Source organism: Staurois parvus, unplaced genomic scaffold, assembly GCF_062004578.1.
Source record: "Staurois parvus isolate SC_StPar_1 unplaced genomic scaffold, SC_StPar_1.0 ptg000154l, whole genome shotgun sequence".
Taxonomy (NCBI): domain Eukaryota; kingdom Metazoa; phylum Chordata; class Amphibia; order Anura; family Ranidae; genus Staurois; species Staurois parvus.
Genome location: NW_028317950.1, coordinates 7730001 through 7971133, shown reverse-complemented (window position 1 = coordinate 7971133; position 241133 = coordinate 7730001). Strand labels below are relative to the sequence as shown.

At 42.6% G+C, this 241133-nt stretch overlaps 3 protein-coding genes across 7 annotated transcripts in view; all 3 read left to right on the top strand.

Moving 5' to 3' along the window:
- Nucleotides 1-10461: 10461 nt before the first annotated feature.
- Nucleotides 10462-158220, top strand: SLC38A5 (solute carrier family 38 member 5). 5 transcript variants are annotated; one of them, XM_089675010.1, is made up of 17 exons: nt 10489-10606; nt 76071-76138; nt 97318-97496; nt 108782-108863; nt 125769-125884; nt 130509-130582; nt 132537-132629; nt 133584-133665; nt 133774-133856; nt 139503-139561; nt 142106-142246; nt 144894-144973; nt 150346-150446; nt 153593-153717; nt 153794-153938; nt 154244-154347; nt 157147-158220. In XM_089675010.1, the coding sequence occupies exons 3-17, from the start codon at nt 97402-97404 to the stop codon at nt 157249-157251; spliced, it is 1485 nt and encodes a 494-aa protein (XP_089531136.1). In that variant the 5' UTR covers nt 10489-10606; nt 76071-76138; nt 97318-97401; the 3' UTR covers nt 157252-158220. The 5 variants fall into 5 exon arrangements, with proteins under 5 accessions (XP_089531137.1, XP_089531136.1, XP_089531134.1 ...); XM_089675009.1 differs by lacking the exon at nt 10489-10606 and adding an exon at nt 45569-45712; XM_089675011.1 differs by lacking the exon at nt 76071-76138 and having other exon boundaries at nt 10462-10606.
- An 18161-nt stretch (nt 158221-176381) lies between these two features.
- WAS (WASP actin nucleation promoting factor) lies at nt 176382-218720 on the top strand. Its single transcript, XM_089675007.1, has 12 exons — nt 176382-176538; nt 182724-182858; nt 195802-195888; nt 197432-197528; nt 199377-199418; nt 199494-199544; nt 212848-213031; nt 214855-214897; nt 215256-215409; nt 216048-216433; nt 217885-217999; nt 218471-218720. Exons 1-12 carry the CDS (start codon nt 176425-176427, stop codon nt 218524-218526), a joined length of 1464 nt encoding a protein of 487 aa, XP_089531133.1. The 5' UTR covers nt 176382-176424; the 3' UTR covers nt 218527-218720.
- A 10121-nt stretch (nt 218721-228841) lies between these two features.
- Nucleotides 228842-241133, top strand: part of SUV39H1 (SUV39H1 histone lysine methyltransferase) — a 37799-nt gene continuing 25507 nt past the window's right edge. The window contains exon 1 of the mRNA XM_089675006.1: nt 228842-229007. Coding sequence (XP_089531132.1) covers nt 228980-229007 — 28 coding nt within the window. The 5' untranslated portion in view covers nt 228842-228979. The remainder of the gene's footprint in view (nt 229008-241133) is intronic.

The following is a 241133-nucleotide window of genomic DNA, read 5'->3' as shown; positions in this document are numbered from 1 at the left end:
TTTTGGAATTAATTTACAAATATATGTAAAAAAAAATGTAAAATTACTTTTTTATATGTTAAAAAAAATCTGAAGAATATATTTAACACAAATATATTTTAAAAAATATACCATATTTTTCGCTCCATAAGACACACCTGACCAGAAGACGCGCCTAGGTTATAGAGGTGAAAGACAAGAAAAAAATATTCTGAACCAATGGACTGCAGACACAGTACAGGAGATGACCAGAGACTGCAGACATAGTACAGGAGATGACCAGAGACTGCAGACATAGTACAGGAGATGACCAGAGACTGTGGACATAGTACAGGAGGTGACCAGAGACTGTGGACGTAGTACAGGAGGTGACCAGAGACTGCGGACATAGTACAGGAGATGACCAGAGACTGTGGACAGAGTACAGGAGATGACCAGAGACTGCAGACATAGTACAGGAGATGACCAGAGACTGCGGACATAGTACAGGAGATGACCAGAGACTGCGGACACAGTACAGGAGATGACCAGAGACTGCGGACACAGTACAGGGGATGACCAGGGACTGCGGACATACTACAGGAGATGACCAGAGACTGCGGACACAGTACAGGGGATGACCAGAGACTGCGGACACAGTACAGGAGATGACCAGAGACTGCGGACACAGTACAGGAGATGACCAGAGACTGTGGACGTAGTACAGGAGGTGACCAGAGACTGCGGACATAGTACAGGAGATGACCAGAGACTGCGGACACAGTACAGGGGATGACCAGAGACTGCGGACATAGTACAGGGGATGACCAGAGACTGCGGACACAGTACAGGGGATGACCAGAGACTGCGGACATAGTACAGGAGATGACCAGAGACTGCGGACAGAATACAGGAGATGACCAGAGACTGCGGACACAGTACAGGAGATGACCAGAGACTGCGGACACAGTACAGGAGATGACCAGAGACTGCGGACACAGTACAGGAGATGACCAGAGACTGCGGACACAGTACAGGAGATGATCAGAGACTGCGGACACAGTACAGGAGATGACCAGAGACTGTGGACACAGTACAGGAGATGACCAGAGACTGCGGACACAGTACAAGGGATGACCAGAGACTGCGGACCTTTGGGGAGGGAGGGGGAGCGGGCACCTGAATTTGACAGATGTCCTCCCTTTAGTGTGGGCACCCGGCTGACAGTCGGGTGCCCACTGCGCATGCGCAAGACGCACATCGCTTTGTGAATGGCCCGGCGTCTTCTTGGACCTGTCATGTGTCCCAGAAGACGCCAAGCCATTCACAAAGCACAGCGCTTCTCGCGCATGCGCAGCGGGCACCTGGCTGTCACAGCCGGGTGCGCACACTAAAGATGCTGGTGCAGGAAGACTGTACAGCGCTGGACCGAGGAACAAGTAAGGTCCTGCTGCAGAGAAGAGCAGAGCGGCCAGCCCGGTATTCTGACATGGTGGTGGCGGCGGAAATACCGGACCGGCTGCTGCATATTCGCTCCATAAGACACACTGACATTTTCCCCCCTTTTTTGGCGGGAAAATAGTGCGTCTTATAAAGCGAAAAAAAAAATATTTTTAAAATATATTCTTCAGATTTTTTTGTAGCATATAAAAAATTATTTTTATTTTTAAATATATATATATATATATATATAATGTATTTTGTAATAAAAACACATTTCAACATGCAGTATATATATATACATATATATTTAAAAAAGTCAGCCCCCCCCTTTACTTTTTCTCCCCCCTCTACCATGCAAGTGCACCCAGGCCATCATATAGGACGCACTTACTTTATCCAGTATACCGCATACTATATATTGAATAAAAATATATTTCATCAATCTTCATTTATTAATCCTTACATACCATCATATTAAAAATGTATAAACCTAAAAAAGTTAGCCCCCCCCCTCTACCAATTCGCCCCACTCTACCATGCAAGTGCACCCAGGCCATCATATAGGACGCACTTACTTTATGCAGTATACCGCATACTATATATTGAATAAAAATATATTTCAGCAATCTTTATTATTTATTGATTAATTCTTACTTATCATCATATTAAAAATGTATAAACCTAAAAAGTTAACTAGATCATAGTTGCAATGCATTCCTTTGAAACAATTAGCATTTTTTAATTACCGGTATATCTTTTATTAAATTTTTCATGACAAAACTCAACGATTTAAAATATTAATCCAAAATACAAACATTTCACCTAAATTTTCAACCCCATCTCCCCCACCCAACCACACCTCAACCTACTCCAGTCCATATAACTCTTCCCGTCTCTTTCCATCATTCCAGCCCATATCCCTTCTCTTTGATCATCTCTTCCTGTGCTTCCTCTTCTTTCTATTCTTTCTTTCTCTCCAACCTTTCTTTTCCCCTTTCCTATTGCTATGGCCCTCCAGACGTTCCATTCAATTCTCCTGCCTCCAACCACCTGGGACTCCCACCACTTCCATATATTTTTTTAGATGTCTTGAAACAATTTGCATTTGATCATTTCTTGCAGTCTTTATGCTACTATGATTCTACAACTTCATTAAAAAATGAACAGGACTTGTCTAACTTGTTCAACTTATTTTTTTAACCAAAATTGTTATGAATTAGGTTGTTTAACCACTCGCCTACAGAGCACTTATACCCCCTTCCTGTCCAGGCCAATTTCCAGCTTTCAGCGCTGTCACACTTTGAATGACAATTGCGCGGTCATGCAACACTGTACCCATATGAAATTTTTATCATTTGTTTGTGACAGAGCTTTATTTTGGTGGTATTTAATCACCTCTGGGTTTTTCATTTTTTCTTAAACAAACCAAAAACCGCTGAAGATTTTGAAAAAAAAAATGTGCGCTAATGAGGCTGCAGTGATGGGCACTGATAGGTGGCACTGATGGGCACTGATGAGGAGGCTCTGGTAGGTGGCACTGATGGGCATTGACAGGCATCACTGATGGGAACTGATAGGCAGCACTGATATATGGCACTGTTAGGCGGCACTGACTGGCACTGTTAGGCGGCACTGACTGGCACTGTTAGGCGGCACTGACTGGCACTGTTAGGCGGCACTGACTGACACTGATAGGAGGCACTGACGGGCACTGATAGTTGGCACTGATGCACACTGATATGTGGCACTAACTGACACTGATAGGTGGCACTGACTGGCACTGATAGGTGGCACTGATTGGCAGCACTGATTGGCATTGATAGGTGGCACTGATGGGTGACACTGAAAGGCAGCTCAGATGGGCACTGATATGTGGCATTGATGTGCACTGGTAGGCACTGATATGTGGCATTGATGTGGCACTGGCACGTGGCACTGTTCAGCACTGGCAGCTGGCCCTGATGGACACTGACAGGTGGCACTTCTGGGGCCACACTGATCATCAGGGCACACTGATCATCAGTGCCCTGATGATCAGTGTACATGTCCCCTCCGAGGAATGCCGATTACCGGCTCTCCTCTCCTCTCGAGCTGTCAGCGTGACAGCTCGTGAGGAGAGAAATGCTGATAACTGGCATTTCCCTATTTACATGCAATCAGCTGTGATTGGACACAGCTGATCACATGACCGAGCCGACATCTTCGGCTCTCTCCGTAGATCGGTGATCGCCGCACTGTGCGCTCCAAGAGCCGTGCACGCGCGGTGAGAACGGGAGGACGTCATATGACGTCCTCCCAGAACGAGAGAACCACCTTGCGCCCGTCATTGGACTATATGGCGGGCGGGAGGTGGTTAACCCCTTGATGCCGACGTAACGCAAATATGCGGCCTCACAAAACTGGGCTTTTTCTGTGGGGCCAGATATTTTCGTACCTGTCTGTGTGCTGGCAGCATGCCACACTGCACTGTGTCACTGAGAGCCCCGGGTCCCGTTCTAACGATCGGGACCCGGGACTCCCGATTCCAGGTCACATGATCACTGTGATAGCCTCCGATTGGCTATCACAGTGATCAGTCACTGTACAGCTTGGGCCCCTTGTTTTTTTCCTCTCTCTCTATGAATGGAGGAAAGAGATACATTGTATCTCTCTAACTCCTGGCATAGAGAGGAAAAAATGTTTGTTAAAAGAAAAAAAAAGATAAACAAATAAAAAAAGAAAAGAAAAAATACCTAGATCAAGGTTTGTTCAGTGCCAGGGTAAGTGTTTGGGTCAAGGTCAGGATCAAAGTTCAAGCTCAAAGGTCAGGATTTTTTTTAAATAAAAAAAATTGGTATTAGTGTCAGTTAGTGTCAGTGTCAGTGTGTTTTAGGTAAACAAGAAACAAAATGCGCACTGTTATTTCTGGGCTGTACTACAGGTACAAACAACAAATAACATACACATATATGGTATCGCTGCGATCGTCAAGAGCTGGAAAATGTATTTTGGGTTGTTCTGTGTTGGTAGGTTATAGTAGTAACAAGAAACACACAACTAAATTTAAAAAATAATTTATTTTTTTTTTTACTATTTTGGCCCAGTTTTCCTTTGATTATAACAAAACATCAGAAGATATCCATTACCATTTACCACCAAATGAAAGCCCAATTTGTCCTGAAAAAAACAAGTTATAATTCACCTGGATGTACAAAGTAGTTGCGACGCTATGTACAGTTTTACTAACACATGTCAACGTTGCAAAATTGTGCTTAGCCATTTAGATTTGTTTTGCCCTTAGGCGTGAAGGGGTTATTTATAAAGCCGACCAGAATATTAAAATCATTTAACTATCAAAACCTCATATTACCATCCGCTCTCTAAACACCCCTGTAGAAAATGAAATATGAAAGGACAGAGTCACGTGACGAGAGGCTGAAGTCCTACACAGAAGCAGTGTGTGAATCCTGCTGAATTTGCCTGCATTGAATTTGATCAAACTCATTCCGTATTACAGAGGACAGATTTCCTGTTTGGGATTCATCAGCGTACCATTATTTTATTCCCACTCGAAAGGTTGAAAGCTAAAGATTAATATTTACTTTGCAAAAATGGCCTCATAAGTAAATTTACTTATCATACTGATAAAATAAAACCGTGCCCTATGGAGATGAACTTTCCAGGGCATGAGATGGATTAAATAAGAAACTGTTTTAATAATGGATAAACAAAGAAAGGATTTATATGGCCTGTAGTTTATTTCTTCTAACTCTTCGCCCTCATGCACACTGGACAATTTGATAACGCTGGTAAAGTTAGCTGTGTAAAGTCACTTTTTTAGCGTTTTTGCATTAGCGTTTAGTGGCGTTTTGCCACGATTAGCAAAACGGCAGAAAAATTTTTTGGGGTCAAAAAAAGTCCAAAAACGCTGGTTTGTGGCGTTTTACCACGTTTGCTGCATTTTTCAGCATTAGAGCGTTTTTATAGATAAAAAACTCCTCTAGAAACCACTAGTCCTGGGTTTTTTCCCAGCCAGAAAACATTGATTACAGTCTATATGTGCATGGCCACATAGGATAACATGCTGGGGGTTTACTGGCTGTAGAAAAAACGTCAAAAGTCAAAAACTGCCGCTGTAACGTCCAGTGTGCATGAGGACTAATGCAGGCCATACATGGGAAAACGTTGTTCGCTCGGTAATCCGATGGTGCCATCAATGATTTTGAAAATCGGCCGACCAAGTCATAAAGTTCACCCCATATAACAGGCAAAACGTCTGTTCCTTCCAGGTCACAGCTCATGCGCATATTTTTTTCGGAAAAACGATCGTGCGATTTGACCATTATTGAGTTGAAAATTGGTAATTTTTTATGAATTTTTAAAATGCCGATCATCAAAAAGGGGGTGAACCATGAAAATTGGCCGGTGCCATTGACCCACTAACAGGGCGAAAATCAGCCAATTATTCTTAGGTCTGATCTTCGTATGAAAAATCAGTCGAATTTTGGCCCATGTATGGCTGGCATTAGATCAGCCAAAGAGAACAGCATCGCTCCAGATCTTAAACAACCCTTGTCCTTCACTGAAGTGCTGGGTGCCAACCAAGGAGCCCATTCTCACTCCGAATCAGGGACGGACTGACCATTTGGAAACTCGGGCACTGCCCAAGGGCCCGGGGTCAGTAGGGGGCCCCATGAGATGCCCCTGGTACCTTTTTCATAGGCTTTTTTGAGTTTGGGCAAGGACACAGGGGCCCCATGATCCCCTATTGCCCGGGGGCCCCATGAGTTGTCAGTCCGCCCCTGCTCCGAATACTATGACTACGATAAATCAAAGACTGCACACTGATGGCAATCACTGCTAGATAAAATGCTATGTTTATCTCTTCAATTGGATTGAAACGCGTCAGCGGCAATGGTTCCTGGGCTTATGTCTCTCTGGAACCACAACAGACAGTGGCTGGAAAGGTGTAGATGTATGAAGCCCCACACAAATACCAGCTTTTTAACCACTTCCCGACCGCCCTATAGCAGAACTACCGCTATAGGGCAGCAGGGCTGTGCAAAATCATGCATATATACGTGATTTTGTATTCCCGTGTAGGGGCGTGCGCACTGCCCTACCCACGCCGCCATTGGCGGCTACAGCTGTCGATCACCGGCCAGAGATTCCCCGCCGGCACCCAGTAATCACCGAGGAACAGTGACAGGGGAGCGTTCTCTATGTAAACAATCCAGATCTCTTCCCTGTATTAGCATAGCAGAGCAATACAAAGCAGCATGCTTACACAGTAAAACACACACAGCACACATATTAAAACACCACACAGTTAACCCTTTGATCACCCCAGATGTTAACCTCTTCCTGCCCAGTGTCTTTAGTACAGTGTCAGTGCTTTTTATTAGCACAGATCACTGTATTAGTGTCATTGGGATGTCAGTGACAGTTAGTTCCACCCCCCCCCCCCCCCCAGATTGTCTGCTACGGTCCCGTAGTCCTTCTATAAGTCACTGATCGCCGCCACTGCTAGTACGAAAAAAAATAAGAGTCCAGTATCTATACTGCCATTTGTAAACGCTAGAACTTTCACAAAAACCAATTACTTTACACGTATTGGGATTTTTTTTTAGCAAAGACATGTCTAAATTTTGGCCTAAATTTAAGACGAAATTAGATTTTTTTTTTTTTTTTACTGAATGTGCTTTAGAGCAAAAAGTCAAAAATATTGTGTTTTTTTCAAAATTGTCAGTCTTCTTTTGTTTATAGTGAAAAAATAAAAATGCACAGGTGATCAAATACCACCGAAAGAAAGCTCAATTTGTGGGGAAAAAAAGGACGTCGATTTCATTTGGGTGCAGCGTTGCATGACCGCGTAATTGTCAGTTAAAGTAACGCAATGCCTTATTAAAAAACAATGGCCTGGTCAGGAAAGGGGGGTAAATCCTCTGGAGGGCAAGTGGTTAAGCCCATTGGATTGAAACGCGTCAGTCAAGATGGTCCCTGGGCTTATGTCTCTCTGGAACCGCAACAGAACGTGGCCAGAAGGATGTCGATGTACGAAGCCCCACACAAATATTTATTTATTATTTATTTCAGGTACTTGTATAGCGCCATCAATTTACGCAGCGCTTTTACATATATATATATTGTACACTCACATCAGTCCCTAACCCTCAAGGGGCGTACAATCTAAGGTCCCTAACTTACATTCATGCATACACATACTAATTTACCTATCAGCATGTCTTTGGAGTGTGGGAGGAAACTGGAGTACCTGGAGGAAACCCACGCAGGTACAGGGAGAACATGCAAACTCCAGGCAGGTGGTACCAGCTTTCCATTTTTCTACAGAAATTACAAGGGGCTCAAGCCATGGACTGCTTTGGCTCTGCTAGCTTAGAACATACATTATGGGGTTGATTTACTAAAACTGGAGAGTGTAAAATCCGGTGCAGCTGTGCGTGGTTCACTGATGTGATCTATGACATTGACAACCATATACGTAACTTACTTTCTGTGTGTTTTGGATGCAGAAAAAAAGCAACTGAAACGCAGGTTTAGGCTTAGGTCCAGTTCACACAAGAAAAACACACTCTGGATGCATTCCGGATATGTTTATTCTTACAGTGCACACCACGTGCAGTTTCCAGTGCGATTTTGATGCAGTTTGCTACATTCCAGAACAGTTCTGTGCAGAAAAATGCAGCACGTTCTACTTCTAAACTGACTGGAACTGACTGCACTGGTGTGAACCAGGGCCATTGGAATACAAGGAAAACACCCTGTGCATGCATTTTTGATGCAGAAAAAAAAGCACTGGACTGCATCTAATGTGAACTAACTCTAATAAAACACTTAGGGCCAGTTCACACTGCATGCGTTTCAGTTGCTATTTTTCTGCATCCAAAAAGTAGAACATGCTGCATTTTTTCTGCACAGAACCATACTGGAACATAAACTGCATCAAAACTGCACCAGAACTGTGTGGTGTGAACTGTAAGCAAAAATGTATCCGGAATTAATCCAGAGTGCGTTTTTGTGGTGTGAACTGGCCCTAAACTTCAACATGCATTTCAGTTGCTTTTTTTCTGCATCCAAAATGCACAGTGCATTCCGGTTCCCCAAAAAAAAATGTAGAACAGGCTGCATTTTTTTCTGCATAGAGCTGTACTGGAACGAGGTAAAACGCATCAACAACGCACATGTCCCTTTTTAAATTGAAGAAAAAGAGAGGGGAAAAAATGCACTGGAATGCATAAAAAATGCACTGGCATGCGTCAAAAGCACATCAAAACCGCACCGGAACGCACATATCCCTTTTTAATTTGAAGAAAAAGAGAGGGGAAAAAACTAACTGGAGTGCATAAAAAAAACGCACTGGAATGCGTAAAAAATGCATCAAAAACTCACTGGAATGCACGTATCCCTATTTAAATTGAGGAAAAAGAGAGGGAAAAAATGAACTGAAATACATAAAAACACACAGGAATGCGTCAAAAACGCATCAAAAATACACCAGAACGAGCCAAAAAGCCTAAAAAACGAGCATGCAAAAATACATGCAGAACGTATCTAAAGGGCTGGTTCATACTATAGAAACGCAGTCCAGATGTATTCTGGATGCATTTTTGACACGTTCCGGTGCGTTTTTGATGTGTTTTTGATGGGTTCTAGCGTGTGTTTGATGTGTTTTTGACGGGTTCTAGCGTGTGCTTGATGTGTTTTTGATGGGTTCTAGCGCATGTTTGATGTGTTTTCGATGGGTTCTAGAGCGTGTTTGATGTGTTTTTGATGGGTTCTAGTGCATGTTTGATGGGTTCTAGTGTGTGTTTGATGTGTTTTTGATGGGTTCTAGTGTGTGTTTGAGGGTTCTAGTGTGTGTTTGATGTGTTTTTGATGGGTTCTAGCATGTGTTTGATGTGTTTTTGACGGGTTCTAGTGCGTGTTTGATGTGTTTTTGATGGGTTCTACTGTGTGTTTGATGTGTTTTTGACGGTTTCTAGCGCGTTTGATGTGTTTTTGATGGGTTCTAGCATGTGTTTGATGTGTTTTTGATGGGTTCTAGCGTGTGTTTTATGTGTTTTTGATGGTTTCTAGCGTGTGTTTGATGTGTTTTTGATGGTTTCTAGCGTGTGTTTGATGTGTTTTTGTCGGGTTCTAGTGCGTGTTTGATGTGTTTTTGACGGGTTCTAGTGCGTGTTTGATGTGTTTTTGATGATTTCTAGTGTGTGTTTGATGTGTTTTTGATGGGTTCTAGTGTGTGTTTGATGTGTTTTAGATGGTTTCTAGCGTGTGTTTGATGTGTTTTTAATGGGTTCTAGTGCGTGTTTGATGTGTTTTTGATGGGTTCTACTGTGTGTTTGATGTGTTTTTGACGGGTTCTAGCGCGTGTTTGATGTGTTTTTGACGGTTTCTAGCGTGTGTTTGATGTGTTTTTGATGGTTTCTAGTGTGTGTTTGATGTGTTTTTGACGGTTTCTAGTGCGTGTTTGATGTCTTTTTGACGGTTTCTAGTGTGTGTTTGATGTGTTTTTGACGGTTTCTAGTGCGTGTTTGATGTGTTTTTGACGGTTTCTAGTACGTGTTTGATGTGTTTTTGACGGGTTCTAGTGCGTGTTTGATGTGTTTTTGACGGGTTCTAATGTGTGTTTGATGTGTTTTTGACGGATTCTAGTGTGTGTTTGATGTGTTTTTGATGGGTTCTAGTGTGTTTGATGTGTTTTTGACGGGTTCTAGTGCGTGTTTGATGTGTTTTTGACGGGTTCTATTGCGTTTTTTATGCATTCCAGTTAATTTTTCCCCTTTTTCTTCAAGTTACATAATGACAACCATATCACCTACTTTTTGTGCATTTTGGATGCAGAAAAAAAGCGACTGAAAGGCATGTTTAGGGAAGGACGTTTGGCGGTTGTGCCGTTACCTGGCATTGAACCTGTGCATCGTCTGGGATGGAATATATACATGGAGTTGGGATGGCTTTGGTTAGACCTTTTCATTCGCCCACTCCCACCAGCAGCCCCCATGCGGTCAGGAAATCCCTCCCTCCGCTTTGTAAAGCCATCAAGGGCTGTCTGCAGGCACACGTGCTAAAAGTTTTCACCAGCAGTGTATCAATCCTGTCCAACAGCTACAGCTACTAAATCCCCTTCCCTGCTGTCCTGGATTACTGCTCCTGGAGGTGAGATCTGTTCTCAGGATCGGATTCATCTGTAGGATCCAAGGGACAGGTAAGTCCTTTGCATTTTCCAAACTCTCATTCTGTTTCTGACATTTTTGGACAGCTGTGCAGAGCTGGCATGCAATGCAGATGTTGCAGAGCTACAGGGCAGAGGAGGAGTACATGGGCATCCTTGGTCTTGTAGTTCTGTTTTCAGGGGGTATATGATCACCATGTATAAATACATTGGTGGGCCGTTGAAGCTGACCATAATTGAATTGAAATTTGGCCGCTTCAGCAGGTAGCAGACGAATTTCGAATCATCAATGGCAGTTCTCATTCGTGAGAAGCCTAATGATCGACTTCTCCTGAACAGGCTTGTTGGAAATTTTTTTTCCATCAGCGCTGCTGGCAATGGGCTGCAGTGCTGATCAGTGTATTCTGACAGTTGAGGAGTCCTGCTGTCAGAATACAATAACAGATCCGGAACGGATTCCTCCACCCTCTTTGCATGTGTGGATGGAGGAATCCGTTCCGTTTTTTTAATCAGCCTGCTGGCCGATCAAAAAAAAAATGATCCGAGTATGTCCAGCCTTAGTAAACTTGGTGTAGAGTGATTCCCTTTCAGATCAATACATAGGACAAGGGGGCACTCTTTATATCTGGAGGAAAAAAAAATGTCACCTCCACATATGGAAAGGCTTCTTCACAGTAAGAGCTGTAAAAATGTACAATAGGCTCCCTCCAAAACTAGTTCTAGCCAGATCAATTGGATTAATTCCCAAATGCACAAAATATAACTGGATATTAACATTTAGCCCTGGTTCACACTGAATGTGACTTTGAAATTGCACTACTTCACTTGAAGTAGTGCGATTTCAAAGTCACAGATCAGTGCGATTTGTACCTCCGATTTCACTGCGGCCTGCACATTCATTTATCAGAAGTCAATGCAAGTAGCGATTAAATCAGGAAAAATTATGTTTGAAATTGCACTCCTTCAAATCGCACTGATTTAGACAGTGCCATAGAAAAACATTAGATGCGACTTCAGGTGTGATTTGTAAAGTTAATGCAAGTAGCGATGATATCATGAAAAATTAGTGCAGGAACTATATTTGAAATTGCGCTCCTTCAAATCGCACTGATTAAGACAGTGCCATAGAAATACATTAGATGCAATTTCAGGTGCGATTTGTAAAGTCAATGCAAGTAGTGTTGAAATCAGGAAAAATTAGTGCAGGAACTATATTTGAAATCACGCTCCTTCAAATCGCACTGATTAAGACAGTGCCTTAGAAACACATTAGATGCGACTTCAGGTGCAATTTGTAAAGTCAATGCAAGTAGCGATGAAATCAGGAAAAATTAGTGCAGGAACTATGTTTGAAATTGCGCTCCTTCAAATCGCATTGATTTAGACAGTGCCATAGAAATACATTAAATGCGATTTCAGGTGCGAATTGGAAAGTCAATGCAAGTAGTAATGAAATCAAGAAAAATTAGTGCAGGAACTGTGTTTGAAATCGCGCTCCTTCAAATCGCACTGATTAAGACAGTGCCATAGAAACACATTAGATGCGACTTCAGATGTGATTTGTAAAGTCAATGCAAGTAGCGATGAAATCAGGAAAAATTAGTGCAGGAACTATGTTTGAAATCACGCTACTTCAAATCGCACCGATTAAGACAGTGCCATAGAAATACATTAGACGCGACTTCAGGTGCGTTTTGTAAAGTCAATGCAAGTAGCGATGAAATCAGGAAAAATTTGTGCTGGAACTGTGTTTGAAATCGCGCTCCTTCAAATCGCCCTGATTAAGACAGTGCCATAGAAATACATTAGACGCGACTTCAGGTGCGATTTGTAAAGTCAATGCAAGTAGCGATGAAATCAGGAAAAATTTGTGCTGGAACTGTGTTTGAAATCGCGCTCCTTCAAATCGCACTGATTAAGACAGTGCCATAGAAATACATTAGATGCAATTTCAGGTGCGATTTGTAAAGTCAATGCAAGTAGCGATGAATCAGGAAAAATTAGTGCAGGAACTGTGTTTGAAATTGCGCTCCTTCAAATCGCACTGATTAAGACAGTGCCATAGAAATACATTAGATGCGACTTCAGGTGCGATTTGTAAATCGCATGTCACACCGAAGTTGCAAGGGTGTAAACCAGGGCTTATAGGCAGGGACGTCCCTAGAGTTGGTGTCACCCAGTGCGGTACCACTTGGTGTCACCCCTCCGACGATCCCCGCAGGATGGATCAGATCTGCGGATTGGGGAGCATAATGGATCAGACTCAATCCGCAGATCCGATCCATCCTGCAGGGATCGCCAGCTTGCTTTAAAACTTACCTTTTAGTGGAGAGATCAGTTAACCCCGTATAGGTTGCAAGCCGACGATCCCCGCAGGAGGGATCGGATTTGCAGATTGGGGAGCATAATGGATTGCACTCCGATCCATTATGCTCAATCCGCAGATCCGATTCCTCCTGCGGGGATCGTCGGTTTGCTTTAAAACTTACCTTTTTGTGCAACAGGTGTCACCCGGAGCGGCACGCACCCCCCCCCAACCTGCCTAGGGACGTCACTGCTTATAGGTATTGTTGATCCAGGGAATATCCAATTGTCTTCTGGGGGATCAGGAAGGAATTTATTTTGGATCATGCTTTATTTTGCCTTCCTCTGGATCAACTGTACGTCTAGGATTCTGGATGTGGAGGCTTTCTATATATTTATTCTATTTATTTATTTTTTCTGTTGGTTGAGCTAGATGGACTTTTGTCAACTTAACTATGTAACTATTCCAATTGTAAATGAAGTTGATCATTTTTGGTGAATTAGCCCCAGTTCACACTGCTGCGACCCCATTGCCATGCAATTTCCAGAGTGCGACTTATGCCAGGTTCACACCTAAGCCTTTTCCACAGTGTTTTTCAGAAACACACTACAGTCCATTTGACATGATTTCCTATGGGACAGGTTGACATCTCCGTGTTTGTTTTTTGGAAAGGGTCAGGGACTTTTTTTAAACGCAAAAAGTTGTGTTTTTGGGTCTATAGACTTCAATGGAAATGCTGCAGAATGTAGTGAATTTTTGCTGTGTTGGTACCACGTTTTAAATCTGCCTAGCAACAAGAAAAAAAACCAAAACATCAAAAACGTGGCAAAAACACATCAAAAAGGCATGTGCAAAAACACACAACGCACTGCAGAAACGGATGAAACGCAAACTGCATAGGTGTGAACCTAGACTTACTGGCGACTTTCATGAGCCATTAAAGTCTATGGGACACTCATTTGCATCAAAGTAGTGTAGGAACCTTTTTAGAGTAGCATTGGAACGGCCGCCATTGAAATGAATGTGTTTTTACTTGTCACGTGACTCTATGGGAGTTGATTTACTAAAACTGGAGAGTGCAAAATCTGGTACAAAAACCAATTAACTTCCAGGTTTTATTGTCAAAGCTTCATTGAATAGCTGAAGTTAGAAGCTGATTGGTTTCTATGCAGAGTTGCACCGGATTTTGAGCTCTCCAGTTTTAGTAAATGAACCCTTATGCGTCACAATGAATACTTTCCTTTCCTTTCTTTAAAGAGACCCGCTCCAAAACAGTAGAGAGAAAACGGAGGCACAACAACGTGTGCATGTGCCTTGAGCTGCATCAAAAAATTTCCAGCGTGCAGATCACAATCTCCCAAAACTGACCTCAGCAAACAAGAGTCCTCGCTTTGGTCTGACTACGGAGATGTAGGCGCCTTGGCTTGTTATGTAACCAGAGGTATACCTTAGAATACCTACATTTATACTTTGCTGTCCACAGATATTTCACAGGCAGAGTCGTAGATCCCACCAGTCCTCCTGTACGGGGCCCAGGCCAGCAGGGGGCCCAGGCAGATGGGTGAATTGGATGGGGGCAGAGATGGTGATCGGCACGGCTGGGGGGGGGGGGCAGTTACTGGAACAGATCACCTGTGTAAGGCTAGGTTCACACCTATGCAGGTTGCGTCTGAGCCATTTCTGCATTGCGTTTTGCGTTTTTGCTGGGTTTGTTTTTTTTCCTTGTTGCTAGGCAGATTTAAAACACAAAAATGCAGGAAAAACGCAAGACATGCTTTTCTGAAGCATTTTCCATTGATGTCTACTGAACCAAAAACACACCTTTTTGCATTCAAAAAAGTCCCTGACCCTTTCCAAAACATGCACCGAGTGAAAACGCACAAGTGTGAACATGTTCCATAGGAAATCATGTTAAATGGACCGTACTGCATTTCTGCAAAACCCAAAAACGCTGCGGAAAACGCTTACGTGTGAACCTAGGGTAACTCTCTCTGCAGCAGCTGAAAGCCGGCTTCTTCTCTTCCTCCCACTGACATTCAGCTGAAGCTGAGAAAGTCAGACAGGGGATCGGTCCCAGTAATTGCCCCTTCTGCTGCACCCATCACCCTCACTCTGCACCATACATTTTCCCCTACTGCCCAGGCCCCCCTGTGTGCCCCCCACAGTGCTGCCACCTTCCCACCAACAACTGCAAGCACACAATAGGATCCCTCAAGATGGAGAGTGAGTAAAGGGTCTGGTAGATATTTCACATTTACCACCTGCCTGGAGTTTGCATGTTCTCCCTGTGCCTGTGTAGGTTTCCTCCAGGTACTCCAGTTTTCTCCCACACTCCAAAGACATGCTGGTAGGTTGATTGGATCCTGTCTGAATAGTCCCTAGTATGTGTATGTATCAATGTGGGGACCTTAGATTGAGGGTTAGGGACTGATGTGAACGGACAATATATACGTAACTCTGTGTAAATTGACGGCGCTATATAGGTACCTGTAATAAATAAATAGACCCAAAAACACACAAACTGAAAGGTCTGTAGGATGGTGGTCCTCAAAGGTAAGTAGAGGAAAAAAGAACCCCTGAGGTATCCACTGGAAAAAAAAGGAGAGGCAGCTTACCAATCATTAAAGTGTTACTAAACCCACAAGAGTAAAATCAGTCTGTATATGCAGTAAAGCATGCTTGTTATACTCAATGTGGAACCTAAGGGGTTAATCCTCTGCATTGTGTAAAAAGGCTGTTTGATCCTGTCTTTTCTGATACAGACTGAACCAGTGGTCACATGCACATGCTCAGTTTGGTGTGTATTGCTAGAGTTGTTTTTTTTTTTTCTTGGGAGGGTGCATGTGATCAGCAGAGAGCCAATCAGCACTGTTCAGACAGAGGTCAGGGGTTCTGCATCCTCCTAGAGCAGAAAGAAAACTCCTCCTACAAGCATTAACCAGTGCTCTGCTGAGGTCACAAAACTGCTATATACTGCTGAAGAGAAAAGATATTTAGCAGTTTATATTTACTAAAATAATTGCATTTCTATGTTGTGTGTACTGTGGGAGACCAGATATAGTGAATGCAGGGTCCTGGGTTTAGTAACACTTTCAGGGCCAGTTCACACTATATGCGCGTATCGCAGTGGTTATCACTTCCACCTAGCAGTGCTAGGGTCATTGATTCAAATCCCCACCCTGCATGGAGTTTGCATGTTCTCCTTCCATGCTCCAAAAACATGTTGGTAGGTAAATTGGCCCTAGTATGTGAATAAGAGACCTTATATCAGGGGTGTCAAACTGGTGGCCCTCCAGCTGTTGCGAAACTACAAGTCCCATCATGCCTCTGCCTTTGGGAATCATGCTTGCAACTGTCAATCTTGCAATGCCTCATGGGACTTGTAGTTTGGCAACATCAAGTGGGCACCCGTGCCTTAGATTGTAAGCTTCTTTAGGGCAGGGACTAATGTAAATATGTAAAGCACTGCATAAATTGACAGGGTAATATAAAATATCTGTTGGAGCTACCTTGGGTGCTATTTCCAGTTCAGCCCCAAAGCATAGACAACACAAAATCCGAACCATTATGCTCCCCAATCCGCAGATCCGATCCATCCTGCGGGGATCGTCGGCTTGCTTTAAACCTTATCTTTTCATGGAGCTAGTGGAGAGATCAGTTAACCCCGTATAGGTTGCAAGCCGATGATCCCCGCAGGATGGATCGGATCTGCGGATTGGGGAGCATAATGGATCAGACTCCAATCCATTATGCTCAATCCGCAGATCCGATCCATCCTGTGGGGATCGTCGGAGGGGTGACACCAAGTGTTACCGCATTGGGTGACACCAACCCTAGGGACGCCCCTGATCCCAACACCACTGTGTAAATAGAACTTAAAGTGTTACTAAACCCACAACAGTAAAATCAGTCTGTATATGCAGTAAAGCATGCTTGATATACTCACTATGGAACCTAAGGGGTTAATCCTCTGAATTGTGTAAAAAGGATGTTTGATCCTGTCTTCTGTGATCCTCCCCTTCTTCCAGTGTCTCCTAAATATCTTCTGATAGAACAGAGGTTCAGGAGCAAGCTGCACATGCTCAGTTTGGTGTGTATTGCTAGAGTGCTTTTTTTTTTTTTCTTGGGAGAGTGCATGAGATCAGCAGAGGGCCAATCAGCACTGTCCAGACAGAGGTCAGGGGTCCTGCATCCTCCTACAGGGAAATGAAAACTTGCAAGCTATAACCAGTGCTCTTCTGGACACTGATAGAAGTCACAAGACTGCTCTAACTGCTGATGAGAAAAGGTATTTAGCAGTTTATATTTACTAAAATAATTGCATTTCCATGTTGTGTGTACTGTAGGAGACCAGATATAGTCAATGCAGGGTCCTGGGTTTAGTAACACTTTAAAGAGGAATTTCAGTCCCCACAATGCTGGCCCACCCCCTCTTTTCGTCCAAGAAGACCTTCCTCAGGATCCACCTCTGGAAAACGAAGTGCATCCTGAGGAAGCTCTTCTTGGACGAAACGCGTCGATCCATTTCTCCCTCGTTTTATGTTCATTGAATCATATGTACCTTCTGATTGCACTGTAGCTAGTATTGAATGTTTTTATATGATGATATTAGCATTTGTAATCTATAAATAAAAATACACTTCTTACTTTCACATTTTTATTTATTTTTTTGTGTATGAGGGCACCTTAAATCCCAATTTCCCACAGTCTCCTCTTTGAACACCTAATGAACACCTGTGCACACACCATCATGGCTGTACTGGGGGGGGGGGGGGGTGGAGCCACTAAAGAGGGGACTGAAGTTCAAAAGTGGAACTAAACCCTCCTATCCTTTATAGCCAATGAAGCTGCCATCTTCGCCTCTTTTTGATCTGCATCTGCCATGGTGCTGGACACATGATCAGTTATGACACCAGACATTTGATGGCTTGACAGTTTGGAGCACAAGCAACTGTGGCACTTATCATTCATGGCATGCCTTTATTGTACCTGTTCTGGGAAATAGATGGGTTTAGTTCCGCTTCAATACCAATGATTAAAGTAAAAAGGGCGGATCTATGTCATTGTGCAGGGAGGCATGCTTCATCAGGATTTAGATCCACTAATGATGGGCTTTGAGGGGTTAATCTGAGTGAGTGAAGCAAACCTGTCTAATACGGCATTGCATGTGACTATCACCCTGCGATAGTTAAAGTTTCTCTAAAAAATCAACGTTTTTCTCTTTTGTTATGTTTATATTTGTTTTTCCTTTATTATTAGGTGAAACATCCTTATTGTTTATACAAAAGACAACTTACATTGCATTGAAGCTCAAAAAATGCTTTGAGAATCATTTAACATTTTCCAGGGCCAATCCAGTAAGGGAAAGTCGAGGGTTAAAATTTAAGCTGCCCTTTGACCATCCCCCTCAACCTAACTCAGAGGCTGGAGCAGGGGCGAACTAACAACTCATGGGGCCCCCGGGCAATAGGGGATCATGGGGCCCCTGTGTCCTCGCCCACACTCAAACCACAGACAGAAAAGCCTATGAAAGGTACCAGGGGCATCTCATGGGGCCCCCTACTGACCCTGAGCCCTCGGGCACTGCCCGAGTTCCCAAATGGTCAGTCCGCCCCTGGGCTGGAGGGGTTGTACACATGCCATGGACACAGCAATAAGTATGCCCTCTGTTGTGTTTAGTGGGTAGTACCACCAATGAATGCAGCCCATTCAAGTGAATGGGGAAAACTGCAGCCACGTGCATTACATGTGATTGCAGTGCAGTTGTGCTGGCCTTTAATGGGTAAAACAGCTGGTGAAGAGGGACATAGCATCTCCTAGATGCCTGTCAATTTTTCTCTGAAAAGTGATCCACAGCGGATCATTTTTTAGAGGGGTCACAAGGGTTTTCGCTAGTGTAAGCAAGCCCTAAAGCCCAGCTCCAGCTGGGACATCCTGTTTCTTTTTGAGTAAAGACTACAGATGTGCATGACAGAAAAATGTGTTTAGTTTGGGATTCGTTCCTTAATTTAATCATCTCGTTTCGTCATATTCATTATATTACAATGATTCATTTTTGGACTTTGTTTCGTATATTCGCTATTTTCAAATCAATTGGAAATTTGACATTCAAAATTTAAAGTCGAATTTTGAAATTCGAATTTCAGAAGATGGCTGTATTTGTTCTATTTTATAATATTTCTTTCTGTTTTATTCTAATCTATTCATTTTTTTTAAATTCTATTCTGTTCTATTTTTTTATTTTATTTTCTATTGTAGTCTATTCCTTTATTTGCTGTTTTATTGTTTTATACTATTCTACCCAATTTTATTCTTTTTTGTTGTATTGTACTCTATTTTTTTCTGTTCTGTTTTATTCTTTTCTATTCTACAGCCTAAGATGGAATCATCATCTTATTTCCCTTTTATACCGTACTGTATTTATTGCAATATGTTTCCATATCGAATTCAAATTCATTTTCAAATTCAAATCTGGATAATTCATTTCATTATATTTTATTTCAGATTCATTGAAATTCGTTACTATTGTGATTCCAAATTTGGATATGTAACTAAATGAATTGCAAATGTCTAGTAAAGACTTTGCTTTTGTCCACAGCAACTAGTCACCTTAGAAACATAGAAGAGTGACTGCAGAAAAAGACCAAGTGGTCCATTGAGTCTGTCGCAAATCTGCACTGAATAAGAGGGGCGGTAAAGCAAAGTCACCATGCAGCACTACTAAAGAGGATGCTGAGCCTGGAGATTTTATGAAGAAGTATAGTTGCCCCCATGTGCTTGTATAAATACAAACTACATAGGAAACAAGCCTCTAAAGAAAAAAGATATCAAACTATCATGTTCCATCAAGAAAAGAGCTATTATATTACTTGGTGTCCAAGCTATGCTCCATTCCGGTGTTGCAGCCCCTGCCAGTGTCTTCAGCATTTGACGCTTCTAGGAGTGCCACCCCCCTACTCTGGTTCCTTCATCCAATCCCTATGTACTACTGAGTCTTGTTGAGTCTGTTGTAAAAAGCAACCATGGTGCATGGGATGGAATTAGCACTGTTCTTCCAGAGAATAGGTGCAGGAATTCAACCACAACCGTTCAAAACCAAACCCACCACTCCCCCCCTTACACACACACCATCCAAAACGCATCAAATAGTGGGCGTTGTCAAATTTTACTAACAGTGGGAGGGTCTTAAAGGGGCATTAAATACCAGGAGTGCATTACATACCAAAAGCAGAGTTTGGGGGGGTTGCAGAATTCAGGGGTTCATAATGTACATAGTGCAGAGTTCAGGGGTGCTCTACGTGCAGAGTTCAGGGGTTCATTACGTACATAGTGCAGAGTTCAGAGGTGTGCTACACACAGACTTCAGAGTTCAGAGGTGTGCTACACACAGAGTGCAGAGTTCAGAGGTGTGCTACACACAGAGTGCAGAGTTTAGGGGTGTGCTGCACACAGGGTGCAGAGTTCAGGGGTGTGCTGCACACAGGGTGCAGAGTTCAGGGGTGTGCTGCACACAGGGTGCAGAGTTCAGGGGTGTGCTACATGCAGAGTTCAGGGGTGTGCTACACACAGAGTGCAGAGTTCAGGGGTTCATTACGTACATAGTGCAGAGTTCAGGGGTGTGCTGCACGCAGGGTGCAGAGTTCAGGGGTGTGCTGCACGCAGGGTGCAGAGTTCAGGGGTGTGCTGCACGCAGGGTGCAGAGTTCAGGGGTGTGCTGCACGCAGGGTGCAGAGTTCAGGGGTGTGCTGCACGCAGGGTGCAGAGTTCAGGGGTGTGCTGCACGCAGAGTGCAGGGGTGTGCTACACACAGAGTGCAGAGTTCAGGGGTTCATTACGTACATAGTGCAGAGTTCAGGGGTGTGCTGCACGCAGGGTGCAGAGTTCAGGGGTGTGCTGCACGCAGGGTGCAGAGTTCAGGGGTGTGCTGCACGCAGGGTGCAGAGTTCAGGGGTGTGCTACATGCAGAGTTCAGGGGTGTGCTACACACAGAGTGCAGAGTTCAGGGGTGTGCTACATGCAGTGTTCAGGGGTGTGCTACACACAGAGTGCAGAGTTCAGGGGTGTGCTACATGCAGAGTTCAGGGGTGTGCTGCGCACAGAGTGCAGAGTTCAGGGTTGTGCTGCGCACTGAGTGCAGAGTTCAGGGTTGTGCTGCGCACTGAGTGCAGAGTTCAGGGTTGTGCTGCGCACTGAGTGCAGAGTTCAGGGTTGTGCTGCGCACTGAGTGCAGAGTTCAGGGGTGTGCTGCGCACTGAGTGCAGAGTTCAGGGGTGTGCTGCACGCAGGGTGCAGAGTTCAGGGGTGTGCTGCACGCAGGGTGCAGAGTTCAGGGGTGTGCTGCACGCAGAGTGCAGGGGTGTGCTACACACAGAGTGCAGAGTTCAGGGGTTCATTACGTACATAGTGCAGAGTTCAGGGGTGTGCTGCACGCAGGGTGCAGAGTTCAGGGGTGTGCTGCACGCAGGGTGCAGAGTTCAGGGGTGTGCTGCACGCAGGGTGCAGAGTTCAGGGGTGTGCTGCACGCAGGGTGCAGAGTTCAGGGGTGTGCTACACGCAGAGTTCAGGGGTGTGCTACACACAGAGTGCAGAGTTCAGGGGTGTGCTACATGCAGAGTTCAGGGGTGTGCTACACACAGAGTGCAGAGTTCAGGGGTGTGCTACATGCAGAGTTCAGGGGTGTGCTGCGCACAGAGTGCAGAGTTCAGGGTTGTGCTACGCACTGAGTGCAGTGTTCAGGGTTGTGCTGCGCACTGAGTGCAGAGTTCAGGGTTGTGCTGCGCACTGAGTGCAGAGTTCAGGGTTGTGCTGCGCACTGAGTGCAGAGTTCAGGGGTGTGCTGCGCACTGAGTGCAGAGTTCAGGGGTGTGCTACGCACAGAGTGCAGAGTTCAGGGGTGTGCTACGCACAGAGTGCAGAGTTCAGGGGTGTGCTACGCACAGAGTGCAGAGTTCAGGGGTGTGCTTCACACAGAGTGCAGAGTTCAGGGGTGTGCTTCACACAGAGTGCAGAGTTCAGGGGTGTGCTACACACAGAGGCACCTGCACCTCCCTTGTCTCCATCCTGCACTCAGTGGGGGCCGTTGGGGACAAACTGTCACTTGTAAACACAGAAGCTGGACTTATTTGTTTACAAGTGATAGTGTTGAGCAGGGAGCAGAGGACCTGAGCCAGAGGTGGTGGAAAGGAGTTACACCAAGTTCCAGCTATAAAAAAGCCCTGGATGGAACTATGATGAGCAGTGGGAGAAACAGGAATCTGACACTCCTGGAAGTGTCAAATTCTGAAGACACTGGTGGAGGGAGCAACCATACAACAAAGGGGAGGTAGAAGACACTGGCCACTGGAGAGGTGAGTGTAATGGCTATTCTCTTGCAAAAATGTGATGGTCCGACTTCTACACAATATAAATTCAGTATACATATATATATATACAGTGGGGGTCGAAAGTTTGGGCACCCCAACTAAAAATGTGTATTAATGTGCATAAAGAAGCCAAGGAAAGATGGAAAAATCTCCAAAAGGCATCAAATTACAGATTAGACATTCTTATAATATGTCAACAAAAGTTAGATTTTATTTCCATCATTTACACTTTCAAAATAACAGAAAACAAAAAAATGGCGTCTGCAAACGTTTGGGCACCCTGCAGAATTTATAGCATGCACTGCCCCCTTTTCAAAGCTGAGACCTGCCAGTGTCATGGATTGTTCTCAATCATCATCTGGGAAGACCAGGTGATGTCAATCTCAAAGGTTTTAAATGCCCAGACTCATCTGACCTTACCCCAACAATCAGCACCATGGGTTCTTCTAAGCAGTTGTCTAGAAAACTGAAACTGAAAATAGTTGACGCTCACAAAGCTGGAGAAGGCTATAAGAAGATAGTAAAGCGTTTTCAGATGTCAATATCCTCTGTTCGGAATGTAATTAAGAAATGGCAGTCATCAGGAACAGTGGAAATTAAAGCAACATCTGGAAGACCAAGAAAAATATCAGACAGAACAGCTCGCAGGATTGTGAGAAAAACAATTCAAAACCCACGTTTGATTGCACGATCCCTCCAGAAAGATCTGGCAGACACTGGAGTTGTGGTACACTATTCCACTATAAAGAGATACTTGTACAAATATGGTGTTCATGGAAGAGTCATCAGAAGAAAACCTCTTCTACGTCCTCACCACAAAAATCATTGTTTGAACTTTGCAAATGAACATATAGACAAGCCTGATGCATTTTGGAAACAAGTTCTGTGGACCGATGAGGTTAAAATTGAACTTTTTGGCCGGAATGAGCAAAGGTACGTTTGGAGAAGAAGGGGCACAGAATTTAATGAAAAGAACCTCTGTCCAACTGTTAAGCATGGGGTTGGATCAATCATGCTTTGGGGTTGTGTTGCAGCCAGTGGCACAGGGAACATATCACGAGTAGAAGGAAAAATGGATTCAATAAAATTTCAGCAAATTTTGGATGGTAACTTGATGCCATCTGTGAAAAAGCTGAAGTTAAAGAGAGGATGGCTTCTACAAATGGATAATGATCCTAAACACACCTCAAAATCCACAGGGGATTACATCAAGAGGCGTAAACTGAAGGTTTTGCCATGGCCTTCACAATCTCCTGACCTCAACATAATTGAAAATCTATGGATAGACCTTAAAAGAGCAGTGCGTGACAGACAGCCCAGAAATCTCAAAGAACTGGAAGACTTTTGTAAGGAAGAATGGGCAAAGATACCTCAAACAAGAATTGAAAGACTCTTGGCTGGCTACAAAAAGCGTTTACAAGCCGTGATACTTGCCAAAGGGGGCAGTACAAGATATTAACTCTGCAGGGTGCCCAAACTTTTGCAGACGCCATTTTTTTGTTTTCTGTTATTTTGAAAGTGTAAATGATGGAAATAAAATCTAACTTTTGTTGACATATTATAAGAATGTCTAATCTGTAATTTGATGCCTTTTGGAGATTTTTCCATCTTTCCTTGGCTTCTTTATGCGCATTAATACAAATTTTTAGCTGGGGTGCCCAAACTTTCGATCCCCACTGTATACTTACCTTATATTTTATCGTATTATATATATATATATACTTACCGTATATATTTTACTGTATAATATATATATATAGATATACTTACCATATATTTTACCGTATTTTATATATATATATACTTACCGGATATTTTACCATATAATATATATCTATACTAACCGTATATTTTACTGTATTTTATATATATATTTACAGTGTATTTTACCATATTATATTTATATATATATATATGTGTGTGTGTGTGTGTGTGTGTGTAATACACACTCTAATATCATATCACCATAAAAGACTTTCATTTCCTTTCATCTATGCATATCTGAATGAAATCCTGACAGTCCCTCCAGCTTTTTATGAGCTGATATGGCCGGCTTGTTGAAGGTTACCTGGGAACTGAAAGCCTTTTATGAATGTTTGAAGAGCTGCCGATGAGATGGGCTCTCAGAATAAAGCACACACAGAGGCGGCACAGTGCGGCCCAGCCAGAAATAACTGTCGGTATTGTCCTATCATTTGCACAGGCTCCTACACAGGGAGCACAGTCTACCCTGACCTCCCCAGCTCTCCTCTATTAATATCCCAGTATTTCTGGAAATAACAGGGCCCAGGGGAATTCACATTAATGAGAAATATGTATTTTTACCCAGTGTGGCTTCACCCTGTCCTGCTGAAGGACCGTCTCGGAGTCTCTTAACGCTTTTTTCTGTATAGGATCTTGTCTGAGATCATTTTAAAGCAATAGTCCAGTGTTAATGAATACTTTCCTTGTGAGTAGATAATTGCAGCCTGAATGAAGCAATGTCAGGAATCCAAAATGTGAAAAAGAGGAACAAAATCAGGCTATAAAGCATTTATGTGCTGTCAGAGTTTTCAAATGTATAGGAACATGAAATGCAAATTTACCCAATAACCTTTTTTATATATTGGTAGAGTGACCCACCATTGGGCCATTATGGTTGTCCATAACCCCATTGAGAACTATTTTACCCCCCCATTCTACAAAAATGATAGTCAGGGTCTGCTTTGAGTCGAACAACCTGGCACCTCTCTCTGAAGTGTGCTCTCCATATATTCCTATACAGGGCCGTGGATAAAGGAGTACCACCAGTCCTCCTGTACGGGGCCCAGGCAGCTGGGTGAATTGGATGTGGGCAGGGAGGGTAATCGGCATGGTGGGGGGGTAATTGCAAAAATGATCCCCTGTGTGGCTCTCTCTGCACCAACTGAAAGATGGCTTCTTCTCCTCTCCTTCCCACCGGCCTTCAGCTGCTGCAGAGCCATACAGGGGATTGGTTCCAGTAATTGCCCCCGGCCGCACCCATCACCCTTCCTATGCACCATACGTTTCCCCTGCTGCCCAAGCCCCCTTGTATGCCTCCACCCCCACAGTGCTGTCAGCTTCCCTCCTCTCCTTCCCTCTGGCAGCTGCAAGCACACAGTAGGATCCTTCAGGATGGAGAATGGGAGAAGGATCTGGTAAATATGTCACATTTACCAGCCCCTTGCTTTCCTGAATGAATACAATGAGTGATTGGGATCCGTACTGTGTTCGTTCATAACTGAAGCATAGTAAATCGTTTTTTTTGGGAAGGGGCTGTCAGGTTGGCTGTGTGGGGCCCTGTAATTTATAACGGCTGCTCTTTCTTATAGAAAATCCACTAGAGGGCCAGTGACACCAGCATTTTGGTGTCACTCTCTGTAGCAGCGGTTCTGTTATGTAAGAGTGTTCCAGAAGCCTATGTCCTGGCGCTGTCTTCTCTCTCCTAGTGTTGGGAGCAGGGGCGGACTGACAACTCATGGGGCCCCAGGCAATAGGGGATCATGGGGCCCCTGTGTCCTTGCCCAAACTCAAAAAAGCCTATGAAAAAGGTACCAGGGGCATCTTATGGGGCCCCCTACTGACCCCAGGCCCTTGGGCAGTGCCCGAGTTTCCAAATGGTCAGTCTGCCCCTGGTTGGGAGGTGCCAGAGTTGGGAGCACCAGCCTTGTGAGTGTTGCCCTCTCAATGTAGACACCAACTGGACGCAGCAATGGACTGTAAATTCTACCTTCCTGGAGCCCTTTCTTAAACTTGAATACCAATTTTCAGGAACAGAGGTGGTCAGAGACTTCATGAGCTGTGAATGAGACTAAGTAGGTGAGCTGAATATGCAGTGCATAGAGATGAAACCTGCAGAGGAAAACAAAGATAAAATTAAAAAAAATCAATAAACACCATCAATAATAAAAAAGCACAAAAGCAAAGTAAGCTGCTTTCATAGACATTAATTGATGAATGATTGCATTTAGCAGTTCATTAGTAGGTGGTAATTTTGCAGAGTAATGAGTGGGAATAAGGGCATACTTGATCTACTGCATTTGTGACAAATTATTTGGACTTGCATTTTATGAAATCAGAAATCCAGGAACATACAAAAACACCATTCAACCAATTATTCATTTTAAAAATGTATTTTTCATTGCCCTAGCAGAGGGATCTCCAAACTAACAATCCACATTCGGCCCACTGCAAGATTGTACCTGCCTTGCAGCTGGTGTTCACAGACTAAGGATCCAAATCATTTGGTCACCTCAGATGGAGACCCTGGTGTAAAGGGGGACTCTGATAGGGACACTGATGTAGCAGGGGGCTCTGATGGGGACCCTTATGTAAGGGGAACTGTGATGGGGACCCTGGTGTAAGGGGGGACTCTGATAGGGACACTGATGTAGCAGGGGGCTCTGATGGGGACCCTTATGTAAGGGGAACTCTGATGAAGACCCTGTTGTAAGGGGGGCTGTAATGGAGACCATGGTGTATGGGTAACTCTGATAGGGACCCTGATGTTAGGGGAACTCTGATGGGGACCCTGATGTAAGGGGGCCTGTGATGGGGACCCTGATGTAGGGGGGCTCTGGTGGGGACCCTGATGGAAGGGAAACTCTGATGGGGACCCTGGTGTAAGGGGGGTTGTGATGGGGACCCTGATGTAAGGGGAACTCTGATGGGGACCCTGTTGTAAGGGGGGCTGTGATGGAGACCCTGGTGTAAGGGGAACTCTGATGGGGACCCTCATGTAAGGGGAACACTGATGGGGACACTGATGTAAGGGGGGCTGTGATGGGGACCCTGATGTAAGGGAAACTCTGATGGGGACCCTGATGTAAGGGGGACTCTGAAAGGGACACTGATGTAAGGGGAACTCTGATGGGGACCCTGATGTAAGGGGGGCTGTGGTGGGGACCCTGATGTAAGAGGGGGCTCTGAAAGGGACACTGATGTAAGGGGAACTCTGATGGGGACCCTGATGTAAGGGGGGCTGTGGTGGGGACCCTGATGTAAGAGGGGGCTCTGAAAGGGACACTGATGTAAGGGGAACTCTGATGGGGATCATGATGTAAGGGGGGCTGTGGTTGGAACCCTGATGTAAGGAGAACTCTTGTGGGGACCCTGATCTAAAGGGGAACTCTTGTTGGGACCCTGATGTAAGGGAGGCTGTGATGGAGACCCTGGTGTAAGGGGGACCCTGATGCCAATGAAACTTTGCCTTGTTTTACTTAAGTTCTTTCTCTTTGTTCTGAATGATATCATACTGATTTGCTGGCCCATGAATATTTGTAAAATATACAATGTGGCTCTTATACTGAAAAGTTTGAACCTCCTGCCTAGAATAAATCCCTGCTTCTTATATTGGCCTCCTATAATTTTCTGCACAAAAACCCTCAGAATGACAGGAGAAGTGAGCGGTGACCTCATCAGAGCACTTCATCTCCCTCTGTATCCAGTCACTGTTTAATGGAGGAGTATGGGATTTGAAAAAAAATAAACATACATACTCACCTCCATGCTGCAGCATCATTGTAAAGCTTGTGCAGAGCAGAGAGCAGTCACTGTCACTGGATGCCGGGCTGGGGAGAGGGCAGGAGCAGCGGCGCACTGAGAGGCTGAGCCAGTTGCCAATCAGGCATCTGAGTGGATCTTGACAATATTGTTGGGATCCTTCAAGGTCCTGGAGCCGTTCTTACACTTCAGCTGATAGCATATATATATATATATATATATATATATATACTGTATATTTATATATATATTATACATATATTTTCAATGTTTTTGCTATTTATTGTGTTTATTTCTTATTACTTTTTATCTGTCATAATACTTAAAGGTGGAGACTTAAAGTCTCAAAAGCTTGTGTGTTTTGTTTTTCTTTTTAGTCACTAAAAGGTGATCTTTTCTGCCTGTTTTTGCTTTCTCTACCTCTATTTTTATTCCTGGCTTCCACTTTTGCTTCAGCAGTTACCTGAATCTAAAACATCAACATTTTAAATGTGCCGGCCCTTTACCTTTGAAAACAGAATTAACCATTTTCACACTGCTGTACACCCATAGTTCTAGCTAACGTTGCAAACAGGGATTTTGGGTTCACATATAATGCGATACACGTTCAAGCTGGCCATCTGCGTCAAAGCGATCCCTCTTTGGCCAATCTCTGTTCTACTCTGCTAAGTAAGCGTAGGGACTGGGAGGGATCACTTTGATACATTTGGCCAGCTTGAACATGTATTGCATTAAATGTGAACCAAATTTCTTTTTGCTAGTAGTACTGTATGCTGGACTGATCATTTGGAAACTTGGGTGCTGCCCGAGGGCCCGGGGTCAGTAGGGGGCCCCATGAGATGCCCCTGGTACCTTTTTCATAGGCTTTTTTGAGTTTGGGCAAGGACACAGGGGCCCCATGATCCCCTATTGCCCGGGGGCCCCATGAGTTGTCAGTCCGCCCCTCACTGTATGTAAGGTTGTAGAGCAGTAAAATGTTAATTCGGATTTTTTTTAGGTCTCATGCACACTGGATGTTGCAATCTCTCCTAGACGCCTTTCCTCCTGGCAGGGGGTTTTGGCAGGAAAAACTTTACACCTGTAACTGTGTTTAAAGCACTTAGGCATGTCAAGTGCTTGGCTGTTCATTCATTTCACTGTCCAGATTAAGAATTTTTTCTGACCATTGAAATGGGTTAATTCTCCAGCATTGACACGTGTAGACGCGTTTACAAGCATCAGGCATTTTTTCTACCACATTGGAAGCGCTGGTGGTGTTTATTTTTCTGCCTCTAAATACCCTTGCCTCTTCTAAATGTGCATGGACACATAGGTTAACATGCAGGGGTGTTTAGAGGCAGAAAAAAAAATGCCTGATGCACCAAGGAGCAGCATTAAAAATGTCCAGTGTTAACATATGGTCAGATTTTCTTTAGCACTTGATGTGTTTTATATACATTGCCCAAAAAAATTAAAGGAACACTTTTTAATCTGAGTATAGCATCAAGTTAATTAAACTCCTGGGATATTGATCTGGTCAGTTAAGTAGCGGAGGGGGTTGTTCATCATTTTCAGCTGCTTTGGTGTTAATGAAATTAACAACAGGTGCACAAGATGGGCAACAATGAGATGACCCCCAAAACAGGAATGGTTTTACAGGTGGAGACCACTGACATTTTTCTCCCTACTCTGCCTTTTTTTACTAGTTTTGCTTTTTGGCTAGGGTCAGTGTCATAACTGGTAGCATGAGGCTATACCTGGACCCTACAGAGGTTGCACAAGGAGTCCAACTCCTCCAGGATGGCACATCAATACATGCCATTGCCAGAAGGTTTGCTGTGTCTCCCAGCACAGTCTCAAGAGCCTGGAGGAGAGTCCAGAAGACAGGAAGTTACTCTAGGAGAGCTGGACAGGGCCATAGATAGTCCTTAACCCATCAGCAGGATCGGTATTTGCTCCTTTGTTCAAGAAGGAACAGGATGAGCACTGCCAGAGCCCTACAAAATGACCTCCAGCAGTCCACTGGTGTGAATATCTGACCAAACAATCAGAAACCGACTTTATGAGGGTGGCCTGAAGGCCCGATGTCCTCTAGTGGGCCCAGTGCTCACTGCCCGGCACCATAGAGCTTGATTGGCATTTGCCATTGAACACCAGAATTGGCAGGTCCACCACTGGCACCCTGTGCTTTTCACAGATGAGAGCAGATTCACCCTGAGCACATGTGACAGATGTGAAAGGTTCTTGAGAAGCCATGGAGAACATTATGCTGCCTGTAATATCGTTCAGCATGACCGTTTTGGTGGTGGGTCAGTGATGGTCTGGGGGGGTATATACATGGAGGGATGCACAGACCTCTACAGGCTAGACAATGGCACCCTGACTGCTTTTAGGTATCAGGATGAAATCCTTGGACCCATTGTCAGACCCTACGATGGTGCAGTGGGTCCTGGGTCCCTCCTGATGCATGACAATGCCCGGTCTCATGTGGCGAGAGTATACAGGCAGATCCTGGAGGATGAAGGAATTGATACCACTGAATGGCCCCCACACTCGCCTGACCTAAATCCAATAGAACACCTCTGGGATATCAATGATTTGGTCAATCTGACGCCTCCAAGTTGCACCTCAGACTGTCTAGGAGCTCAGTGATGCCCTGGTCCAGATCTGGGTAGAAATACACCAGGACACCATCCGTCGTCTCATTAGGAGCATGCCCCGACGTTGTCAGACATACATACAAGCACGTGGGGACCATACAAACTACTGTGGACCATTTTGAGCAATTTCAGCAAAATGGACTAGCCATCATTTTTTCACTTTGATTTTCGGGATGTCTTTGAATTCAAACCTCTGCTGGTTGATAATTTTCCTTTCCATCAAACGATGGGGCATCATTACATTCCTAACACATTGCCCAGTCCATATCAGTATAGATATCCAGCATGAGATTTTCCCCATTTAGATCTGATGTGTTTGTAAAGTGTTCCTTTCATTTTTTTGAGCAGTGTATACTTAGCTATTTGGATTTGAGCACAGACCTTACTTCTACATTTCTGACCCTTTACCATTAGCACAGTGTTCTTAAAACAATGTAAAAAACAAAGCATTTTTGCCTGCTTACATCAATTCAATAGCTTTCAATGTTAAAAAAAATTGCTGGAAAATGTATGCAAAAATCGCAAGTGATGGCGGCAGATTTAAGAAAGAAGAAATCCCATCTCAGATAGCTGTGAAGAACACAAATTTTAATTTTTTCACTCTTTGCTGGTATACACATATCATAATCACAAACGTAAGTAGCATGGGATGACCCAACAACGCACATGCTGCTTCCCGCATACAGACCTATAAGAAAGCGACACGCCTTCACTCGCAGCAGCCATAAATGATTACTCTGCTATCGTACAGACATTTCACTGATAACAGTGACAAGGACATTTATGTTTGCAAGCCCAAACCACAAGCGCAGTGAATGTTTCCACCAAATTCAACAGAACAAAATGTTTACTAGGAAGACGGAAACTGCAAAGACATACTTTGAAAAGTGAGACGTTTCATACAGTAACGTCAGATGCAGAAAGACAGGAACGTAATTTCATTTGGATCTGGACTTCACTGCAGCCAAAATTCCAGAGAGCACCTCACAGGGTCACTGGGAGTGTGCTTCCTGAAGCCTGTGTAGCATCCTCCCTCTTTTGTGCTTTTTTTTTTTTTTTTATAAACAATCAGGTGCTACAAAGCAAAACAGATTTAAAAGTGATTGGTGGCTGCAAAAAATGTTCTGCTTTGGTTTTTTTTTATCAGGAACTCTGTATGTAAGAGACAGAAAACAGCCTATGGGTGGATTTGGGGATTTTTTTTTTCTTCCGTCTTGACGAGGGGTTCCCAGATCAAAAGGTTACTGACAATAGGAAATAAGGTGGACAGAAACTTTACAGCAGGGGTGTCAAACTGGCGGACCTCCAGCTGTTGCAAACTACAAGTCCCATCATGCCTCTGCCTTTGGGAGTCATGCTTGTAACTGTCAATCTTGCAATGCCTCATGGGACTTGTAGTTTGTCAACAATTGAAGGGCCGCCAGTTTGACACCCGTGCTTTACAGCATTGCCTGGATGAAAACCAGTTGGCGGTTTCTTCTGTATGCATCTCTAGTCTTTATTTTCAAAGGTAACACACGTGTATCTAAATCTCCCTTGCCTCTGAAGCCCAATCAGCGTTTGGATGGCACTTCAGAGGCTATTGACAGGCGGTGAGGAAGACATGCGACGCCTCATCACCGCCTGTTTTAACCCTGTTTTTGCCAGTAATCGCGCCTCAATCACATGTGTTAGAAATTCTGAAGGACCCTCTGCACACTGGTATATACCCTTTCAACCACATGTGTTACACATGTTCGCGGTGCTTTCCCTTTTTCTTGAATTTGTAGTATTACATTTATTTATTTATTTCAGGTACTTATAAAGTGCCATCAATTTATGCAGCGCTTTACATACTGTATATATTGTACCTTCACATCAGTCCCTAATCCTCAATCTAAGGTTGGGTGAAATTTGCTGTGGGTGCAAAGCATCACGGTTGAAGCATGTAAACACCCCCATCAGCTGCCTATTACAGCTTAAAGTGTTACTAAACCAAAAACAGTGAAATCAATCTGTATATGCAGTGAAGCATGCTTGTTATACTCACTGTTAATCCTCTGCACTATGTAAAAATGAGATTTTGTCCTGTCTTCTCTGATCCTCCCCTTCTTCTAAAGTCCCCAATCCATCTGCTGATAGTACACAGCTCTAGGAGTCACTCTGCATATGCTCAGTTTAGTGTATATTGATTGTTTTTTTTTTTCTTTGGGAGGGTACATGTGATCAGTACAGGGCCAGTCAGCACTGTCCAGACAGAGGGTCAGGGGTTCTGCATCCTCCTAGAACAGAATGAAAACTCCTCCTACAAGCTTTAACCAGTGCTCAGCTGAACACTGATAGAATTCACAAGATTGCTGTAACTGCTGATGAGAAAAGGTATTTTGCGGTTTATATTTACTAAAATAATTGCAACTCCATGTTCTGTGTACTGTGGGAGACCAGATATAGTGAATGCAGGGTCCTGGGTTTAGTAACACTTTAAGAGGGGGGGCGGTTGGCAGTCGACAAAAACACAGCTCAACTGCGCATGTTCCCCCCCAATATGTCATATTTACCAGCCCCTTTCTTTCCTGAATGAACACAATGAGTGATCAGTATTGATCACTTGCAATGTTCATTCATAACCGAAGCATAGTAAACTGTGATTTTTTTTTTTTGGGGGGGGCTTCTGCCTAAGGCTTGGTTCACATATATGTATTTTACATTTGATGCTTTCTCCAGTGATTTTTGCAATTTGTTTTGCCTTTTTCTACCCATGTTTTTGATGCGTTTTGTTTAGCTCTTTTTTTTTTTTTACAGTGGAATTTTTTTTGTTGTCGAGCAGAATAAAAATGTAAACCACAAATTGCGGCAAAAACGCACTACCATGCATTTCAGCAGCTTCTCCATTGAACTTTACTGTAGCAAAAACGCTGCTTTGTGCTTTTAAAAAAGTCCCTGACCCTTTACAAAAACGTAGCAGCTCAAAAAAGATTAGATATGAACATGTCCCATAGGAAACCATGACTGTAGTGCGTTTCTGCAAAAAGCACTAAAAAACGCATTGGTGTGAACACAGCCTAAATGTCAAAGAATGAGGAGAGTGGAAATCTGAATTTGTACATGTATGTTTCAGCTAGGACAGCCTTTCTAAACCAGGGTGTCTTGAGGTTTCTTCATGGTGGGGTTGGCAAAATGTCTAAAAATTGCCCAAAACGTGTATACTAGCGGGTGGAACAAGCCTGCCTTTTAGTTACACAAAGCCACAATTTTATTGTGCACCATTACAACCTTCTAGCCGCCGGCCTCCTGACAACCAATGACATCATCAGTTGATAAGGAGGATATCAATTGCCTGCAAAGAATCCTTGTTTGACCCTCCCTTGCCCCTTTCTGTCAGTGCTGGGGTCACATTAGCTCAGTGATGGAGAAAAACACTGGAATACTAGACAGTACCAGTGTGCAAAAGTGTATTTGCCTTGGAAGAATAAATCCCCTCTAATGTTGGGTGTCCTCCCATATGGAAGAAAAATATATTTGAAATATATTTTTAAAATATTCTTCCCAAATATATTTGAAATGCTACAATTTTGGCCATATTCAATATTTCAAAATATATTTCAATAAATAAATAAATAAATATATATATATATATATATATATACATACACTGCATGTTGAAATTTGTTTTTATATATTACAAACTATATTAAAAATATTTTTACAAATATATATATTTTTAATATATTCTTCAGATTTTTTTAGCATATAAAAAAGTAATTTTAACATAAGTTTCTGCATATATTTGTAAATTCCAAAAATTGTATTTTTAAAGACCTACAGTATAGCATTTCAACATGCAGTTTACATTATGTGTGTGTGTGTGTGTATATATATGTATATTTATTTATTCATTGAAATATATTTTGAAATATATTGAATATGGTCAAAATCGTAGCATTTCAAATATATGTCAATATATTTGGGAAGAATATTTTTAAAATATATTTCAGATATATTTTTCTTCCATATGGGCTACATGTGTGGATGTTGCTACGTTATATAAAACTATTAGAATAATTTTTTCACATTTTGGAATGGGGTGCCTCAAGACTGTTCAAAATTTTAAAAGGTGCCTCGGGACTGTCCAAAATTTCAAAGAGCGACTTGACTGAAAAAAGGTTGAGAAGCACTGAGCTAGGAGGTATTTTGGATATTTTGTAATAGTGATTGACATGGTTGACTGACCAGTATCACTAAGAATTTTGTTTTGTTGAAATCATGAAATTGTCATTTTATGTGGACAACAGTAAAACTGTTAAAGACTATGAATGCAATCCACAAGAAACATTGGCAGTGTATTCATCTGCTATGAATTGCACAAAGCCTCTCCTATGGAAGATTACAAGGACACCGTAAGTCACCCAGGAGATCTGGGCCTGGATAAAGGGAAAAGGTCGTAGACATAAGAGCTCTTTATATGCAAAACTTGAAATTCCAGCATGCAAAATAGAAGATTAAATGCGCTTTCCTGAGTTTGAACTGTATTGTGTCTGAGCCATTCTGATTGTGCCATTCTAGAAGGGGGATTAGGGAGATCCGGACATGGGTGGGGGAGTAGGAGTAAAGGGAGGGAGTGTTGGGGTGTCCAGGATATGTCGTGAAACTGATCCGTGGTAAAAATGCATATGCGGTTTTACTGCATTTGTGGTGTTTTTTAATATGATAGTTGACTCAAAAACCGCACCACGGGTACATTTTTGATGCGGTTTTTGCTGCATTTTCCATTGATTTCAAAGGGGAGGTGCTTTTTTGGTGCATTTTTTTTTACTGCACCAAAAATGCAGCAAGTAGGATTTTTAAAAACGCATCTGATTAGTAACAGATCAGTGTGCACAGTTCCATAGGAATAGATGGTCACGTGTTTTTATTTTGCTATTTTTATCGCAAAAGCAGAAGAAAACCAAATCAGTGTGAAAGCAGCCTAAGTGGGTAAATTTTAATCAGCTGTTAAAAAAATTCAAGTAGAACTAAAGGCAAAACTTTTTTTCATGTTAGATAGAGTAAGGGAGGGTTATAACCCCTGTCAGATTTTTTTTTCCATCTGGGTCCCATTAGGGAGATTTCTCTTCACTTCCTGTCTCATAGGTACAACAATTAGTGAGAAGAAACTCCTTCAAAGTGAGAGAATCCCTGGTTGTCACCAGACTAGTTTCCCCAATGGAAGATTTGTCCTGTTTTGGGGACACCCCATATTGTGGGATTTTCTTTCACATTCACTCTCAGTGATAAAAATAAACTGGCCAAATAGAGAGGGTGAATCTCCATAACAGGAGCACAGACTGCAATAAAAGCTGACATGGGTCTAATCCCTCTCCACTCTAGAAAAATCTTAAAGTGTTACTAAACCCAGGACCCTGCATACACTATATCTAGTCTTCCATAGTACATAGCAGGGGCGGACTGACCATTTGGAAATTCGGGCACTGTCCGAGGGCCCGGAGTCAGTAGGGGGCCCCATGAGATGCCCCTGGTACCTTTTTCATAGGCTTTTTTGTTTGGGCAAGGACACAGGGGCCCCATGATCCCCTATTGCCCAGGGGCCCCATGAGTTGTCAGTCCGCCCCTGGTACATAGAACATGGAAATGCAATTATTTTAGTAAATATAAACTGCTAAACCTTTTCTCATCAGCAGTTAGAACAGTCTTGTGACTTCTATCAGTGTGCAGCAGAGCACTGGTAAAAGCTTGTAGGAGGAGTTTTCATTCTCCCCTGATTTTTCTATGAGGCTGCAGGACCCCTGACCCTCTGGACAGCACTGAATGGCCCTGTGCTAATCACACTCTCCCAAGAAAAAAAAAACTCTCTATCAATAAACACCAAACTGAGCATGTGCAGCTTGCCCCCTAGGCTCAGTTCTATCAGGAGATGGATTGGAGACAGTAGAAGAAGGGGAGGATCAGACCCCTGACTCTCTGTCTGGACAGTGCTCATCCCATCCAACCCCCACAAAAAAAGAAAACTCTCTAGCCATACACACTAAACTGAGCACGTGCAGAGCTCTGTTCTATTTGCAGATGTATTGGGGACAGTAAAATAAGGGGAGGATCAGAGAAGACAGGATCAAACATCCTTTTTACACAATGTGGAGGATTAACCCCCTAGGTTCCACAGTGAGAATAACAAGCATACTGCTCATACTGATTTTACTGTTGTGGGTTTAGTAACACTTTAAAAAAGGGTTCTATTCCAAGAACCTGGAATAGTTTATGAATTTCTGCAAGATGCTGGAACTGGGAAGGGGGATAGCCAAGAACTTCCAACCAAGTAAATGGGGGATTACAGCCCCTCAGGAGCTTAGACTTTCTGGTTCTCCAGGATCTGGGCTGCTGGGAAATGTAGTTCTTCACGATCTAGAGTCAGGTGGTTAAACCTGGAATAGTAAGAACCTGGAATAGTTTATGAATTACTGCAAGATGCTGGGAGTGGGAAGGGGGGTAGCCAAGAACTGCCAACCAAGTAAATGGGGATTACAGCCCCTCAGGAGCTTGGACTTTCTGGTTCTCCAGGATCTGGGGTGCTGGGAAATGTAGTTCTTCACGTTCTAGAGTCAGGTGGTTAAACATGCTGGGAACTGGAGTCCTTCAGGATCTAGAGTCAGGTGTCTGAGCATACGGAGAAATGTTGTTCTTCAGTATTTGTGGTCATTTTACTGAGCATGCTGGTATCTGCAGTTCTTGAGGAGCTACAGTCAAGTTGCTGAATGTTCTGAGAACTGCAGTCCCTCCGAAACTAGACTCAGGTTGTTGAGCATGTTGGGGACTGTGGTTCTTCAGCAACTGGCATCAAGTTGCTGAGCATGTTGGCAATTGCAGTTCCTCAGAAAATGGGGTTGGGTAGCTAAGTAACCTGCAAATTGTCACTACAAATTGATGTATGATAGGAATTGAAGTTCTTGAGGTTTCCGAGGGTGACTCACTGAACATCCTGAGGTTTGTAGGTCCTCTGGATCTAGGTTCAGGTTGCTGGACGTTCTGCAACTTCTAGTTCTTCAGGAACAATGATGATGGGACATGTGGTATTAAACAGTTGAAGGTTCACTGGCTCTTCACTGGGAAGGCTGTGAATTGTAGTTCCTCAACCACTAGACAGCCACTCATTGCTAGGACCTATATATGAGCACAGGAAGGTCTCCACGTTTTCCTGAAACTACTATGGCTGTGTTATGTGAAACCTCAACTGTGATGTCAGTTAAAAGGAATTCTTGGCACACGTCAGCGGAATTGGTCTGAACGACTGATATTACAGTTGGCTTGTTCTATGGGGAGTTCCCAAGCCATTTTCACCACCAACATTCTTCTGTATCGGGGCTATAAAAAGCCACCTTGCCTAAATTTTCAGAAAATGCTTTGTGTAAAAGAGATTTGATTGTGGATCTGCACTTTGCCCATGTGGGAAAAGAAACAGATCCCCTTTACTGTAAGCTGGCCATAAACGGTTAGATCTTCTTCACTTGGAAATTCTGAAAATTGTTTGTCAGAACAGTCTTTCTTGCTATCGATGAGTCAACTAATTTTGCCCTTAAAATTTTATCCTGACCTGATACTTGATCGGAATCCCTAAAATATTAAACAGGTTTCATAACAATATGTTTTATTTCCCGAATTAAAACCCCTTTCACAATTAGAATTTTGTTCATTCAAGATAAATGTTTCATCTTGTTCCTCAGAATTTTATCATTTATCAAAAACAAATGTAACCAATAGAAAATCGAATAAACATTCTGAAAATGAAAATTTTCGATTGAAATCTTACTGGTGTATGGACAGTTTTAGTAAATGAGCCAAAGCCACGTTCTCTGTTGCATACTTTCAAATTTCCTTTTTTTTTTAATCCCTTGCATTTGATTGGGTATTTGAAGTGAACACAACTTTATTAACCAAGCTCAGTGTGCATTCACTTTGCCAAATGAACAGTTTGAACACCTTTTGTAAACCAGTCCTTTTGTGTTAGATTGCTAGCCTTATGGTGGCCATACACACTTAGGTAAATGATCGATTTATTTTCCGATCGGTCGCTCCCAATAGGAATAATTGACCTATAGTTGACAACCCAAATGATCAAAATGACACACAAAGGGAAGTGGATTTGGAAGTTTAATTACTATATGTACTTTTTTCCAAAATAAAACCACATTTGTAATTGTAATTTTTTTGAATTTTAACATTTTCCCATATTCTTCCTTTGCATTTTCTCATTGCTGCAGTCAAAAAGGAACATCAATTTGCCCCCACTGACAATTAGAAAATCGAGCGAAAGTTCTGAAAACAAAAATGTTCAAACAAAATTCTACCTACCAACTTTACGCAGGCCATACATGGTTCAAATTTCGAATGATTTTTCATCAGAAAATCGGAAACGGCGTTCACTTGGTAATCCGATGGTGCCATTGTTGATTCCAAAAATCGTCCGACCAAGTCATAAAGTTCACCCCATATAACAGGCAAAACTTCTGTTCCTTCCAGGTCATGACTCATGCGCATATTCTTTTCGGAAAAATTATCGTACGATTTGACCATCGTTGAGTCTAAAATCGGTCGACCAACATGCCAAATCACTGAAAAGGGGAGGAACCACGAAAATTGGCCGGTGCCATTGACCCACTAACAGAGCGAAAATCGGGCGATTATTCTTAGGTCCGATTTTCGGAAGAAAAATCAGTCGATTTTCGACTCATGTATGGCTGGCCTTAGGATCAGTACAATCCAGTATTTGCCTTGCTCCTCTACCGCCCACAAGCCTAGTTTGTACTGACATCTGTACATAGTGGAAGCCATATTTCAATATTCCAAATTACTTCAAATAAACCCTTAGAAAAACATGAGGTCTGCCAATGCTGACCTCCTGGCGAACATGCCAGCATGCCAACATACGTGATCAGCATTCTGTACTTGTCTGCAATACAGGGTCTTCCATTGCTGATCTCCTTCTTAAATTGCTAGTTACCTGGCTGTTATGGTGACCCTCTGTCTTCAATACTGCCCCGGTGCAAGTATGCCAATCAGGAAAGTTGGAGAAAAGTCAGAAGTCCTTATCTGAATAATTGTTGTAAGCCAGTGCCTCAAAGTAACGAAGCCAAAGGATCAGCATGACAGCCAAGCATTTTCGTCGGGAGAGGTCAGCAACGATAGTAAAGAACTACTAGCATCTGGTATTTAATTTAATAAAATATTGTAAAGCGCTGAGCAAACTGTTGGTGCTATATAAATCCTGCATAATAATAATAACTAGAAAATCTACAATTTCTGGGGAAATTGTGTGAAGTGTTCTTGCCTCCACCAGTAGTCTACAAATGGAGTGGGCGGAGTAACTGGGTGGAGTGGCTTGTCACTCTGCTGCCTGCTCACACACCTGGGTTCCTATGGCAACTCACTCTACAGCAAGGGCAGAGAAGAGCGGTTAAAAACAAACTGCTCCAACTTGCTCACTTCACTGGTGGTTGCCATCTTCAAATGGTCGTAGTTTAAAAATGATAAATCCTACCCCGAAGAGCTTTATATTGTGAGAATCACAAAAACCAGACCTACATTTTGATGCATTGTATGTCTCTGAAATATTAAAAATAAAGGCACAGTCGCAGTTTAGAAATTGCCCTTTAAATTTGAGGTGGCTAGAGTGGAGTTTCAATGAATGTCAATGGGCGGCGTGAGTTGCAAACAAATGGTCATATTGTGAAAACTATCAGGACTATGGCTTAGCCGTGGACATTTTTAGTGGCAGCAGGGATAGCTGAACATTTTGATATATGATTTGTTTAGGTGGGCTTGAAAATGAGGGAGTGGTGGCAGTTTAGAAATCATGTCCTGATTTTTCATCTCACACTCTAGCTTTTGTCAGCTCCCACTCTAGCTTTGAACATTCCGCCATTCATTTCTATGGGACCAATTTCACCACAAAAACGCCGATATTTCGTGAACCATTCGGCGAAACGTTCCACAAAGTAATAGCACACCAATTGGGAACAATCCGCATGTTTCGATATATTACTGTCTATGTAGTGTAAAAACTGTGGGAGGAATTAGGGTGGTAAATTTGGCAATAATAATAAGAATATTTATGTGAGATAACAGTAAGTGGCCTTGCCATGCAAGAACACTTAATAAAATGTAAGTATGCCAATCAGGAAAGTTGGAGTAAAGTCAGAAGTCGTTATCTGCATAATTGTTGTAGGCCAGTGTCTCAAAGTAACGAAGCCAAAGGATCAGCATGGGAGCCAGGTATTTCCATTGGGAGAGGTCAGCAATGGCAGTAAAGAACTACCAACATCTGGTATTTATTTTAATAAAATGTAAGAATTCTACCTTGGGAAGCAGATAAAGCCCCATTTATTGTAATAAAAAGGGGCTAAAAATAGCGCTGGGACTAATGGTGGCCATACACACTTCAATAAATGATCACTTTATTTTCCGATCAATCTGTCCGGATAGGAATAAAACATCAATAGTTGATAACCTGGGAGGGTTGTGCTGAGATGGGGTATTTTGGAAGGGGAATTTTTCTATTTATACTTTAACTCTTGAGAGTAGGTGCATAAATTGGGGCTGGCTGGTAGGGGCCCCTGTGCACTACATTGCCCAGGGGTCCATGACGCTATTAAGACGCCCCTGATTTCACTATAATATACAATCATATTAATAACCACATTCAATAGATACAATTGTCAGGCAGCACAGTGGCTAAATGGTTAGCACTTCCTCCTGGCAGTACTCGGGTCGTTGGTTCGAATCCCAACCACGGCACCACCTCTCTGGAGTTTGCATGTTCTCCCTATGCCTGCGTGGGTTTCCTCCAGGTACTCCGGTTTCCTCCCACACTCCAAAGACATGCTGGTAGGTGAATTGGCTCCTGTCTAAATTGTCCCTAGTATGTGTATGTATGAATGTAAGTTAGAGACCTTAGACTGTACGCACCTTGAGGGTCAGGGACTGAAGTGAATGTACAATATATATGTAGAGTGCTGCGTAAATTGATGGTGCGATATAAGTACCTGAAATAAATAATGAAATAATTGTCACTATTGTTTCATTGAAATGACCAAACACACGTATAGAATAAAAACCATCAATACCACTTCTATGTGGGACCCGTCCGTATATTGGAATGGACAGGAACCCCAGGAGCTCCTCAGGTTCATAATCAACTTTAGAAATTCCGAAATAAACATCCACCATCAAGGGATCATCTAGACAACAATCCTAGCAGTCTGTATAGCAGGTCATCTGTTCTCCCGTCCTGGGTGAAAGCCTGGATTTCTCTCCGATGGTGAACACAAGATGGCCTTGTTATCACATTTCTGGACTCTGCAGCGCTGATCTGAAAAGTCAATAAAGTATCAGTAACTTTTCAAACTGATACATGGCAAAACTGACAGGCGATGTAAATAAAAAGATAATGAACAACAAACAAAAATGTAACAACGTTATTAATGTAAATCAAAAGATAAACAAAAAACATTTTCAAAGATTAGGCTGATGGCACACTAGAGGATTTTTCTCTAGTGGTAGAGGTAACACACGGTTCCTGCTCCTTTTTGGGTGACGTGCTTCATGCAATTTTCAAAGGTACCTTTTGTGGCAATTTTTGTGCAATTCTGTCACATGACAATTGCGGCAAAATCGCACCGTGTTTGGGGTGGTATTAAAGTGGTACTAAGCCCAGGACCCTGCATTCACTATATCCGATCTCACACTGTATACAGAACATGGAAGTGCAATTATTATAGTAAATAGAAACTGCTAAATACCTTTTCTCATCAGCAGTATATAGCAGCCTTGTGACTTCTATAAGTGTCCAGGAGAGCACTGGTTAAAGCTTGTAGGAGGAGTTTTCATTCTGCTCTAGGAGGATGCAGAACTCCTGACCTCTGTCTGCACAGTGCTAATTGGCCCTGTGTCAATCACATGCAATTTCCCAAGAAGAAAAGAAACCTCTCTAGTAGTAGCACCAAACCATGTGCAGAGGGTCTCCACACCATATGTCTTATCATGAGATAAGAGGGGGACACTGGAAGAAGGGGAGGATCACAGAAGTCGGGATTAAACAGCCTTTTTACACAGTGCAGAGGATTAACCCCTTAGGTTCCACAGTGAGTATAACAAAAATGCTTTACTGCATATACAGACTGATTTTACTCTTGTGGGTTTAGTAACACTTTAAGAATGAAGAGCACCCAAATGTGCATTGCGCATTTAACTACGTTTTGGAGGCAGGCAGAATCGCAGTGTAAATGGAGACATAAAATGTTACTAAGCCCACGATGTCTTGTATTCACTGTATCTGGTCTCCCCGGACCCTGCATTCACTATATCCGATCTCCTCGGACCCTGCATTCACTATATCAGGGCTTCCCGGACCCTGCATCCACTATATCTGGTCTCCCCGGACCCTGCATTCACTATATCTGGTCTCCCCGGACCCTGCATTCACTATATCTGTTCTCCTAGGACCCTGCATTCACTATATCTGGTCTCCCCGCACCCTGCATTCACTATATCTGGTCTCCCCGGACCCTGCATTCACTATATCTGGTCTCCCCGGACCCTGCATTCACTATATCTGGTCTCCCCGGACCCTGCATCCACTATATCTGGTCTCCCAGGACCCTGCATTCACTATATCTGGTCTCCCCGGACCCTGCATCCACTATATCTGTTCTCCTAGGACCCTGCATTCACTATATCTGGTCTCCCCGCACCCTGCATTCACTATATCTGGTCTCCCCGGACCCTGCATTCACTATATCTGGTCTCCCAGGACCCTCCATTCACTATATCTGGTCTCCCCGGACCCTGCATTCACTATATCTGGTCTCCCCGGACCCTGCATTCACTATATCTGGTCTCCCAGGACCCTCCATTCACTATATCTGGTCTCCCCGGACCCTGCATTCACTATATCTGGTCTCCCCGGACCCTGCATTCACTATATCTGGTCTCCCCGGACCCTGCATTCACTATATCTGGTCTCCCAGGACCCTGCATTCACTATATCTGGTCTCCCAGGACCCTCCATTCACTATATCTGGTCTCCCACAGTACACACAACATGGAAATGCAATTATTATAGTAAATATAAACTGCTAAACACCTTTTCTTAGCAGCAGTTAGAGCAGTTTTATTATTTATTTCAGGTACTTATACAGCGCCGTCAATTTGAACAGCGATTTACATATAAATTGTACATTCACATCAGTCTCTAACCTTCAAGGGGTGTACAATCTAAGGTCCCTAACTTACATTCATACATACACATACTAGGGACAATTTACATAGGAGCCAATTAACCTACCTGCATGTCTTTGGAGTGTGGGAGGAAACTGGAGTACCCGGAGGAAACCCATGCAGGTACAGGGAGAACATGTAAACTCCAGGCAGGTGGTGCTGTGGTTGGGATTTGAACCAATGACCCTAGTACTGCCGGGTAGAGGTGCTGCCCATTTAGCCACTGTGTTGCTACCAGTGTATCTTTGAAGTGTGGGAGGAAGCTGGAGTGTGTGGGAGGAAACCTATGCAGGCACAGGGAGAGCATGCAGGCTCCAGGCAGGTGGTGCTGTGGTTGGGATTTGAACCAACAACCTGAGTACTGCCAGGTGGAAGGGCTTCCCATTTAGCCACTGTGTCTTTTGACTGTGGGAGGAAACTGGAGTACCTGGAGGAAACCCACACAGGCACAGGGAGACCATGCAAACTCCAAACAGGTGGCTCCATGGTTGGAATTTAAACCAACAACCCCAGTACTGCCAAGCGAAAGTGCTAACCATTTAGCCACTGTGCTGCCCAGTGTAGCGTTTTTGTGCATTTTTTTACGTGCTTTGTCACGCAATTTTATGCGCGTTTGCGAACATTTGTGCACGATTTGTTCAGCCGTTTTCTGTGCTTTTTTGAGTTCTGGCAATTCTGTATTAGCCAATCGAGAAAACTTTCATCTGTGACATCAATTGTTGCTATGTTATGCCGCACCAGAAAAACACTGTCGGTCGCATGACAAACCATGCTAAAAGTGCATGAAAACGAGCAGCTTGCAAGTTTCCATGTATTTCTACGGGGATAAAAACACGCTCATAAATGCATTCATTCTTAGATTGTAAGATCCAAGGACCAGGGCCCTCCTAACCAGGGGCGGACTGACCATTTGGAAACTCGGGCACTGCCCGTGGGCCCGGGGGCAGTAGGGGGCCCCATGAGATGCCCCTGGTACCTTTTTCATAGGCTTTTTTGAGTTTGGGCAAGGACACAGGGGCCCCATGATCCCCTATTGCCCGGGGGCCCCATGAGTTGTCAGTCCGCCCCTGCACCTAACTCTCTTGTATTGAACTGTATTGTTGCTGTATTGTCTCCAGTTATATTGTAAAGCGCTGAGCAAACTGTTGGTGCTATATAAATCCTGTATATTAATAATAATATAATAATAATATAATAATAAAATAATAACAATAATTATATAATAATGATAATAATGATGATAATAATAATAATGTAATAATAATAAGAATAAAATATTAATATAATAATAATGTAATAATAATAATAATAATAATAAAATAATGATATAATAATAATATAATAATATAATAATAATAATATAATAATATATTATTAATAATAATAATAATAATAATAATAATACATATATAATAATAATATATTATTAATAATAATAATAATAATAATAATATTATAATAATAATATAATAATATATTAATAATAATAATAATATAATAATAATAATTTGCCTAAATGGAGCTTTAAACTTTTTTCCAGCTTCAGGCGTTCTGCTTCAGGTGACAGATTTGTAATATTGGTTTTTTTTTTTCGCCCTGAGCGTTTAGGAGCCTCTCGCTACAAATCGCTCAGGTGTGAACGGGGCCTCAACCGCCGAGCGATCGAACTCAAGAAGCAGCCTGATTGCCTTGACGATGTATTAGGAGGGCGTAATAACCGAGAGAAGGAAAAGTGACTGGACGCAGCGATTTGCCTGGCGCGGCGGCCGCGCCTTTCACTGCTCGGCATTTGTATTTGTAGGTACATTTGTGAACAGATGCAGTCAGAATGGAGGGATGTGTATGTAGTGGGTGTACAGACGTTTTCCAATTTACTGTCTCCACCCACACAGGATCAAATTGAACATACAGAGAGGGCGGGCCTACTCGTGTTAGCCTGGCTATGATTGGCCAATAGCCCCTTCCCGTGTGTTGAGTTGAGTAGAGGGTGACAGCACTGAGCTCTCTGTCCCCTTCTATTCCTGCTGGCAAAACTTCAAGGATCTACCCCCCCAAAAGAGAGGAGCACCCCTTCCCTGAGAGGTGTAGGGTGAGTGCTGGGTTGAGGTGGGGAGGGGCTGAGGCGGGTCCCCTTGGCAGGGTGACTACACGCTTGATGAAACTACATGCTTCTCTTGCATCAGAAAGACACTTAAGCCTCTCCTTCCCACAGCTTCAAGTTCAGGGGCCCCTCCCCATCACCTATAGGAGGGGGAGGGGGGATCTGATTGGAAGTGGGGTCCTTGGATCTATAGGGGGAGGGATGTTCAATATAAAGAGTCGACTCTTATTGTTCTGAGCGATCACAGCGACATGTGGCTGCAGAGGCGTGCCAAGGTGGAGGAGGGGGTCCTCAACTACCGAGATCCCTGCAGAATTCTCAGTAAACCCGGCTGAACTACAAATCCCAGCAGGCCAGGGGACGCAGCAAGCGTTAGCCTCAATCCGCAACAGCTGGAGTACTGTAGCAGCCACGCGCAATCTGATTTTATTAATCGATCGATGTGCAATTCGATCAACACGATTGAATCTGCGATCAGTCGAATAGCCCGGCTTCCCTTTCCGATCAAATTTAGATCAGACTGAATCAATCAGGCCCAGGCGGAAAAATGATCGATCGTATCGCATGGCTCGGCTTCGCTTGTGCGTTTTAATGTATTTCCATTGATCAGATTTTGAGATTGCATGGGAAAGACAGAGATGTCATCGATAGAATTGTTGTCATGGCGATCAGTTGGGTTGTTGATCGTAGATCGATTTGTTTTTTTTTGTTTTTTCTATCCAGAGATTGGTTGGAAAAGAAATCGATCATTTATTGAAGAGTGTATGGCAATCATTAGGCTAACAATCTAACACAACAGGAATGTTCCATCGATTTTCTAATGGTTATAATTATGGTCATGGTGATCAATTGGTTTGTTGACTGTAGATCGATTTTTTTTTTCCGATGCAGAGATTGGTTGGAAAAGAAATCGATCATTTATTGAAGAGTGTATGGCAATCATTAGGCTAACAATCTAACACAACGGGAATGTTCCATCAATTTGCTAATAGTTATAATTATGGTCATGGCGATCAATTGGGTTGTTGACCGTAAATCGATTTTTTCCTATCCAGAGAGATTGGATGAAAAAGAAATCGATCATTTATTACAGCATGTACTGTATGGCCAGTATTAGGCTAGCAGTCCAAAACAAAAGGAAACGTTTGTTTGATTTTCTAATGGTTAGTGGGGCCAGATCAAATTTTTTCCTTACTGCAGTCAAAAATAAACGACGAAGGGACAAGATTTCTCTGTCGAGAGAAATTGATTGGAAATTAAATCGATCGTTTATTGAAGAGTGTATGGCCAGTATTAGGCTAGCACGGGAATGTTCCATCAATTTTCTAATGGTTATAATTATGGTCAAGGCAATCAACTGGGTTGTTGACCGTAGATCGATATTTTTTTCTTTCTATCCGGAGAGATTGGTCGGAAAAGAAATCAATCATTTATTGAAGCATGTACTGTATGGCCACCATTAGGCTAGAAATCTAACACAACAGAAACGATTGTTCGATTTTCTAATGGTTATAATTATGGTCATGGCGATCAATTAGGTTGTTGACCTTAGATCGATTTTTCCTATCTGGAGAGAAAGGTCGGAAAAGAAATCGATCATTTATTACAGCATGTACTGTATGGTCACCATTAGACTAACAATCTAACACAACGGGAATGTTCCATCGATTTTCTAATGGTTATAATTATTGTCATGGCGATCAATTGGGTTGTTGACCGTAGATCGATTTTTTTTTTTCCTTTCCGGAGAGATTGGTCAGAAAAGAAATCGATCATTTATTGAAGCATGTACTGTATGGCCAGTATTAGGCTAACAATCTGACACAAAGGGAACGTTTGTTCGATTTTCTAATGGTTAGTGGGGTCAGATCGATGTTTATTTTTGACTGCAGTAAGGAAAAAATTTGAAGGGACAAGATGGAAATTATTTCCTATTGAAAGAGATTGATTGGAAATGAAATTGATCATTTATTGCAGAGTGTTTGGCCACCATTAGACTAGCAATCTAATACAACGGGAATGTTCCATCGATTTTCTAATGGTTCTAATTATGGACATGGTGATCAATTGGGTTGTTGACCGTAGATTGAATTTTTTTCTATCTTGAGAGACTGGTCAGGAAAGAAATCGATCATTTATTGAAGCATGTACTGTATGGCCAGTATTAGGCTAACAATCTTACACAACGGGAATGTTCCATCGATTTTCTAATGGTTAGTGGGGTCAGATCAATGTTTATTTTTGACTGCAGTAAGGAGAAAATTTGAAGGGACAAGATGGAAATTATTTCCTATTGAAAGAGATTGATTGGAAATGAAATCGATCATTTATTGCAGAGTGTTTGGCCACCATTAGGCAGTTCAACACAAAGGGAACGTTCGTTCGATTTTCTAATGGTTAGTGGGGCCAGATCGACATTAGGCTAGCAATCTAATGCAAAGGGAACGTTGGTTTGATCTGCTAATGGTTAATGAGACCAGATCAATGTTCGCTCTTGACTGAAGTAACCAGAAAATTCAAAGGATCAAGATGGAATTATTTGTTTTTTTATCAAAAGAGATTGATTGGAAAAGAAATCGATCATTTATTGAAGCATGTATGGCCACCATTAGGCTAGCAATCTAACACAAAGGGAACATTTATTCTATAATCAAATGGTTAGTGGGGCCAGATCGACTTTTCTTTTTGATTGAAGTAATGAGAAAATTTGAAGGAACAAGAAGGAATTTTTTCCGGGAGAGATCAGATCGGGAGAGATGGATTGGAGAAGAAATGGATCATTTATTGAAGCATGTATGGTCACCAATCTACAACAACGGGAACGTTTGTTCAATTGTCTGACGTTTACTGGGGTCAAATCGGTGTTCATTTTTGACAGAAGTAACGAGAAAATTGGAAGGAATGTTTTTCCGATCAGAAGAGATTGATTGGAGAAGAAATAGATAATTTATTGAAGCGTGTATGTTCACCGATCTACAACAACGGGAACGTTCGTTCAATTGTCCAAGGTTTAGTAGGTCAAATCAGTGTTCATTTTTGACTGAAGTAACATGAAAATTCAAAGGAAACGATTTCCTTCTTGTCCCTTCCAATTTTCTCGTTACTTCTGTCAAAAACGAACACCTATTTGACCTACTAAACCTTAGACAATTGAACGAACATTCCCGTTGTTGTAGATCGGCGAACATACACGCTTCAATAAATTATCTATTTCTTCTCCAATCAATCTCTTCTGATCGGAAAAAAATTCCCGCTTGTTCCTTCCAATTTTCTCGTTACTTCTGTCAAAAATGAACACCGATTTGACCCCAGTAAACCTCAGACAATTGAATGATCGAACGTTCCTGTTATAGATTGGTGACCATACACGCTTCAATAAATTATCCACTTCTTCTCTAATCAATCTCTCCCGATAGGAACAGGAGGGAAATTTTTTCCTATTGGGAGATTTATTGGAGAAGAAATAGATAATTTATTGAAACAAGTATGGTCACCAGTCTACAACAACGGGAACGTTCGTTCAATTGTCTAAGGCTTAGTGGAGTGAAATCAATGTTCATTTTTGACCGAAGTAATGAGAAAATTCAAAGGAAACTATTTCCCTCTTGTTCCTTCCAATTTAATTCTTCTGTCAAAAACGAACACCGATTTGACCCCACTAAACGTTAGACAATTGAACGAACGTTCCCGTTGTTGTAGATTGGTGACCATACACGCTTCAATAAATGATCCAATTCTTCTCCAATCAATCTCTTCTGATCGGAAAAAATGTCACCGCTTGTTCCTTCCAATTTTCTTGTTACTTCTGTCAAAAATGAACACCGATTTGACCCCAGTAAACCTCAGACAATTGAACGATCGAACGTTCCTGTTGTTGTAGATTGGTAGCCTAATGGTGACCATACACACTTCAATAAATGATCCAATTCTTCTCCAATCAATCTCCCAATAGGAAAAAATTTCCCTCTTGTTCCTATCGGGAGAGATTGATTAGAGAAGAAGTGGATCATTTATTGAAGCGTGTATGGTCACTATTAGGCTACCAATCTACAACAACAGGAACATTCGATCGTTCAATTGTCTGAGATTTAGTGGGGTCAAATCGTTGTTCGTTTTTGACAGAAGTAAAGAGAAAATTGGAAGGAACAAGAGGGAAATTTTTCTGGAATGAATAAACTTCCAATTGTAAAAGTGATTTTAGTTCCGGAAATAATCTATAATGTAATGAAACTTCCAAATCCTCTTCCCTGTGTATGTCATATCGATCATTTTGGCTGTCAACCATAGATTGATTGATCCAATCGGGATAGATCGATTGGAAAATAAATGTATCGTTTATTGAAGCGTGTGTAGCCACCATTAAGCCAGCAATCTAGCACAAAGGGAACATTCATTCAGTTTTCGAATGGTTAGTGGGGTGCATTTTTGGCCAAAGTAATGAGAAAATTTTAAAGATTTTCCTATCAAAAGATATTGATTGGAAAAGAAATCGTTCTTTTATTGAAGCATACATGGCCACTATTAGGCTAGCAATCGAACGCAAAGGAAACGTTGGTTCAATTTGCTAATGGTTACTGAGACCAGATCAATGTTCACTTTTGACTGCAGTAACAGGAACATTGAAAGGAACAAGATGGAAAGTGTTTCCTATCGGCAGAGATTGATTGGGAAAAAAATCGATCCTTTATTGAAGTGTGTATGGCCACCATTAGGCTAGCAATGTAACACAAAGGGAACTTTTGTTTGATTTTTCTTTAATGGGGCCAGATCAACATTCGTTTTTTGACTGCAGTATTGAGAACATTCGAAGAAACAAGATGGATTTTTCTTCCTATCGAGAGCGATTGATCGGAAAAGAAATCGATCATTTATTGACGCGTGTATGGCTACCATTAGGCTAGCAATCTAACACAATGGGAATACTCATTCGATTCCCAATGGATAATGAGGTCAAATTGGCTGTTTTTTTAGTGTAATGAGAAAATCAGAAGAAACAAGCTGGAACACATTTCCTATTGGAAGAGAATGATTGTGAAGGATATTGATCGTTTATGGAAGCATGTATGGCCACCATTAGGATAACATTCTGACACAGAGGGAACGATCATTCGATTTTCTAATGGTTTCCCCTCTAGCCTTGGCCAGCTCGTTGAGTTGCTCCTTTCCCCTTGGGCTAGAGACCCCCAGATTTGGCAAGTGTGTAGAGGAGACATTGCGCTACACGCGATCAAAATTCAGGGTCTCTACCTCGATTTTTAAGGGAGCCTCATGGCACGCTGGCCAAGGCTAGAGGGGAAGCTGACCTGTAAGGCTGGAGGGGAAGCTGGCCTGTAAGGCCGGAGGGGAAGCTGGCCTGGATGGCCGGAGGGGAAGCTGGCCTGGAAGGCCGGAGGGGAAGCTGGCCTGGAAGGCCGAAGGGGAAGCTGGCCTGGAAGGCCGAAGGGGAAGCTGGCCTGGAAGGCTGGAGGGGAAGCTGGCCTGGAAGGCTGGAGGGGAAGCTGGCCTGGAAGGCTGGAGGGGAAGCTGACATGGAGGGGAACCTGGCCAGGGCCCCAGCCGCCTGTGAAACTCCCTCCCAAGTATCTGTGGCCAGCTTCCTCTTCAGGGGCTTAAGTCTCATTGGCTTAAATCCCTTGTGGTGTACTGAGGAGGTGGGCTTAAGTCTCGGGGTTTAATTTAGTTGAATGGTCGGCACTTAATCGGCCATACTTTGGACCGTCGGTAGCCAGGTACCTCTCGTGCATCCTTCCCAAATTTGGTGTCTCTAGCCTGCAGGGTTCCCGGCAGGTCCCGTGGCCAAGTTACCGGTAGACGGCAAATCTTCAACCCGGACTTAGTCCCGGTAGCGGTTCTGGATTTTCCCGATCACTTTGGGCAACCGTATCTCCGGAACCATGGATGCTAGAGACCCCAACTTCGAATTTTCTTGTTGCTACTGTAAAAAACGGATGATAGTTTGACCCCATTAACCAATAGAAGATCGAACGAATATTCCCGTTCTGTTAGATTGGTATCCTAATGGTGGCTATCCACACTTCAACAAACGATCCTTTCCTTGTCGTTCTCTACAGACAGGAACAGTTTTCAATTTCTTCCCTTTGAATTTTCTTGTTACTGCTGTCAAGAATAAACGTTGATTTGCCCCACTAACCATATCCACTCTCCTATGTGTGCTGTATCAGTTGATTGGTTTCTTGACTATAGATCGATTATTTCTATTGGGAGAGATCGATCGGAAAAGAAATCGATTATATATTGAACCATGTGTGGCCAGGGCTGTGGGTAAGGGGGTATCACCTGTCTTCCTGTACGGGGCCCAGGCAGTTTATTAAATCAGATGTGGGCAGGGAGGGTGATTGGCATGGCAGGGGGGCAGTTACTGGAACCGATCCCCTGTATGGCTCTCCCTGCAGCAGCTGAAAGCTGGATTGTTATCCTCTCACTCCCACCACATTCATCACCCTTCTGTGGACCATGCCTTTCCCCCTGCTGCCCGGGGCCGTGGATAAGGGGGCACCATCAGTCCTCCTGTACGGGGCCCAGGCCAGCAGGGGGGCCCAGGCAGCTGGGTGATCAGATGTGGGCAGGGAGGGTGAGCGGCACGGCGGGGGGAAGAGGGCAATTACTGGAACCGATCCCCTGTATGGCTCTCTCTGCAGCAGCTGAAAGCTGGCTTCTTCTCCTCTCCCCCTCCGCTGGCTTTCAGCTGCTGTAGAGAGAGACATATAGGGGATCAGTTCCAGTAATTTACCAGCTCCTTCCTTTCCTGAATGAACACAATGAGTGATCGGTACCAATAACTCACTGTGTTCATTCATAACTGAAGCATAATACACTGTTTTTAGTGGGGATGGGGGGGCTCTGTCAGGTTGGCTGTAAGGGGCCCCATGGTTTCTAACAGCAGCCCTGCCAGGCCCCCCTGTGTGCCTCCACCCCCGCAGTGCTTCCAGCTTCCCTCCTCTCTTACCCACGGGCAGCTGTAAACACACAATAGGATCCTTCAGGATGGGGAGTGGGGGAGGGGTCCGGTAAATATGACACATTTACCAGCGACTTCCTTTCTTGATTGAACACGAGTGATCGGTACCAATTAGTCACTGTGTTCATTCATAACTGAAACATAGTAAACTGTTTTTTTGTGGGGATGGAGGGCCCCTGTTACGTTGGCTGTATGGGGCCCCATGGCTTGGGGGGCCCTGTCAGGTTGGCTGTAAGGGGCCCCATGGTTTCTAATAGCAGCTCTGCCAGGCCCCCCTGTGTGCCCCCACCCCCACAGTGCTTCTGGATTCCCTCCTCTCTTCCCCACCAGCAGCTGCAAACACACAATAGGATCCTTCAGAATGGGGAGTGGGGGAGGCGTCCAATAAATATGACACATTTCTCAGCTACTTCTGTTCTTGATTGAACACAAGTGATTGGCACCGATCAGTCACTGTGTTCATTCATAATTGATGCATGGTAAACTGTGTTTATTTGGGGGGGCCCTTTCAGGTTGGCTGTATGTGTCCTGTGATTTCTAACGACAGCACTGCCTGTGGCCACCATTCGGCTAGCAATCTAACACAAGGGGGCCGATTTACTAGAAGTCGTTGACTTGGAAGGTGAATGCTCACTGAGCTTAGTAAATCAAGCCGTGCTCGCTTCAAATACCCAATCATGTGCAAGGTAAACGAAATGAAGATTTTTCTGTGCCATGATTGGTTGCAGCGGCGCACGCGGCATTCCGCCATTTACTAAGTGAAGACGCAAAGTGAGCGGTCTGTATTGCAGGCTTCCTATACAATACCGTCGCATTGATCGGTTCCTTTGTTGTTTTCTGGACACAATTCGACTATCGGGATGGAATTAGGAGCTTGCAGAGAGTTCCACAGCCTCTCCTTATTGAGTAGATGTAATGGTGGCCATACATGCTTCAATTTGATTAAGCCCCGGTTCACACTGATATGGTGCGGAATTCCCAGCAATGACACTGTACTGCTAGGGTGACAGTATGTAAAAAAAACATAAATAATAACAAAAAAAAATTTAAATTGTAATTTTTGGTTATAAACTAATTTGGGTTTTTTTTCACTAAAAAGATAACGGAATACATTTTGGCCGAGATTTATGATGAAATATTATTTATTTGCAACATTTTATAAGAAAAACACTTTTTTTCAAAAATTTTTGGACTTTTCATTAATATAGCAAAAAAAAATAAAAATCCCAGTGGTTAATAAATACCACCAAAATAAAGCTTTATCTGTCTAAAAAAAATGCTAAAAAATTCATATGGGTACAGTGTTGCATGACCGCGCAATTGTCATTCAAAGTATGATAGCACTGAAAATTGGCCTGGACAGGAAGGGGGTAAAAGTGTCCGGACTGGAAGTGGTTAATAAACAACACCCTGAAATCGGTTCGCAAAGCGCGGTGCAATGTGCAGAATCGGATCGTATGGGTGTGAACAAAAAGGATCCTGCACCTTTTTAGTGAGGATCCGGTGCGATTTGAGCTACACAAAATGTATGTGAAAAAAGTGTGAGAACTGCGCTAAATGCGTTAAAACTAGATCAAATTTGAATAAATACACAAATAAATGGATAAATACAAAAATGCTGCGACTACAAAAATATCAAACAAAACACATAAATGAGCACTCAAAAAAGTGAGCCAGTAGCACAGAGATATATAAGTGAAACATTGTGAACATAAAAGTGAAAACTGAGTGTGTTGTCCAAAGAAAGTCTGAAAGTTGCTTCTTATCCACCAAGCGATTCTTCCAAATCTTCAAACTAAATCGCCACGTGAGAAAAGAAAATGATGTTCCCCCTGTCAGGTGTACACTCACCAGTAAATGTTGCCCCCCACTCAGAGGCATCCCTAGGGTTGGTGTCACTCGGTTCAGTAACACTTGGTGACACCACCTCCGACGATCCCCGCAGAATGGATCAGATCTGTGGATTGAGCAGAATGGATCGGAGTCCGATCCATTATGCTCCCCAATCCGCAGATCCGATCCATCATGCGGGGATTGTCAGCATGCAACCTATACGGGGTGACACCGGACCCGATCCATGAAAAGGTAAGTTGTAAAGAAAGCCGGCGATCCCCGCAGGATGGATCGGATCTGCGGATTGGGGACCATAATGGATCGGACTCCAATCCATTATGCTCAATCCTCAGATCTGAACCATCCTGTGGGGACTGTCAGCTTGCTTTACAACTTACCTTTTCATGGAGCGGGTCTGGTGTCACCCCATGCTGTCGGTGTCACCCTGTAGGGCCACACCCTCCACACCTGCCTCGGGACGCCACTGCCCCCACTCTCATGGTTTGCTAAAGAGGCTCAATCAATATCTCCCGGTGGGCTGACGGATCAATCAGTACCAGTATCAATCATCTCCTCCGATAATAATCACCTATCCCCAGAAGATCGACAATCATTCGTATAATAATGGGAATCCAAAAAAGGTGGCACTTAGGGTGACAGAGGAGCAGGGGCGGACTGATCATTTGGAAACTCAGGCACTGCCCGAGGGCCCGAGGTCAGTAGGGGGCCCCATGAGATGCCCCTGGTACCTTTTTCATAGGCTTTTTTGAGTTTGGGCAAGGACACAGGGGCCCCATGATCCCCTATTGCCCGGGGGCCCCATGAGTTGTCAGTCCTCCCCTGCAGAGGAGCCTCCCCTCCTCTAACTACCAAATGACCCCCAGTGCCAGCATCCACAGACATCAAACAGGTGGGGGATGAAGCAGTAGCAAAATGTACGGCTCCAATCGCACCGCACTGAAATCACACCACACAGAAATCGCACCGCACTGAAATAGCACCGCACAGAAATCGCACCGCACTGAAATCGCACCGCACTGAAATCGCACCGCACTGAAATCGCACCGCACTGAAATCCTACCGCACAGAAATCGCACCGCACAGAAATCGCACCGCACTGAAATCGCACCGCACTAAAATCGCACCGAACAAAAATCGCACTCCACAGAAATCGCACCGCACTGAAATCGCACTGCACAGAAATCGGACCACACTGAAATTGCACCGCACAGAAATCGCAGCTGATTGGCACAGGAATGCGGTTTGGTTCCTATACAAATGCGATATGCCGAACCGCAGAAGTGTGAACCTGCACTCAATTAAACCATCAAATCTGCAAACAACTGAATAGCCATACCTTCCCCAATGATCAATTAAACTCTGTTTAGATTTGGATTCTATCAAGATAGGCTGATCGGCCAGGGCAAGAAATTATCGATCGTTTTCATCCATCAGCCACACTGAGATGCTTTGTTCTGGATTGTGATTGTGTCTCAGATGATGAGATTGTGTGGTGGAAACAGAAGAGCGATCAATAACTTTGTACATTGTGATCATAGCTTAGCAATCTATTGCAATCCACTTCCCTGTGTGCGGCACATCGATCGAATGGGCTGTTGATTATTAGAATCGGAAGAGATTGATAGGAAAAGAAATTGATCGCTTATCGAAGCCACCATATGGAACACCATGCACATTCCAATCTGACCGTACAATCTCTGTACAATCAACAGTAAACTCACCAAAATGTAATATGAGTTTACTGTTGATTGTACAGGCGTTCCATTAAAAGGTTCTGAATGCCCGGGGGGAAGCATCGGTGATCATGTGACCACAGTTACAGTGGTCACATGATTGGGATCCAATCCTACCGGCTACCGATCATTAGTGTCTCCGACAGCTCACTTTCTGTATCGGGAGCGTGGAGTGAGCGTGCTCTCAACACAGAAACAATAGCCGCACAGTGATCAATATGTGGGGTGATTGACACCTCACTGCACTTGTATGATATTACACTCTGGGAGTTGTAGTCCTGCAGTGACCACACAGCCTGTATGATGGGATATGCTGGGAGATGTAGTCCTGCAGTGACCGCACAGTCCGTGTATGATGGGATATCCTGGGAGATGTAGTCCTGCAGTGACCGCACGGCCCCTGTATGATGGGACATACTGGGAGATATAGCCCTGCAGTGACCACACAATCTGTATGATGTGACATGCTGGGAGATGTAGTCCTACAGTGACCACACAATCTGTATGATGTGACATGCTGGGAGATGTAGTCCTGCAGTGACCGCACGGCCCCTGTATGATGGGACATACTGGGAGATGTAGTCCTGCAGTGACCACACAACCTGTATGATGTGACATGCTGGGAGATGTAGTCCTGCAGTGACCACACAGTCCGTGTATGATGTGACACGCTGGGAGATATAGTCCTGCAGTGATATGGTCCTGCAGTGACCGCACAGTCCGTGTATGATGGGACATGCTGGAAGATGTAGTCCTGCAGTGACCGCACAGTCCATGTATGATGTGACACGCTGGGAGATGTAGTCCTACAGTGATATAGTCCTGCAGTGACCGCACAGTCCGTGTATGATGGGACATGCTGGGAGATGTAGTCCTGCAGTGACCGCACAGCCCCTGTATGATGGGATATCTTGGGAGATGTAGTCCTGCAGTGACCACACAGCCCCTGTGTGATGAGAGACCCTGGGAGATGTAGTCCTGCAGTGACCACACAGCCCCTGTGTGATGAGAGACCCTGGGAGATGTAGTCCTGCAGTGACCGCACAGTCCCTGTATGATGTGACAAGCTGGGAGATCTAGTCCTGCAGTGACCACACAGCCTGTATGATGGGATATGCTGGTAGATGTAGTCCTGCAGTGACCACACAGTCCGTGTATGATGTGACACGCTGGGAGATGTAGTCCTGCAGTGATATAGTCCTGCAGTGACCGCACAGTCTGTGTATGATGGGACATGCTGGGAGATGTAGTCCTGCAGTGAGCACGGCCCTTGTATGATGGGACATGCTAGGAGATGTAGTCCTGCAGTGCCCGCACAGCCCGTGTATGATGGGATATCCTGGGAGATGTAGTCCTGCAGTGACCGCACGGCCCCTGTATGATGGGACATGCTGGGAGATGTAGTCCTGCAGTGACCACACAGTCCGTGTATGATGTGACATGTTGGGAGATGTAGTCCTGCAGTGACCGCATAGTCCGTGTATGATGGGACATGCTGGGAGATGTAGTCCTGCAGCGACCACACAGCCCGTGTATGATGTGACACGCTGGGAGATGTAGTCCTGCAGTGATATAGTCCTGCAGTGACCGCACAGTCCGTGTATGATGGGACATGCTGGGAGATGTAGTCCTGCAGTGAGCACGGCCCCTGTATGATGGGACATGCTGGGAGATGTAGTCCTGCAGTGCCCGCACAGCCCGTGTATGATGTGACATGCTGGGAGATTTAGTCCTGTAGTGATATAGTCCTGCAGTGACCACACAGTCCGTGTATGATGGAACATGCTGGGAGATGTAGTCCTGCAGTGACCGCACGGCCCCTGTATGATGGGACATGCTGGGAGATGTAGTCCTGCAGTGACCACACAGTCCGTGTATGATGTGACATGCTGGGAGATGTAGTCCTGCAGTGATATAGTCCTGCAGTGACCGCATAGTCCGTGTATGATGGGACATGCTGGGAGATGTAGTCCTGCAGCGACCACACTGCCCCTGTATGATGGGATATCTTGGGAGATGTAGTCCTGCAGTGACTGCACAGCCCCTGTGTGATGGGACACGCTGGGTGATGTAGTCCTGCAGTGACCGCACAGCCTATTTTATGGGAGATGTAGCTGTGCGGTGTGCATTGCAGAGGAGTCATTCTATGCGACTACTATGGGGCACGAGGGGCTCAGAGTTCTGCAAGTAGAGGTAATATTAAATCAATGTATATGAAATGTGAGTATCTCTATACAATGACTCCAAACAGAACTAGTGTTCTGTATTACTAGATGGAGATTAGAGGTTGGGGGCCCCTAACGATTTTGCAGTGGGGGGCCCATTACACTCCTGGTGCATTTATGACATATTTGCCTTTTCTGGAACATTTGTAACTTACTATTGATTTCTACGTTTTCCAGCAATATAGAAACAATGATATGCTCAGAGTAACTGATGTTCTCACCAACATCACTGATACTGTATATTGCATAATCTGGTAAATACTGAGAACACGGTGGCCCTTTTGGTTGTCTTTACGCCTATACAACATGTGTGCTCACTATCCATGCTCCGCACATCTCGCAGTATTCAGCAGCTCCCGGCAGCAGGACCCGTGTGACTTGTGTGTGGTCACATTGGATGACATCCTGACAGTTGGCTTTTTTGGGAATCCTGGGGGACCTCATTCTAGTTGTCTGGCTGTCATGCAAGTCTTCTGGCTTTAGTAATTTCTGAGTCGCTGACCAGTAAGCAGTGTGTAGATCAGGAAAATCAGAATGAAAGCGATATTAACCACTCGCCCTCCTGAGGATTTACCCCCCTTCCTGACCAGGCTGGTACGGCGCTGCGTTACTTTAACTGACAATTGCACGGTCATGCAACACTGCACCGAAATGAAATGTACGTCCTTTTTTCCCACAAATAGAGCTTTCTTTCGGTGGTATTTGATCGCCTGTGCAGTTTTTATTTTTTGCACTATAAACAAAAAAATATCGACAATTTTGAGAAAAAAAACAATATTTTTGACTTTTTGCTATTAAACATATCCAATTAAAAAAATTTAAAAAATCAAACGTCGTCATAAATTTAGGCCAAAATGTACTCTGCGACATGTCTGTGCTCAAAAAAAATCCCAATCCGTGTAAATTTATTGGTTTACGTGAAAGTTATAGCATTTACAAATGGCGGTATATATACTGGAATTTTATTTTTACTAGTAATAGCGGTGATCAGCGACTTATAGTGGGACTGCAGCAGACATTCTGACACTGGGGGGAACAGACTTGGTGTCACTGACATCCCCAATGACACCAATACAGTGATCAGTGCTAATAAAAAGCACTGACACTGTACTAATGGCACTGGGCAGGAAGGGGTTAACATGTGGGGTGAACAAAGGGTTAACTGTTTGCTGTTTCACTGTGTGCCGTGTGTGTGCTTTACACTAGAAGCACGCTGCTTTGTATGGCTCTGCTATGCAGAGCCATACAAAGCAGTGTGCAGTAGCTGACAGGGGAGCAATCTGTATTGTTTATACACAGGTCTCTCTCGTGCGTGCCCCCTACCCGGAACTGCAAAATCATGTGTGTATACAGATATATATATGTACATTATTTTGCACACCCGTGCCGCACTGTAGCAATATTTCTGCTATAGGGCGGTGCAGAAGCGCTTAAACTCAAAAGCAAACATTTATTAGAACATTATTGCAGTTTACCAATTCTTAGCTGCATTAATCTCTTTTTTTAGGCTTTCTTTCTTCTATTTTCATCTCCTGATCTGGCCAGTAAGTCTGTTGGCTTTTAACAGAACAAGCTGTCCTGCAGGTGTAGCAGTTCGAGGGTTGAGACAAACCATTTAACACTGACAGGGGTGCTTACAATAATCAGCTTTTCCAAAGGGAACAAAGTTGTTTGCTGTAACTGCTTATAAAGTGTTAGCTGGAGTTTGGCTTCAATTTCTTAGTGTTCTGAATCTGCTAGTACATCTAACAGTGCTGCTCTCCAAAGATGCTCCCTGTGCTCCTTCATCCAAACTGGCACTCTAATACAAGAGATGTGTTACTGGCCAGATCAACAGGAGAAAGCCGAGTAAAAAAAAAAAAGAAAAGAAAACTAAGGCTACGTTCACACTAGCGTTGTGTGCAGGCGGCGGAGAGGCGTTTGGGAAGCGTTTTTACCGCTTTCCAAACGCCTTGGACAATTCTGCACATTGCAGCACATGGTGCTGTTCTAACGGGAGCGTTAGCGTCGCGTTGCGGCAAAACCGACGCCTCTGGTCGAGTCAGGAGGCATTGAAGCCTCCTATTCTAGTCTATGGTGCCGCTCCGCAAACGCCTGGCGGTTGCGATGCATTTGCGGGGCGTTTGCAGAGCGGTAACACCATTTAAACTTCATTATAGGCGTTTGTGGGGCGTTTTTAACGCTCGGCAAACGCCTAGCAACCGCCGCTAAACCGCGCATGCGGCATTTGCGGAACGTTTGCTGAGCGTTAAAAAAATGCTCCGCAAACGCTGGACCAACACTTGCCAAATGCTATAGGGGCATTTGGCAAGCGTTGGTAAAACAGTGAAGTGTGAACGAGCCCTAATGCAGCCTCCACATCTAATGGTTGGTAAGCTGCAATATGTTACATTTTTGGTTTCAGGTTTAATACCTTTTTAAGTCACAAATTTTTATCTGAAGTACTCAAAGCATTGATGCCAAAAGCTTACTTACCCCTGGTTCACACCAATGCGGCGCGGAAAACACTACAAACCCCATTTCCCCACCGCATTGCAATCGCATCACGTTCACATGATCTGGTGCGGGTGTCAATGATAAATCAATGACATCACAAAAACGCGATGCGATTGCCAGAAGTCACATCACATGGTTAAGAACACTCATGCCATGCAATTCAGTTGCGGATTTAATCAGTTCCCAGTTCCATGGACATCATTCCAGCACACTCCCCCAGAGGCGTGCACCAGGCTGATCACGTGATACAGTAAAAAGCCAATCATGGCGGCCTTTTACCCCGTGATCACCTGTGTCCAATGACACAGCAGATCACCGGGTAAATACAGTTGCCGGTTATCAGCTGCACTTTCCTCACGCTGTCACAGCGTGAGGAAAGTACTGCCGAGAACCGGCAATTGTCAGCAACGGGATCAGCACTGATTGCAAGGATGATCAGTGCCCAGCAGTGCCGCCCACCTGTGCCCAGCAGTGATACCCACCTGTGCCACCCAGCAGTGCCAGCTCATCAGTGCCCATCAGTGCTGCCTATCCGTGCCAACTCAGTGCCCATCAGTGCTGCCTATCTGTGCCAACTCAGTGCCCATCAGTGCCGCCTAGCAGTACCGCCTATCATTGCCCATCAGTGCTGCCTATCCGTGCCAGCTCAGTGCCCATCAGTGCCGCCTATCAGTGCCGCCTATCATTGCCCATCAGTGCAGCCTCATCAACACACATCAGTGATGGAAACAAATTACCTGTTTGCAAAATTTTATAATAGAAACAAAGAAAAACTTTTTTTTTTCAAATTTTTACTCTTTTTTTGTTTGTAACGCAAAAAATCAAACCCCCAGCGGTGAGTAAATACCACCAAAAGAAAGCTCTATTTGTGTGAAAAAAATGATAAAAATTTCATATACAGTAGGTACAGTGTTGTCATTCAAAGTACGACAGCGCTGAAAGGTGAAAATTGGCCTGGGCAGGAGCGGACTGACTATTTGAGCACTCAGGCACTGCCCGAGGGCCCGGGGTCAGTAGGGGGCCCCATGAGATTCCCCTGGTACCTTTTTTATAGGCTTTTTTGAGTGTAGGCAAGGACACAGGGGCCCCATGATCCCCTATTGCCCGGGGGCCCCATGAGTTGTCAGTCCGCCCCTAGGAAGGGGGTAATAGTGCCCGGTAGGCAAGTGGTTAAAAAAGGGTCCTGTACCTTTCTGGTGCGGATGCCATTGGAGCCATACAAAGTGTCTGGCTCATATCGCACGGCACAGACATGGTGTGACCCCGGGCTTAAGGGTATTGAATAGGGGATGTGCATTCAGATTGCAAAGTGTATGGCCAGCTAGAGAGTCGGCTTAGTAAGCAGGCAACTAGTGTTTTCTGATGAAAAGGTGAGCAGCGGCAGATTACGTTTCTTTTATTCCAGGATTTCTGAACTCCTTTGTGCTGTGAGTACACAAATATGCAACCTCTCAATGGCTGGGCCTTAACGCCGAGAGGCTGCATATTTGCGTATCAAAATGTAAACAAACTGTGCCTGGAGTACATGCTGTGTGCTACTTACTATCGAATCATGTGATCGCTGTGACAGCCAATCACGGCGTTCACATGATGATAAATCCTGTCCCGCCTCCAGGCTTTAGAATCCCCTTACAGGAGCAGGAGGCACCAGCGTAAATGGGTTCAAGTGGTTGTAAACCCCTACATATACCCAATGAAGTGATTGGCCTCAGGTGATACACAGAGATGAAATAAATCCTCCTACATACCTGTTTATCTGCAGTATTCTCTTCTCTACAGCAAGTCCAGAATTTATACAGCTTGTCTGAGAATTCAGAAAAAAGTGGGCAGAGAGCTGAAACCACACTCTGCAGAGCTCAGTGAGGAGAACTCTGACAGCTGATTGGAGGGAAGGGACACCCCCCCCCTCCACACAGCTCACAGGAACAGAGCTGAGGCTGTCAATTTGCTGGAGGTCCCTCCTCTGTCACCATTTTTTCTTGGTGGCAGGAAAACTGGTCAGAATTTATTCATGTTGATAGCAGGGGAAGGAGGCAGCAGAAAGAAATGACACTTAGTGCTCTGGATTGAGACAAATACACACTATAGAGGGATATGCTTTGTTCATATGTCTGAGGTTTACAACACTTTAAAGTGTAAGTTCGCCATTTCAGAAAAAAATGAAAAGGTGAATTAACACGATACACCCTCCCCTCTTCTCGCTCTTCTTCCTGCAGCACTTCTGGGACCGATCAGAGCGATTCAGATTGGTCAGCAACTGCACAGAGCATTGTTCGTTCACAGAATCCCTGCAGAAAGAAGATAGGGAATAGTGGGGATTTCAAATCCACGGACTGCTGAACCGCGCCATTAGGCTAGTCCAGTGGTGGGCAACCTTTTTTTTCAACTGAGCCAAATCTCGCCAAAACCATGATTGAAATTTATTTTGAGAGCCACATTTTTAAAACTGAAAATACATCTCCCATATAGTAATTCATCCCCCATAGTAATTCATCCCCCATATAGTAATTCATCCCCCATAGTGTAATTCATCCCCCATAGTGTAATTCATCCCCCATAGTGTAATTCATCCCCCATAGTAATTCATCCCCCATATAGTAATTCATCCCCCATATAGTAATTCATCCTCCATATAGTAATTCATCCCCCATAGTAATTCATCCCCCATATAGTAATTCATCCCCCATAGCAATTCATCCCCCGTATAGTATTTCATCCCTCGTATAGTATTTCATCCCCCGTATAGTATTTCATCCCCCGTATAGTATTTCATCCCCCATATAGTATTTCATCCCCCATATAGTATTTCATCCCTCATATAGTATTTCATCCCCCATATAGTAATTCATCCCTCATATAGTATTTCATCCCTCATATAGTATTTCATCCCCCCATATAGTATTTCATCCCTCATATAGTATTTCATCCCCCCATATAGTATTTCATCCCTCATATAGTATTTCATCCCTCATATAGTAATTCATCCCTCATATAGTATTTCATCCCCCCATATAGTAATTCATCCCTCATATAGTATTTCATCCCCCCATATAGTATTTCATCCCCCCATATAGTATTTCATCCCTCATATAGTAATTCATCCCTCATATAGTATTTCATCCCCCCATATAGTATTTCATCCCCCCATATAGTATTTCATCCCCCCATATAGTAATTCATCCCTCATATAGTATTTCATCCCTCATATAGTATTTCATCCCTCATATAGTATTTCATCCCCCATATAGTATTTCATCCCCCCATATAGTATTTCATCCCCTCATATAGTATTTCATCCCCCCATATAGTATTTCATCCCTCATACAGTAATTCATCCCTCATATAGTAATTCATCCCCCATATAGTATTTCATCCCTCATATAGTATTTCATCCCCCCATATAGTATTTCATCCCTCATATAGTAATTCATCCCCCCATATAGTATTTCATCCCCCCATATAGTATTTCATCCCTCATATAGTAATTCATCCCTGATATAGTAATTCATCCCTCATATAGTATTTCATCCCCCTATATAGTATTTCATCCCCCCATATAGTATTTCATCCCTCATAAAGTAATTCATCCCTCATATAATATTTCATCCCCCACAGTACTATTCCCCCCCCCCCCTTCTAGTAAGCCAAGTCCCCCGTGTCAATTCACTTACCTTTTGCGTTCCTCTCGCTGTCTTCCCGCGCCGTTCGGGTCTTCAGGGCGGACTGTGAGAGGAGCCTAGCTCCCCTCCCCTCACGTTCGGCACGCTGCCCCGCCTACACACATCCTGACAGCCACATCCGCAAGCCGGATTAAAAGGTCCGCGCGGACTTTTGGGGCTGCCAACCGAGAGGAGGCAGGGGAGCGGCCGACCGAGAGGAGGGAGGGGAGCAGGCGCCCGGCACACAGAAGAGCCGCATTAGACTGGGTAAAGAGCCGCATGTGGCTCGCGAGCCGCGGCTTGCCGACCACTGGGCTAGTCTATATTGCTGAAATTTCATAGCAGCAACTCAAAATGGTCCTCAGTAGTTTGTAGACACCCTGAAGATCAAAGTGAAAAATGATGGCTAGTCCATTTTCCTGAACTTGCTCAAAATGGTCCTCAGTAGTTTGTATGGCCCCCACATGCTTGTATGTATGCCTGACAACGTTGGGGTGTAAGCCGTGTACCGGGGTGGGCTCCCCAGGATACAGTGAAGTCACGAACGAGTAAAGCAACCCCAACACCAGCTTTTGCCACAACAGAATTTTACTTAGATGTGGCAAATAAACACAACCACAAATGCTGGGAACATACAATAAATGTACATACACCCAGCCCAAAGGCTGAGACCCTTGTGCTGCACAGCACGGCGCCTTCTGATGGATGAAGGTAGAAAGTGTAGTAATTTACCTACTGGCGGGCACAACTAAGCTGCCACACCTTACCTGTTATTACCCTAAAAGAGCAGGAATCAGTGTATGGGTGTACAGTATGGGCTAGCCTGCGGTGCAGCACAACAGCTTACAATCTTACACAAATCTACAGTATTCCCCCTCCCATAACTGGTCCTGTAGCCTGAGTATTCCTTCTGAGCAAAACACCAGTCTGGCTTGAGTTTGTAGGATTTTATCAGCTCTCCAATGTGAAATGTCACTTTAAGTTGTGGAGTCCTTCCAATAATCAGTAACAACACTTGCGGCCTGACACAAACAGAGACCCTAACTAACTATCGGCCTGGACACAGTCTCTGGGCGCCAACACTCAAATGAGGTGCGTGCACGATTTTACCAACCCGGGTCTGCTCCGCATCCGCATCCGCTGGCGACTCTGAACAGAACAAATGTTGCTTAGTTCCTCTGCTTTCATCAGCCTTCCTGACAGCAATCTCTGGTTAGTGAGGGACGCTTTCACACCTGGATGTCATCGGATTCCCAGCTCACACAGCCCCTTCATTCAGCATCGTCCAAAACATGGCTGCAGTCTCCTCTTCCTGTTCACTAAACTCCAACTCCGTGTGAAAACCTCACCTCTTCATGAATATACAAAGATCTATGCAGTCTGAGCCTGTGTTAGAAAAACAGTGACATCTTGAGGCTAAACCGCAGAAAGTCAGTCAAAACATTAATTTACTCCACACAATAATTTACTGCACACAAACAGTATTCAAACAATGAGAGCTGTTTCCCCATTTCAGGGGCATGCTCCTAATGAGACGACAGATGGTGTCCTGGGGTATTTCCTCCCAGATCTGGACCAGGGCATCACTGAGCTCCTGGACAGCCTGAGGTGTAACCTGGTGGCATCGGATGGACCAAAACATGATATCCCAGAGGTGTTCTATTGGATTTAGGTCAGGTGAGCATGGGGGCCATTCGATGGTATCAATTCCTTCATCCTCCAGGAACGGCCTGCATACTCTCGCCACATGAGGCCGGGCATTGTCATGCATCAGGAGGGACCCAGGACCCACTGCACCAGCGTAGGGTCTGACAATGGGTCCAAGGATTTCATCCCAATACCTAATAGCAGTCAAGGTGCCATTGTCTAGCCCAGCAATGGGCAAACTACGGCCCGGCGGACCTATTAATCCGGCCCGCGGAGCGTGGCAAACTGGCTGTCAGAATGTGTGTAGGCGGGGCAGCGTGATGAACGTGAGGGGAGCTAGGCTCCTCTCACAGTCCGCCCTGAAGACCGGAACGGCGCGGGAACACGGCGACAGGAACGCGCGGAGCAAAGGTAAGTGAATTGACACAGGGGGGACTTGGCTTACTACTTGGGGGGGAATAGTACTGTGGGGGATGAAATACTATATGAGGGATGAATTAATATGGGGGATGAATTAATATGGGGAATGAATTACTATAGGGGGGATGAATTACTATAGGGGGGATGAATTACTATGGGGGATGAATTACTATGGGGGATGAATTACTATATGGGGGATGAATTACTATGGGGGATGAATTACTATATGGGGGATGAATTACTATATGGGGGATGAATTACTATATGGGGGATGAATTACTATGGGGGATGAATTACTATATGGGGGATGAATTACTATTTGGGGATGAATTACTATATGGGGGATGAATTACTATAGGGGGGATGAATTACTATATGGGGGATGAATTACTATGGGGGATGAATTACTATATGGTGGATGAATTACTATATGGGGGATGAATTACTATGGGGGATGAATTACTATATGGGGGATGAATTACTATGGGGGATGAATTACTATATGGGGGATGAATTACTATGGGGGATGAATTACTATATGGGGGATTAATTACTATGCTTACTATGGAGGAATATTACTATACTTACTATGGATGACACATACACATCATTCATCTACTCTTGGTCCGGCCCCCGGGTCCAATATATGAACCCATTGCGGCCCTCAAGTCAAAAAGTTTGCCCAACCCTGGTCTAGCCTGTAGAGGTCTGTGTGACCCTCCATGGATATGCCTCCCCAGACCATCACTGACCCAACACCAAAATGTTCATGCTGAACAATGTTACAGGCAACAAAATGTTCTCCACGGCTTCTCCAGACCCTTTCACGTCTGTCTCATGTGCTCAGGGTGAACCTGCTCTCATCTGTGAAAAGCACAGGGCGCCAGTGGTGGACCTGCCAATTCTGGTGTTCAATGGCAAATGCCAATTGAGTTCTTTGGTGCCAGTGGATTTTGAATTCAGTCATCCATTGCTTTGTTTTCTATCAGTGTGATCATATGTACATTGAAGGGTTGCATGCCTATATTTGCCTTCTGATTGATAATCTGACAGTCCTAAATTGAAGAGCTATTAAAGTGGTTATAAACCCTTACATATATCCAGTGAAGTGACTGGCCTCAGGTGATACACAGAGATGAGACTAATCCTCCTACATAAGTTGTACCTGTTTATCGGCAGTCTTCTCTTTTGTTCAAAGCACTGAATTTTTAAAGCTTGTCTGAGAGTTCAGAAAAATGGGGGAGAGCTGAGATTACACTCCTCAAAGCTCAGTGCGGAGAGCTCTTCGAGCTGATTGGAGGGAAGAGACACACTCCCCTCCACACAGCTCACAGGAACAGAGCTGAGGCTGTCAATCTGTTGGAGGCCCCTCCCCTGTCACCTTTTTTCTCTTGGTGTCAGAAAAACTTGTCAGAAGTGATTCATGTTGATAACAGAGGAACAAAGCAGCAGACAGATATGACACTTAGTGCTCTTACTTGCGACAAGTACACACTATAGAGGGATAAGCTATGTTCACATTTCATGGTTGAGGTTTACAAGCACTTTAAGGCTATTACAGTCACTACGCTTACTGCATGGCTCTGCAAGGGTGCTAACAAATCCTCATATAGATAAGGCAAGAATCCTCTATAAGAGAATTATACCATTGAGAAGCATCTCCAGCGCTCCAGGAATCAATTGCCAAAGGAAGGCCAGAGGACCAGAGCAAATGGTAGCCTATGGATAACATGTCGGGGATGCAGCCCTCCTCAGATGGGGAAATCCACAACTGGAAAAGAGCAAACAGGTGGCGCAAACACCTAGTACATTATCCGCGGTGTATTCAAAATACATAAAAGACAAAAACATACTCACAAATGTAGCATGTGTATGACAATGGAGATGGCCACAACAATGGGCATGGTGTCAGTGCGGTCGGGTTCTGATGCGTTTCGGCGACAAATCTCTTTCCTCAGAGCTTGTTGAAGCTTGTCATTTTGAATAAACCGTGGATAATGCACTAGGTGTTGCATCACTTGTTTGCTCTTTTCCATTGAGAAAGATGGTTTTTATTTTGTATAAGAACTACAATCATCTGCAATTACTTGTCATTCTGCTTATCAATGTTCTGGACTCAGGAGCTGTATGGTGAGATGTAGTATTGGGGAACTCTGATCATACCCACCTTTGCAAACATGTAAGGGGGAGGGGGTACCCCTTTAATGTGTAGTCCCTAGCAGACAAGGCAAATATTCTTCTGGTCTCCTGCCTTCCCCATTGCTATGTGTGTCTGGGAAGGGGCCTGTCTAAGGTCTGAGATGAAGCAGTCATGTAGAAGCAGTAATGTTGGAGCGATCCTCTCTGACGGGAGGATACTGGAAGGCCTAGAGCAGTGGTACTCAACCTTCCTAATGCCGCGACCCTTTAATACAGTTCCTCATGTTGTGGTGACCCCCAACCATAAAATTATTTATCCAGTAATTATAATTCATGAAGTGTCGTTTTACCTCCAATACTGCTGCTTTCAACACAGTAGCTGCTTTTAACAGAGTAGCTGCTTTCAACACAGCAGCTGCTTTCTACACAGTAGCTGCTCTTTACACATCAGAAATATGTGTTTTCCGATGGTCTTAGCGACCCCTGTGAAAGGGTTGTTCGACCCCCAAAGGGGTCGCGACCCACAGGTTAAGAACCACTGGCCTAGAGGCTGAGGGTACAGCACCATAACCAAAACTGTTTTTATTGCAACCAGGTGAGCACCATAGCACACCCTCTTAGTTTGTAACCAATGGGACTTTCATAAAACATTACTGACCAAATACTAGTCGTTATGTCATGTGGTTTGGAAGTGTTTGGGAGTATAATGTTCACTTCACATTGGAATGTTCAGAGATGCTCTATGGAACGTTTAGTAAAGTTCCTAAAAACCACTGTAGTGCCTCATTACAGAGCACAGGCGAATGTATGTTATAACAAGTGACATTGCTATGGAGAAAGTTGTGTGCCTATTGGAGGTGAGGACCACAACCAACACCTGGGGAGAGTTTAGCAGCTGGCTCAGGTTGGGAGCTGGTGGTAGGGTTGCCAGCTCATCTCTTTAAAACCGATATTAATTACACAGGTTCTGTAGCTGAATAAGCTGGTAATTAAAGTCATTTAGTGCCTTATCTGCATTACGTTAGCCTCAGAACCCGTGTAATTAAAGGGATGAGGTGGCAACCCTAGCTTGTGGTGTTCCGGAGATGGAGGGATCATCAGTGGCCAAGCAAGGTCACCAGGCACACTCACAGCATACTTGGGTTACCACTCCATGGCCCTCAAATGGGACCTGCTTAGGGACTTTGACTGGAACTACTGCCGAAATCAAGGCCTTGAAAATGTAGAAGTATTGACCTTACACCTAGGAATTTCTAGAACCTGTTCAAGCATATGAAGCCAGTGGGGTGGGGTTTGAGCCATGGTGCTTCATCCTTGCAAAGCGACACCTGAGCTGGGAACTGGCCTAACAACCTATCCCCTGGGTGGCCTGTCATTCAAATTGATTACAGTTACGGATCCATTGCATGGTGATTCATACCGGTGAACTCTGATTACATTGACCTTGACCTGCCACCTTTTAGGGCATTTGTAAGGGTATGTTTACACCATGTTCGTTGAACTGCATTGATCTGCGTTTATATGCAATTCATAAACAACACACAAAAAGCATGTTAATGTGAGTCAACCCAACATATCTATCATATTAATAGGAAAAAAAAGATGTTAGAATTTTGACCTGTGACTTGGCCTGTACAAAAAAAAATGCATATAAAATGCTGCAAAAAATACCAAATATATATAGAAATGCTTCTCTATCTATCTATCTATCTATCTATCTATCTATCGCATCTGTAGAAGTGTGGCTGGATATTTTTAATGGTTTATAATACTTTTATGGGTTTGTGTACTTTTACATTTATTATAAGTAATAAAGATTTTTTTTAATTTTTTAAAAATAAATGTGTTATAAATGGGCCGAATTGCGAACGAATGTTCTTTAGAAAATCGGAAATTTCTTGCATTTTGTAATCTGATGGTGCCACCATTGATTTCGAAATTTAACCAACCAAGCCTTCAATTTCACCTCGTGTTGCTACAGAAAAGAATTTTCGTGGCAAAGAATTTTCTTTTCTTTCCAGGTCACAGCTTATGCTTGTTTCTTTTTTTGTTTATATTTCTCGCATGATTCTCCCATCATTGATTGGAAATTTGTTTGTTTTTAAAAAAATTTCCAACATGATAAATCACTCAGATTCGATGATCACATGAAAATCGGCTGTTTCTGTGACCCACTAATGATGCGAAATTCAAACGAAAATTCTTAGAAAAGAAGGCCGGCTTAAGATTTCATGAGTCTTTCCCAGATGCAGTTTCTTCTTTTATACTTTACTGTTCCACTGGGGAGATTTCCCTTCACTTCCTGCCCTGTAGACACAACAGTAAATGAGATTAAATTTTGCAGGCCATAGACGGGGAGAAAACCGGCCGGTTTTTTTTTAGAAAAATGAAAAATCGGACTTTCAGTCGGCCGTCGTTACCACCATTGGTACAAAAAAGTCGGCTGATTTTCGTGCCGTCTACGGCCGGCAAATATAATAGCGGTGTCCCTGCAGAGAGCTCCGCTATTATATTTGACAGAAGAAATAGAATATGAAAAAGAGAAAGAAGAAATAGAATATGAAGAAGAAGAAGAAGAAAGAAAAAACAGAATATGAATAAGAAGAAGAAAAAAAGAAAAAATAGAATATGAATAAGAAGAAAAAGTTGCAACATTGTATCTATTTGTATTCATTTTGGATACAGATGTTTCTATTCGCATACAAATAGATACAATGTTGCTATACTTTTAAATGTCAAATATAATATCCGACTGAAATTCTTTTTTTCTTCTTCTTATTCATATTCTATTTCTTCTTTTCTTCTTTTCCTTCTTCTTGCCAGTCACTGCTCATGTGCATTTTTTAAAATCGGTAAAAAGATCGATTTGTCCATCATTGCCGCGAAAATCGACTGAACGACAAAATTGGCCGATTTTTTTTCCAACATGACCGACAAAAAAAAAGTGTCAAAATCACAAAAAATGGCCGACCAATTACCCCACTAACGATCCGAAAAAACGGCCGGTTTTCTCCCCGTCTATGGCCTGCATTTGTCCAAAGTGATGGGGGAATCTTCCCCCACTAAAGTCTGGTTCATACCATGCACACATCTGAATCGCACAGGAACGTATTGTGCGTTCCTATACGATTCAAACCACATGGAAAACGCGCTACATTTGCAATCTGCAGTAGGGATCAATAAAAAGTTAACAACACCCCAAAAGTAGGTCACAAAGGCAGTGCGTTTGCTCGCACCTGCCCACGCCGGATCATATGGTACTTTTGTACCATGCGATCTGGTTGCAGCACGTTTAAAAAGTAGTGCATGCAATACTTTAGGTGCAGTGTGATTTTAGCCCATTCAAAATGAATGCTGAAACCGCACCTGCAGAAAATTGCATGTGAAGGAACACACGTGGCATGGTGTGAACTGGTCCTAAGAGAGTTGTCACCAAAACAGATGACCCCACTGGAAAATTGTCCCTTGGCTTCTGTTTTAATGACAATCCGTAAAATGTTGGATTCCCTCACTTTGTCCCAGTGACAATGGTCACCAGAGGGTGATCTTTTCAGCAGGCAGTAAAAACTTGACAGGGGTTTTAGCCCATCTCTACTCTATCCAAAATGTAAAAAAATAGTTTTGACTTTGGATACAACTTAACTCTCTAACATACATCATAAAATCTGTGGAGTGACCAGTTATCACTGTTTCCAATGAAGAAATAATGTTCCTGGCATAGCCAACTCTCTGCCTGAAAGCACGTGGACAGGGAATGGAAAATAAAATAGCTGAATAAATAACAGAACAAACATAGAGACCAGACACTATCCCTTCATCTGCAATAATAAGGGATTCAGAAAAACACGGGACAATTTTTTTTTAACTATTGCTGACCGTACAGAAAGAGACAAGTCTGCCAACTGCCATATCATAAAACCAACTGGCCTCATATATAACACCCCGGTCACACTGGGTGCGATTTGGCATGCGATTTGCAAATCACATGCCAAGTCGCACCCTATTGTCCGCAATTACAGCGGTCAAATCAGTACGGTTCTGACTTGGTCGGAGCCGCACCGATTTCTAAAGTAGTACATTCACTACTTTTCCTGCGATTTGTATATCAAATTTCGTCATAAATTTAGGCCAAAATGTATTTTGTGACATGTCTTTGCTTAAAAAAATCCCAATACGTGTAAATTAACTTATTTATGTGAAAGTTATACCGTTTACAAATGGTGGTATAGATGCTGGGATTTTTTTTTTTTTACTAGTAATGATGGCGATCAGCGACTTATAGCGAGACTGCGGCGGGCATTCTGACACTGGGGGGAACTGACTTGGTGTCACCCTCATCCCTAGTGGCACCAATACAATGATCAGTGCTAATAAAAAGCACTGACACTGTAGTAATGGCACTGGGCAGGAAGGGGTTAACATCTGGGGTGATCATAGGGTTAACTGTGTGCTGCATTGATACTGGAATTTTTTTTTTTTTCACTAGCAATGGTGGCAATCAGCAACTTATAGCGGGACTGTGGTGGGCATTCTGACACTTGAGGGAACTGACTTGGTGTCAGCCACATCCCCATTGACACCAATACAGTGATCAGTGCTAATAAAAAGCACTGACACTGTAGTCATGGCACTGGGCAGGAAGGGGTTAACATCTGGGGTGATCATAGGGTTAACTGTGTGCTGCATTGATACTGGAATTTTTTTTTTTTCACTAGCAATGGTGGCAATCAGCAACTTATAGCGGGACTGTGGTGGGCATTCTGACACTTGAGGGAACTGACTTGGTGTCAGCCACATCCCCATTGACACCAATACAGTGATCAGTGCTAATAAAAAGCACTGACACTGTACTAATGGCACTGGGCAGGAAGGGGTTAACATGTAGGGCGATCAAAGGGTTAACTGTGTGCTGTGTGTGTTTTACTATGAGGCTGTGTCTGTGCTTTCCGCTGTAAGCACACTGCTTTTTATGGCTCTGCCATGCAGATGCAGAGCCATACAAAGAAGTGTGCTGGAGATGACGGGAGAAAACTGTATTATGTACATACAGTTCTCTCCCCCATGGGAATACTCGGCGATCATCGGGTGACGTCAAGTAATCACCTGCCGGGACCTGGTGATTGGCAGCCAAGGAATGGCTGTGCGGGTAGGGCCTTCACGTGGCTGGCACATGCCCCCTACTTGGAAATGCAAAATCACATATGTACTGAATATACTGTATATATGTGTGATTTTGCTCACCCCTGTCACCCTGTAGAATTATTTCTGCTATAGGGCGTGGGAAAGTGGTTAAAGTTATAATCAAAACAGTTTCTTTATCTGCAAATTTTCTTTTGTGTTATGGCCTGAGTTGATGGGCTTTGGTTCACATAGAGTCTATGGCAATGCAAATCCCACTTGAAGCAGGTCAGCTCCAATTCAGGAATAGAGATGAGCTCATGCATCCTCCAAACTCATCGATAGCCAAATTCTGAGCGCTTGCTCTTTTTTTCACTCCAAGATATTCCTGCCCACCTCTTTATTGACATGGGTTGTGGCACAAGAATGAACTAGCCTACAGCTTATTGGCGTAAGAAATGAAAGTTTGGAAGTTCAGCTACAGATAAGTTCAGAGGACACCAAAGCTCATCTCTAGTCAAGAGGATTGCAAGACAAAAGTCCCTGTCATTGAAATATGAATGATCTCAGTAGTGCCTCATACTGATGTCACCAACACAAACCCATCAACACTTCAAAAGTCTAGTAAATCAGAAGCAAATGTTACTCTTTAACACCCATACTGATGTTCTACTTTGTTCAGAAAACTCTCGAGGTTAGCTGACATTTTAGACTATAGGAGATTATTGTGTCATACAAAAAATAGTCCATCAAAAAATTCAGATAAAGGAAAAGTCCTTAGAGGCTGTGATGAAACGAAGGAAATCCAAGGACAGTTGTTGAGTCACCAACCACTCATACGAAAAGGCTTACCAGAAAGGCATGACCCCCTGTTAAGAGTGGTCAATCGGGCTTTGTTGTAAACAACCCAGAAAGCTGGACAACCGGATCCTCCTCCAGATCACCAAGAGGACAGGTAAAGATCCTCCAAGCAATGAACCCTAATTAGGGTAACTACACCACTCCGGATAAGGTTTAGTTACCCTAATTAGGGTCCATTCCTTGGAGGATCTTTACTTGTTCTCTTGGTGATCTGGAGGAGGATCCGGTTGTCCAGCTTTCTGGGTTGTTTACAACAAAGTGCGATTGACCACTCTTAACAGGGGGTCATGCCTTTCTGGTAAGCCTTTCCTATGAGTGGTTGGTGACAACAACTGTTCCTGGATTTGCTTTGTTTCATCATAGCCTCTGGGGACTTTTTCTTTATCAGAATTTTTTGATGAACTATTTTTTGTATGACGCATTTTTCACTTTTTTTTTCACTAATCATTTGTCACTTTATTAAGCGCTGCACTTTATGTATATATTGTTTACTGCCTGGTATCAGGGTTTTTAGTGTTCAGCTGCTATATGTTTACACTTTATCATTTATTAGAATTTTCTTAAGCGCAGGTTTATATATATATATTGTATAGGAGATTATTAGTAATGCCACTATTGCTGAACTGTACTTCTAAAAAACTAAACGCATGACTGTCATTGAATAGAAAGGCTTCAATACTTTCTGAGTCATTGGCTTAGAAGAAGTATGCAGATAAATACCCGGGACTTTATTCTGAACAAGCTGCATCCTTGTTCCAGTAATTGGAGTAAGAGACAACCAGGCCACCAGCGTTTTCATAAGGTGGTCAGAAATGACAACCTTTGTCCCATCTTCATACTAACAGTTGGCAGTAGAGTGGTTTTGAGATTAGACAAGAAGTTGACTCTTCCTAGGAAAATGTCTCCCCAGAATAATAACTATTTATCTGTGAAATAAGAACCTGGAGAAGAGTCAGTCACAATCGGCTAAAAAGTTCAAATCAGGACTGGGAATAGTTATAAGAGGCGAATCATGTGGCGATAATGCTGCCCTCCATGACAGTTCGAACGTTGCGCACCATGAAATCTAATAAGTGCATGAAGTACTGGGTCAGTGAATGGTGTCCATGTGACATTCAGCCTGCTACATGTGTGTGACATTCAGATCTAGCGTGAGAATTCTGGAGGTGAAGTGCTAATGACTGACTCAATGACTTGGTGTTTTGTGTCTTGCAGGATGGACAAGATCTTGAGCCACTGTAGGGAATATTAACAGCTATTTTCCATCTGGCCAAACACCTCAGGTGATCTATTTAACTCATGTGAACAATTTGATCTGGGCAATGTATTCAAAGAGGACAAATGGTATACCTTGCTTAGTGCTCCACCCATCCCCACCCCCTCTTTAAACTGTGGGTACGGCCAAATGCCATTTTTCTAATAGGGGCTAAAGCAGCATCTAAGTCCCCGTTCACACTTGAACCTGACTATGTTCAACATATAGAATCTCATTTTTTCTTACTGTCCTTGTTCCCACTTGTACACTAAGTTGTCCTCTACTCACATGGTGCCGGGACCAGCCCGGAATACCAAACTGTCATTCGCTGTGTCCTTTGGACACAGCAGGAGATAGATCACCCTCCTAGAGGAGCATGACTGGGAGGACGTCATATGATGTTCTCCTGGATCTTGGAAGCTCCCACTTGGCTTGCAATTGACAATAGGCCGGTTGAGAAGCGGTTAACTATACTCCTCAGGATAACTCTCTTCTGAACTAGCAATAGGTGAACAAACCACTCAGGGACTCATAGGAGCAGCACTGGATCAATCCCAAGTCAGCAACACTGGAGCAGGGGCTTAAAGGGTTAAAGTAACAACAGTCAATAGGATCTCTCTCTCTCAGGCCTATACAAACAATGTCCCCATGTACTTGGATGCCTCTGTCCAATACCAACCAGATACTTCTGTGAGCCTACAGGCCAGATCCTCAGTGAACCACTTTTAGCTTAACCACTTCCTGTCCAGCCCATGTACATAAACAGCCGGATGGGAGCATTGCAGGAGCGGGTGGCCGTTTATAAATGTCCTCCCGCTACCCTGACTGTGCGCGCTCCCTGTGTGAGGTCCCGCTTCATGTGATCACTGATTGGCCAATCAATGATCACATGAATAGTAGTAAGCAAGATGTTACTTCTAACGTCATTGCTTACTACTTGTGAAATCTGTAAATGATCACAGAGATCTCATGGTACAGGGCTATTCATCACAGTCTTGTACCATGTGACAAGCTGTGGCAAATCACAGCTTGCACAGTATTTCTCAATGGCTGCAAGAATGCAGCCAGAGAAAGAGAAATTATTGCTTTTAAAGCCTTTATGGGTGTAAAAGCAAACAGTGTAAAAAATAAAAAAAATCTTCATTAGCCCCCACAAGTAGTACAGCGTCACTATGGTGACAGTATGTAAAAAAAAAATTAAATCATAATATTAAAAAAAAATAAAAATGTAAAAAACATTTTTTTTAATTATAATTTTTGGTTAACTAATTTGGGTTATTTTTTTTCTTTTACTAAAAAGATAGCTGAATACATTTTGGGCAATATTTATAAAGAAAGATTATTTATTTACAAAATTTTATAAGAAAAACACTTTTTTTTCAAAATGTTTGGAGTTTTCATTTATATAGCAAAAAAATTAAAATCCCAGTTGTGAATAAATACCACCAGAATAAAGTTTTATCTGTCTCAAATTATCAATTCAAAGTGCGATAGCGCTGAAAATTGGCCTGGACAAGAAGGGGGTGAAAGTGAAAGTGTCCAGAGTTTAAGTGGTTAAGTCCAACTCCTCTCAGAAAGTAGCCCCCCCCCCAGCTCTTCCTGAGCTGGGACCTCGATGAGCTCCTGCAGACTACAGCTAATCTGCCCAGAATGGCAGCAGCCCCCCAGACTGGGTCTTCTCCTCCAGAACAAGAATTTTGCTGTTCCAGGCCTCAGACTATTTATGCAACTCTTCAGCCACCTACTGGGCATTCCCTCCCTTAGGGATTGGCTAACACAACATTCTATTTACATATTCAGGTCCAGGGTCTGCCTCTTCCAGCCCACTACATTCAAGAATCCACTAGAAGGCAGAGGAAAGTAGGTGAGCCTATAGCCAGCAAGACCTAGAGCAGCATATTGTAGGAGGGTGCTACACGGACAAACCAGAGAATTTTGAGCTAACACTTTACAGTAGGAGACAATACTTTGTTGATCATTGTCAAGGATGCTGAATTATCTCCTGTTCTGTGCCCTATTTGTAGCATCCATGACTTGGATACCTTTAATAACTGTATTTTCCTAAACATTTGATATATGCGAACCCTAGAGGAATTTATGGATTATGTCCATAATAATCCATGGATCATTGGATTATGTCTCTTTTGTGTTGCTGCATTGACTGATTGTAATGCTGTACTGTACATTTCCTGTTCATTTCATTGTAATGACCTATATTTTTTGTACTTGTCAAAAAACTTTAAATAAAGAATGCATAAAAAAGGTCTAGGGGAGGAAGAATTCGATAACATTTTAGGGGAACAACTGTGATCACCATACGTTGTGCTGTATGTCAGCCTGCACTGCATTAGGCGAGGCCATTCATTTCGAGCTGGAAACACAAAAACAGACGAAAAAACGGACATGCAGTATTTTTTATCAGACACAGCTGCAACGTATGTGTGTTGGAGCTAGGATGGGGTGCTACTCAAAATAAATAATACACAACCTAAAAATGTAAGTAACGTGCATTTGTGGTTAATTGAGCATTCTGCATCCCAGAAACGTGTGTTCAGCGACAAATAAAAGATCGCTTTTTTTCACAATTTATTCAGGGCTAAAACACTACGCTGTGGAATTATAATACATTGTGATAACATGCGCATTATTGCCATGCAAGTTAATGCACCTTATGCGCATTAGCACCATTCATTTTCTCTGGCACCTTGTTAGAATTAGTACCGTTAGCCGTGGACCACCTATCTCGAGATTGGTCTTAAGCGCTTGGGTTGGAACTGGCCTAATGCGTGATGGCAAGAATGGCACCGATATTCATTCCTGGGAATCATGTGATCTGGCTGATAGTAACCAATAGGATGATGACCAGCGTGGATATAAATGTGTACTTTGAAAAGAGCCTTTTTATTTTCAGTTGCAGCCAATGTATTAACCCAATGTGCCTGTGACACACTACCATGCATTTTGGTGTATTACATCTGAAAAAAATACTGCATGTGTGATTGTTTTTTTTTTTGTCCTAATGCATTGACAGCCCATTAATTTGAATAGGCTTCCTTCGTGCAATGCGTATTATTCTTATACAGGATTTATATAGTGTCAACAGTTTGCACAGCGCTTTACAAAATGAAGGTATACATTACAGTTACAATACAATTTGGTAGAAGAGGAAACAGAGGGCCCGGCTCGTTACAGCTTACAATCTAAGAGGAAGAGTTGAGTGATACAAAAGGTAATAGCTGTGGGGGGATGAGCTGATGGATGAAATAAATGTCGGTTTACTAGGTAGAAGCAGGATAGGCTTCTTTAAAGAGAAAGGTTTTCAGGGATCGTCTGAAGGTGGATAAATTAGGAGACAGCCGGACAGACTGGGGTAGGGAGTTCCATAGGATGGGAGAAGCTCGGGAGAAGTCCTGGGGGCAAGCATGGGAGGGAGGTGATATGGGAACTAGAGAGCAGAAGGTCTTGGAAGGATCGAAGAGAGCAGTTTGGTTGATATTTTGAGACCAGGTTGGTGATGTAGCTGGGGGCAGAGTTGTGGATGGCTTTGTAAGTTGTTGTTAGTATTTTTAATTCTATTTGTTGGGAGAGTGGAAGCCAGTGGAGGGATTGGCAGGGAGGGGTAGCAGATACTGATATTAATGCATTTTCACATAGGGCCTGATTTAGAATGTGTTAGCACACTTCATATTCGGGGGGGCTTATACACAGAGTTGGTTTCCTCAGTGACAGTCACACATTTTTAAAATGCATGACACAACATCATTCTGAGGTCACACATGCACGCGCACATGCAGTCATAGCATTCCATGTGTGGTTCGCTTGAGCCACCAAAGTTCATTTTTAAAAATGATACAATATACCAGTCTAGAGTAAAAATGTTAACAGATGGTGGCTGGCAAAATATTACTTCCCAAGATACATTTAATAAAAGAAAGTTATTTTAATGATACATGTTTTTATTTTATTATTATTTATTTTTATTATTTTATTTTTATTAATTTTTTAATATTGTTTTATATAATTTTTGTATAGAGGGGGGCCCTTCTGTCACGGGAGCACAGCACAGTTACCCCTTTTGCCCCCTTATAAATCCGACACTGCGTTCTTGCATGTGCAAACACAAAGCACAGGAATTGACAGGCCTGAATGGGTCTTTTTCATGCTACCATCAGCTGGGGGCTAAGGTGTGCCCTTACTGGGAATGTTCACCTTCACAGTGAAGAGCAAATTGGAGTCCTGTGGGGACCTGCTTTTTCTCAGTTTATTTTGCTAGTATTCGTTATGAATAATAATAATTTACATTTGGCTGATAATCTGTACGTGATTACCATGTGAATAATTATGCAAACAGAAGTTTATTTCTCGCGTCTGTACATGGGTGTGATCCGTAGTACTCGCTCAGGTACTTTCACATATAAGCCATTAATCTTCACCGATCAAAGCCACAGGCATGACTCACACACATGGCCTCTGAGTTTGTTTCACATGGATGATGCGTGCTGGTAGAGTAGGTTATTGTAGCTTGCAGCAGCAGTACCTCCTTCGCATTTGGAGAGTTATGAATGGGCACAATCACTTGACAATTGCATGGGGAGAGTGTCTATATCAATAACTTTGATAACTAGATTTCAATAGGCAACATCATGGAGGCGATGGATGAGTAAACAGGTTATACGTCTGGACTGCAGATGAAAGGATCAGAACTGTTGGTGGACAGACAATGTCGATTAGAACTGTGGATCAGTAGACCATATCTTTGGATAGGTTGATCAGAATACTGGGTCAGTAGATCATATCTTTGGATGGGTTGATCAGAATGCTGGGTCAGTAGATCATATCGTTTGATAGGTTGATCAGAATGCTGGGTCAGTAGATCATATCTTTGGATGGGTTAATCAGAATGCTGGGTCAGTATATCATGTCTTTGGATGGGTTGATCTGAATGCTGGGTCAGTAGATCATATCTTTGGATGGGTTGATCAGAATGCTGGGTCAGTAGATCATTTCTTTGGATGGGTTAATCAGAATGCTGGGTCAGTAAATCATGTCTTTGGATGGGTTGATCTGAATGCTGGGTCAGTAGATCATATCTTTGGATAGGTTGATCAGAATGCTGGGTCAGTAGATCATATCTTTTGGATGGGTTGATCAGAATGATGGGTCAGTAAATCATGTCTTTGGATAGGTTGATCAGAATGCTGGGTCAGTAGATCATATCTTTGGATGGGTTGATCAGAATGCTGGGTCAGTAGATCATGTCTTTGGATGGGTTGATCAGAATGCTGGATCAGTAGATCATATCTTTGGATGGGTTGATCAGAATGCTGGGTCAGTAGCTCATATCTTTGGATGGGTTGATCAGAATGCTGGGTCAGTAGATCATATCTTTGGATGGGTCGATCAGAATGCTGGGTCAGTAGATCATATCTTTGGATGGGTTGATCAGAATGCTGGGTCAGTAGATCATGTCTTTGGATGGGTCGATCAGAATGCTGGGTCAGTAGATCATATCTTTGGATGGGTTAATCAGAATGCTGGGTCAGTAGCTCATATCTTTGGATGGGTTGATCAGAATGCTGGGTCAGTAGATCATGTCTTTGGATGGGTTAGTCAGAATGCTGGGTCAGTAGATCATATCTTTGGATGGGTTGATCAGAATGCTGGGTCAGTAGATCATGTCTTTGGATGGGTTGATCAGAATGCTGGGTCAGTAGATCATATCTTTGGATGGGTTGATCAGAATGCTGGGTCAGTAGATCATGTCTTTGAATGGGTTGGTCAGAACTGTGGGTCAAATATAGCATATGTTTGGATAAGTGGATCAGTCTTTACATAAGTGAAGCTAAACTGGGTTTGACACATCATGTCGCTGGATTAAACTGTAATCAGTCAAGCCATCACAAGGGAATCAGAACTGTAAGTATACAGAACACCTTCTTGGCTGAATGGATCAGAATTGTGCGTCAATAGATCAAGACTTTGTATACGCTTACTAGAACTGTGGGCTGATGGATCAAGTCTTTGGATTTGTGGCTCATAACTGTGGATTGATAGATTGTGTCTCAGAATATCAGTTCATAAATGTGTTGAATGGTGATCAAAACAAGATAATATATACCCCATCACTTTTATAGACTTTAAAGTAATCAGCTTTGTGCAAGTAATATAAGGTTTCAAGCGTATAAACACATCCAGTGCAAACATGGATAAAAACATAAATGTTTTATTGATTTATTTCCATAGAAACACAAAATACACGTAGCTGTCATGGAGCATAAAGATAGCATCACAAATGAGTCGCAATACAAAAGTTCTCAACTTCGTATACATTTCTATTATTTATACCACAGTCAATGATATATATACAGCAGTGTTTCTCAACCTTTTTCCAGTAAAGCCCCCCTTTAAAATTATGGACAGTCCTGAGGCACCCTTTAAAATTATGTACAGTCTTGAGGCACCCCATTCTAAAATTTGAAAAACTATTCTGATAGTTTTATATAACGCAGGACACCCAACATTAGAAGTGATTTATTATTTAGTATTCCAATGTTTCTGTTCTCCCCCAGTTTTTCTCCATCACTGAGCTAATGTGACCCCAGCACTGATGGAGAGTGGCAGGGGAGGGTCAAACTAGGATGGTGTGCAGGCAGCTGACATCCTCCTTATCAACTGATGTTGTTATTGGTTGTCAGGTTGCCAGCAGCTAGAAGGTCGTAACGGTGCACAATGAAAATCTGTGGCTTTGTGTAACTATAAGGCAGGCTTGTTCCACTCAGTGGCTTGTATACAAGTTTTGTCCAATTTTTAGAAAGTTTGACAAGGCACCCCTGAAGAAACCGCAAGGCACCCCAGGGTGCCTGGGCACCCTGGTTGAGAAAGGCTGATATACAGTATATTAAAGGGTATCCATAAATCTATGCCTTATCTGGGTCTATTCCGCTTCTCCAGGACAAGGATAGCCCACATAGTACAATGTTGGGCTGGGAACATGGTCCCAACTATTGTTGGGACAGGTACCCCTTCCCATGTGGAGTATGGTGTTCCTAGATGGAATGAGATGCACGATGGCTCAAGTATATGTCCATACTAAATGATTTTTTTGGGCATTCCCATTTGGGCATTCTCATACATGCCTGTATGAGATGAATAGTGAACAGATATATTATGTGGGTTATTCTCATCCTAAAGAGGGGGCTACACCCGGCAAACCTGTAGACATATGGGATATCCCTTAAAAGACTGTATATCATTGACTGTGGTGTTAATAATGGACATGTATATGAAGTTGAGAGCTTTTGTATTGTGACTCGTTTGTGATACTATCTTTATGCTCTACAAGAGCAAGGTGTGTGTTGTGTTTTTACGGAAGTAAATCAATAAAAGATTTTTTTTTTTTTATCCATGTTTGTATTGCATTTGTTGATAAGCTTTACAACCTCATATTACTTACACAAAATGGATTACCTTAAACTGAACAGAGCTGTGTATCAGTAGATAATGTTTTTAGATGAATCTGAACTGTGTGTTGATGGATCAGGTCTTGATAAGTGAATAAGAAGTCTTTAAATTATGTATCTGGTAAATGGATCAGATCTCTGAAACAATAGATCAAGACTTTGAATAATTCTGATTAGAATTGTGATAAAGTGGTTCAGAACTCCAAGTTAGAAGAGCTTGTCTTTTTATGAATGGAACAGATTTGTGAAGAACAAGGTATATTTAAACAAAGTCTCTGGACCAAAATGTTACCTGTACCTGGAGGAGTAAAAGTCACTTGAAGAAACTCTGTGGTTGGGCCTTGACCCTTTCTGTGCTTTGATTGTTGGTCTGTGCTCAGAATTGTGGATCAGTAGATCATGTCTTCAGTTAAATTGATCATGAACTGTGGATTAGTAGATAATGTCTTTAATTCAGATGATCATGAACTGTGGATCAGTAGATAATGTCTTTAATTCAGTTGATCATGAACTGTGCATCAGTAGATAATGTCTTTAATTCAGTTGATCATGAACTGTGGATTAATAGATAATATCTTTAATTCAGTTGATCAGAACTGTGGATTAGTAGATAATGTCTTTAATTCAGATGATCATGAACTGTGGATTAGTAAATAATGTCTTTAATTCAGTTGATCAGAACTGTGGATTAGTAGATAATGTCTTTATCTCAGTTGATTAGAACTGTGGATTAGTAGATAATGTCTTTAATTCAGATGATCATGAACTGTGGATTAGTAAATAATGTCTTTAATTCAGATGATCATGAACTGTGGATCAGTAGATAATGTCTTTAATTCAGTTGATCAGAACTGTAGATTAGTAGATAATGTCTTTAATTCAGATGATCATGAACTGTGGATCAGTAGATAATGTCTTTAATTCAGTTGATCAGAACTGTGGATTAGTAGATAATGTGAATGTACTATATATGTAAAGTGCTGCGTAAATTGATGGTGCTATATAAGTACCTGAAATAAATAAATAATAAATAATGTCTTTACCTCAGTTGATCAGAACTGTGGATTAGTAGATCAGACAGAACTGTCTGTCTTTAAATAAGTGGATCTAAACTGTGTATCTCATGTCTTTGGATAAATCATTCAGATGTGTGCGTTGATAGATCAAGTCCTTGCATAAGTGGATTAGGCTGGTGGGTCAGTTGATCACGTATGTCTTTAATTCAGTTGATCAGAACTGTGGATTAGTAGATAATGTCTTTAATTCAGATGATCATGAACTGTGGATTAGTAAATAATGTCTTTAATTCAGTTGATCAGAACTGTGGATTAGTAAATAATGTCTTTATCTCAGTTGATTAGAACTGTGGATTAGTAGATAATGTCTTTAATTCAGATGATCATGAACTGTGGATTAGTAGATAATGTCTTTAATTCAGATGATCATGAACTGTGGATTAGTAAATAATGTCTTTAATTCAGATGATCATGAACTGTGGATCAGTAGATAATGTCTTTAATTCAGTTGATCAGAACTGTGGATTAGTAGATAATGTCTTTAATTCAGTTGATCAGAACTGTGGATTAGTAGATAATGTGAATGTACAATATATATGTAAAGTGCTGCGTAAATTGATGGTGCTATATAAGTACCTGAAATAAATAAATAATAAATAATGTCTTTACCTCAGTTGATCAGAACTGTGGATTAGTAGATCAGACAGAACTGTCTGTCTTTAAATAAGTGGATCTAAACTGTGTATCTCATGTCTTTGGATAAATCATTCAGATGTGTGCGTTGATAGATCAAGTCCTTGCATAAGTGGATTAGGCTGGTGGGTCAGTTGATCACGTATGTCTTTAATTCAGTTGATCAGAACTGTGGATTAGTAAATAATGTCTTTAATTCAGTTGATCAGAACTGTGGATTAGTAGATAATGTCTTTATCACAGTTGATTAGAACTGTGGATTAGTAGATAATGTCTTTAATTCAGATGATCATGAACTGTGGATTAGTAGATAATGTCTTTAATTCAGATGATCATGAACTGTGGATTAGTAAATAATGTCTTTAATTCAGATGATCATGAACTCTGGCCCAGAAGATTATGTCTTTGGATAAGTGGATCAGAACCATGGATCAGTAGATCATGGCTTTGGATAAGGGAACCTGAGCGGATATCAAGGCATTTTTTGAACAAAGTCTCTTAACCAAAATGTCACCTGTACATTTAGGAATACAGGTATCTTGAAAGAATTCCCTAGTGGCACTTTCACCTTTTCTGTTCTTTGGTTGGAGGACACTTGATGGGCCAAGAAACATCCCAAATGCTCCCCTGTAATTCTCATTGCAAAGGGCTTCTACAAAAAGAGAAAGTTAACAAAAAAGTTTAGCTGATCTGACAAATCAAATTCTTGTTGTATGTGGTCAGTATTAAAACTGTGCACAGCTGTGATATCAGTTATGTAGTTACATAGTTAGTCTGGCTGAAAAAAGACAAAAGTCCACCCAGTTCAACCATTAAAAAAAATAGTTATAAACCTATACCCACAATTGATCTAGAGGAAGGAAAAAAACCCAGCAAAGCATGATCCAATTTGTTCCGGCAGGGAAAAATTCCTTCCTGATCCCCCGAGAGGATCTCCTGGATCAACTTTACCTATAAATGTTAGTATCCAGTTATATTCTGTGTATTTAAGAAAGAATCCAGGCCGTTTTTAAAGCAATCCACTGAGCTGGCCAGAACCAACTCTTGAGGGAGTCTATTCCACATTTTCAGAGCTCTTACTGTGAAGAAACCTTTCCATGTTTGGAGATTAAATTTCTTTTCCTCCAGACGTAAAGAGTGCCCCCTTGTCGTCTGTGATGATCTCAGGGTGAATAGCTCTACACTGAGTTCACTATATGAACCACTGATGTATTTATACATGTTGATCATATCCCCCCTTAAAGAGGCTCTGTGACTTTGCCCCCTTCAGAAGAACACCCTGCCCACTAATATGGCCTTTTGCTTTTATTACTCCATGCAGATTTACAAAGACAAATGCAAATACATCTCAAACACTCATGTCTACATACCCATGGTGGTATCATTTCTTTGCCAAAGTTTGTGATGTTGAGTTAGGCAGAATTATTTTGGAAAAAAATTGTGTGAATCCATCCAAAAATCATATTTGGCATAGTTTGTTACATTGCTGTAGAAATACTTTGTCAAAATTGATCATTCCTGAGAACGCAGTAAAAGTTGATCTCTATAACCAATTCCAGTCCTGGCCAATTCTCACATTCCTCTCCTACATGTAAAAAACATCATTTTTTTTTGCTAGAAAACTTCTTAAAACCCCCAAACATTTTATATGTTTTAAGCAGAGGCCCTAGAGAATAAAATGGTGGGCGTTAAATATTTTAATGTCACATAAAATTTGCGCAGCAGTTTTTCAAAAACTATGATACCTTAAAATCTTCATAGGCAACGCTTTAAAAGCCTTTACAGGTTACCAGTTTAGAGTCACACAGGATGTCTGGTGCTGAAATGAATGCTCTTGCTCTGACGATCGCGGCAATACCTCACATGTGTGGTGCGATTGCCGTTTACATATGCGTGCAGAACCCATGCATGCGTTCATCTTTGCGCACGAACACAGTGGGACAGGGGGCACTTTAAAACCATTTTTTAAATGTTATTATTTATTTGATTTGATTATAAATGATTAATGATAATGATTAATTCACCCTGAAGCCATCACAGAGGACAAGGGGGCACTCTTTACGTCTGGAGGAAAAGAGATTTAATCTCCAAATGCGGAAAGGTTTCTTCACAGTAAGAGCTGTGAAAATGTGGAATAGACTCCCTCAAGAGTTGGTTCTGGCCAGCTCAGTGGATTGCTTTAAAAAAGGCCTGGATTATTTCCTACATACACAGAATATAACTGGATACTAACATTTATAGGTAAAGTTGATCCAAGGAATATCCGATTGTCTCTCGGGGGATCAGGAAGGAATTTTTTTCCCTGCAGGAGCAAATTGGATCATGTTTTGCTGGGTTTTTTTGCCTTCCTCTGGATCAACTGTGGGTATAGGATTATAACTTCTTTTTTTTTAATGGTTGAACTAGATGGATTTTTGTCTTTTTTCAGCCAAACTAACTATGTAACGAGGACTTCGTCACTTCCGATTTCTGACATCACACAGTGGGAGGAATGACATCCATTACTTGCACTGTGTCTCAGGAACAGGATGCTACCAAGCCCACCCTTACTGGGCTCCCCGATCGCATGGGAGAACCCGGCAACAGTGGCGGGAGGGGGGGACCCCCTTCCACTGCCTGTTAAAGTAATCCAGTGGCTCTTTAGCCTCTTGGATTACTTTTGCAAGATGTAGAATCATCGGCACTAAAACATGATATCTTGGTCATCACTGCAGCTGGAGTGGTGACTGAGATATCACTCTTCCCATCCAGGACATTCGGGTACGCCCTATGGAAGTGGATAAAGGGCACAAATTAAAGCAATTATAAAGGTCCCTTTTTTTTGTTTCTTAAATAACAAACATGTCTATACTTACCTGCTGTGTGTAGTGGTTTGGCACAGAGCAGCCTGGATCCTCCTCTTCTCTGTCTGTCGGGCGCCCCCACAACAAGCAGCTTACTATGGGGGCACCCACTGCTCTGTGTGTCCACGTGACCCAGAAGACTACGGGACCATTCACAAAGCGCAGCGCTACTCGCACATGCGCAGTGAGCACCTGGCTGTGAAGCCACAAGCTGTCACAGCCGGGGGCCCACACTGAAGATGCCGGTGTTGGGAACACAGGGCGGCCGGTGAAACTGGGGGGGGGGACCGCAGGATCAAGGGACAGGTAAGTGTCCATTTTTTAAAAGTTAGCTGCTACAGTTTTTGTAGCTGCTGACTTTTTTTTTTTTTACTGGAGCTCCGCTTGAAGGTTTTCTACTTGAAAGTAGAATTGTAATCAAAACTTTTTTTTACATTTTGGATAGAGCAAGGCAGGGTTATAACCCCTGTCAGATTTTTTTGGCCATTTGTGTCCCATTGTGGAGATTTCCTTTCACTTTCTGTCCCATAGCCAAACAGGAAGTGAGAAGAAATCCCTGCAAATTAAGGGAACTCCTTGGGGACCCCCAGGTCACCAGAACTAGTGTCCCCATTGGAATATTTCCCCTCTATTACTTTTCTGGGGACAGCACAAATGTGAGATTTTCTTTTACTTTTATTTTCAATGATAATGGTAAACAAGACAAATAGAGAAGGTGAATCTCATTATCATGGGCTCAGACAGCAATAAAAACTGACATGTCCAGGATCCCCCTTGATCCCCCATGAGCTCCTTACCTGAGCCTGATCCCAATCCAGTGCTGCGCACAAGAGCAGTGGCTCCCTCCGCTCTCTCCCCCTTCTCAGGGCAGATTGATAGCAGTGGGAGCCATTGGCTCCTTCTATTGTCAATCAAATCCTATGATGAGGGAATGGGGATGAGGCAAAGCCCTGCTGTCTGTGTCTACGGACACAAACAGCAGGGCTCCAGAGTGAGCCCACACAAGTACCCTCCTTGGCAAGGGACTTGCAAGGGAACTTTGCAGTGGGTGAGGAACCAGGAGCAGCTCAGGGGACCCCAGATGAGGAGGATCTGGGCTGCTTTGTGCAAAACCACTGCACAGAGCAGCTAATTATATGTTTGGGGTTTTTTCGCTTTTGTTTAATCTAAATTAAAGGTTTTAAAGGTGAATTTAAAATCAATTTAATTTTGGAGGAAAAGAATATAATTTCATGCCACTTTAATACATCATTATATATATTTTCTAAATGCAAGTAATAAAAGTACCTAAATTTGACATTATATCCTTCTACAGCAGAACTGAAGTGTGAGAGGAAGAAGCAGCACAAGGAGCCAATCAGTTCATGTGCTGACAAGAAGCATGCTGATAGGAGCAGAAAGCAGAGTGACAGAGAAAGAGCTAATCACTGTGCTGCTTCTCCTTTCACTGTCCAATCACAGGCTGGGGTGGGTCCATGATGACCTGGGCTCAGGCGCAGGCCACCAGAGTGACATATTTGTTTTTAGATTGTTATTTTTGGCAGTTCTGCTTCAAAGTATTGGCTTTGACTGTTATGTGTAGGATCCAACGAAACACAGGATTTCTTCACTTTTTTTTTATGATGGTTTTTCAGCATATTGCAGCTGTCTAGGAAGCCTGAGAGACAAATTTAAACAGTTTATCGATATTCTGGTTGGAGAAAATAAAATATAAACCTCTAATGTTGTACTGTACAAACCTATTTATATCCATGTAACTGCCCAGAGAGGTGACAAGAAGCATGCTGATAGGAGCAGAAAGCAGAGTGACAAAGACAGAGCTATTCACTGTGCTGCTTCTCCTTTCACTGTCCAGTCACAGGCTGGGGTGGGTCCATGATGACCTGGTTGTTTTTAGATTGTTATTTTTGGCAGTTCTGCTTCAAAGTATTGGATGTGACCATTATGTATAGGATCCAATGAAACACCGGATTTCTTCATTTTTTTTTTGATTATAAATGATTAATGATATTTTTTTTTTTCATGATGGTTTTTCAGCCTATTGCAGCTCTCCAGGAAGCCTGAGAAACAGAACTTACATTGAATGAGAAGTGTCCCTTGTGCTGGTGGCTGCCCCCCCCCCCCCCCATACCCTTGCAGGATTAATCTTCAGGAGCTGCGAGGGTTAATACAGGCTGCCAGACCTGTCATATGCACTCATCAAGCAACAAACAATATCTTTATTCTCCAAAAATAATCCATACACATCAACTACGTAATCTATTTTTATGAAATAATTTTTTATTGTGTTTTTCTCCTTTCTTATAACCTCCTCCATGAGCTCCAAAACCTCTCCTTTCCCCCCCACTTCTATTTGTTTCAAATGAGTAGTGCATGTTAATTGCAGTCATGTGGACTGCTCTATCCATGCTACACATCCCATAGTCCATAGTCTCAGGAGAGGGTGGCTATGTTCCAATATACAGAGGGAGCATAGAGAATAAATGTAGCCACCTTCTAGCAGCAAGTAAAAAATGAATTTGGAGAGTTGGAAGAGGATGAGAGCAATAGAAGGGACTTTTTTGAGTTATGAATACATACTTGAATTGATTTTTGTTTTTTAAAAAAAAAACTCTATAAAGGCTAAGTCAAATATACCATTAACCTCCCTGGCGGTATTCCCGAGTGTAGCTCGGGGTAACATTTCAGTACCAAAAGCGGTAACCCCGAGCTACACTCGGGAATACCATGCGGCACTGCTCCGGCATGTGTTCTTCACTTACCTTACCCTGCGCTCCCACGATGTGTCCCCTGCAGCGTCCCCGGCCATCTCCTCCGGCCGATGCCGGCATCCGGCTTCTGTGTCCTGTCCCTGTGACGTCGGGACGTACGGGCGCCGCCGCCGGCGGCGGGAAATTTAAAAATTTTAAAAAATGTCATTTTTTTTTTTTTACATTTTACATAGTAAAACATTGCTGTCTCAACCAATTTCACATACATTTTGTCCCGAGTGCTTTGTCCTGTGCCCTGCCTGCATTTTGTCTGTTCTTTCTGCCTGGAAACTGAGAAATGTCCATGGTGTCCAAAAAGTGTCCCTTTAGGTCAAAAGCGGTTTAGATCAGCTAGAGAACAGCGATAGTAAATCAGAACCACTTGCAGAATTGAGTGATAATGATTCGTGGGAAAAATTCGTCATCAGACACTGAAAACGATTTTGCGACTGAGCTCAGCAATGTGCGAACTTGGCGCTCTATTTCACATTTCAGTGTTTTTGGTTTGATTATATTATTGAATTAAATTTTTTATTATTTTTATATTATTTTTATGATTATTTATTAAATTATAATTTATGATTTTGTGTTTCAAATTTTATCATACCCGGGATGTTTACTAGACTCTTGTTCGGACAGATTTCAGTGAGTTTTTCCTAAAAATTACAGCCTACAATAAAAAAAATACATATCTCCATGCAAAAAAATGGTACCGCTTTCAGCACCAAAAATCTGAAATAATCATACCGCCAGGGAGGTTAATGTACCTGTGTTGCAGAAAATAAAATATTTTCTCTATATTCTAGGACAGGCATTACCTCCGCCTCCAGTGTTTTCTACAGAAAACTCCTCCATTACTTCCTGCTACAAGTCCTTTAGGTCATGAAAACTGTTAGAAGGAAGTAGTTCAGCAGCTGATTGCTTCTGCCTGCCTCATTTTCAGTGAGCACCATTTTCCCTGAATACACAGCCAGTGTCTTCCTCTGTTTGTCAATAATTTTCTACCTTACCTTCTTCTTGCATAGATTGTTCATTTGGCAGAGTGTGCAGGAGCTGAGTAATCACATAAAAGCCAATGTGGAGCAGACCTGTAGTATTAAAAACAGGAGAAGAGTGTCCCTGGAAGTCTGTGAAGCTCACCATACACTATACAATTTGACTGTACAATCTCATTCAGATTAACTGTCTTCTATAGAAAACTCCTCCATTACTTTCTGCTACCTGTCCCTTAGGTCATGAAGACCGTTAGAAGGAAGTAGTTCAGCAGCTGATTGCTCCTGCCCACCTCTGCAGTTTAATGCACTCATTTTCAGTGAGCACAGTTTTCCCTGAATACACAGCCAGTATCTTCTTCTGTTTATTGACAGTTTTCTACTTACCTTCTTCTTGCATAGATCATTCATTTGGCAGAGTGTGCAGGAGCTGAGCAATCACATAAAAGCCTATGTGGAGCAGAGCTGTAGTATTAAAAACAGAAGAAGAGTGTCCCTGGAGGTTTGTGAAGCTCACCATACACTATACAATTTGACTGTACAATCTCATTTAGATCAACTGCAGTGCAAGGGCCTGCCAAATTGGATAAACCTTTTACTTTATACACCTAAAATTAATTACTTACGCTTTAGGTGTTATTAACGGTTAACAGCATGCCAAACGCAGAAGAAAATACACATCTTGCCACGTAAAAAAAAAATGTGTCAAAACATGCAGAATAAAACGGGTAAACCTTAAGATTCCAAAATAACCCGTAAGCTACTTTGCTGCGTGTAGGGCAACCCATTAAAATTAATGGGCTGCCCTGGTCGTGTTGCAGGAAAGGTATGCTTCCACCACGCTAGGCGTGAATGGGGCCTCAAACGTGAATTTGGTATGTTTACATAAGAACAATGACAGCTGAGTATCTCTCCCCCATGTACTGATATAGTGCTGGCCATACAATCTGTATCTATTTGTACAATCTCTGTACAATTTTCATCTAGATTTACCAAAACTATGGAATAGGAGGACCCACTGAACAATCTATTCAATTTGTTTCAAATCAGGCAGGTCCATGGACTACATAGCTGATGGCAGATCTGAAGGAGATTATACAATTGGATTGTAGAATGTATGGTCACCTTAAAGGAAGAAGTAGGAAAGTGGTTGGAAAAAAAAGAGGTGGTATGGTAATGAGGGAGCTGTGGTCCACAGAGGTAAACATGCCCTATTCTATCATGCAGAAAGACAGTTTCCTGAAGTTTCCTGGATTGTCACAGGATGATACAGGGAGTAATGGGCTCAGAAAGTCTTTTTTTTTATTTTGAACAGCGAGGTGCAGATTCAAAGCTGCCATGGACTAGGTAAGTGAGAGATAAGCACATGGGATGGCTTGAGCCAAAAAGACTTTATAAAAGGCTTCTATTTATTATGAAAAGTGAAATTCTGCTTGAAAATTTTAACTTTACCTTAAGTATTAGTGGTTTTATGCATTTCGATATAATTTTAATTAAAAAGTAAAAAAATGTAAGTTTCAACCCATCTGCATCTAAAAGTACACCAAGATGGATGAAAAGAAGTTTATTCTTCATCTGTAAAAAGTCTTCTTTGTTAAAAAGGCTTCTACAATAAATAGTTTTGAAACACAAGGGACTTTCCCTTTAAAGTGGTTGTAAACCCATACATATACCCACTGAAGTGACAGGTGATATGCAGAAATGAAACAAATGGTCCTACATAAGTTGTACTTTTGTCATTTCTTCTCTACAGCTTTTAAAAACACATATATCGAAGACTTATTTACAGCTTCAACAGGCAGGGAGCATGGATCCCATGTCATACACTGCACAGCACAGAGAGGAGAGCTGAGTGTAATCTGAGACCTAAGTGGAGGGACTGGACACAACCCCTCTATAGAGTCTCTTGGGGAAACATGCACAGCTGAAGCTGTCAGTCACTTTCTGTGCGCAGGAGGGTGGCTGGGGCTGTCTCCTGAGATTCTGTGGTGTCAGGGTAACCTGTTAGAAGTGACTAATGCAGATAGCAGAGGGAAGAGATTGATTGGATTGAGACTAGTACACAATATAGAGGGATATGCTTTGTTCATTTTTCATTTCAGATGTTTACAATCACTTTAAGGCTAAATTTATAGTTCTCTTTTTTTAAACCAAAGACTAAAACTATGAGCTTGAACTGGGGCTCAGATATCTAGAGAAACACGTTAAATATACACTATGTTGCCAAAAGTATTGGGACGCCTGCCTTTACACGCACATGAACTTTAATGGCATCCCAGTCTTAGTCTGTAGGGTTCAGTATTGAGTTGGCCCACCCTTTGCAGCTATAACAGCTTCAACTCTTCTGGGAAGGCTGTCCACAAGGTTTAGTAGTGTGTCTATGGGGATGTTTGACCATTCTTCCAGAAGCGCGTTTGTAAGATCAGGTACTGATGTGAGATGAGAAGGCCTGGCTGGCAGTCTCCGTTGTAATTCATCCCAAAGATGTTCTATCGGGTTGAGGTCAGGACTCTGTGCAGGCCAGTCAAATTCCTTCACCCCAAACTCACTCATCCATGTCTTTATGGACCTTGCTTTGTGCACTGGCGCACAGTCATGTTGGAACAGGAAGGGGTCATCCCCAAACTGTTCCCACAAAGTTGGGAGCATGAAATTGTCCAAAATATCTTGGTATGCTGATGCCTTAAGAGTTCCCTTCACTGGAACTAAGGAGCCAAGCCCAACCCCTGAAAAAAAACCCCACACCATAATCCCCCCTCTACCAAACGTTACACTTGGCACCAGGGGCGGACTGACCATTTGGAAGCTCGGGCACTGCCCGAGGGCCCGGGGTCAGTAAGGGGCACCATGAGATGCCCCTGGTACCTTTTTCATAGGCTTTTTTGAGTTTGAGCAAGGACACAGGGGCCCCATGATCCCCTATTGCCCGGGGGCCCCATGAGTTGTCAGTCCGCCCCTGCTTGGCACAATGCAGTCAGGAGAGTACTGTTCTCCTGGCAACCGCAAAACCCAGACACATCCAGCCAGGGCTGGTGCTAGACTATTCTGTGCCCTAGGAGAGACCAGCTAATTGTGCCCCCCCAAAATAAATAAATAAATAAAAACATTTTTAAAAACAGTAGAAAATGTTAAATCATCAAAACATGAAACTACTAAACTTCTTTTAATTTGCAAAAATAAGTACCATAAGATGCCACCAGCACCAATATTAAAGATAAAATATATATTAACCAAATATAAATTAACTGTATTAACCAATCAGACAGAAAACAGGAAAAAAAAAAGAGACAGAGTTTCAAAGCTCCACAGTGATCAGCAGCCACCAGCCGGCTTGTAAGGGACTGAGTCTAAGAGGAACACTGGGAAAAAAAGGAGGCTTAGCTGCTACACTGGCCCCAGACACCTGGCATATTGCACTGTCCTTTATTCCTCCACCTCTGCCGCCCCTCCCCTCAGCTGAAGTATAATTTATGACGTGGTGGTGTCCCACTCGATCAATCAGCATCCACTCCCCTCACCCCGACCATTGTTCACCCCCCTCCTCTTCCTGTCACCTCCCTGACCTGCCATTCTCTTCAGCTCAGCTCACCTCTGATGGCTCCTGTCTTGGTGCAGAGTCCAGGCAGCTTCCCAGCACTACACCGCTTCCCTCTCATACACATCGGGCCCTCTACTCATAGGGTTAACCCTGCAACCAGAGCAAACCTCCACCTATCTCCGATCAGAGACTGCTGACCACCCGGGGTCCTGGGATAATGCCATCACTCCCATCCTAGGGGGAAATGTAACTTCACTGCTACATAGAATATTGTTGTGTGTGTATATACTGTGTGTATGTATATATATATATATATATATATATATAAAATACTAAATGGTCGTGTGTGTGTGGACAGGCTGTGAGACAGTTGTGCAGAGCAAAGAGATCATCATTCCCTCATCATTCCCTGTGTATGAGGAGAGGAGTACTCTGCAGAGAAATGATGAATTCCTGCAATAGGTCCATAGGCCATGTGCTGCGCCCAGGCAGCCCTAGGTGGCAGTGCACCCTAGGCAGCTGCCTAGTTTGCCTAGTGGAAACTCCGGCCCTGCATCTATTGGATTTGTCAATCAATATAACGTCTCCCCTGCTCTAGAGTCCAGTGGCGGCGTGCTTTACACCACCGCATCGGAGACTTTGCATTGCACTTGGTGATGTAAGGCATGGATGCAGCTGTTTGGCCATGGAATCCCATTCCATGAAGCTCTCTACACACTGTTGTTGTGTTAATCTGAAGGCCAAATGAAATTTGGAGGTCTTTAGCTATTGACTCTGCAGACAGTTGGTGATTTCTGCGCACTGTGCGCTTCAGAATGCACTGACCCCGCTCTGTCATTTTACGTGGCCTATCACTTGGTGGCTGAGTTGCTGTCATTCCCAGTTGCCTCCAATTCATTATAATACCACTAACAGTTGACCGTGGAATATTTAGTTGCAAGGTAATGTCACAGATGGACTTATTGCACAGGTGGCAACCTATCACGGGACCACACTTGAATTCACTGAGCTGAGAGCGACCCATTCTTTCACAAATGTTTGTAGAAGCAGTCTGCATGCCTAGGTGCTTGATTGTATACACCTGTGGCCATGGAGGTGATTGGAACACCTGAATCAAATGATCTGGACGGGTGTCCCAATACTTATTATTATTATTATACAGGATTTATATAGCGCCAACAATTTGCTCAGCGCTTTACAATATAACAGGAGATGATACAGCAACAATACAGTTCAATACAAGAGGGATAGTAGGGCCCTGCTCCTTGGAGCTTACAATCTAAGAGGGAGGGGCTAGTGGTACAAAAGGTAGTAACTGTGGGGGATAGACCGGTAGGAGGAGTAGAAGATTCCATTATTAGCTGAGGGCAGGATAGGCTTCCCTGAAGAGATACGTTTTTAGAGATCGCCTAAAAATGAGCAGAGTAGACAATAGTCTGATAAATTGGGGTAGAGAGTTCCAGAGGATGGGGGAAGCTCTGGAGAAGTCCTGGAGACGAGCATGGGAGGAGGAGACAAGGGAGCTAGAGAGCAGGAGGTTGTATGAGGAGCGGAGAGGACGGTTTGGGTGATATTTGGAGACAAGATTGGTGATGTAATTTGGGGCAGAGTTATAAATGGCTTTATATGTTATTGTTAATGTTTTTAATTTTATCCATTGGTCAATGGGAAGCCAGTGGAGGGATTGGCAGAGATACATTTGGCAATATAGTGTAATTCACCTGTACAAATTGAGCGTCACCAATCCAGAAAGTATCATGCACTGATTAAATGCTCACCATTAGCCATTGTAGACCGAGTGATACAATGAGATGTTCCATTGCCATAAAAAATAAGATATACAGTAGGCCTCTTCTATCTATAGACCAGTGTGGTGTCATCCTGATCCTCACTAATTTTGATGTCTCTTCTCCAGCACCAAGTCAGTATTCTACTCACCGCGGTCTCTGCACTCCTGCTTCTGATATCCGCTCACACATAGACGTGCCGTGTACCCACTATGGAGATGGACAACTTAGGAGATGGAGAAGAAGCTCATATGTTGAATGGAAGCGTGTCGGAAAGTCTGAACACAAGAGCAACACTAGAAGAAGGGTGAGCAGAGGAGGGGATTCTGGGAAGGAGGCCATGATTCCTAATTAAAGTAAAACCAAAGGCAATTTTTTTTGTTAATTTTTGGTAGAGTAAAGGAGGGGGGGGTGGTATAAACCCTGTCAGGGTTTTTTTTTTGGGGGGGGGTTCATCTGGTGGAGGGAGATTTTCCTTCCTTTCACCTTTCATCACTTACTGTTCCATAGCCGAATCAGGAATACCGAGGTTATCCCTCCAAGTTGAAGGTAGTCATCAGGGTCAAAAGCACTAGTGTCCCCTTTGGAAGATCTTCCTGTTCTGGTGACAACTCACAATTTGGGACTTTTCAAGCTGTTAGATTGTACAATAAGATTGTAACTCATGTGGCCAGCTTTAGACTCATTACTTCATAAGATCGGGGTCTCAAGGAATGGACAATTCTCAATCAGTTTTTAGTTTGTCTATAATAAATTATGTTATTTTATTAGTAAAGTAAAACTTTCAATAACCTATTGCCATTAAAAGAATTGATCCGTGAAGGTGGCATGGGGTTTTGTGTTGTGCGAATTATTGTTCTGCTATATTTCATTATACGACTAATTGCACATCTGAAGTTTCTGAATGAGTTCAGTATTATCTGATTTCAGTGTAGGTTACAAACATATTATCATTTGTACAATAAATATATTAAATGCGTTGTATTATTTGTATTTATTAAGAAACAAAATATATTTATACAGATCTGTAATAAGTATCATAATTTGTGTAAATCTCTAGCTTAAAGTGTTACTAAACCCCGGACCCTGCATTCACTATATCTGGTCTCCCTAGTACACAATTATTTTAGTAAATATAAACTGCTAAATATCTTTTCTCATCAGCAGTTAGAGCAGTCTTGTGACTTCTATCAGTGTTCCGCAAAGCACATGTTAAAGTTCGTAGGAGGAGTTTTCTTTCTGCTCTACGAGGATACATAACCCCTGACCCTCAGTCTGGACAGTGCTGATTGGCCCTGTGCTGATCACATGCACTCTCCCTAGAAAAAAAAAACACACTAAACTAAGCATGTACAGAGTGACTCTACACGATATATCTTATCAGGAGATAAGAGGGAGACATTGGGAGTAGGGGAGGATCAGAGAAGTCAGGATCAAACAGCCTTTTTACACAATGCGCAGGATTAACCCCTTAGGTTCCACAGCAAGTATAACTCTCTAGCAATACTCTGGACAGTGCTGATTGGCCCTGTGTTGATAATATGCACCCTCTCAAAGAAAAAAAAAAAGAAACCTCTCTAGCAATACACACTAAACTGAGCATGTGCAGAGTGTCTACACAATATATCTTATCAGAAGTTTTTATTCTGCTCTGACTGTCCTATGAGGATGCATAACCCCTGACCCTCTGTCTGGACAGTGATGATTGGCCCTGTGCTGATCACATGCCCTCTCCCTAGAAAAAAAAAATTCTCTAGCAACACACACTAAACTGAGCATGTGCAGACTGTCTCTACACGATATATCGTATCAGGAGTTTTCATTCTGCTCAGACTGCCCTATGAGGCTGCATAACCCCTGACCCTCTGTCTGGACAGTGCTGATTGGCCCTGTGTTGATAACATGCACTCTCTCAAAGAAAAAAAAAACTCTAGCAATACACACTAAACCGAGCATGTGCAGAGTGTCTCTACACAATATATCTTATCAGGAGTTTTCATTCTGCTCTGACTGTCCTAAAAGGCTGCATAACCCCTGACCCTCTATCTGGACAGTGCTCATTGGCCCTGTGTTGATAACATGCACTCTCTCAAAGAAAAAAAAAACTCTAGCAATACACACTAAACCGAGCATGTGCAGAGTAACTCCTAGAGTTCTGTACTATCAGCAGATGGAATGGGGACAGTAGAAGAAGGGGAGTATTAGAGAAGCCAGGATCAAACAGCCTTTTTAAACAATGCAGAGGATTAACCCCTTAGGTTCCACAGTGACTATAACAAGCATACTTTACTGCATATACAGACTGGTTTTACTGTTGTGGGTTTAGTAACACTTTAAGTGCATATTGTCCAGTCACAAACCAGGTAAGGCCCTTGATCCGAATGTATCATTTAAATGTAGAAAAGTCGAGGTCCTGGCTATACAGTCTGGCAGGTGTGCATTACCAGAATGGCACAACAGAACCTTAGATCCTTTGGCAGATAAAACAGCTTGCATATACATATTGCGACTGTTCATTTATCAGTTCACCTGGCCTTCATCTAATCAATAGTTTTTTTAAATCTGTATTTATTTATACATAGCTACTGATATGAGGCCATCTTTTCTGCTGGACTAACCACATTTTTGTCAGCAGCAAATGATTGATGATGTTTACAGTACTCAGATATAACATTGTACCTTTCTTTGTATTTACCCAGACAGAATGCTGTTGTATCTTTCTCCTCTGTATACACAGCAGGTGTTGTTATCAAACAGGAAATCCAAAGAGGAAACAATTATAATTTACATATTAAAAAAAATCAAGAGGCAGAAGTGGGTACACTGAGAATTCTCTGACAATCCCACACAATAAACGTCTTTATAAGGTGTTTGTTTCCATCAGGGGATTTTCGTTCTTCCTATTTCGAGGGGTCTAATGATAGTTGTGATGAATCACGCCTTGTATGCTAATAACTCTCTCCACAACATTGTGACCAGGGGCGGACTGACAACTCATGGGGCCCCAGGGCAATAGGGGATCATGGGGCCCCTGTGTCCTTGCCCAAACTCAAAAAAGCCTATGAAAAAGGTACCAGGGGTGTCTCATGGGGCCCCCTACTGACCTCAGGCCCTTGGGCAGTGCCCGAGTTTCCAAATGGTCAGTCCGCCCCTGATTGCGACTGATCTAATGTTGTGTCACGTCAATGAGTTTTTAAAAGTTTATACAATTAGACATGTGCAATGTGTTTCGTTATGAACCAAAATTTAGACAACATTTTCATTATTCAGAGATTCGGATGTATCCGACTCTTTAAACACTTCCTGTCTGGCCGTTGTATATAAACGGCCAGACGGTGGCAGTGCAGGGGTGGGTGGCCATTTATAAATGGCCTTCCTGGCCCCTGCTTGTGCGTGCTGCCTGGGAGCGAGCAGTAACGCGATCCGGTGCCCGCTGTGTCCTCCGGAGACAGTGGAACACCGATTGTTCAACGGGACCTCTGTGCGAGGTCCCAATCATGTGATCACTGATTGGCCAATCAGTGATCACATGAAGAGTAGTAAGCAAGATGTAACTTCTGACATCATTGCTTACTACGTGTGAAATCTGTGAATGATCACAGAGGTCACATGGCACAAGGCTATTCACAACAGCCTTGTACCATGTGACAAGCTGTGACCAATCACAGCTCTCACAGTATTTCTCAATGGCTGCAAGAATGCAGCCAGAGAGAAGGAGAAATTATTGCTTTTCCAGCCTTTATGGGTATAAAAGCAATCAGTGTAAAGAAAAAAAAAATCTACCATGGTGACACTGTACTGCTAGGGTGACAGTATGTAAAAAAAAAAAAAACATAAATAATATAAAAAATTGTAATTTTTGATTATAAACTAATTTGGGTTATTTTTTTTTACTAAATAAATTGTGGCCAAGATTTATGAAGAAATTTTATTTATTTGCAAAATTTTATAAGAAAAACACTTTTTTTCAAACTTTTTGGACTTTTTCATTTATATAGCAAAAAAAAAAAAAATCCCAGTGGTGAATAAATACGACCAAAATAAAGTTTTATCTGTCTCACAAAAATGCTAAAAAATTCATACGGGTACAGTGTTGCATGATCGCGCAATTGTCATTCAAAGTGTGACAGCACTGAAAGCTGAAAATTGGCCTGGGCAGGAAGGGGGTGAAAGTGTCCGGATTTGAAGTGGTTAAATCCCAATAGTGAAAAACTTCAACAAATTCAAAATAAATGATAAAAACAACTAATTCATTCAAAATAACAAGAAAAGAAAAAGGGGAGGAAAAAAAAGGAGGAAGAAAAAGGTGGGGGAAGAAACTCCCCATATTAAGAGGAGATAACGGGATTTGTAGGGTGCCATACAATAATAGAGCAACAACAAAAGCTAAAATTTACAATGTTTATTAATGAATCAATATTAAAATATCGATTGAAAGAAATACACTTCAATATCCAAACATTGGATGTTGAATGGGGCGTGACGGTCTGTGACGTCAGCACGCACGCCGGGACCACGTGGTGAGATCACGTGACCGCTATTGCTGGGAATCCACAGGAAACCAGTTTGTGGTGAGACTATCACCAACCGTACTAACGGCGGCCATTTTATTGGAAGGTTTTGCTTATAAAGTGCATTACTTTTTTACTCAATGTGAGTGCATTTTAAAAAGGGGGGTTTTCAAGGCAATAAATATGTTTACAGTATTACACTATGTGGCTGTTTTATTTTGCCAACATATGGATTGATATCATCTAATCGGGCTGATGAGGAGATCAGAGCATGAGTGGTTGATATTCCATTGATTGAAGGTTGTTTGGGTTGCTGGCTGATTGTCCAATTGTCTTTTTACAACTATTCAGCATTAAGGTGATTGATTTTCTACTGAGTTTCCACTGCTGGTTATTCACCAGCTTCTGGTGAGTGTTGAATTCAATAGGGTGATAATCACTGCAAGATCACATTGATGGTGGTTCAACACTACTTTAACCCCTTCACGCCTAAGGGTAAAACAAATCTAAATGCCTAAGCACAATTTTGCAACGTTGACATGTGTTAGTAAAACCGTACATATGATCACAACTACTTTGTACATGCAGGTGAATTTCAGGACAAATTGGGCTTTCATTTGGTGGTAAATGGTAATGGATATCTCCTGATTATTTTTTTTTTATTATCAAAGGAAAACTGGCCAAAAATAGTAAAAAAATATATATATTTTTTATTTAGCTGTGTGTTTCTTGTGACTGCCATAACCTAACACCAAAGAACAACCCAAAATAAATTCTCCAGCTCTTGACGATCGCAGGGATACCATACACCCTGTTCCAAATTATTATGCAAATTTATATTTTTCTCATTTCCCTAAATAATTGATGTAAATAACAGTCAGCATAATTCTCATGTTATCAACTATTAAGAGTACAATTCACATTTTATTGAACAAACCTCCTAATGATAACAGGATTTTTGTTCCAAATTATTACGCACAGTGAGTTTCAAAACACTTTATAGGTTGTAAAGAACTGAAAATTGTCATTTGTTGTGTTTGCAGCATAATTACTGAAATCAAAAGCTATTTCAATCAAACTTTTAACAACATTTTAACTTTTTAAACATTTTAACAGGTCACGTTACATTGTAACATAGGACCCCTTATTTGATAGCAGCTTCACAAGTCTTGCATCCATTGAACTTGTGAGTTTTTGGACAGTTTCTGCTTGAATTTGTTTGCAAGATGTCAGAATAGCCTCCCAGAGCTGCTGTTTAGATGTAAACTGCCTCCCACCCTCATAGATCTTTTGCTTGAGGATGCTCCAAAGGTTCTCAATAGGATTGAGGTAAGGGGAGGATGGAGGCCACACCATGACTTTCTCTCCTTTTATCCCCATAACAGCCATTGATGCAGAGGTATTCTTTGCAGCATGAGATGGTGCATTGTCATGCATGAAGATGATTTTATTACGGAAAGCATAGTTCTTCCTTCTGTACCAGGGAAGAAAGTAGTCAGTCATAAACTCCACATACTTTGCAGAGGTCATCTTTACAGGGGCCGACCTGCTCTGTTCCCATGATTCCGGCCCAAAACATGACTCCACCACCGCCTTGCTGACGTCGCAGCCTTCTTGGAACACGGTGGCCGTCCACCAACCATCCACTACTCTATCCATTTGGACCATCCAGGGTTGCACGGCACTCATCAGTGAACGGGACTGTTTGAAAATTAGTCTTCATGTATTTTTCTGCCCAATGCAGCCATTTCTGCTTGTGAGCATTGGTTAGTGGGGGCCGAATAGAAGGTTTATGCACAGTTGCAAGACTCTGGAGGACTCTACACCTTGATGTCCGTGGGACTCCAGAGGCACCAGCAGCTTTAAATATCTGTTTGCTGCTATGTAATGGTATTTTAGCAGCTGCTCTCTTGATCCGATGCATGGATCTGGCAGAAATCTTCCTCAATGTGCCTTTATCTGCACGAACCTGTCTGTACTCTGAATCAGCCACAAATCTCTTAATAGTGCGATGATCACGCTTAAGTTTTCGTGAAATATCTAATGTTTTCATACCTCGTTCAAGGCATTGAACTATTTCACTCTTTTCGGCAGCAGAGAGATCCTTTTTCTTCCCCATATTGCTTGAAAATGGTGCTCTGCTTAATAATGTGGAACACCCTCCTTTAGTAGTTTTTCCTTAAATTGGGCTCACCGGCCAATCTAATTATCACAGGTGAGAAAAAGGAGAGAAGCGCCTCTAAGTGCAATAAGTCTTTTTATTCAAGTCTAAATGTAGAAACACTCACATGAGTGAAGTAATCATAAGCTTAAAAACCGTGGTTAACAATAGTTAACGGTGGGGTGGTAACCCGGGTGAAGAGCCGTCATCTCTCTGCGATGTGGGGAGGTCAGCTCTCGGCTGGAACAGCGTGGTGGCTGGAGGGAAACAGCGGTGAGGCCGGCCAGTGCATGCTCCGAAACGCATCGCAGTGCACCCTGGGATCTGACGTCATCACGGCCACACCGCCGCTACGTTCCAGCGTGCGTTCCATCCGGCTCTGAGGGAGGACGTGCATGCCGGCCGGCCTCACTGCTGTAAAGCAATTTCAAAAGTTGGTGGAGGGCCACTTACTAAGGAATTCATACATATCTCATGAGTTGCAAACGATATACAAGATAGTAATGATTAAAGTGTGGTATAATTTGATTGGACATTCAATCCTCTGTATAGCCCAGACAAAATGGCGCTTCTCATGGCTGCTGGAAGGACACGCAAGCTGGATAGGCCAATAAAATAGAAAAACTATAAATCTAATCAGTGTACACTGAAAACTAACAAAATATCTGAAAACAAAAGAAAAAGACCCAAAAGACTGAATAAAAGGAAAAATACCTTCAAGAGATGAAATTCGCAACACTAAACATATACGCATAAAAATATTTTAAAAAATATTACTAATTCATTCATTTCATTTGGATGACATGATGCGATAGTTTGGGCCTTTTGTTAATGTCTGAAGCATCCGAAATACAGTAACGACATAACAAATGGTCCAAATTGATTTGGATCCTTTCATTTTATTCGGATGAGAGTGACACAATAGTCTTTGAGTCTAAATCAGCCGATTCTCTTTGCATTAATATTTTTCATTATTATAACACTACATATAAAATGGAAACATATTGCAATAAATACAATAAGGTATAAAAGTGAAATAAGATGATTCCTTCTTATTGTGTTTGGGTTGGATGGAGGTGGAACCATCAGAATCTCCGAATAATGACAACAAATGAATCCGAAATTAACTTTGTTCCATTCGTTACTTTCGGATACATGTGACTTCAGTCAATATTGTCCAATCATCTCATTAAATTTCTCTTTGTGGGTTGGACTAGCAGGGATAACTCAGACTGTATAGGTAATCTCTCAGAGTGTTTAGGTAATCTCCCAAAATAACGAAATGACACGACAAAACGAATATAGCCAATCTTCCGAAATAACTTCCGAAAATACAAATCGATTCGGAGCAACAAATATACATGGAAGGAATCCGAGTATACAAAACGAATTCCAAAAACGAATCATTCTAACATAATGAATATGATGAAACATAGTTAGTCTGGCTGAAAAAAGACAAAAGTCCATCCAGTTCAACCATTAAAAAAAAAAAGTTATATCCTATACCCACAGTTGATCCAAAGGAAGTAAAAAAAAAACAGCAAAGAATGATCCAATTTGCTCCTGCTGGGAAAACAATTCCTTCCTGATCCCCCGAGCGGCAATCGGATATTCCCTGGATCAACTTTACCTATAAATGTTAGTATCCAGTTATATTCTGTGTATGTAGGAAATAATCCAGGACTTTTTTGAAGCAATCCACTGAGCTGGCCAGAACCAACTCTTGAGGGAGTCTATTCCACATTTTCAAAACAAAATGATTTACTTATCAAATGAATCAGAAATGAGACACATTTTTTCATTGTGTGGGTCTCTAGTAACAATAGGGATCTTCTAGGAAAGTCTACAATAACAATATACTATAGACCACAGGTGTCAAACTGGCGGCCCTCCAGCTCTTGCCAAACTACAAGTCCCATGAGGCATTGCAAGATTGACAGTTACAATCATGACTCCCAAAGGCAGAGGCATGATGGGACTTGTAGTTTGGCAACAGCTTGGAGGGCCGCCAGTTTGACACTATATAAATCCTGTATAATAATATAATAATCTAGCAAAAAATGGCCTGGTCATGAAGGGAGTAAAATCTTCCTGATCTGAAGTGGTTAATTGCTATTTGTGTACTGTCTCTTTTTTTACTTCTCGTTCTGTTTTTTGCTTCCTGCAAAATAATGAGGCTAAGAGGGGTAATTTAAATTTCAAATTCAAAGTAGCACTGTTACTAAAGCTCCTCTGTAAATTAATAAAAAAAAATATATATTTATTTATTTATAGTATGGTTTTGTTATGTATTCTTTTTTTATGGAGGAGCTTTAGGCTCGGTTCACACTGCCACCACTTGAGATCCGACTTGTAAGACCACAAGTCGCATGACATGCGAAATCCCATGTTAGTCAATGAGAGCCATCTTAATTAGTGTTACTGAAGTCGATCCAACTTTAGAAAAGGTTCCTGTACTACTTCAAGGAGACTTCTATCCGACTTGTGTCCATATACTTTAATAGAAGTCGCCTCCAACTCCGATCCTCATCTATATTGATGTGGTTTGGATCCAACATTACAGGAAGATTACCCAGGCATTCCCTTAACGTTGCTTCACAGTAGTACTCAAGTTGCCTGGCAAAGTCGCACTGCAAGTCGCATGACTTTCAGGTAGCAGTAGTGTGAACCAAGACTTAGTGAAAGTGCTACTCTGAATTTTGTTTTCTTGTTTTTGTTTTTTTTTAAATCAAATAATTATTACTGATTTTTTGTATTATGCACATACAGATACATAATACAAACTAATAACCAAAAAATAAAACAAAAGTCCAGAAATACAACACGTTCCGGTATGTGTCATCCACCACTAAAAAGAAAGAACCAATACAAAGTTGTGTATTTTGGCAGCAGTGACACTTTATTTATTGGTTGTTATTTTTACACAGTAGGTTAATTTTCATTAGAGCTCATGTACACAGGACAAAAAACACTTCTGAACGATGAAAACTGACTGCTTGAAAACGTAGGTTAAAAAACGTCTCTTTAGCTGCGTTTGCATACCGCGTTTAGAAGCGTTTATGCATGTTTGCCTTTAGATGTGTTTTTTAAAGATAACATCAGGAGACCATCCAAAATGCTCAGAATGCACTGAAAAACAGTAAAAAAATTAAATATTTCAGACATTTTGAGAGAAATAGAGTAAGCTCCAAGGAACAGGGCCCTCCTATCCCTCTTGTATTGAACTGTATTGTTGTATTGTCTCCCGTTATATTGTAAAGCGCTGAGCAAACTGTTGGCTCTATATAAATCCTGTATAATAATAATAAATAATAATAATCTCCTAGATTGTAAGCTCCAAAGATCAGGGCCCTCCTATCCCTCTTGTATTGAACTGTATTGTTGCTGTATTGTCTCCCATTATATTGTAAAGCGCTGAGCAAACTGTTGGCGCTATATAAATCCTGTATAATAATAATAATATTCTCCTAGATTGTAAGCTCCAAAGATCAGGCCCTCCTATCCATCTTGTATTGAACTGTATTGTTGCTGTATTGTCTTCCGTTATATTGTAAAGCGCTGAGCAAACTGTTGGCGCTATATAAATCCTGTATAATAATAATAAATCGAGAGAGCAGAAGCAGAGAGAGCAGTATGTGTTGAGATTACCTGTCTTTTCTGGTTGTATTCACTATGGATCCCATCATGAGTATAATGCAGCACGTTCTACCATTTTTTCCTTCACGCAAAACCTGGAACTGACTGCACTGGTGTACCGGGTCCATTTGAATACATGGAAAAAGCTTTGCATGCATTCTGATGATAAAAAAAGGCTCTGGACAGCATCTGGATATGGAACAGTTAAAAATTGCTTCTAAACACAAACGTTTATAAATGCGGTTAGTCACGTTTACAAGCATTTGAAACGCTGATAAAATCTACTCCTGAACGCAGGTTTGGTGCGTTCAAAAAAATGACTGTAAACTCAACTGCCTGTAAATGACTATGTGTACATGGACACATAGGAAAACATTAGGGAGAGTTCAGGGGCTGCTGAAAAAAACGCAGAAAAGCTCCTAAACGTGAGTTTATCAGCTGCAGTGTACATGAGCCCTTAGAGCAGGGTTGGTTTTGGAGATAATGAGGAGTAATGTTTGACAGGAGAATAGGCACAGGATAAGTGAAAAAAAGCTTCTCTAACTCTTAGGAGCCATTTAAAGTGACTGCAACTTAACCCCTTCACGCCGGATCGTCCCGGCGTGAAGAGGAGTTCCTGCGTCGGGAGGTGGGCAGGGCTTAGTGTCATGTGGCCGCCGTGATGTCACGTCACGGCCAGTCACATGATCGGGAAAGGTCCCGATGGAAAGAGCAGACCAGGACCTTTTCGTGAGTACCAGCCACGTGTGCTGGGAGCGCACAGGGCGTGCACTCTCAGCACATATGTTTTTTGTTACATGAACGCAAATGTGCAGCCGCTCGGCGTGAAGGGGTTAAATAAAAACTATACAAAATGGCAAAATTTTACCAAAATCTGATGATTTTTGCCAACATTTCTGAAAAATGAAGACTTTCAGTTACAGAACAAATCTCTGTTTAATACTCAGAAGGAACTACAGCCTGCATATGTAATAAGTAAATGTATTGGTCATAGACTATAGTCTGGATATAAACGCATGGCCTGTCTTCATATATTTATAAGCTGGGCTTTGTAAACTCTGACAATGGAAAAATTAGGCTCTGGCATGTCAGGGGGAAGAAGATAGATCACTGGTTATGTCCTCTCATATCTAGGTTCATTTTCTCGGTAAACAAGGTTGTCTGTGAGTTGATATTTGCAGTGGAATATTGGCTGATGTGTACAGTGACTAGTCTGCACGTGGACTGAGATGGGGATGACATGTGTGTATAGCGTGTTCAGTAAAATGTCTGTGTGTATTTCAGTTATGAAGCCGACGAGCCAGCCAGCCAAGAACAGGAAGGATTCCTGCACCATGTCTCCAGTCAGAAAAGCCATTTTACTGACGTAAGTGGCACATTATCCCGTATTGCTTACCTTGTGATATCTACTGTATAATAATGTTGCCATGAGCCTATATAAGCAAAATTCAGGCGGATGAATGTGGGTATTTCTTCCGTTGCCCTTTATTTTTCTTCCGGATGCTATGACTTTCCTTTGTCCATGTGTGCAGCTTGGACATGTCTTTGCTCTTTACTCACGTTAAAGAAAAATATAATTGAAATACATTTTAAAAATATTCCTCCCAAATGTATTGCCATATATTTGAAATGCTACAATTTTGGCCATATTCAATATATTTCAATATATATATATATATACAGTGGGGATCGAAAGTTTGGGCACCCCAGCTAAAAATTTGTATTAATGTGCATAAAGAAGCCAAGGAAAGATGGAAAAATCTCCAAAACGCATCAAATTACAGATTAGACATTCTTATAATATGGCAACAAAAGTTAGATTTTATTTCCATTATTTACACTTTCAAAATAACAGAAAACAAAAAAATGGCGTCTGCAAAAGTTTGGGCACCCTGCAGAATTTATAGCATGCACTGCCCCCTTTGCCAAGCTGAGACCTGCCAGTGTCATGGATTGTTCTCAATCATCTTCTGGGAAGACCAGGTGATATCAATCTCAAAGGTTTTAAATGCTCAGACTCATCTGACCTTGCCCCAACAATCAGCACCATGGGTTCTTCAAGCAGTTGTCTAGAAAACTGAAACTGAAAATAGTTAACGCTCACAAAGCTGGAGAAGGCTATAAGAAGATAGCAAAGCGTTTTCAGATGTCAATATCCTCTGTTCGGAATGTAATTAAGAAATTGCAGTCATCAGGAACAGTGGAAGTTAAAGCAAGATCTGGAAGACCAAGAAAAATATCAGACAGAACAGTTCGCAGGATTGTGAGAAAAACAATTCAAAACCCACGTTTGACTGCACGATCCCTCCAGAAAGATCTGGCAGACACTGGAGTTGTGGTACACTATTCCACTATAAAGAGATACTTGTACAAATATGGTCTTCATGGAAGAGTCATCAGAAGAAAACCTCTTCTACGTCTTCACCACAAAAATCATCGTTTGAACTTTACAAATGAACATATAGACAAGTCTGATGCATTTTGGAAACAAGTTCTGTGGACCGATGAGGTTAAAATTGAACTTTTTGGCCGGAATGAGCAAAGGTACGTTTGGAGAAGAAGGGGCACAGAATTTAATGAAAAGAACCTCTGTCCAACTGTTAAGCATGGGGTTGGATCAATCATGCTTTGGGGTTGTGTTGCAGCCAGTGGCACAGGGAGCATCTCACGAGTAGAAGGAAAAATGGATTCAATAAAATTTCAGCAAATTTTGGATGGTAACTTGATGGCATCTGTGAAAAAGCTGAAGTTAAAGAGAGGATGGCTTCTACAAATGGATAATGATCCTAAACACACCTCGAAATCCATGGGGGATTACATCAAGAGGTGTAAACTGAAGGTTTTGCCATGGCCTTCACAATCTCCTGACGTCAACATAATTGAAAATCTATGGATAAACCTTAAAAGAGCAGTGCGTGACAGACAGCCCAGAAATCTCAAAGAACTGGAAGACTTTTGTAAGGAAGAATGGGCAAAGATACCTCAAACAAGAATTGAAAGACTCTTGGATGGCTACAAAAAGCGTTTACAAGCTGTGATACTTGCCAAAGGGGGCAGTACAAGATATTAACTCTGCAGGGTGCCCAAACTTTTGCAGACGCCATTTTTTTGTTTTCTGTTATTTTGAAAGTGTAAACGATGGAAATAAAATCTAACTTTTGTTGACATATTATAAGAATGTCTAATCTGTAATTTGATGCCTTTTGGAGATTTTTCCATCTTTCCTTGGCTTCTTTATGCACATTAATACAAATTTTTAGCTGGGGTGCCCAAACTTTTGATCCCCACTGTATATATATATTTATATATATATATATATTTATATATATACACTGCATGTTGGAATGCGTTTTTATTTCAAAATATATATGAAAAGTATTTTTAAAAATACATTTCTAATTTACTGTGTGTCTTTAAAAATACAAATCTAAATTTTTGGAATGCATTTACAAATATATGTAAAAGTATATGTTAAAATGACTTTTTTCGATGTTAAAAAAAATCTGAAGAATATATTTTAAAAAAAATATATTTTTTTAAATATATTTTTTTAAATATATTCTTCAGATTTTTTTTAACATATAAAGTCATTAAATCATATGTTTTTACATATATTTGTAAATGCATTCCAAAAATGTAGATTTGTATTTTTAAAGACATACAGTATATTTGAAAATGCATTTTTAAAAATATTTTTTATATATTTTGTAATAAAAACGCATTTCAAAATGCAGTGTGTGTATGTATGTATATATATATATATATATATATATATATATATATATATATATATATATATATATATATAATATATGTGTGTGTGTATATATATATATATATATATATATAATCTATATGTGTGTATATATATTATATATATATATAATCTATGTGTGTGTGTATGTATATATATGTGTGTGTGTGTATATATATATATATATGTGTGTGTGTATATATATATATATATACATATATATATATATATACATATACATACAGTTGTGTTCAAAATAATAGCAGTGTGTTGAAAAAAGTGAATAAAGCTCAAAATCCTTCTAATAGCTTTTATTTCCATACACACAAATGCATTGGGAACACTACACATTCTATTCCAAATCAAAACATGAAGAAAAATATATCAAATTTGTGTTGTTCCTCTAAAAAATTTGAAGAAAAGTGAATATTAGACTGTTCAAAAAAATAGCAGTGTTTGTATTCTTCTTTACAAACTCAAACATTCACTATATAAACTGAAAAATGTTTGAAGATTTTGCTTTCCTTTGAATCACTTAATTAATATTTAGTTGTATAAGCACTGTTTCTGAGAACTGCTGTACATCTGTGTTGCATGGAGTCAACCAACTTCTGGCACCTGTGAACAGGTATTCCAGCCCAGGATGATTGGACTACATTCCACAGTTCTTCTCTATTTCTTGGTTTTGCCTCAGAAACTGCATTTTTTATGTCACCCCACAAGTTTTCTATTTGATTAAGATCCGGGGATTGGGCTGGCCACTCCATAACGTCAATCTTGTTGGTCTGGAACCAAGATGTTGCACATTTACTGGTGTGTTTGGGGTCGTTGTCTTGTTGGAACACCCATTTCAAGGGCATTTCCTCTTCAGCATAAGGCAGCATGACCTCTTCAAGTATTCTGATGTATTCAAACTGATCCATGATCCCTGGTATGCGATAAATAGGCCCAACACCGTAGTATGAGAAACATCCCCATATCATGATGCTTGCGCAACCATGCTTCACTGTCTTCACAGTGTACTGTGGCTTGAATTCAGTGTTTGGGGGTCGTCTGACAAACTGTCTCCGGCCACTAGACCCAAAAAGAACAATCTTACTTTCATCAGTCCACAAAATGTTGCGCCATTTCTATTTAGGCCAGTCAATGTGCTCTTTGGCAAATTGTAACCTCTTCAGCATGTCTTTTTTTCAACAGTGGGACTTTGCGGGGGCTTCTTGCAGATAGCTTGGCTTCACATAGGCGTCTTCTAATTGTAACAGTACTCACAGGTAACTTTACACCTTCTTTGATCTTCCTGGAGCTGATTGTTGGCTGAGTCCTTGCCATTTTGGCTATTCTTCTATCCATTTGAATGGTAGTTTTTTGCTTTCTTCCACGTCTTTCAGGTTTTGGTTGCCATTTTAAAGCATTTGCGATCATTTTAGCTGAGCAGCCTATCATTTTCTGCACTTCTTTATATGTTTTCCCCTCTCCAATCAACTTTTTAATCAAGGTACGCTGTTCTGAACAATGTTTGGAACGACCCATTTTCCTCAGAATTTCAGAGAGAAATGCACTGTAAAGAGCATGTACAACATTTGCTGCCTTCCTTCCTTAAATAAGGGCAATAATTGCCACCTGTTTTTCAAAGAATGAATGACCTCACTAATAGAACTCCACACTGCTATTATTGTGAACATGCCCCTTTCAATTAGTGATTCAATTACACAGAATCAGCAGCATGCAATTCATGACTGTTGGGTCTGTTGGATTTCTATTACTCTACTACACCTGCTAGTAAATTATTTGCCATGTAGAAATATCATTTCTACCAAAAACAGTGATTGATCAGGTTAGTGATGTCTGACTGCTATTATTTTGAACACAACTGTATATAAATATTGAATATGGCCAAAATTGTAGCATTTCAAATATATGGCAATATATTTGGGAAGAATATTTTTAAAATATATTTCAAATATATTTTTCTTCCATATTGGTATTCCAAGTGCTTCAAAGATAACAACATTTGTCTTAACTCGCCCTTTCCATCTAGCTATCAAAATCAAATGCCTCGTAAAGATCCCAGATCAGAAAACCATGCCATTCCATTGGATGCATCTCTCACCAAGCTGACCAATGGCTTCTTACGTCTTGGTCCATTGTGTAAAATGAGGATCTCAGGACAGGCGATATATGCTATGAAGGAAAAACTGCATTTGCTCTGTAGAGATGGCCTAGTTCCCAGGAAAGGTAAAACACTGGCTGGGGACAGTATGATTGTCCCATGTGAGGTCTGAAATAGAACACGTGAAAGGTGATGATAGTGTTGGGTTTAGGAAAAATCCCCTCTCAAAAACCCTAGTGGTTGATGTCAACGGGATTTGGGCTTTTGTTGATGGCTTCAATTTAGAAACAGCTTGAGCTGCTTTTGGGGCTTCTTCAATTTTTATTGACAGGTAGTTGACCTGCTTCTGACCTGGATTTGACATGCTTCATTATTCAATGCTTGAATAAGAATGTAAACCCACCTTTAGCAGACTAAAGTTAGGCAGGCTGTTAGGAACATTTGTATCCCAGAGAAAGTGTCTATAATGTATCTCAGGAGGCCAGCACAAAAATAGGAGTTGAAGGGTGAACTATTTATACTGCAAGTTTCTCATCAGGTTTTTGCATCTGAGGAAAATCTGAGAAAAATAGAACCCTGTCCAGGATTTATATTTACAGTAGAGTTGAAACATTCTTCTTTTCTGTGTTTTAAAGCCTTTCCAATTTCTCTTTAGAAATGCATTTAACATCTGAGTGTCACGCCTTGTTAGCCAATAATGAAAGTGTGGAGTTCAAGTACCAGTTAGTGGATAACTCATAACTAATGAATTTATCAATTGCGGTCCTTAGTACCCAATCTGAAATAATTACATTGACTGCGTGACATGGGTTGTAATTGGCCACTGCAGCCGTACAAAGCGGTAAAGAAGTCAAATAGGATAAATGAATAATGAACCCAATAAAGAGTTATTGGTAAGAATTCCCACATGGAAGAAAAATATATTTGAAATATATTTTAAAAATATTCTTCCCAAATATATTGCCATATATTTGAAATGCTACAATTTTGGCCATATTCACGATTTTTCAAAATATATTTCAATTAAAAAAATAATAAAAATAAAATAATAAAATTTTTTTTAAAAAAAATGTATATATATATATTTTTCTCTGAACCGCCTCTTCTTCTACTGTCTCCAATCCATTTGCTGACAGAACAGAGCCTTGGGGGCAAGCTACACATGCTCAGTTTGGTGTGTATTGTTAGAGAGTTTTCCTGTAGAGTAAGGGAGTGTTAGCACTTCTGACAATATTTGTATTCCTGTGTATTCATCTCTGTTTCAGTGACAGATTTATTTATTTATTATTTATTTCAGGTACTTATATAGCGCCGTCAATTTACACAGCGCTTTACATATAAATTGAACATTCACATCAGTCCCTAACCCTCAAGGGGTGTATAATCTAAGGTCCCTAACTCACATTCATACATACACAAACTAGGGCCAATTTAGACAGGATCCAGTTAACCTACCAGCATGTGTTTGGAGTGTGGGAGGAAACCGGAGTACCCGGAGGAAACCCACGCAGGCACAGGGAGAACTTGCAAACTCCAGGCAGGTGGTGCCGTGGCTGGGATTCAAACCAACGACCCTAGTACTGCCAGGCGGAAGTGCTAACCATTTAGCCACTGTGCTGCCCATGACAGATGTCATAAAACCAGAGAAACTCTCCCCAATGGGATCACAGACAGAAATCTACAGAAATGCATCACCTTTCCTGTCATACCTGTGATGTAATTTTAATGCTTTTAAAAAAATATACCAAGGAGTGCAGCAATATTCCGGATTTATGTATCTTATAGAATCCTAACAGAAGTTCTAACTAATCGCTATGCTATCCAAACCTACACGAACTGGGCTGGATTTAAGATTTAAAACTGTCCCAAGAAGGAAAGAGGGAGCATGTAAAAATGTGAAAATCTGTATGACTTTACCATATGAATTGTAATAATAACATATATCTGGGGTGTCAAACTGGAGGCCCTCCAGCTGTTGCGAAACTACAAGTCCCATCATGCCTCTGCTTTTGAGAGTCATGCTTCGAACTGTCAATCTTGCAATGCCTCATGGGACTTGTAGTTTGGGAACAGCTGGAGGGCTGACAGTTTGACACCCTTGACACAGTTGATGTGTTTTCTAAAAATACACCATACCTCCCCTTTTATTACCAGTAAGAGGCATCTCCCCTGTAAAATACAGAGCCAATTTTTCTTTCTGGATTGCCCAGCGCTGAGCTGCGAGCTATTTTAGATATGGCCTATTTATCAATGTCAGTCATCACACTGCATTATCAACAAAGCTGTCACTGTAGACCCCTTTTCCCTACTTTTTAGAATGACCCTCCTGTCAACACAACTTAGGCCCTATGTACACGGGACACTTCTGAAACTGGAAACTGACTGCTGGAAAACGTAGGTTTGCATACCGCGCTTGCATACCGCTTTTATGCACGTTTGTGTTTAGAAGCGTTTTTTAAAGATAAGCACAGGAGAACCTCCCAAATGCCCATAATGCACTGAAAAGTGGTAAATTATTAACTATTTCAGACTGTTTCAGAGAAATACAGAGAGTAGAAGCAGAGATAGCAGTATGTGTTGAGATTAGCTTAGGTGTGAGTTGCTCATTAACATTTCTTTTGTTTCCAAGGGTGGGAAAGGTGTCTGGAGGACTGAGTCATTAAGGCCACCTGGCAGGGGGTCTTCATGAGGAATTTGAGGTGTGAATGGTCATGAACATATCTTTTGTGTCCAAGGGTCCAAGGGTGTCCAAGGGTGTGATAGGTGTCTGGTGGAGTGAGTCATTAAGGCCACCTGGCAGGGGGTCTTCATGAGTGAGTCATTAAGGCCACCTGGCAGGGGGTCTTCATGAGGAATTTGAGGTGTGAATGGTCATGAACATATCTTTTGTGTCCAAGGGTCCAAGGGTGTCCAAGGGTGTGATAGGTGTCTGGTGGAGTGAGTCATTAAGGCCACCTGGCAGGGGGTCTTCATGAGGAATTTGAGGTGTGAATGAATGGTCATTAACATATCTTTTGTTTCCAAGGGTGGGAGAGGTCTGAGGTGTGAATTGGTCATTACAATGTGTGACAAGCTTGGTAGGAACATCCTGTGTTCAGTGTTTTGTCCATTTGAGTACCTTGAAAACGCTTCGCATGCATTTTTCATGATGAAAAAAGGCTCTGGACAGCATTGGGAACTGGAATAGTTAAAAAAAATTTGCAAACGCTTATAAATGCGATGTGCCGCGTTTAGCTGCGTTTTGCGTTTGAAACGCTGGTAAAATCAACTGCTGAACGCAAGTTTTCTGCGTTCAGAAAAATGACTGTAAACTCAAATGCCTGAAAATGACTGTAAACGAAGATGTGTACATGGACACATAGGAAAACATTAGGGAGAGTTCAGGAGCTGCTGGGAAAAACAGGGTGGGAGAGGTCTTAGGTGTGAATTGGTCATTACAATGTGTGACAAGATGGGTAGGAACATCCTGTGTTCAGTGTTTTGTCCATTTGAGTACCTTGAAAACGCTTTGCATGCGTTTTTCATGATAAAAATAGGCTCTGGACAGCATTGGGAAATGGAAGAGTTAAAAAAAAATTCAAACACAAACGCTTATAAACGCATTTAGCCACGTTTACAAGCTTTTTGTGCTTGAAACGCTGATAAAATCGACTGCTGAACGCAAGTTTTCTGTGTTCAAAAAAATGACTGTAAACTCAAATGCCTGTAAACGACTGTAAATGAAGATGTATACATGGACACATAGGAAAACATTGGGGAGAGGTCAGGGGCTGCTGAAAAAAATGCAGAAAAGCTCCTAAACGTGAGTTTATCAGCTGCAGTGTACATGAGCCCGAAGTCTTACAACAGGTTTTTCATCAAATCAGTGAAAAATGTTAAACTTTCCTTTATATACTTTATTTGTTATGACAGACTGTATATGGAGATATCTTTTCCAAAGCAGGTCCGATTCTGCAGTCAGAGCCCTAATGTGTCCATTTTAGGGTACCCCGCTACTTCACATTTTTCCATCTTTTGTCTATTAGTCCTCATGCACACAGGGCTTTTAATAATGCAGGTAATGTTAGCTGTGTAAAGTCAAGTTAAAAACTTGAGTTTTTCAGCGTTTTTTTGCATTAGTGTTTAGCAGCATTTTTGCATGTTTGCGATTTTTTTTTTTTGCAGTTTTTTTTTTACCAAAAAAAATTTCTTTTTCTCAAAAACAAGTCCAAAAATGCTGGTTTGCTACGTTTTACAGCGTTAGAGCGTTTTTAGAGCTAAAAAACTCCTCTATAAACCCTCTACTTCTGGGATTTTTTTCCAGCCAAAAAACATCCCAGCCAAAAAACGTTGATTACAGTCTATGTGTGTATGGACACATAGGATAACATGCTGGGGAGTTTACTGGCTGTAGAAAAAAAACTCCAAAAACAACCGCTGTAAAAACGTCCAGTGTGCATGAGGATTTATAGTGAATACAAAAGTGACAGGCTAGGAAGTATTGAAGGGGGGCCATCAGTAGCTTAACCACTTCCCATCTGGCCCATGTATATGAACAGCCAGAAGGGGGCAGTGCAGGAGTGGGTTGCCTTTCATAAATGGCGCCCGCCATTTTGGACTGTGCGTGCTTCCTGGGAGCGTGCGGCACTGCAACACCAATCGCTGTACGGGACCTCTGTGTGAGGTCCCGATCATGTGATCACTGATTGGCCAATCAGTGATCACATGAACAGTAGTAAGCAAGATGTCACTTCTGACATCATTGCTTACTACGTGTGAAATCTGTGAATGATCACAGAGATCACATGGTACAAGGCTATTCACAACAGCCTTGTACCATGCGACAAGCTGTGACCAATCACAGCTCTCACAGTATTTCTCAATGGCTGCAAGAATGCAGCCAGAGAGAAGGAGAAATTATTGGTTTTACAGCCTTTATGCCATCCAAAGCAGTGTGCACGAGCTGACAGGGAGGAGAACTGTTTTGTTTACAAACAGTACTCCCCATCGGAGATGGTCGGCAATCACTGGGCGCCGGCAGGAAATCACCAGCCGGGAGTCGGTGATTGACATAGCCACCACCGCAAATGACGGAGCAGGTAGGGCGCACGTGCCCCCTACCCGGAATTGCAAAATCACATACGTGTGTATATATATATATATATATATATATATATGTGTGTGTGTGATTTTGCGCACCCGTCCCGCCCTGTAGCAGTATATCTGCTATAGTGCGGTCGGGAAGCAGTTAACTACCCCACACATACAATAACAAAAGCTGTCATTCCCGCATCATGCATGCATAGTTGTTTATAGTGTGGATGACCCCCTCCCCGCTGCGACTTCCAGCATGCTGCATCCAACTACCATAAGAGTACAAAGAGCTATTCTAGAATGCTGTCATAATGCGGCTCCGCTGGTCACCAGGCAGCTGTGGAGAAACATATAATTCTCCACAGTAGTTTTTTATTGAACTGACCAGTCGGCAGTGACGAAAATAAATATACGCGGTACACTGTGGAGATACAATAATTCACAGTCTACAACCCGAAGCCCCGCAGTGCCATTTTGCAATGGGTACAAGCTTCGGATTAGTAGCATTCAGCACAAAAATTCCAGCGCAGATCCTTTGCATCTTGTATGGCGGTGTGATCAATACTTTGATTAATGTGGGGCCTATTATAGAAGCGTAGCATCAGCAGAATGGAATTCTTTTCACTGTAATTATACAGCAGATTTAAAGGGAACATATATTTTACTTGAACGTACAGGGGCTCCTCGGGGTGAGTCAGTGATGGAAAGGGATTTGGGGGTACTTGATTTATCAACAGCATGCAATACCAACTTAATGCAAAATACTAATTTTTTTTTCAAATGAGCAAATATTCAAGAGCTAAATCCATTATTCTTTCCCTTTATAAACCTTTGGTTCAGCCTCATATTGCAGCTTTGGTTACCAATTCTCAAAAAGGATGTCCTTAAACTAGAAAGAGCCCAGACGGCATTACAAATTATAAGGGGGGTGGAGGACCTCATGTATTTGGAATCAAAGATCACATTTATTCACTCTGGAGAAGAGGCAATTAAAGTGTTACTAAACCCAGGACCCTGCATTCACTATATCTGGTCTCCCCGGACCCTGCATTCACTATATCTGGTCTCCCCGGACCCTGCATTCACTATATCCGGTCTCCCCGGACCCTGCATTCACTATATCCACTCTCCCCGGACCCTGCATTCACTATATCCGCTCTCCCCGGACCCTGCATTCACTATATCTGGTCTCCCCGGACCCTGCATTCACTATATCTGGTCTCCCCAGACCCTGCATTCACTATATCCGGTCTCCCCAGACCCTGCATTCACTATATCCGGTCTCCCCAGACCCTGCATTCACTGTATCTGGTCTCCCCGGGCCCTGCATTCACTATATTTGGTCTCCCCGGACCCTGCATTCACTATATCCGGTCTCCCCGGACCCTGCATTCACTATATCTGCTCTCCCCGGACCCTGCATTCACTATATCTGGTCTCCCCGGACCCAGCATTCACTATATCTGATCTCCCCGGACCCAGCATTCACTATATCTGATCTCCCCGGACCCTGCATTCACTATATCCGCTCTCCCCGGACCCTGCATTCGCTATATCTGATCTAACCGGACCCTGCATTCACTATATCCAGTCTCCCTGGACCCTGCATGCACTATATCCGGTCTCCCAGGACCCTGCATTCACTATATCCGGTCTCCCCGGACCCTGCATTCACTATATCTGGTCTCCCAGGACCCTGCATGCACTATATCCGGTCTCCCCAGACCCTGCATTCACTATATCTGGTCTCCCAGGACCCTGCATTCACTATATCTGGTCTCCCTGGACCCTGCATTCAGTATATCTGGTCTCCCTGGACCCTGCATGCACTATATTTGGTCTCCCAGGACCCTGCATGCACTATATCTGGTCTCCCCAGACCCTGCATTTACTATATCTGGTCTCCCCGGACCCTGCATTCACTATATCTGGTCTCCCCGGACCCTGCATGCACTATATCTGGTCTCCCAAGACCCTGCATTCACTATATCTGGTCTCCCCGGACCCTGCATTCACTATATCTGGCCTCCCAGGACCCTGCATTCACTATATCTGGTCTCCCCGTACCCTGCATTCACTATATCTGGTCTCCCCAGACCCTGCATTCACTATATCTGGCCTCCCAGGACCCTGCATTCACTATATCTGATCTCCCCGGACCCTGCATTCACTATATCTGATCTCCCCGGACCCTGCATTCACTATATTTGGTCTCCCCAGACCCTGCATCCACTATATCTGGTCTCCCGAGAACCTGCATTCACTATATCTGGTCTCCTGAGAACCTGCATTCACTATATCTGGTCTCCGAGGACTCTGCATTCACTATATCTGGTCTCCCTGGACCCTGCATTCACTATATCTGGTCTCTTTGGACCCTGCATTCACTATATCTGGTCTCCCCAGACTCTGCATTCACTATATCTGGTCTCCCCAGACTCTGCATTCACTATATCTGGTCTCTCCAGACCCTGCATTCACTATACCTGGTCTCCCAAAGTACACACATCATTGCAATTATTTTAGTAAATATAAACTGCTAAATACATGTTCTCATCAGCAGTTTTGTGACTTCTATCAGTGCCCAGCTGAGCACTGGTTAAAGCTTGTCGGAGGAGTTTTCTTTCTGCTCTAAGAGGATGCAGAACCCCTGACCTCTGTCTGGACAGTGTTGATTTGCCCTGTGCTGATCACATGCACTCTCCCAAGAAAAAAAAAAACCTCCCTAGCAATACACACTAAACTGAGCATGTGCAGAGTGGCTCTGCACGATATATCTTATCAGGAGTTTTCATTCTTCTCTGACTGTCCTATGAGGCTGCATAACCCCTGACCCTCTGTCTGGACAGTGCTGATTGGCCCTGTGTTGATAACATGCACCCTCTCAAAGAAAAAAAAAACCTCTCTAGCAATACACACTAAACTGAGCATGTGCAGATTGTCCCTACACGATATATTTTATCAGGAGTTTTCATTCTGCTCTAAGAGGATGCAGAACCCCTGACCTCTGTCTGGACAGTGTTGATTGGCCCTGTGCTGATCACATGCACTCTCCCAAGAATAAAAAAAACCTCTCTAGCAATACACACTAAACTGAGCATGTGCAGATTGTCTCTACACGATATATCTTATCAGGAGTTTTCATTCTGCTCTGACTGTCAATGTACATTGTAACCAATCAGCTTCAGTTAAGCTTTGACAATAAAACCTGGAAGCCGATTGATTTCTATACAGAGCTGCACCAGTTCTAGTAAAACTCCCCCTTACTGTCCCGCGCCCATCCTTTTTATTTATCGGATTTTAGTTCTGTTAAATGCAGAGACTCAACATCACATGTAGGCTTTAGCTAGGGTGGTCTGTTTTTTTAGGAAGCCTCCCAGCAGCCATGATCTGCCTGCCATGCACAGAAAAGCACAGAGACCCTGTGATGATCTCAGTGGGTCTAAAAGAAGGTATATAATAAAAATAGAAAGGTTTTGTTTAAAAAAAATGTCAATAAAGGCAACCTATATGCTCATTAAACTTCAAACCAAGAAAGGCTTTTATGTTTACTGATAGAGCACTAACATAGTTAGTCTGGCTGAAAAAAGACAAAAGTCCATCCACCTCAACCATTAAAAAAAAAAAGTTATAATCGTATACCCACAGTTGATCCAGAGGAAGGCAAAAAAACAGCAAAGCATGAAAATGTTAACTCTGTTGCCTGAGAAGTGCTATTAGCTGAGAGTGTGGATAAATTCAAAAACTTTAAGATCTCTTTAATGTAACAAAAAAAAACTTTAAGATACCCTAGGCACCATAATATACACTCTTAAGACTAGGTTCACACCTATGCATGTTGCGTTTGACCCGTTTCTGCATTTTTGCACCTGGTTTTTGCCGCGTTTTTTTTTTCATGTATTTTTTTTTCTTGTTGCTAGGCAAATTTAAAACGCAAAACACATCAAAAACGAATACAAAATGCAGTAAAAAATGCAATACATGCTTTTCTGCAGTGTTGCCATTGAAGCCTATAGATCTAAAAACGCAACTTTTTGCGTTCAAAAAAGTCCCTGACACTGAATGTTTTTGGCTTTTGAGGTTTTTTCTGTACAGCCAGTAAACCCCCCAACATGTTATCCTATGTGTCCATACACACATAGACTGTAATCAATGTTTTTTTGGCTGGAAAAAAACCCAGGACTAGTGGATTGCTAGAGGAGTTTTTTAGCTGTAAAAACGCTCTAACACTGTAAAACGCAGAAAACCAGCATTTTTGGACTTTCTTTGACCAAAAATTTTTTTTATTTTTTGGTAAAAAAAAAACACTACAAACGCAAATGAGGAAAAATGCGTGAAAATGCTGCAAAAGGCTGCAGATGCTAATGCAAAAAAGCTGAGTTTTTTAGCTGTAAAAACGCTGTAACGCTGAAAAATGTGGTAAAACTCAGCAAACCGGTGTTTTTGTACTTTTTTTGACCAAAAATATTTTTCTTTGGTAAAAAAAAGCTAAAAAACACAAATGCAGGAAAACGCCACAAAACGCTAATGCAAAAACGCTTAAAAAGCTGTAAAAAAAAAGCTGAGTTTTTTTAGCTGTAAAAACCCTCTGATGCTGAAAACCGCGTCAAGACACGGTAAAACGCGGCAAACCGGCGTTTGTGGACTTTTTTTGTTAAAAAAATGCTAAATTGGTGGTTTTATTGCGCTGCCTACCTTCCTGCCTACCTTACTAATGTATTTAACTTTTATGTTCTACATAACTGTACCTTTTTGGACAGAATATTACAGATGTGCCTTTTGTTTCTGTTGTATGTTATACCTTATGCTGTTAAGCTATTTTTGCAGCCTATTTCTTAATAAATAAAAATCATTTATAAACAAAAAAAAACGCTAAAAACTGCAAACACAGAAAAACGCAGCTAAACGTGGAAAAATGCCGCTAAACGCTAATGCAAAATTCCGCTGAAAATCTCACGTTTTTAATGTGACTTTACACCGCTAACAGTATCAGCATTATTAAAACACGCCGTGTGCGTGGAGCCTCAAGGTCGTGGTGTCCTTGTGGTTTGATTTCTATGTGTATAAATGTGGATACCATGTACAGTACTTGCAGCTCACAGGCATATGGGCAGCACAGTGGCTAAATGGTTAGCACATCTGCCTGGCAGTACTAGGGTCATTGGTTCGAATCCCGACCACAGCACCACCTGCCTGGAGTTTGCATGCTCTCCCTGTGCCTGTGTGGGTTTCTTCTGGGTACTCCAGTTTCCTTCCACATTCCAAACACATGCTGGTAGGTTAATTGGCTCCTGTCTAAATTGGCCCTAGTATGTGTATGTATGAATGTAAATTAGGTACCTTAGATTGTACACCCCTTGAGGGTTAGGGACTGATGTTAATGTACAATATATATGTAAAGCACTGCATATATTGATGGCACTACATCTGGAAGAGTTAACAAAAATTTGGTACATGTAATAATTTGTGAAAATAGTGAAGGTATAAGACCAGCAAACTGCGCTAAATGATTAATAATTTATAGTTTATCACTTCTATATCATATCTGTGTATAAACCACTATGCTGCCACTTTAAAATATAATAAACAAATATAATAAAAAAAAACTTCAAAAAAGTATTCCGGTGGCGCATAAATCAATTATCAGTATAAAAAATTACTTATAAAAAAAAATATATATAAATTATATACATAATAAATAATATTTGCCACATAAAAAATATTAGTGGTGTAACAATAATTAATAATTGATGATATTCCAAACGAAAAGTCCAAATAACTCAGTCCAGGAAACGATCACCCCGTGAAAAAAATATAAATGTATAAATATGCAATGCTCCCTTTTCTGGTGTGCACTCACCAAAACGTGTTGCCTCACACTCTCATGGTTGGCACACTAGGCTTTAATAGACGATTTTCCAAGAAATGAATCAGACCACTTGTGATATTTTATTCTCCTTAATCTTGAGATATTGGAATCCCAGGACAAACGCTCCTGAACTCCAGCATACACATTCCTCCTCCCAATGCTCCACACAGAGTCTGCAGTCCTTGCTGCTTGGCAGACAGAGCAGCCTGCTAACGTGATAGCCACATGGGGAATGGAGCCACCCAGTAAATATCTTAGGCCCCATGTACACGGGACACTTCTGAATGATGGAAACTGACTGCTGGAAAACGTAAGTTAAAAAACGTCTGTTTAGCCACGTTTGCATAAAGCGATTATGCACATTTATGTGCATTTGAGTTTAGAAGCGTTTTTTAAACATAAGCACAGGAGAACCTCCCAAATGCCCAGAATGCACTGAAAAGTGGTAAATTATTAACTATTTCAGACTGTTTCAGAGAAATACAGAGAGTAGAAGCAGAGACAGCAGTATGTGTTGAGATTAGCTTAGGTGTGAGTTGCTAATTAACATTTCTTTTGTTTCCAAGGGTGGGTTTCTGGTGGAGTGAGTCATTAAGGCCACCTGGCAGGGGGTCTTCATGAGGAATTTGAGGTGTGAATGGTCATTAACATATCTTTTGTGTCCAATGGTGTGATAGGTGTCTGGTGGAGTGAGTCATTAAGGCCACCTGGCAAGGGGTCTTCATGAGGAAATTGAGGTGTGAATGGTCATTAACATATCTTTTGTTTCCAAGGGTGGGAGAGGTCTGAGGTGCGAATTGGTCATTACAATGTGTGACAAGCTTGGTAGGAACATCCTGTGTTCAGTGTTTTGTCCATTTGAGTACCTTGAAAATGCTTCGCATGCATTTTTTATGATGAGAAAAGGCTTTGGACAGCATTGGGAACTGGAAGAGTTAAAAAAAATTTGCAAATGCTTATAAATGCGATGCACTGCAATTAGCTGCGTTTTGCGTTTGAAACGCTGATAAAAATCAACTGCTGAACGCAAGTTTTCTGCGTTCGGAAAAAAGACTGTAAACTCAAATGCCTGTAAATGACTGTAAAGGACGATGTGTACATGGACACATAGGAAAACATTAGGGGGAGTTCAGGGGCTGCTGGAAAAAAACAGCTCCTAAGCGTGAGTTTATTAGCTACAGTGTACATGAGCCCTTATTCTGAAGAAATAGCTGTGCTATTATTTATATATATATATATATATATATATATATATATACAGTGTGTGTATATATATATATATATATATATATATATATATATATAATTATTTTTTTTTAATTTATAAGGAATGTTTTATACTGATAATTGATTTATGCGCTGCCGGAATACTTTTTTGAAGTTTTTTTGCATATGTAATAATTTATGTTGTGAAAGATACGTTGTTGGCTTCTCTCTCGCTAACTATTTTCTGTTCCCTCCACAGTTTGAAGGCAAGACGTCATTTGGGATGTCAGTGTTTAACCTGAGCAATGCCATTATGGGTAGTGGGATCTTAGGTCTGGCCTACGCAATGTCCAACACAGGAATCATTCTTTTTGTGTGAGTACTCCTTCCCTTCTAACGGTTCCCTGTTTCCTGGCACAGATCCAGGTTCCTATCAGTTTGGGAAAGTCCTTTCCATGAACAGCTTCTGTCAGAGTAATAGCCCTAAACAGCTGCCGTTGGAGAGATTGCAGGCTCATATTCCCACACTGAGAACAGCCTGGACTCAGTATACAGACAAGCCTGGATTATATACATGCACAAAGACCACCTTACATAGCACAGTATACTGACCACTTATGTAATTAAAGTGCAATGCTAGGAAAACATAAAAACACCAATTGCTTCTCTTATAAAATCTTGCAAACCTTCACAAAGTTATTTCTTTTTAATTCAGTTAATGTGATGATTGAAATATTTCTTCATATTGAGTGTACCCCACACCAAGTGAAAAATGAGATCAGGCTTGCGGTGAAGTTGGCTGCTCTGTTGGCTGGTGGGTGGGATGGGGAGGTGTGTTGCTGGAGATTACAGGAGGGAAAGAACTTGCGGTAAGCATATCGTAGTTAAAAACTGCAATTAGACTAAACCCACTTCCAATATAATACTGCTGCTGCCATGAAATGTGTTCCCACATAGACAGATATACTGTATAGACCAGTGCTGACGTATTGTACACCGCGTTACAATTTATAATGTGCAATCCTCATAATAAAGTGCATGTGCAATTATAGATCAACTCCCATATAACTTCTTATAAAGCGCATAGAATACCCACAGTGCATTACAATACAATCACAATGTGTTCATCTTGCAACATGGTCATTAACCCCTTGACACCGAGCGCACGCAAATATGTGGCCTCTCGGCGTCTGGGCCTTGACACTGAGTGGCCGTATATTTGCGCCCAATTAGAAAATACATATGTGCTGAGAGAGCACGCCCTGTGCGCTCCCAGCACATATGTCCATGACTCACGGAAAGGTCCCGGTCTCCCTTTAGATCAGGACCTTTTCCGTTCATGTGACCACAATGACGGCACATCACGGCGGTCAAATGACCCTAAAACCCCGTCCACCTTACAGCTTCTGAAACTCTTAAAGGGCCGGCCCCAAGGGGTGTTAAAGTCCTTGTATTATGTATAAATTCCACTTAAAGTGGAGCTCCACCCAAAAGGGGAAGTTCCGCTTTAAGGACTGCTCCCCATTAAGGATTGGCACCTCTGGGGGGGGTGGGGGGGGATCGGGTACCCGAATTTGACAGGTACCAGCTCCCACTTCCGGTCCAATCACCTAGGCGATTGGCAGCAGAAGGTGTCCTCCCTCCCTGTAGTCTTTTGGGACACGTGACAGGTCCCAGAAGACTGCAGGACCATTCATGAAGCACAGCCTTACGCGCGCATGCGCAGTGGGTACCCGGCTGTGAAGCCGCAAGCTATCACAGCCGGATGCCCACACTGAAGATGCCGGCCTCCTTGAATACAGGACGGCCTGTAAAACGGGCTGCGGGGGACACACCACGGGACCGAGGGACAGGTAAGTGGCTGTTTTTTAAAAGTCAGCAGCTACAGTTTTTGTTGCTGCTTTTATTTTTTGACAACATGTGTGGAACTCCACTTTAACCACTTGTCCTCCTGAGGATTTACCCCCCTTCCTTACCAGGCCATTTTTTGCATTACGCCACTGAGTTATTTTAACTGACAATTGCGCGGTCATGCAACGCCACACCTACATGAAATTTACATCCTTTTTTTCCCACAAATAAAGTTTCTTTCGGTGGTATTTGATCGCCTGTGCGGTTTTTAGTTTTTGCGCTATACGCAAAAAAAGGCTGACAATTTTGAGGGAAACAAACTATATTTTGGGCTTTTTGCTATAAAACATGTCCAATAAAAAAAATTTAAAAAATCAAATTTCGTCATAAACTTAAGACAAAATGTATTCTGCTACATGTCTTTTAATTAGTTTACATGAAAGTTATAGCGTTTACAAATGGCGGTATAGATACTGGGATATTTTTTTTCCTTACTAGTAATGGCGGCAATCAGCGACTTTTAACCAGACTGCGGAGGGCATTCTGACACTGGGGGACGAACTAACTTGGTGACATCCCCAGTAACACCAATACAGTGATCAGTGCTAAAAAACAACACTGACACTGTACCAATGGCACTGGGAAGGAAGGGGTTAATGTGAGGGGCGATCAAAGGGTTAACTGTGTGTAGGGAGTGTTTTACTAGGGGGCTGGGGGAGGGGGTGTGCTTCACTGTTAGCACACTGATCGGGATGGCTGTGCTGTTCACAGCCATCCAGAGCAGTGTGTCTGAGCTAACAGGGAGGAAGACTGTTTGTAAGCAAAACAGTCTTCCTCCCCGTCGGTGACTGTCGGTAATCACCAGGCGCCAGCAAGTAATCACTGGGCGGGACTGGGTGATTGACATCCGCAGCTGCGAACGGCAGTGCGTGCATGGCGCGCGTGGCTCGCATGCGCCCCCTACCCAGAAATGCAAAATCACGTATATATACGTGATTTTGCTCACCTGTGCCGCCGTGTAGCAGTATATCTGCTATACGGCAGTGAGTAAGTGGTTAACAAGGTCATTCAATTCTTATAACCATTCATGCATGATTGAGTAGACATGAATTGATTTTTTACATTCAATGTGTGTTTAAAGCACAAGATTTCAGATTTCCATTGCATTAACCATGTAATGTTTTATATATATATATATATATATATATATATATCTATATATATAAATTCTGTGCTCAGGTGCAATCCTGTAATCTCTGCGTAGCGCACTTCTGAGTCCTGTAATCTCTGCGTAGCGCACTTCTGAGTCCTGTAATCTCTACGTAGCGCACTCCTGAGTCCTGCCCCTGTATATAGTGTACCCCTTAGTCCTGCCCCTGTATATAGTTTACTCCTGAGACCTGCCCCTGTATATAGCGTACTCCTGAGACCTGCCCCTGTATATAGCGCACTCCCGAGTCCTGCCCCTGGATATAGCGCACTCCCGAGTCCTGCCCCTGGATATAGCGCACTCCCGAGTCCTGCCCCTGGATATAGCGCACTCTTGAGTCCTGCCCCTGTATATAGCGCACTCTTGAGTCCTGCCCCTGTATATAGTTTACTCCTTAGTCCTGCCCCTGTATATAGTGTACTCCTGAGACCTGCCCCTGTATATAGTGTACTTCTGAGTCCTGCAGTCTGTACGTAGTGCACTCCTGAGTCTTGCCCCTGTATATAGCGCACTCCTGAGTCCTGCCCCTGTATATAGCGCACTCCCGAGTCCTGCCCCTGGATATAGCGCACTCCCGAGTCCTGCCCCTGGATATAGCGCACTCCCGAGTCCTGCCCCTGGATATAGCGCACTCCCGAGTCCTGCCGCTGTATATAGCGCACTCCCGAGTCCTGCCGCTGTATATAGCGCACTCCCGAGTCCTGCCGCTGTATATAGCGCACTCCCGAGTCCTGCCGCTGTATATAGCGCACTCCCGAGTCCTGCCCCTGGATATAGCGCACTCCCGAGTCCTGCCCCTGGAAATAGCGCACTCCCGAGTCCTGCCGCTGTATATAGCGCACTCCCGAGTCCTGCCGCTGTATATAGCGCACTCCCGAGTCCTGCCCCTGGATATAGCGCACTCCCGAGTCCTGCCCCTGGAAATAGCGCACTCCCGAGTCCTGCCCCTGTATATAGCGCACTCCCGAGTCCTGCCCCTGTATATTGCGCACTCCTGAGTCCTGCCCCTGTATATAGCGCACTCCTGAGTCCTGCCCCTGTATATAGCGCACTCCTGAGTCCTGCCCCTGTATATTGCGCACTCCTGAGTCCTGTCCCTGTATATAGCGCACTCCTGAGTCTTGCAGTCTGTACATAGCGCACTCCTGAGTCCTGCCCCTGTATATTGCGCACTCCTGAGTCCTGCCCCTGTATATTGCGCACTCCTGAGTCCTGCCCCTGTATATTGCGCACTCCTGAGTCCTGCCCCTGTATATTGCACACTCCTGAGTCCTACCCCCCTATATAGCGCACTACTGAGTCCTGCCCCCGTATATTGCGCACTCCTGAGTCCTGCCCCCCGTATATAGCGCACTCCTGAGCCCTGCCCCTGTACACAGTGCACACCTGAGTTCTGCACCCTGTTTGTATCACACTCCTGAACCCTGCACTCTGTATGTAGTGTGCTTCTGAAGCCTGTGCATAATGCACTCTTGATATTAACAATGCCTATGTAAGGCCATCCCATTGTTAGTGCAATTCAGCCACACCTATCTTTCATTCAGTGTGCTCTTCCCCTGGGGGGGGGTTGCAGTGGGGGCGTGGTTGAGTTCCTGCACCTGGGTGTGGGTGACACCATCAAGTGCACTGTGGGAGACTTGACAGTAGAGAGCCCGACCTGCTAGTCTGCCCAGTGTCTACTGCTCTGTTCTGCTCCTGCTGTCACTCTGCAGCAGCAGGACAGAACACTGTGGCAGGCTGGGAAGAAGCGCCACAGCAGTGCGATGAAACACGCTGTGTGTCACCACCCCCGAGCAAGGGGGGTGACACCATGTTTTACCGCACCAGGTGACACCAGCCCTGGTGACGTCACTGCTTGTAGTTCTTCAGCAGCTAAAGGGCTGCAGATTGCAAATGCTTGTTTTGAACGTTAAAATTTGTCTTTGGTCTTCTCTATAGGATCCTTTTAATATGCATTGCTCTCTTGTCTGCTTATTCCATCCACCTCCTCCTCAAGTGTTCAGGTGTCGTTGGTAAGTGGCTTTCTTATTTTTCACTATTTATTCTTTATACCCCGTACTGCCTCTTCTGTACACAGTGCTGTTGCCATTTACATCAGTGTCTTTCCTTAAGAAGCTCACACTCTAATGCTCCACCAGTTCTATACACAGACATGCACAACGTAAGGTCAGTTTTGGGTGGAAGCTGTATTTTGTGGGATTTTTGAGGATATTGGAGTAATTGAGAGTAATTGAGAGAAAGACAGAAGGACTAACTTCACGACATTTGTGTCCTTAAGCAGGACATCAGCCAAGGTTGCTAACAATTGTGAAAGCATGCTTCCGTATATAACCAAAATATCACTTTTATTATGGGACATCATAAATGAAACCTCTGTCAATTTCTATTGCACAGACAGCGTATCCAACAGGCACATTCCCATCACTTCCAGTGTGGTCACTGGGACAGGAATGAAGGTAAACCTCCCTAAAAGGGAACACAGGCAGCTTTAGAGACAGAAATTCGAACCCTTTCTTATTCCATCCAATTATTTGGCTGGGATTTTACTTGAACTCGGAGTTCTACATTTAGCTTGGATTTGTTTTTGAATCTCAGTAGGGCCCATTAACACCTGTTTTGTCTCTCCAATCTAAGCGTTGAAAGTGTGATCTCTATAACTTACAGTTGTGATGAGATAGCGATAACTCCAATCTTAGTTGAATAACACAGGCAGTGACTCGATCTAAATGACACCTTGTAGATCTTGTGAAGTTTATTCCATAAACTGAGAGAATCTTACAACAATGAACATTGGATAGGTCAAAAGATCATAATGTGATCTGCTTCATGACATGAGGCTAGAAGCTGAAATGCATTACTGGGAAAATGGGTGGACTATCTATACAGCATGAACTAAACCAGAGCAAAGGGAGGAGCATAGAAAAAATACAAAGAACACTTAAAGGCATATGACAGTCACGTGAAACATGGCAACACCTCTAAAGTGTGGAACTCCAACACAAACCCAACAGACATTCAACACCTATGTAAAGTAGCATACTACAACACGCATTTTGGATTGAACAAAATGGTGCATGCCTGTTTTTTTGTCCATGTGGTACGTTGGCATCCTATTTATTTGGATGGACTGCCATAAAGCGCAATTAAACTCACCAGTTAAACTTTGTCTAATCTGAAAGTGACCATAAATACTGTCCATGGATCCTACTCAGGTCACTCAAATCTGTTTTCTTCCCTCTTTGCCTCTTTCTGATGTGGACTAGCGTATGTGCACAGTCCGCTGCACTCCTAGCGTCTCAACAGTGCGTTGATTCAACCATCTTGCTGGAAAGACAAAAGGTACCCAGGCACCCACTCTGGCATAAGTGCAAGTTCCATCCTGACATGCCTTTTCTGCTCTCCATAAGCAGTTGGCACCAAAGAAGATGGCACTGGCTTTGGTGGGCAGAAGAATGCTGGGGCCTGAAGTTCAAATCTAAGTCTTAGGGTAACCAAAGCAATGCTTGCAAACTGAAACTTAGATTTGGAAATGTTTAAGTTTTTTTCGCAAATGCTTGTTGAGTTTAGTTTCACTTTGACGCAATGCATGGTAACACACAACATAACGCGGGGCACCAGAATGGCAAAGTATGACTGTGCCCATGGGACACTTAGAGGACCCTCTGGAACAAGGTTTATTGATTGACACTGAGATCATCAGAATTACTGCAGTTCACAGACAGTTGGATCACTGTTAATATTGTCTGGTCCAACACCTAGTATTTGTTATACATTTGTTCAGGGTTTAGTGGAGATCCCTATGAAGCATCTCACATCTAGCCATACCTTTCTTACATTCACTCTTCCTGAGCTTCCTGCTCCTTCTACAGATATACTCACCCCCTCTTCTTTTCCCCATTTACACACTCAGTACACCCAGTGACCATTTCCCATCAATTTCCTCTCCAACTTTTTCCTCCTGATCAGGTATGCGTGCCTATGAACAGCTTGGCATGAGAGCATTTGGACCCGTGGGGAAGATTATGGCAGCATTGATTATAACCATCCATAATGTCGGCGGTAAGGAATATATTTCCCTTCTATACTCTGTTTTTTTTTATATAATTTATTTTTTATTGGACATCTTTTTATGTCCTTTTCCAACTTTATAAAGTTCCATTACCTTGTTACGCAGGACTTTTGACAGTTCTTTTCTGATCCCCATGGCTCAGTATCTAGCCTAGTCAGTGCTTCCATGTAAGAGCTAACAAACTCATTGACTATTTATACACTGACACTAATTGCAATTTAAAAAGCCACAGATGTGGGACATTAACCTCTAATTGGCATTTTAACCCGTGTGTGTCACCTTGTGTGTCTGTACCAAGGCCAAACATTCCAGGGGATGTAAACTTTTGATCCGGGCCATTTGGGTGATTTCTATTATCATTATGATTTAAAAAGGAGCCAAACAACTATTTGATAATAAATGGCTTCATATGATCATCATCCTTCAATAAAAGAGCATTTTTTGGCATGATCAGTCATATTTTCAATATCAATGTCAAAATTTCACAATTTCTGCCAGGATATGCAAACTTGTGTCCATTTACATCCATTTTTCATCCGTTACATCCGTTTTTCATCCGTTCCATTTTTTTGCAACGGAAGAAGAATAGGGTTTTCTTCCATTCAAAAAACGGATGTTAACAGATGTGGACTTTAATGGATGTAAACAGATGATCATCCGTTTACATCCGATAGTCCATAGAAATACATGGGTGTCCATTTTTCATCTGTAAACGGACAGATGAGAAACGGACATACGGAACACTCATGTGAAAGGGGCCTAACTTGCAATGCTGAAGATTAAAAAAACAGCGGTTGGTGTGTTGGACTGCATAGGACAAATACAATGTTACAGATGTACCGCATTGTCTCTGTAGAATCATTTTTCGTATCAGAAATAAGCATGCCTTTTATTTGTGCAATTTGCGAGGAATCATGTAACCCAACTTTTCCTTTCTATTTCAGCTATGTCCAGTTATTTATACATTATTAAGTACGAGCTGCCACTCGTCATCCAGACTTTCATGGGGTTGACAACGAAAACTGAGTAAGATTCTATTGGGTTGTACACTTATATGTGTGTGTGTGAGTGTGTGTGTGTTTACCTGACTCACCGTTATACATTCCCACTGTCTGAATCCCTTCTCCTCCACAGGGCTTGGTATTTACAAGGTAACGTGCTCATCATCATTGTCACAATCTCCGTCATTCTCCCCCTCGCTCTCATGAAACATCTGGGTAAGACCCGATTCTAAGGACCTTGTCCAATCATGTGTAGAGTTCTCATAGCTAAGCAGCAATGGGTCAGAATTATCAAACTGAAATAAGGATCTCTGCTGTCCAGCACAACCAGATTCAGGCTGGCCATAGATGATGCGATCTTCTTTCCTCGCTCAATTCGCCCATCAACACTGACTGTCCCTCCCACAGGGCTAAAGTGTTCTGGCAGGAGGGCGTTGGGAGGTGTCCCTTCTGGGAGAACACAGTGACTATTGCTAGCGGCCATAGCTTCTAGAAATAATCGCATGTAAAAATCCAACATGTTGGTTGTACCCAAGTCGATCAATGGAACGACTTGGGTATAATCAGCCTGCCCATAGGTGGTTTAAATCTTGGCCTTTCCCTGCTGAACCAACCAAGATTTGAACCATCTACAGTCGGCTTAAGTGAAAAAAAGAATCTGATTGGTACCGAGGAACAATTCCCTTTCCAGGCACTTGGATAAAGAATGTCATGTGTAGATGTAGGAGATCAGCTACTTATGCAATAGCCATATGTGCTGGGTATACTATCTAATGCACACACTGTGCTGGGTGGTATGTCTTGCGTACAGACTGTGCTGGGTGGTAAGCCTTGTGTATAGACTGTGCTGTGTGGTATGTCTTGCGTACAGACTGTGCTGGGTGGTATGTCTTGCGTACAGACTGTGCTGGGTGGTATGTCTTGCGTACAGACTATGCTGGGTGGTATGTCTTGCGTACACTCTGTGCTGGGTGGTATGTCTTGTGTACACTCTGTGCTGGGTGGTATGTCTTGCGTACACTCTGTACTGGGTGGTATGTCTTGCGTACACTCTGTGCTGGGTGGTATGTCTTGTGTACACTCTGTACTGGGTGGTATGTCTTTTGCGTACACTCTGTGTTCGGTGGTATGTCTTGCGTACACTCTGTGCTGGGTGGTATGTCTTGCGTACACTCTGTGCTCGGTGGTATGTCTTGCGTACACTCTGTGTTCGGTGGTATGTCTTGCGTACACTCTGTGCTGGGTGGTATGTCTTTTGCGTACACTCTGTGTTCGGTGGTATGTCTTGCGTACACTCTGTGCTGGGTGGTATGTCTTGCGTACACTCTGTGCTCGGTGGTATGTCTTGCGTACACTCTGTGCTGGGTGGTATGTCTTGCGTACAGACTATGCTGGGTGGTATGTCTTGCGTACACTCTGTACTGGGTGGTATGTCTTGTGTACACTCTGTACTGGGTGGTATGTCTTGCGTACACTCTGTGCTGGGTGGTATGTCTTGTGTACACTCTGTGCTGGGTGGTATGTCTTTTGCGTACACTCTGTGTTCGGTGGTATGTCTTGCGTACACTCTGTGCTGGGTGGCATGTCTTGCGTACACTCTGTGCTCGGTGGTATGTCTTGCGTACACTCTGTGCTGGGTGGTATGTCTTGCGTACACTCTGTGCTGGGTGGTATGTCTTGCGTACACTCTGTGCTGGGTGGTATGTCTTGCGTACAGACTGTGCTGGGTGGTATGTCTTGCGTACACACTGTGCTGGGTCGAATGTCTTGCGTACACACTGTGCTGGGTGGTATGTCTTGCGTACACACTGTGCTGGGTGGTATGTCTTGCGTACAGACTGTGCTGGGTGGTATGTCTTGCGTACAGACTGTGCTGGGTGGAATGTCTTGCGTACAGACTGTGCTGGGTGGTATGTCTTGCGTACAGACTGTGCTGGCTGGTATGTCTTGCGTACAGACTGTTCTGTATGTTCCATTCATTGTACAGTCTTTACTAGGTGTTATATCCCGTGTACAGTCTGTGTTGTGTGTCATATTTAATATACAGTCTTTTCTGGCTACTATACCTGGTGTAAAGTCTTTGCTAGATGTATCTAATGCACAGTGTTAGCTGTGTGTAATGTCCAGTGAACAGCCTATGCTGGGTGCTACAGTATATCCAATGTACAGTCTGCATCATGTGTTATATCCAGTATATATATATAGAGTGCTATAAGGGGTGTATAGTTTGTATTGGGTACTTTATATAAAGTATATTTATTGCCTGATGTTATATCTAGTTTACATTGTTTTGCTAGTTGCTATATACAGCACATAGTTTGTGCTCTGTGTTTTATCCAGTGTGTAGTCTCTGTTGTTTTGTTTTGTTTTCATTTAGTGTACTGTATGTTATATCCAATGTACAGCCTGTGCTGGATGTTATAATTAGTCACAGTATGTACTGTGCATTATCAGGTGTACAGCCTGTGCTAGGTGTTACACTTGATGTACATTGGGTGTTGTATCTGTGCTGGGTGTTATATCTGTGTTGGATATTATATCTATGTTTGATGTTATATCTGTGTTGGGTGTTATATCTGTGTTGGGTGTTATATCTGTGTTGGATATTATATTTATGTTGGGTGTTATACAGGTGAAACTCGAAAAATTAGAATATCATGCAAAAGTTCATTTATTTCAGTAATGCAACTTAAAAGGTGAAACTAATCTATGAGATAGACTCATTACATGCAAAGCAAGATAGTTCAAGCCGTGATTTGTCATAAATGTGATGATTATGGCTTACAGCTCATGAAAACCCCAAATCCACAATCTCAGAAAATTAGAATATTGTGAAAAGATGCAATATTCTGGGCTCAAAGTGTCCCACTCTAATCAGCTAATTAAGCCATAACACCTGCAAAGGGTTCCTGAGCCTTTAAATGGTCTCTCAGTCTGGTTCAGTAGGAATCACAATCATGGGAAAGACTGCTGACCTGACAGTTGTGCAGAAAACCATCATTGACACCCTCCATAAGGGAAAAGTGTGGTAGAAACCAGATTTGGGTGCTTTTGGCAGTGTGGGCAGGTGCCAAGTCCTGCTGGAAAATGAAGTCCGCATCCCCATAAAGCTCGTCTGCGGAAGGAAGCATGAAGTGCTCCAAAATCTCCTGGTAGACGGCTGCGTTGACCCTGGACTTAATGAAGCACAGTGGACCAACACCAGCAGATGACATGGCTCCCCAAATCAACACAGACTGTGGAAACTTCACACTGGACTTCAAGCATCTTGCAGTGTGTGCCTCTCCATTCTTCCTCCATACTCTGGGTCCTTGGTTTCCAAATGAGATGCAAACGTTGCTCTCATCAGAAAAGAGGACTTTGGACCACTGAGCAACAGACCAGGTCTGTTTTTCTTTAGCCCAGGTAAGATGCTTCTGACGTTGTTTGTTGTTCAGGAGCGGCTTGACAAGAGGAATATGACATTTGAAGCCCATGTCCAGGATCCATCTGTGTGTGGTGGCTCTTGATGCACTGACTCCAGCCTCAGTCCATTCCTTGTGAAAGTCCCCAACACTTTTGAGTGGCCTTTTCCTGACAATCCTCTCCAGGCTGCAGTCATTCCTGCTGCTTGTGCACCTTTTTCTTCCACACTTTTCCCTTCCACATAACTTTCTATTAATGTGCTTTGATACAGCACTTTGGGAACATCCAACTTCTTTTGCAATTACCTTTTGAGGCTTTCCCTCCTTATGGAGGGTGTCAATGATGGTTTTCTGCACAACTGTCAGCTCAGCAGTCTTTCCCATGATTGTGATTCCTACTGAACCAGACTGAGAGACCATTTAAAGGCTCAGGAACCCTTTGCAGGTGTTATGGCTTAATTAGCTGATTAGAGTGGGACACTTTGAGCCTAGAATATTGCACCTTTTCACAATATTCTAATTTTCTGAGATTGTGGATTTGGGGTTTTCATGAGCTGTAAGCCATAATCATCACAATTATGACAAATCACGTCTTGAACTATCTTGCTTTGCATGTAATGAGTCTATCTCATATATTAGTTTCACCTTTTAAGTTGCATTACTGAAATAAATGAACTTTTGCACGATATTCTAATTTTTCGAGTTTCACCTGTATCTGTGTTGGATGTTATATCTGTGCTGGATATTATATCTATGTTGGGTGTTATATCTGTGTTGGGTGTTATATCTGTGCTGGATATTATATCTCTGCTGGGTGTTATATCTGTGCTGGATATTATATCTCTGCTGGGTGTTATATCTGTGCTGCTTGTTATACTTGGTATAACGTCTTTGCTGGGTGTTATATCTGTGCTGGGTGTTATATCTGTGCTGGATATTATATCTCTGCTGGGTGTTATATCTGTGCTGGATATTATATCTCTGCTGGGTGTTATATCTGTGCTGGATATTATATCTCTGCTGGGTGTTATATCTGTGCTGGATAATATATCTGTGCTGGATATTATATCTCTGCTGGATATTATATCTCTGCTGGGTGTTATATCTGTGCTGGATATTATATCTCTGCTGGGTGTTATATCTGTGCTGGATATTATATCTGTGCTGGATATTATATCTCTGCTGGGTGTTATATCTGTGCTGGATATTATATCTCTGCTGGGTGTTATATCTGTGCTGGATATTATATCTCTGCTGGGTGTTATATCTGTGCTGGATATTATATCTGTGCTGGATATTATATCTGTGCTGGATGTTATCTCTGTGCTGGATATTATATCTGTGCTGGATGTTATCTCTGTGCTGGATATTATATCTGTGCTGGATGTTATATCTCTGCTGGATGTTATTTCTGTGCTGGATATTATATCTCTGCTGGGTGTTATATCTCTGCTCGGTGTTATATCTGTGCTGGGTGTTATATCTGTGCTGCTTGTTATATTTGGTATAACATCTTTGCTAGGTGTTATGTCTGTGCTGGGTGTTATATTTTACAGTCTGCCCTTTCTTTTGTTTTTCTTTCATACATTTCATGTGAGAGAGTTTAGAATAGTTACAATATTTATGAAAATAAACTTTTTTTGTCTTTTCTCATACATTTTAGAGACAGGCCAACACTTAAAGCTGAACTCCGGGCTAAACAAAGATTGTCTAAATACAAAAACTTTTTGTATTCTTAAATCTTTTGTTTTTAACCAGTAAAAGATGGCTACTTAAAATTTCAAAAGTACAAAATATTGACAGCTGACAATAGTAATACAGTTCAAGTACCATACATTCGTATGATACGTACAGGAATGTATCTGTAGCATCTGTAAAAACCTAACTAAAGTCACAAATCGGTTAGAATAATCAGAAAATTATAAAGTTCTGATATACTGTATACCATCAGTGTGTACTGCAGGTCTTCAAGGCTCATGAGAAAAGAGAAAAAGTAAAAAAGGAAGGGGGATGAAGAATCTTACTTAAATATTGATTCCGTTTGTGTATTTGGTTAGATATGTGCAGTAATTCAGCATGAGACAGCTCCTGCATTTTGTGTTGGAGCTTCCTGTAATAAAGACCGGTCACTGCTGCTGTCTCTTCTTGTGCAGGGTGGCTGGTCTTGTCTCCACCCCCTCCTGTAGTTCCTGCAGGCAGCCTGTAGTGGGTGGGACCTGCTGGACCCCTCCCACAGTTGTGCTCTTTGCTCAGGCTATGTAAAGCATAGTGATGATGTCTCAAACACATTTACAAATGAATGCCTTGGTTTGCAAATGCATTTGATGTACACAAAGTGGACTCATATCCTTTGTGGATATTGAGTAACCTATTTCTATGAAATGTTTTATGCCCGGAGTTCAGCTTTAAAGTGTGTGAATGAATCCTTATATGCTAATAATCCTTCTATCTCTTTCAGGTTATCTGGGATACACAAGTGGCTTCTCTCTAAGCTGTATGGTTTTCTTCTTGAGTGTGGTAAGCTTGAATTTTTGACTTTTACAACAAACTTTTTAGTTCTCTTATATCTCTGAATAGTATTTGTTCATCTCCTCCAGCTTCCACTGTAGAATTTCGATTCTCTCTGTCCCATCCAGGAGTCTTGGAGCAATTCAAGACTATAGCACATTGACGGCCGGGCGGAACACTTGCCGTTGTGACTGGGCGTCATATGATGTCCTGTCAAAACAAGCCACTCACGCGGTCACGGGGCCGCACGATCTGTCACAGTCTGTGTCCACGGGACACAGCCGATGACATATCACTACACCGGCCCGTTGTCAGTGTCATGTGACCGCCGTGACCAATCATAGCAGATCACATGTCAATTGTATACAATGGATGGCTTCCTGTCATACCATCCATTGTATACAATTATGTTGTTAGCTGTGACTGATCAAGGCAGTCACATGATACAGACAAGGCCAATCACAGCCCATCTGTATCATGTGATCAGCTTTGCCCAATCACAGCTAATCACAACAAAAGACTGAATGAATCAGTTTATTTATTTCAGGTACTTATATAGCGCCGTCAATTTACGCAGCACTTTACACATATATATTGTACATTCCCGTCAGTCCATCAGTCCCTAACCCTCAAGGGGTGTACAATCTAAGGTCCCTTACTTACATTCATACATACACATACTAGGGACAATTTAGACAGGATCCAATTAACCTACCAGCATGTCTTTTGAGTGTGGGAGGAAACCGGAGTACCCGGAGGAAACCCACACAGGCACAGGGAGAACATACAAACTCCAGGCAGGTGGTGCCATGGCTGGGATTCGAATCGACGACCTGCCAGGCGGAAGTGCTAACCATTTAGCCACTGTGCTGCCCATAGTTTCATTCAGTAACAATGATTGCAAATATCAATGAAATACATAGGTAATAATCATAATGTGTTAAAAAAAAAATCCTGATCACTTGCCCAGAGTAGGTCAATGTTACTATGGTAACATTGTATTGCTTTGGTCACAGTGTGCTGAAAAATAAAATGGTAAAAAAAAAAGAAAAAATGTAATAATAAATAATAGAAACATTTGAAAAAAAAATACAAATGCAATTATTATTGTTGTTTGCACCAAGAAATGTAGCAGAATACATTTGACCTAAATTTATGAAAATGTTATTTATTTGCAAAATTTTATAAAAGAAACAAAGAAAAGTGTGTTTAGCAAAAAATAAAAAACTCAGTGGTGATCAAATACCACCAAAATAAGCTCTATTTGTGTGAAAAAATGATAAAAATGTCATATGGGTACAGTGTTGCATGACCGCGAAATTGTCATTCAAAGTGTGACAGCGCTGAAAGCTGAAAATCGGCCTGGGCAGGAAGGGGGTATAAGTGCCCGGTATTGAAGTGGTTAAGCTCCTAATAGCTATTAGCAGCATATTTTTTCTGCTCCTAGAAGCTATATAGTGTTATCCTATGTGTCCATGTACACTATCTTAAGCTATTAGTATTTTTTGTGCTTCAACATCTAGGAGCAGAAAAAGGTTTTTGTAGAGTTTTTTGGAGCGTTTTTCCAGCAAAACGGGGGTAAAATAACAGGAGACCACTGTTGTAGACTAAGGGGTAGTGACCAAAACCAACTCCAAAAAATGCAACACTTGCCTTATATGATTCAGGATTAGTCTCAGAAGCAGTGTCTTAGCAGCAGGATGACCAGATGAAAATAAAGGAAAGAAGACCAAAATAAAAGATTGCAGACCTCATACCTAAGGACTGGTAAAAACAGCAACATATTATTCTTAGCAAATTAAAGCTAGCCTATGGATAACTAATGTTGTAGACCAGGGCTCTCCAAGCATTATAAACAAAGGGCCAGTTTACTGTCCTTCAGACTATAGGAGGAATAGTCTGTGACCAATGGGAGTAGAAAATGCCTCAGCTTCAGTGGGAGTAAACAATATATCATGCTTGGTGGTCAACGGGGGTAAAATAAAAATGACATAGTACCTGTGGTCAGTTGGAGGAGGAATAGCACTTGATCATTGGTATTAGTGGGAGGCATCATTATTCCCCATTGTTGATGTCAAAGGGAGGAATAGTGACCCACTGGTATCCGTGAGATTAATAGTGCCCCATCATTGGTATTAATGGGAAGAATAATGCACCATTGGTGATGTCAATGGGGGGGAATAGTGACCCATTATTGGTATCGGAAGAAATAATGCCCTATCGTTGGGGGTCAGTAAAAGGAATAGTGTCCCATCGCTTATATCAATGGGAGGAATTATGCCCCATTGTTGGTGTCAGTGGAAGGAATAGTGCCTCGTATCAGTGGAAAGTCTGGATAAGGTCAAGCAAACAGCCACATCCAGCCCGCAGGATGCAGTTTGGAGACCATTGTTGTAGACTAAGGTGTAGTGACCAAAACCAGCTCCAAAAAATGAAACATTTGCCTTATATGATTCTGGATTAGCATTGTGGATCACTTTTCTTGGGTTTCAGCCCTTTGCCTTCATGCCCTATTGATATCTCACACTTGTGTCCTGTGATCATTATGTTCAGGTCATGTACAAGAAGTTTGTAATACCTTGTCCCCTGAGCAACTCAACAACCACAGAGCACCACCTCTACACCAACGGTTACAATACAACTACTGTCAAAGGGGAGGAGTGCGCCACTAAGATGTTTACTCTGAACACTCAGGTATGTCTAAGTTTACCATTCCCCTACTAGTTTCATCTGTGACTGAATGCCAGGGAAAAGGAAACAAGATCCCAGTTTAGCCAGGCTAATGAATTCCCATTAGCTTCAGTTGGTTTACTGTAAACTACAGCCGAAACCTTTAATTTTTGCTTTTGATACTGAAGGGAAGGGCAAGGGTCTCTGATAGGCTTTGTTGCTGTCTGAGTCCATATTAGGGAGATTTACCCTCATTTCCTGTCAGGAGAGAAAGTAGTTGGTAATATCTCTCAAGGGGACATGGGCAGAGACAAAAGCACATTTTTAATAGAGCGTGAAAAAGAAAAATCTTCTCTTGTATTAAAAGAGGTATAGACTCCAGAGAGAGAGATATCATATTACCCCTGTACAAATCATTAGAAATACCTCATCTGGAATATGCAGTTCAGTTTTTGGCACCAATTCACAAAAAGAACATTGGGGAACTGGAGAAAGTACAGAGAAGGGCAACCAAACTGATAAGAGGCATGGAGGAGCTCAGCTATGAGGAAAGATTAGAGGAACGGAATTTATTCTCTTTTGAGAAGAGGAGATTAAGGGGGGATATGATCAACATGTATAAATACATCAGTGGTTCATATAGTGAACTCGGTGTAGAGCTATTCACCCTGAGGTCATCACAGAGGGCAAGGGAGCACTCTTTACGTCTGGAGGAAAAGAGATTTAATCTCCAAACACGGAAAGGTTTCTTCACAGTGACAGCTGTGAAAATATGGAATGGATTCCCTCTAGAGTCGGTTCTGGCCAGCTCAGTGGATTGCTTTAAAAAAGGCCTGGATTCTTTCCTAGATACACAGAATATAACTGGATACTAACATTTATAGGTATAGTTGATCCAGGGAATATCTGATTGCCTCTCTGGGGATCAGGAAGGAATTTTTTTCCCTGCAGGAGCAAATTGGATCATGCTTTGTTGTTTTTTTTTCCCTTGCTCTGGATCAACTGTGGGTGTAGGATTATAATTTTTTTTTTAATGGTTGAACTAGATGGACTTTTGTCTTTTTTCAGCAAGACTATGTAACTATGTAAACTTGTGACATTGGTTTTATAGCTATCCTTGCCGTCCTGTCCCAGTGACAACCACTACCCTATTTCTTGTACAGATGCAACAGGAAGTGAGGGTATATCTACCCAATGGGGTTACAGACAGAGACATACATTTTAACTCTTCCAATTCTATCCAAAACAAAACTAATGGCTGAAGTTAGTGGACCGAATATTAAAATTCACACTTAACATGAATCAATAAAGCAGAATTTTTTTCTTGCTAAAGCTGGCCAGCTTCTCCAGCTAAGCCTTGAAGCAAGGACAGAAGAAAGTCAGCTGCTGGCAATTGTATTCAGCAGCTGCTGAATACCAATAGTGCCCGTAGCACAAAAAAAAATAGCAGAGGGCAGACATGACTAGGTGAATAGGGTAGGACAGACAGTAAAAGGTTAAGGAAAGGTGGGAAGGCTTTTAAACATGTTAGGCTTACCTGATTGGTAATTGGTAATGGGTGGGCCTTTGGCACCTTTGGGAGCGGTGGAGGGTCGAATGATCCAGAAGTAGCAGTGGAAGAATAAACTTCCCTCCCACCCTCCCTTGGGGTTGTCTGGGTCTTCTAGTTCCCGGTTTGTTCTGGTTTTGGGGTGTTTGTTGGTCTTTGGAGGCGGCAAGTAATTTGAAGCTAAAGTGAATGGATGCGACTTATCGATGGTATGGTGTGCCTGGGTGCATTCCGGTTAACCAAGTTTTAACTGGAAGGTAGAGGTTGTGCAATGCAGATTGTGTGTTTTGTCTCTGAGCCGGTACGTTGTGGCTGAAGGCTTAGTATTAATATCATGGTTAAGGTTCCACAAGGGGAGATCGGTATTGTTTTGTGCCTTCTAAGACCAATAACTTTTTACTGTTATGTTTCTGTTTTAAGGAATGTTTTGTGTTGTTTAAGTTGAATTGTTAATAAAAGGCTGTGATGGCCATTTTACTCCAATGGTGGTTTGGTCTCCTTCATTGGTATAATTAGAGTTTGGCGGGGGGATATGGAATGAAAGAGAGCTGTGTAGCGGGTGGTTCAGTAGCCATGGTCTTAACTAGCACATCTATTCTACACTAGTCATGAACAGGGATTGTGACGGACTGGATGCAAGGGTTGCTCAGGTGAGAATTTTAGGACCAACTCCTTCGACTTCTTCAATTGACTTTTGTTGAGCAGGGAAGGAACTTTTGTTGAGCAGGGAAGGGTGCTTACAAGGTATGACCACAGTAAAAAAATGTTCCTTTCTTTGACCTAAAGGCATGAACCTTCATGATCTCCGGCTTCCTGAAGCATTGCTGGTGTCATTAGAGACTTTGAAGAGTCTGTTGTTTACAGTCAAGCAAACATGCAGTAGGATAAGAGGCCCAGTGAGGAACAACCATTGTATGGTGCCACTAAGCAAGGCAGAGGCTGTATATGTAAAGAGGAAATATGATGGTCCTCTTGTTCTTCTCTAAGAATACATTGCACAGAAACAAGTTGTTTTTTTTTTTTTTAAAAAAAACCTCATACTGATAGGATTATTAACATAAAACGAATATCTCTGTGGGCTGCAGTTTCCAAAAGTAAGTCCATTTTTCTATTTTATTTCAGACTGCATATGCCATCCCCATCGTTGCTTTTGCTTTTGTTTGCCACCCTGAAGTTCTGCCCATATACACCGAGCTCCGCAGGTAGGCAGCTGGGGTAAAGTGATAATGTGTTGATTGTGTTAGAGGATGTGGATCTATAATGGTCTAATGTGTGATACACCACACCAATGGCACAACTTCCATACACACACCACAACAGTACTCTAATATTTATTTATTTCAGGTACTTATATAGCGCCATCAATTTATGCAGCACTTTACATATATATTGTACATTCACAACAGTCCCTAACTCTCAAGGAGCATATAATCTAAAGTCCCTAACTTACATTCATACATATACATATTACTAGCATGTCTTTGGAGTGTGGGAGGAAACTGGAGTACCTGGAGGAAACCCATGCAGTCACAGGGAGAACATGCAAACTCCAGGCAGGTGGTGCCGCGGTTGGGATTCGAACCAGCGACCCTAATACTGCCAGGCGGAAGTGCTAACCATTTAGCCACTGTGCTGCCTATGAGGCTAAGCAATGCAAAGAGCAAGAGTGTGTGGGATTCCCTGGTCAGAATTCAGCTCATTTCACTCCTGAAAGACATAACTGGGAACTGTCTTATTGCCAGCAGATTGGTATTTCTGTTCAGCCAGGTTTCTAATCCAGGATTTCCTTTCCAGGCAGCACAGCCAGTTCTTCACCTCGTTTTTTTTAGTGCAGTTAAAGGGTAACTCCACTTTCATGGGAAAAAAATTGCAAATAACAAAAAATAATAGAGCATATACAATTGCTGTACAAGTCATATTGTAATTGAATGTTATTAAAAGAGTTCTGTTCAGAAAAAATGCAGCATGTTCTACATTTTTTTTCTGCTACTGGAACGCACTGGAACTGCAAGCACTGATGTGAACTTTGACATTGACAACCATATAACCTACTTTCTGCGTGGTTTGGATGCAGAAAAAGACGCAACTGAAACGCATGGAGTGTGAACTGGCCCTTATATTCACCTAAGTAGTAGATGCAGCATTGGTCCGATGCTGCATCTGTATCCCGCTTGCTCTGCGCTGAGAACTAAGCAATCAAAGACTGCTGATTGCTCAGTTCTCTTCTCTGAGCAGAAAGTCTGGACTGTCAGGCATTGGCTGTCTGCTCTGCCCCTCCAGCACTCACTGGAGCACCAGGCTGTGAAGGGGGCAGGGGAAGCTGGCTTAGGCTCAGTTTGGAGTTCAGCTTTAAACCTCAGATGCAGCCATTTATTTTATTACAGGTAATTGTGCTGTCAATTTACGCAGCGCTTTACATATATATTGTCCATTCACATCAGTCCTTAACCCTCAAGGGGTGTACAATCTAAGGGCCCTAACTCACATTCATAGATGCACATACTAAGGGCCAATTTAGACAGGATCCAATTAACCTACCAGTATGTCTTTGGAGTGTGGGAGGAAACTAGAATACCCAGAGGAAACCCCACACAGGCACAGGGAGAACATGCAAACTCCAGGCAGGTGGTGCCTTAGTTGGGATTTGAACCAATGATCCTAGTACTGCTAGGTGGAAGTGCTAACCATTTAACCACTGTGCTGCCCATATATGACACATACACCTTACATTCATGTTGATATGCTTTGAATATACACTTGTACAGTTTGCATTTATATCAGCTCTACAGTATTTATTTTTTCCCAGTCCAGTTATTTCCATTTACTCCATAACATCTTTTGTAATTATTAAGATATATAATATCTTGCCTTGTCCACCAAATCAACACCTCAAATGTAAACACCCCCCACTTAATAAGGCAACTCACCCCTTTCATTGCTGTGTGTAAATTTCAGCTTTTTACAACAAAGGAGCAAAAGAGACAGAGGAAAACAAGCGAAAAGGAGCCTTCTAACTAAAAATAGGAGCACGCATATTAGGGTGCTATTTTATATGTATTTATCTGACTAAAAAAAATAAAAATACATATTTTTTTATTACGTTAGTTTTGCTCATAGACAGAAATATCTATAAAACCACTATTCATTTTCGTTAAACTTAATTTAATAAAGAGTTTGAAGTATACCCACAAAGGGATGCTGGGTACTTTTTAAGATTTACAAATACATGAAAGGGCTGTGATTGTGCACTGTGCTGGTTGCTGGGAAACAAGATTTCTGAGAATTCAGGGTTGAGCTGTCTTCGTACACCTTTACCTACTGCTAGAGGGCACGCATATATTTGGAAAGAAATTTGATGCATCAAAAATCGCCCTGGGATATTTCCTGTGAAGCTGTACAAACCGGCATCTTTGTGTTTCATCCGTGTGATCTTGCATCGTATTTTTTATGCGCGGCTGGCGTTTTATGTATGTCAACACAGGAAAAGAGAACAATGTGTGCCTTTGGAAAAGCACTTTTATACATGTTTGCTTCTGCCTTTGAAGCATGTTTTCTATGTAGGTTTTTCTTGCGCATTCTGAGGTTGTCAAGAAACTCAAGACAAGCACAAAGAAGGGGTCAGCTCATTTCAGTGCTATATTAAAAGCAATGTACAATAGGTATATACAGTACGTATCTTCTTTATTAGAATCAGGACTAAAAATATACCATGTTTAAAAATGTAATGTTTTTATTTCTTTTAATCAGGTACAGACACAATGTTGCATATTAATATTTTGCATTCTGTTTTTAGGACAAGGCAGCAGGTGGAGCTCTAAGCTCTTTTTCGCTTGCATATCTTTATCTCTATTTGCCCTCATCGTAAAATGTATTTTATTTACAAAAGCTCAATAGCCCAAGCTGAAATTTACACATACAAGTAAGGAAGTGAGAGTAACGACTCCTCCATTATTGGATAGCTCTGTGAAAAGTTTTCATGAGAGATAGCCTCCTGAAAGACGATTACCGCTGTACTGTCTCTCTAGCAAGCCCATACTCCTCTGAGAATCCTTTCTCATGTATTAAATGTTTGTTTGCTAAACAAAGGATTTTAAAATTTACAAGCTAGAAACAATTTGACCCAAAACCATTATCTTTTCCTTTTAGAAAGGCCTCCAAGACAAATCAAAATGCTTCTCTTAGAAGTCTCTAATGGAATAAGTTATTCTCAAACTCAGACTGCTAACTTTTCTGACATAGAGAAGGGCAGAGGGAACATTTTTACAAATAGGGCTTATCTTCCACTTAAAATTGCATCAATGGAGTTTGCCCACAAGTGAGTCATTGCCATAGAATTAATGTATGGTATTGGAACAGTAGCTTCTTTCAAAGTCTTCCGAAAGGCATTTTGCTGTTTCGAAAGATTCCCATTAATACTGGAGAAATGGTTGCTGTGCTCAACCATATAGCTTGTATTTTGACAGCTTGTGCTTCGGTCTTTACTTGTAGGTCACCTTGTGCCCTCTGCTGGACAGTGTTTTTTTTTTTTCAGCCCAATAGCTGACAACACAGTAGCTAAAGTATGTCACTGTTATCTATGCAGATCCGTGGACTTATACAAGCATTTCATAACCACTATTCATAGGGCAAATTCTTCACACAAAATGACATAAATATATACAGTGTGTATATATATATATGTGTGTGTGTGTATATATATATATATATATATATATATATATATATATATACACTGTGTTCCAAATTATTATGCAAATTATATTTTTCTCATTTACCTAAATAATTGATGTAAATAACAGTCAGCATAATTCTCATGTTATCAACTATTAAGAGTACAATTCACATTTTATTGAACAAACCTCCTAATGATAACAGGATTTGTTTTAAACATAAAACACTTCCAATGCACTGTTCCAAATTATTACGCACAGTGAGTTTCAAAACACTTTATAGGTTGTAAAGAACTGAAAATTGTCATTTGTTGTGTTTGCAGCATATTTACTGAAATCAAAAGCTATTTCAATCAAACTTTTAACAACATTTTAACTTTTTAAACATTTTAACAGGTCACGTTACATTGTAACATAGGACCCCTTATTTGATAGCAGCTTCACAAGTCTTGCATCCATTGAACTTGTGAGTTTTTGGACAGTTTCTGCTTGAATTTGTTTGCAAGATGTCAGAATAGCCTCCCAGAGCTGCTGTTTGGATGTAAACTTCCTCCCACCCTCATAGAGCTTTTGCTTGAGGATGCTCCAAATGTTCTCAATAGGATTGAGGTCAGGGGAGGATGGAGGCCACACCATGACTTTCTCTCCTTTTATCCCCATAACAGCCATTGATGCAGAGGTATTCTTTGGAGCATGAGATGGTGCATTGTCATGCATGAAGATGATTTTATTACGGAAAGCATAGTTCTTCCTTGTGTACCAGGGAAGAAAGTGGTCAGTCATAAACTCCACATACTTTGCAGAGGTCATCTTTACACCTTCGGGGGCTCTAAAGGGGCCGACCCGCTCTGTTCGCATGATTCAGGCCAAAACATCACTCCACCACCACCTTGCTGACGTCGCAGCCTTGTTGGAACAGGGTGGCCGTCCACCAACCATCCACTACTCTATCCATCTGGACCATCCAGGGTTGTACGGCACTCATCAGTGAACGGGACTGTTTGAAAATTAGTCTTCATGTATTTTTCAGCCGTTTCTGCTTGTGAGCATTAGTTAGTGGTGCCCAAATAGAAGGTTTATGCACAGTTACAAGATTCTGAAGGACTCTACACCTTGATGTCCGTGGGACTCCAGAGGCACCAGCAGCTTCAAATATCTGTTTGCTGCTATGTAATGGTATTTTAGCAGCTGCTCTCTTGATCCGATGCATGGATCTGGCAGAAATCTTCCTCAATGTGCCTTTATCTGCACGAACCCGTCTGTGCTCTGAATCAGCCACAAATCTCTTAATAGTGCGATGATCATTCTTACGTTTTCGTGAAATATCTAATGTTTTCATACCTCGTCCAAGGCATTGAACTATTTCACTCTTTTCGGCAGCAGAGAGATCCTTTTTCTCCCCCATATTGCTTGAAAATGGTGCTCTGCTTAATAATGTGGAACACCCTCCTTTAGTAGTTTTTCCTTAAATTGGGCTCACCTGCCAATCTAATTATCACAGGTGTCCAAGATTGTTTTCAGTGATCGAAAGAGCCCTGACACACAATGCCATCCATGAGTTAAACTGAAAATCAAAATATTTCATCTTTGTGACATGTAAATAGAATTTGCATAATAATTTGGAACGCGGTGTGTGTGTATATATATATATATATATATATATATATATATACACACACACATCTCCCGCAGTTATTACCATTTGTACCACTTTCCCCACCCTATTAGATTGCAAGCTCTTATGATCAGGGCCCTCTTAACTCTATTGTGTTTTATTGTATTGTACTGTACTGCCTCCCTTTAGATTGTACAGTGCTGCTCAAACAGATGGCATTATATAAATCCTGTAATATAATAATAATAATAATAATTGTAATCCAAGTTTATTTCTTTCCTCCATCCAGAGCTACCAAGGCCCGAATGCAGAATGTAGCCAACGTGTCTATCTTTGCTATGTTTATCATGTACCTGTTAACTGCAATTTTTGGCTACTTGACTTTCTATGGTGAGCATCCTGCTGATTGGCTGGGTCAAGGGTGGTGGACACACAGACCTTCACAAAAGGAATTACGTAGCTTGTGTCACTGGAAAAGTTAAAAAAAAAGGTTTTGTTAGAAGAGAATTTGATTCAAAGTAGTCTTATTTAACAAGCTCTTCACAGTGCTTATGTATGGAACTTCTGCCTCTTTTCACATGACTTTGCACTGTGTGTAGATTTCTCTTCTAATAACTAGAGAAAATTACACTGAAATCTGCATAACCCTCAATCTAAATTTTCACTGGCTGTAGGTTAAAGGGGAATTAAAAGATAAGTTCAGCTTTCATACCATGTTACATGTTGCACCCGTATCTGGGAATCTTCTTCCCGCACCCACTGTCACAGTTTAAAAAACACGGCCATGAGGGGCTCCACTCACCTGGCCGTCATTCATTCACAGTGTTTTGTAAATGGGAGAACTACAGCTACCATCAGCCATTGAGGCTGATGGCTTGTAGTACTCAATGAACTACTAGGGTGCTGAAGAATGCACTAAGTAGTTCATTGATACTTCCTGTCTTTCAGTAACTGCCTGCCAGATACGGGCAGAAAGCTACATTGACAGTCTGCAGGAGCCTGAGATTGCACCTGCTGATCTGCTTTATAGGCTCCTAATAAAAAAAAAATGCTAATTTTTTGTTACCTTCAAAAAGATGTGCATTTATTATTATTGTTTAAAAAAGGTGAACTTATCCTTTAAACCTTCCTATCCTTTGGAAGTAAAAGATGGTTCTTAGACTCTATTTAGATCTGCACTTACCATGGTGCTGCAGATGTGATCAGCTATGACGAGATCCATTTGAGGGCTTGAAAGATGACAGAGAGCTGACATAAGCACAGTGACAACAAGGTGTGCCTTGAATGTAGCATACACTGTGCATGCTCTAGCAGGCAGAATGTAAATGAAAACTCCACCCCCCCCCCCCAGGGGTGTATTTACCACAAGGCAAACAAGGCATTTGCCTAGGGTGGCATATTTTAGGGGGGCAGCACTGGTCCCTGGAAGAAGGGACATATGCGGCATGGGGACCAGGTGGGATGTGAGAGAGGCTGTGGGCTGATTGATGGTATATGCAGAGCCCAGCTGTCATTCCTGGGGATGGCCAGAGCTGTGAAGGTGAGTGTCTTTCTCTCTGTCACTGGGGATGGGGGGAGGGGGGTTAGTGGAAGGCTGTCCCGGGTGGGGGGGACAACAGGGCAGGGGTGTTGTTGGTCACTGTCAGGCTGTCTCTGTGGGGGGGGGGGTCTGGTGTTGGTTGGTGTCAGGCTCTCTACGTGGGGGGGTCTGCTGTTGGTCAGTGTCAGGCTCTCTCTGCCAGGGAGGGGGGGCATCCGATTTTTGTGTTGCCTAGGGCAGCACAAAACTTAAACCCCCTGCCTAAATCAGTGGTCTCCAAACTGCAGCCCGAGGGCCAGATGTGGCCCTTTGCTAGCCTTTATCTGGCCCTTGGGGTAGTAGTCCTCCCACCGATATGAGACACTATTCCTTCCACCAACTCCAACTGTGGGGCATAATTCCTGCCACTGACACTAATAGTGGGGCACTATTCCTCCCACTGATATCACTAATGGGGCACCATTCCTTTCACTACTATCAATGATGGGGCACTATTCCTCCCATTGATATCAATGATGGGGCACTATTTCTCCCACTGATATCAATGATGGGGCACTATTTCTCCCACTGATATCAATGATGGGGCACTATTTCTCCCACTGATATTAATGATGGGGCACTGTTTCTCCCACTGATATCAATGATGGGGCACTATTTCTCCCACTGATTCAATGATGGGGCACTATTTCTCCCACTGATATCAATGATGGGGCACTATTTCTCCCACTGATATTAATGATGGGGCACTGTTTCTCCCACTGATATCAATGATGGGGCACTATTTCTCCCACTGATATCAATGATGGGGCACTATTTCTCCCACTGATATCAATGATGGGGCACTATTCCTCCCACTGATTTAATTGATGGGGCACTATGCCTCCCACTGATTTCAATGATGGGGCACTGTTCCTCCCACTGATATCAATAATGGGGCACCATTCCTCCCACTGACACCAATGATGGGGCACTATTCCTCCCACTGATACCAATGGTGGGCCACTATTCCTCCCACTGATACCAATGGTGGGCCACTATTCCTCCCACTGATACCAATGGTGGGCCACTATTCCTCCCACTGATACCAATAGTGGGCCACTATTCCTCCCACTGATACCAATGGTGGGCCACTATTCCTCCCTCTGATACCAATGGTGGGCCACTATTCCTCCCACTGATACCAATGGTGGGCCACTATTCCTCCCACTGATACCAATAGTGGGCCACTATTCCTCCTCCTACTGACCACAGGCACTATGTAACAGACTATCAACCCTGTGGCACTATTTATTCACACTGATATTGGGCCAGGGACAGTTTCAGTGTCTGAAGGACAGTAAACTGGCCCTTTGTTTGTAAAGTCTGGAGACCCCTGGCCTAAATGATAGAACCTTACCAGCACACTCCCAACATGGAAGATATAAGCACTCTGGCTTGTTCAAAGACTGCACATGTGCGGTGCTCAATTCTGTAGCCACAGAAGCTGGGCTCAGGGAAAGAGAGATTGTGTACTGCATGGTATATGAACGAGCCAGAACACTTAATCCTCTGGTGTTGGAAGCTCGCTTGTAATGTCTTTTCATTTAGGCAGAACAAGGATGGGGAAGGTAGGCAGGGGCCGTCTACTCAGAGATTTTGCAGAGAGGTGTATGACCTGTGGGTATGGATTGCCAAAAGAGCTTTTTTTTTTTTTTTTTTTTTTTTTTTTAAAGAAAAGTTGAATGAATTGTAATGTTTTGTGGAAAATGTCCCTATTTGTGAAATACCCCCCTAAGGATATGATAACATTTGTTAAAAAATTTCTAATTTGAGCTTTCATTTGGAAAACATTTAATTGGTGGGTTTAGTTCTGCTTTAAGAAACATCCAGGAGATAAGGATGCAGGTGAAAATACAGGAGGAATGCAAAATTTAGGCAAATGTTTAAATACACATATGGAATGCACATATGTTAACTGCCTTATTAATAAAACATTGCCTGCATTATACTCTGTTAGGTGAAGTGGAATCGGAGATGTTGCACACATACATGAAGGTAGACCCCCTTGATAAGCTGATGCTGTGTGTTCGCCTTGCTGTACTGGTGGCCGTCACCCTCACTGTGCCAGTCGTCTTGTTTCCGGTAAGACGAGCTTTTCTCACTTTTTCATATTCAGTGTGTCAAACATTCGCATAACTTATGGCCATTCCTGTCTCAGATCCGCAGAGCCATCCTGCAGCTCCTCTGCCCAGGACAGGACTTTCGATGGTGGAGACATACACTTATTGCCGTCTGCTTGCTCTTTGCGGTCAACTTGCTGGTTATCTTTATTCCAAACATCAAAGATATTTTTGGTGTCATTGGTAAGATACTGTATTCTTTCTATTGCAGGTAGTTTCCACCTCATAGAAGGTAAAACGTATGCATTCATAGTTTTCTAATGATTTAAGGTGAGGTGAATTATGTATTGTTTAACTGCTTTCCTGCCGCCCTATAGCAGATATACTGCTACAGGGCGGAAGGGGTGCGCAAATCACGTATATTTACATGATTTTGCATTTCCGGGAAGGGGGCGAGTATTTTTTTACAGTGTGAGTGGAACTCCACTTTAAGGTGCTGAATCAAAAACTACTCATGGGGTAACTTCTTCTCCTTTCTCTTACTACAGGAGCCACTTCAGCACCAAGCCTGATTTTCATCCTTCCAAGCATATTCTATATAAGAATTGTTCCTAATGAAAAGGAACCGCTGTTTTCTCGTCCAAAGATTCAGGTCTGTGTGGCCATATGCCTTGCCTGCATTTGACCTCCTTTTTCTTCTTTTTTTTCCCTCTGTGCTACCTTTCTCATAGTTTATATACAATTGTGTTCAAAATAATAGCAGTCAGACATCACTAACCTGATCAATCACTGTTTTTGGTAGAAATGATATTTCTACACGGCAAATAATTTACTAGCAGGTGTAGTAGAGTAATAGAAATCCAACAGACCCAACAGTCATGACATGCATGCTGCTGATTCTGTGTAATTGAATCAGTAATTGAAAGGAGCATGTTCAAAATAATAGCAGTGTGGAGTTCTGTTAGTGAGGTCATTCATTCTTTGAAAAACAGGTGGCAATTATTGCCTTTATTTAAGGAAGGAAGGCAGCAAATGTTGTACATGCTGGTTACAGTGCATTTCTCTCTGAAATTCTGAGGAAAATGGGTCGTTCCAGACATTGTTCAGAAGAACAGCGTACCTTGATTAAAAAGTTGATTGAAGAGGGGAAAACATATAAAGAAGTACAGAAAATGATAGGCTGCTCAGCTAAAATGATCGCAAATGCTATACAATGGCGAGCAAAACCTGAAAGACATGGAAGAAAGCGAAAAACTACCATTTGAATGGATAGAAGAATAGCCAAAATGGCAAGGACTCAGCCAACAATCAGCTCCAGGAAGATCAAAGAAGGTCTAAAGTTACCTGTGAGTACTGTTACAATTAGAAGACGCCTATGTGAAGCCAAGCTATCTGCAAGAAGCCCCCGCAAAGTCCCACTGTTGGAAAAAAAGAAATGTGCTGAAGAGGTTACAATTTGCCAAAGAGCACATTGACTGGCCTAAAGAGAAATGGTGCAACATTTTGTGGACTGAAGAAAGTAAGATTGTTCTTTTTGGGTCTAGTGGCCGGAGACAGTTTGTCAGACGACCCCCAAACACTGAATTCAAGCCACAGTACACTGTGAAGACAGTGAAGCATGGTTGCGCAAGCATCATGATATGGGGATGTTTCTCATACTACGGTGTTGGGCCTATTTATCGCATACCAGGGATCATGGATCAGTTTGAATACATCAGAATACTTGAAGAGGTCATGCTGCCTTATGCTGAAGAGGAAATGCCCTTGAAATGGGTGTTCCAACAAGACAACGACCCCAAACACACCAGTAAACGTGCAGCAACTTGGTTCCAGACCAACAAGATTGACGTTATGGAGTGACCAGCCCAATCCCCAGATCTTAATCCAATAGAAAACTTGTGGGGTGACATAAACAATGCAGTTTCTGAGGCAAAACCAAGAAATAGAGAAGAACTGTGGAATGTAGTCCAATCATCCTGGGCTGGAATACCTGTTCACAGGTGCCAGAAGTTGGTTGACTCCATGCAACACAGATGTACAGCAGTTCTCAGGAACAGTGCTTCTACAACTAAATATTAATTAAGTGATTCAAAGGAAAGCAAAATCTTCAAACATTTTTCAGTTTATATAGTGAATGTTTGAGTTTGTAAAGAAGAATACAAACATTGCTATTATTTTGAACACAACTGTATCTATAAAAAGGGTCCATGTTTCATCTAGACCAAGTCAGCCTACCAGGTGACACCAAGTTAGATAAAACCAAATCTAGGTCCTTTTTAAGTAGTAACTAGTCCTCATTTCTATGACAAGTATTTTAGAACTCTGAGATAGCATATAGCCAGTGAATTTGAATCTGCTGACCTGCATACACATTCTGGGTTTTTGAATCACTTAAAAGGTTAGTTCACCTTTTCAGAAAAAAAAATGAACTAGCACAGTACACCCTCCCCATCATTCCCCCAGTACCCGCTGTACTTACCCCTGTAAGTGATGAGCAGGATTTGAAAACACCGCTCTTCTCCCTCTTCTTTCTGCAGTGCTTCCAGGATGGATCAGAGCAATGCTTTGTGTTGTTGCTGACCAATCAGAATTCCTCTGATCCATCCCAGAAGCACAGAAGAGGGAGAAGAGCATGAATTTCAAATCCGTGGACCACAATATGCCTGCTGTGTAAACATTGACAGCTCATCACCCATGAAGGTAAGTAGAGCGAGGGCCAGGAGGAGGGTGTATAGTAGACACAAACCCAACACCTCCTGTGCTCAGGGACCCAGATGAGAAGAAGGCCAATCGAACAATATGATGAATGTTCATTCAACACTGATCAAAGGCTGTACGGCTCAAACACGAAGCTGAGGAAGCTCGATATACATTGGAGTAGAGAACAAAAAAAAAACAAAGCGCACCAACCTTGCGCATTACCTCTGAGCTCTGAGGAAGAAGGGACCCCCCTTCGAAACGCGTCAGCTTGACCAAGAGATTATCTCCCTTCTTGATGGGATTTTCACGTGTCTCCTAACCCAGTGTTCTGGTTTTGGATGTTATATGCCTTTTATACTGCTATTCTTGTGAGTATAATTTTTATCAATAAAATTATTAATTGCGTACTGAGATAATGCGCAAGATTGGTGCGCTTCGTTTTTTTGTTCTCTACTACGGAGGCTGAACAATGTTAGTTCACCTTTAAATTTTTTCTGAAAACTTTTTCTAAACTTACACTTTAAACAGCAAATGCTAAGGACAGACATTACAGCTAGGGAACATGCCCATTTTCAATGGCAGCACCCTGATTCCTGCCATAGCTAGCTTAATTCAAACTGACGGACATAACAATGTTCTCGATCTCTGTAATACACAAATAACCACTTCCTGCCATCAGATGTTTTTTTCCTTCTCTTGTCTTCATTTATGCCCCATAACTTGAAGTCATAGCTTTCCGTTCTTTCCACAGGCTGCCATCTTTGCTGCCATGGGCTTCGTGTTCATGATCATGAGTTTGAGTTTTATCATTGTGGACTGGGTGACAACGGGAAAAAGCAATGTCGGGGGTCACTAGCCCCTACTTGGTTCCCCTCTCCCACTGGATAAGGACATTAGGCCAGTTCTTCTGAGACCTGTGTAGGCACAATGGACAGGTCTGTTGACCCCATCAACATCGGAATGTTGGTTATCGTTGTGAAATTCAGGAACAGGTGGCCAACAGGAGAGAGGGGCTCTCAGTCATTGCAGGACAAGATGATGTATGCCAAAAGTGCCCCCAGCCCAGAATCACCTCCCCATCCCCCCAGCTGCTGCAGGACATCACTACAATCACTGTTTGTGTTGTTTCCTTCTTCTTTGGTGTCTCGGTAACTGCAGGACCTTGGCTGTCTGTCCTGTACACCAGTCACTGAGACATACAGCGGTTTCCCCTGAGAATTCATGCATGCCAGGTCACTTATCCCCTGATCTGTACCAAAATCAACAAATCACAGTGCATCTACCTCACTGACCCTGCAAGACAAGGGTATCTGTGTGTCGCACTCAGGGGATCGGGTCGTCTCTCTGAGATAGGCCACAGCACAATCATACAGCATTATCATGTGCCATGTAGCACCACATAGTGATACAGAGTATCTCCAGATGTCTGAAAACTGCCTTCACATCCTTCCTTCGTGACTATACATCCTGATGTAGAATCACTGCATTGCCTTTTTTACCAGGTCTGAAAGTTACAGAAGCCGTACAGGTTTTTTTTTTGTTGTGCCCTTGTTATGTGAAGGACTTGAGACAGTTGATGGATAGGTAGCCATCCATCCATAAGGCAGCTGGTTCCATCCAAGAAAGAGATACTCTCTGCCTGACAATCAATGCTCCGTCCCAATCACTGTGAATCCAGTGGGATCGCTGCACCATCCGAATCAATTGGTCTTCCCACGTAACACACTCACACACGTGTTCAGCGGTTGAAGAGCAGCTGAAAATACCTTGGTTTACACATGTGGATTGTCAACCGATCGAATATTTTAATAAATTTTAAACAAGTTGTCAGTTTTATTTTTTTCTACTGTGTTATGAGATAATATGCTATCACTGGGTTTTTTGTGTTCTTGTCCTCTTTTTTCTTAATGTTTTTTTTTTTGGTGGGGACTATGTAGTGTGTTAAAAGATCACTCCACCAAAATTGTAGAATTATGTTTTTGGTAGAGAGTCCAGGGCCTGTTTGCCTGGCAGAAGTGATGTCTGGGTTAGTGTAGCCGATGAAGGGGACCTGGGTTGAAAAGCAATATATTGTCATTTCTACAACAGATTGCGGCATGCTCAAATTGTCAGGAATCTCTGCATGTATATACAAAAGGCTCCTGTATATCAGTCTAAACAAGTTCCAAATCCAGTTTCATTGTGATGCACAAACATCATAAAGTAAATTAAGAACTTCCTTTAACTTCCCTGACTGAGTCTTTCATATGTATCTCACATGCTCTCCCTCCCAGACACTGCAGCTCACGGTGGGAAAGTTTCAGCCACAGAGTCTAGTGCTATCTATCCAGAAAGCAGTGGTCAGGACTTGGGACAGCCAGGTGCTGAATGAAAATCTACAGGCTTCTTAAACAGCACCGACAATGCTGATACACACGCCCCCTACAGCATTTATTCTTCCCACTGTAGTACAAGGAGGACCAGGCTACATGTAAAGGGCAACTCTGCTCTGGATTCATGAGCAGTGCAGCATTGTTGCCACTCCATCACAGGAGACTGCATAAAGGGGACTTCACTGACAGGATCAACAGATACAGTGAAGGAAATAAGTATTTGATCCCTTGCTCATTTTGAATGTTTTCCCACTCACAAAGAAATGATCAGTTTAAAAATCAAATGGTAGGTGTATTGTAACACAGAGACAGAATAGCAACAAAAAAGTTAAAAAAAATGCATGTCTAACAAATTATGCACTGATTTGCATGTTCATGAGAGAAATAGGTATTTGATCCCCTATCATTTAACAGGATTTCTGGCTACCAGGTGTCTTTCATACAGGTAACAAGCTGAGATTAGAAGCAGTCTCTTAAAGGGAGTGCTGCTAATCTTATTTTGATACCTGTATAAAAGACACCTGTCCAGAGGAGCAATCAAACAATCAGATGCCAAACTCTCCACCATGGCAAAGACCAAAGAGCTGTCCAAGGATGTCAGGGACAAGATTGTAGACCTACACAAGGCTGGACTGGGCTACCATTGGCTGCGTGGGCAAAACATTGAAAATCAGCAGGGGCTCAAATACTTATTTCCTTCACTGTATATACTAAAGGCTCCTGTATATCAGTCTAAACAAGTTCCAAATCCAGTTTCATTGTGATGCACAAACATCATAAAGTAAATTAAGAACTTCCTTTAACTTCCCTGACTGAGTCTTTCATATGTATCTCACAAGCTTCCCGTCCTAGACACTGCAGCTCACAGTGGGAAGGTTTCAGCCACAGAGTCTAGTGCTGTCCATCCAGAAAGCAATGGGCAGGACTGGTGACAGCCAGGTGCTGAATGAAAATCTACAAGCTTCTTAAACAGCAGTGACAATGCAGATACCTATTGTAGTACCCATTGTAGTACAAGCAGGACCAGGGTACATGTAAGGGGCAACTCTGCTCTAGATTCATGAGCAGTGCAGCATTGTTGCCACACCATTACAGGAGACTGCATAAAGGGGACTTCACTGACAGGGTCAACAGATGTGTGAGACTTTGACTATGAGAACACTGTAAATGCAGATGCATTTATAATCAAGTACTGCAGCATCTTTTTTTAAGGGGGGACCTATAATTCTACCTTAACCACTTCCCTTTTGGCCCATGTACATAAACGGCTGGACGGGAGCAGTGCCAAAGCGGATGGCTGTTTATAAATGGCTCCCGCATTCACTGCCTGTGTGTGCTCCCTGGGAGCGTGCAGCACCACGGAACACCGATCGCTGTATGGGACCTCTGTGTGAGGTCCGGTTTCATGTGATCACTGATTGGCCAGTCAGTGATCACATGAATAGTAGTAAGCAAGATGTCTTGTACCATGTGACAAGCTGTGACCAATAGCAGCTCTCAGAGTATTTCTCAGTGGCTGCAAGAATGCAGCCAGAGAGAAGGAGAAATTATTGCTTTTACAGCCTTTATGGGTATAAAAGCAATCAGTGTAAAAAAAGAAAAATACATTTTCATCACCCCACCAATCACAGCTCTCACAGTATTTCTCAGTGGCTGCAAGAATGCAGCCAGAGAGAAGGAGAAATTATTGCTTTTATAGCCTTTATGGGTGTAAAAGCAATCAGTGTAAAAAAAGAAAAAAAAATCTTCATCACCCCCCACAAGTAGTACAGTGTCACTATGGTGACACTGTACTGCCAGGGTGATAGTATGTTAAAAAAACATAAATAATAATATAAAAAAAATGAAAATGTAAAAAAAGTTTTAAAAATTATAATTTTTGGTTATAAACTAATTTTAGTTATTTTATTTTTTTTTTACTAAAAGGATAGCTGAATACATTTTGGCCAAGATTTATGAAGAAAGATTATTTATTTGCAAAATTTTATAGGAAAAACACTTTTTTTCAAAATGTTTGGACTTTTTCATTTATATAGCAAAAAAATAAAAATCCCAGTGGTTGATAAATACCACCAAAATAAAAAAATTCATATGGGTACAGTGTTGCATGATCTCACAATTGTCATTCAAAGTGCTATAGCACTGAAAGCTGAAAATTGGGCTGGACAGGAAGGGGGTAAAAGTGTCCGCACTGGAAGTGGTTAAAGAATCTGTTATATTTTAAAATTCCTATTTGAAGAAAAGTGGATAAGACTGAAACAAGGAAACGCTGTCATTTGTAAATTGAAAGGGTTAGTCCACCGAGAACTGATTATCCTTGATATATATTATAAAGAATGTAAGCTGAGGAGCTGGAACACTAAAGGTGAATGGGAACACTCAAAGCTCTCAAGTCGACAGGAACAGAGTGGAAATAATGGCAGGGAAATCCTGTTCTTTTGCTATTTCCTTTATGGTTTTTAAAGGTTTTTTTTTTTTTACAACCACAGCAATTGCAGCAGAGACAGTCCTCAGGCAACCTAAGCAGGAGCCTAGGGCCCAGTGGATGTCCAGGAGACCCTGCTGCAACCCTCATGCTCCTGCAGTAAACCAGAGGAGAGCGCAAGGGGTCAAAGTTGTGCAACAACCTGTCATTTCACAATGGATGATGCACTTGACTTGTAGGCATATGTTGTATAATTCGAGCATGTCAGTACAAGACAATGCAAATAAGTTGGTTCCTCTTTGCTTACTATGATTCTTATCTATGTCAATTGAAGGGATGGAGAGGAGGACAAAGCTTCTACCTTGGCTGCAGCCCAAATCTGTCTCTGAAATTCAGGTATCCTTTGTGAGTCTCTACAGATAGAAATGTCACCAGCCATTTCTGGCAGGAAAGTGTGTTGGGATTGAGCATTTTCTTTGGATGATTCTGTCTCCAAATAAATGCTATTTCCTTAAGCCCCAGGTGCTATAACACTTTTTCATGCCTGTAATTGGTCTTTGCATTACACGATCACACTTTTCTTTATAGCTCAACCTCCATTTACTTGTGTGCAGGGTATTAAAGGGTTAGCTTTCTTTTTTGTGCTGCCCCATTTACAGCCTGTTCAATTTACCCTCTAACAACCTTCCCTTAGACTCTGATAGCTGCAGGGAAGGGGGAAGAATACGTATGTAGAGACAAAGTCACCTAGGAATGAAATAAATAATAATGTCAGATGATGGGAATGAATCTCAAGGTCAATATTAGAACTTTTTTTGCACCTAAATCTTATGGGTAGATAAAGTCTATTAAATTCTCTACAAAGACCTAAAAAGCAATTGCTTCATAAAATGATAAGTGTTGGTCTGTGGCAAACTAAAAGCAACATTTTAAAACTGGAATCCTTAAAAAAAACTTCTACAAACGACTGCGCTAAGCATGGAAGTAGACCCGTTTTTACATGGCAAATATTTACATATTTATTTCAATATCAGCTTTTTAGAGATTGAAAAATATACTGTTCAATAAAACACAAATATGCAATGACCATAAAAACAGCTAGGCAACTGTGAGTGAAGCAATCACAATAGTGACAAGAGGTTTCTGATTCCTTGCTGGGGTTCACACACTTTGTATATTGCCATTTGCCTTCCTAATACCTGTCATGCCTCATACATCCAAACATTGCTACAGTCAGGTCCATAAATATTGGGACATCGACACAATTCTAACATTTTTGGCTTTATACACCACCACAATGGATTTGAAATGAAACGAACAAGATGTGCTTTAACTGCAGACTGTCAGCTTTAATTTGAGGGTATTTACATCCAAATCAGGTGGACGGTGTAGGACTTACAACAGTTTGCATATGTGCCTCCCACTTGTTAAGGGACCAAAAGTAATGGGACAAAATAATAATCATAAATCAAACTTTCACTTTTTAATACTTGGTTGCAAATCCTTTGCAGTCAATTACAGCCTGAAGTCTGGAATGCATAGACATCACCAGACGCTGGGTTTCATCCCTGGTGATGCTCTGCCAGGCCTCTACTGCAACTGCCTTCAGTTCCTGCTTGTTCTTGGGGCATTTTCCCTTCAGTTTTGTCTTCAGCAAGTGAAATGCATGCTCAATCGGATTCAGGTCAGATGACTGACTTGGCCATTGCATAACATTCCACTTCTTTCCCTTAAAAAACTCTTTGGTTGCTTTTGCAGTATGCTTTGGGTCATTGTCCATCTGCACTGTGAAGCGGCGTCCAATGAGTTCTGAAGCATTTGGCTAAATATGAGCAGATAATATTGCCCCAAAACACTTCAGAATTCATCCTGCTGCTTTTGTCAGCAGTCACATCATCAATAAATACAAGAGAACCAGTTCCATTGGCAGCCATACATGCCCACGCCATGACACTACCACCACCATGCTTCACTGATGAGGTGGTATGCTTAGGATCATGAGCAGTTCCTTTCCTTCTCCATACTCTTCTCTTCCCATCACTCTGGTACAAGTTGATGTTGGTCTCATCTGTCCATAGGATGTTGTTCCAGAACTGTGAAGGCTTTTTTAGATGTCATTTGGCAAACTCTAATCTGGCCTTCCTGTTTTTGAGGCTCACCAATGGTTTACATCTTGTGGTGAACCCTCTGTATTCATTCTGGTGAAGTCTTCTCTTGATTGTTGACTTTGACACACATACACCTACCTCCTGGAGAGTGTTCTTGATCTGGCCAACTGTTGTGAAGGGTGTTTTCTTCACCAGGGAAAGACTTCTTCGGTCATCCACCACAGTTGTTTTCCGTGGTCTTCCGGGTCTTTTGGTGTTGCTGAGCTCACCGGTACTTTCCTTCTTTTTAAGAATGTTCCCAACAATTGTTTTGGCCACGCCTAATGTTTTTGCTATCTCTCTGATGGGTTTGTTTTGTTTTTTCAGCCTAATGATGGCTTGCTTCACTTATAGTGACAGCTCTTTGGATCTCATCTTGAGAGTTGACAGCAACAGATTCCAAATGCAAATAGCACACTTGAAATGAACTCTGGACCTTTTATCTGCTCATTGTAATTGGGATAATGAGGGAATAACACACACCTGGCCATGGAACAGCTGAGAAGCCAATTGTCCCATTACATTTGGTCCCTTAACAAGTGGCAGGCACATATGGAAACTGTTGTAATTCCTACACTGTCCACCTGATTTGGATGTAAATACCCTCAAATTAAAGCTGACAGTCTGCAGTTAAAGCACATCTTGTTCGTTTCATTTCAAATCCATTGTGGTGGTGTATAGAGCCAAAAATGTTAGAATGGTGTTGATGTCCCAATATTTATGGACCTGACTGTATATATGCCTGATATATATGTGTGCATGTCACCTAAAAAGAAGAAATTTCAACAAATGTAGAAGTATTGCATTCATTGACTTTTTGGTAAAAATGGAAGTTAATTACTGCTCCATAAGACACACCTACGTTTTAGAGGAGGAAAACCAGAAAATACATATTCTGAACCAATGGACTACAGAATAGTACAGGAGATGACCAGAGACTGCGGACACAGTACAGGAGATGACCAGAGACTGCAGACACAGTACAGGAGATGACCAGAGACTGCAGACACAGTACAGGAGATGACCAGAGACTGCGGACACAGTACAGGAGATGACCAGAGACTGCGGACACAGTACAGGAGATGACCAGAGACTGCGGACATAGTACAGGGGATGACCAGAGACTGCGGACACAGTACAGGAGATGACCAGAGACTGAGGACACAGTACAGGGGATGACCAGAGACTGCAGGCACAGTACAGGAGATGACCAGGGACTGCGGACATAGTACAGGAGATGACCAGAGACTGCGGACACAGTACAGGGGATGACCAGAGACTGCGGACACAGTACAGGGGATGATCAGGGACTGCGGACACAGTACAGGAGATGACCAGGGACTGCGGACACAGTACAGGAGATGACCAGAGACTGCGGACAGAGTACAGGAGATGACCAGGGACTGCGGACACAGTACAGGAGATGACCAGGGACTGCGGACACAGTACACAAGACGACCAGAGACTGCAGACATACTACAGGAGATGACCAGAGACTGCAGACCTTTGGGGAGTGGAGGAAGGGTGAGCAGGTATCCGAATTTGACAGGTACCTGCTCCCACTTCCGAGGAGTTGTCCTCCCTCCCCGTATTTTGGGATACGTGACAGGTCCCAGAAGACTGCCGGACCATACACAAAGTGCAGCGCTTTTCGCGCATGCGCTGTGGGCACCCGGCTGTGAAGCAGCAAGTTGTCACAGCCGAGTGGCCACACTAAAGATGCCGGCACCAGGGAGAGAAGACAATGAGGACACCGCTGGACCGAGGAGCAGGTTCTGCTGCACAGAAAAGCCGGCCCAGTATTCTAACATGACGGCGGCGGGCCGGCTGCTCCATATTCGCTCCACAAGACTGTGTGAAAGGGGCAAAAAATAAGGCTGGCCAGAGATGGATTGCTTTTTTTCCATAAGCCAGGCTGATTGACCAAAATAAAAGGATTCCCATACCAACTCAAGTGGCGTGGATGAAGGAATCCTCCCCACTGTGTTCGTGTATTTCGACAGCGGGGACTCCACCACAGTCAGAATACACCGCTCACTGCTGCAGCCAATTTGCTGCAGCCACTGATCGAATGAAAAATTTCCAACTTTGCACAGAGCAGCCCAAATCCTCTTCTTTTTGGGTGCCTGACTCTTTACCTTAGAGCAATGCTCCTGGGGGCACTGCTGTGTGCTTGCTCCCTAGCCACTGAGCTATGTATCCATAGCACAAATAGAGCCCTGGCTCGGCCCCCGCCCCCCGGCTCTCTCTTCATTAACTCACTGGCTGTGATTGACAGCAGCGGAAGCCAAAGGGCTCCCGCTTCTGCCTCAACCAATGAGGAGGGAGAACCCCCATACAGCCAAGGCTCTTGTGAACATTGCTGGATCGGAGGGAGCTCAGATAAGGATGGGGGGGGGGATCACTGGAAACAGAAGGTTTTTTTACTTTCATGCATAGAATTACACAATTGCATTGCATGACAGTGCAAAATACTAGTTGAAATAGCGCAGTGCCAAATAGCAAAAAATGGCCTGGCCATGAAAGGGGTAAAACCTTCCAAAGCTGAAGTAGTTAAAGTGGACTTCCACTCAAAAGCTCCACTTATTTGCCTCCTCCCCCCCTCCGCTGCCATATTTGACACCTTTTGGGGGGGAGGGGGAACCTGGTTTTTCCAGGTACCCGCTCCCAGTTCCAGCTCAGTTTGCCACGGCGAAGTGATCCATAATTTCGGCCCTCTCTTCCTTCCTGCAGACTCCTGGGAACTTTCACAGCTCCCAGGAGACTGTTGGACCAATCGAGGCATGGCACTACTTGCACATGTCCACTGGGTACCAGGCTGTGAAGCCGCAAGATGTCACAGCCTGGTGCCCACAGTAGAGATGCTGGCGCCGTGGAGGAGAGAAGGGACGGCGCGGGTGAGAACATTGCTGGACCCTGGGACAGGTAAGTGTGTGTCATATCACAAGATATGGTAAACGGCCAATCACAGCGGCCTTTTACCACGTGATCAGCTGTGTCCAATGGATACCGGGTAAATACAGTTGCCGGTTATCAGCTGCACTTTCCTCACGCTGTCATAGCATGAGGAAAGTACTGCCGATAACCAGCAATTGTCAGAGAAGTGATCGGCACTGATCATCAGGGCACTGGAGATCAGTGCCCAGCAGTGCTGCCCACCTGTGCCACCACCTGTGCCCAGTAGTGCCACCCACATGTACCCATTAGTGCCACCCACCTGTGCCCATCAGTGCCACCCACCTGTGCCCTGCAGTGCCACCCATCAGTGCTGCCTATCAGTGCAGCATCATCAGTGCCACCTATCAGTGCCTCCTATCAGTGTCCATCAGTGCTGCCTATTCGTGCCACCTCATCAGTGCCCATCAGTGCAGCCTCATCAACGCACATCAGTGAAGGAAAAAAATTACCTGTTTGCAAAATTGTATAATATAAACGAAAACTTTTTTTCAAACTTTTTGCTTTTTTTTGTTTATAGCGCAAAAAATAAAACACCCAGTGGCGATTAAATACCACCAAAAGAAAGCTCTATTTGTGTGAAAAAAATGACACAAATTTCATATGGGTACAGTGTTGCATAACCGCGTAATTGTCATTCAAAGTGCGACAGCTCTGAAAGCTGAAAATTGGCCTGAGCAGGAAGGGGGTATAAGTGCCCGGTAGGCACGTGGTTAAAAGTCAGTATCTACAAAAATGTCTTGAACTCCGCTTTAAGGAATATTATCATTTGGCTGACAAAATATTGTTGATAAAGTTGCGTTATATATCAATAAATACCACCAAGGCCTTGTTCACACTTGGCTTCTTCCCAAACGGCCCTATAGCATTAGACAGGCATTTTCCAAGCATTAAAAACCCTCCCCAAATGCACTATGCATGGTTTTGAGGTGTTTTATAGGCATTTTACAAGCGTTAAAACCGCACCACAAACGCCTATAATGAACTTAATGGTATTAACGCCCCGCAAACGCCTGCCAGGCATTTGAGGAGTATCACCATAGACTTGAATGGGAGGCAATGAAAGGCTTCAACTCCTCCTGACTCTACATGAGGTGTCAATTTTGACGTGACGCTAATGCTTCAGTGTGAACAGCACTGTGTGCTGCTATAAGTATCATTTTCATGACCCTATCCTTTTTTTTTTTTTTTCAGTCAATTTTGCTTATTACTATGGCGCCTGATGTATGTAACATGAATACATTGGGGGGAATTTACTAAAACTGGAGCAGACAGAATCTAGACAGCCATGCATGGCAACCAATCACGTATATATAGGTGATTTTGCCATTCCGGGTAGGGGGCACACCTCCTACCAGTGCGGCCATTCGCGGCCTCGGCTGTCAATCACCGGGTTCCGGCCAGTGATTAATCACTGGCACCCGGTGATCACCGAGTATTACTGACGGGTGAGAGAACTATATGTAAACAATACAGATCTCTCCCGTCAGTTCTTGCACATTACTTTGTATGGCTGTGCATAGCAGAGCCATACAAAGTAGTGTGCTTACAGTGGAAAGCACACAGACACAGCTTAGTGTGAAACAGCACACAGTTAACCCTTTGATTACCCTACATGTTACCCCCTTCCTGCCCAGTGCCATTAGTACAGTGTCTGTTTTTATTAGCACTGATCACTGTATTGGTGGGGATGTCAGTGACACCAAGTCAGTGTCAGAATGCCTGCCGCAGTCCCGCAGTCCTGCTATAAATCACTGATCACCACCATTACTAGTATAAAAAAACATTTCTTTTAAATCCCAATATATATACCGCCATTTGTAAATGCTATAACTTTCACATAAACCAATTCATTTACACAAATATACAAGTCAAATATACAAGTAGGGATGCGAGCCCCTTAGAGATGAAACCAAACAAGCTACTATACACAACAAGGGTAACCAATTTCACCCTGGATCACAAATAATATATATATAAAACTGCAGCGCTAATAAAATTAATAACTAAGTAAAATCAATGCAAATAAGGGTGCAGTGCTATGGATAAATTAATATATAAGTATAAAATCTGCTAAATTGATATAAATTGACAATCATATATAAATAAGTGTATAAATAAAGAAATAAATAAAACAGTTTATAAAGTGACTCTTGTGCTCCTGTGTTATATACAGCCGGTGTCCGTGTGGTGATTTAGTAGATAATGCGCACTCACCAGACGCGCATACAAAATGCGCCTTTATATCAATATATCAGATGTCATCTGTATGGGCTCAGGAGCTAGGTTGTTTTCCTTCTAAGGAACTGGGTGGTCTTCCCTCTAAAGGGTGGCAGGTCATCAGACAGGATCTGTATGGGTTAGTAAAGATGATCCTCGTCCGTCAAGGTTCCCTTTAAGGGATGAGGCTGGTATTGTTCCCTGGGTGGTGGTCCCTTTAATGAGTGCAGGGATCCATCCTGATGTAATAGGATCTGGGAATGGAAGACTCCCCCAGGGGGTTAGAACAAAAGAATGTCCATAGTGTAGTAAATTATAACTGAGTTTAATAGGGCATAAATGAGCCAAAAACATTAAAAAAGGATGCATCCATATGAATCCAAAATTAATCTTTAATCAAGGTAGAAGCTCCCTGTGCAAGGGACTGACCGTAAGGTATTCACAGATGGCCGCCAGAGCTCCACGTTGACGTCACAGCGTGATGTGGCTCCTCCTGACGCATATCGTGCTCAAACATGTCCTCAGAGGGGGGTCATTTATTTTATTAGCGCTGCACTTTTCCATATATATCAATTAATTTACATGTATTGGGAATTTTTTTTTTTGCAAAGACATGTCACAGAATACATTTTGCCCTAAATTTATGACAAAATTAGATTTTTTAAATTTTTTTATTTGATATGTTTTATAGCAAAAAGTAAAAAATATTTTTTTCACACAATTGTTGGGTTTTTTTTGTTTATAGCACAAAAAATAAAAAATGCAAAGGCAATCAAATACCACCAGAAGAAAGCTCTATATGTGGGGAAAAAAGGACACAAATTTAATTTGGGTGCAGTATTGCATGACCGCGCAATTGTCAGTTAAAGTAACACATTGCAAAAAATGGCCTGGTCAGGAAGGGGGGTAAATCCTCTGGAGGGCGAGTAGTTAAGAATACTAGGGTGCACCTTAGAATTTCGTGACCTTTAAAAAAAGATATCTGCAGCTTTGTATGGTCACTTACCATTTACAATGTGGAGTACATTATACCACACATTCATCTTTTCCAATGAAAGCTTAGAAAAAGCAATAGTCATTTCTTAGCAACATGGTCGATGGAACCGGAATGTAAAACAAGGTAGCAAAATTCCAATATATGGAGCTGTGTAGATCTGCACAGAGGAGAAGATCTTGTAGGCCAAGAGCCACAGGAAACATTGCAATCACTGTTCAGAAAGATGGTAGTCAATTAGGTATTGAGAAACAAGGGGGAAAAAATATGTTTTTACAGCTAAGACAGTATATTTCATTACAAGGGAAATTTCTTTTTTCACACCTATGACTGCCAAGTTCATTATCTTCCATGCTATGGTTTTTAAAGCCCAATACGGCTATTGTGGTTTTCTGTCAAGTTCAACTAATATACTGGAAGAGAAAAAAATGTAACGGCTAAAAAAAAAAAAAAACCCACAAAAGCGGAAAGACCATGAAGGTGACATCATTCTTGTGTCAGCATCACAGAGCTTATTCATATGGTGCAAGCAAAGTGCAGAAATCTATCCATGGAAAGTGACATTCATCTATAGAACCCAGGGATGTCAATCAATATGCAGTAAATAATTGTTTTTACTTGGCCAGTAGTTGAAAGGGGGCCAGAAATGTAGTCTTGCACACAGGGCTGCTGTTAGAAACCACGGGGCCCCATACAGGGGTGTATTTAACACAAGGCAAACAAGGCATTTGCCTAGGGTGGCATTTTTTTGGGGGGGCAGCACTGCCCTTGGAAGAAGGGATGAAAGAAGGGACACACGCGGCATTGGGACCTGGTGGGTTCTGAGAGAGGCTGAGGGTTTCATGACGGTGTATGCACAGCCCGACTCTCTTTTCTGGGGATGTCTGGAGCTGTGAAGGTGAGTGCCATGTGGGATGGTTTGGTGGGGGGCAGTGGTAGTCGAAGGCTCAGGGTGCTCTTGGTCAATGTCTCACAAAACCTAAATACACCACTGGCCCCATACAACAAAGCTGACAGCCCCCCCCCCCAAAAAAAAAACACAGATTACTATGCTTCAGTTATGAATGAACACAGTGAGTAAGAGGTACTGATCACTTTCTGTGTTCACTAACCTGAAGGATCCTATTGTGTGCTTGCAGTTACCGGTGGGAAGGAGAGGAGGGAACCAAGGAGCACTGCGGGGGTGGTCACACAGAGGGGCCTGGGCAACAATGTATGGTCCACAGGAAGGTAATGGGTGCTGCAGGGGGCAAACACTGGAATCAATCCCCTGTATGTCTCTCTCTCTGCAGTAGCTGAATGCTAGCAGGAAGGAGAGAAGAAGCCAGCTTTCAGCTGCTGCACAGAGAGCCGTACAGGGGATCAGTTCCTGTAATTGCATTCCCACCGTGCTGATCACCCTCCCTACCCACATCCGATTTACCCAGCTGCCTGGGCCCCCCTGCTGGTCTGGGCCCCGTACAGGAGGACCGGAGGTACTCCCTTATCCACGGCCCTGCTTGCACATTGGACAATGGTGACTTTTTCCACCACTGCATGGGATTAGACATGTGCACTTTGTTTCGTTCCAAATTGACATTCACCCAAATTTTTCGTTTTTGTGAGATTCAAATGTATCCAAATTACAATAGTAACAAATTTAAAGGAATCCGAAATAACAAAACAATATTTCAGCTGATTTCATTCGGAAACTAAATTGAATTTGAAAACAAATTCGAAATGTAAACATATTGCTGACTTTTGTTGATTTCCTTCAAAGAGTATGTGTATTAGAATATAGCCACCTTCTGAAATTTGAATTTGGAAAATAATAGAATAGAATAAAATAGAAAATAAAGGAATAGAATAGAAACGAATAGAATTGAAAATAAAAGAATATAATTTTTTTTAAAAATAGAGTAGAAAAGAATAAAATAGAAACAAAATAGCTGTCTTTTGAAATTCAAATTTTGAATACAATGGAATAGAATAGAATAAAATAACAATATAGCCATCTTCCAAAATTTTAATTTTGAATAGAATAGAAAATATTGAGTAGAATAGAACAGAACACAATAGAAAGAATATAGTCGTTTTCTGAAATTTGAATTTCAAAAATAATAGAATAGAACAAAATAGAAATTAAAGGAATAGAATTGAAAAAAATAAAATTGAAAAAAAAAAACAATAGAATTAAAAAAAAAAAATAGAATAGAGTAGAAAAGAATGAAATAGAAACAATAAAGCTGTCTTTGGAAATTCAATTTTGAATACAATGGAATAGAATAGAATAAACTAATAATATAGCCATCTTACGAAATTTGAATTTTGAATAGAATAGAATAAAATAGAAAAAACTGAGTAGACTAGAATTAAACAAAATAGAAAGAATATAGTCGTTTTCCAAAATTTGAATTTCAAAAAGAATAGAATAGAACAAAATAGAAAATAAAGGAATAGAATTGAAAAAAATAGAAATTAAAATAAAAGAATAGAATTTGTTTAAAAAATAGAATAGAGTAGAAAAGAATGAAATAGAAACAATATATCTGTCTTTGGAAATTAAATTTTGAATACAGTGGAATAAAATAGAATAAAATAATAATATAGCCATCCTACGAAATTTGAATTTTGAATAGAATAGAAAAAACTGAGTAGAATAGAATAGAACAAAATAGAAAGAATATAGTTGTTTTCCGAATTTGAATTTCAAAAAGAATAGAATAGAACAAAATAGAATAGAATATTTTTATATCTTTTGAATAGACTAGAAAATGAAAAAATTAAATAGAATAAAATTAAAAAAGGAAAAGGAATGGAAAAAATAGAATAGAAATAAAATAGAGTAAAACAATAGAATAGAATAGATTAGAAAATAAAAGAATAGAATAGAATAATATAAATCCATCAGATAAATGCCTTAAAGACTAGGTTCACACCTATGCAGTTTGCATTTGACCAATTTCTGCATTGCGTTTTGCACCTGCGTTTTTGCAGCATTTTTGGTACGTTTTTTGTTGTTTTTTTAATTTATTTAGGCAGATTTAAAATGCATCAAAATACATAAAAAAATGCAGCAAAAATGCACAGCATGCTTTTCTGCAGCATTTCCATTGCAGTCTATAGAACCAAAAATGCAACTTTTTGCGTTCAAAAAAGTCCCTGACACTTTCCAAAAAAACGCACCGGGTGAAAACGTGGAGATGTGAACCTGTCCCATAGGAAATCATGCTAAATGGACTGTACTGCGTTTCTGAAAAATGCAAAACACTGGAAATGCTTAGGGGTGAACCTAGGGTTAGAAACAACTGTGAATGTTTCAATCAATTCATCATAAAAAAGATGGAAAACTAAGTTCATGATTTATCTAGGTGCAAATACCCTTTCCCCACATGCTTAAAGCGTTACTAAACCCAGGCTGTACAAAATCTTTGCACCTAAAAACTGACAAGACAGCTGTTTGTAGTTGTGCAAGGAAACCAAGGTGTCAAGAAGTTTGTATTAGGGTTAAAGTGTTACTAAAACCTGGACCCGCATTCACTATATCTGGTCTCCCACAGTACACACAACATGCAATTTTAGTAAATATAAACTGCTAAATACCTTTTCTCATTAGCAGTTAGAGCAGTCTTGTGGCTTCTATCAGTGTCCAGCAGAGCACTAGTTAAAGCTTGTAGGTGGAGTTTTCATTTTCCTGTAGGAGGATGCAGGACTTCTGACCTCTTTCTGGACACTGCTGATTGGCCCTGTGCTGATCACATGAACTCTCCCAAGCAAAAAAAAAAAACCTCTCTCTAGCAATACACACCAAACTGAACATGTGCAGAGTGATTCCTAGAGCTCTGTACTATCAGCAGACAGATTGGGGACAGGAGGAGAAGGGGAGGACCAGAGAAGACAGGATCAAACAGCTTTTTTACACAATGCAGAGGATTAACCCCTTAGGCTCCACAGTGAGTATAACAAGCATGCTTTACTGTATATAAAGACTGATTTTACCTTTGTGGGTTTAGTAACACTTTCATTTTTATCATCATTTTAGGGAGAAATACATAGTTTAAATGCCTCATAATTAACCACTTGACAACCAGGCTATAGCTGAATGACAGCTACAGCGTGGTTGTCCAGTTCTGGGAGGGCAGCTCTCCTGCGCACCCCCACCTGGCGATCTCTGTGATCGCTGTGTCCTACGGACACAGCTGATCACATGATGTGGTAAAAGGCCAATCCCAGCGGCCTTTTACCACATGATAAATGCAGTTGCCGGCAATCGGCTGCACTTTCCTCACACTGTCACACACTGCTGCCGATAACCAGCAATTGTCAGAGGATGGATCGGCACCGATCCTCAGGGCACTGATGATCAGTACCCTGATGATCAGTGCCCAGCAGTGCCACCAACCAGTGCCGTCCATCTGTGCTCAGCAGTGACGCCCACAAGTGCCCATCAGTGCCACCCACTTGTGCCTAGCAGTGCCATCTACCTGTGCCCATCAGTGCCTAGTAATGCCACCCACCTGTGCCACCCACCAGTGTCCAGCAGTGCCCCTCATCAGTGCCACCCATCAGTGATGCCCATCAGTGCCACCCATCAGTGCCCAGCAGTGCTACTAGTCAGTGCCCAGCAGTGCCGCCTATCAGTGCCCATCATTGTTGCATATCAGTGCAGCATCATCAGTGCCGCATCATCAGTGCCAGCTCATCAGTGCCACCTATCTGTGCTGCCTATCAGTGCTGCCTATCCGTGCCACCTCATCAGTGCCGCCTATCAGTGCCCATTATTGCCGCCCATCTGTGCCCAGCAGTGCCGCCCACAAGTGCCCAGCAGTGCCACCTTCCTTTGCCCATCAGTGCCTAGTAATGCCACCCACCTGTGCACAGCAGTGCCACCCACCAGTGCCCAGCAGTGCCCCTCATCAGTGCCACGCATCAGTGCTGCCCATCAGTGCCACCCATCAGTGCCCAGCAGTGCTGCCAGTCAGTGCCCAGCAGTGCCTCCAGTAAGTGCCCATTAGTGCCGCCTATCAGAGCCCATCAGTGCTGCCTATCAGTGCCCATCAGTGACACTTATCAGTGCAGCAGCATCAGTGCTGCCTATCAGTGCCCATCAGTGCTGCCTATCCGTGCCACCTCATCAGTGCCTCCTATCAGTGCCCATCAGTGCTGCCTATCAGTGCCCATCAGTGCTTCCTATCAGTGCAGTTCTGGTAGATCACAAGCTTAATAATGGCATGCAATGCCAAGCTGCTCTTGTATTATAAGAGGTATAGACTCCAGAGAGAGATATCATATTACCCCAGTAGAAATCAGTAGTAATACCTCATCTGGAATATGCAGTTCAGTTTTGGGCACCAATTTACAAAAAGAACATTGGGGAACTGGAGAAAGTACAGAGAAGGGCAACTAAACTGATAAAAGGCATGGAGGAGCTCAGCTATGAGGAAAGATTAGAGGAACTGAATTTATTCGCTCTTGAGAAGAGGAGATTAAGGGGGGATATAATCAACATGTATAAATACATCAGTGGTTCATATAGTGAACTCAGTGTAGAGCTATTCACCCTGAGGTCATCACAGAGGACAAGGGGGCACTCTACATCTGGAGGAAAAGAGATTTAATCTCCAAACACGGAAAGGTTTCTTCACAGTGAGAGCTGTGAAAATGTGGAATAGACTCCCTCAAGAGTTGGTTCTGGCTAGTTCAGTGGATTGCTTTAAAAAAGGCCTGGATTATTTCTTAGATACACAGAATATAACTGGATACTAACATTTATAGGTAAAGTTGATCCAGGGAATATCCGATTGCCTCTCGGGGGATCAGGAAGGAATTTTTTTTCCCTGCGGAGTAAATTGGATCATGTTTTGCTGGGTTTTTTTGCCTTCCTCTGGATCAACTGTGAGTATAGGATTATAACTTTTTTTTTCTTTTTTAATGGTTGAACTGAATGGATTTTTGTCTTTTTTCAGCCAGACTATGTAACTATGTAAGATGCCTATGCGTTTTTGCTGTGTTTTTCAGCGGATCACTGTGAAAGTAGCCTTAGCAGGGGTGGACTGACCATTTGGAAACTTGGGCACTGCCTGAGGGCCCAGGGTCAGTAGGGGGCCCCATGAGATGCCCCTGGTACCTTTTTCATAGGCTTTTTTGAGTTTGGGCAAGGACACAGGGGCCCCATGATCCCCTATTGCCTGGGGGTGCCATGAGTTGTCAGTCTGCCCCTGAGCCTTAGCATAGGTCGCCAAAGTGCAAAATACACAATATAAATACATACCATATGTGAATTGTTTTGCAAAAATATTCAGAATTCTGTTGGCCCATTCTTATCACTACCTTACAATCTCTACCCTGACCTTCTTCCCACTATCAAAGCCCCCAGCAACCATTTCTCACACTATATAGTCAGAAGAAGGCACCATTATTCAGAGTCTGAAGATTCCAGGTTCACTTGCACCCTGCTCATTAGTTGCCTGCCTATTAGTAGGCAACACACTTCCTCCTCCATACTACAGTACCTAAAATATACAGTACAGGACCCCCGCTGTCACTCTTTTTTTTCTGATTTGCAGGAGGATAATATAAGAATAAACTTCCAGGATTTCAATTTGAGTTCTTTTCTAATGACAATAAACCAAAAAAAGACAGATTAGCAGCTGAAATGTAAGCTTCGATTAGCTGATATCAGTCAAGGAGCTTCACCATGTTAATAAATAAACCCAGTTTGGCAGCCGTGGCATATTTAAGATATGACAGTATCTCACATGACCTATACATGGACATGTAAGTGGTTCATTGCTGAATTTATGCAACTTCCCCTCCCTCTGCACTTAGCCCTTTTTATTGCTGGTGGTTTTTAGCTTCCGTTCTGCCTTAATCTACTTTGTACGGAAGTTCCCTTTTTCTGTGACTTTACACTCACAATAAGAGACATAGCCCAGCCATGAGCAGAGGAGCGACCAAGACTGCGGGCCGCACCCAAGAAAATGTCTCCTCTGTCCTGCTTTTGGAGAAGGAGAACCTTAAAGTGTTCCAGTTGCTGGGAAGGAAATGCATGGTGAGTTGGAGAAATGCTGGGTGGGCTCCGGTTCCTGTGCCATCACTCTAGGGGCCTACAGACCTGCTGATAGAAAAACAGTATCAACTAAGCACTCATAAATAGAAAATCGAGATATAGGTTCCCAAGGATTAAAAAATTCAGGCTAACTCCTGTGAATTAGGCCCGTGAAAAAATCTCAAGAACCTGTTAGTTTTTCATTTAGGGCTTGTTTATACTTGCTTCAAAATGTGGCGTTGAACATGCTTTTTTAAATGCATTCAAAGCACCTGTCACTAAATTAAATGGTAAGCTTACACATTGCGTTTGCTTTGCTTCAAAAATTATACCCCATACCACTCTCTTGTTGCTTGAAAAAATCTCCAAAGTCTCCATAGAAGTCTATGAAAAAGCTCCTGAACCTTTTGAGGGGCTTTTGATCAGCGTTAGCATTGTTTTGCTTTGGAGGTATTGCAGGTATGAGATATCCCAGGATGCACTGGCAAACCAACAAGTGAACTAGTACAACATCATCAGCAGTAACTTATGGTTCATATGTCTAAATTCTGTAAGTGTCTGGTGCAGAAGTCACATGTGGTGTGTAGTGTGGAGCAGCAGGAAGGTGAGTGGGGTCTGGACTGGAGCAGAGCAACTAGCAGATGGCATACGTGGTGTACAACATCGAGATGCTAGAGTGGAAGATGACCGGGGACTGGAGAAAGAGGACTGAGTGGCAGAGGATCAGCAGAGCTGGGGGACCGGAGCGGGGAAACTAGCAAGGTCACATGTGGTGTGTAGTGTGGAGCAGCAGGAAGGTGAACAGGGTTTGGACTGGAGCAGAGCAACTAGCAGATGGCACACATGGTGTACAACATGAAAATGCTAGAGTGGAAGGTGACTGGGGATTGGAGAAACAGGACTAAGTGGCAGAGGATCTGCAGAGCTGGGGGACCGTAGCGGAGCAACTAGCAAGGTCACATGTGGTGTGTAGTGTGGAGCAGCAGGAAGGTGAGTGGGGTCTGGACTGGAGCAGAGCAACTAGCAGATGGCACACATGGTGTACAACAGGAAAACGCTACAGTGGAAGGTGACTGGGGTTTGGAGAAACAGGACTAAGTGGCAGAGGAACAGCAGAGCTGGGGGACCGGAGCGGGAGAAACTAGCAAGGTCACATGTGGTGTGTAGTGTGGAGCAGCAGGAAGGTGAGCAGGGTCTGGACTGGAGAGGAGCAACTAGCAGATGGCACACGTGGTGTACAACATGAAAACGCTAGAGTGAAAGGTGATTGGGGATTGGAGAAACAGGACTAAGTGGCAGAGGATCAGCAGAGCTGGGGGACCAGAGCGGGAAAAACTAGCAAGGTCACATGTGATGTGTAGTGTGGAGCAGCAGGAAGGTGAGCGGGGTCTGGACTGGAGCGGGGCAACTAGCAGATGGCACACGTGGTGTACAACATGGAAACACTAGAGTGGAAGGTGACTGGGGACTGGAGAAGGAGGACTGAGGGGCAGAGGATCAGCAGAGCTGGGGGACCCGAGCAGGAGAAACTAGCAAGGTCACATGTGATACGCAGCATTGGAGCAATATAGCAGGAGGTGAGTGGGGACCGGAGAGAGAGAGGAGGATCAGCAGAGCTGGGGGATACTACTGAGCGGGGATCAGCAGAGCTGCTTCGATTCCCCAGCAATGCTGATTCTCTGCCGCTCAGTCCTCTTTCTCCGGTTCCCGCTCACCTTCTGCTATAGTGTTCCAATATTACACACCATGTATGCCATCTGCTAGTTGCTTCGGATCCCTAGTCCAGTCAGGACCCTGCTCACCCTTCTGCTGCTCCACGCTGCACACCAGATGTGATGTCTACACAACACACTCCCAGAATATATACACATGGACCGGAAGTGACTGCTGATGATGTCTTTCTGAGAGTACAATATAAGAAACGCTCCAAAATCTCATGGAAAGCCTACCCAGAAGAATGGAGACTGGTATAGCCATAAAGCGAGGGGGGGGGCGTGGGGGGTGGTTAGGGGTTATGGCAGCCTATGAAGTTCATCTAGGTGGTATTATTATGGTCAGGTGTCCACAAACCTTTAACTATATAGTGTATGAACTATAAATATATGTTCCGTTACTTCTGATAGCATAATCTGTTATCCATTGAAAAGGGAGAAAGAATACGCAGATAGAATAGCCTTTTACTGTATATAATATATATAAATTATTTCCAATATATTATTTTCCTCAATAGTACACATATTTGGAAATTAAAAGGCCATCGGTGGCTCAATTAGCTTTAAATCTGGAAGGAAAGGTTCACTTTTTGGTTTTCCAGTGCTTCTTGGGATATCTCATACCTCCAATGCCACCATAACAAAGCAAAGTTAAAGCTGAATAAAAGCCTCTAAAAAGCTGCAGGGGCTGCAAGCGAGCTTTGTCATAGACTTCTATGGAGGCTTCAGAGATGCTTTGAAACACCAAGAAAGCGACATGGGGTATAATTTATTTTTTTTTTTGTTTACAAATGTTTTTATTAGAAGATAGACAACAAAAACAGCACCATTTCATGAAGCATAACATACATCAAGAAAAAGGTACACAAGTAAAAAAACTGTCTTATCAAACAGTCACAGAAAAAGAAAGTTTGAGTACGTGAATGAGGTAGGCAGTAAGATATACTGAGCAACTACCCAACCAACAAGGATACAATGCCAATAAATCTATGATAACCCATCATTCTAACAATAAATGCCGAAATGTCTTCCAACCATCAAATTTTCTGTTGAGTAATTGCTTCCCATCTGTATATTGAATACGTTCCATGAGCAGAACCATATTAAGTCTCCGCAAAACAAAGGACAAAGGTACTGCTGGTGTCTTCCAATGAAGAGCAATGGCCCATAGGGTAGAGACACAGATAGTATGAATTAGCCTCATTATGTTGGTTGGGATCCCCAAAATGGGAGATCCCAATAAACAATTTTGCAATGACAAATTTACCGGAGTATCCGCCAAGGCCGAGGCCAGCTCAGAAACTCTATGCCAGATCAAAGAAGGACCAGGATGGGGTATCATTTTGGAAGCAAAGCAAAAAAAATGTGTGAACAGGACTGTATGCTAACATTTTATTTAGCGACAGGGGCTTTGAATGGCATTCAGGCGCAGGGGCGGACTGACCATTCGAGCATTCGGGCACTGCCCTGGGGCCCAGGGTCAGTAGGGGGCCCCATGAAATGCCCCTGGTACCTTTTATAGGCTTTTTTTGGGTGTGCTTTGAGTGTGGGCAAGGACACAGGGGCCCCATGATCCCCTATTGCCCGGGAGCCCCATGAGTTGTCACTCCGCCCCTGTTCAGGCTCCATGCATACGGGGCATTTTAACCTCTTGGCGCCGGCCAAACGCAAATGTACGGCCTCCCGGCATCTGGGCCTAGACGCCGAGCTGCCGCACATTTGCGTTCTATTAAAAGACAACATATGTGCTAAGAGCATGCACCCTGCACGCTCCCAGTACACACGTTTGGTACTCACGGAAAGGTTCCGATCTCCTCTTTCGATCGGGACCTTTCCCAATCATGTGACCGCAGTGATGGCGTGTACACATCGGTAGAGCTTGGTATCAGGAGGAGTGTGGAGTATTCAGGCTTAACTAACCCAGATGACATCTAGGAGTTATACCCATAAGGCTGTGATGACATCTCAAAGATCCTTTTTCTCAGGAGGGCGATCTTTGGAATTATATCATACCCTGGTGGTATTAAGGCGTGATTAGTATTTTATTTTGGTAAGGGTATTCATTCCTTACAAAATAGAAGTGCACACAAATATTGACACTTGCTGTTTGATGTTTTCTTTTGCACTGAGAGTGATTCACTGTCACAGTTGACACACTAGTTCACTTTTTCACTGATAGTGGTCACATGTGATTTTACACAGTGTATTATATATTTTACACATTGTATTATATATTTTACACAGTGTATTATATATTTTACACATTGTATTATATATTTTACACAGTGTATTATATATTTTACACATTGTATTATATATTTTACACAGTGTATTATATATTTTACACATTGTATTATATATTTTACACAGTGTATTATATATTTTACACAGTGCATTATATATTTTACACATTGTATTATATATTTTACACAGTGCATTATATATTTTTACACATTGTATTATATATTTTACACATTGTATTATATATTTTACACAGTGTATTATATATTTTACACATTGTATTATATATTTTACACAGTGCATTATATATTTTTACACATTGTATTATATATTTTACACATTGTATTACATATTTTACACAGTGTATTATATATTTTACACAGTGTATTATATATTTTACACAGTGTATTATATATTTTTACACATTGTATTATATATTTTTACACATTGTATTATATATTTTACACAGTATATTATATATTTTACACAGTGTATTATATATTTTTACACAGTATATTATATATTTTACACAGTGTATTATATATTTTACACATTGTATTATATATTTTACACAGTGTATTATATATTTTTACACATTGTATTATATATTTTACACAGTGTATTATATATTTTACACAGTGTATTATATATTTTTACACAGTGTATTATATATTTTACACATTGTATTATATATTTTTACACATTGTATTATATATTTTTACACAGTGTATTATATATTTTTACACATTGTATTATATATTTTACACAGTGTATTATATATTTTTACACAGTGTATTATATATTTTCAACAGTGTATTATATATTTTTACACATTGTATTATATATTTTACACAGTGTATTATATATTTTTACACATTGTATTATATATTTTTACACATTGTATTATATATTTTACACAGTATATTATATATTTTACACAGTGTATTATATATTTTTACACAGTATATTATATATTTTACACAGTGTATTATATATTTTACACATTGTATTATATATTTTACACAGTGTATTATATATTTTTACACATTGTATTATATATTTTACACAGTGTATTATATATTTTACACAGTGTATTATATATTTTTACACAGTGTATTATATATTTTACACATTGTATTATATATTTTTACACATTGTATTATATATTTTTACACAGTGTATTATATATTTTTACACATTGTATTATATATTTTACACAGTGTATTATATATTTTTACACAGTGTATTATATATTTTCAACAGTGTATTATATATTTTTACACATTGTATTATATATTTTACACAGTGTATTATATATTTTTACACATTGTATTATATATTTTTACACAGTATATTATATATTTTTACACAGTGTATTATATATTTTTACACATTGTATTATAAATTTTAACACATTGTATTATATATTTTTACACAGTATATTATATATTTTACACAATGTATTATATATTTTTACACAGTGTATTACTTATGTATTGGTTTATTATGCATGTAAATTTTTCTTTTTTTGAGGTTTACTTTGTTCGTGGGAGCCATTTGGAAGTCTCAAGCACCTGGAGTTATTTGGAATCACCTTTTTATGACTTTATATTTTTCTGAGGACACAAGTGCATGATTTTTATATGTTGACTTTATTTGGATATTATTACTTAATTTTTTGGAAATTTTTTGATATATTTCTTATTTTTTCACATTTGGGCAGTTTTGTATGATATAGATAGCATATGAAAGAAATTTATATAAAAAAAAAGTTAAAAAAAACGCTGGTTTGCTGCATTTTGCAGGTTTAGAGCGTTTTTACAGCTAAAAAACTCCTCTAGAAACCCACTAGTCCTGGGTTTTTTTTCCAGCCAAAAAACGTTGATTACAGTCTATGTGTGCATGGACACATAGGATAACATGCTGGGGGGTTTACTGGCTGTAGAAAAAAACGACAAAAGCCAAAAACATCCGCTGTAAAAACGTCCAGTGTGCATGAGGACTTAACAGACTGCATGCAATCTAGAGGAGCTGACTCCTGCCCTAATGTGGAAGTCACTCTGCTGCAAGCCTCCCTTTACCTCCCCATGATTACATTCCAGATGCTGTGTACACGGTCATGGAATATGCGATGATGAATAAGATGCATATCTCTATCTATAATACCAACCCATAACAATATTGTATATTTTTGCATTTACCCAGTGGGTTTAATGTTAATGCATTTCTTCTCAGGCACTGGCAACAACTGTGGCCCAATTATACCTAGCACCAAGCAACGAGCATTGGGTGAAGCAATGCTGTGGAGTTCTATGTCTGGTGAAGGACAACCCCAGAAGGTCCTACTTCATCCGGATATACAATATTATGGTATGATTCATTCTGCAGCCCATATGTAAGAGTGAGCATTTATATAAGGCAAACCCAACAAGAATAATAGAAATCCACTTTTCCATTAAATTCACAACCTTAAGGTTGGGTTCACACTGATGCGGTGTGGAATTTGCAGCGTTTTCTGTTCAAATTCCGCACCGCAACAGAATCGCACCCTGTGAACCGATGCGGGTGTGTATGTTAACCCCTTGACGCTGATGGCACACAAGTATGCGGCCTCATGGAACTGGGCTTTTTTCCATGGGGCCGCATATTTGCGTACCTGTTTTTGTGCTGGGAGCGCGCCGCTCGGCGTGCTCCCAGCACAGAGACCGCGGTGTCACTGAGAGCCCCAGGTCCCGTTCTAATGATCGGGACTCGGGACTCCCGATTCCGGGTCACGTGATCCCTGTGATAGCCTCTGATTGGCTATCACAGTGATCAGTCACTGTGCAGCGGCCCCCTTGACTGATCACGTTGTATCTCTCTAACTCCTGACATAGAGATAAAAAAAATGTTTGTAAAAAAGAAAAAAAAAACAGAAGATAAATAAATATTAAAAAATAAATGAAAAATAAAGAAAAATACCTAGATCAAGGTTTGATCTAGTTCAGTACCAGGGTTAGTGTTTTGGTCAAGGACGGGGGTCAAAGGTCAGGATTTTAAAAAATGGGTATCAGTGTCAGTTAGCGTTAATGTGTCAGTGTGTTTTAGGTAAAAAAAAAGACAAAAACAAAATGCACACTATTGTTTCTGGGCTGTACTACGGGTACAAACAACAAATAACATACACATATATGGTATCGTTGCGATCGTCAAGAGCTGGAGAATTTATTTTGGGTTGTTCAATGGAGGTAGGTTATGGTCGTAACAAGAAACACACAGCTAAATTAAAAAAACTATTTTTTTTTACTATTTTGGGCCAGTTTTCCTTTGATAATAAAAAAAAATTAGGAGCTATCCATTACCATTTACCACCAAATGAAAGCCCAATTTGTCCTGAAAAAAACAGGGTATAATTCACCTGGATGTACAAAGTAGTTCTGATGATATGTCAACGTTACTAACACATGTCCAATCACACCACACACAAATAGTATGTGATTTGCAGAGGAATGCGGTGCAGTTCCTGCACGAATACCATACCGCATTAGTGTAAACCTAGCCTTCGGGCCTGTTCACACTACAAAAACGTACTCTGGATGCATTCCGGATACGTTTTTGCTTACAGTTCACAACACACGTTTGCTATATTCCAGTATGGTTCTGTGCAGAAAAAATGCAGCACATTCTACTTTTTTTTTTTTGCACCAGAAACTGACTGCACTAGTGTGGGCCGGAGCCATTGGAATACATGGAAAACACTGTGCATGCATTTTTGATGCAGAAAAAAAGTGCACTGAACCGCATCTATTGTGAACTAGACCTAAGGGCCAGTTCACACTATAGCAACGCAGTCCAGATACATTCCAGATGTGTTTTTGCATGCAGGTTTTTGATGATTTTTGACGTGTTCCAGTGTGTTTTTTTATGCATTCCAGTTCATTCTTTCCTTTTTCTTTTTCTTGATGCGTTTTTGCTGTGTTTTCCAGTACAGTTCTGTGCAGAAAAAATGCAACACGTTCTACTTTTCTTTCTACACTGGAAACTGCCTAGAACTGATTGCACTGGTGTGAACTATGGCCATTGGAATACATGGAAAACACTGCATGCATTTTTGTCGCAGAAAAAAAGTGCACTGAACCGTATGTAGTGTGAACTAGCCCTAAGGGCCAGTTCACACTATAGCAACGCAGTCCAGATGCATTTTTGCATGTGTGTTTTTTATGTGTTTTTGATGCTTTCCAGTGCGTTTTTTTATGCATTTTAGTTCATTTTTCCTCTTTCCTTTTCTTCAATTTAAATAGGGACATGTGCGTTCCAGTGCTTGTTTGGTGTGTTCCGGTGCGTTTTTGATGCTTTTTCCAGTACAGTTCTGTGCAGAAAAAAATGCAGCCTGTTCTACTTTTTTTGCTGCACCCGGAATGCACTGGAACTGCAAGCACTGATGTGAACTATGACATTGACAACCATATAACCTACTTTCTGTGCATTTTTGATGCAGAAAAAATGCAACTGAGACGCATGTAGCGTGAACCAGACCTAAAGGAGCTTTCCATTTTTAAATGATCTGAATTATTTACATTTCCCCTGTAAAATCACAAATTATAATGTGTTTTGTAACTTCCTTCTGTGTTTCTGGCCACCACATTCTGCCATCCAGTAGCAATGCTCATTTCCATGACCCTGGTATATGACACAAGGTTGCTCACTGAATAAAACCGAATCCTACACAGAGCACCCAGACTAGAAAAGAATACATCCCGGGGTGACACATCTGAGCAAATCTGCCTGACATTTCATGTGGCCCCTTCAGCTGAAGTCTCATCCACTCACAGCGACTAGTGCTTCCTTCCTGTTTTACTTTCTTCCTCAATGCATTTGCAAAAGTACATCCATCCAGGTAGGGACGGACTGACAACTCATGGGTCCCCTGTGTCCTTGTCCAAACTCAAAAAAGCCTATGAAAAAGGTACCAGGGGCATCTCATGGGGCCCCCTACTGACCCCGGCCCTCGGGCAGTGCCCAAGTTTCCAAATGGTAAGTCCGCCCCTGCATCCAGGTCATCCAGAAGCATATTAATTGTCCAGTAAGTAGTTCTAGTGTTGTTATTGTAGTTCAATCAGCTGGAAATACGAACAATTAAGTCACACAGCATGCAAGGAGAGTAGGAGTTTCCCAACTTTATGAAGGTAATAATCGTGAGAAGTCAGTCGGTATATAGTTTGCTCCAAGAATGGTATATTTGAAGCTGGGTATATTATTTCATATAGGCATCTTACATAGTTAGTCTGGCTGAAAAAAGACAAAAGTCCATCCAGTTCAACCATTAAAAGAGAAAAAAAATAGTTATAATCCTATACCCACAGTTGATCCAGAGGAAGGCAAAAAAAAAACCAGCAAAGAATGATCCAACTTGCTCCTGCAGGGAACAAAAATTCCCTCCTGATCCCCCGAGAGGTGATTGGATATTCCCTGGATCAACTTTACCTATAAATGTTAGTATCCAGTTATATTCTGTGTATCTAAGAAAGAATCCAGGACTTTTTTGAAGCAATCCACTGAGTTGGCCAGAACCAACTCTTGAGAGAGTCTATTCCACATTTTCACAGCTCTCACTGTGAAGAAACCTTTCCATGTTTGGAGATTAAATTTTTTTTCCTCCAGATGTAAAGAGTGCCCCCTTGTCCTCCTTTTCTGGAGAGAGAATAAATTCAGTTCCTCCTCTTACATTGGATAAATCCCCATTCCGCCTACCCATGGGTTAAGTCTGATCAGGAATGTTGAGACATATCAGGCCCAGGCTGGGACAAAAAAAGGCCCAGGCATTTTAGACTGAGCAGCCCTGGGAACCCTTCCCTTGGAGCCTAGTGGAAGAACATTAGGGCTGGGACGCAAGTGCAACCTTTGCAACACTGATAGTTCCACCATTGGTGTTGGTAGTTTTTTGTTTATTATTTTTTACCATTTCATCCTATTTATTTTTTTAGATTCTTATTTTTTACAATTTTTGAGGAGCCCCGTGGGGGGAATCTTTGGTGAGATATCAGGGGTCTGTTTAAACTCTTGACATCTCAGCTTTGAGACAGAGAAAGGAGATTGAGGACACAGCCCTCACTCTCCATCCCTGCAGCCTCAGCAGCACTGTACAGAGTTTCCAGTTCATTCATCAACTGAAGTATAGTTAACACAGCCTCAGTTATGAATGGACAGAGTCAGTGATCGGTCACTAACTGTCCATCCAGACACGGAAGGGGCCAGTAAATGTCTCTTAGACTGTAAGCTCCAAGGAGCAGGGCCCTCCTAACCCTCTTGTATTGAACTGTATTGTTGCAATACCCATATGGAAGAAAAATATATTTGAAATATATTTCAAAAATATTCTTCCCAAATATATTGACATATATTTGAAATACTACAATTTTGGCCATATTCAATATATTTATATATATATATATATATATATATATATATATATATATATATATATACTGTATGTTGAAATGCTTTTTTATTACAAAAATGTGAAAAATATTTTTTAAAATATATTTTTTTTAACATAGTCTTCAGATTTTTTTTAACATATAAAAATGTCATTTTAACATATATTGTTACATATATTTGTAAATGCATTCCAAAAATGTAGATTTGTATTTTTCAAGATATACACTATATTTGAAAATGTTTTTCATATATTTCATAATAAAAATGCATTTCAACATACAGTATATATATATATATATATATATATATATGATATATATTTTTAAATATATTGAATATGGCCAAAAATGTAGTATTTCAAATATATGTCAATATATTTGGGAAGAATATTTTTAGAATATACTTCAGATTAATTTTTCTCCCATGTGGGTATTGTCTCCCTTTATATTGTAAAGCACTGAGCAAACTGTTGGTGCTATATAAATCCTGCATAATAATAATAATATAATATATAAATGACATATTTACTGGCCCCTCCCTCGCTCTCCATCTTGACAGATCCCACGCAGCAGGCAGCGGGAAAGGGGAGGGGGAACCCAGCAGCATTGCAGTGGAGTAGGGGGGCTGGGAGATCACACAGGGACCTGGGGGCAGCAGAAAGAAGATGGATAGGAGGGGCAGGATATAGAGAAACCGATTCATTTCTCTCCTGCACCTGCTGAATGCCTGCCGGAGGGAGAGAAGAAACTGGCATTCAGCGATGGCAGGAGGGAAATGGATGGATCAGTTCCTTTATATGCCACCCTTGCTGCCCCTCCTATCCTAGTGGCCCTGGCCCACCGGGCAAATGCCCGGTGCACCCTATGGCCAGCCTTGGCCTGTAACATAAATACATATTTGGGAACTTTTTCAATTCTGTGAGCCTGACATTCTACTGAGAAGAGGAAATAGAGAGGCCAGAGGGAACAACTGGCAACTAAGGTTACATTCACACATGTCTAAATGTAGGTATTTGTTGTCACGTTGGTTCTCATACATTCTCATGTTGGCATTCATTCATGTGGTCTAGAAATAGTTAGTAAGCTGTCAAAGGTGGACACTGACATTCTGGTAAAGTTGTAAAATGTTTCAGAATAGCTTCTGATTTCCTCATTCCCCATACATCAGGACATAATATCTCCTAGTTCAGTGGTGGCAAACCTATGGCACGTGTGCCGCAGCAGGCACGCAGAGCCCTCTCTGTTGGCATGCGAGCCAAGTCGCCTGAGCATCGCCTCAGCAGCCGAGCATCAAATAACATGATAACAACTCATTAGCCACGACTAGTCCGAGCTTTCGCATGGTTGGTCAGTGCGCTGCCAAGGATATATACAGTGGGGATCGAAAGTTTGGGCACCCCAGCTAAAAATTTGTATTAATGTGCATAAAGAAGCCAAGGAAAGATGGAAAAATCTCCAAACGGCATCAAATTACAGATTAGACATTCTTATAATATGTCAACAAAAGTTAGATTTTATTTCCATCATTTACACTTTCAAAATAACAGAAAACAAAAAAATGGCGTCTGCAAAAGTTTGGGCACCCTGCAGAATTTATAGCATGCACTGCCCCCTTTGCAAAGCTGAGACCTGCCAGTGTCATGTATTGTTCTCAATCATCGTCTGGGAAGACCAGGTTATGTCAATCTCAAAGGTTTTAAATGCCCAGACTCATCTGACCTTACCCCAACAATCAGCACCATGGGTTCTTCTAAGCAGTTGTCTAGAAAACTGAAACTGAAAATAGTTGACGCTCACAAAGCTGGAGAAGGCTATAAGAAGATAGCAAAGCGTTTTCAGATGTCAATATCCTCTGTTCGGAATGTAATTAAGAAATGGCAGTCATCAGGAACAGTGGAAGTTAAAGCAAGATCTGGAAGACCAAGAAAAATATCAGACAGAACAGCTCACAGGATTGTGAGAAAAACAATTCAAAACCCACGTTTGACTGCACGATCCCTCCAGAAAGATCTGGCAGACACTGGAGTTGTGGTACACTATTCCACTATAAAGAGATACTTGTACAAATATGGTCTTCATGGAAGAGTCATCAGAAGAAAACCTCTTCTACGTCCTCACCACAAAAATCATCGTTTGAACTTTGCAAATGAACATATAGACAAGCCTGATGCATTTTGGAAACAAGTTCTGTGGACCGATGAGGTTAAAATTGAACTTTTTGGCCGGAATGAGCAAAGGTACGTTTGGAGAAGAAGGGGCACAGAATTTAATGAAAAGAACCTCTGTACAACTGTTAAGCATGGGGTTGGATCAATCATGCTTTGGGGTTGTGTTGCAGCCAGTGGCACAGGGAACATCTCACGAGTAGAAGGAAAAATGGATTCAATAAAATTTCAGCAAATTTTGGATGGTAACTTGATGCCATCTGTGAAAAAGCTGAAGTTAAAGAGAGGATGGCTTCTACAAATGGATAATGATCCTAAACACACCTCGAAATCCATGGGGGATTACATCAAGAGGCGTAAACTGAAGGTTTTGCCATGGCCTTCACAATCTCCTGACCTCAACATAATTGAAAATCTATGGATAGACCTTAAAAGAGCAGTGCGTGACAGACAGCCCAGAAATCTCAAAGAACTGGAAGACTTTTGTAAGGAAGAATGGGCAAAGATACCTCAAACAAGAATTGAAAGACTCTTGGCTGGCTACAAAAAGCGTTTACAAGCTGTGATACTTGCCAAAGGGGGCAGTACAAGATATTAACTCTGCAGGGTGCCCAAACTTTTGCAGACGCCATTTTTTTGTTTTCTGTTATTTTTAAAGTGTAAATGATGGAAATAAAATCTAACTTTTGTTGACATATTATAAGAATATCTAATCTGTAATTTGATGCCTTTTGGAGATTTTTCCATCTTTCCTTGGCTTCTTTATGCACATTAATACAAATTTTTAGCTGGGGTGCCCAAACTTTCGATCCCCACTGTATATATTGGACCAGCTGTGAGTTTTAATACATTTGTTTTTATTAACCCAAGATTTTAGCTTGTGCTGGTGATCAGTGGAACTTTGCCCCTTGTGCTGGTGATCAGTGGAACTTTGCCCCTTGTGCTGGTGGTCAGTGGAACTTTGTCCCCTTGTGCTGATGGTCAGTGGAACTTTGCCCCCTTGTGCTGGTGGTCAGTTGAACTTTGTCCCCTTGCATTGGGGGTCAGTGGAAGTGTGTCCCTTTGTGATGGTGGTCAGTGGAACTTTGCCCCCTTGTGCTGGTGGTCAGTGGAACTTTGCCCCCTGTGATGGTGGTCAGTGGAACTTTGCCCCCTTGTGCTGGAGGTCAGTGGAACTTTGCTCCCTTGTGGTGGTGGTCAGTGGAACTTTGCCCCCTTGTGCTGGTGGTCAGTGGAACTTTGCCCCTTGTGCTGGTGATCAGTGGAACTTTGCTCCCTTGTGCTGGTGGTCAGTGGAACTTTGCGCCCTTGCGCTGGTTGTCAGTGGAACTTTGCTCCCTTGCGCTGGTGGTCAGTGGAACTTTGCCCCCTTGCACTGGTGGTCAGTGGAAGCTCTGTTATTGTGTTTTTCTTTTAAGAAAAAAGATGTTAATGTATGGGTTGTTTTTTCTAAACTAAAGCCTCAGTACTCCAGTTTAATTGCAGTGTTGGCACTTTGCGATAAATAAGTGGGTTTTGGGTTGCAGTTTGGGCACTCGGGCTACAAAAGGTTCACCATCACTGCCCTAGTTAGATGCTTGATGTTAGAGGATGTACCCATTTGCCTCTCTCTGCCTCTCTATCTGCTTCAGAGCCAGCTCATACCAGAATACGGTGTGGAAAAGGCAAAGTTCCATGTGCATTTCTAGCACTGCAGGTTACTGTACTGCCCTTATGATCTGCATGCAGGTGCAAAGTAATTGTTAACGGCACCCCAAATGCAGATGGCGATGCAGTACGTTTGCCGGCACCAAATCGCATGGTACCTCGATGCCATGTAGGTTAGTGCGGTGCCTTTTAGTTTCAGTATTTCTTTATTAGAATTTTAACAAGTAAATACAGAAACATACAGGAAGGTATCTTAGGTATAATCATTAGATAGTAGACAAAAAAAAAACAGACAAAAAAAAAGAGTGTATCATCAGTGGTACAGGGAAAATATCATTTGCCAAAGTCCTCCCATGGTCCATTGAATCTTACCTCGGGAGGGTTAGAGAAAAGAAATGAAAGGAAAGCGGGGGGGAGTGAGGTGCGTTTTTGAAAGCAGTGCCGTGCGTGTGAACCTACCCTCAATCTTCTTCTCCTCTCAAGCAGGCACTCAATGGTAAGTACCATCTTTGCCCTACACTCCATTTCAATGATACACCTCTAACCCCTTGCTCAGAAAACTAACAACAAAGTGGAGCAGGAGGTACCTGGGGCATAACATCTGAAAATGCTGACGTAGCTAAACACAGTGAAACTCATTTACAAACCACAACTATCTGCAGGAAATATGTTATCTTTCTCTGGTGCAGATTACTGGTTCAGCTGCTGTCAGATGCAAATGTCCGAGTAAATGTAGCTTAACCGTTTCAATACCGGGCACTTATACCCCCTTCCTGCCCAGGCCAATTCTCAGCTTTCAACGCTGTCGCACTTTGAATAATTGCGTGGTCATGCAACACTGTACCTATACGAACGTTTTATCATTTTTTTTCACACAAATAGAGCTTTCTTTTGGTGGTATTTATTCACCACTGAAAAAATAAATAAAACAAAAAACACATGAAAATTAAAAAGAAAACACACTTTTCTTTGTTTTTGTTATAAAATCTTGCAAATAAATAACATTTCTTCATAAATGTAGGTCAAAATGTATTCTGCTACATTTCTTTGGTGAAAATAATAATAATAATTGCATTTGTATTTTTTTTTTCAAATGTGTCGATTTTTTTTTTTTTATTACATTTTTTCTTTTTTTTACTATTTTATTTTTCAGCACACTGTGGCCAAAGCAATACAATGTTACCATAGTAATATTGAACTACTCTGGGCAAGTGATCAGGATTTGTTTTTGGTTTTTTTTTATAACACATTATGATTGCTAATACCAGTGTATTTCATCGATATTTGCAATCATTGTTACAGAATGGAACTGATTCATTCAGTCTTTTGTTGTGATTAGCTGTGATTGGGCAAAGCTGATCACATGACACAGATGGGCTGTAATTGGCCCTGTCTGTATCATGTGACTGCCTTGACCAGTTACAGCCTACAACATAATTGTATACAATGGATGGCATGACAGGAAGCCATCCATTGTAAACAATTGACATGTGATCTGCTGTGATTGGTCACAGTGATCACATGACACTGGCAACGGGCCGGTGTAGTGATATGTCATCGGCTGTGTCTGGACACAGCCGGTGACAGATCGCACCACTGCGTGGCCCCGTGGCCGCGTGAGCGGCTCATTTTGACAGGACGTCATATAACGCCCAGTCGCAACAGTGAGTGTCCCGCCCGGCCTATAGCAGATTGACGGCCATGCGGGACACTCGCCGTTGTGACTGGGCGTCATATGACGTCCTGTCAAAACAAGATGTTAAAGAGACGAATTAATGGTTTTGGTCAGATAGAGTGCCCTGGCTAGCTTTGGATAGTTCCCACACAGGGCCGGTGCTAGATTATTTTGTGCCCTAGGAAAGACTAGCTACAGTACTTGCACCCCCCCCCCCTCAAAAAAAAAACTGTTGAAAATATTAAATCGATAAAACATGAAACTGCAAAATCTCTTTTAATATGCAAAAATAAGTGCCATAAGATGCCACCAGCACAAAATGTTAAAGACAAAATCAGTGTTACGGATGGACTGTATCTGTGGCTGGCAGTGGCAGGGTGACAGTTGCAGTGAGTGGAGGATGATGGATCCACACTGACAGATCCCAGGCTGGAATTCCCCAGGCAATGGGGGGAAATAAAATGCTGTGACAGCAGGCAGCTGAACTGAGCGATTCCACACAGTGACAGATCCAACACAACACATCACCACCGACACTGACACAGATCAGTAGGCACTAGAAGAGCAGGCTGTGGAATTGTGATGATGTCATCACTCACTGACACATTGCACATGTTATGGGTGGCCGGCAGGATGGGTCATAATCACACAGACATGAGACATCAGAGTCAGACATTATCTTCCAGACGCAGCTCTGCCTCTGCTGATGAATGGAAAGAGAAGGGCTGGAACTTCACAGAGATCAGCAGCCACCAGCTGGCTTGCAGTAAGGGACTGAGTCTGAGAGGAACACTGGAAGGAGCTGCAGCTCAGCTGCTACACTGGCCCCAGACACCCAGCATCTTCCTCTGTCCTTTCTTCCTCCCCTCTGCCGCCCCTCCTCTCAGCTGAAGGATCATTCATGACGTGGCAGTGTCCCACACGGAGAGAGTGCTGGCCTGTGCTGTGCCCAGGCGCCCCTAGGTGGCAGTGTGCCCTAGGCAGCCACCTAGTTTGCCTATTGGAAGCATCGGCCCTGTTCCCACATATATGCTTGGAGGTCACTACGATGTTGCAACCTTCTTTTGAAAAACCTGAAAACCTTAACTGCTCACTGAAGATACCTTTACTGTATGGTAGTGGTGCTTAACTTTCCGGTAGTAAAGTTAGTAAGAGGTAGTAAACCGCATTAAAAAAAACCCCCACAGGGGTAATGGCATAATGTGCTAGTATGCATCACATAGTAGCACATTATGACAGAAGTACCTGTGAAACGGATCCCTCCAGCAATGCCCTGTTATCACTGACAGAGAATCCTCTTTCACTTGGTTTTCCTTTTGGGTTTGCCTTCTGTTTGAGTGGCCGAGGCGGGATGACGTCACTCCTGCACATGTGCCTGGTAGTGACGGCTTTGGCATAGCTCTCTCAATGGACAGCATGTAAATACCGTCGAAATGGTGCACATTTACGATATATTTACCATACCTAAAGATTTCAGATTGATTCGTTAAGGTACTAATTTAATTTAGTTTAGTTTTGTTTCATTTATTCCTTTCTTGACCTGATTCAAATTTTTACAATGGATTCCAAGCATTAGAAAATATTGAATCAATTAAAAATCATGAAGAATAGCTGGTCTTATTCTATTCGAAATTCAGAAGACAGCTATATTCTTTCTATTTTATGCTATTCTATTCTGTTCGAAATTCGAGTATCAGAAGACAGCTATATTCTTATATTCTATTCTAATCTATTCTATTTTTTCTATTCTATTCTTTTATTTTCTCTTCAATTCTATTATATAAAGTTATATTATTTTCTGTTTTACTCTATTCTTTTCTATTCTATTATTTTTTATTCTATTCTATTTGAAATTAAAATTTTGGAAGACTGCTATATTCTATTTTATTCTATTCTATTTGAAAATTAACATTTCGGAAGACGGCTACATACTTTCTATTTTATTCTATTCTACTCTATTTTCTATTCTATTCTTTTATTTTCTATTCTATTCTCTTTTATTCTATTCTATTCTTTTAAAAATTTGAATTTCAGAAGAAAGCTATTTTCTTTCTATTTTATTCTGTTCTAATCTATTCTCTTATCTATTCTATTATTTTCTTTATTTCCTATTCTGTTCTATTATATTCTTTTATTTTCTATTCCATTCTGTTTTATTCTATTCCTTTCGAATATTTGCATTTCAGAAGATAGTCATATTCTAACATTAATACACACACAGTCTTTGAAAGAAATGAGCGATGGTCAACAATACGTTTACATTTCATAGTCGTTTTCAAATTCAATTTCCCTTTCAACTATAATTCAAATTTGGATAATTTGTCTTTTCGGATTAAATTTTGTTTCGTTATTTCGGATTCGTTTAAATTAGTCACTATTGTAATTTGGAAATTTGGATACATCCGAATTTCCGAATAATGAAGCGTTCAGGCATATTTCACACATTTAGTTGCTGTACACTGGGGACATACTTCAGGTTAATAGGATGGAGACACATATTATGAGACTGCTGGAAATCACTTCTTTACAGCCCCTTTACAAATCAATGCTGTCACAAAAACATTACCACATTTAAGGTTTCTTTTAGCCAGAACAATTATACAAAATTAGATCAGAGGATTAAATAAACATAAAAATAGAAAAGGAAGGGACAGAAGAGAAAACATAAGACAGTGTGAAAGAAATAAACCAAACCATTTAAAGTGTTACTATCCCCAGGACCGTGCATCCACCATATCTGGTCTCCCACAGTGCACACAACATGGAAATGTAATTATTTTAGTAAATATAAACTGCTAAATAACTTTTCTCATCAGCAATTAGAGCAGTCTTGTGACTTCAGCAGAGCACTGGTTAAAGCTTGTAGGAAGAGTTTTCTTTCTGCTCTAGGAGGATGTGAAACTCCTGACCTCTGTCTGGACAGTGCTCATTGGCCCTGTGCTGATCACATGCACCCTCCCAAGAAAAAAAAACCTCTCTAGCAACTCACACCAAACTGAGCATGTGCATATGACCACAGGTTCAGTCTGTATCAGGTGGTCAATTCAACAAGAGGAGTGGCAGAGAAGACAGCCTTTTTACACAATGCAGAGGATTAACCCCTTAGGTTCCACAGTTAGTATACCAAGCATGATTTACTGCAAATACAGTCTGATTTTACTGTTGTGGGTTTAGTAACACTTTAACTACTAGAAGCCATGATAAATAATAACTTATCCTCAGTATCCTGAGTAAGCACCTAGGCCAAATAAACCCAAATGACTGTGTTCAGAGTCCCCAAAGGACCGCACAAATAGTGCCAAAGGGCCACAGGTTGGGCATGAGGGGTACAAGGGCAGTCCTTTGCCCGATCAGATCTTACAGAGTTGGATGTTTCTTGACTGTGATCACAACTACATTTTGTTTTCCAGGAAGAGAAGCTGGTTTGGGAACAGGAAATATATCAGCAGCTGTCCTACCAAACACCTCGACCATATTTCCACACTTTTCCAGCAGACGTGAGTTTCTTTACATTTCCTGCAATGACTGATGTATATTTGGAGGTCATGTATTGTCTATGCACATGCAGGGTCTGTAGGCAGTTTTAGTAATGTATGACCTGTGCCAGGTATGCCACCGTACATGGATACACGCAGTTGTATTTTTAATTTATGATATGAGATTCAATTGGTATTAAGCAGCCAGATTCAGACCCTCAACAAGGCCACATTTTCTCCCGTCCTCTTTCACACCTCAATCTATCCACTTTGTAAAAGCCACTTCAACGTGGAGCTTTGGCTGCAGAAAGCAGACAAAATTAGGACTGGTCAATAACTTTTTTACTTTTGAAATTTTTTGGGGTGAATGAGTTTGGGTACCGTGTACCCCAAACTTGTTCAGATGGGCACCTGGATCTGGGTGGTTTCCAGATTCTGATAAGTCACTCCCTGATCCCCACAACCACCTACCAGGGTTGTGGGGAAGAGGCTCTTGTACTCATAAACATGGGGACAAGATGCTTTGGGGGGGAGCCCCCTCCCCTAAAGCACCCCCCCATGTTGTGGGCATGTGGCCTGGTAAGATTCAGGAGGGGGGGTGCACGATTGCCCCCCCGCTTTCCTGGCATGCTAGGCTGCATGCTCGAATCTAGTATGGATTCTGGAGGGACCCCATGCCATTTTTTTTTTACATTTTGGTGTGGGGTTCCCCTCAAAATCCATACCAGACCCAAAGAGCTTGGCATGGATTGCAAGGGGATCCCCATGCTGTTTTTGTAAAAAAATTTTTGAATGCTGACACTTTTTTGTTTACATTCTGCTGTCAGTGGGGAACCCGCTGACAGAAGATGGGTCATGGTTGGTAAAATGGAGTTCCACTCACCTGTCAAAAAATAAAGGACAGCAGCTACAAAAACTGTAGCTGCTGACTTTTAAAAAAACAGCCACTTACCTGTCCCTCGGTCCCGTGGTGTGTCCCCCGCAGCCGTTTCACCGGCCGTCCTGGATTCCAGGAGGCTGGCATCTTCAGTGTGGGCACCCAGCTGTGATAGCTTGCGGCTTCACAGCCGGGTACCCACTGCGCATGCGTGAGTAGCTCTGCGATTCATGAATGGTCCTGTAGTCTTATGGGATCTGTCACATGTCCCAAAAGACTACAGGAAGGGAGGGAGGGAAATTCGGGTACCTGCTCCCCCCCCCCCCCCAAAGGTGCCAATTCTTAATGGAGAGTGGGAGAGCAGTCCTTAAAGTGGAACTTCCCCTTTTGGGTAGAGCTCTGCTTTAAGGATGTGGCAGCCACTCGCTCCCTGACAACCAGCTATTCTTCACAATAAATTTGGATCGGATTCAAAAATATTGAATCCTTCCAATAACAACCAATATATGAAACGCCTAAGATTTCAAACACATTAAAAAAAACAAATCTGTTCAACATAACAAATATGAAGAAAGAAAATTCTTTAATTAGCAAATGCATTCAAAATGAAGAAAAAATTCCAGCGTGCACATGTCTAATTAGATGTCGCAATGTGTAGTAATTTCATGCTTTGCATCCTATCTGCAGGACTGCCAGGCTGGACTAAATTTTGCAAATGAAGAAGAAGCTGACACATTTCAATCTGTTGTGGAGGAGAAGTTACAAAAACGGCAGCACAGACAAGGTACAAAGATATGACAGCCACCTGTAATTGAAATCTGAGGACAGACAGCTTTCAAAACTGATTTTAAATCTGGGAGATTAAAATAGGCTCACTGTTGGAATCATAAAAGAGAGAGAAGCAGCGCCATCTAAGTGCAGCAATAGAAGCAAATAACTGATTCCACAAAACTGGCAACTCACAATAGTAGTCAAATGAGCACTTGTCAAACTGGTGTGGACCGCTGTGCAACTCCTGGCCGGTCCCGCTGCAGGCAAGTCTCCAAAGCACTGTCCTTGGCTGTGCTGGTGGTTCCCAGTACTTCCTGGTCGGTGTGGATCTTAAGGCAGGCAGGAGTGATGTCAGCTCCAGGTACAGCAGCAGTAGCTGTGGCATGCTCCTTCACCATGGTCTGATGAAGGGGGGGGGTGGGGGGGCTCAGCAGATTTGTGATAGGATGGGAAATTTGAGGGGAAAGAGGATGTGTGCTAGAGGTAGTGAATTCTTTGGGTATGGGAGATTTGTGCTAGGAGGGGGAATTGGGGGGATTTGAGCTGGGAGGTAGGATTGAGGGGCAAAGATGTGTGCTAAAATGGGGGATTTGGACTAGGAGGAGGGGGAATTTTTGCATTGTTCGGGGAGTATTTTGACTTGCGGAGGAAATTCATAGTGAGTGTGCTGATCAGTGTTGGGATCAAGGAAGGGATTTGTGCTGAGACATGATACGTACACATCAGGGGGGGGGGGCGCAGTTTGTCATCTTCATCCTGGGAGCTAGATGTCCTTGTCCCAGCACCTCCTGCCCAGCACACAGGGCACTCAACAGATCTCCTCCCTACACAGCACATAGCTGACACAGCCTCCATATGCACAGTGTGTGGCAGGGTGCTATGTTGCAGTTCTGACCTGTGAAATTCCCTGATCGAAATGGCAGCTGCAAGCTCCAGCTACACACTGTGCATATGGAGGCTGTGTCTGTAAGGGAATCTGATCTCAGCTATGTGTTGTGTGGGGAAGAGGAGATCTGAGTACCTAGGCTAAGTGCTCTGCCAGCAGGGACTCTGCCAGCAGGGACTCTGTCCTCTTCTTTGCTAACCACTGTCTTCTGCCTTGTTCTGCCTTGTTGAGCCCTTTACATTGCCCTGTTGACCCCTGTCCTCTGCACTGCTGACCCCATCCTGCATTCTGCTGACATGATAACCCCTATTCTCCACCCTACTGACCCCTGTCGTATGCTCTGCTGACCTCTGTCCTCTGCCCTGCTGTCCCCTGTCCTCTGCCCTGCTGACCCCATCCTGTATTCTGCTTACCTGATAACCCCTGTTCTCCACCCTACTGACCCCTGTCGTATGCCCTGCTGACCCCTGTCCAATGCCCTGCTGTCCCCTGTCCTCTGCCCTGCTGACCCCTGTCCTCTGCCCTGCTGACCCCTGTCCTCTGCCCTCCTGACCCCATCCTGCATTCTGCTTACCTGATAACCCCTGTTCTCCACCCTACTGACCCCTGTCGTATGCCCTGCTGACCCCCTGTAAACTGCTCTACTGACACCTGTACGCTCCCCTGCCCCCCTGACATTTTTTACTGCACCCCCATATCAGAAAGACTAGATCCGGCCCTGGTTCTGCTTAGGTGCAATTAACATTTCTAAATTGTCTCTACAACACAGCTAACCTTCACTGTTTGCATTCCATTCCACGTTAAAATAATACTCCAGAAATCCAGACCTCGGTGTAAGAGCTCGTCTGTTATTTGTTAGCACTGATCTGACTGTATTTTCCACATTTCTATTTGAAAAGTTTTCTTTTTTTTACACAAAATGAAGAGTGTGAAGCAACCCTGAAAATGATGTAATTTTATCTATTTTATTTGCAGATAAACGCCAGAATCTTCCCCCTCCTCCACCAGTGTCAGATGGTAAGTTTGTGCAATGCTTTCTGTCTGTACGGTTGTCAAGCTAAACCTTGTTAATTCTATGTCTGCTACTTTCAGAAAGAAGAAGCACATTACCCCTACCACCACCCCCTGGATCAGTCTCTAATGGTATGTTCCAAACATATACTGTACATGAATAAATCAACGTAGTGATCAGTGGCCAAAGGTTTGTTTGATACAAAATTGTATTTTTGTCAAAGGAATATGATTAATCAAAGAATTGTGTGATTTTTACAGTCTTCTCTACAACTTTATGACCAGGGGTGGACTGACCATTTGGAAACTCGGGCACTGCCTGTGGGCCCGGGGTCAGTAGGGGGCCCCATGAGATGCCCCTGGTACCTTTTTCATAGGCTTTTTTGAGCTTGGGCATGGACACAGGGGCCCCATGAGTTGTCAGTCTGCCACTGTTTGTGACCATCCTCTACATATGACCGTGGGCTCCATTCACGAAGCGGTATTGACCACTTTAACAAATGCGGTAAAATACCGCTCAGCATTTTTCAAAAACATTTTTGAGCATTTACAAAAAATGCTACTAAAATACCGTATACAGTATTTATCCTATGACACCAAGAATCAGTTTTTATTGCTAATGAGGTAAAATGGCTTAAACCATAGAAATATCCCAACTCACAAAGCCAGTGCAGTCCCTGCAGCAGCTGTATTAATACAAAAGAAAAAAGGTGACTAGAATACCAGTCAAAGGGAAGCTGCTTTCACAGGACACACTTGGTGTGCCAAAAAATAGTTAAATTAGTAAATACATAATTTCTTTCTAAATGTCAAATATTAAAGAAATGCCCTTCTTCTACCAATAAAAAATACAATGTTGTCTTTTTTATTGGGAGAAGAAGGGTATTTAAGTAAATACAAAATATCTTTCTAAATGTCAAATACTGAATGAAAAAAAAAAATCACACACAGTCCCAATTAAAAAGACAACATTGTATTTTATATTGGTGGAAGAAGAGCATTTATATATGTTTGTGATTTTTTTATGCTATTTTCATTCAATATTTGACATTTAGAAAGATATTTTGTATTTACTTAAAGTATAACTAATAGAAAACCCTTTTTTTTTTTAGTTGTGGATAGTGTGGAGAGGTATTACTGCTGTCTGTGTCCCATTAGGGAGATTCATCCTCTCTATGGCGGAGATTTACTAAAACTGGAGCACTCAGAATCTGGTGCAGCTGTGCATGGTAGACAATCAACTGTTAACTTCAGCTTGTTAGCCCCAAACCATTTCTGGCACTTTTTGTTTACATTTTAAAACAGTATTTTTTTGCTAGAAAATGTCTTAGAGCCCCCAAACATTATATATTTTTTAACCACTTCCTGTCCGGACACTTTTACCCCCTTCCTGTCCAGGCCAATTTTCAGCTTTCGGCGCTCTCACATTGTGAATGACAATTACTCAGGCATACAACACTGTATCTAAATGAAATTATTATCATTTTTTTCAAACAAATAGAGCTTTAATTTGGTGGTATTTAATCATCACTGGGGTTTTTATTTTTTGCTAGAAAAATTAAAAAAGACTGAAAATTTTGAAAAAAAACATGTTTTTCTTAGTATTTGATACTAAATTTTGCAAATAAATATACTTTCTTCATAAATTTAGGCCAAAATCCATTGTGCTACATTTTGTTGGTAGACATAACCCAAATCAGTGTGTATTATTTAGTCTTTGTGAAAGTTATAGAGTCTACAGACCACGGTATATATATTTGATATATTTGAAAATGTATCAATCCTGATGCACGGACTACCTATATAATTTCTTGGGGCCCTAAAATGCCAGGACAGTACAAATACCCCCCAAACGACCCCTTTTTGGAAAGTAGACAGTCTGAGGTATTTAATGAGAGGCATGGGGAGTTTTTTGAAGTTGTCATTTTTTGCCAATTTTTTAAGGAAATGATGAAAGTAAAAAAAATTTTTTTTTTTTCCCACAAAGTTGTCATTTAACAAGTTCTTTCTCTCACACGGCATAGGCATACTTGCAATTACACCCCAAAACACATTCTGCTACTCATCCTGAGTATGGCAATACCACATGTGTAAAACTTTTTCACAGCCTAACCACATAGAAGGGCCCCACATCCAATAAGCACCCTTAGGCGTTCTAGGGGCAAAAATTACACATCTAATTTCTTGACTGACTATCACAGTTTTGGAGGTCCTGGAGCACCAGGACAATTGAATTACACACAAAATGACCCCATTTTCAAAAGAAAACACCTCATGGTATGTTTTAAGAGGCATGGGGAGTCCTCTGAAGACTTCATTTTTTGCCACATGTTTTTGGAAAATGTGAAAAGAAAATGAAAATGTATTTTTTTTTACGCAAAGTTGTCAATCTATGAGATATTTCTATTACACAGCATAGGCATACTTAAAATGATACCTCAAAACGCATTCTTTAACTCCTGCTGAATATGGCGATACCAAATGTGTGAGACTTTTTCACAGTCTGGCCACATAGAGGGGTTCCACATCCAATAAGCACCTGTTAGCGTTCTAAGGGCAAAAATTACACATCTAATTTCTTGACTACCTATTGCCGTTTTGGAGGTCCTGGAGCATCAGGGCAATGGAATTATCCACAAAATGACCCCATTTTGGAAAGCAAACACCCCAAGGTATGTTTTAAGAGGCATGCAGAGTCTTCTGAAGACTTCATTTTTTGCCACAAGTTTTTGGAAAATGCGAAAAGAAAATGAAAATGTATTTTTTTCTACACAAAGTTGTCAATCTATGAGATATTTCTAATACACTGCATAGGCATACTTAAAATTACACCCCAAAACACATTCTCTAACTCTTCCTGAATATGGTGATACCAAATGTGTGAGACTTTTTCACAGTCTGGCCACATAGAGGGGTTCCACATCCAATAAGCACCTGTTAGCGTTCTAAGGGCAAAAATCGCACATCTAATTTCTTAACTACCTATTGCTGTTTTGGAGGTCCTGGAGCATCAGGACAATGGAATTATCCACAAAAAGACACCATTTTGGAAAGCAAACACCCCAAGGTATGTTTTAAGAGGCATGCGGAGTCTTCTGAAGACTTCATTTTTTGCCACAAGTTTTTGGAAAATGCGAAAAGAAAATGAAAATGTATTTTTTTTCTACACAAAGTTGTCAATCTATGAGATATTTCTAATACACTGCATAGGCATACTTAAAATTACACCCCAAAACACATTCTCTAACTCTTCCTGAATATGGTGATACCAAATGTGTGAGACTTTTTCACAGTCTGGCCACATAGAGGGGTTCCACATCCAATAAGCACCTGTTAGCGTTCTAAGGGCAAAAATCACACATCTAACTTCTTAACTACCTATTGCTGTTTTGGAGGTCCTGGAGCATCAGGACAATGGAATTATCCACAAAAAGACCCCATTTTGGAAAGCAAACACCCCAAGGTATGTTTTAAGAGGCACGGGGAGTCTTCTGAAGACTTCATTTTTTGCCATAAGTTTTTGGAAAATGTGAAAAGAAAATGAAAATATATTTTTTTTTATGCAAAGTTGTCAATCTATGAGATATTTCTATTACACAGCATAGGCATACTTAAAATTACACCTCAAAATGCATTCTTTAACTCCTGATGAATATGGCGATACCAAATGTGTGAGACTTTTTCACAGTCTGGCCACATAGAAGGGTTCCACATCCAATAAGCACCTGTTAGCGTTCTAAGGGCAAAAATTACACATCTAATTTCTTGACTACCTATTGCCGTTTTGGAGGTCCTGGAGCATCAGGGCAATGGAATTATCCACAAAATGACCCCATTTTGGAAAGCAAACACCCCAAGGTATGTTTTAAGAGGCACGGGGAGTCTTCTGAAGACTTCATTTTTTGCCATACGTTTTTGGAAAATGTGAAAAGAAAATGAAAATATATTTTTTTTTATGCAAAGTTGTCAATCTATGAGATATTTCTATTACACAGCATAGGCATACTTAAAATTACACCTCAAAATGCATTCTTTAACTCCTGATGAATATGGCGATACCAAATGTGTGAGACTTTTTCACAGTCTGGCCACATAGAAGGGTTCCACATCCAATAAGCACCTGTTAGCGTTCTAAGGGCAAAAATTACACATCTAATTTCTTGACTACCTATTGCCGTTTTGGAGGTCCTGGAGCATCAGGGCAATGGAATTATCCACAAAATGACCCCATTTTGGAAAGCAAACACCCCAAGGTATGTTTTAAGAGGCATGGGGAGTCTTCTGAAGACTTAATTTTTTGCCAAAAGTTTTTGGAATATGTTAAAAGAAAATGAAAATGTATTTTTTTCTATGCAAACTTGTCAATATAGAAGATATTTCTAATACACTGCATAGGCATACTTAAAATTACACCCCAAAACACATTCTCTAACTCTTCCTGAGTATAACGATACCACACGTGCAAGACTTTTTCACAGCCTAACCAAATGGAGGGGCCCCACATGCAATAAGCACCGTTAGGCATACTAAGGGTAAAAATTACACATCTAATTTATTGACTACGTATCACAATTTTGGAGGTCCTGGAGCAGCAAAGTCTTCTGAAGACTTAATTTTTTACACAGATTTTTAGAAAATGTGAAAAAAAGTAGTTATTTTTTCTTTAATGCCATGTTACCAATAATAACATATTTCTAACACACTGCATAGGTATTCTTAGAATAACACTTTAAAACACATTCTGCTACTTTTCCTGAGTATGGGGATACCACATGTGTAAGACATTTTCAGTGTTTGGACTGATTACTGGTCATTGCAACCTGTTTATCACAAAAATTAGCAAACATTATATATCAATAAAGCATAGTGTAGCTTCACCTACAGCCTGTTCCTAAAAGCTTAACCTACTAGTACGTGGCTGTCCACATAGCACTATGTTCATTCACCAAGAAGTTGAACAAAAGATAAACCAAAGAGTACCTGTTGTTTCAGTGCAGAGGATGGGTGGCACCAGTGTCTTGCAGGAAGGTAGCCAGTGGGATGTGCAGATGGGTCAGTACCGGTGTCATGCATAGACGTGGTGAGCAAACAGGCAAAGTAGTGGTCCAGGAAGAAGACAGGAACATGGTCCATAAAAAGGCCACAGTCAATACAGACAGCAAGCAAAGACGTGGTAAAAGGATTGGTCCAGGCAGAAACATTAAGCTTAGGGCCTTGGTTAGGTAAGACTGGACAAAGGGGTAGAGGCTTCATCCCACCCAAATCTCTTCGAAGCCTCTGGTCTCCAGACCCTGATCCGGGAATTAAAAAACCCAAAGAAAACAAAAAAGTTTTCTCTGCTCGGAAACACTACTCTGGATCCCCTCACATACGTGAGACCCCTGTGTTGTCTTGAATCCCACTACTAAAGTGGGAGGGCAAAAGATCAGTCCAGGAGGCAGGCAGAGGCATGGTCGATTAACAGGCCGAGGTCAGTTCAGGCAGCAGGCAGAGGCATGGTCGATTAACAGGCCGAGGTCAGTTCAGGCAGCAAGCAGAGGCATGGTCGAGTAACAGGCCGAGGTCAGTTCAGGCAGCAGGCAGAGGCATGGTCGATTAACAGGCCGAGGTCAGCTCAGGCAGCAAGCAGAGGCATGGTCGAGTAACAGGCCGAGGTCAGTTCAGGCAGCAGGCAGAGGCATGGTCCATTAACACGCCGAGGTCAGTTCAGGCAGCAAGCAGAGGCATGGTCAATAAACAGGCCAAGGTCAGTTCAGATGGAAGGCAGGAAAATGAATTCAGGCAACAGGCAGAAACGTGGCAGGGAAATAGCAAACAGAGGACAAAGAAATATATCTTCACCGTACTTCACTAATAATGTAGTGCGGTATGGTAGATACGGAAGCACTCTTCTATACAGAGACCAGGCTTTGAGGGACACTGGGGACAGTAGTATCGGGTGTCAGATCGAATTCTATGTTTGGAGCATACCCGACATCTCTTTTGAGGATTGCGGTCTGTTTCGGTAGGGGGGACGATATTGGGGAAATGTCTTTCATGCAATCGGCTCACTGCATCAGACCGAATTTGTTCAGGTACGGGTCTTACTTGATAGATGAGGGATGTGATAATCTCTTCCTGATATTGTAAGAAGGTGACAGGTCTTTGTGTGGACTTCTGGAAAACGATGTAGGAATTGTACAGGGCCATATGGAAAAGGTAGAAGGATACTTTTTTATACCAGTAGATTGATCTTCTGTTGGGTATGTAGGGCTGTAACATTTGATCATTTAAATCCACTCCCCCCATGAACAGGTTGTATTCGTGTATGCATTGGGGTTTTCGGATGGGACCGCGACTTCCTTGAATTTCCAATGAGCTGCTGTTATGGATAGATGAAAGGACATACACATCCTGTTTGTCTCGCCACTTAAGGGCCAGGATCTCTTCATTTCTCAAGCTACCTGACTCCCCCCTGTTTAGCTTGGTGGCAACCAATTGTTGTGGAAATCCCTTCCGGTGGGTCGAACTGTGCCACAGGCTACAGTGTCCTTGAGATAAAGGTGGCGGAAAAGGGGCAGGCTTGTGTAGAAATTGTCCACGTAAAGATGGTACCCCTGATTGAAGAGGGGGTATACCAGGCCCCAGACAATTTTTCCACTAATCCCCATATAGGCTGGGCATTCAGGGGGCTCTAGCTGACTGTCCTTTCCCTCGTAGATACGAAACTTGTGCACGTATCCTGTGGACCTTTCGCAGAGTTTGTTCATCTTCACCCCGTATCTGGCCCGTTTACTTGGAATGTACTGTTTTATGATCAGCCTCCCAGTGAAATGGATTAGGGATTCATCGACACAGATGTTTTTTTCAGGACAATATATTTCTGAAAATTTTTGGTTGAAATAATTGATTAGTGGACGAATTTTATAAAGTTTGTCGTACTCTGGGTGATCTCTGGGGGGGAACAGGGAATTATCGTTGAAATGTAGAAAGTGCAGAATTGTTTTATAGCGGGTCCTGGACATAGTGGCAGAAAAGAGCGGCATGTGTTGAATGGGATTTGTCGACCAATAAGCCTGCAGTTCATTTTTTTTTGTTAGTCCCATATTAAATGTAAGGCCAAGAAACACTTTAAATTCTTCAACTGTGAGGCATTTCCACTCAAATGTTCGAGCATAACAGGAGTTGGGATTTTGAGTGATTAATTGCTGGGCGAAAATATTGCATTGGTGCACAACTGAATTCAAAAACTCTTCAGTGAAAAATAAATGGAAATAATCAATGGCTGTAAAATTTTGGGTTTCTGCCTGAATGCCTGACTGGGCTATGAATGGGGGAATTATAGGTGCTCCTGATCCTGAAGGTAGCCACACAGGGTTTAAAAGAGCATCTGGGACAGCAGTATGGGCCCTAATCCTTGGTGGCTGATGTGACACCTGAATACTAGAACTTGCACTTACAGTGCTGGTAGTAGCCATATCAGAAGAACGTATTGAGCTGCTGGTGGTTGCTTGCTGCTCCTTGGAGTTCCTCATTCTTTTTGTTGGAACACCTTCATCTGATTCAGAGAGTGAACCGCTGCTGTGTTCTGGTTCATATACAGAATCAGAGTTTGACAGTGAGAGTTCTCCGTCACTCTCATCTGTCATACTCAGAATTTGAAATGCCTCCTCGCTTGTATATGATCTTTTGGCCATATTTTTGACACTGATCAGGACCCACTGGTATGGCAGTGATCAGGCTGGTGTTGCAGTGAGGGACAGATATCTGGCTGCAGTTGGTTCACACTAGTCACTGTTGGGCAAAAATCAGAGATACAGTGAGGTGGCTGGCAATGTTTTGTGAGTGTGTGTAAACTCTGTGCAAAGGCTGAAAATTACTCACAGTTAGCTGTACTGGATCTCTCTCCTCACAGACGATGGCAGTGAACAGGATCCACTGGTGTGGCAGAGATCAGGGACACTTTATGAACAGGCACACTGTAAGGTGATCAGGGACACTGATTGGGCCACTGTATGGTGATCAGGGCCACTGCTGGGCCACTGCGGTGATCAGGGACACTGCTGGGCCACTTGTGTGGCGATCAGGGACACTGTGGCAATCAGGGACACTGTGGCGATCAGGGACACTGCTGGACCACTGCGATGATCAGGACACTGCTGGGCCACTTGTGTGGCGATCAGAAACACTGCTGTGCAACTGCGGTGATCAGGGACACTGCGGTGATCAGGGGCACTGCTGGACCACTTGTCCGGCGATCAGGGACACTGCTGGCCACTTGTGTGGTGATCAGGGACACTGCTGGGCCACTTGTGTGGTGATCTGGGCCACTGCGGCAATCAGGGACACTGCGGTGATCAGGCACACTGCTGGACCACTTGTGCAGCAATCGGGGACACTGCGGTGATCAGGGACACTGCTGGGACACTGCGGTGATCAGGGACACTGCTGGACCACTTCTGCGGCGATCAGGGACACTGCTGGGCCACTGCGATGATCAGGGACACTGCTGGACCACTTGTGCGGCAATCAGGGACAATGCAGGATTACTTGTGCGGCAATCAGGGACACTGCTGGGCCACTTGTGTGGCGATCAGGGACACTGCTGGGGCACTGCGGCAATCAGGGACACTGCTGGACCACTTGTGCGGCAATCAGGGACACTGTGGCGATCAGGGGCACTGCTGGACCACTTGTCCGGCGATCAGGGACACTGCTGGGCCACTTGTGTGGTGATCAGGAACACTGCTGGGCCAATGTGAGGATCAGGGACACTGCTGGGCCAATTGTGTGGTGATCAGGAACACTGCTGGGCCAATGCGGTGATCAGGGACACTGCTGGGCCACTTGTGTGGTGATCAGGAACACTGCTGGGCCAATGCGGTGATCAGGGACACTGCTGGGCCACTTGTGTGGTGGTCAGGGACACTGCTGGGCCACTGCGGCAATTAGGGCCACTGCGGCAATCAGGGACACTGCTGGACCACTTGTGCGGCAATCAGGGACACTGCGGTGATCAGGGACACTGCTGGGCCACTGCGGTGATCAGGGACACTGCTGGACCACTTGTGCGGCAATCAGGGACAATGCAGGATTACTTGTGCGGCAATCAGGGACACTGCTGGGCCACTTGTGTGGCGATCAGGGACACTGCTGGGGCACTGCGGCAATCAGGGACACTGCTGGACCACTTGTGCGGCAATCAGGGACACTGTGGCGATCAGGAACACTGCTGGACCACTTGTGCGGCAATCAGGGACACTGCGGTGATCAGGGACACTGCTGGGCCACTGCGGCGATCAGGGACACTGCTGGACCACTTGTGCGGCAATCAGGGACACTGTGGTGATCAGGGACACTGCTGGGCCACTGCGGCAATCAGGGACACTTCTGGGCCACTTGTGTGGCAATCAGGGACACTGCTTGGCCACTGCGGCGATACTGCTGGGCCACTTGTGTGACGATCAGGGACACTGCTGGGCCACTTGTGTGACGATCAGGGACACTGCTTGGCCACTGCGGCGATCAGGGACACTGCTTGGCCACTTGTGTGGCGATCAGGAACACTGTGACGATCAGGGACACTGTGGCGATCAGGAACACTGCTGGGCCACTATGTGGCGATCAGGGACACTGACAATCAGGGACACTGCTGGGCCACTTGTTGGGCGATCAGGGCCACTTGTGGGCGATCAGGGCCACTTGTGGGCGATCAGGGCCACTTGGGGCGATCAGGGCCACTTGGGGCGATCAGGGACACTTGTGGGGGCAATCAGGGCCACTTATGGGCAATCAAAGCCACTTGTTGGGGCAATCAGGGCCACTTATTGGGGTGATCAGGGACACGTGGGGCGATCAGGGCCACTTTAGGGGCGATCAGGGCCACTTTAGGGGCGATCAGGGACACTTTAGGGGCGATCAGGTGTCACTGAGGTGGAGGGCAGTTATCTACTACCTCTTCTTCGCTGTTTCTCCTCTCACAGACAACTCCGTGAGAGGAGAAGGAGGCGGAAGCCTCACCATGCGGCTTTTGTTTACACTTAAGCTGTGTCCTTATTGGACACAGCTGATGACATGGTATGGGACCGATTTCATTGGTCCCATACCATGTCACGTAATCCACCGTGTCCGTCAGACTCGGCGATCATCGGGCTCGCGGGTGCACGCTCTAGGAGCCGCGCACGAGCCTCAGACACAAGGTGCCGTTTAGAGACGGCAACCCGCTCCTGTAGGTGTCCCGTCCTGCCGTTTATAAACAGCGGCCGGACGGGAAGTGGTTAAAGCAGAGGCCCTAGAGAATAAATTGGTGGTTTTTGCATTTTTTTATGTCACATAGTATTTGCACAGTGGTTTTTCAAACACAATTTTTGGGAAAAAATATACTTTTTAAAATTTTATTGCAAAAAACACTATACATAATCCAATTTTTTTTTGCAAACTATAAAAGATGATGTTACACCAAGTAAATAGATACCAAACATGGCACGCCTTAAAATTGCGCATACCCATGCAACGGAAACAAAAGGTGTAAATTTCACTATTCATGGGTGATGATTTTATTGCCTTTACAGTTTGCTACTTTAGATTTATAGATAAGGTCTAGTGCTAGAATTACTGCTCATGATCTTGCAATTGAGGCGATACCTTACATGTGTGGGTTGATTGCTGTTTGCATGCGCTTTCATTTTTTTTTAATTATTAATTTTTATAATTATTTTACACTGTCACTTTAAATTTTTTTAGCACTTTTTTGCTCTCAAAAGGAATATAAACATCCCCTTTGGCAGCAATAATTGAAAGGTATTTTTATGGAGGGATCTGGGGGTCTATGAGACCCCAAATCCATCTTCTGCATTTGAAAGCATTCAAAACTCCAAGATCTGTGTTTTTGAATCCTTTCAGTTTTTAAAAAATGGCGCTGAAAGTTTCGGAAGTGATGTCAGGTCATTGTTTCCCGTTTACAATAAAGGGGAGCCGATCAAAGCCAATTCTATCTTTTTTTGGCTGTCCAGCCAGCCGGAGGATGCACTAGCTGGTCACTCGGGACTCCCAGTGGGATGGGAGATCCCAAGAGAGAGGTGAGAGGTGGTGGGAGAGGGGGGCATCCCCTCCCGCTGCTTGTACAAGAGAGCTGACTACTGGCTCTAAAAAACTGTACCAAGGTGATGCCTGCAGCTGCAAGCAGGGGCAGACTGACCATTTGGAAACTCGGGCACTGCCCAAGGGCCTGGGGTCAGTAGGGGGCCCCATGAAATGCCCCTGGTACCTTTTTCATAGGCTTTTTTGAGTTTGGACAAGGACACAGGGGCCCCATGATCCCCTATTGCCCGGGGGCCCCATGAGTTGTCAGTCCGCCCCTGGCTGCAAGCATCACTCTGGTACAACCACGGGAAGTCCAGCGATGTATGGTACATTGCTGGCCCGGAAATGGTTAAGCTTTGGCAATAAAGCCTGGAAGCTGATTGGTTTCTATGCAGCATTGCACCAGATTTTGCACTCTACAGCTTTAATAAATATCCCCCTATCAGTCCTGGTAACCATTATCATTGAAAGCGAAAAGCCCCCTGAAAAGTAATAGAGGGGAATTCGTCCAATGATGGCAAAAATTTGTAAAAACAAATTACCCTCCATTACTCCAAAATGAAAAAGAAAGTTTTCCCTTTAGTTACACTTTCAAGCAGCCTTTCTCAACCTTTTCAACAAAGAGGACCCCTTGAAAAAAACATCAAGTCTCAGAAAACCCCTGCTAAAAATGATAACCACTTGCCCTCCAGAGAATTTACCCCCCTTCCTGACCAGGCCATTTTTTTCGTTATGGCGCTGCATTACTTTAACTGACAATTGCGCGTTCATGCAATGCTGCACCCTTGTGGTCGTGTCTTGGAGGTGAGGGGGCATTTCTGCCATTCAGGATTCCCAAATCACCCGGTTTGGAGATCACCTATCACGAGCACCTACTTGTTTGCTTGCAGTTTTTCTGCATTTTTGGGACATTATATTTTATATGTGCACCTGTGCGTTGACATATAGTGCTGTCTGGACATTTATGGTTTTTGCATGTGCATTTATTATGATCTACGAGAGAAATTACATTATTTAATATTGCATTGGTCACAGTTGTTGTGTCTCCACCCCTGAAGGGTCACTTTTATATTTACTATCAGTCCCCTATGTGGACAGGGGAAGGTTGGTTTGCTTATCGTTTTTTCCATTTGGAAAAGGGTCCACGTTTATAGCTACAGGTTTTACCTGTTTCACTTCTTGTAGCACCTCATTAGATCCGATTGGATCAGCAGGTTGTACATTTACTTCACGTTTATGCATCATTTATACATCTTTGCTGTTTATATTTACTATTTATTTTTTATGTTTTTTTTAATCTGTATTATATTGCTAGTGCTTCACCGTTGTCTTTATCATTGTTTTTTACCTAGTGAAGTCAGGTCAGGCGATAGCAGCTTCCGGTAGCTCTCTCCATTTAAAGCGCAGGAGGTCTTACTCACTTTGCAAGTGAAGTTGCTCCGGAGCTTAGTAAATGAGGGGAGCTCTGCTGGCTTCCATCATCCAATCATGTGCAAGCAAAAATGCTGTTTTTTTCCTTGCATGTGATTGGGTATTCTTTGTAACGTCAAGCTGTACCTCATTTACTAAGCTCTGTAGCAACTTGCAAATTGCACAATCTATTTGTCCTGAAGTAGAACTATAGGAAACACTTTTTTTTCTAATTTTTGATAGAGTAAGGGAGGGTTATACCCCTGTCAGTATTTTTTTTTTTTACATTTTTGCCATCTGTGTCCCCATTGGAAGATGCCCCCTCTATTATTTTTCTGGGGACAGCCCAAAATTTGGGATTTTCGTTTACTTTCACTTTCAATGGTAATGCTAAACAGGACAAATATAGTGGGTGACTCTAATGGGGGCACAGACAACAATAAAAACCTTACAGGTGTTCTAATCCACCTCCACTCTATCCAAAACTAAAAAAGGTTTTTCCTTTAGTAAATGAACCCCAGTGATTCCCCTATTTAGTTTTCTATGCATTACTGCTGAGAGAACTGATCCAAAAAGGCAGAGACTACTCAAAATTGGTTTTGAATGGTCGATGCCACCTATTCAGAGCTCTGTGCCCCAGCTGTGACTCTCATGCACATGAATGGGAGTGAATTCATCACAGCTCAGCCATTCAAACAGCCGAAGCCTGTGAACCCGGCAGGAAGACTGGATGAAGATGGAAGTCCTGTAAGTGGTGACAGCACACCGATGGAGGGCTTTATTTTAAAGTAAGTCTTCTATAATGTGCTAGTATAAAATACATTCTAGCACATTATAATAGTATCCTGCAAGGGCCCAATTTTTTTTTTTTCAGTTTTATATGCAGAAACCCACTGACTATTTAGGTAACATGCAGTCTGCTTTATATTTATATAATATGGCAATATAATACATTTTGCCCCAGGTCCTCCGAGTCCACTGCAGCAAATTCCTTCTCCTAGCCTCGGTATGTCTGCCGTCAACATCCAAAATCCAGACATCACTTCAGCCAGGTACCGGGCTCTGCCTATTCCCTCTGACAAGTCCAAAAGCAAAAAGGGCAAGAAGAAGTTCTCCAAAGCCGATATTGGTGCACCTAGTGGCTTCAAGTAAGTATGCATTTATTTATAATTTTTTTACAGGTACTTATATAGCGCCATCAATTTACGCAGCGCTTTACATATATATTGTACATTCACATCAGTCCCTGACCCTCAAGGGCGTACAATCTAAGGTCCCTAACTCACATTCATGCATACACATACTAGGGCCAATTTAGACAGGATCCAATTAACCTACCGGCATGTCTTTGAAGTGCATGAAGACATCTGGGTTACTAACATTTTCTGTTTCAAACCAAACTCCCATGGTCTTATCATAAGAACACAAGAATTAAGATTTGTATCTATCAGGTAGAACTCATGTGTGACTCTCTGGCATGGTCTAACCACTTTAAAGCTGAATGGAAGAATTTTAAAATGGAGCTTTGGCTGCACTACACAGATATATACTCATTTTTGTCTAGGGTACCATGAAAAAGTTATTTTTCTTACTTTATCCCTTGCTCTCTCCTGTACTCTGGGTTCTGGGCAGGCTCTCAACACCCTCATTCCAATGAAGGACTTCTGGTCCTGCATTGCATGTGTTGATGTCAGAGTGTGACTGATGGACAGAGCACGGAAGAGAAGCTGCTTTGGGAGACTGGTAGCATGGAGAAGTGGAAGCTTAGGGCCCCGTTCACATTTGGGTGATTAGGAATCACGGGCAGATTCAGATCTATTTTGCCCACAATTCCACATGGTAGCAAGATGCCTGCCATGTGTTTGGGTGTCATTCCTCCTGGATGGCACCCCAAACGTGATGGATGATGTAAAATTGCGCCTGGATCAGAGCCAAAATTTGGTCCAATGGTTTAATTGGCCCAAAAAATGCATATAGGGCAGCCCATTCAAGTGAATGGGCTGCCTTATGTGCGGCACATGGCAAAAACACATGTGAATCACACTTTTAAGATCTCAAGCAGGAACCTGCTATGTGATATGATGTGAAAAGGGCCTAAAGGAGCAAGGGGTAAGGTAAGTAAACCTACTTTCTAATGGTTCCAAAATGAGCATTTAACCCTTGCAGTGTGGAGGGAGCCCTACTGCAAGGGTAGTCATTTTAGATATGAAGAAACTGCAATTAGTACACAAGCAGCAACATAAAATGTCTATTTGAATAGTTTAATTTAGGAGAGAGAAGGAAATAGTTAAAAGTCCTGTCAAGTAATTTTTTCAAAACAAAAAATATATACAGTAACTACAAATACACTTTAAAGTAAATTTACATTGAGCCTGGGTTCACACTACAGTGGTGCAGTAAATTCCACGTGATTCGCACAGAAACCACACCGCATTCCTGTACAAATCACATGCGATTTGCATGTGGTGCGATTAGAGCCATACATGTTGTATGGCTCTATTTGCACCGCGGGACTCTTTTTTGGTCCGCACTAGAATCGGATCGCATAGGTATTCACACCTATGCGATCCGATTCTGCACATCGCATTGAGTTTTGCGGACTGATCTTGGGGTGTTGTTGTGATTCGGTGCAGAATTCACACTGAAAACAGTGCAAATTCTGCACCACATCAGTGTGAACCAGGGCTACTATAATGTGAGTGCAGCCGTATACACTACCATCATTGGGGCAGGAAGTAAGTAGAAGTGCATTGGATGGGATACAGACAGCAATAAATTCTTGATAAATGTTTTAAACCTTCCATATCATAAGCAAAGCTAAAGAGACACTGGAGTGGACTAACACTTTCACAATTAAATGTTTGCATATTCAAGTATTGTTATACCCCTGTAAATAAATGTCTTTTTTTTTTGTCTTTTTGCAATTTTCTATTTTGTTCTGAATTATGTAAAAACCGTTTGTTGTTTACAGACATGTGAGTCACATTGGCTGGGATCCTAATAACGGTTTTGATGTAAGTATATACAGCACAATAGACCTGTATAATACTATACAAATAAGAAGAACACACAATAAGGTTTCTGCTGAAACAGTGAGCAAGGGGAAATCTTCCAAATGCAGACACAGATTGCATGTAAAAAAAAAAAAAAGATGAACGTTTCTAATTGTTTCCCACTATATCCAAAAACATTTTTTGTCTGGCATATTTTATAGTCCCTGAACAACATACATAAAGAGTCCTGCTATAACTATCCACTTTGTCATTTGCCCTTTTTCGCTTCCTCAATTTACTCACCTACCTTCCCCCATTCAGTGAGCTTTTTATACGTATATAGCTCCTCAAAGTCACAGATATTTCTTTGTCCTTTAAGGTAAATGCTCTGGACCCGGAACTACGGAACCTCTTTTCTCAAGCAGGAATCAGCGAAGCACAATTGAAGGATGCGGAGACATCCAAAATGATTTATGACTTTATTGAGCAGTATGGTGGAGTTGAAGCTGTGAAAAAGGAAATGAGGCAGGGAGGTGAGACCAAATGTGCTGTTCGATATTCTGTATATAGCCCTACAAAACAAACAGTGCACAGTCCACATGTTATTCTGCTGCTTCTCTGCAAACAGGAAACAGCAACTTTATTATAGAGAAAACACAGAGTTTAACCATAGCTGCAGCTACAAACTTATAAACACTGCCATCTACTGGCTGAAGAATATATCTCTATTGAATACTAATGTAGCTGTTGTAAAAAAATACATGAACACTGTATTCCAACAAATCCACAGTTCCACTCCTGGAGAATGATGGAGAAGGGGGGGGGGGAGAATTAAAATATGGCAGCCTTGGGGGTATCCACCACTGTCAAAGCCCTGGCTGTAAATGTGTAAAGTAACATATGCCTTCTTGAATTTAAACCTATTTACATCCACTGCAATGACCAATTACATATTCACTGCTCTAACAGCTTGTTCAGCTATTACAGATGGGTTATATCAGAGGAATGCTGGGGGTGCCAAATTAAAACAAAAAAAATGTAACTTCTCTTATTTTATCTTCTGGCAGTTACCTTGACACAAGGTCACAGAGACAGTAAATATAACAGGGTGTTTGAGGGTGAGAGGTTCATACATCTTAAAGACTACTGACTCTATGTTCTTTCTCTACAGATTTAGTAGATTCTTCCCCTCCACCTCCACCCTCCCGCCATGCCCCACTGCCACCTCCACCATCACAAGGAAGAGGTAGAACTGGTCCCTTGCCTCCTCCACCAGCCCGGTCTACTGCTCCTCCACCACCTCCTCCAACACGTATCACACCTCCTCCACCACCTTCTGGCTCATCGAGAGCACCTCCACCACCTCGAGGGAGTCCCTGTCCACCTGCTCCCCCACCTCCACCACCTCCACCACCAGCAGTTCCACAGCCGCAGATCAGTGGTGGTCCTCCACCTCCACCACCGCCTGGATTAGCAAGTCCAGTGACGATGCCCTCCATCCCTTCAGGTAGAGGGGCTCTTCTGGACCAGATAAGACAAGGGAAGCAGTTGAACAAGGTAAGGAGAGACCTCTCATTGAGCTACAAGTAAATAGCATATTTTCTTATTTTTACCTGTGGCACTACAAAGGTGGGATTCTTATTCAATAACAATTACAATCCGAGCTGCATTGCATTTTTATATACTTTCTAATTCTGCAGATATATACAGACATAAAAACACAACATTTATTGGCCGATAGACATGGTCACATTACAATTCTATCACACTAAGAACACAACATGACCAGAGCACTGAATATAGTTTAGGATCATATATATAAAAAAAGGACAGGATCAGTGGCTACCTAGAGGCCCAAGCCTCTAGTGTGGCCCATAGGAATACTAAACTTTGGTACTGTTCATAGTAAGTGCAAATCTTTAGAATTTGTTTTCAGAACAATGTAAGCATTAGCAGCCTCCATAATACATATACACTGCATGTTGAAATGCGTTTTATATATATATATATATATATATATTCTTCAGATTTTTTTTAACATATAAAATAGTAATTTTAACATATATTTTTACATATATTTGTAAATGCATTCCAAAAACTGTAGATTTGTATTTTAACGACATACAGTATATTTGAAATGTATTTTTACAAATATTTTTCATATATTTTGTTATAAAAACACATTCAACATTTATTGAAATATATTGAATATGGCCAAAATTGTAGCATTTCAAATATATGTCAATATATTTGAAATGAATATTTTTAAAATATATTTCAAATATATTTTTCTGCCATATGGGATGGAGCCACTGTGTACTCCTGGTGGGTGGGCAGGGGAGCAGTCCCCGCCAGGAGAACACAGTGATTACTGCCAGCAGCTATAATAGCCGCTAGCAATAGTCGCATGAATGCAAAATGTGACAGGCTGGTTGTACATTCAGCCCGCCTGTACATGACATGGTTCAGCAGGGAGCGACTGAGAGTCGAACAGTTTATGACCAGCTTTAGGCACCAATCTCAGTAGTCATATATTGCGTAGTTAACTAAGCAGTGCTCCCAATCCTTAAAAACATTAAAGCTACATCCATGATATAAGATATATTATACAAACAAATAAATACAGTGTCATATGTATAATCATACATGTAATCAAACAGATCTTGAAGCACTGATGGAATTATAATTCCCTCCAGGGGTTAATTGGCCACATTTCCCCCACACCCCTGGTTCTATTGGTTCCAATGTATCCAACATCCTGTTTCCTCACAAACATATAAAATGCATCTAAATAATTTAAAACAGCCCCTTGGGTATAAATTCAGTCATCTACACCTCTTGATATACCAAACTAATATACCAAATGCTTTTACTGATGGTAAAGTCTTTCTCTGATATATCCACTTTAAATCTCCCAGGTTTGTGACAGTTCGGCTTTAAGTGCTGCTATCTGATGTAATATATTTTACCCAAACGTGTTTTCTCTAAATGATCCTTTACAACATCAGGTAACAGAACCGACGGAAGTCCCATCCTCTCCTCACTCGCACTCTAGTTCTGAGGGCTTAGTGGGTGCTCTCATGCACGTCATGCAGAAAAGAAGCAAAGCGATCCATTCCTCAGGTAAGGACTGCTTGCATATCCTTGCTGGACAACATTGTGTACACACTGAAGTGGCAGGCATTCTGAGAATAGAACACATAGCAAACAAAATACACAGCCATTCAAGTCTATGGGGGGCTGTACGGTGCACTTGGGCCTCCCGGAGTACGGAAATATGCCTGACATTACATCAGATATGACCTCAGAAAGCCATTTGCATGAGGCCAAAGGGACTAACTAGGACTCCTCCATGAGTCTAACAGCCTCAAAAACTTCCACCTTTTCCTGTTCTGATGCTGATTTTGGACAATAAATAAAGGGAAGGTCTCAGAAAGCAGTAAAAACCCAACAGAGGTTTTAATCCTCCCCCTTTTATCCAAAACTATAAATAAAGCTTTGGCTAAAGATTAAATACTAATAAGCATTTGTATTCCATTACTTTGCTTCCATATCCATATTCCCTTTTATTTTCTATGCTTTCTGTATCTTCAGATGATGATGAGGATGATCCAGGAGATGATGATGACGATGACGAATGGGACGACTGAGCCCACAACAAGCCATTACTGGACTACTTGCCTTATAGCTATAGCACAATGGGTTATATATCTTGAGTTTTACCCTCTGATGATTAAATATTCATTTGCAGATCTGTGGGTCAAGTGACTTGCAGTGGATCTCTGAGATTTATGCTTTATAGTGTTTTCTAATAAACAGAAAATGAAATAAAATGGTTAATTAATACAGTCTCACAAAAATTATTTATGTCACATTTCTATTAAAATACATGTACAATCAGAACACCCTCAATGCAAGATTATTTCTGCCAGTGGACAGTTGAAGAGTGGAATCTGGAAATATATAAACTCTACTCGTATCTAAAAGGTATGGGGCTTTATAGGCAGCATTAAGAGTCCATACAACAGAGCAAAACAACAGTATTATAACGACAAATTTTATTATGCACTGATCAAAAAAATTAAAAGAACACTTTGAAAACACATCAGATCTCAATGGAGAAAAATCTCATGCTGGATATCTATACTGATATGGACTGGGTAATGTGCTAGGAACATAAGGATGCCCCATTGTTTAATGGAAATGAAAATTATCAACCTACAGAGGACTGAATTCAAAGACACCCTGAAAAGCAAAGTGAAAAAATGATACAGCAGGCTAGTCCATTTTGCTTAAATTTCATTGCAGCAACTCAAAATGGTAATCAGTAATTTGTATGGCCCCCACGTGCTTGTGTGCATGCCTGACAACGTCGGGGAATGCTCCTAATGAGACGACGGATGGTGTCCTGGGGTATTTCCTACCAGATCTGGACCCGGGCATTAGAGAGCTCCTGGACCGTCTGATGTGCAACCTGGCGGCGTCAGATTGACCGAAACATTGATATCCCAAAAGGTGTTCTATTGGATTTAAGTCAGGCGAGTGTGGGGCCATTCAATGGTATCAATTCCTTCATCCTCCAGGAATTGCCTTCATACTCTCACCACATGGCGCCAAGCATTGTATGAGGCCAGGCATTGTTGGCCACCCTTATGAAGTCTATTTATGATTGTTTGGTCAGAGAAATTCACACCAGTGGCCTGCTGGAGGTCATTTTGTAGGGCTCTGTCAGTGCTCATCCTTTTCCTCCTTGCACAAAGGAGCAGATACCGGCACTGCTGATGGGTTAAGGACCTTCTACAGCCCTGTCCAGCTCTCCTAGAGTAACTGCCTGTCTCCTGAAATCTCTTCCACGCTCTTGAGACTGTACTGGGAGACACAGCAAACCTTCTGGCAATGGCACGTATTGATGTGCCATCCTGGAGGAGTTGGACTGCCTGTGCAGCCTCTGTATGGTCCAGGTATCGCCTCATGCTACCAATAGTGACACTGACCCTGGCCAAATGCAAAACTAGTAAAAAACAGTCAAAAAAGATGAGTAGGGAAAAAATGTAATTGGCCTCCAGGTGTAAAACCATTCCAGTTTTGGGGATCATCTCACTGTTGCCCATCTAGTACAACTGTTGTTAATTTAATTAATATAAAAGCAGCTGAAACTGATTAACAACCCCCTCTGCTACTTAACTGACCAGATTAATTGACTTGATGCTATACTCTGATCAAAAAGTGTTTCTAAATTTTTTTTGGATAGTGCATATATATATATATATATATATATATATCACCCTTCTAGAGTAGTTTAGAATGTTAGGAAAACTTTGTTAGCGCCTCTGTAATCAGTAGAGCAAGGGATGATTGTTCAAGCCTGCTCAGTGTCCTACAGGCTGTTGCTCTGATTGTTTCCCTCTGTATTTTACAGCAAGTGTCCCGAAAATGTCTAAGCAAAAGGGCCAGTTTACAGTTCTTCAAACTTTGAGGGTGCCAGACTGTGGCCAGTGGTAGCAGAAAATGCTCCAGCGTCAGTGGGAGTACACAATGCCCCAATATTAATATTATTTGTATGAATATTTCCCCATTGTTGGTATCAGGGGAAGGAATACTGCCCCACCATTGGTGTCAGTGGGAGGAATAGTGCCCTGCCGTTGGTGTCAGTGTGAAGAATAGTGCCCCTAGGTCTGGATAAAAGCACCCAACGGACCATATCCAGCCCCAGTTTAGAGTCCACCGTTCTAGAGGATTCTAGAATTAGACTGGGAGGAAGAACGCCAACCAATCCCTGGGGAAATGTGCCCAGTAGGTGTTTGGAGATACCATAAAGAGTCTGAGGCCTGGGACAAGAGCATCAGAGTTCCTGGGTCCATTCCTGCTGGAGGAAACCCCTGTGCAGGGGCTCTGCCCAAGGGGCAGGAGTGCTAGGGATACCACTAAGAAGATGTCAATGTCCCAGCTAAGCTTTAGCTGGGGGCCTATTCACAAGCTTAGTCCTGGAATCAGTTTAGAAAAGCTCACTGGAGAGTAACAGGAGGACATTGGGGGAAGAGTGTCCAGCTGTCCTATGGCTGTGTGAGTCTGTATCTCCCTCACTGAGGAAGCCCGGTAGATATTGGAAGGAGGCAACCAATGATCCTGTGGCTGCATGTGTACATTACCTAAGTGCTGGAAAGTTAGTGACTGTTAATAGCTTTTGGTCTCTGGGAGAATTCATAGTCACTGTCAGCATTACATATTCTGTGGGACATTTTCGTGCAGTTCAGCAAGCTAGAGAAGAGTCCTCAAAGTGTTCAGTTTACAAGCTTTGGGGTATCCCATGCTCCCTTCACCTCATCCAAGTTCAACATTCTAATAACACCCTAAAAAGACATCTTTAAACTGTTCATTTGCACCAATAGAAAAGTGAAGGGAATGCTGTGTTCCTGGTTGTGTGTGCATTAATCTAGGGAAAAGCATCAAGATCACCAGTGGCTCCTTAGGGGCGATATATATACTTTTATGATGTATACCTACCTACCAGGCTGAAGACCTGGTGTGAGAGGGAAGGCTTTGGGTTTCTAGAGCACTGGGCTGAATTTTCATTGGGGCGCAGCCTATAAGCTAGAGATGGTTTGCACCTAAATGGAAGAGGTCTGCTGTGCTGGGGGAGAGGTTTATGGGATGGCTGGAGGAATATTTAAACTAGGATCGAGGGGGGAGGGATAATTAGATTTTAACTGGCTAGACAGATCAGACAGGGGTCAGTACTTATTGGTGGGTGGAATGGGGAAAGATAGGGGGAGGGCTATGGCAGATGATAAGAAGGTTACCATGTTACAAACAACCAGTGGAATTGGTACCATTTGTAGGAAAATAAAAAATATGCAAAATACGTGTGCACCAGGTGTCAATGCATTAAAGTGTTTGTTCACCAATGCCAGAAGTCTGCCAAGCAAAATAGGTGAGTTGGAAGCTTTGGTGCATAAAGAGAACTATGATTAAATTGGTATTGCTGAATCTTGGCTTTATTCTTCACATGACTGGGCCGTTAATATTCCTGGCTATGTTCTCTTTTGGAGAGACAGGGTAAATAGGAAAGGTGGTGGTGTCTGTCTCTATGTGAGAAGTGATCTCAGAGCGAGTGTGAAAGAGGACCTAGTTGATGGAGAATGTGATGAGGCTGAAGCATTATGGGTGGAACTGCACATGGGGATGCGTACTACAAAGGTAATCATTGGAGTTTGTTATAGGCCTCCTAGTGTTAATGAGGAGGTGGAGACTCAGCTCCTTGCACAGATCGGAAGGGCTGCAAGGGCTGGGACAGTGATAATAATGGGGGATTTTAACTACCCGAAAATTGACTGGAGTAATGGTACTACAGGAACAGTTAAAGGGCAAAAATTTTCAAAACTGTTACAGGACAATTTTATGGTACAGTTCATAGAGGCCCCAACTAGGAATGATGCTCTGCTGGACCATGCAGAGCTTATTACGAAAATCTATATAAAAGAACATCTGGGTAGCAGTGACCATAACTTGATTTCATTTATTGTTAGCTGTAAACAGCAAGCACATATGGGAAAAATAAAAAAGCTCAATTTTAAGAGAGATAATTTTCTAAGGCTGAGAGCTGCTCTCCAAGACTTAGACAGGGAGGGAATATTGGCATCAATGAACATAACACAGAAATGGGAGTGCTTCAAAAAGACTGTATGTGAACACACTGCAAAATATATTCCCATGGGTAACAAGTTTAAAAGGCTAAAAATCAGACCTATGTGGCTTACGGTCAAAGTTAAAAAAGCTATAAATAATAAGAAAAGAGCTTTTATTAAATGTAAAAATGAAGGAACACCATCATCGTTTAAACATTACAAAGAATATAACAGAATATGCAAAAAGGAAATAAAGGCCGCAAATACTGAAAACAAACGAGAGATTGCAAAAGATAGCAGGACCAACCCCCAAAAATTCTTCAAATATATTAATAGTAAAAAGGTCCGGTCTGAGCATGTAGGCCCTTTACTAAATAATCTAGAGTGGGTGACTGGGGACAAAGAGAAGGCAAATTTGATAAATACCTTCTTCAGCTCTGTGTATACAAAGGAGCATGGGGGAGCTCTTGTCTATAATGGGGATGGTATTGACACAGCTCCAGATGATCCACATTGGCTCACAATTGATATGGTCCAAGAATATTTAGACAGAATAAAGGTGAATAAAGCGCCTGGACCAGATGGCATACACCCACGGGTCCTTAAAGAATTGAGCTCTGTCATTGCAAAGCCATTGTTTCTAATATTTAGGGACTTGTTAATGATTAGCATAGTACCACTGGATTGGTGTAAGGCCAAATGTGGTGCCAATATTTAAAAAAGGATCAAAATCTTTACCAAGTAATTATAGACCTGTTAGTTTAACTTCTATAGTTGGGAAGATACTGGAGAGTTTAATAAAAGACCACATACATGAGTTCTTGCTGGAAAAAAATATTTTAAGCAACACACAGCATGGATTCATGAAAGACAGAAGTTGTCAAACAAATCTGATTTCTTTTTATGAGGAGGTGAGCAAAACCTTGGACAGAGGGGTGGCGGTGGATATGGTATACTTGGATTTTGCAAAAGTGTTTGACACAGTTCCCCACACACAGCTAATGTCTAAAGGCTTGGAAAAATCTGTATGTAAATGGATAGAAAACTGGCTAAAAGATTGTATTCAAAAGAGTAGTGGTTAATGATTCATACTCTGAATGGTCTGGGGTTGTCAGTGGTGTACCCCAGGGTTCAGTATTGGGACCCTTACTTTTTAATATATTTATAAATGATATATGGTCTGGGATTAAAAATCCCATTTCAGTGTTTAAAGATGACACCAAGCTGTGCAGTGGAATAACGTTCCTACAGGATGTCTCCAATTTACAAGCCGACCTCAATGCACTGTTTAATTGGGCAACTATGTGGCAAATGAGATTTAATGTTGATAAATGTAAGGTTATGCACTTGGGGGCTAAGAATATGCAATCATCACACATACTGGGGGGGGGGGTACAACTGGGGGAATCAATGGTGGAGAAGGATATGGGAGTTCTGGTATATCACAAGCTTAATGCCAAACTGCGGTTTCTAAAGCGAGCAAAATCCTCTCTTGTATTAAAAGAGGTATAGACTCCAGAGAGAGAGAGATCAAATTACCCGGGTACAAATCATTAGTAACACCTCAACTGGAATACACAGTTCAGTTTTGGGCACTAATTCACAAAAAGAACATTGGGGAACTGGAGAAAGTACAGAGAAGGGCAACCAAACTGATACGAGGCATGGAGGAGCTCAGCTATGAGGAAAGATTAGAGGATGGGGATTTATCCAATGTAAGAGGAGGAACTGAATTTACTGTATTCTCTCTTGAGAAGAGGAGATTAAGGGGGGATATGATCAACATGTATAAATACATCAGTGGTTCATATAGTGAACTCGGTGTAGAGCTATTCACCCTGAGGTCATCACAGAGGACAAGGGAGCACTCTTTACGTCTGGAGGAAAAGAAATGTAATCTCCAAACACGGAAAGGTTTCTTCACAGTGAGAGCTGTGAAAATGTGGAATAGACTCCCTCAAGAGTTGGTTCTGGCCAGCTCAGTGGATTGCTTTACAACAAGTCCTGGATTCTTTCTTAGATACACCGAATATAACTGGATACTAACATTTATAGGTAAAGTTGATCCAGGGAATGTCCGATTGCCTTTCGTGTGATCAGGATGGAATTTTTTTCCCAGCAGGAGCAAATTGGATCATGCTTTGCTGGGTTTATTTGCCTTCCTCTGGATCAACTCTGGGTTTAGGATTATAACTTTTTTTTTTAATGGTTGAACTGGATGGACTTTTGTCTTTTTTCAGCCAGACCAACTATGTAACTATGATGTGTGTATATTAAAATGTTATTTTTTATATTGTTTTACTCTGCTTATATAAATTCTCTGAGCTGCTTATAAAGTACCATAGCTTTTAAATACAAATAGACTGTTTATTTTTTCCCTCTGCCACCAGCCAGATGGTGCAAAATAAACATTAGCAACAGACCTTCCTCCTGTAAAGGGAGAAATTCACAGCTCAGATATCAAAGATTCAATCATCTAAGAGTCACTGTATCACCCTATAACAGGGGTGGGCAAACTTTTTGACTTGAGGGCCGCAATGGGTTCATATATTGGACCCGGGGCCGGACCAAGAGTAGATGAATGATGTGTATGTGTCATCCATAGTAAGTATAGTAATATTCCCCCATAGTAATTAATCCCCCATATAGTAATTCATCCCCCAATAGTAATTCATCCCTTATATAGTAATTCATCCCCCATAGAAATTCATCCCCCATATAGTAATTCATCCCCCATATAGTAATTCATCCCCCATAGTAATTCATCCCCCATATAGTAATTCATCCCCCATAGTAATTCATCCCCCATATAGTAATTCATCCCCCATAGTAATTCATCCCCCATATCGTAATTCATCCCCCATATAGTAATTCATCCCCCATAGTAATTCATCCCCCATATAGTAATTCATCCCCCCTATAGTAATTCATCCCCCCTATAGTAATTCATTCCCCATATTATTTCATCCCCCATAGTACTATTCCCCCCCAAGTAGTAAGCCAAGTCCCCCCTGTGTTAATTCACTTACCTTTGCTCCGCGCGTTCCTGTCGCCGTGTTCCCGCGCCGTTCCGGTCTTCAGGGCGGACTGTGAGAGGAGCCTAGCTCCCCTCACGTTCGTCACGCTGCCCCGCCTACACACATCCTGACAGCCAATGTATCACGCTCCGTGGGCCGGATTAAAAGGTCCGCCGGGCCGTATACGGCCCGCGGGCCGTAGTTTGCCCATTGCTGCCCTATAATCTCCAAAGAAATTAGATAGGATGCAAAAGAAAAAAAAAGGCAGGGTTGTCTCTAAGAACATGATATAGCATAAACAATAACTGCAAAGTAACAGTAATTTGCTTTTTTAAGGCATTGGTTGTAAACACAATTTGTAGTTGTCTGCGGCAACAGCCTTATTTCAGGATGGATGTTTTCAAGGTGGACATTTAGAATCAACATATCCACGGACCTGGCCTTGCATGCATAAAATGTTGGATCTGATGAGACAAGGAATTTCTCTAAAAGTATCGGCCTGGTACACAGAACACGTCTATATGATGGTGTAGCAGCACAACTCAATTCCTCTACATAGATCTTTAGTCCGCATTTAGAATGCTGTGTGCATTTCTGGAGACCTCACTTACAAAAAATATTGATAAGATGATGTAGTGTCTTATCTGCAATAAAATAAATCTACCTAGTTGCTCGCAGTTTTATGATGTACACTGAGCGGCACATGGGTTGTCAGGGGTGTTTTAAATCATGTATATATACGTGACTTTGCACTTCTGGGTATGGGCCGTGCGCACGCCCTACCTGCGCCGCTATTCATGGCCTCGGCAGTCAATCACCAGGCCCCAGCTGGTGATTACTCACCGGCATACGGTGATTGAGGAGCATTACGGCTGGAGGGAGAGAACTGTATGTAAACAATACAGTTCTCTCCCCTGTCAGCTCCTGCACACTGCTTTGTATAGCTCTGCATAGCAGAGTGCTTACAGTGCAGCACGCACACACAGCTTACAATAAAACAGCACACAGTTAACCCTTTGATCACCCCACATGTTAACCCCTTCCTGCCCAGTGCCATTAGTACAGTGTCAGTGCTTTTTATTAGCACTGATCGCTGTATTGGTGTCACTGGGGATTTCTGTGACACCAAATCAGTTCCCCCCAGTGTCAGAATGCCCGCCGCAGTCCCGCTATAAGTCGCCGATCACCACCATTACTAATAAGAATACATTTTTTTTAAAAACCCGCTATATACACCGCCACTTGTAAATGCTATAACTTCCACGTAAACCAATTAATTTACACGTATTGGGATTTTTTTTTAGCAAAGACATGGAGCAGAATACATTTTGGCGTACATTTATGACGAAATTTGATTTTTAAAATTTTTTTACAGGACATGTTTAATAGCAGTCAAAAATATTGTTTTTTTCTCAAAATTGTAGGTTTTTTTTTTAGCGAAAAAAATAAAAAACCTACAGCCTGATCAAATACCACCATAAGAAAGCTCAATTCGTGGGGGAAAAAAGGACGTAAATTTCATTTGGGCGCAGCGTTGCATGACCGCGCAATTGTCAGTTAAAGTAACACAGCTCCATAATGCATAAAATGACCTGGTCAGGAAGGGCGGTAAATCCTCTAGAGGGCAAGTGGTTAATGCAGAGCGGCCACATACTGTATATGCATCGCTATGTAAACAAGGTACTGTGCTGAGAGCATGCTCCTTGTGCGCTCTCTCTACCTAAAAGCTCTCCATACATACTTGCAATTGGGAGCTTTCTGATCATGTGACCGCTGTGACTGCCAATCACAGCAGTCACTTGATCAGAATGCCCGCCTCTGCCTCCCAGCATTTGTTTATTTATTATAGGTACTTATACCTAGGTGCTGCTGCTAGACTCATACACCTTACCAACCGATCAGTGACTGCTGCCCCTCTCTGCCAATCCCTTCACTGGCTTCCACTAACCCAACGTATAAAATTCAAAATACTAACCACAGCTTACAAAGCCATCCACGACACTGCCCCTAGCTACATCACCAACCTCATCTGCAGATATTGCCCAAATTGCACACTCCGCTCCTCCCCTATCCTCCTTTCTAGCTCCCTCATCACCTCCTCCCATGCTCGCCTCCAGGACTTCTCCAGAGCCTCTCCCATCCTCTGGAACTCCCTACCACAGTATGTCTGATCAGCCCCCCACCCTGTCCGCCTTTCACTTATTCAGGGAAGCCTACCCCACCTCCACCTAAGACCTGTACTTGAGTCATCTCCATCAGATCATTCCCAGCAGCTATCACCTTTTGTATCACTTCCCCCTTCCTTTAGATTGTAAGCTCCAAGAGCAAGGCCGTCCTGTTCCTTCTGTACTGAAATGTATTGTAATTGTACTGTCCCCTTTATATTTTAAAGCTCTGCGCAAACGGTTGGCGCTATATAAATCCTATATAATAATAATACTTATACAGCACCATCAATTTATGCAGCGCTTTACATATATATTGTACATTCACATCAGTCCCTAACCTTCAAGGGGTGTACAATCTAAGGTCCCTAACTTACATTCATACATACACATACTAGGGACAATTTACACAGGAGCCAATTAACCTACCAGCATGTCTTTGGAGTGTGGGAGGAAACCGGAGTACCCAGAGGAAACCCACACAGGCACAGGGAGAACATGCAAACTCCAGGCAGGTGGTGCCGTGGTTGGGATTTGAACCAATGACCCTATTTAGAACCTGTTAAAGGGCCAGGAGGCTGCAGTGGGAAGGGGTTAAAGGCAAACGAAACGATGATTTCAGTTTGTGGTGCCCGGATGCAGTTTACTTCCACCTTAATAGAGGGGAAAACTTTTTATTGGAAAAGTTTTTGTTAGTTTCTACACGCTACAAATGTATGAAGGACTGTTGCTGCAGCACCCTGACAGTCCACTCATATACAATACATTGAGGGGAGAGGCTCTCTGTGTGTAATCAAAGGGAATCAGCTGTCAGTGCTAACACAAGGCATGACCAGCTGTCACACTGACAGAGATGCCCACTAGCGATACAGTCGTCTACGTAGCCCAGCTATTAACAGAAAACACTAGTATAAAGGCTGTCTTGGATCATAGACTCGTAGACAAGACGACCACCTTTTCATCACATGTACCCACTATTTCACGTAGCTGCCATCGTATCGTAGCCCATCGTCCTACAATACTCAATGTCAAGGTTTAAGAAAAATGGCCGCCAGGAGTGGAGACAAGTCGCTCTCGGCCTCTTGCGGCTGCCAACAAACTGAAGGTGAACGTCAGTGCTTTTCCCGCCTCTTTGGTGAGCCTAATGAAATGGCGCGCAATTTCACGGGCCCACCCCTCCGGCGACGTCAGGCCCACTGCGGCCAATCTGAGGCTGGCCATGCTGCCCGCGCCGGGGCTCAGGGGCCAATCAGAATAAAGACTGCTCTAGGGGGCGCAGAGACTGTCCCGCGCAACATGGCGGAGAATTTAAACGCCGTTCCTGGTGAGTGTTCCGGAGAGGGTGTGAGTTGGGGGGGAGGTGCGGGGTTTGGGGTGCTCTGAGGGAGGGGAAGGGAGGCGGTGACGACTGGTTGCAGGAAGTGGGGTGCTGAGGGTTCCATTCCTCCCCGGCAGTTCCTGGTCTCCAGGTTGTGCATTTTCCGGGCTCAGCTGTGACGTGTTCAGGGCTGCTGGAGGAGTTCTCTTGCCCTTCTAGTGGAGAGCGATGGTGCTTGTATAGGGGCCCTGTCATTGCCTCATCGGGGTACACACTGTGCTCCCATAGTCCTCTCTGGAGGCTGCTCCTTACTATGCTCCTGTTTATATTCCTCGGACCCTTCCTGGAGCTCCGGGACCATATGTCTGCCCCTGTCCCGGTGCCCTTCTCTCTCATGCTGGGTCTCGGGAGCTCCTGGAGGGGATTGTAGGGATTATGTTTCACATAATCAGCGGAGAGATGTATTCCACAACTCCTCCTGGCATAATCCTATGTCCTGGGCCTTGCTCCCATGGGGAGGACCAAAGTGTGTGCCTGTGGAGGGAATGCTCAGGTGTTCCATGCAGGTAGTCACTTTGATGTCCATTGAGATGCAGCGGCTGCAGGGACACAAACTGCTGACAGCCCTGTGGGCGCAGGTCTGAGCGGTGTCTGTGTAGCCGCTGTGTCCCAATTGACATCAGTGGGACACCTGAGCATCCCTGTGAAGGTAAACACAGCCCTATACAGGCATATTCTTCATGTAGAAGGCTGGTCTAAACCTGCCTAAGCTGAAAGCGGAGTTCCACTCACACTGTCAAAACATAAGTCAACAGCTACAAAAACTGCAGCTGCTGACTTTTAAAAAACAGCCACTTACCTGTCCCGCGGTGCCACAGCCAGTTTCACCGGCTGTCCTGTATTCCAGGCGCCAGCATCTTCAGTGTGGGCACCCGGCTGTCACAGCTTCACAGACAGGTGTCTACTGCGCATGCGTGAGTAGTGCTGCGCTTCCTGAATGGCCCCGTTGCCTTCTTGGACCTGTCACGTGTTCCACAAGACTACAGGGAGGGACTTTAACTTACAATTGCGCGGTCATGCAACCCTGTACCCAAATGACGTTTGTCCTTATTTTGTTTTTGTTTTTTTTTCCCCCACAAATAAAGCTTTCTTTCAGTGGTATTTGATCGCCTGTGCAGTTTTTATCTTTTGCGCTATAAACAAGACCGACAATTTTGAAAAAAAAGATTTATTTTTGTCTTTTTGTTATAAAACATGTCCAGTAAAAAAATTGAAAAATAAATCCAAAATGTATTCTGCGACATGTCTTTGCTTAAAAAAACAAAAACAAACCCAATATGTTGATGTGGAAGTTATATAGTCTACAAATGGTGGAAAAAAAAAAAAAAGAAAATACGGTATATATATACCGTATTTTCCGGCGTATAAGACGACCCCCTACTTTTCCTGTTAAAATGTAGTGTTTAGGCTATACTCGCTGTATAAGACTACCCCTCTTCCAATGCAAAACAGTGGGAGGAATAGTGCCCCATCATTGGTGTCAGTGGGAGGAATAGTACCCCATCATTGGTATCAGTGGGGGGAATAGTGTCCCATCATTGGTATTAGTGGGAGGAATAGTGCCCCATCATTGGTGTCAGTGGGAGGAATAGTGTCCCATCATTGGTATCAGTGGGAGGAATAGTGCCCCATCATTGGTGTCAGTGGGAGGAATAGTGTCCCATCATTGGTATCAGTGGGAGGAATAGTGTCCCATCATTGGTATCAGTGGGAGGAATAGTGCCCCATCATTGGTGTCAGTGGGAGGAATAGTGTCCCATCATTGGTATCAGTGGGAGGAATAGTGCCCCATCATTGGTGTCAGTGGGAGGAATAGTGCCCCTTCATTGGTGTCAGTGGGAGGAATAGTGCCCCATCATTGGTGTCAGTGGGAAGAACCGTGCCCCATCGTCGCTGTCGGTGGGGGATGGAACAGTGCCCCATCGTCGGTGTCAGTGGGGATGGAACAGTGCCCCATCGTCGGTGTCAGTGGGGGATGGAACAGTGCCCCATCGTCGGTGTCAGTGGGGGATGGAACAGTGCCCCATCGTCGGTGTCAGTGGGGGATGGAACAGTGCCCCATCGTCGGTGTCAGTGGGGGATGGAACAGTGCCCCATCGTCGGTGTCAGTGGGGGATGGAACAGTGCCCCATCGTCGGTGTCAGTGGGGGATGGAACAGTGCCCCATCGTCGGTGTCAGTGGGGGATGGAACAGTGCCCCATCGTCGGTGTCAGTGGGGGATGGAACAGTGCCCCATCGTCGGTGTCAGTGGGGGATGGAACAGTGCCCCATCGTCGGTGTCAGTGGGGGATGGAACAGTGCCCCATCGTCGGTGTCAGTGGGGGATGGAACAGTGCCCCATCGTCGGTGTCAGTGGGGGATGGAACAGTGCCCCATCGTCGGTGTCAGTGGGGGATGGAACAGTGCCCCATCGTCGGTGTCAGTGGGGGATGGAACAGTGCCCCATCGTCGGTGTCAGTGGGGGATGGAACAGTGCCCCATCGTCGGTGTCAGTGGGGGATGGAACAGTGCCCCATCGTCGGTGTCAGTGGGGGATGGAACAGTGCCCCATCGTCGGTGTCAGTGGGGGATGGAACAGTGCCCCATCGTCGGTGTCAGTGGGGGATGGAACAGTGCCCCATCGTCGGTGTCAGTGGGGGATGGAACAGTGCCCCATCGTCGGTGTCAGTGGGGGATGGAACAGTGCCCCATCGTCGGTGTCAGTGGGGGATGGAACAGTGCCCCATCGTCGGTGTCAGTGGGGGATGGAACAGTGCCCCATCGTCGGTGTCAGTGGGGGATGGAACAGTGCCCCATCGTCGGTGTCAGTGGGGATGGAACAGTGCCCCATCGTCGGTGTCAGTGGGGGATGGAACAGTGCCCCATCGTCGGTGTCAGTGGGGGATGGAACAGTGCCCCATCGTCGGTGTCAGTGGGGGATGGAACAGTGCCCCATCGTCGGTGTCAGTGGGGGATGGAACAGTGCCCCATCGTCGGTGTCAGTGGGGGATGGAACAGTGCCCCATCGTCGGTGTCAGTGGGGGATGGAACAGTGCCCCATCGTCGGTGTCAGTGGGGGATGGAACAGTGCCCCATCGTCGGTGTCAGTGGGGGATGGAACAGTGCCCCATCGTCGGTGTCAGTGGGGGATGGAACAGTGCCCCATCGTCGGTGTCAGTGGGGGATGGAACAGTGCCCCATCGTCGGTGTCAGTGGGGGATGGAACAGTGCCCCATCGTCGGTGTCAGTGGGGGATGGAACAGTGCCCCATCGTCGGTGTCAGTGGGGGATGGAACAGTGCCCCATCGTCGGTGTCAGTGGGGGATGGAACAGTGCCCCATCGTCGGTGTCAGTGGGGGATGGAACAGTGCCCCATCGTCGGTGTCAGTGGGGGATGGAACAGTGCCCCATCGTCGGTGTCAGTGGGGGATGGAACAGTGCCCCATCGTCGGTGTCAGTGGGGGATGGAACAGTGCCCCATCGTCGGTGTCAGTGGGGGATGGAACAGTGCCCCATCGTCGGTGTCAGTGGGGGATGGAACAGTGCCCCATCGTCGGTGTCAGTGGGGGATGGAACAGTGCCCCATCGTCGGTGTCAGTGGGGGATGGAACAGTGCCCCATCGTCGGTGTCAGTGGGGGGGGAGAGGAAAAGTGCCCCATCGTCGGTGTCAGTGGGGGGGAGAGGAACAGTGCCCCATCGTCGGTGTCAGTGGGGGGGGAGAGGAAAAGTGCCCCATCGTCGGTGTCAGTGGGGGGGAGAGGAAAAGTGCCCCATCGTCGGTGTCAGTGGGGGGGAGAGGAAAAGTGCCCCATCGTCGGTGTCAGTGGGGGGGGAGAGGAAAAGTGCCCCATCGTCGGTGTCAGTGGGGGGGGAGAGGAAAAGTGCCCCATCGTCGGTGTCAGTGGGGGGGGAGAGGAAAAGTGCCCCATCGTCGGTGTCAGTGGGGGGGGAGAGGAAAAGTGCCCCATCGTCGGTGTCAGTGGGGGGGGAGAGGAAAAGTGCCCCATCGTCGGTGTCAGTGGGGGGGAGAGGAAAAGTGCCCCATCGTCGGTGTCAGTGGGGGGGGAGAGGAAAAGTGCCCCATCGTCGGTGTCAGTGGGGGGGGAGAGGAAAAGTGCCCCATCGTCGGTGTCAGTGGGGGGGGAGAGGAAAAGTGCCCCATCGTCGGTGTCAGTGGGGGGGGAGAGGAAAAGTGCCCCATCGTCGGTGTCAGTGGGGGGGGAGAGGAAAAGTGCCCCATCGTCGGTGTCAGTGGGGGGGGAGAGGAAAAGTGCCCCATCGTCGGTGTCAGTGGGGGGGGAGAGGAAAAGTGCCCCATCGTCGGTGTCAGTGGGGGGGAGAGGAAAAGTGCCCCATCGTCGGTGTCAGTGGGGGGGGAGAGGAAAAGTGCCCCATCGTCGGTGTCAGTGGGGGGGGAGAGGAAAAGTGCCCCATCGTCGGTGTCAGTGGGGGGGGAGAGGAAAAGTGCCCCATCGTCGGTGTCAGTGGGGGGGGAGAGGAAAAGTGCCCCATCGTCTGTGTCAGTGGGGGGGGAGAGGAAAAGTGCCCCATCGTCGGTGTCAGTGGGGGGGGAGAGGAAAAGTGCCCCATCGTCGGTGTCAGTGGGGGGGGGGGGGGAGGAAAAGGGCGCCGCCTCGCCCCCCTAAAAAGTGTCAGCATGCCGTATACCGGCGTATAAGATGACCCCTGACTTTTGAGAAGATTTTCAAGGGGTAAAAAGTCGTCTTATACGACGGAAAATACTGTGTGTGTGTGTGTGTGTGTAATTTCATATTTTTTAAAATTATTATTATTGCTAGTAATGGCGGCAATCGTCAGCTTATAGTGGGACTGCAAAGGGCATTCTGACACTGGGGAGGGGCAACTGACTTTGTGTCACTGTCATCCCCAGTGACACTAATACAGTGATCTGTACTACTAAAAAGCGCTGACACTGTACTAATGGCACTGAGCAGGAAGGGGTTAACATGTGGGGCGATCAAAGGGTTAACTGTGTGCTGTTACACTACTTGGGCTGTGTGTGCACGCTTCACTGGCCGGGACCTGGTGATTGACAGCCAAGGCTGTGAATGGCGGAGCGAGTAGGCCACACGTGCCCCTCCCCCCCCCCCCCCCCCCCCACCTGGAACTGCAAAATCACGTGTGTGTGTGTGTGTGTATGTATGTGTATATATATATTTAATAATAGTATGTAATTTTGTACACCCATGCCGCCCTGCAGCAGTATTCCTGCTATAGGGTGGGGCGGAGGCGCTTAAAGTGGTGGTCAAGGCAGGAGGTTTACCTTACTTCAGGGCTTGACAATTTTGCTTTAAATCTAGGAATCCAGCTAAAGAAGATAGGAGCCAGTGGTTTTTTTGTTTTTTTTTTCTTTACATAGCGTGGGTTGTCAGTGCCCGGGACAAGGCAACTTTTGAGTGACAAGCGGCACATGATGCAATTTGCCGCGTGACTATCATGGCAAAACTGCACCACATTTTAGATGCCATTGAAAATAAAAACATCTGAACCTGCGTTCTGTGATCGTATTGATTCTGCTGCAATCCTAAACCACCCAAGTGTGAATGGAGCTGCCCTGGTTCACACATATGCGATTCTGGATGTGTTTTCAGACTCTGAGATTCACATGACAGGCTAGATATTGTGTTCCTATTAAGGTGGTTCACACAGATGCGATCCACACTCATTGCGGTTTAAGTGCCATTAGAAAAAGGATTCTGTGCGAGTTTGTAGCTGTGTGTTCCAGACTCGCACATGCAGAGGGAAGTGTTCACATAGGATTGCTATTGACAGGAATTCTGCATTGACGTCAATCAGGCATTTATGCATTGAAGCCAATGGGAGGCAGTGTGTGAACCTAGACACCAGGATGCAATTTCTAGTTGAGCTGGCGCCTGGGATTTGTTGAGCCCTGTCTTACTCCATTTTATGCTGTAAGGCAGGGCTTAAAATTTCAAGTCCTGAGCTACTAGCCAGGCCTTAAGAGTTACTTGCCACCAGTTGCCCCACCCAACCTCTACCCTGCTACACCCCTAATTCTGCCCCTAAACACGCCCTCGTAAATTATTTAATGAAATGACACTGTCAAATGTTACCCACATTACATCAGGGTCCCCAGAGTCCTCCCACATTACATCAGGGCCTCCAATGTCCCCCTAAACACTCCATCATACTTAGACCATGCACCGCATACAACCATAACCCCCCATAATCTTTCACTCACAAAACCATAACTCTACCAAGCATATCCTACCTACTATCCAACCCAGCAATACCTCAAATGCCCCATACTCTACCACCCATAATAACTATATAATCCTGAACCTGACCAACTACCCATACATGTAGGTTTACATTCAGACACATGTACGTACACAGACACCTGAACACACACACACAGAAACATGTACACCCATGCACAGAGACACATGTACACATACATACATACAGACATACATGTGTATGTATGCGCATTTCTGTGTATGTATGTACATGTACACACAAATACACACACAGCCCTATAAAAAGTTGCAGTACTTCGTTACCTTTACTCACAGAGCCAGGTACTGCACTCTAGGGGGAGGCAGAGAGCACAGCACACACTCCTTCCTTTGCTTTCACTTTGCTCAACTATTGAGCAGTCTGACGGCTTCCAGTGCGAGTGACCGATCCGGCCCTGAGTTCCGAGCCTGCTCAGCAAGACGGCACTGGGGACACACTCGCCTCCACCATAATTTCCACTCGCCATTGCGAGCTGGCGAGTGGAAATTTCAAGGCCTGCTGTAAGGTATGGTTGCACCGATTCGAGTATAGGTGCCGATACTAAGCATTTGCACGAGTACTTGTACTCGTGCAAATGCTCTGATGCTTAAAACCGATAACTTTTTGTGTGATTTGAGCCAATACAAAATGAATGGGCTCAAATTGCACTGCAAAGAATTGCATGTGATTATGTCGGTACTCATACTTGCTCTGAAAAAACTGGTATCTGTGTATTCCTACTGCAAGGTAAAAAAAAAAAACTGCATGCAGCCTCCCCCACAGACCCCCAAATACCCGATCTCGATCCAGCAATGTGCACGAGAGCTGATTGGCTCATATACTGCCAATCAGAGGCAGTGAGAAGGTAAGGGGGTGACACCATGCCCGCTCTGTGTGTCTTATGGACGTAGGGCAGGGCTCAGAAGTGAGCATGCACAAATGCCCCCAAAGCAAGTGGCTTGCTTTGGGGGCACTGGTCAAGGGGGGGTGGAGCCAGGACAAGGACGATCAGGGCTGATGTGTGCAAAACCATTACACAGAGCAGGAAAGTATGTCATGATTGATATTATATTAGAAAAAAAACTAAACAACTTTAAATCTGCTCCCACTCCCATTCTAAACCCTATACGATCTATCTTGTAAAGGAAAGATCTTTTTACTTGCCTAATCTAGTGGCAGTGTGGTCATGTGATCATCTCCCAGCACAGGCTTCAGGGGTGAGGAGGGATGACTGACAACAGATGCCCCATAATAAGCCTATTGGTAATGTCACTGCCTAGGCTCTGCAGCCATTTCTGCTCTCCTCTCCCCCTTAAAGTGGAGTTCCACTCAACCTATCAAAAAATAAAAGTCAGCAGCTACAAAAACTGTAGCTGCTGACTTTTAAAAAAAAAAAACAAAACAGCCATTTACCTGTCCCTCGGTGTGTCCCCCGCAGCCCGTTTAACCGCCCATCCTGTATTCCAGGAGGCTGGCATCTTCAGTGTGGGCTTGCGGCTTCACAGCCGGGTACCCACTGCGCATGCACGAGTAGTGCTGTGCTTCGTGAATGGTCCTGTAGTCTTCTGGGACCTGTCACGTGTCCCAAAAGACTACAGGGAGGACATGTTCTGATCGCTTAGGCAATCGGACCGGAAGTGGGAGCGGGTACCTGTCAAATTCAGGTACCCGCTCCCCAAAGCTGCCAATCCTTAATGGGGAGCAGTCCTTAAAGTGGAACTTCCCCTTTTGGGTGGAGCTCCGCGTTAAGCTGGCTGATGGGAGATCACATGACTGGACAGGAGTGTCCTTACATTAGGTAAATAATACAGGTCTTTTCTTTACAGGGGAGCTAGTATAGATCTTACAATGGAGGTGGGAGCAGGCTTAAATAGTTTTAGACCATCCTTCTACTTTAAGGCCTGTTTCACACAGGCTTCAGCTTGTATAAGGGCAATATGAACAGCTTTTACAAAGCATTTGCAGAGCTTTCAACAAGCTTTTAAAGTCCCATTCAGCTCCAGTTTGTAAATGCTGAACACAGATCCTAATGGGAGTGCTGATTGTCACTTTAAACAAGCTGCTAGGAGGTTTCACCACTACTTAAAGCTTTTTGAAAGCCTGCTAGCAGCCTGTTTAAAGTGACAATCGGCACTCCCGTTAAAATCTGTATGTAACCTTTCCAAACAGGAGCTGTAGGATGCTTTAAAGGCTTGGAGAAAGCTGCTGAGAGCTTTGCCAAAGCTTACTGTTCACATTGATTATTATACAAATTGAACCTGAAAAGAAGAGGATCGGGGCTTCTCTGTGCAAGACCATTGTTTGTTTGTTTTTTTTAAACACTGAATGTTTGTCACTTTAAGGTAAAAAAATGTTTAGGCTTTAGAAGCACTTTGTTTTACCTAGCTATACCTACATAAGGGGCCAGCAAGAAGTGACCTAGCAAGACTTCATTCCCAAGCGTTTTTGTGTTCCGGGAGGCAGAGGTACAGCATGTAGCCAGTCAGAGTACAATAGGCTGAAATACGCTGCAGCTGAACAATCTACTGAGTGGTACTTGTGTTTAAGACCACATGTGTTTAGGGATGTATGCCCAGGATGCAGAGAACCTGTGTATGTCAGCGTGCTAGACTTTGGGGCTGGACATGAAAAAGTCGGGCTTGGAGTTAAGGATTATTCACATGGAGAGTAAAAAAACACTGATGTGCACAGCATATAGTTTTGTTCATGCAGCACTATAGTAGTCATTGAACCTATACACACCACTGCATCACATGTAGCCACACGCAAAAGTAGAACACAGCTGTGTCCAGGGCCACACAGATAGGCAGGGTTTACGCTTGTACACACGAACATATAAACACCCATACTCCTAAACCATTAACCATTTGCCCAACCACCATAGTAAGTATACTGCGGTGGGCGGCATGTACAGGCACAGTCGCGTACATATACCTTTTCTGGTTTAGGAGCGTGCCCCTCCTGTGAACACAGCAAATTAATTACTGGTAATGGGTATCATGTGATCGCTATTGGTCACAACCCAGGCTATGCCACTGCAGGTGTAAGCAATTTTTAGCAGCTTAAAGTCACGCAAAACGCATAAACTCATCAAAAATGCAATACTTGTGTTTTTAGTGCAGTTCCATTGAGGTCTATTAACCTCCTTAGTATTCCCGAGTGTAGCTCGGGGTAAAATGTCAGTACCAAAAGCGGTAACCCCGAGCTACACTCGGGCTTACCATGCGGCGCTGCGTAGGGATTCCCTGCAGAGCTTACCTTGTCCTGCGCTCCCGCGATGTGTCCCCTGCAGCGTCCCCGGCCATCTCCTCCGGCCGATGCCGGCATCCGGCTTCTGTGTTCTGGTCCCTGTGACGTCGGGACGTACGGGCGCCGGCGGCGGGAAATTTGAAAATTTAAAAAAAATTCATTTTTTTCCAAACAAATTTTACATAGTAAAACATTGCTGTTTCAACCCATTTCACATACGTTTTGTCCCTAGTGCTCTGTCCTGTGCCCTGCCTGCATTTTGTCTGTTCTTTCTGCCTGGAATCTTAGAAAAGTCCATGGCGTCCAAAAAGCGTCCCTTTAGGTCAAAAGCGGGTTTAGACCAGCTAGAGAACAGCGATAGTAAATGAGAACCACTTGCAGAATTGAGTGATGATTTGTGGGGAAATTCGTCATCAGACACTGAAAACGATTTTGCGACTTTGCTCAGCGATGTGCGAACTTGGTGCTATATTTCAAATTTCAGTGTTTTTGGTTTGATTATATTATTGAATTAAATGTATTATATTATTTTTTATGATTTATTATATTATAATTTATGATTTCGTGTTTCAAATTTTATCCTACCCGGGATGTTTAATAGACTCTCGTTCGGACAGATTTCAGTGAGTTATTCCTAAAAATTACAGCCGAAAATAAAACACCATATTTCCATGCAAAATAATGGTACCGCTTTCAGCACCAAAAATCTGAAATAATCATACCGCTAGGGAGGTTAAACGCCATCTCCTGTGGGGAAAAAGGCCCCTGACTTTCAACAATCTGCATCGGGTCAAAACGCATAGATGTGAACTAGATCCATAGGAATCAGTCTTACACTGTAGTGCTTTTCTGCAGACTGGAACACTCCCTGAAATCCGCATAAACATGCACCTAGGGTCAAAGCAACTTTGCAAGCCCTGCTCTGGCCATTCTGCTGCGCCATTTCACCACATTAGCTTCCTTTTTATTTTTATCCAGAAAAGAGTTTTCTGTCTCACTGTCAGATTTCATGGACAGAATGTCTGGCCTTATCAAAGCCATTTGTAGCAAGGGTCACAGTTGTACTCCTTCGATCTTCCGTCCTAGATTGGTCCTTAATTTTGCCCTTTTGCCAGACCTGTTGTGTAAAGAAAAGGTGGCACTGAGAATTTTTTCTCTTCTGGGAACCTAGATCAGCAAGACAGTCTTGTAGTGGAGATTTCATCCACATTTAAAGGATAAGTTCACCTTTTAACCAAAAATAATAAATGCACAATTTTTTTGCAGATAAAAAAAGTGCTTACTGTATTTTTCGCCGTATAAGACGCACCTGACTATAAGACGCACCTAGGTTTTAGAGGCAGAAAACAGGAAAAAAAATTCTGAACTAATGGACTGCAGACACAGCACAGGGATGAGCAGAGACTGCGGACAGCACAGGGATGAGCAGAGACTGCGGACAGCACAGGGATGAGCAGAGACTGCGGACAGCACAGGGATGAGCAGAGACTGCGGACAGCACAGGGATGAGCAGAGACTGCGGACAGCACAGGGATGAGCAGAGACTGCGGACAGCACAGATGACTGCTGACCTTTGGGGAAGTGGGGAGCGGGTACCTGAATTTGACAGGTACCCGCTCTTACTTCCGCAGAGTTTTTGTTTGATCTTACCTGTTCCTTGATCCAGCCGCGCGCTGTCTTCCCGGCTTCTGTAATGGCGCTCGGCATGACAGCCGGGTGCCCAGTGCGCATGAGCGAGAAGCACTTGCGCTTTGTGATTGGTCCGGCGGCTTCTGGGATCTGTCATGTGTCCCAGGTACCGCCTTACCATTCACAAAGCGCACCGCTTCTCGCGCATGCGCACTGGGCACCCGGCTGTCATGCCCAGTGCCCACGCTACAGAAGCCGGAAGACAGCACGCCGCTGGATAGAGGAACAGGTAAGGTCCATCTGCAGAGCTGAGCGGCCGGCCTGGTATTCTGACACGGCCGCAGTGGAAATACCGGACCGGCCGCTCCATATTCGCCTTATAAGACACACTGACATTTCCCCCCCAGTTTTGGGGAAGAAAAAGTGCGTCTTATACGGCGAAAACTACGGTATTTTTTTGTTTCTGGGGCCTCTAAAGCATTGTAGCAGCGATCAGCAGATTGCGGGTGCCATACAGGTATCCTGCAGACCTATCAGTGTATCTGTTTCAAGCAGATACTGACAAGAAGACTTATGCTTGCCATACATTATACAATTTTCTCTAGAAAATTGCTTAAGATTTACCAAAAACCATATAATATGAGGTCAAACCTAAATAACACTTTCAATTGTATCCAATTAAGAAAGCCCTTGCACTACATAGTTGAAGGTAAATCTAAAGGAAATTGGGCAGAAATTGAACAGAAAATTGTATAGTGTATGGCCAGCCTTGTTGAACTATAAAAGCGCTGTGGTAGTTCGAGAACTACAAGCAGACAGCTGCAAAGGCTGTTGGAACTTGTAGTGTTCTCATTCACAAATTGCTGCGAATGAGTAACGTGGCCGAGTGGGCAGAGCCCTGCTTGCATTTAAAAAAAAAAAAAAAAAAATTGTGACCACTAGTAGGAGTGAA

What these genes read in the sequence shown, in the direction of transcription:
- SLC38A5 (XM_089675011.1), top strand. Translation starts at nt 97,402, where the DNA reads ATGGAGATGGACAACTTAGGAGATGGAGAAGAAGCTCATATGTTGAAT. An exon ending in AGAAAAGCCATTTTACTGAC is followed by an intron (nt 108,864 to 125,768) that starts GTAAGTGGCACA and finishes TTCCCTCCACAG; the next exon opens with TTTGAAGGCAAGACGTCATT. An exon ending in CAAGTGTTCAGGTGTCGTTG is followed by an intron (nt 130,583 to 132,536) that starts GTAAGTGGCTTT and finishes CCTCCTGATCAG; the next exon opens with GTATGCGTGCCTATGAACAG.
- WAS (XM_089675007.1), top strand. Translation starts at nt 176,425, where the DNA reads ATGAGCAGAGGAGCGACCAAGACTGCGGGCCGCACCCAAGAAAATGTC. An exon ending in TCCACACTTTTCCAGCAGAC is followed by an intron (nt 195,889 to 197,431) that starts GTGAGTTTCTTT and finishes TCCTATCTGCAG; the next exon opens with GACTGCCAGGCTGGACTAAA. An exon ending in AAAACGGCAGCACAGACAAG is followed by an intron (nt 197,529 to 199,376) that starts GTACAAAGATAT and finishes TTTTATTTGCAG; the next exon opens with ATAAACGCCAGAATCTTCCC.